This window comes from Lynx rufus, unplaced genomic scaffold (assembly GCF_022079265.1).
Source record: "Lynx rufus isolate CCGP_SWC_20201006 ecotype Redwood Valley unplaced genomic scaffold, mLynRuf1.p SCAF_8, whole genome shotgun sequence".
NCBI lineage: Eukaryota > Metazoa > Chordata > Mammalia > Carnivora > Felidae > Lynx > Lynx rufus.
In genome coordinates, this window is record NW_025814896.1 from 21773183 (window position 1) to 22061540 (window position 288358).

General features: G+C 47.1%; 1 protein-coding gene across 2 annotated transcripts; it reads right to left on the minus strand.

Moving 5' to 3' along the window:
• Positions 1 to 21862: 21862 nt before the first annotated feature.
• Positions 21863 to 185254, minus strand: CTNNBL1 (catenin beta like 1). Of its 2 annotated transcripts, none has more exons than XM_047067834.1 (16): positions 185123 to 185254; positions 153969 to 154157; positions 149816 to 149922; positions 139819 to 139958; positions 130230 to 130327; positions 122437 to 122530; positions 119233 to 119324; positions 109755 to 109827; positions 109458 to 109516; positions 107837 to 107985; positions 84423 to 84604; positions 50325 to 50422; positions 48225 to 48305; positions 32454 to 32591; positions 32134 to 32206; positions 21863 to 22060 (listed from the first exon to the last, which is right to left on the minus strand). In XM_047067834.1, the coding sequence occupies exons 1-16, from the start codon at positions 185150 to 185152 to the stop codon at positions 21972 to 21974; spliced, it is 1692 nt and encodes a 563-aa protein (XP_046923790.1). In that variant the 5' UTR covers positions 185153 to 185254; the 3' UTR covers positions 21863 to 21971. The 2 variants fall into 2 exon arrangements, with proteins under 2 accessions (XP_046923790.1, XP_046923791.1); XM_047067835.1 differs by lacking the exon at positions 185123 to 185254 and adding an exon at positions 154838 to 155380.
• Between the last annotated feature and the right edge of the window lie 103104 nt (positions 185255 to 288358).

Sequence of the window (288358 nt, forward strand, 5' to 3'; positions counted from 1 at the left end):
GCAGTTGTAGAGACATGATATATTTGGTTCTAGAGCCCACGCTCTTAGGCACAGTAACGAAGCACATCTAGTTAAACCACCCTCTTTGCAACTCAGGAAACTAAGACCCCGAGAGGGTAAGTGACTCCTTCAGGGTCACACAGCCAACCATGACAGAACCAGAGCCAGGTCCTCTGTCTCCCAGCTCAGGGCTCTCCCACGATACTGTCCTATTTGTACTTCCTGCAGCACCTAAACTGCTCTTTACAAATCACATTCCCATCCGTGATGTCGTACAATTTATGCAATAAACCCTGAGGCCAGCATGATCACCTTCCTTCTTCTGGAGATGAGCAAACGGAAGCTCAGAGACGTGAAGTGACAGGCACAAGGTTGCACAGGGAGGCGGGGCCGAAGCTGGATGTGAAGGGGAGAATCCCCAGCCCGTATTCCTCCCCTGTGTAATATTGTCTTTCCTGCTTCACTGATCCAGTGTCAGCTGTGGGCACGGGCACTGTGGACGCTAAAAGCCTGGTGGAGGCAGGAGGTGACTGAAGATTATGCCAGAAAATAGTCTCTAGGAATTCACTAGGGTGGGAGCACTCGGGGAATGCTCTAGGAGGGAGTAAACGTCCCATCCCTGGAGGCAATTAAACAAGCATCCAGCGGTCACGTGGATGCCAGGAGGCAAATATCACCGCTATTCCCATCACCCAAGTGAGACTCGGAAGGTGAGCATCACGTCAGGTCTTCCAGGTGGGCAAGACGATCTTCTTAAGGTCCCCCCCCCCCCCCGAAGCGAGACATCTCGCACGGCCTCCTGCCTCTGACCCGAGCTCCCTGGAGAGTCCCTCCCCTCCCCTTGACTCAGGGAGGCCACCCTCCCTCCCCTTTGAGAGGTGTCACTTGTGCACCATGGCTCTGTCAGTGGTAACAGCCGTAAGATTTGTCCTTTTAATCCAGAATCAATAACAAATTTCATTTAAAAATAAATTAAACCAGGCATTGGAAATCATTCACCGTGTGGGCCAGGGCCCCATATAGCGCCGTCTAAATGGCTTCCTTTCTCTCATCTATCAATGCCAAGAGGGGGGAAATACCTAAGCTGCCTGATTCATGGAGAAACTACTTAAATGTATCAGCCCCTAACAATGAGCAATGGTGAGCCCGGAGTCGCGCCTTTTAACACACCAATAACATGTGGAGCACGGCTTCATGAGAGCTTATCAGAGACCCCACGGTCACTGGCTTTGAGGGCGCCCATTTATAAGGGGGAACAATGGTTTCAGTATGTAGTCGCCTAATTTCCAGAATGCATTACTGAGCTCAGAGGAGCAATGGAATTCTATTAAACTCTTATCTGCCACGGGAGGGTATGAAACCGGCGGGGAAATCCAGACTGGGCATAGACATGCCCAGAAAGTCCCAGGGCTGACCCTAGGAGGTGGGTGAGCAAACCTAGAGGAAGAGGGGGGTGCAGGTGGGGCCCCGGATGTGTGAAAATATGTGCGTTAATGGAGCTCCGGTTTCCAGCGATTACGTTTACATCGGCGAATAAAACTTGGCAATAAAACATCGGAGCTGCGTCTCAGACAGCATTTCCTTTTACAGCCCGGTGTATTTCACTCATTATAACAGGAGGCAAGGAGCTTCAGGTGTCCCCATTTCTCCCCCTTTAATTAAATTTCCTAAATTACTGCCCAAGATTTGGATAAAGCGAAAGACTTACGGCTCCGCTAATCGCCATCACAAGCTCCCGCCCCTCACTGTGGTGGCCCTGACTGTACCGGGTTCCAATATTATCAAAGCGAAATTCTGTGAGCACTGCCTGCCTGGGCTCTGGTTTATAAAAGGGGATGGAGCCTCAGGAGAGAAATGGGCCCTGGCCCAGGCTCAGGAAAGAGGCCTGTTCCAGGATTGGCTTTTCCATCACCTTGCTGTGTGACCTTGGGCAAGTTACTTCCCCTCTCTGAGCCTCACAAGTTTCCCCCCCCCGCCCCGCCCCGCACCCTTTCCCTAAACATCCATCTTGAGGCTCTTAGAACTGATTTGGGGCTTGGGTACCCCTTGAATACACAGCAGGGATGACTTGGGGAGCACTGAAAAATATGCTGAGGCCTCACCCCAGAGATTCTGACACAATCGGTCTGGGGGTGAGGCCTAGGTATTAGGCTTTTGAAAAATTCCCCAGGTGATCCCAGTGCCCAGCTAGACACAAAGTTATGAGACGTTAGCGGACTAACATCTCTGAGGAGTATGGTTGTGCCTGCAGAGGCCCAGGCCCCACCCCACCTGTTCCCAGAACAGGTGTCTGGGAATCTGCTCCCCCACAAAGCACCCCGGTATGTCTCATGCAGGCACCCAGTGGGCCACAGTGAGGACTCCGGCAGGGTCAAAGGACAGGGGCTCTTCCTCTCCTGTCCCTTGAATTGGGCCCCGCCAGCCTCGTGGGCCGAGGAAGCCGCCTGTCCCAGATCTCAGCCGGTGGGCCGCACAGGGAGCCAAATGGCGACTCCCACCCAGGTCTGGGGTGCTCCTCTCTTCAGACGATGCTTTAATCCACTCCCCCCCAAGCAAAGCAGGAGCCAGGAGTGGCCTCTACAGTCAGGCCACATCCCTGTCGTGTGAGCCTCCAGGTTCTGATGCCTCTGTCCACGTGCCCCACCCCTGATGCAGACCCAGGTTCCCAGCTGCACAGATCCAGAACCTTCAGGGGCAGGTCAGCCAGCCAGCCAGCCCCGGGCGCTGCCAGGCTGAGCAGCCTCAGGAAGACCCACGGGGCCCCTCGGAGGTTTTTCTTCTGGATTCCAGCCTGGGTGAGCCGCGTAGCATGAAGACATCCTCTAAAACCCAGATTTAAAATAACACCGTTTTCTAATGGAGAAGGGTCCTAAGGATCAACCAGCATTGCTCCCATTATATGGACAGGGGGACTGAGGCCCGGAGAGGGGTGGTGACAAGCCTAAGATCTCACAGGGAGGAAATGGCCGAGGCGGGCCAAGGACCCAGGTTCCCTGACTCCAGGAGGGGTCTTTTCCTTCACGTCATTGCCTAAGGGCACCTCTCTGAGTTCCAAAGAACCCTTGCATTTTAACCTCAAATTTTAACCCAAGCCTGTAAACTGTGCTCTACCAAGGCCCGTAAGATGTACATGTGGTGTGCATCTGTGTTGTCCCAGCAAGGAGCCTAGTGATAATCTCCATCAAAGGCAATTAATTGCATCAGAGAGGCGGGGTTCCTCGGGCCCTTCACCCTGCAAACCGGGTGCTTATTAAACACAACAGGACAGCAGAGTCAATTCAAGACTCTGCCAATTCAAGACTCTGCTTGTAGCAGTGTTTCTGAAAATCCTGAAATGACTTTAATGGCATGGTTAACTCCAGTCTAAATATTCCGTGGCTGTGACTAATTAGCTAGACCAACCCTCTCCAATAGAAATCAAGTGCAAGCTGCATGTGTATTTTTAAATTTTCTAGTAGCCACACACACACACACACACACACACACACACACACACACAGGTAAAGAGAAACAGGTGAAATCAGTTCAATAACATGTACATACTAAAAATACCGTCACTTCAACACGTAATCAACATAAAACATGGTTCGTGTGATATTTTCCATTCCTGTTTCGTACCAAGGCATCAGAATCTGGTGTGTATTTTGCACACGGCACCTTCTCAATTTGGGTGACAAGGTTTCCAACACAGATCTTCAGAGACCCCGGCTAATGTTCTCACGGAAGCAGATTCTTTCTAAAACCAGAACTGTAGCATTACACCAAAGGAATGGCACTCGAATGGTGAAATTTCACGCAAGGACGGAGGTGGGCACAAGACATGACCAACTTGACCCAGACTGCTGGGCCTGGGTCAGAGCAGAGGGGTCTTCCCAGGGGTCCCTGCTGGAGTAGAAGCCCCAGCGGGCACCCTGGGTCTCTTGTATTCATGATCTATGGGCAGAATCTGGATGGAGATGCTGGCTAGTTGTGTTTCAACACTCGCCGAGGCCAGTACATCCTGCCACGGCAGCTCAAGGAGGGGATAAATTCCTCTCTAATCCGACAACATCTCCAGCTGTGATCCTGAAGGCAGCACAGCATCTGGGGGCTTTCGGAGCCTCCCCAGCCCCCAGGGGAAAGCAGCCTTCCAGGAGCAAAGCCCATGACCCGGGGGCTGAAGCTCTCCCACCCCTCACGAGAAACCAGACTAAGAATGGCAGACCCCTTCGGAGGGAAGAGAGTTTCCAGGGCTGCGTGCATGTTTCCATTTTTTGGACTGTCCAGCCTTCCATCCACCCATCCATCCATCTGTCCATCCAACAGTGGTCATCCATCCAGGATTTGCTCTTTTCTAGAGCAGTGGTGAGAGCTTGCCCATCGGGCCCAAACCCTAATCCACGGGATCCCAAGCAAGTCTCCTCGCCTCTCTGAGCCTCAGTTTACTCGTCTGAGAGATGTGTACTCCCTCTCCCCTAACCCCAGGGCTGTCCGCAAGAGCACAGGACATAGAATTCTGGCACCCATTTAACAAGCAGGCACTGTGCTGGCTTTCAGCAGATCGTCTCACTGAAACAGCCCCGGATGGGGGACCAATGATTCTCCCTGTCTTACGACGGGCAAGCGGAGACTGGAGAGGTCAGGGAACTTGGCCAGAGATGCACATTTGTTCGTTCTTGCTCACTTCCACCTGGACTCACTGCGCTTTTCTCCCCGCGCTTCTGTCCATGCCTTTCCCCAAATACGGCCTGCCCCAAACTCCGGCAGGTCTGGCCCTGGCTGGGCACCCGTGTTCACGCACGTGCGCATGACCGTGCGGGGGCCTCGCTTGAAGCCGGACGGAGGCGGGCTTGAACCTGGTCCCACCCCATCCCTGCTGTGTGGTCCTCGGAAACCTACTCAACGATGCTGAGCTTCAGTTTCCTCACCTCTAACGTGGAGATTACGATCCCTGTCTTACTGGGTTTCACAAAACTAAGTCAGAGATGCGTGAGAGATCCTTGTTCAGCCCCTGGCACCCAGGAGAGGCTCAGTAAATGTTAGCCATCAATTGTCTTCACTCCCTCTAGGATAATCTATGGATCCCATCTTACTGCACTAGCTCATGGTACAGGTAGGAAAACTGGGGCCCAGGGAAGGACAGACTCCGGAGGCCACACATCCCAGGGACAGGCATCCATAGGCCTGGGTCCCGGGGCCGCACCCCTTCCATCATAGCCCTTCACCCTGTGTCCCACTGGGCACTCTCAGCCAGAGGAACCAGAAGCCCCAGCGTTGACGGGGGTGGAGCTGGAAGGCTTATGCCCCCAAGGAGGCCACCTCTGGCCAAAGGTCAGGTGTGTGACCTTTGGGCCCCAGCTCAGCCTTGGCCTCAGCATCTCCCTGCTCCTGCCTCCCTGGTCCCTGGAGTCTGAAAGCCAGGAGCTAGCCAGGTAGTTTCTAGAGTCGTCATTGCTTCCTCCGGTGCTCCTGTTCCCCCTCAACTGGGTAGGGTGTGCGAGGCCCCACTGCCTCTGAGCAGGGGCTCTCTCCCAACCCTGCTCCACCTCACGAGGTGGGAAGGCCCAGCTGATCGTCGAAGAGGCAGGCAGCTGGCTGACTGCCCTGAGTGCATGCTGCGGTCTGGGTTTGGATCCCGACTCTACCTCCTCTGGGTCGTGTGACCCGGAGCCCTTCCCACTCTGAGCCTCTGTGTCCTCATCTTTAAAATGGGAATAAAAACCGAGTCTATCCCAAAGCGTTGTTGTACGAGTTAAACACCCACCACACACTGACGCATGGCAGGCACAGGCTCAGGAATGGCAGAAGGGAATCATTTGCCACCCTCTGGCTCCGGCCCAACTTCCTGGGTGACTGGTCTGATTCAGTGGATGTTCCCCAGGTGGACTCCGATTCAGGTCTGGAGAAGTCGGAGGCGTGAGGGAAGCTGAGAGTCAGGGTGGGCCTTGAGGCTTCGGCTCCACTGACAACAGTAGGGCCGAGGCCATTGGCCAGGCCGTGTGCCCACTGGTAGCATTAACAGGGGCATATAGTCTAGAACAAGGGAGGAGATGGTTTGCCCTGTTCTGCTCTCTCCAGCTCCAGTCTGCCGTGTCCCTGCCCCAGACTCCTCTGCCTCTTTCAGGAGGGACGCTGACCCGCTGACCAGGGAAGGGCGCATCAGGATGGGACGGGCCCGCAGACTGCACACGGTCAGCATCGGGAGGACTGACACATCTGGTTGTGGCCCTCACCAGCCCTGACCCAGGCGTCGCCCTGTCCACGCCACACCTCCTCTTGAGCGGCCCCTCACACCCAACCTGCCTCCCCCCCAAGTTCGGCTCGTCCCCTCAAGTCTTGCCCTGCTCTAGGCTTCCCTGTCTCAGGCGTGCCCCACCCCCAGCCCCCACCCATCCTGCGCCCAGAGATCGAATCCGTCCCTAAGCCCTGCCCACCGAACATCTCCCACCATCCAAGCTCTCCATGCTCGCGGGTGGGCGCCCATCTCTCACCAGCCTCCTGTGTCCCCTGTGCCCACCCACACCCCACCAGAAAGGAGCGCTTTTCCAAATGCAAATCCCATCATCCTCCCCCACTTAGAGCCCTAGATGGTTTCAACTGCTTAGAATAAAATCCAAACAGCTTCCTCATGTGACCTCGCCTCCCACTAGCTCCCCCTCACTCTCGCTTCCAGCCATTTGGCCTTCTGGCGGTTTCTGGAATGCACCACGCCCCCTCTCACCACACTTCCCTCCGCCTGGAACCTGCTGGCACCTCTTCCAGAGCTCTGCTCCGTGCCAGTTCCTGGAGGGGCCGACTCTCCCCCTCAGGGCTCTCCCAGCCCCTCGCCCTCTCCTTTGCAGCCACAGTGATTGGGCTGTGAGCACCTCCCGGGGAACGTCGGATCTTCCTCGTTTCCACATCCTCTAAGACCGGCACATAGTAGGGCCACAGAAATCTCGCTGAATGAAGAAGGGAGGGAAATAGTGGATGGATGGATGAAGATCTGTAGTGGCCTGGGGAGTAGAGGATGCGGGTACCGGCGGGGCTTGATGGCTGTATTTCAGACATGGGGGAGTGTGGACCCTGCCGTGACACCAGGTCCCTGTGTCACTGGTGTTTCGGTCCCCCTCTGGGCCTCAGTTTCCCCAGGAGAACGAGGGCATGGCGCGAGGCCTCGAAGGCTCCCCTCCCCTGCTCCGGGGGTCTCTGTGTGGGGATGTGAAGGAGGGAGGCAGGGGGCAGAGCCCTGGAAGTAGTTAGACTAGGTCCACGCAAGGACAAACGTTCCCCCAGCCAGAGCTGTCCTGCCGCCAGCAGGCTGCCTTGGGAGAAAGTGAGCTCCCCACCGCTGGAGGCGTGTAAGCAGGGGTGCCATCGGGAGGAGCCGCCTGGGCAGCTGGACCCATGACTGGGCACCCAGCCTGGAATTCAGAAAGGCACAGGCTCCAGAGGTCAGTCTCAGCTCTGTTCTTATTAGCTGTGTGACCTCGGGCAAGTTGCTTCAGCTCTCTGAATCTCTCAGGGTGCTTAATCTAGAAAACGGAGCAACAGCAAGGTTTTGAGAGGATGCGCAGGGCCTGGAGCCACGTCCGTGTCTGACAAGCACCAGCACCTTGCCCAGCCCGGCCTGCGAGCCAGGGTAGAAGTTCTGGCCAAACACAGGGCAGGTTGGCTGCTTCGTCCCCAGAGTGCAACAAGCGCTTGGTCGCCAGTGGCAGGGTGCTGTGGGGTACCCACCCGGACCCTCGTGCCCGGGGCGTCCTGGCCTTGACCCCGGAGCCTAAGAGAAAGGGCAGCCTTGAGCAAGCCCCTCACCTTGCTGGGTGCCCCACCCCGCCCAACATCCACGGGCCGGTGACTGTTTCCTCCTGCACCCCTCCTCCCTCACCTCCGTGCAGGGAGCCCCCTCCTTTCCACGCCTCCCAATCACGGCAAACTGCCTCATCAATCATGTTCCCTCTAATTAACTTCTAATTTACCTCTTTAGTCAAATCTGTTTACAATCAGAGACAAGAAAACACGCAGCAGCTCGAGGTGCGGACGTGGGCACTGGCTCCGGGGACCGTGGAAGATCAATCAGCCCTTGACCCGGGGCTGGGAGCCGGGCTCCCCTCCCCTCCCCTTCCAGTGAGGGCTGAGGACTTTAAAGGGCAGGGGTGGGGGGTGCCACTTGGCCCAGTGCCCTGCCATCCAGCACCCCTTTCTGCCAGGACACCCAGCCTCCTGCATGTTTCCTTGTCTCTGGTCTTCCCACCCCACCAGGTGGGCAGGCACACTGCCACTTGCTGTGTGGCCCCCGAGAATGACTAGACAACTCTGTGCTTCTGTTTCCGTTTGCAAAGTCAGGGGTAAAATAACATCACCCTCCCTGCAGGCGGCAGTGAATACAAAAAGCGTCCCCATCAGTTACACTGAGCCAGTGGAAGGATCACAGGCTTTGTTTGGTTTTCGTTTCAATAGCTGGGACGTTTTACATCTTTAAAAACTTGAACTCATCTTCAACTTACGGGAAAGTTGCGAGTATGTGATAAGCCAGCACCTGCGAAGGTTTCAGTGGTGCATTTTCTAAAACAAAGACGTGTTCTTACATAACCACAACACAGCCACCGGAAGCAGCAAATTCGGGTTGAAACCCCACTCCTGTCTAATCTCAGCCGGGCCCTGAGTTTAAATCCCGCTGCACCACTTACTGGCCGCGTGGCCTTGGCCAAGCCACATGGCCCCTCCTAGGCCCAGTTTCTGTGCCTGTGAAGCGGGTGGTCGAGGTCATTGCACTAACTCCGCTGTGCACGGCTGCCTGTGTGAAGTCAGCGGCCAGTGCGTGGGAAGCAACACGGTGGAGGGATACGAGGTACTGTCCCTGTCCCCGCCGGGCGGTGGAAAAGGAGGCCCGGGGGGGGCAGTGCTTATTCCAGGTCGCAAGGCATGGAGGCCGGAATCAGATTCCAAGGCCTCGAAGAGGCAGAGCCCCGAGTCATGGGTCGGTGTCACGTTCTCCATTCAGAGATGGACAACCTGGAACTCGGAAAGCCCAGGGACTTGTTTTTGGCTCCTTGGCCAATGCTGAGGGCGGAAACCAGTGGTGGAAAGACTAAAGCCGGGAGGAAGGTGAGGGGTAATGATTATTAATGGCACACCAATAATACTAACAATAAATAATGAGCAAAGTCACCTTAGAAGAGGTCCCTCGTGGGGGTGGTGTGGGCGGAGCTGGGGGCGGGGAGGGGTCGGCAGGGAGGCGGGAAGGACGCCCCACACTGAGTGCATGGTGTGGTATGGAGGGACTCAGAGGAGCCTATGAGCCCTCAGGTCACAGCCCCCTGCAGCGGAGAGCAAGGGGACACCTGCCAGCTCCAGGCTGGTCTCCACACAGCCCACCCCCTTCTGCTCCCACTCGCTCGCCCACATACTCAGCCATTGGTTCGGCCGGCTTGCACTCACCTGGAATGTTCCTCCAGCTCTGCCCTTGGCTGCCCCCTGCTCACTGTTCAAGTCTCAGCGCAAACATCCCCGAAAGAGGCCTTCCAGGGAGAACCATCTTAGGTCAAGAAGCCCCCCACTCCACTCTCTAACTTGCTCTTTCTTCCATCCCCTGGTTTGTTTTCGTCACCTCACTTATTTCCATCTGAAGCGATGCCATTTGGTTCTCTTCCTCTAATTGGTCTGCCTTGCTCCGTGTCTGGGGCCCCCCACGCACGAGTTCCTCGAGAGCAGCGATCTCTGCTCTGTGCATGCCTGTCTCCGCGAGCCCAGAGTTAACACCGGGTGGGGGGATGCTCAATGAACACGGCGGAACGAATGCTGAATTCAGCCGGTCACTCGTGTCTCCCCTGGTGCCTGTCGACGTGGGGGACCTGGAGATTGAATCAGAGAGGTACCCTGTGCTCACCTGCTCACCATCCTGCTGAATCTAAAATCGCAGGGTCTCACGGTAGGGGGATGGCCAGGCCCAGGCCCTGCGCCTAGCACTGCCCCTGGACAGGACCTGCTGGGACAGCCCTCCAGCGGGGAAGCGGAGCCCAGTGTGGCTCCAGCCCAGCCCTGCCCCATCTCACTGCCCCAACTGCCAACTGGCCAGGCTGGAGACCTGGAATGACACCTGTTCTCCACGGGCTCCAGCCCGCACGCCCTTTTGTCATGGAGCCCTGGCTGGCCGCCACACGTGGGGGCGGGGGGCTCTGCCTGGCTCACTACAGCTGGGGAGCCCCATCCTGGGAGCACGGACCTTCCTCAAGAATCAGGAGATGCGTCCTGTCCTCCTGTCTGGAGGCCTCGGGGAGATGACAGCGTCTGGCGAAGGGGAGGGCACGCTGCTGCCTGCCGCACTGTTTGTTCATATTCCTATTTCCCTGCCCGTGTTTCTCGTTCCAGACTGTGTAATTAGGTGTCCAGGGGTGTCTCTGATTCTGTTCCGATAGAATTTGCCTTGTTTAATCGGTAACAGGATGGCTGCCTCTGACAGCTGTTTTTCCTAGGGAAAAAAAAAAAGGCTGTTAGGGATGGGGTGAGTTGGGAGGCGGGCTGGTATTGGGCTCCTTGGCTTGAATTTGCCTTTGCCACAGACTTGGGGGGGTGACCGAGCGCCCGTCATGTCCCCTTCCTGGGCCTCAGTTTTCCCATTTGTACAACAAGGGGAGTGGGACTTTGCGAACCCTCTGAATCCCGAGGGTCGGCCGGCCGGTCACCTGCAGTGGGGAGTGGGCGGAGCTCGTGGAAGATCATTCATGGATGCATTTCAATCCAAGGTGGCATTTTTATCACTGTGTTCTTAATTGTAATTGCCATTTAATTAGATTAATGATAATTAATAACGCTAATAACGTGCCGTCCTTTATTTGGGATGAGGACATTGCCAACTCACCGTCCGGAGGTGGGGCTGGGCTGTGCTGAGTCCCCATCCTCCCTCTGGTCCCCCCACCCCCTCCGCTGCGCTTTGTCTCCCTGATTACACGTGTGCCGCATGCTGGGTTGGGACGGCCTCTTGTCACAGTGGACATTAGACCGCTAAGTGCTCCAGAGGGTCAGGGACCAGGGCGGACGTTCCCATCCCCTAGACCCAAACACAGAGAGGGACCGGCCCAAGGAGGACACTGATGCGGGCTGGATGGGAGGAGGGATGAGTGGTGGGTGGGTGGACAGGTGCTCACAGAGGTGGGCCAACGGATGAAGGAATGCCTTTGGTCTCTGGCCAGGCGAGGTGACCAAGCTAACTGACCCCCCGGGGAGCCAATCCCCTCCCCAACCGAGTCCAACCCACTCTGACTCCATAATAGCATTCAAATATGCCCTCTCCTCCCCGCCCTCGAGGCCAGAGCCCTGCTTGAAGCCACCACCAAGGCTTGCCTGGACCACAGCACCAGCCCCCTCTCCTGACCTTGCAGCCTCCTGACCTACCCGCTTCCATCCTTCACTCACGAAACAGGAGGGGCTTTCAGACTCGTCCGTGCGACCTGCCTCTTAAAGGTTCAGAGTCCTTCCGGGACCCCTCTGGGCCTTCCAAACAGAGTACAAACGCTTGGCCTTGGCATTTGAGCATTCCCACTCTGACTCCTGCCCATCTCCCGGCCCCCTTTTTCTACTGCCTTCTCTCCTTCCTCCCCTGCCTACTCACCCAGCACTTGCTCAGTGTGCTTCCTCCCTCCGGGCCTTTGCCAGCCTCCTCCCTCTGCAACCTCCTCCCCTGACCAACTCTCCGCCCCTCAAAAGCTCACCACCCTTCATGGTTGAGTTAAATGCCACCTCCTCCATGATGTCCTCCGTGATACCCCAGGGAGAAGGAACTGCTCAGCAATGCCCTGTGTGTGTGTGTGTGTGTGTGTGTCTGTGTGTGTATCTTTGACAGTATCCTCTCTCCTGTCTGCCATGTGGACTCCCAGCACCCACAAGAATGTTGGGATACGTTTTGCTGACCACTCTTGGGCTTCGAGGTCAAGACTCTGCTCTTACCCAGGATAGTTGTGTGGCCATCCAGCCTCTTCCGGTTTCCAAGCCTTGGTTTTCTCATCTATAAAATGGGAATGGCAGCCTGGCCTTCGCAGGGTTGTAGTGACGATGGGATTTGGGTCTGTACGGCCCCCAGCTCAGAGCCGGGCTCTTTCCTGCCTCTGCCCCTCTGGTCGCCTCTCCTGGGAGTCCCTCCCATCTTCTTACCTGGTGAAGTTCCGCTTGTCTGTTCATCCCTGGGCCGCGGCCGCCTCCTCCCGGAAGCCGCAGGGACTCCCAAGACATAACTCAGTTCAGATGCTCCCAGAACCACCGCTCCCACCCTGACTCACTTTTGTGTCTGTTGCTCTGACCACCATGGGCCCGGGCTAGGTGTCGGCCCCTCCAGTGGGCCAGAAGGGACTTGAGAATAAGGACAGCACATCCTGCTGCATCCGCGGTGGCGTCTCCACCCATCCCCTCCCTCCCTCCTTGACTCAGTCATTATATTCCATGCACACTCCCTGTGATCGGTTCCCTCCTCTGCTTAAAACCCTCCAATGGCTTCCCACTGTGTGTGGAAGAAAGTCCAAATTCCTCACTGTGGCTAACAAGGCCTAGAATAGCCTGCCCCCTGCCCACCTCAGCCAACTCATCTCCTCCTTCTCCCCACTCACAAGGCACCCGGCTGTTCCTTAAATATGTAAATCACACTCCTGCCCCAGGGCCTTTGCACTCGCTATTCCTTCTGCCTAGAATCCTATTCCCATTCCATTGGCAGCTGCTCTGCTTGTCCATCCCGTCTCAACTCCAGCATTACCTCCTCAGAAAGGTCTTCCCTGGCCATCCAGACCAGAGTAGCTACCCTTCCTTCCAGTCCCTCTCTTTTATTTTCTGCATGGCTCCCAGTGCCGTCTGGAGCCGCCTTGCTGGTTTGCAGGACAAGGAGCCTTGCTTGCTCTCTATCCCCACAGCCGCACGTGGGGCCCGGGCACGTGGCAGGTGCTCAGAAAAGATTTGCTGAGGAAATGCTGCAGGGGCTCCCCGCTGGGTGTCGGCCCCCGTGCTGGGCACTCAGTGCAGAAATGGGGGAAAAGCAGCCCCCTACCGTCAGGCCGCTCACAGGGCAGGTCTGGAGAAGAAGCCTCACGGGGGGCCTAGAGAGTGCAGAGAGGGGCTGCACGAGGAAGGGGGGGGGCTCACGGCTGAGGGCAGGGTGCGTGGGGTTCTCAGGACCTCTCTTGTCATGCTCTGGTCGACGAGGGGTGTATCTGCCTCTGTCTCTCCCAGGAGGCTGGGAGCCCCTGAGAACAGGACCTGTGCTCCTGCCCCCGGGGAGGGAGGCGTCTGGGCCCGGGCTAGAATCAGAGCGGAGAGTGAGGCAGGTCACAGGGCAGGAACACACGGACAGAGGCCTGGGGCGAGGGAGCATCAGTGAGGCCGTAAGCAGTGGCTGCACAGTTGATCAGGTCCACCCCGGGGCACTTTGGTTCCACACCCCAGTCCCTTAGCGAGCACCTGTTGTATGCGGGCACACTGCTCACTCTCTGCTCTTAAAGGACCTTGGTGCGGGCGTGTGCTGACGGAAGGACTGACGCCGTCCTGGGTTTGCTCATTCATTCTGGAAGGTATAAATAAAGACGAATCGGCCTACAGTCTAGTAAGAAAAGAAAAGGATGAGAAGATACGGAAACATAAGGATGTCAGCGATGATGGTTTGACCACTGGTCGGCACTTAATGGTTGGTCAAGTACTTTCTACGAATCAGCTTGTCGCAGGTCTAGACGGCGAGTAGTATCGTAGAGCACCATCTCCCCATTTTACAGATGAGGAAAACGAGGCTCAGAGAGGTGTAGTGACTCACCCGGTTCACACAGCTGGGGAGGAGCAGGGCTGGATTTGAACCCGGGAAGCCTGTCTCCAGCACCCATTCCCGGTGCTCACTGGTCCACGGGCCAGCCTGGTGAAGCTTTGCTTGCGCATCTTGCAATCTTGCTCAGTGACAGAGAGACGTCTGCTTGCAGCTGGTAAAAGCAGGAAGCTGTCCTCGGGCCTTGCTCCCAAGAGGGCTGGAGTGAGGTGAGGAGGGAAGGCAGCTGGCCCAGGCCGTGTCCTGTCACGGCCACTTAATGAGCTTAACTGATAACCGCGGGCTCAGGCAGGGTGCCAGCTGTGCCCGTCCATTTGGCCAGGCTTCCTGGCCTCGAACCATCTGCTGGGGGCGGGTGGCAGTGGGGCCAAGGGAGGGCCCTGAGGATCCCCAGTTGTTTGAGAGAATAGCAGGCAATCATGACACAGCTGTGTGACCTTGGACAACTTCTTTGACCTCTCTGTGCGTCCTTTTCTTGTTTGTAAACTAGAGGTGAGCATGGCAACGTTGGAAGATGCTACAGGGACGCAGCAAGATGCTGGGGACAGCGGCTTTCAGTTCAGAGACTCCCTGGGGCGTAGGAGGCACTCAGGCAAATTTCCACCCCCTCCCTCTTTGGAAAGTCTCAAGAAAAACAATCCCAGACCCAGGACCCTTGAATAAAGCAGAAAAAGGCTGCCGTGGTAGGGTGGAGACAGACTCTCATCTGGCTGGCACTAACTGAGGGGGTGACCTTGATCCCACGGCTCTCTGGGCCTCAGGCTTCTCATCTGCAAAATGGTACGGTGCTGGTCTCCACATCACAGGAATGTAGCGGGGAGTCCGTGAAATGGTGCCCACCAAGCGATCGGTACAGAGCCAGGCATTCAGTTGGTGCTAAATAATGTTGCCGACACTACGGTGGTTCGGGAGGGCTGGATCTGCTGATCCCGCGTGACCTCAGGACAGTCACCTACATTCTCAGGGCCTCTGTTTTCTCATTTGTAAAACTATCTGACCCAAGGTCCGCTCCCTGCCTCCTCGCCCCCCGCCCCCGGCTCTGCTGTTCCTGGATGTCAGCAACTGTTGATTCCCGCCTCCTCTGAAGCCCATCTGATCTGTATCAGTGGGCGGGGGGCGAAGCCCCCGGTAGCCGGGGGGAGGGGCTGAAGGCAGGGGCGGGAATTGTGTGTCTGATTCCCAAGGGGAGCGAGGCCCCCGGTTTCCGGTGGCCACGTGGTCCGGCCCACGGCTGCTGCTTGGCTGTTCTCGCTGTGGGGCTGGGGCAGGAAGGGACCAGACTTCTCCGGGGCCCCAGCAAGGCCTGGGTCTGGGTTCTCCAGGGAGGGGGGCTGAGCGGGCCCCGAGTGGAGGCAGGGCCTGGGGGTGGGCGGGCAGGTTTATTACAGCCATTCCTCTCCCCCTGCAGCGCCTGCTTTCTAATGAAATTTTACGGCAGGTGGAAATGATACGACTCCGCCAGCCCTAAAAGCACTTCTATTTATTCATTAAAGATATTTATATACTGAGCAGCTCTCTCTGCCGGCCCCACCCGACTCTGGTTGGGCCGTGAAGTCGGTCCCAGCCCTCGGTTCTGGGCAAAGGCCCCTGGGGCAGGGGCCCCTCTCTGCACGGTGACCCGTTGCTCTGCCTCAGTGTGTCCCAGATCTCGTCTCTAACAGACCACTTCCTCCTGGTCCACGGCACCGGCACCGCCTCCCTGGGTGCCCGCACCAGCCTCCTCCTGGGGTCCCTGCTGACACGCTGTTGTTGGCCGCGAGCCCTCCACCAAGCAAAGGGATCTTTCCAAAATCAGATCACATTCCTTCTTTGCCAAAACTGCTCCGCGGTCCTCAGGGCCCTGCAAGTTCTGGCCCCTGCCCACCTCTCTGGCCCTCTCCCCCGGCAGCCCCTGCCTCACCCCTGGGTCCAGCCACCATGGCCTCTTCTGGCTATTCTCTGGAGAACGATGGTGCTCCCTCTGCCTCAAAACCTTTGCATCCGTGCCTCTGCTTAGACCCTCTTTCCAGCTCGCTCGGGCCACCGGGCTCCTTGATGGCGTTCGGAGCTTAGCTCAAAAGCACTTCATCAAAGAGGACTTCTCAGACCACCCAGTGGTCCCCATTGCTAGTCTGTGCGTGGTGTTTGCTCTTTCATAACACCCGGTACTCAGCCTGTGCATTTGTTTACGTGTTTAGTGTCTTCCGGTCTGTCCCACGAGGATGGGAGCTCCTTGAGGCCAGGGACTATGTCTGTCTTGTTCCCCACATAGTTTATGGTGGGTGTTTAGTCAATGATGGGGTGGGGGGGGGGAGTGGCGAATGATCACCTGGGTACCCTGAGCTGGCCGCCGCTGTGGATTTCCACAGGCTGACGTCTCAGAGACCCTCTCACTCAGTCCTGGAATGAAGGAGAGCCGAGACTCCAAGAGGGGGAGGGGCCAGGCTCTTGTCTCATGGAGGCTGCACCAGGGGGCTCAACGTCCTGCCCTTCTGTTCCCGAGCATTTCCAGGAGCCGGAGCCAGGCTAGAGCCTTCCTCGGCTGTGGCCAGACCTTGGCCCTGGCTTCCGCAGACCCACCTCTGGTGGCTTTTCCCATCTGTTCCCTGGAGCTTCAGAGCAAAGCCGCTTGTCGGCAAAGCGTCTCCGGAGGCCTCCCACGGCCTTCCCGCTGCCTTAGACCCGGTGGCCTGGCTCATTGAACAGCTACTACCACCGTATCTGGGGTCTGGGTACCCCCTGGAACAAACTTGCGAGGCCGGATCTTGCTGCAGGGGTCAGGGTCGGTTTCCCCAGCATCTGAGGACTGGGAGAGCCTGGAGGAAGTCGAGGAACAAGCTCTGTGACCGGACAGGAGCCCAAGCTCCCAGAAAGCACAGGGAAGCAACACGCACGTGGCTCTGCTGGGTTCTGTCACAGCCAGGAGCTCACTGAACCTGTGCCCTGGTGACCCCAGGGTCGTCGGGGCATCCCCAAAGTTCCCGTGTTTTATCCGGCCCCCGTCCCTTTGCCTGTGCACTTCCCTCTGCCTCGAATGACTTTCTACCTCTTGTGTTTTGAGACTCACGGCCATCCTAAGACCCCCGTGGATGCCACTCAAGGTACAGATAATGGTGCGGTGTCCGGTCTTTCCTGATCCCTCCTGCCATGTTTGGGGTCCCGCTCTGTCCCTCACGTCTTTTGAAGCTCACCACTGCTTCCTTTGTGACGCCCTGTTGGGCGACCGTGGGGAGTTAACACTGCCTTTCAGCCTGGGGTGTGTGCCCCCCACGCCCCGCACGGGGCCCGGCACCGAGCAGGTGCGCAGCAGACACGCCCTGGGAGATAACTGGAAGGAGGCAGTGACACCTAACACGGGTTGGGGGGGTGGAGAGGGAGGGGTTCAAGCTCAGTGGACAGGTGGAGGCGGGTAGACGGGGAAGGTGAGCAAGGACCCTCGCTATACAAGCTGCTTAAAGGCGGCTCCTCCTCCCCATTACTGCAGAGAGAAAGCCTAACCTTCCAGAAGTTTCTTGGACTTCCCTCTTCCCACGGTAGAGCAGCCAGGGCCACGTTCACACGGCTGCCCATCCCCAGCCAGCAGACCCGCGCCGGGGCCCCCACGCAGGCGAGCACTGCAGCACCTGTTCCGATGTGGGCGTGAGGGGCTCAGGGAGCAGGGCCCCTGCTCACCCTCTCTATGGAGAGGAAGAGAGAGAGAGAGAGGGAGAGCGAGAGGGAGAGCGAGATGGGGCTTCAGTCAGGAGACTGTCGATGGGCGGCTTCTCTGGGGCTTCCTGCACAGCCGCGCTGAAGGCCTCTGCTTCTAGTGCATTCTGCGCGGACAGGGCGGCTTCCCAGCCACCCGCAGCCACCTCCCCAGCCCCGCTTGAGCCCCTTCCCTGCCAGTCGGTTGGGACACCGTGCGGCTCCGGGGTCAGGAGCGTGGGCCTCCGAACCAGCTTGCTTACGTTCCCGGCCCAGCTCTGTCACTTTGTGAGCCACTGACCCTGTCATTCCGGGTCTGTGAAATGAGGCTGATGATAAAAGTACCCCGCCCCTGAGGAACTGAGGGTTGGATGAGCTAATTCGAGCGAAGTACTGAGCTCATAGAAAGAGCCGGATGAGTATTAGCCGATACACGGCACACACGCGATAAATCCATTCTTCTGAAACACTAAATGACTTCGCTCGGAAGAGAAAGGCAGATGAAGACAACAAACACCGTTGCCGTCGGAGGGGCAGAGACACGAGGGCTGACGCTGCGTGGGGGAGGGTGCGGGGCGGCGCGCGCACACGCGGGCCGTGGAGGGCGGGCGGCGTGGCGATACGCATCACGGTGGAAAATGCACATTCTGACTTAGCGATTCTGCTTGGGAATTTAAAGGCACACACGTGCGGAACGACGTTCTCGGCAAGGACGTCCACTGCAGCACTGTCTTAGCCAAAGATCGGAGACACCTAGACGTCCATGCGCGTGGTTAAATTCGGCAGGGCCACGAGGGTGGCGGGGGGCGGGGGGGTGCTGTGTGCTTTTGGTGGCTGCAGAGCGAAAAGCAAGGTGCAGGGCAGAGAACAGGCTATGCTACCCTCTGTATTAAGTACGTTCACTCACTCGAAAACACGTCCCCGAAAGGATATTCTAGCTATTTAGCAGGGGGTGGCCTCCGGGGAGGGGCGCTGGGGGACAGGGGGTGCAGCTGCGTGATCCACACCCCGGATACCCTTACGGACCTTCTGAAGTTTATACCGAGGGCACGTGTCACCTTATCAAGGAAAAGGTGGCTGGAGATCACTTGCCTTTTCCTCAGCACAGAAAGACGGGAGGGCCCACCGCTGAGGCACCAACCACTTTGCGTGAGTACCAAGGAGGAAGGCAGATTGAAAAATGTGGCTCTGCTCTTACCTCTACTGTTGGGTAAGGAAATCTAATCAAGAAGTTTTTGCCTTGAGGAAAGGGAGTCTCGTCTCCCTGTTGACACTACATCGATGCTCTTGGTAATGACAGAAGATGCCACCTGGGCACCGGCGCTGCTGTGGGGGTGACTGAAGGGTGGCTCCCAGCTTCCCTGACAAAGCACTTCCCCCCGCAGATAAAGGAGGAATGCGGCCTGCATGCAAATCTCTTTAAATTACACATGGCCCATCTTGCTGCCACTGAATTCAGGCGTGCTAACCACTAAAAGAGAGCAGCAAGCTGTGAAGGAAGAGGTATGTGAAATCCTCACTTCCGTCGTGAAGAAATTCTGGCTAATTTTGCTTAAGGGCTACCTTATTGCCATGTTTGGATAGGAAAGGGCGTTCTGTCCTGCTGGGACGCGAGGGGCTGGTACCACTCAGCTATGGGCGCAAGGATGGCCACGGGGAGCCTGGTCTGAAGGCAAGAGCTTGGAAGCCCCCACAGCCGGCAGACACAGAATCAAGTTCAGAACCGCAGGGCCAGGGTGGCCTTTACTGGAAGCCCGAGAAGTCCTTCCGGAGGGGTAGGGCTGCTTGGTGAGGCAGACAGGGTCTCAGCCTCAGCAGATGGAAGAGGTAGGACCACACCCCAGGAGCCAATGGGTTGGCAAGGTCAGTGATGAGGATCTTCACCTTGTTTTCATTCAAAGCTTTTCTTACTTAGCCTTGGGTGGTGGGTTGTTAAAATCAGAAAGTAGAGGGTCAAGAGGGCTCCTCATCCCGTCTCCTTGACCCCTGCACCTCTGAACTATAACCGCTTCTGAATCCTAAGGGGTTATATACCTCTTGTTCCCCACAAGCCCTCCTGTCACCAGACTGATGGAGGGGGACCATGTCCCCATTTGTAAGGTGAAAGCAGGAGTTCAAACTTGCTGTTAGCAGAGGGACTTGTCTAACAAGACCTCAGGAGGCACCCCTCCATACAGGAAGCAAGGGGGAGAGGAGCGACCGTAGGTGAAGCAGTGTGAGTGGCCCAGAGCCCTACCCACCCTCCCTTCTTCTTAAAAAATTTTTTTTTAATGTTTGCTTATTTTTGAGAGAGAGAGAGAGAGAGAGAGAGGGAGAGAGAGAGAATGCGAGAGGAGGAGGGGCAGGGAGAGGGAGAAAGAATCCGAGGCACACTCCAGGCTCTGAGCTGTCGGCACAGAGACCGATGCGGGGCTGGAACCCACGAACCACGAGATCACGATCCGAGCCGAAGTCGGACGCTTAACTGATCGAGCCCCCCAGGTTCCACCCCCTTCTATGCTGGCGGCTGACGTGCTTGTGGGAAACCTGGAGCTTTGGGAGAAGGCGGCTGGAAACTGCTGGACAGAACTGCTCTGGATGGACGACCAGGTAACCGCGGCTGCCCCCTGGGAAAGGGAGGCCCAGGGGTCGTGAGATGGGAGAGGAGACTCTTCCCTGCAAAGCTTTTTGTTAGATTTGGAACTTCTGTACCACGTACGAGCAATACCTGGCTGAGAACAAACACAATTTGAGAAACAAAGGAAAGCTGAAGGACTAATGCTCCCTGAAGTACCATCCTTAGCTCAGAAAGCCCATGATTCTGTAGTTTATACCCGGACGTGCTCTATTCTCCGAATCCATCCCACCGCATGCCGCCAGCGGGATGAAGAGTGCCGTCTGTCAGTGATCGTGGTGGTCTCCCAGACAGAGCCTGGTGGAGGGGAGGGCACGGACTGCGGGCTAAGGCAGACCCTGCTCTGAACGTAGGTGCTGCTGCTCACTGGCCACAGGGTCCTGCACACGCTCCTCACCCTCTCTGGGACCTCGTCTCGGCTTCGGTAAACTGGGGATAATGACGTGGCCCACGGTAAGAGACCGGATGCGCAGCAAGCGGCACACAGCAGGTGTCCGATTCACGGTAGCCGCCGCCGTTAGAGGGAAAGGAAATGAAAAGAACCCAGACGCCTAAACCCGACACGAGCCTGTAAGGCGAGTCCGGTTCTGCGCTAGGACCTGCGGTCGCCGTCCGCCACCTCTCAGGTGGGACGCCCGCCTCACGGTAAGGACGGACGCGCCGCGTGTCACCCCGCCAGGCTGGCGGGGGTCGTCTCGCTCGACGCTCTACCGCCTGCCCGGCGCCGTCTTATTCGGAGCCCTCTCAGGCGGCCGCCTGCAAGGGCGGCCGCGTTTCCCCTGGCATACGCCCGCTCTGGCCAGATGGTGGCGGCGGCCTGGAGCCCTGCTCTTGGGGTTCGGTGAGAAGCCAGAGCCGGGCCGCCTGGCCGTCGGTGCTGGCCACAGGCCCCGGCAGGGTGTGCCGCCCTGGGCCGGACCCTTCGGTTTAGCGAAATACTGCTTTTCTGAGCTGGTTGTTCCCCCTCCTCCTCCTCCTCCCTCGTGAGGACTCTACTCTGTGTGACAGACTAAAACACGCTGATGGACCGCTGACTTCCGCAGAGGAGGCCGGTTTTCTCACAACCCCCGAGAAACGGGTGAAATGGCGATTCTGAAGCCCCAGCCGTGTGAGGAAGAACAAAAGGAGCCAGCATCGCTTAGATGGCTTCGTTCACCCTCCCGGGCGCCAGATGGGCAGAGCCGCCCCTACTGCGCGGACGGAGGCAGGCAGAGTCGGGCATCTGAGCTGCCACAGCCGCCAGGTGGACCCGAGGCCTGTTTGCTCTCCGGAAGCGGTGCTCAGTCCTACGCGCCGAACGGCCCGGGAGCTTAAAACCACACCGGCACTTGGGCCACACCCGAGATTCCGATTCCCTCGTTCTGGGGGGGGGGGTGGGGGACGAGGACATTTGTTCAGGCTCCCCTCCCAACCGGTGGTGCTGGCGTGCGGCCGGGCTTCCAAATGCTGCTGCAGGGGCTGTGCTCCCCGAGGCTGGCCCCACTGTGCCCCCGGAAGCCTCCCCACGGGCGCTTCTGCACAAGCCACGTGCCTGGCATTACCCGTCACTCTTCGTGTCAGGGTTGGCAGCCCCACAGCGGTCCCCGGTCCACGCGCCCCCCCCCCCCCCCCCAGCTTCCCAGCTTCAGGCTGGCGGCCTCACGGCGGCCACGCAGTCGCTTTATGCTGACCCGCTTTATCCCTGATCTGCTCTCCGAGCCTCAGTCCCCTCACTGGCAGAGTGAGGCCAACCACTGACCTTCCTCAGCTGTGTCCCATGACGGCTGCTGGAAAGTGCCGGGTGAACGGCACCGGCATACCGCTCTGCTACAAAAAATGCCAGCCAGGGCTACCAAAACTAGCTTTAATTCGTCCAAAAGTCACATTGAGCTGTGTAAAAACTTTCTGGGAGGGAGGCCCAGAGAGAGTCCATGCTGCCCCCATGGGGCCGAGGGGTCTCTAGAAGTTCTCCAGCAAGCCCAGGATGCGCTTTTGCTCGTTCTCCCGGAACTCCGGGCTCCGGCCGTCCCCGATGTTCTCCGCGTACTCTGGGGAGACAAAGGCGGCGTTAGGCATGGATGCGAGGGGTGCGCTCCGTCGTGGCTGGGCCCCTCCGCACCCCTCCCTAGATCCCGGCTCCTGCCGAGGCACGTGCTGTTCTAATGCCTCTAACGGCCGCCACAGGGGCACCTTGGCCAAACTCACCGGTCTTGCGTTCGAGGTGATGAGTGAACCCAAGTCACCTTTGCCGACTCCCAGTCCTCCCCGGCCACACCCTTTACTCACTCACGTGGTCACTCAGTGCACAGGCAGCGGACGCCTGCGTGACCAGCGTTTGTCAGAGCGTGGGCCCTGACCAGCGGCAGCACCATGGAGGAACTTGTCAGAAACGCAGACCTGGGGGCCAACCGAGACCTACTTGGTAGCCCCAGCAGAGTCCGTCTGAACAAGCTGTCCAGGTAACGATAACGCACACAAGTCTGAGAACCACGATTTGAGGCAATGGGGATAAAGTAATGATCAAAATACACGAAAATCTCTGCTCTCTAGTGGGGGAAACAGCCCACAAGTAAGCGACACAGGGTGGCTGTCAGAAGGCCTCACGGAGATTTGATCGGAGACCCGAAACAAATTCACGTGGGCACGTCTGGGAGCGAGCGGCAAAGAGGCTCCGAGCGGGGAGCTCACCTGGCCCGGGGGGGGAGTGAGTGTGGAGGTCCCTGTGGCCGGAGCTCAGCACTGGGGACAGGAAGGGGCAGGCACAGGCCACAGGGCCTTGGGGGCTGCTGCAAGGACTCCGGCCTTCCCCCCGTGACCAGGGCTGTGGGAGGGCTGTAAGCAAAGGAGTGACGGCTCACTCCAGCTGCTGTGTGGGAGATGCCCCGAAGGGCACAAGGGCAGAAGGGGAGATGTGATTTGATGGTGGCTGGGACCAAGAAGGTCACAGAGGGGGTGAGAAGTCTTCCGATTTTACATGCATTCTGAAGGTGATCCAGCAGGACTCACAGACAGGCTGGAGGCGGGGTGCTAGAGAGACATGTAGATACCCACATCACCAAGAGGTATGACAGAGTAGTGAAGGATGAGGGGAGCAGGCGCTGCACCGAGGGGGGGGGTCAAGGTACAGTCCCCGGACATGAGCTCAAACAGCTGGGGGTTTCAGGTAAATGGGCTGGTGGGACAAAGAAGGATCTCGAGGTGCGCCTCCCACGCCTCCGGTGGGAGAAAACAGCCAGTGCCAGAGAGGGCCCACCCCTGGGAGAGGTGGGTTTCAGTCAGAGCGGGAAGGCAAGGAAAATACTCCAAGAAGGAGGATACAAGGATGACAGTGAGGACAGATGTCCAGAGAACACAATCAGAGTGTCAGGGCAGGTCACCACGTGACCGACTTACCCGTTACCCCAGCTCTCTATTTCATGTTCAAAAGCATCCCCTCAAATTACACAGTCACCCTGGTTTTAGGAGGAGGGGGGCTACGAGGCAGAAACGATGTAGAACTTAGGGACTGGGGTGCGGGGCATGGATGGGCTTCCTGTAGTGACCCGTGTCCAGAAGCAGGGACGCAGAATGTAGAGGAAGGGAGGACAGCACTCTTCTTGCCCGCAGACCCACGGCGGGGAGGGGGTGTGACGCGGTGGGCTGGGTTTGGACCCGTCTCTGGCGCACCATCCTAAGTGACCTTGGGGGTGTCCTCTGAAAATGTAGGGAAGGTACTTGGCAAATAACCGAAATTCAAGGCACACTCGTTCCTTCCCTGAGCCTCCTTGGCTCTAGCCAGCAATGTCACACGTGGAACCTCACGCACCCCTGCAGGCCCATCTTAAGAGCCATCTTCTCTGCGAAGGCTGCCCGGTCATCTCTTCCTCCGGCTCCTGTCCTCAGGCCAGGGTCCCCATCACAGGCCTGACTTCTGGACCACCCTGCACTTGCTCTCCTCTCCCTCTAGGTGGGGAGTTCCAGGAAGGCAGAGGCGTGTGTGTGCCTTACTTTTAGCTAAACGCCCAGCAGAGTCTGCCGTCCGTGTGGTGTGGTAAAGCGGCTCTCAGGGCAGGTGGATCAGGGTGACGGCCTGCATCCCTGCCCCGCTCCCTGCTCCCCAGACTGGGCAGTTTCAGGTAGAATAGACAACTCTGGGCAAGAAGCTTTTACATAATAAAACATCTGCTGATCCAAATCAGACAAAGACTGGGGAGAGACAAGAGAGTGTGCAACCCCTCCCCTGCTCCCCCCCCACTCCCCCCCGTGCTGGGGAATAATTCTGCTCCTGCCACTTCTTCATTTTTCCTCCTTCCTCTTTATTACTTTGGACATGTGCCGGAAAACGGGATTTGGGATTCAGACATGTGCCAGCTGTGTGTCTCCCCCTGGAAATCATCCTCTTCCGTTAGATGCATCCATCACCTCCACTAGCAAATGGTTGTGATGCCTTCTATTAAGGCCTCTTAAAGAGAGGGCTGGGGTGATGGGAGAGCAGGATCTGGGCTGCGGAGACAGCTACGGGGCTTTACATAAATGCTATCTCTTACTCACGTGTGAATGATCTAGTCGCTGCCCCAGGAGAGACAGAAGTGACCATTACAGCATTTAATACCCCCAGAGGCATGGTCTGGAAGCAGGAGTCTTAATGGATTGAACTAACACTTTGCTCTCCTAATGTATTCTCAGACCCAGGAGGGAGGGAAGTGGAGAAACAGTCTGACCCTTTGGGGCAGTGATTTTCCAAGTCAAGCCAGCTTCCCTGTAGGGACCTAATCTCTTTCTAGAGACCCACACGGTAAAGGAAACCCAAGTCTGTATCAGCGCCCTTGCTGATACAGGCCTTGGAAAGCACAAGCCACCGCAGCGCACAGAGCACCCCTCAGACGGCCGGCCTCCCGTCACTCTCTGTGGGGAAGGACGAAACCACCGGAGTAGCTGTTCCCTAGAAACGGGCTGTGAACAGTGCAGGTGCAGCGTGTCTCCCACACAGCATGTGCCGGGCAAGGACGTCCGGCGGCTCGCCTGATCTTTGCGGCCATCCCGCAGGGAAAGAAGCCATCTCTGTTTGCAGACAAGGAAACTGAGGCGTGTTAGAGAACTGGGGCAACCGCCCCAAGTCCGGGACAGCAGGGAAGCTGAAATTCAACCCAAAACGTGTGTGAAAAAGGCACCTAAAAGAGCTGGGGGGAGCCAGTTCCCAAAGGGGCATCCTCTTACCTAAGCAACATCCCACCCTGCTGCTCCCCATCCTCTGGGGGAAACACTGCTCTGTGAGTACTCCAAAGCAGTCCAGCCCCACAGGGCTTCTGGCTACAAAGTCCTCCTAAGGGTACGTCTCTAGACGCCACGTCCTGTGGGAAAGGGCCTCACTGGCCCCAGATGTGGAGCGGGTCAGAATGTCAGAACTGCAGAGCTCTCAGAAATGTAGGACAACTCTGAAGGGCAGGTGACCAGCCAGTGTCCCACAGCAAGCCAGCCACAGAGCCAGGCCCGGAGCCAGGTCTGCCGAGGCCCTCATATTCCTCCACTGCCACTGGCAGCCGGCACCAGCTGTGCCCTGCGCCCTCTGCCCCTTACCCCTACTCCTTCTTTGTTTCCAGAGGAGAATCCTATTTGGAGCAAATCTGGGTGGTGCCAGCTACCTCTGGTTATTATAGCTGCCGCAGCAGTTTATAAATATTGAACAGATTCCTCCCAGAGGTCTTGGGGAAGAGTTCTCTTTGCGTGTGTGTGTGTGTGTGTGTGTGTGTGTCTAAGAGGGGAAGAGTGAGTACGGGAAAAAGATGCTAGATGGAGGGGGAACTATGAGTGGCGGGAGAATGGGAGAGAAGAGGGTGAGTCGGCTGGGGAGAGTGAGAAAGAGGGTGCACACATCAACTCCATTCTCCACTTCCCCAGCATTTTCAAATGTTCTTATAATAAAGGCTTTGATGGAGCTCAAAAACAGGCAGCAGTGCTGAACGCATAAATATTAAAGCAAACTTCAGACAGCAGGTTTACTCTTCAGACATGGAATACAAGCTGTTCTGTTTATGTTAAGAGGGAGAGGGAGGGGCCTGGGCTGGCGGATGGGGATAACTGTCTTCAGGACAGGGACCTGGGCCATACTCACAAGCCTGGTTCAGACCCCTGAACCCTAAGCTTTAACTGCTCATCTTTTAAAAAATGCAGGAGGAAGAGGGAAGGGGAGGGAAGAAGGATACCCAGAATATTTTCACACTGAAAACTCTGGAGGACACAGACATCACCACAGATGAGGACCTGGGAAAGGAAACTCCATGTCTAACACATCCCTTAATGACAACGATGAACTTGGAAGTCTGATGCCACACTTCCCTAGGAGAAGAACACTTATCTGCAGCAATGGGACATCAGGGGTTTCCTTAAAATGAAACCCATTTAAAGGAGAAAGAAACATGTCCTTTGCTTATCATGTGAACAGGGTCATCCGGTTGGAAAAGTGCCCCCCGCCACCAGGCCCTGAGGAGTCTGGTCTGGGTGCTGGTCCACCGGCTTTCCTGCCTGCCCCGAGTCCAGGCTGCTGCGAGCTCCAGGTCAGAGGATCAGGCCAAGGAAGTTGGAAGGAAGGAGCCTCCATTTGCTGAGCACGTACTCTGTCCCAGGCACCTGACTGTAGTTCAACTTCAGCCTTCCCGAGGGACAACAGTCACTTCAGGTTTGTTTTTCACAGAGAGGAAACAGGCTCAAACGCATTATCTACTAACTTACCCAAAGTGACACAGACAGAATCATGCCGGTCTGTGTGTCTCAGATCTATTTATCGCTGGAAGGGCTCACACACCGATGGCAACAGTAAAGGTAGCTAACGTTTATCAAGCACGTACTATGTGCCAGCCCCACGTCCGCACTGTGCGAACGGTACCTCTCCTGATCCACACAGAACCTTTTGAGGCAGGTTATCTCCATCTCACAGACGAAGGACTGCGGCTTGGAGAAAGTAAGTAGCTGCCGAAGGTTAAATGCAGGCCTCTCTCCAGGATTCTCTCCTGACTCCAAACGCCCTAGTGGTCATAGTAGCCATGACCTGGTACAAGTCACACCCACACCCACATGTCATCAAAAGAGAAATCCTGCCAGCTTCTGCAGTTTCAAAATCGCAGACAACGCTCAGGCTACTGAGAGCCCCAAATCAATATGGAAATACATGTTTAGGAGCTTCTAGAGGAGATTTCAAGCCATAAAGAACAAAAGCAAATCAAAGGGCCAGGAGCCAATTTCTGAAAGCATTTTGAAGTCTTGGGCTCCGTCTTTCTGCCACCAGTGAAAGAGTTTTTGAGTCAGGAATCCTCTGAGCTCTCCCCGGCACAGCAGCCCAGCAGCCACGTGGTCCTCCGGCAACTTTCATCAGTGACTATGACACTGAAGAGACTCGGCCCGCAGCTTCCACGGTAACCCTTGGCACAAGTATTTATACTAAAAGGTACTTCCGGGTTACGGTTCCTAGGCCGCATCCAAGGAGATGCCTGTGCGATGATGGACACCCGCATCTGCCCACAGAGGGCCTTCACGTGCTTCCACAAGCCACCTTCTTGGCCAGCCAGCTTCATAGGGACATAAAGTACAAGGGTGGCTGCCAGGGACTGGGGGGAGGAGAGTATGGGGAGTGAGGGTGTACAGAGTTTCAGTTTTGCAAGATGGAAATTAATTCTGTGGACAGACGGTGGTGATGGTCGCACTGGTAAATCTGACCAATACTTTACCACTACCACCAAAAAAAAAAAAAAAAAAAGTGCCTCCTCTGTGCAGCCTCTCTGGATCTTTAGGCTCCTTTTAAGGTGCAGCAGCATTAACTGTGCCTTCGTGATTCACACTCTGTCTTAGCACGGACTTCATTCTGCTTCGTGTAGTGATTAGTTTCTTCACCTGTGATAGGACTGTGTGCCCCTGGGGAAAGGCCCTACTAAGGGTCTCATTCATCTCAGGAGCCCACCCAGTGCCCTGTGACGCCAAGCAGGTGCTCTATAAAGACAGCCGCCCTAAATTTTCTTTTTAAAAGATGGTAAGACCGTATCAGGCAATCCACAACGTTAGAGGTTTTCTTTCTGCCAAATGGAAGACCGACTGTGTATAGTTCTGAGTTTCGATCCAGTCTCCAACATCACTAGCGACTCGGGTAATGTCCCTTAACCTCCGTAAGCCTTGGTTTTCTTATCTGTAAAATGGAGATTGTAATCCTGCTTCCTAGGACAGTTGTGAGAACCAGAGAAGATACACGAAAAGCCTGGCACACAGGAGTACAGAGGACGTGCTTGGGGGCAACCACTCTACCTACTGTGGTCCTGGATTTCTGGAACAGCACAAAGAAGCCAGAAGCACTACCTCAGCGCGTGCCCCCAGTAAGCATTAACTGAGCCCCTGCTCTGCACTGGTCACGGGCCAGGCACAAGACGAAAGGCAGGAAGGCTGTCACCGCCCAGGCAGAGTACATGGTGTGGCCTGCCCTTCTTCAGCAAGGAGACCACCATCTCCTGTGTGGGCACCACAGTCCTCGGGCCCGGAACCGCTGCCAGCTCCAGGCAAGGCTGGACTTTGGGAGCGCCGAGTAAGCAGTCTGCAGAAAGAGGGACTTTAATGAGCCATCAATTATTCCCAGCTCTCTTGGCACCCCCAATAGAAAAGGAGGGAGGAAAATCATGAGAAAGGGACTGAGATACAAGGGGAAAAGTCCCCTGCTGGGCTTGCCTCATCAGCGTTTTCCTGAGACCTCAAGGGATACATCAGCTGTCATCCTGCCAGCAAAACTTAGGAAATATGTAGGCCATAAAATCAAAGAAAAAGCTTGCATCTAATTAGTATGTTAAAAAAAAGGAAGCAACCCAAACTGAAAAACAAAATTAAAATCAAAGAGGACAGACTGATGAGCTGGTTTTCTCTATGAGGCTTTGTTTTTTTCATGCTTTTTGATGGAGTGAAGGGTGGAGGAAGAAGGGGGAGGGAGTGAAGGCCTTTGAGGGAGGGCCTGAGCAGAGCCTAGCCGCCACTCCCCGTGGTAGCCTGACCCCTTTCCGACCTCAACACTACCCTGGGTGCTCTACGGGGAGGCAGGCCACAGGGCTCAGGTCTAACACCCAACACCACAGGCCGGAGGGCTCCCCGAAGGGGGAGCGAGCCAGGGCGGGGGCACGCAGGTGGAACTGGGCTCAAGAATCCTTTACTCTTAACCTTCCATCTGGAGAGAACAGGGATTTGGTTTTCTCAAGTGGTCAGTGTCCTGTGAGAGCCTCTTTGACCTAGGCAGGGGTGCCCTAAGTATCCCCTCTATATTCCTTACACAAGCCACCGATGTCCTGTCTTACCCCTGGGCCTCTGCTTTCTCTGCCTGGGATGTGCCTTTCCCTCTAGGACACAGTCCCAGTCCTGGGGAGGAGCCTGTCCCTCCTGTGGGATTCCACAGTAAGGCCTGGGACTCCAGTACTGCTCCTTACCACCCCGTTAGCACACCGTTGGCAACTTCAACTAGCACTTATCACGTTATAATTAGTTTCCGTAGCTCTCCCCACCAGACTGTGAACGCCTCAAAGATGCAGCCCTTGCTTATTCTTTGCACCTCTAGTCCTGAACACAGAGCCCGGCACCCAGCAGTGCCAGCCGAGTAGCTGTTGGAGCGTGTGTTTCATTCGGCTTGAATTATGGCTGGTCACCTATGCGTCTACGTTCCCTCGAAGACTATAAACTCCATGAGGGCAGGTGCTCTGTGACACGGCAGCAGAGTATCTAGCACCGTGCTTAGCCTTGAGGAAAGTGTCGGCAAACATTAGCCAAATGAAAGGTGCCTCGGGGTAGGGCTGAATTCGATTGTATGTAAAATATTCACTGGGTTCCCATCACGCGCCCCACATTGCTCTGGGTGCTGAGGAGACACGGTGAACGGGCCAGACAATGTCCCCACGTCACAGAGCTTCCATTTTAACGTATGAGACACACGAAGCGAGTAAACAAAGACATAAATAAAAACAATTACAGACTGTGATAAGGGCTAGGGAGGAAATAAACTGGGTGCTCTGATGGGAAGGAACAGATGGAGAGGACGGTGCGGATTCAAGATGGCGTGGGGAGGCAGCCCAATTTACCCCCCCCCCCCCCCCAGCGGGGCTGGGCCACGGAGGGAGGACCGAGGGCTGGCCTGGGGCTGTGGCGGAAGAAAGCAACAGAGGAGAGGACCAAGGGTGGCGGAAGTGAAAGTGGCATCTGTGCAGGCCGCTCAATCAGCGAAACTCCACTCGGCACCCTGTGCGTACACGAGGCATCGGGGGGCTGGACTTGGATCCCAGGGAGGCAGAGGCTGGCTCGCGAGGCTGGCCACTCCGGATAACCTCAGGTATACGTGTTAGGGTTTCACAGAGAAAAACACCCACCTACTACATGTCAGTACCCGTTAAAAACACCTTTTCTTCCTCAGAAGATCCCTGTTTTGATTACAGGGATGGAGGTGCAGGGAGGAGCCTAAGCGTAAGAGAGGAGAGCGGAGAGCAATAAAAAGTTCTAATTGAACAAGTGGGTGTTAAAAGTAAATGCCATTTAAAAGCTGGAGCTGCAAATCACCACAGCTACACCTTAGGGAGGAGGCGGCGGGACATGCTGAGCAGTAATTCATGCGAACGAGACACTGAGCAGGAGCACCCGGGATGCCACTGTGGAAGGCAGGATGCTGGGCTCGGTTCACGAACGGCTTTTCCTCTTTCTCTGGGAGAGAAAACAATAGATTCCAATACCTCAAATTCTCCACCTGCAAAGTAGACACGATGGCCCCATGGGGCGGCTGGGCTAAACATGGGGTTTCCAGCTCCCATATCTGAGTCGTCCTCGTCCCAGCCTCCAAGACCCAGCTCGTGCCACTTTCACAAGACTTCCGTAGGACTTGAGCCAGGCCTCACTTATAATAATGACGATGACAATTATCATCACCGTATTTCATAATACTCATAATAGCTGACATTTACAGAGGACTTACTGAGGGTCAGACATTTTCAGTCTATCATCTTTTCTAATCTTCTCACCCATCCTATGAGGTCACAGAGCAACTGGGTATCTCACCTGAGGTAACACAGTAAGGAAGAGAGCCAGGATTCAGTTCCGGGAGCCGGATCCCAGAGACCATGGCTCCTAACTTCTCTTCACTTTATCACATGTACCATTTATCCTCACCTTTCATCTCCCACCTGTAATGGGAGTTACAGGCCACCACAGGCAACCCCGTGAGTAAGTCTAGCCTAATCCCTCACCTTGGAAATGGGCAGAACGCGGGCCGGAGAGGGAAAGTAAAAATCTGCCCGCAGTTACCAGCCCATCCGGGCTCTCCCTGAACTCTGTCGTTACCAGTTCCACGAAGCCCGATACGGGCCTCTACTGCCATGTGTGTAAGTCGGGGCTAAGTGGCCCGCGGGCGTGGCTGCACCCGAGTCCAGTTCGGGTACCCTTGTGATTGGGGACCTGCCCACCAAAGGAGGCCTGGGGAGCCTCTCCAGCTGAGCGAGGTCCCAAAGATGGAAGAGCATCGGAGGCACGGACTCCCTGGGGTAGGTGAGGGAAGGAGGGACGCTCACCTGACAAGAGCACTATCTGAGAGCCAAGGGCTAGACCGGACGCGGTCACGTCGTATCTCCTGAGCCTTTGCAAAATTTCTTCTAAGTCACATTCGCACAGCTGGGGAAGGCAGAGCCAAGGCTGGAAGGCAACTATGCTCTTTCTGCTCCCCCACAGTACCTAAGCCTCACATCCTTCTGTCTTGCCTAATTCCGGGTATTTCCTGTTACTTCCTTGTTTTCTTTCTCCCAAGAAAGCAATTTCCTTCCACGGCACGCAGTTTGGAAGTGGGAGTTTTTGTTTCGCGTTTTGTCTTATTTCTTTTTAATTTTTAACAAATGTTTCTAAGCACTGCTGTCTCTGATTTGTGAAGCGTCTTTTAAATCCTGGAAGTGAAGGGTCAGAGGCACAGAACGCGCAGGCTAGTCTTCGGTATCCTGACAAAGACGACCTGGACACACGGGGAACACGACGGCACACCTAAGCCTGCAGTGCTGAGAATGCTGTGCACCAAAATCCAGGGATAACGACAGAGACTCAAGAAGTAAGCATCACCTAGTTCTCCCAGAGCCCCAGACACAAGCAGCACCCAACTCACCCTTGATGATGTGCCTGACGATCTTGATGGAGCTCCCTCGCATGTTCAGGATCTGGTGAACCCTCTGGCGAATCTATGAGGAAGGGGAAGAGAGGGGAGAGAAAGGAAAAGCACCGTTTGTCCCTGCAGATGCAGGCATACATCGTGTAGCAAGTACGCACCTCACGCCCACCCCTGAAGAAGAGGGCCCCCCCGCCCTGCCCCCGGGAGTACAGGGAGCCAAGGAGAGTGAATCGACTTCTTTCTTGGAGTCTCTGCCCCGGGAGGGGGCCAGGAGGGAGGCAGGCTCAGCCAGGCCCGGGCAGGGCAGGCCCTCCTACCTGGGGCACACTGGCGTTGCAGATCTCCGCCATGATGTAGCAGATGTGCTGAAGGACAAAGAGCCCCGCGTCCAAGCGCCGGAGGTAGAACTCGTCCTCCGTGTCATTGTCTATGATCTCCCCACGCCGGACCATGTCCTGGAAATGAATGAGCGTTTGGGAATAAAAGCCGGACGGTGAACAGGGAGAGACGGCAGGCTTGCAACATACAAAAGAGCAACGGCAACAACAGAAGACCATTCTGCCTCGGATGTGTCTCCTCCTGCTCCCTCACTATATCCTAAAGTACCCTTCTTATGTCTTCATTTTTAATGGACTGGAGGCCCAGGGGGTCAGGTTAAAGCCCAGTATTTTCTGTGCAATGAGTCAAGGCCAAAATGATCTCATCCACATATTCAGCCTTAAAAACAAACAAACAAACAAGCTGACGGAGACACAAATCTCAGCTGTGTATCTGCTTCCACTCATTCTTTCCTTTGTGGTTCCGGCCTCCGCAAATCACCCCCAGAAGATGTACAGAACTCTCTTTCCCTTCCCAGTCAGGTGAAACTCGGGAGGAGAGGCCCTTTCTCCACAACTCCATCTTGCTACCCTGGTGACACTGATGTCACAGGCACCCCCCTCACGTGCACGTCCCTCACGCCGCGCCAGTAGCCAAACGCTGCCGCCCCTTCCGCTCCGCTCACGAGTGGGCACTCCCCCAGGCCAAGTCCCAACGAGTGACAGGAGTCTCTTTCCTCACCCGCGGCAACCCCAGACCTAGCAGACTCGCTGTCCCCAAATCTATTCCTCTCCAGTGGATATTTTTTTTCTCTTTTTTGAACAGCTTTATTGAGATACAACGCACAACCCATACAATCTGCCCATTTAAAGTGTACAATCTGCTGGCTTTCAGTATATTCAGAGCTGTGCAACCATCGCAATTGCTGCGGGACATTTTCATCACCACCGCCCCCAAGCTCCCCAACTGGTGGATTATTAACACCTCTGCCCACAGAGTTCCTCTCCCCACCTCAGGGCCTTTGCCGTCTTCCTTCCAGCACTGTCTTACGCGCCCTCTACCACAAAGCCTTTCCTGATTATTCGAGGCTAGCCACTGCTCCTCTCCGAGTTCCCGAGAGCACCTCAACACGCCTCTCCCTGACACGACCTCTTCTCACACATCATGCTCACACTCATTTGCACCATCACCTCCCTCTGTTGATAACTCCCACCTGCAGCTCCCTCCGTCTCATGAGGGTGGACCATGAACTCTGGGAAAGCAGGGACTGAATTCTGTCTTCATGTCCCCGCTCAGTAAACATCCACGCGGTGAATGAAAGGGAAAAGACATCTCTGTTTTGGGCTGTCAGCTCTCAGGAGTAAGAACTGGGTGAGGGACTCATTCTGCGCGACTGGCAGACTGGCTTGAGAAGACAGGTGCTTGATACATGCTTTTGATGACAACAATCCATTTCTTAATTCCGTCAGTAGTTTTATGGCCATAGTTCCCTCTGACAACTCAGGCTCCTGTCACTGACAGAAGCCCTTGGGACCCCGCTTTCCACTCTCCCAAACTTGAAGGACTTACCACTTGGTTATCAATCTCCAACAAGATCCTTCAGAGACTATTTAGACACAGATAATGCACTCCTTTATTTGCCCAAGGGGCCGGCCTGTAGCAACACAAGGCTACTTTTCATCTCGCTCCTAAAGGCCTCTGTCTGAGGCAAAGGAGGGCTATGCTATCTGGCAAATCACCACCACTAATTCCTAGCTTCATTTAGTAGCAAATTCCTCGGTAATCTGGTAATAGTGTTAATGTTCACGAGGTAGTCATGGAGCACTGGACTGATGTCCAAGGAGTTTAAAAATAGAAGGGTCTCTTTAGTTTCTCATTTACTCATAATCATAACTTCCTGCTCCAGAACGCCTAAGTGTTCAGCAGCTGGGGGCACAGGAAGCAAAATTACTCCTGACTTCCACTCATGCAAAAAGCATTTGCTGCTAATACTTTACATTTCTGTAATGCTGTAGAGTTTAAAGTGTTATTATATATATGGTCCTTACTACCAAATTTAAAGAGAGCAGGGAAGGGATTATTAATCCCATTGTACAAATTAGAATCCAAGGCACACAGAGGTTAAGTAGGTTGCTCATAATTACATAATTACCGGTTACTAGAATATGGACTCCCTGGGGACAGGAATCCTGTCTGATTCACCTCTGAGGTAGAAATGATTAACATAATGCCAAGCGTTCAGATCCCAGCCCAGCTAAGCGCCCAGTGGCAAGGATGCCATTCTAAGCATTAGGCAGAAGAAGAGTAAAAACGGAGGTAAAGGGGAGGCCCTGGTCTTCTCGGTCACGGACAAGTAGGCTGTCTGGGGAGGTCACAGAGGCACAGGAAATGACCAGAAAGTAAAGGCATATGTTGCACGCTCAAGTTACAAACAATTACAAGTGGCAGGTGCCTATCAGGGTTGGTTAAGATGGGAGGGAGTCTGGGGAGAAGTGACTTCTGGGTAAGGTTTCAAGGTTCATGGGAGGGACAGCAGAATGAAGGCCTGAAGGATGACAGCCTTCCGGGGATCTGGGGCCTTACGCTGTTCATGCTCTCTGCTCGCCAGCCCCCCCACTCTCCTCTGCACGCATAGCACAGACTGGCCTGCCCTCCACTTTCTGGCTTCTTCATCTCTGCTTGTAATGTTGGTACTTTCCCCACCGCTCAAACACTATCATAATATATTCAAAGTCTAAAACGTGATATTCCTTTCAAAAGTTTTCTTGGCATCTTTGAAAACTTTTTCCAGCTTGAAAAGTTTTCCAACTGGATACTAGCATTTTTCAGTCCGTCAAACCCCTAAGACTTGGATTTATACCTCTTTTATGGCACTTCCCGTGACCTGCCTTGAACAGTTTTTCAGATGGGTGCCTCTTTCCTGTGTAGGCGCCTTGAAAGCAAGAGGTGCGTTTTACTCTTCTTTGTATCCTAGAAAGCACCTTGCATGGCACTTTGGGCACAGAAGGCTCTTAGAAAGCATCTGTCAGACAGGATCGAAAGAAATGCAGGTAAAAGTTCAGTGCTGTTTAATGAGCTGTGTGTGCTAAGATTCTCGTGGATAGGGAAATAGGGAAACATCAGGAAGTGGTGAGGGCCGGGACCTTGGAGGGCCAGCTGGTGGGAGGCCTGAATGCTGGCCAGAGAGGTGGGGCACAATGGGCTGCAGGCCACACTGTGCAGGAAAATGTAACGAGACTGTGCAACACCTGTATGATGGACACGCTGGCTTAGAGCCCCGAGAGGCAAGCAGAACACACGGCTGGGAAGCCAGAGTATCAGCGGCCTATGTGAGGAGGAGATCAGATGGAGGGGAGGAGAGGAGAGAAGAGGTGACGAAGCTTCTAGAGGTTTGCAAACATGGAAACTGGGAGTGGAACACATTTCATTCATCTACCTGATCAGGATTTCCTGAACACCAACTCATGGGCCAGGTATCGTATGGTGTGCCGGGGGTGGGTGGCAAAGATAAATAAAACGGTCTACATAATCAAGGAGATTACGGCTTCATGATGTTGACAAATATGAACAAATTATTAATTTTTAACAATGCAGTAACGACTATTATCATGGGCCTCTCAAATTGTACCAAGTGCTTTGGGAACCCAGGAGAAGGACACGCCACGTCTGGGGGGTCAAAAGTCTTCGAAGGAGATGTCCACTTGAGGTGGATTCTGAAGGTGCCTGACACGCTGGAAAGGATATTCTAAGCAGGTTGAGTAATAGCATGGATCGAGGCCTAGAAAAGTCAACCTGGCGAGCATGAGGCAGAGCAACAGTGGAGTATCCGTATCACTAAAAGAAAGGTTAGAAAGGAGTAAGGGAGTGTGTTTTTTTGCTTATTAGATCCTAGCTATCGGCAGATGGTTTTTGATTGGTATTGATGGTATTGTTTTTGATTGATTGCTATACATGAGGCATCGTGTGAGGCAGTCTGAATAAAAACCACTGCAGCCACCATCTATCCACCTAGGACGAGCAGCGAGTGCTTACCGAGGGCTTGTTATGTGTCAGACAGAGGTCTAAGTGCTTTTAAATTCCTTTGCTTCTCACAAATGTCGGAAGGCAGGGCTCACTACCCTCATTTTAGATCAGTAAATGGACTTGGCAGAGCAGCCTCCCCAAGGCTAGTGGGGGGCAGAACCGGGATTCAGACCCAAGTAGGTGTTCTTTTCATACGACCATGTTTGTGTGGGTACAGATTTCTGAGTTGTCAGAGAGAACAAAGGAAGATGCTAGGTAAGAGTGGTAGAAAGGCTCAAGAATGGAACTCAGCAAAATGAGGTTTCTTCATTTAGGTCTGAAGAGCCCTGGTGCTTTCTCCTTTTTCATACTCTTCCCCACAATCTGATCTTCTTTTAACCGGTTAAGGCAGGTACATACTGTACCTTCCTGTGTCTCTAAATACTGTCATCCAGAAAGGACGGACCCAAGAGAGCAATGCCAAACCCCATTTTTTCCTCTTTCCTTAGAACTTCAAGACTCTGACAACGTTCAATTCAACATTCTACTTTTAGATATACGGCCAGATGATTTGAAAGTGAAAATTTCAAATGTAGATCTGAGATACGACTTTAGCTCATCTCCAAGAAAGGCATCGCCATCGCTGCGTTGAACATGCACAAAGATGAAACAGAGATTGGCTTCTAAGACGAAGTCTCTGCCCTGACAGTTTTAGAAGCATCATAGAAACCAGCCAGCAGAGAAGGTGACTGCTGTCAGGATAGCACCTTATCTAGCCTGTTACAACTCTGTGGCAGGAATATTTACTGCTGAATGGATTCAGGGAAGTTGAACACAAATGTGTACTCTGTTTAAAGGGAAATAAAGGGAGGAGGATGATTATGTATCATTCTGATGGAAACTAAGAAAGTGTGGCTACAGTTCTTTTAGGAACATCTTCTTAAGTTTTGGTCTGTCTTCAGAAGTAGGATCATAGATCACCTTAATTATCAACGGATGACTGAATTTCTGGCTCCTTTTCTGGGATTCCAAAACACAAGATAAAAAAACTGATGTGGAGATAAGGACGTAGAACTAACCTCTGAACGACTCTCAGGGTGTCTGAGACTCTAAAACGGCTGCCCGTGTGACACAGCTCGTGACCGTTTGGCTAGGATTCAGTCTCCGAAGTAATGTGAAAGTAATATAAACATTCGAGGAATGAAAAAAGCCATCATCACGAGCTTCTCTCCACCCTATTATTTCCCTCACAGAAGGTTCTGGAAGAACTGAAGGAGTCTGATTTAGAACACTCTGATGGGTATGTACTCGTGGCCACACAAGTAGCACACCTGCTTCACTGCCTGGCGGTAGGGAGGGAATGACTTATGCCCAAATGACCAGTAAGACATGCTTCAAAGCCAAGCAGATAAAGAAGAGGGTGAAGCTAGCTGGCCCCTGCAGAGATTAAACCTGCAGCTCCGAGTCCTTAGCACATGGGTGCTAAACTTAGTACATGGGTACAACAGGCCACAAATACCTCATTCTAAAAAAAGATACCCAGCCTCTCTTGCCTTCTTTCCCTTTTAAGAGACACTCTGACATTATAAGAAGCATTTAATTAGACACTGGGACTTCTCTGAATTGTGATGTATAAATTCTACAAACACGTTCCTCGGCCAAAGCAGGACAGAGCACTATACCAAAAAGATCGGATCCCACTAACACTAACTTACCAGCGTCCTTACACAAGTCATCTAACTTTTCGTGTCTCAGTATCTTTGCCTGGAAACAAGAAGCCTGCACTGGATCAGGGAGGGAAACAGGTTTTCTTCAGAGCGTCCCCTCTAGCTCACCGCAATGGCTCTCAAGTACTACATGGAAAAGGGCTGTGAGGCCAACTGGAGCTTGTGGGGCAAGAGCACTGAGATCAGTTATCTATGTCTGTGCTGACTGCTGGACGGGCAGAGGCAGCGGGCCTTCTTCTGGCTGCCCTCATCTGGTGCTCTAGAAGGTTCCTTTTAGCTTAGATAATGTGTGGCAAATCTAGCAGTGAGCCACCTCCACAACCAGAGGTGATGGATTTCTGCTTGTATCTGGGTATATATACGGACAGACTGAAGCTACTGACTAACGTGCTCCCAGACAGAAGAGCCACGGTCAGAAACGCCTCAAGCAGGAGACATGAACTGTCACCTTGACGGACACAATGGTCGGCACTGACGATCAGCTGATCCTCTCACAATAAATTAAACTTCCCTGCAACAAAGAGACAAGCCCCGGATCTGCTGTTCCATTAGATAGGCCATCCTAAAACAATCTGGACACATAAATCGAGTGCTTTTCAAATGGCAATATGACTAATAGGGATTAAAGAGAAATCCCCAAAACCCACTAACTTCCTTCAGTAAACATATCTTACTTTAAAAATTTTCAGGGGCACCTGGGTGGCTCAATCAGTGAAGCACCCGACTCTTGATTTTGGCCCAGGTCATTCATGGTTTGATCTATGAGTTCGAGTCCCACGTTGGGTTCCCCACCTACATTGTGGAGCCTGTTTACAATTCTCATTCTCTCTCTCTCTCTCTCTCTCTCTCTCTCTCTCCCCCCCCCCTTCTCTGTCCCTCCCCTGCGCGCACCGTCTCTGTCTCAAAAAAAATTTGTCAGAGTGCAAATCTATCGGTACTTTAAACTGTATCCGAAATGAGGCAGGAGAGTTAAGTTAAAATTTAAAGGAAGTCTTTCACAAATTCATTCATTCAACTCTCACCTCTGAGGAGAGAGAAGGTGACTGTCTTCTTTGTGAAGCAATGACAACTCAACATCCACATAAGCGCTTTTTACCTTTGAAAGCAGGGTATCTTCATTAACCTCACTTGCTGTTTGTGCCCTGTGTTGGGCACGCACATTTCAAATATCATTTTCAGATTTCACAGACGGAAAAATGGAGACAGATGTCAAATGACTGTCACTGAGTTTCGGTTAAAGACTCTGGTGGAAGGTGATTTCCTCATCCAAGACCTTTTTCTATTTGTCTCATCCCTGTGGTGATGGAGACGGGAGGCAACAAACGGGTAACGACAATAGCAATATTTCCAGAGGCCTCACTGTGTGCGAGGCACCGGGCTAAGCACTCAATGGATTTCTTATCTTTTCCTCACAAGCAAGCACCCCAGGAGGCAGGAACTTTGACTATGTTCACCTTTCAGACGGGAAACAGAGGCTTAAGGAAGTGATATATCTCCTAAGGCCACAAAGCTCATGGCCGAGTAGGAGTTGGAGACAGGATAAAACCCACGGAAGTTTGGCTCCAAGCCTGTGATTACTTTCATAGCTCAAAGAAGGAAAAAGTCTTTGTTTTATAGACCTCTTCCAGTATCAGCATACGAACAAATAGATAGGATTTTTTTTTTCTTGATGCCTTATCTAGGGACTAATGCAAACCAGCAGCATTAAATATAAGGTCATCTGGTTTCTGGGCCTGTCTTTTCCTTGTAAATTGAAGAAATTTTTTTAAAAAAGAGGACAGGGGCAGGGGGGCAGGAAGAATTTATAGTTGGCCAGCAAATTCCACATGCAGTCTGGGGGAGTTGGGGGGAAAAAAAAGACACTCTGAAAGGTTTTGTGTGGTTCATTCCATGAGAGAGGGCTAGAATAAAAACTTAGATGGTAATTCAGTGAATGGCGCATTAAGTAGAACAGATTGCAATTCGCAGCAGCATAAGCCTGTTTGGGGGCTGCTAAAATAAACAGATTCGTCTCCAAAGATACACAAGGAGGTGGTACGTGTGGTGTCAAGGTGTCGTTTCTGCAGGCCTGCGCGTTGTCCCTCCCCTCCCCCAGCCACATCCTCACTTTAAATGGTAATCTGTCGTCAGGAGCACTACCAAATCACCACCTTTCCGCGCGCCTCTCTCTCTCTCAGCGGGCAAGTCGCAAGCCTCCAAATGAGCATGTGGATGCCATTTCTAATCTGCCCCTGACAGGCAGCGAGCTGCCCCTCACTGATGGAAGGAGACAGTCATAAAAGAAGCTGCTACGAAGCCAATAAGAATCCCTCTTGCCTTAATAAGAGGGGACGTGACTCAGAGCCCCGACGGGTCACAGTTACTGTCTGTAGTCGTGGGCAAGAACTGCCCCACCATTTAGAAAAGTCCCATTTCTTTTTTTCTTAAAAAGCAAGGGGGAGAGTTTAAGCCATGGGAGAGACAGGTAAGTGGAGACGTGTGGTGGGGGGAGGGGGGTTGTGCACAAACAGCGGCAAATAAAACCCCCTTCTAAGAGCTTCTAAAAAAGGGCAGGCTGTTACAGGAGGAACCTAGACATTGCCAGTCATTTTTAGCCAGGGAAACCAAGGCTGGAGAATTAATAGAAGGGATTTTTTTTTTTTTTTTTTTTTTTTGAGAACACATAACTAACTGACACCAGCTCTGACAAGAATCCAAGGATCTCAGGCCAGAGCTTTGCCCACACAGGAGAAACAGACTATGTGTTAGGCCAGCCCAGCATATAAGCATAGGACTGGTTTCTACAAACAATCTCGTTAATCTTCAAAGTGACCCTCTGGTAAAAGCGCCATGAAACTTAAAACATGCATAGGGCAAGTCATTTCCCAAAAAACAGAGTTCACTTGTGGCTAAGCTGAGATTTAACCTTGGGCCATATGACCTCAGGATTCATGTTCCTTCCACATTACCATGAGGCCTCCATGACTGGTGTGCCTTCAATTTCTAAATGTACTGAAAAAGCAAAACAAAACAAAAAATACTCATGATCGCTCATTTGAATTTTGACAACATTTAAGCCAGCCTTGAGAGAACCGAGAGCTTCCCTGATAGAAGATACAAGAACACAAGGCCAGAGAGGAACAATCCTGTTGGGGGTGCTGAGAAAGTAAGATGGGTCCCTGCTTGTGAAGACTTAACTTTAGAGCGAGGCAGTGACGAGTACACAGGCCAAAAAACACTTACAATAACAGCTACCACTTACGGCGTACTTCCTCGTGCCAGAAACTATTCTAAGTGATTTATACGTATTAGTTTATTTCATCTTCCCTGCAACCCTTCAAGATACGTATGATTATTCCCCTCCTTTTCCTGATGAGGAAACTGAAGCAGAGGCCAGATGTGGGTCTGTGTGGTGCAGGCTGGAGCGCACAGGGGGCCCTGGGGGCCCCGGTGGGGCCAGGAGGGCAGGGGAGGCTTTCTGCAGGAACCGGCTCAGCAACTCTGAGCAGCATGCTTGGCACACAGGACACATTCAACCTGCATTTACGGACTGGCTTTTCTGCCAAAGCTCTTAAGGATACGGAGGAATAAGCCCGTTGCAGGGAAGGGGTGTGAGGAAGATGGCATGGAGAGGAATTCTGGGCAAACAGCAGAAGGCTGGAGGAAGCACAGGTTACGCAGGCGCAAGCGGTACAGAACGGCGTTTGCACATCCCAAGGGGAAGGGCGGTGAGGGAGGGTTGCAGCCGGGCGGCAGGCAGGGCCCGGGAGGAGTTTAGAGCACAGCCTGCAGGTAATGCAGAGCCAGCGTGTCCTGGGTCTGGGTGGAGGAGTGCCGTAATGTGGTGTAATTTTCGGAAAATCTCTGGTTTCTGTGCAGGGAATGAATCGGAGAGGACGGACCTCTGCAGGGAGACTGGTTGGTGAGGAGGGTGCGGCACTAACACGGGAGGAAAAGATGCTGGCTGTCCGAGTGTGAGTAGCGGTGGTGAGGACAGGGGAGCACGAAGAGCCTGGACAGAAGGTGGAGGTAAAACTATACCAGATGGATGCACGGTGGGAGGAGGAGGAGAGAAAGGAGGAAGAGGATGATGCCCAGGTTTCGACCTGGTTAAACTGGTGAGTGGCCCCGGCACGGTGGGGGCGGGGGGAGGATGATACACAGTTAGGGCCACAGACTGGGCTCTGGACTCACTGAGCCACAAAGCCTACAGGTGATGTCCTGTGCGAGTGGCTGTGAGAGTCTGCAGACACTTGGGGAGTCACCAGCGCATGACTCTGATCTTACCAGGCCCGCATCAAGCCTGTGAGGATGGCAGGGGGGGAGCCCACAAACCCACTGAAACCGGGGGTCAGGGAAGATGAGAAAAGCCAGAGTGCGCAAGCCCACACCGCGAGGTAAGTGGCAGGGGCACAGGACCAGAACTGAGCCCCTCTGATTTGCCTTCCGGGGGTAGGGAGAAAGGCGGACTGATTGGGAAGGGGCAGGCAGGGGGCCACAGAGGATGAGCAGACATATGACTAAGTCTGTGGGTGTCTAAGGGACAGGAAAAAGCACCAGGACACAGCCTCCCCCACCATCACGGGCTTCTACCGTCGGCTGTGTTCTGGCAAATTCATGGACCGAACATTCATGGAGAAAGTTTTGGGAACTGGTTTAAACAACAGCCGAGAGGAACTCTTAGCAAGATTCTCCTTTTTTAAGGATGTCCTGGAAGCTTGCAGCACAGTTAGCGTAAGAATCAACGGCGGTCTCCGACTTATCCTGTCTATATCCTTACCCAGTGCTCTAGGACCACGTACCCCACGCATGCATTCCTGTGCTCTACCCACTTCCGTACAAAACCTTAAATGAGTTTCAAATGCTAAAGAAATAGCCCAAGTCTGTTTCAGACATCAAGTCCTGTGGATACTGTTTCATTACAAGGAGTCCATCTTTCTCTTTCCAGGATAAAGCCTAGAATGATTTAACTGTGGCAAAATTAGCATGCAATTTGTAAGTCATTACAGTGCAAAGTATGTGGTGAGAACACTTTATTGAATAAACCTGCTGAGTATACTTTTCCCAGGAACTAAAAAAGGGAAACCTCTCTCCAAGGCTCTCCTCCCTCTTTTAAAATCCCTGCCAGTACCTATATAATTATGTCTCACTTCTGACAGTCAGCAGCCAGGCGTCTCTGTACATTTAACCAACAGAAGCCAGAAGGAACCAACGAGAAGTCAAGACAACTTTCCAACACCAGGGATCTCAGTATTTTCTGGGCTTTGTGTTGTTGGGTGAAATCTGCTGAGACAAGCATCCTGAATATTTACAGATCATGGAGAACTGCTGCTCACCAGAAGAGTCTAAGAATTGCGTGCCCTTTAAAAGTTCAGGTCAAATCTTGTAACCAGGAGCCCCGAGGGCAAGTCCAGATACACTGTGGCCCTGGAATCAAACAGTCGCAGAACAAAACATGGAAGCAGCGTGTCACTGTGCCCGACATGGAAGTCTTTGACAGTCACAAATCACTGCAGGAATGCGATTCGAACTGAATTTGTGTGGAATTACCAGGTTGTCCTGTAGACTCTTAAGTAGGAGGATTTTACCTTGTTGAACTCTGCCACAGTAGGCCACAGAATCTACACGGATGTCCTCAGATAAGTTTGATGATGGGACCAATTATAACCGTTTATGTATTTTTGAGAGAGAGACAGAGAGAGAGAGAGAGGGAGGGAGAGAGAAAGCAAGCGAGCATCCAAATAGGGGAGGGGCAGCGAGAGAGGGGGACAGATCATCTCAAGTGGCTCTGGGCTGGCACCAGAAAGCCTGACATGAGGCTCGAACTCACGAACCGTGAGATCATAACTTGAGCCAAAGTCGGACACTCAACTGACTGAACCACCCAGGATGATGGGGCTAATTATAGAGCAAAGAAAAATTAGGGTTAAAAAAGAGAGTCAAGAAAAAGAAAATGAGAGTTACAGAATAATGTAGAAAAAACCTAGGACCCTCAATTTTCCTTCATACCCAAGGACAAATGTTAATTGCATCTCAGGAGCAACGGTCCTTCGTTTACTGCATGTTGGTCACTATGTAAGTCCTGAGAATATGCTGAACGAGAGAGACTACAACACCAGAGACACAGTAAACAAATAACTTATGACAGGCTGTGAAGAGGCACCGGGGATGGGGGTGCTGCTTACATACGGTGATCACTGAAAACCTGTCTGAGGAGGTAACATTCAGGCTGAGACCTGAAGGTGGAGGGAAGCACCACACGAGAAGAGCCAGGACAGAGGGGAGAAGCAAATGCAAAGGCTGTGGGGCAGGAAGGAGTGCACAGTGGCAGGAGAGGACCTTAACAAAATGGGGAGCACCCCGATCACGCAAAATCTCGCCGCGCTAGGAGAGTCGGAAAATGTGAGTGCACGTAGGGGCGATGGGGATGCAAACAGGCCTAAAGAGACAACGGAAGATTGTCTGGCCACCGGCTAGGTGCCAAACCCTGTGAATCAGCTTTCAGCTTTCGCCAGATCCCTCCTTTTGTAATTCCCCTAAGTACACAGGTTGGGACACACACCTTGAAAAGAAAACAGCACCAAGGAAAAAAATAAGGCAGGGAACTTAAGCTGTTTGTCCAGTCAGAAAGAAAGAAGTCGGGCTCTAAAGCCCATGCTCCCCCTTCTCATCCTGGGCTCCTGTGGTTTAACTTACCACTCACCCCCCACTGGCTTCCCGCTGCCCCTCCGCTGCTCCTGTTCCTCTTTAGTTGGATATGCCTGACACGTCTCCCATCTTTTCGAGTGCGGCTCAAGTCTTGCCTCCTGCACGGAACAGCGGAGGGTGCCCCTAGGCGCAGCCGACTGCTCCCCGCTCCCCGGGGGCCTCCGGCCCTCGCCAGCAGCGCCGCCCCTGGGGCCCCTTCTTCCACCGGCATCTCTGACTCTCACCCCTGCCGGCGGCTAGCCCAGTGCTTCGCACAGAGCAGGCGTCTGAGAAGTATTTGCCCAACAACTGGATTCTCTCCAGTGAATCTGGGTCAATTGCAAACCACGGCCATTTGCACTGTGCCCAAGGAAGTCTGAAGTTTGCAGTGAAGAAGGGGGCTCTGAGACACTAAAAATGTCAATACCTGACCCCCAGTATCTGGGTCAATACCTGACCCTGTTATCTAAGGTCTTTTTTGTTGCAGACTTGGCGAAGTGTGTGAGATATTTATTCATTACTGATCTAACGGTCAATGTCATCAAATGCCTGAGAAATAAGCATTCAATTCGAGTCAACAAATATTTGCTGAGTTCCCAACGGGTGTAGGACATCCAAGTTTAATGGAGACGGGGTGGGGTGAGGCAGCAAATTGCTCATGACTTAAGAGAGAAGACTGCATGCGGGAGAGGTGAAAAGGAGGTCGTTTTGTTCCGAGCCGCCGTCCACCTGCGAGGCGGCTGCATCTGCCAGGATGGAGCCGGAGTGCTGGCAGAGAGCGCTGCTCACGCATGCATCCTTCGCCCCCCACCCTGCCCTGTCTCTCTGCGCAGCGCCGAGGCTGCTGGGCACTAATGGCCTTGGAATGTTTGCCAGTGCCCAGCAAAACGGCCCTGGCATCAAGGAGACAGAGGTCTGTCAGGGAATGGCAGGGGCCCCGGTGCCCGTGGCACACAGAAGCTCGGTGAATGCCGGGGCAGAGTGGCTGCAGCAATTACTCTCCGTCGGTGCTAATCAATTTCACACCCTCTTCGATGCTGATAACAGATAATCTGGTGGGAAGCAGGCCAAGTTTCCCACCGGCCGCGAGCAGGCTGCCCCTCCTCGTGCCCAGCAGCTTACTCGGTCTCCATCAGCAAAACATCTACTCCAGCTTCCCCTCAAATGACGTAGATGACGGTGCCAACTTTGGTCTGGCAGGGGGACTCCTTCTGGGACAGATGGCAAGGGGGATGCCCTCAGGCAAAGGATTGCCCAACTAGCTTAAAAGTTGACAAGAACTGCAAAGGAAGCTAGGAGCACCAAGCAGGGGCCACGGTTCCTCCAAATTCAGCAAGGTGCTTTACATACTTTATGCTTAGTGTTATAACAACCCCAAGAGGGAAGTGTTATTTCCATTTTACAGATGAGAAAACCAGAGTTTAGAGAGGTCAGCTCATCTGTCCGAGGTCTCAGAGCCAGGACGTGGCAGAGCTGGGATTCAAACTCGGGGTCCTGCGACTCCCCACTCACCAACCTTTTCTCCGAGGCCGCTGCTCCTCTGTATTCGGGACAGTTCGGTCACTGATCAGCCTTTCACTCTGCTTGTCCTCCACCCCGCTGCTAAAAACTGGCAGGGTCCCTAGAGGATGTTCACTTGAACCTGAGGCACTACTTTACGCAGAGGAGGACCTGAGAGGTCACCTCTGCTGCTACATTTCAGTTAGGGAACGGGCTACATGAAGCATGGTTTGACGAGCCACAGCCAGGCAGGGACTGAGAGGCGGTGCTTGCCTAAAATTCCAGGTCTCTAGACTTCCAGGTGCTCTCTCTCTCCCTGAAAACTTCCTCTAGCAGATAACACGGGTCTTCAGCCAGAGCTGGAGTTCTGTCTCATGGTTGTGTCCCTCCAAAAGTCCAGGGAAATTTCAGTTTGTTTCTAATTATCATTCAGATGAAGAAAAAGAAGCCATCACTCTGGCACTTAAATAGTCACTAAGCGGCCATCCTCACAAGTTACCGGAAAGGGAAGAAAAGACAGAAAAGGAAACCTCAATCAAAGGACAAAATAAAGGCAGTGGGAGGGTGGAACGAAGCAACTGCGTGTGTAACATGCTGGCATCTGAAGTCCAGCCTCAGAATTAGGTCCCGGCCTTTTATCTTGCAGTAGCATCAGCGTATAAACGAAGAATGTCCCAGGCAGTCAATTCAATCAATCAACAAACATCTGAGGACTTACTAGGTTTAGGCAAATCAAAGAATGATAACCACAGCTATCTGTCCACTGGCATTCATAAATGGAGGTGCATATTTTGTAAAAAGGGAGGGGCAGATACGAGGGGTGAAGAGAAACAGGACAGACAACGGGGTCACCGTCTCCCCTCCAAGCTCTCGCTCTGGCCTGAGGCCTAGCTTGAGGGCAAATGCTAGTGTAAGTCCCTGTGCACACGGCCCGCCCCGCAGCCGGACTGTCCCAACACGATGGGACCAGGCGCTGAAACTGACTCTCCCACCAGTGAGGGTCAAAAGCCTCAAGTGCGCTTTAAGGCAAGAAGAATGAAAAGAGAATGGAGTGATACGGCAAATCAAGATCACAAGGAAAATGAAGTCTATTACAGACTTTGAAAAAAGCAAGGAAAGGATCCTTTTGCAATGTGACCAAAGACTGAGGAATGTCTCGCAGGGGTGAGAATACAGATCGACATTAAACAACACACGAGTCTCTGCCCCAGTGAAGGAGACAGATGAGAAAGGCAGAGGCCAGAGATGGCAGAGAACAAAACGGAATCAGGTGGAAAGTACGGAAGGCAGGACACCAGCACAGCAAACACAGTCCCTCAAGACAAAAACCTAACAAATTTCATTTTCAGCAGCTGCCAGCGGAAGAAATTAGGGTCGGTCCTCTGGAACCTGCTATGCAGGCTCTGCTGCGGTGCCTCTGAGTCTCCCTTCTCCGGGTCTCCAGTTTTTCATCTGGATTCAGTGACCTCAGACTTCCTTTCCAGTTCTTATCCCCTGAGATCACCCTTCCCTCGGGTGCTCCCCTTACGACTACAGCAGCCAGCAGGAGTGTGAACTAAGACAGACTCTGCCAGCTCGGCCAACGTGGTACCAAGTCCCAGCCCTGCACTTTGCTCGTGTCAGGGGTACTCGTGCTATCACCCAGACCCCCAGGTCAGACGGGGATCCTTCCTCCGAAAGCACTTCCACTCCTATTAGAAGAGCGGTTATAACCACTGGCAGACGGTCATCCGCTCCACGCTAACACCAGGCTAGGTGGCACGGGGGGTAGGTGGCACCTGTGCCCTTGCCTGTCCTGCGGGGAGAGAGAAGGTACAAAGAGACCTGAACGGCATGCATGTCAACAGCCGGCAAAAGACAAGCAGGGATACGTACATGTTTCTCCCCTTCAATCTTCTTGTCGGCCACCTGCATTGCGTCCAGGTATTTAAAATGCAGCTCCATCAGCCTGTCAACCTGAAAGAGAGATGTTTCAGACATGAGTGAGAAGGAAAAAGCACACCAAGGCAAGAGAACAGTGGAGCCCCTCCCAACAGGAGGCCCCTCTACTGCTTGCTTCCGACGTCGGCTACAAGCTCTGCGTAGGAAACCAGCAGGAATGGACGGAAGAGCAAGGGCAGAGCGAGCAGACCCCTGGGGCGGATGCAGTCTGAATGCAGGCCTAGTCCCACAAGGAGGCTGCGTTTCCAGCTTGGCCAGGGCTCCCGCGAATTCAAGTTGTTAAATATAAATAAATAAATAAGAATTCAAGTCCCTTCTTGCAAAGAGAAGGAGCTTCAAGTTACATACTTGATATTCACTTAGAACTTTACAGAAATTTTTTTCCAACTGAAACCTTTCATGTTCGGATTCTACCCCAGAGCTGATCTTTTTTTAAAAAGGTCTGCGTAAAATCTCTTTAGTTGCTTTCGAGTCAGAAGAGAGTACAAGAAAAAAAACTCTTTCAGCAACTTTAAAAAAAGGCCCTGACTTTTGCTCAGCGATAACTTAAAAATCAGTTTTCAACTTAGCAAAAGTCACGCTTCAAACATGGCCTGAGGAACACTCAGTGGGTTTGAAAAAGTTTCATTTTTGCCTAAGACTTCCAAAAGACTGAACAAACACTGTGAAACCAGCCTAGACTTCTAACCTCTCTCTTTACTAGGCTGGCACAGCCACGGCTCTTGGCAACCCTGGTATTTACTCAAGAGCTTACAGTGGTTAACAGCAGATGGTGCTTCAACACGGCATCAGAGTCCAGGAGGACTGTGCCCAAACCCTCTCTGGATAATACTGACGCCCCCAAGATCTTGTATATTTCAGTTTACCGAATCTTTTCGTGTCCATTATTTCCTTACACCTTACAAAAACCTGAGAATGTGGGCAGGACAGACAGTGACCCTAATTTTAAAGATGAAGAAACTGAGGCATAGAATGTTAAATGTCACCAGGGTGACATGACTGCTAAGGTGTTCTACGCCTGACTTCACGATGGCCTCTTCCCCATGCTATGCTGCCAGTGAGGCTGGAAAAACTGGTCAGAGAGACAGTCATAAACCTCTCTCCGAAGTACAATAAACTTTCAGCCTTACCTGGCGGTGGGAAGGAACGAGATTATTGCATGTAATCAAAGGGACTTTTGTCCTTAATGTTAGGCATCTAGAATGATCTAACTTGTGACTAGTGAGTGGTGGGATCATCGTAGAGAGTGATCGTGGGCAAATGACATGACTCTAAGCATCGGCTGCTTCTTCTGCAAATGTGAACAATACCTACACAAAGGGTAAACCACACGGTGTTGTGAGAATATAAGGGACAATATATTGTCCCACAAGAATGTAAGGGACCTGCTGAGTGACCCAATCCACAGGAATCATTAAATAGACGGTGGGCCCTATCACTGTTAAAAATCTTTTTTTTGGTATGGCACACTAGATAACAACATAATATCTACCTAATCTCATTTACGTGATCATTCCCATGTTCCGCAGTCCCTCTAAGGACAGGCTCAACCCTTTCCTTATGTCCACAATGGAGCCTTCATTTCCATCACCACCACCTAGTAAGGACTCATTTAATCTTCCTCTCATTGACTCTTCCTCAAGATGGGAATTAATGTGTCCATCCTACAGATAGGGAAAATGAGGCTCAGAGTGGCACACATCTTGAAAAGAGCAAAACCAGGTTCAAATCCAGATGTCGGAATCCAGAGGCTATGTTCTTAATCGCTTTGCCATGCTGTGCAACCCTTAACCCAAATCCTATTACAACCCACTCTGCCTGGGTCTAAAAATCTTCCTAAGGTGCTGGTTGCTGCCACCCTAAGGTGTTACTGTGCCCAGACGGATGTATCTGGAGATGACAGGCAGAGTCACCAGAACAACCTCTAAGACCCAAAGCAATGCTGGAGAAGGTATTTTAGGGCAGGAGCTCAGCTCAGCACTCCTTTTGCCCTGGCGGCCCTGGGCCCCTCCTTACCGCATAGCAGGCACCCACCTTCTCACTGTCATTTTCAGTGAATTTATTCAGAAGCCGGGTTCGCTGCTGTCCTCTCAGGTTCCGCAGGAGGGAAGCCAGGATCGAACAGACATGCTCTGGGTTGGGAAGGAGAAAAGAGAACATGCTGTGATCAGAGCAGTAATTATTACCTCTCTCCAAGCCTGCCCTGGTTCTATTGGAGGAGGAGTAAGTAGGCCTCCCTGACTGCCACTATTGATTAATAAGACAAGAACCTAAACTGTGTCATTGCAAACCTGAACTGATCTTCACATACTGCACAAGAAACATATTCAAAAGCGATGATATCCTCAAGGACAACTTGAGCAAGTGAATCAAAACTAAGTTAGAATTTCTAGTCTGCCTGGAATTAATTGATTTTTATTGTCCACAACAGAACCTTAAACTAATCTCCCATTTGCAGAAATAACCTGTGAACAGAGTATGAATATCAGCTTTGAGATGAGTATATAAAGAACAAGTAAAATGTATTCTATCATATTCTCAAATTACCTTATACTTTTCCCAAGTAAACATTCCAGAATTAAGCAAGAAATATGATAGGGTTCCAGAGTTGCCACTTCTGGTGCAACTAAAACTCCCTACTTCAAGTTCGAAAGCAGCTGGACAGTAAGTACTTCAAAATGGTGATAATGCTTTTTGAGTTCACATAACCCACAGGCTTCTATTATGAGCTACTATTTTTCTACCTTGGGAAAAAGAGGGTAATTGAAGGGTATATTATAGGCTTTAGCTGTGAAGAGATTCTTTTCTTTAAAAAGAATTTTTTAAAATCAAGAATAATGACTTTGAAAAGGAGGCAGCAGAAGTCTAGTCGTGGAGAAATGGCAGAGTGAAGTTTATTCTGAAATAATGCCCACCGTGTGGGCAACAAATATTCTATTTGGAGAGGGACTAAGAACATCTTCACGGGTCAGACTTCTCTTGAATTCTCAGAAAGTCACTTGACTATTCATTAAAGCCACAGGTCGGCAATTACCATAGCACAGATTGAGTCTGTTTTTTCCTCACGTATGACAGAAGTGTTCCTGCCTCTTCATGTCCTTGATTTCTCTCTTCTTAAAACATTTATTTAAAAAGAGAGAGAGAGGGGCGCCTGGGTGGCGCAGTCGGTTAAGCGTCCGACTTCAGCCAGGTCACGATCTCGCGGTCCGTGAGTTCGAGCCCCGCGTTGGGCTCTGGGCTGATGGCTCAGAGCCTGGAGCCTGTTTCCGATTCTGTGTCTCCCTCTCTCTCTGCCCCTCCCCCGTTCATGCTCTGTCTCTCTCTGTCCCAAAAATAAATAAACGTTGAAAAAAAAATTAAAAAAAAAAATAAAATAAAAAAAAATAAAAAGAGAGAGAGAGAGAGAGAGAGAGAGAGAGAGAGCAAGCACGCACACGCCCAAGCGCAGGCAGGGGAGGGGCAGAGAGAGAGGCAGAGAAACAATCCCAAGCAGGCTCCGTGCTGTCAGCACAGAGCAATGTGGGCTCGCTCTCATGAACCTTGAGAAATCAAGAGTTGGACGCTTAACTGAGCTACCCAGGCGCCCCTATGTCCCCAATCTCTTAATGCTGGAGTAGGCTGGCATTCTATCTTCCACCTACCTTCACTTCCCTAGGAAGCCCCATGCTAGTCCCACGGCTTTTAAAACCACTTCCAACGCGGGTCTACGGGCCAGTCTTGTTCTCTGAACACAGACTCACGTGTCTGCCTTTCTACCTGCTTTCTGCACGTGGTTGTCAACAGCTCCTTTAAACCGAATATGTCCCAAATCAAACTCCCGATCTGCCTCCTCAGATCTGTTCCCGCGGTCTTTTCCACCTAGTTAATGGCAACCAGGTTCTCCAGTTCCTCAAGCCAAAAACAGTGGAGAACTTATTCTCTCTCTCTTTTCTCACAGGTCCCATAGGAAAGAAACCTTGTCAGCTTTCTCTTCACATCATACCTAGAATCCCACCTCTTCTTTCTGCTGCCTCCACTGTGGCTACTTTGGTCCAAATCACCCTCATCCCTGGCTGGAATACTCAACAGCCTACTTGTGGGGGTCTCTCTGCTTCCACTCTTGCCCCCCCCCCCCCCCGCCCTGGCCTAATCTCCATAGAGCAGTCAGAATGATCCTTTAGGTTAAAATCCAAAGTCAGATCCCCTCATTCCTCTGTATAAAGCCCTCCGATGGCCCCCAACTCACTCAGACTAAACACTGCTTCTAATGTCAGGCACACTCCTACTCTGGAGCCTCTGTGCCTGCTGTCTCCTCTACCCGAAATGCTCTTCACCAGATTATCTGCATGGCTCAGTCTTCACACCCAGTTTAATTCAGCTGTGATCTTCTCAGTGAGGCTTCTCCTTGACTCCCCTACTCAAAAAACACTTGTTGGCACAGCTAGTTAACTGGTGAAACAGGCAGAACTCAAACTTCAGCTTACTCATTCAGTCATTCACTGACCACTTGCTGGTCTTTGGGCCTGGTAAACACTTGGTGCTCAGGGCCCCCAAACAATCAACACATTATCCCTAACCTTGAGGAGCTCCTTGTCTAGTGGGGAAAACAAAACAATAATTACAGTACAGTGTGACAAGTTCCATCGCTGAGGTAGGCACAGGGGACGTGGGGAGAACAGATAAGGGATATCTGACCTAAAAGGATTACCAGTGGAGGTAACTAACAACTGAAAATCTTTAAAAAGCCCAAAACAACAGCCATGGCTGACAACCAGGTAGAGAAGAGGAGAGAGCACTGCAGGCAGAAGGAACAATATATGCAAAGGCCATGTCATATCCACATGGAAGAGGGGAGGCCAGTTAGGTGGCAGAGGTTGGATCATGAAGAAAAGTGGCAAGAATCTACTCACGAATTTTAAGCTGGGGAGGACAAGACTAAATTGGGAGTTTTGACCAACCCTTAGCAGCTAGGCCTTTTAGAGATGAAGATTAGGAAAATGTTTCTCTTTCCTGATGAATTTTTTGTGCTTATCAGGGTTCCCTCTTTGCCTTGGCTACTGGGAAGTTCAAAGATGAATTTATGCTCAACTATAGGAAACAATTTCTTTTACCGCCTTATTAGTGATTCCCTCCATGCTCCACCAATGGATTTTAAAACAAAAGTAATGGACGCACATGGTAAAAACCAGACTATACACAAAGGTATAAAATGTATTCAACAAATATTTATTGAACACCTAATATTTGTCTTTTCACAAACTCCTCTCACTACCCTTTTCCTCTTCCCAAGGGGAAGAAAACCTACAGGTAGGTATCTTGTGTACATTTTCAGAGGAGAGGAAAAAAAAATATTATACCTTTCTATATCAGCACATATTTAGTTTTTTTCTAATGGCCATCTAGAATTCCACTGACATTTATCATAATTTAGTGCCTCACCCAATCATGAATACTTTAGGTGGTTTCCAGTTTTCGGTTGTTTGTTTGTTTTTGCTATTAGAAACAATGAAGCAGTAAACATCCATGTGCACATATTCTGGCAAGTATACTTTTATTTCTGGTAAGGAATACACTTTTGCACGTGTGCAAATTCCTAAGAGTGGAATTGGGGGAGTCAAAAGCTATTTGCATGTGTCAAAAGACACTGACAAATTATTTGCCAAAAAGATTGTACCAATTCTATGCCCACTCTCAGTGTATACACACACACACACACGGAGAATGGAAGCAGAATTACATATATATTATAAAAGAGTATCTGTTTTCCCATATCCTCGCTCAGATTGGATACTATCCAACTTAAAAATTATGACAACATGGAAGGTGAAAAATGGGATCTTTTTTGATTAGCATGTTTTTGTTCTTGTTACGCACAAGGTTGAGCACCTTTTCTGATATTTACTGGCCACCTGTATTGCTTTATGGGTGAACTGCCTGGCCTTATCCTTTGCCAATTTGATTCCTACAAGCTGTCTGTAAATGAAGAGCATTATCCTTTTGTCATGTATGTTGCAAATATTTCCCCCAGTCTGAATTTGTGTTTTGACAAATTCTTATTCAAACCTAAGGTTTAGTACCACCAGACCGTCCGCTGTAAGTGGCTTCAAATACCTAGTGGCAAGAAGTAGGGTACAATAATAATTGCCACCTATTGTGTATCTATGACAGTAGGCTGATTTGAGTCTGTACACAATTTTCTCATTGAATCATCACTACTAAGCTGTGAGAAAGGTACTATTCTCATCTTGTAAATGTAGAATCCAAGGCTCAGAGAGGTTAGTTAACTGACTTAAGGTACATGTCCTTCAGTCAGTGGTGGGAACTTAGGTTTGAACCTAAGATGCCTGACTGTAAACAGTAAGCTTCCCTCCTATGTTGTTATATGCTTCCCACATATAAAAGGTAAACATCAAAGCTTTTATAGATGAAAGATAAAACAGACCAGAAACTAAACCATGCAAAGCCTGACAATGTACTTCATGTGGCGCTCATCGTGTCCAAAAGATTGGCACTATGTAAATGTGGATTTAAAAAAAACTCTACAGTTTTAATGAGAGGAAAACGAAGCAAAAGGCCATATGGAGTAAGACATGAATAACAACCCCTCTTTCCTCTCTTTTACTGAATTACTCTTTCCAGAAGCGGTTTCTACCAGATTCCAAATAAAGAAGAGACTTTGGGTTTTCGGCAGCTCTGCAGATACTGAACCAGAACTTCTCAATTTTCCCTTTGACTCTTGCTGATTGAATGGACGGGAAAGAGCTACAAGAGACCATTCTCTGTATACCTGAGTGAGGCGGGGGGTGGGGTGCTGGCGGAACGGTGAGGTATCAGGAGCTGTAATTTTCAAAGAGGAAAATGTAATACACAGAATAATCTTTTTGGCACTAGGTCATATTAGCATGCATTCCTATAGCTCATCCCAGCCTGGAGCAGGAGAGATCTTGATCAACTGCAGGGGTATATACTAAGAACAAATGGCATTTACCTATTTGTTTGGGATTCTAAGTAAAGAACAGGTTGTCAATTTCAGGAGACCTGAAGCTGCTTACGTACCTTCCATCTCTCCGGGCGCTGTGGCTGGCTGGCTGGTGCCTGCCAGACAGGAAAACACTTCAGCCACCCAAGTTTTACACTTTCTTTCTCTCCCTCCCTCCTCCCTCTCTCTCTCTCTCTCTCTCTCTCTCTCTCTCTCTCTCTCACACACACACACACACACACACACACACACACAGTTTCATTAGCCCCTAATAAATGTAGCTTCCCCAGGAACAGATTTCAGCCCAAGGTGGTGTCAATTTTTCATGCACCAAGAAGATGGGGAGAGCTGCTGGCACAGAGAGCAGGGGAGATAACAGGTTTATCTGCTGGCCAGCACCGCTCAGCTGCTCTGTCATTTCGACAGGATAAAATGGAGGCGAAGGATGGCTATGGAGCTGTCAACGCAGATGGGGTGGATGTGGGGACTCCCACTGTAGAAAACAACCTCTAAGGCAGGGCCCAGGGAGAAAAGAACACACACACACACATATTAAAGGGATCCACAAGGCTCCCGAGGGGAGAGGCCAAGCATATCTACATTTTCAAGTCACTAAGTAGGGAGGTTGGGGTCTTAGTGGAGTATTAGAGAGCTAGTACTGAAATTGTGCCAGTGTGAGCCCCTGCCTGCCAGTGCCCTGCTCAACAGTCAGACAACTGCCAGCCTCAGACCCTAATTAGTGAAACTGCCTAGAGGGGTGGTCCTGGGCCCTCTTCCTTAGTTCAAATCTCTTTAAGGGACTTTCAAGGGTGATTAGACACAATGGGTTAGACCCCTCAGTATCTGCAAGGGGACTAAAAGTTTGATTCTCTAGGGTCAGTTAGGATTCTGTAATTTTCAGAGCCGGAAGAAGAATCAGAAATCTTTGTTTCAACTCCACTGGAATTTCAAGTATAGAAGCAATAACCCTGATATGGGATGTGATTTGCTTCGGATCAAAAGTACCTTTGTGGGCCACTCGAATCTAGATGTGCAGTTTATCTTCTTTAAAATCATGACAGAAACTTTTAAGAATCTGATGAACCCTATGTATGCCATCCTTTGCAAAATATCTACACAAATGTAACATCTCCATGGAATTTCAGCGTGTTCCCATCTCTCAAGGATGGCTCCTTGGCTAAGAACCCATGACCTAGTATATCCAGATCAGAGGTCTTTCCAGAATGGCACAAACCACACCGTGGCAGTCACTCCAACTAGCCTCCCACAGTGTTCACTGTTTTTGTAAAGAATGGGATGGGTAACATTTCCCATCCTCATTCTTAAAAAAGGGTGGTCCAAATCCCAAGCGGTTAAAACAACACCTCTCTCTGTGAGGAGAGCTATTTACCCACAGACAGGCCCATTAACAACCAGGCCGACCAGTGGTCCACCGCTGAGAAAGACACATGGATACACCAAGAAGTCCAACTCCTGGACCCTGTTCCAGAAAGGCCAACAAGTAAATTAACTAATTAACCTTATGCGGGGCTTTTAGGATCAGACAGACTTGGATTTGAATCCTGATGCTGGCACTCACTAGCTGGTTAAACTAAACCATGGGCACACTGTTTAATCACTAAGTCTCAGCTTTCCTGTTTGTAAAGTGGGGTTATCCCCTCCATCTATTAAATCCATTATGCTAAGCGAGCTAGGTACATAATAGGCACCCAACAGACATCCACTTGAGAGTTGCTGTCTTGAAGAAGAATCTCAGAGGAGATTCTCACCCATGCACTTGTCATAGATCACCACCTAGCCCCTTCCACACCACATCCTGATCACATGCCTACCACCGAACATGTTTCAGTCTGCCTGCACCATCCTCATCGGCCTGTGCTGAGAAAAACAGAGCCTTAGGTGACCTGACGTTCTTAGCTGGTAGGGTTATCTCCTAGAACTCAAGATTTGTTCTGACCCTAAAATGGAGTAAGGCCAACCTCACTCAGACTCTTTAATCCTACGATAGATGAAAATAAAGTTCTTATGTGCGACTACCCATAAAGCCAAATAATAGAAGTTCTGGGAGACTTGCAGACAGCCCTAAGGTGGGCAGGGGCTATTTACTAGCAAGCTGAAGGACACGGCATCCATAAGCAGAGAGGGTCCTACTTTTTAATAAAAATAAATGTAGTCGGCCTGGGTAATCATTCACCTTTTGCTCTTGCTGCAGAACTGAAAACACAGCACGTGGTCTGTAGAGGGAATGAAAAACACCCTCTCTTTTAGGAGTTTTGTAACCACAGGACAATTAATAACAGGGCACGAAGTGGTGCCCACACCAGTGGTTCCTTTTCTCAGACTTCTGAGTACCTACTACTATGTGCCAGGCAACGTACGAAGTGCTGGCACTATGGAGGTCAAAAGACACTCCATTCCAGAGGAGCTCACTGCCCTGCGAGCAAGGCTAAGAAACAGACAGCTACAATCGAGTACACAGTTAACTGGCACGTGTGGAACATGCGTAGCACTATGTGAAGCGCCCTACTTTGGTTGGGGATGGGGTAGGAAAGAGGAGGAAATGTAAGGAAGGGTTGGCTGTATAGATCGAGACAAGAGGAAAACATTGTTCTCAGGGACCCCCGGGAGTGACACAGGGCTGTAGTGTTATGCTGGCAAGTGAATGGTCGTGAGCTCATAGCTCCAAGTTTTCTGTGATAAAGTTGGTAGAGAGACAGTGGCTAGGATTTGGGATTCTATGGGCATATTTAGTTCTTACAATGCAGATCTAGACTGTGTTCCTGAAGTCAAGGATAAATGGACTGTGCTCCATTAACAGGTCTCTCAAGGTGGGGAACGGGGGAAGAAGGTGACAAGGAACACAGCAATAATCCCGAAACGACTTCCTTATCTTTCTGTGCCAAGAGATTTCAGAGGTGTCCTACTTGCATCTCTTGAAGTTTGGGTTCCGTGTGTCACGGGAAGATTACATTCACCGAAAAGGAAGAAGAGGCACTGGTAAGCAGAGCTGGGCCACAGGAGGCAGCCTCCAGGGGTCTTAGACACCGGAACTGACACGGATTCATTCATTTATTCATAAAATAGAATCCTACAATGTATAAGATACAGTGTTTGAAGACAAAGACAATCAGACACTGATCCTTCCCTCCAGGTGCTTGTGGTCTCTTATGTCTAAAATTACTTGATAGAAAGTGATAGTGAATGAAAAAGAGGCAGAAACTACTGAGGAGGCAAATCCTCCCCTAGCCAGGGTATCTGGGAAGACTGGTGGGCAAGATACTACTGCGCTGAGCCTAGGAGAAGAGAAGAAAGCAAGAAAAGAGCCTTGAAGGGAGAAGGGGGCAATGGGAATAAGGGTATGTCAAGCAGATGGAGAAGCATGAATCGAAGACATCAGGCTGGAATGCACATGGTATGGACAGAGAACTGGGAAGGGATCCAATGGCAGAGGGAAGGGAGGATGAAAGGTGAGGAGGTTGGAAAGGTGGGGGGGGGGAGGGGGCGGGTAGTGCAGACCATGGATAAATACAAATGCTGATCAATATCCTCACAGCCTGGCATTTAAATACTGGCCCAGCCTGGCTGGTTGGACAATGAATTCAGGGTCCCTCTGCCCACCCAGCTTCAGAGTCTGCACCTGCCTTCCAGTGGTCCAAATGGTTAAGAAAGATATGGGTCAGCCAGAGCTCTATACTTAGGATGGAAACAGTCCCTGTACCTCAACCATCAGGCCCATGTCTTGGCAAGATCTTGCAGGGCCACTTTAGAATTCAAGGCCATGCGGCTGAGCTGCCTTTGTTTCCATGGAACATCTAAGGCCATTAGCTCTTTTGTTTTAAGGAGATCATACGAAGTGTTCTTCTCTCATTTCTAAAATTAAAACCATCTCTGTTTTATTGCCCATCCTTGCTCCCCACCTCCCCCTGAACTTCCCCAGACAGACAGACATCCTGCTTTCTGGTAAGATTCTCGATGCAAACAGGATGTTTAAAATACCCTAATTAAACCGTCTTGACTTCAGCAGTGGTGTGTTGGAGTACAGATTAATCTGTTTCATGCCTGGCACTAAGCAGCTGAAGTAGCAGGAGGCCCTGTCAAATCAAGCCACAACATTACATTCCTCTGCCTTTATTATTATTTTTTCCTTTTTTGCATTTCATTGTAATGGACATCTGCCTAGCAGGGGACGTGGGAACCCAAGAAGAGTCACGCGTGTGTGCTCAGCCACTCCGGTGGAATATTGATGCAAGTCAAATCACTCTTCTCAAGACAGATGGATCTGTGTTAGCATCTATATATAGCGCCTTTAAACACACATACAAAATACATATATTCCTATTTTTCACACACATTCACTGAATCCTGAATACGTGGCAGGCGCTGGGCTGGAGGAGACTGGGGACTTAAAGCAGCAGTATTTGTTACAGACCTACTGTGTGCCTCTGTGTGCTTCGCATGCATTCCTTCACTTCATTCTCACAGCAATCCTATGAAACACGTGCGTTACTCTTCCCATTTTATAGATAAGAAACTAGAGACTCAGCCAGGAAAAGAAGTTTGCCTCCCAGGGTTTCACAGCTAGGAAGTGACCTAATTAGTTCCACTATAATAAAACTTGATTATTTTCCTCCTGAGTTAAAAATACCCAGCAAGCATATTTAAACAGCATTCAACCTCACTAGTACTGCCGATAAAGCCATGAGGTAGTTTCATTTGATGAGCTTTTCAAAATACTTGATGTCTGGAAGGCTGTGGGGAGGTGGGCTCTGCTAGACTGCTGGCCACATGGGTACTGGGGATGCAGTATTGAAACCACTTTGCTGTATGGATCTCCCCGATAATGGTAAGCTCCTCAAAAGTGGGGCCCACGTCTTATTCATCTCTCTACCTTCAGCATCTAGTCTTGTGCCAGGAAAATTCAACTAATACTGAATATGACATCCTGTGAAAACACCATGGTTTAAGAGTTAGCTGTCAGAGATACACATGCATAAAAAAGGAGTAACTGACTCCCTGAGAGGGTCTGGATGAATGAAGGAATCTTCAGAGTCTCCTCTTTAGAATGAGGAGAAATTTACCAGAGAGACAGAGGGGGAATGTCATTGTAAACAATACACAAGAGATTAAAGATACAGAGATACGGGGCGCCTGGGTGGCTCAGCCGGTTGAGTGTCTGTCTTTTGATTTCAGTTCAGGTCATGATCCCAGGGTCATGGGATCGAGCCCTGCTGAGCTTGGAGCCTGTTTAAGATGCTCGTTCTCTCTCTCTCTCTCTCTCTGTCCTCCTTTGCTCCGCGCCCCCCACTCATGTGCACATGCATGCTCTCTCTCTCTCCAAAAATAAAGAGAGAAAAGAAAGAAAGGCATAGGGATACGAAGGAACACAACCAGGAGAGGCTGCAGGGAGTGGGTGATGAGATGTAAGACGAGGCGAGAGAAGCAAGAACGTTGCACACTTTCAACTAAAGAGTCAGGACTCTATCCCATTGGACTTATAGAACACATGATGGAGAGGAAGCAACCTGGTCAAATTTGTGTTCCAGAAGATCATTCTGGAAGATTTCTTGAAATGTACAGTGGAGGAGAAACAGGACCATATTCAGATTATTACAGAAACATCTGAAAGAAACACAGCATTTGGGTCTAACAGTTATGTCTCCTTTAGCAAAAACTGAAACAGTTAATGATTTTTCAGAAAGAAACCCAGTTTCCTTGCCTTCTTCTCAGGGGAAGTAAAGTGTGACATAAAGAATACCAGAATAGAGGTAAGAGACAGGGATTTCAGTCCAAACTTTGTTTTTTGTTGTTGTTGCTTTTAATGTTTGTTTTTGAGAGAGAAACAGAGACAGAGACAGAGACAGAACACGAGCAGGGGAGGGGCAGAGAGAGAGAGGGAGACAGAGAATCCCAAGCAGGCTCCGCACCATCAGCACAGAGCCCGATGTGATGCATGGCTCGAACTCATGAGCGGTAAGATCATGACCTGAGCTGAAGTTGAATGCTTAACCGACTGAGCTACCCAGGCATCCCTTCTAATCCAAACTTTGAAAAAAATCTTCTATATGGCTCTGAATAGGTCTCTTCTCCACCTACTCTCTGGGCCTCGATATCCTTGTTTGTAAAAGGAGAAAAGTGGCTTTATACGGTCCTCCCTTAATTGAATTACAAGATTCTATCAAAAAGGGATGTGAACAACTAGCAAGTGACCCAGCAATTCCACTCCTAGATATTCCCTCAAGAGACAATGAAAATACATGACTGCAAAAAGTCTTGTACACGAGACATTCTACGAAAACAATGTTCACAGCATTGTTTTAATGGCTATAATGGCCACAAACTTGAAATTGTTTGTCAACAGGAAAAATGGAAAAATACACCCACATCATGGAATATTACACAGCTCCAAAAAAGGACAAGGCATCGATGCACTCGACAACATGGGCGAATCTCAAAAACAGTATGCTTAGTGAACGTTTTATCCCCAAAGCGTTTCTGGGTAGTGATAATGTTCTGCACCTTACAAGAGTATGTATTTGTCCAAATCTGCCAAATGGTGCTCTTGAGATGTGTGCATTTCACTGTGCGATTTTACATTATTTTTAAAAATTGAAGTCAAGGCTAATGATATTCCTCCCAAAGTGTTCATGGTGAGGTGTACTGATGTCTGCAACTTAGTTCCCACATCAAAAAAATAAAATGGACAGATGAGATGGACGGAAGTGACAAAGCAAATACAGTGAAATGTTAACTAGAGAGTCTAGTGGTGGGTATGTGAGCACTGTACAGTTCTTCCAACTTTCCTGTAGGTTTGCAAATTTCCTTAAGAAAATATTAGGAGGAAGAGGCAAGAAAAAAAAGGGAGAAATGAACACTTGGAATATAAATGATGAGATTCCTAAAGGTTATTTTTCCAAAAAGTAGTTTTTAATATGTCTGTTGTTTGAAATTTTGAATGCATTTTCCATTGAAATAGGCCCACTGAAACCCATTTAACCTGAAATATAGCCAAAATTAATTCAGTATTCTCATTTTTCAGTTGCGATGAGATTCCACAAACATTGCCTAATCACCTACTGAGTGCAAAGCAATATGATAGGTGTTGCTTTTGGTTGATTTATTTTCTCTTTCCCATGGGATTTCCCCCCTCCTTTCAGAGTCTGAGCACCACTATGGATTTAAAAAAGTGTTTAAGTGCTAGCTTAACTAATTTACAGCCTTGAGTTTGTGGGAAAATATGCCTTGCAGCAAGAAAGGGATATATATGTTCAAAAAATACTTCTTTCTGCTACACAACTATTCTCCAAGGGCTCAGAGTGAAAAGAACAGAATGAACTGGTAGCTAATATTCCCTCCCAGGGTTTGAGCTGAAGGCATGAAGCTCCCGAGGTCAAGTGTTCGTGTATCAGGGAAGGCCCATACCTCAGATGGGTTGAAGGAGAGGTCCACGAAGCTTTAAGTGTCCGCTGAGTGCACGCACAACCATCTCCAGCGGCAAATGACTCCGATCCTTAGTTTTCTATGGTTCCTACACAATGTGCTTGGTCAGTGAAACCAACCCCATCACTCTGGTGGCAGCAGTGTGGGTTGGGCAACGATGCGGGGGGCCACCATGGAGAATGAGCCGGCCACCACTGACTTCAGGAACTCTGAGGAGGCCTAGACAAACTTTGCCCGAGAGAGATGTTCTCTCTACACCAAGTGGCAGCATCCTGACTACTTAAGACTGCCAGTTACCTGCCCATTTCCTCCTCTTATTTCTTCCTAATGATTGGACCCCTATATATTTGGTAAATATACCTGGCTTAAAAAAACAAAAACAAAAACACCCAAACTACAGCTTCCCTTATAGCTAGGTATGACCACGTGGCTCATTGGGGTCAAGACTTAAGATAAACTGCTATCTGGAACTTCCAGGAGGGGATATGTCCTCTTCAGCCCTGCCCCCCTCCTGTTTTTGCTTTCCTGCTGTTTGGAATCCAGACCATAGTAACTGGAACTCCGGTAACCACGGAGACCATGAGGCAATCTTGAAAATAGAAGCCAGGCACACTGATATGTGCTTGGGGGCACATTCACAAGCAAACAAATACCCCTGGTTCTGTGATGACGATGGCAGAACAGAACGACAGAAGGGACCTGGGTTTCTGATGACATCTTGAAGCTGCCAATCCAGACTTCTGGTCTTGTTTTATGTGAGTTCTGTGCGTTCTATTTTATTTAAACCATATTATTTCCAGTCTCTGTTACTAGCAATCAGCTGCATTTCCTAACCGATAACACTAATCCAGTAAGTTCTTCTCTAGGAAGTCCAAAGATACATTGTGTCCCAGAGTTCAGGTATTCACTCCAAGAAAATGGGCTGTTCAGCCTCACCTGCTTTTGGAACCAGCCACACATCCCAGTGGGGAAAGTCCTAGAACCAGGAGGAACTGCTAGTAAAAAGTATAGTCGTTTCGTTTCACCTCACTATCTCGAAGGTCTAAACGCTTTTCCGTTATATTCTGCAGAACCTGGCTGGAAGGATTAATTTAGCTGGGTTTTTTTGTTCTATTTTTTGTTTCTTAATTATCAGCCCTCATCCTTGTAACGACAGAAATAAGGGGCGCCTGGGTGGCGCAGTCGGTTAAGCGTCCGACTTCAGCCAGGTCACGATCTCGCGGTCTGTGAGTTCGAGCCCCGCGTCAGGCTCTGGGCGGATGGCTCAGAGCCTGGAGCCTGTTTCCGATTCTGTGTCTCCCTCTCTCTCTGCCCCTCCCCCGTTCATGCTCTGTCTCTCTCTGTCCCAAAAATAAATAAACGTCGAAAAAAAAAAAAAAAAAGAAATAAATGCCTGGTGTTTCAGAACCTCTGTTTTCTCTCTGTATTGCCACCAATACTTAGGTTAGTAACACCCACTCGTGGCAGTACTCTGAAGAACTGCTATGAGATGGCCCAGATGCAGGGTTTCTGACTCACCAGACTGATACCTCTAGTGACCCCCTGTGATGAAGGCAGCTGAATGTCAGGCGTGGCTGGTTACGGCTTACTTTTCTGCAGCGTATCACTTTTAGGGGTATTGCATCTAAATTAATTTAAACTGATTTTGTGGCCTACAAGCTCTCTTGGGGTTTGAAAAGGACATGACACAGTTACCATGGTCTCCCTACCCACATCCAACAAAACACATTAAAAAAAAAACCAACTTGAGATCTTTAGATCCTAAAATAAAGATAATCCCGCTGAATATCTGTACTGATTTAATTTTTTTAAAGAGTCCTTCTCAATGGTTAGCTCACTATATTTTCAGATGGTGCTGAAAATCTAGGGGGGCGCAGCCTGACCCACCACCACCCGGGCTCGGATACACCTGGGGCTGAGCATGGGTGCCAGAATCCCCCCCACATTCTCCCCTCTCCATGACCTCTCCACTATTCCAATTCCCACTTTCCAAGAATCCACCTGCCGAGACGCAGCAGAGCTGATCATCACGGCCCCAAAGCAAGGGCGGTGTTTTTACACTCCTCTGAATGCCATCCTTGGATGACTGCTTTAGATTAGAAATTCAGTTTAGAAAAGAAAAGAAAAAGAAGAGCCTGTTTCCAGGACCTTCGGGGAATGATCTAAACCTACCTCTTCACTCCTTTCATGTTGCTCACCAGGCCTGCCTTTGCACTCTTCCAGCAGCCCCGGGCTCCTCCTCCCATTCTGCCCACCGTTAGCAGCCGGGTCCTCCTTCACGCTCCTGCAGCCCCCGCCAACCGCTGAGCTCCACACACTCTTCCTCCCGACTCCAGGGCTTCAGCTGATTTCCACAGAAACCAGGAAACCCTGCTTGCAGACCCAAGACGGCCTTATGTTCATCTTCTTGAAGTCTGACTTCTTAACCCCTCTCCCATCAGCCAAGAACACAGCACAGCGAAAGGACAGAACTCAGTGCTGCTTAACACAGTTCTCCCGTTTCCAGTTTGAGGCTAAGGAACTTAACTGTTCTACAATCTTGCACACACAAAACCACTGCAAAAACATGCAGTGACCTCTGTGAAAACGCTTGCCGATCATATTCTAACAGGGATTAGACTTATCATAGGGAGGAGATAAAGGAAGCTGGTTAGTCCTAAAACACACTGCATTTGTGAACAACGACTCCATGCTCTGTTTTACTAACAGGAAATAATCAACAACTGGCAAATATATGAAGTACTCTGCCATCATCACTTTCTCACATGCTAACCTTCCTGTACACCCGGTGCAGCCATTTCATAGTTGTACAAATAAAGAATGAGGGGCCTGAGATCTATGTGCCTTTCCCAGTGGGCCTTTCTCAAGAGGAAAGAAGTACTTATTAGTGTTATGTACCCGGTTACTGTGCTCGCTGCTTTACATACTCTTTCTCACTTAACACTCATGACCACCCTTAGAGTGAATTATTCTCCCCATTTTACAGATGAGAAAAAAATTAGGCCCGGAGGGGTTATGTGCCTTACCCAAGTTCTCAGAGCTAGCGAGAGCCAGAGACCGATCTGACCCCCAAGGCCAGCTTTCTTTCCACTGCCCCAAATCTGCCTTTGTACTGGTGAACTAAATTTACCAGCACCCAAATTTCCAGAGTACTTCTTAGCAAACGCAGTTGTGAGAAATAAGCAGAGAGCCCATTTTGAACAAAGCTACAAACGGAAACACCAATGTCCCTTTGCTTTACATAAGACAGATGGCTCCTGGCAAAAACTGACTTCGAAGTGATTTCTGTGAAACAAATCCTACTTGTTTACCACTGTGGATCCCAAGACACATTCCCAAGGAAAGAATTCCCTAGCCTGCTTCATCATGCATGCGTGGTGAAGGCAAATGATGAGCAGCCTCGGTGGACACTGGTCATGGCCACAAATCAGCAGCAGTGTGTCCCCGCTGGTCGTGGTATTCCAGAACTCCCCCGGCCTTACCACGTGATCTTCCCTACTCAGTGAGACACCCCCCGCAGGACCACAGGAGTTCTCCCTGCTCCTGGGGAGCCTCTGGCATCACCCTGGTAGCCCTGAGTAACTACGTGTGGTAGAGTGGGACACCCACTGGCACAGAGACAGGAAAATATTTTATTCTCCAGCGCGATACTCATAAGCACAGTAATAATCAGAGTGGCAAACTTCCTGTCTGGGACTCAGCTTCCCCAACTGTCTTTTGAATAGTCCCTTCAACGCTCACATCTACAAAATTCTTCTCTTTCTCTAGGCCAAAGGTTCTCCGTGGAGGGGTGGGGTGAGAGAAAGATTGCACTGTCTGAGGCATTTTGCAAATTTTATGTGCGTGTGCTTGTGACAACTGAAGGGTCCTACTGGCACCTACTGGGTAGAGGCCAAGAATGGTGCCGAACATCCTACGATGCACAGGACAGCCTCCCACCACAAAGAGTTATATAGTCCAGAGTGTCAATAGTGCCAAGGCTGAGAATCCCCTCAATCTAAGCTACTTCTGACATCTATTAGGATGAGGTTAACCTATCAACAGATCCCAATGCTATCATATATATTCTAGCGAGAAAAATGCCTAAATCCAAGGCTCTCATTCATATGAGTTACTAATTTTGTAAATTACAAATTCCCATATAAGGTGAAATTATATAATACCTAGTGTTACCTTCAAACATTCCTGGAAAGGGGTGCCTGGGGGCTCAGTCGGTTAAGTGTACGACTCTTGATTTTGACCCAGATCATGATCTCACAGTCGTGAGAGGGAGCCTTGCATTGGGCTTTGCACTGAGCAGCATGGAGCCTGCTTAGGATTCTCTCCCTCCCTCCCTCTGCCCTTCCCCTCACATGTACATACATGCTTGCTCTCTCAGGGGAAAAAAAAAAAATTCCAGGGGAAAAAAGAGGGGCATGAAACAAAGTTGGCAAATGTTAATTGCAGAAGTTGGGTGATAGGTATATAAAGTTCAATGTATAATTTTCTCTACCTTGTATTTTAGAAATCTTTCGGGGCGCCTGGGTGGCGCAGTCGGTTAAGCGTCCGACTTCAGCCAGGTCACGATCTCGCGGTCTGTGAGTTCGAGCCCCGCGTCAGGCTCTGGGCTGATGGCTCAGAGCCTGGAGCCTGTTTCCGATTCTGTGTCTCCCTCTCTCTCTGCCCCTCCCCCGTTCATGCTCTGTCTCTCTCTGTCCCAAAAATAAATAAATGTTGAAAAAAAAAAAAAAATAAAATAAAAAAAAAAAAGAAATCTTTCATAATATAATCTTTCTTTCTCTTTCTTTCTTTCTCTCTTTCTTCCTTCCTTTCCCTTTCTTTCTTCCTTCCTTTCCCTTCCCCCCTTTCTTTCTTTTTCTTTTTCCTTCCTTCCTTCCTTCCTTCCTTCCTTCCTTCCTTCCTTCCTTCCAAGTAAGCTCCACAAAGTAAGCTCCACAGTCAACATGGGGCTTGAACTCATGACTCTGAGATCAAGAGTCCCATGCTGACTGCTCAGTAGACTGAGTCTACTGACTGAGCCAGCCAGGCATCCCTGAAATCTTTTATAATAAAAAATATTTTGTTCTTCCGAATGAGTTTTTATTCAAAGGGATATAAAAGATAAAAGGGATTCCTCCCTGCCCCCTCAGCCCCTCAGCATAAGACACAGTCCGTGCCCTGGCAGAGCTCACAAATGAGTGGAAGCAAGTCAGCCAACGACCGTCACACACAAGGAATGATACTGGGAGCATAAGAAAGGGATCAGTCTAAACACAAATGTGGAAAATCGGGGCAAGCTTCAAAGAAGAAGCAGGATTGGGAGAAATTCCAAAGAATAAGCTACCTGTCTCACAGAGAAGGGAGTACAGGAGTAGCTCAGTCAAAGAAAAAGCATCAAGTATCAACACATGGAGGACAAGACATGGAGCAGCTACCACAGTTCAGGCTGGAGATAAGTCGTCATCAAATAAACTCCAAAGACACAGGGAGGTCTGCCTTGAGGATACCAAAAGTGGGATTAAGAGAGAAGAATCTACAAAAGGTCTAGAAAAGTGAAATAAATTTAGTACATTTACAGATGACAGCCAAAGAAGATAGCGGTACGTGGACTATGGCTCCTTTCTTTCTCAGTTTTTGAAGGTTTTAGGCACATATAAATAAGAGCTATGATACTGTGACTAGGAGTGTCTGCTTGAGCCGCTTTAGAGGCTGTCCTGGTGCAGGTCCTCTGCCCTCTTGTCACCCCAACTAGTCTTGACAAATACAGCCAGCAGTCCGGCTCATTGTGCTTAGACTCTAACCCTAAGACCACAACACTGAATGCCTGCTTTTTCCAGAGCCCCACACCGCATTCTCTGGTGCCTCTGTATGTGCTGTTCCCCCCGCCTAAAAGCTCTTCCCTTTCTTGTCCACTTGGGACATTCCTACTCACTTTCAATCTTCCTAACCTCTTCAAGGAAGATTTCCAAGTAGACTGGAAGCCTAGTCCTTCCTTCATTGCTTCCAACTTGCAACTTATACCTACCCACCCCCCCGCCCCCGCCTTTATAACCTCTAGTGTATCACAATCATTACGTGCATGTGTTCTCCCCACCACAGATGAGTACCTCCAGGGCAGGGAGCCTGCAGTGGTTCATGTGTGTCTAAGCATGTCTGGCACCATTAGGTATTCACCAACATTGCTGAAGAACTGAAGAGTGAATGAACTCCCAGGAGATGGCAGCTGAGGTTCCCTTTGGGCCACCTTCCAGGCAAAGGTTTTCAGAGTTCCTAAAGGACAACTAGTTCCAGGTGAACACCTTTGGGTGAGCCTCCAAAGCCATCAGGCTATGCTCGGATGTGGACATCTCTCATCTTAAAGCTTAATCCTGAACTTATTACTTGTGAAATGCTTTCTGCAGCCTGGGACTTTAGACAGAGATAAGACATGCTGGGAATACATATTTCCAGATGCACTTCTTAAATAAAGCAGCCCCCACCCCAGGTAAGTCAGAAGGAGAAGGGAAGAGTGTAGAGGGTGCTTTCAGGCAACAGGCTTGAGCAATGGAAACCCGAGCAAGGCAAAAAGGGCCCACAGCGAGCCCTGAGCTGACGCAGGCTCACTGAACCACAGGCCCCAACCAATGAATGGGCTACTTACAACTGGGCACAAACACCAAAAAAGGGGAAATTCCGCACATCCCCATCCTCACTTACCCTGTCCTATAACTATAGCCCCTCACTGCTGCCTCCTGGCAGACAGTCTCTCCTTTACTGTCCTGCCCACTGTTCCCTCGCAGTATATTCAGTAAACTTTCTCTTTTACAGCCTGTCCCGCCGGCCCCCACCCAATTAAGCCCCACAAAGATGGCTAACATTTGTTAAGCACCTACTTACTACATGCCACAATCAGAGAGGCAGATAATACCCCATTTTATGGATCCCTGCTACTCAAAAGTGTAGTCAGAGGACCACCAGTAGCAGCATCCCCTGGGAGCTGGTAAGAAATACGCAATTTCAGCCCTCACCCCAGACCAACTGAAAGCAGAATCCGCATTTTAAAAGATCCCCAGTATAAATCCTGAGGAGCACTGTTAAAGATGAGGAATGTGGTATCAATGAAGGTAATTAATATGCTAAGGTAATGTGTGATATTGTGATTTATAATAAGATACATATATTTGGTCTTTGCCCCCCTTTCTGTCACAGAACTCCTAAACTCTTGGAATTTTCCAAGTGAAGCGACAGCCATAAAGGTATCTTTTGTTAATTAGGTAACTTCCAGTGTGCCAAAGGATGAAGGCTGGTTGCCAGGAAAACCAACACGTGATTAGCCGGTTGTAATTTTCAGTCCCACCCCCAGATCTCCTGGGAGGGAAGAGGGGCCACTGGTTGAATCAGTCTCTAAGGGCCAATGACTGAATCCAGCACGCCTGTACCATGAAGCCTCCCTAAACGCCCGAAAGGACAGGGTTTGGAGAACTTCTGGGCTGGTGAACTCACGGAGGCGCTGGGAGAGTGGCGGCTGGAGAGGGCACCGCGACCCTTCCCCTACCCCTTCCCTGCCTCCTGAAGATTTTCCATCTGGCAGTTCCTGACTCATCCTTTGATAATTAACTGGTAACCTAGTAAGTACAATGTTCCTCTGAGTTTTGTGAACTGTTTTAACAAATTCACCGAACCTCATGAGGGGGTCTTGGGAACCTGTGATTTTATAGCCACTCGGTCACAAGTACAGGTAATAACGTAGGCTTGCAATTGGCATCTGAAGAGGGGGGTAGTCTTGTAGGACTGAGCCCCCAACCTGTGGAATCTGAAGCTATCTGTGGGCAGAGAGTGTTGAAATTGAGCTGAATTCTTGGGGGTCTCCAAGAATTGCTTGTCGCCCTGGGGAACCCCCCCTCCACCACACTGGAAACTGCATCTCAAACACCAAATTTAGTTACACAACAAGTGTAAGCTGGGACTTGAACTCAAGTCTGCATGTTCTTTCTATAAGGCTGTGCTTTTCCTACTATTCTATTAAGAACCATGCCAAGTTTACAGTTTAAAAAAACACATCGAGGGGCGCCTTGGGGGGGCTCAGTCAGTTAAGCCTCGGACTCCTGATTTCAGCTTCAGGTCATGATTTCACAGTCATGAGCTACAGCCCTGTATTGGGCTCTGTGCTGACAGCACTGAGCCTGCTTCGGATTCTCTCCCTCTGCCCCTCCCCCACTTGCACTCAGTATGCACTCTCTTAAAATAAATGAACTTAAAATATGTAACTTAATATAGAGAAAAAACTGTATTATAACGAGGTTCATTATTTCAAAAATTTAGGTTAAAGTCATATAAAAAACCTCACATCCCACATTACCAAATACACCTGCCCCTAAAACAAAACAAAATAAAACAAAAAAAAAAAAAAAAAAGAGAAGAAATTCACATCCCATGTACCAAATACAAAAAAACTTGGTAACAGACCTTTCTGCCCTGCCCTGCCCGTATTACAACTTTTCCTATTTTATTTTTAGAAATAACTAAAGTTACTGGATTGTTGCTTTGGTGATTAGAAGTCATTTAGCTTTCTGGTTTTCAGATGTCTCTTTGGGCAGCTAAGGTGCAGAATCAAGAATGTGGGCTCTGGGTTCCAGCAGACTCTGATTTTAAACCATGGGCCTGATTTGAAAAAGTACTTAACTTCTTTGGGGCCGTTTCCTCAGTAATAGAACAGGCTAATGGTACCCAACACGGGGCTGATGGGAGGAGTACTGACATCACACATACACGGGAACACAGCAGATACTCCGTTAAGTATGACCCTGCTGCGGCCATCTTCGGCAGCGGTAACCTCACACTAGCTGACACGTCTCAGGAGAATCAGCCTGTTACAAAGGCTAGCAGACATTGTTATTCCACAAGTTTGCCAGCCAGAAGGCGTACTTAACAGAGACATGATTTATTAGTAATCAATACATTTAAGAAAGTTGTAGGCATATTTTTTAGCGATTATCAAAACGATACGCTTAATTTATTTTATGGTAACCCTGCAGCAAATAGGGAACAAATTAACAATCCTTTTCTTCTATTTTGGAACCAGGGACAAGGGAGAAAAGTGTTAAAAGGAAAAAATGTAAGGCATGTAGGAGACCAGGGAAAGACCATGTAATACCCACCATCACACACTATTCACAGCTTAATTTTATGGTATACAAAGCACTTCCCCCATACGTTATCTTATCCAGTTCTCACACACTGAAATGTTATTGCTTCCTTCTTAAAGCTGGGGAAACTGAGGTGCAGAGGGGGGCAAATGACTTAACCCAAGTCACAGGGCCTGAGCCTGCGTTACAGAAGAAACACAAATCCAAATCTCCCGAACCCAGCCCAGGGCCCCTTTCTAATAGGCTACTTAAGGGATTTAAAGTTACTATGCTCACAGAGGCACTCGGCTGTAGAAAATCGCCCCCATGATGCTTCACGGCAAGACTCACCAGCCCCATCCCCAGCAGTGATCTTCCCCGCCAACACTCCTATCTTTTAATAGACCCACACCTAAAAGAGAAAAGAGCTGCTACTCCAGGACTTCATACCTGAGAATAATTTCTGTTTGGGGATCCTTTGTTTGGCTACCAGAAAAGAATGTTCGACATCTTTCCAACCTCCTTCTTATGCTAATTACAGCTCATCAGCATCTGGACACCCACAAGCAAAATTAATCTGACTATAAAAGCCAAAGCCATTTTCTTACCATAAAAAAACAAAACAAAACAAACAACAACAACAACAAAAGCCAAGTAAGAATGCAACATGATTAAATACACAGAGCATTTCCCCAGCAACCTGCAAGCTGCTGCATATCAAAATCACAACCAATAACACAGGAGTCCGGAAGGTGGACACTAACAAACATCTCACACATGTAATTGTATTCTTCAGGAGCAGTGAAATGTATACAAGTTTATTTTCAGTTTATCCCCTTCCACATTATACCTACTGCTGGGTGCCAACATGTCTAACACATTCAAATAGTCACACATTAAAAACAAAATACCATTTGAAAGGCCTCTTGACCGCCCCTTACACTGTAGCCAAGTGAACTCAGATGCCGTTAGCCATCAGTCTGCACCTCATTTCCTCACCAACCCGAAGTCCCAGCAGTTCACGATCCTTGGAAGAGCCACACTCACCACAAAGCACAGCTTACCTTTCCAAACGATCACCTCTACAACCTGATCACGTAACCTGAAATCTAGCCTGCCTTCTACAAATACAGTCTAGCTTCCTAACTATATTAAAAGACTCACCCTGACAAATATGCCCAAATATGCCAAGACCGAGTAAAAACAGGTTACAAAATAGCATATACACCATGATTCCATTTATGCAAACTTATATACACATACACACCGCCCTTCCCCTAACACGGATGTTTGAATGGATGGTGTCCACGATGTTTCCAGTAATTAACTCTGGGTGGTGAGACTTGGGGTGATTTTTACTTTCCCTCCACCCTTTCCACAATGCATGAATTTTCTACGTCAGGTTATTTTACTCATACTCCAAAACAACAACAAAGCCATTTTTAACAAGCCTCCCCCTGAGACCTACCATGTCAAGAATCTTCTCTTGGCACAGAGAGAAGCGAAGAGGATGCTTCTCTACGCTTGTACTCCGAACATCCCGGCCAGGGGTTCTCAGCACTAGCTGAGCAACAGGCTCTGGGGCTTTTTAAAAAATACAGATGCTCCAAGTCCCAGTCCTCAAAAATTTTGCAAGTGGGGCCCAGGCATGCGTATTTTGTTAAAGCTCTTTGAGTGATACTGATCAGAGGGGGTCAAAAACTACAGATTTATGTCTCATTCTCAAAAGGGGCCCAACAGGAGGAGCAAATAGACTGGAGCTGAGTCAAGTGTCTAAAGGCAGGCAACTTCAAGGTAAGCAGTCGGGAATGTTGAGGAACAGAAACTGAAGGCTTAAGCTGTGCTGAGCTTCAGGTCTGAGAGGCCATGAGGAGAGAGGAGGCTATCGTTATGGAGATAACACTCAAAGTTAGAAGCCAGGAAGAGGGGAGTAAAGTGTGGCAGGGCAAAACGTTGGGGACCAAGAGACGGAGGTTATTTATGCAGTACTGGGGGCAGGACTACTGAGGACTTATAGAAGCGGAACAGGAAAAGACAGCAAGCAGTTTAAGTGAGGCCTGCTACTACAGGTGAGCAGCCCTGATTCATGTTTGAAAGAAGGAGCAGAGCACTGCTTACTCATGATTCAATTTTCAGAAGCCACAGAAAAATCCTAGTAAAGGCCATGTGCTAGCTTTGAGATTCTTCAAGACAACTTCTGTAAGCCTCAGTGTTCCCACCTGTAAAATGTGGCTAATAACACACGTTTCATAGGGTTATTGTGGGCACAAGGTAAAATGAGATAATGAATGTAAAAACCTTCCAGAGTACTCAAAACAAGACTTGCCCCCAAACGATAACATTAAGAAGCACATCCAATAAAGATGATATGTTGAAATTTTAATAAACCAGGGCCCACAGTTGCTGCCTGGACCCTAAGTTACTTCCTCATTTTGGGACCACCTAAAAATGCCGGAGAAATAGCCTAAAAAGGTTTGGCTCTGTCCCCACTGTTGCTTCTACATTCCTGGTATTCGTCTTACTTCTATAAAGGAGATGCATTGCATACTCAACTATTTCTATAAAATTTAATCAAGATTATAAATGAAAACTAACAGTTATATTGACAAAATAATAAATGTACTGGTGGAAAATTCTATATCCAAAGTAAGAATTCAGCTAATACTGCCAACTAAAAAACCAAGTTTCTACCTGGCAAAATGCAAACCACAAAAGAAAACCAGGAGTGATTAAATGCTTCTCCTTCATCCTCTCCACTCAGGCCCTCAATAGCAAAACTGAATTTGTGCCAAATTAGCTGAGATAGTCAAAATAACTCAAATTACTACCGTATCTATGAGCTGTAAAACTTTGGGAGAGTCTGTTTCTTAGTATAACAGACTAAAATGAGAACAACAATACCTACCAACATCAATGAATGCTCATTACCGTGTGCCAGCTACTGTCCTGAGCCTTGTACAGAGATTAGCTAAGTCAGGACTCACAACAGCTCTGAAGGATGCTTCACGGTCTGGCTTCTGCTTAACCACCTAATCTCCGGTTCTAGGTGCTTCTCACCGAGGGCTGGTGCCAGACTGCTCTTGGGGGGTACTCCTGGGAAGGCTGATAAAAATACAGCTCTGCCGACATTATGCAGACCGGTGGAACCCGAAAGTCTGAGAAGGTGCCCCCAGGAGATTACATCTTAAACAAGTTTCCAGATGATTCTTCTCGGCAGCTAGGTTTAAGGCTCTCTGCAATCTGTCCCTTCCAACTTTTATTTTATACACGCTACTTTTCTCACTTGACATTCCTTCACCTGGCTAGCTCCTACCCAAGTTTGGCTCAAGAGCCACGTATCTGAGGCGGAGCGGTTTCTAATCTCCACTCGCTCCCTCACCACCCAGGACAGATGGGAAGCCCCTGCTCCCTGCTCCCACGGTGCCTCACGCTTGCCTCACCTTTTACCCTGTCATATAAATACAGGTTTCTAGGTCTCCCCCCTGGCTGAGCTGGGAGCTTGTTCACTTTCCCTCCACAGCACCAAGTCTGGCACAAAGCAAGGGCTAGTGGTTTGTTAACAAAAGAATGACCGAAGCCTCACTGACCTACCTTTAGGGCTCTTATCCATAGAAACAGACCCTCTACATGTGAGCCAAACTGAAATAGAAGGGTCCGGTACCTCATTCGAGAGGTGGTGTATTTTACCAGGGCTAGCATAATCAGGATTCTAACTGAGGGTCCAGGTTAATAGGCCATTGTGATAAACAGTGGCTGTCCTACCTCTTTGGTAGCTCTTTTTATGACCCAGCCTGTCCACACATGTAGTCCCTATCCACAACTGGGCTTCACCCACAAAAGCTAACTAACTGGCATCCTACATGTAAACATGAAAACTGCAAGAGGCAGAGATGACTGTTTTTGAAAGGAGACTATGCAGTAGCTATATTATCATTTATGAAACTGTCACATGCCAGGCTAGGTAGGATGCTCATGGTCATCATTCTTCACACCATTCTCTGAGAAAGGTTTTATCAGGCTTGTTGATTGAAGAGGAACTCAAAATCCAAAGACGATAACTTGCTCAGGGCTACCTGCTAGTTTGGGGGTGGAGCTGGGATTTGAAGCCAGGTCTTTTTGCCTCCAAAGACAATCCTCCCTCCCCTGCTCTGTGCTGCCTCTGGATGTCAACCAGAAGACCACTGGAGCCACCTTGGTGTGGGCTGGGAAGGAGCTTTGGAAGAAGACTTGGGCTCAAATTCTGCTTTTGTCATTTACTTACTAAAGGCATTTGGTAATTAAACTCTAAGACTCATCTCTAAAAAGAAGATTAAAATGCCTAATTCATAAAGTATGTACCTGTGTAAAGCCCTGAGTCTATCAGTAGATGCCCAATAAATGTGAGCTGGCCATGAGCCTATATTCCCTCTTCCTCCCCACAAAAGAGCAGTTTCTGGATGGCAAATAAATCTTGTTTCACGGTCTTCCTCGCCGGCAAACAAGTATGTTGTGCTCTAGTTGGGAAAGGCCTGTGGGTAAATCCTTAATATGACTGGAACCAGTTAGCAAACCAGATGTGCAACACACAAAATCATCCCCTCGAGCCTGATGAGAAGAACCCAAACACATTGCTTATTTCAGCATCCCCACATTTTGTCATCTGAGGTCAGGAATGAGACAAGCAGCTGGAGGGAGAGAAAAGGAATTGATCCAGAAACTGTTCAATTATGAGGTTTTCAAATAGCAACAAAAACAACAGCAAGACATTTCCATCCTTGTTTAACATAAAGTGCCTGTTAGTACATGACTTAATGCTATTCTTAAAATTAAATACCGTTTGCTCTTCACTTGCTCATTGTTCTGACCACTATAAGCAACCCTTTGTAATTTTCAAGCTTGGGGAACACGAAAAGGCGGGGGGGATCTTTGACTTCTCTGTTTACAGATGATATGGAGACGTGGGGACATGGGGCTCCTGGTATGTCCTCTCTGGGGCAGGTTTTTGTCTTACATTCCACATAGGATTGACCTGCTTACAGTCTACCTCTACGAATGGCAGATTCGGGGAGGGACAACATTTCTTTAGGAAGATACTTTAAGAAAAGGGACACAAGCAGGAAACCCATCTTCACCCCAGCCACTAATATTAAGGAAGCAGACACTGCTGAGCACTTGGTCTGTATTATTTCATTTAATCCTCTCACAGCACCCTTATGAGATAGATTCCAGTATCATCCCAATTTCACAATTGAGGAAATACAGGCTCAGAGAGGTTAAGCAGCTTTCCTGAAGTCACACAGCTAGTAAATGACAAGACTGAGATACCAACATAAGTCCGGTCTTAATCCAAAGCCCATATTCTTAATCACTCACATCACAATAACAAGCTATATATGCCTCAGTGCCCACTGTCCCCTCCGCCACTCCCCTTACTGGTGTAAGAAAGAAATACTATGTATCTTTCAAGGAACAGTCAAATGCCATCGCTTCTCTCTCTTTTTTTAAAATTTAAATTTTAGCTAACATACAGTGCAATATTGGTTTTGGGAGTAGAATTCAGTGATTACCATCTCTTCTCTTAAGCATTCCCAGAATCCCTAGAATGCGTCTTCCTCTAGGTTTCTACAACCTCGAGTGTAACAAGTATTAGTACAGTATGATGTCCGGGGCCCTTATTAAAATAATAATCTAGAATAAGCTAACATTTCTCAAGCACCCGCACTATGGCAGACCTGCATAAGCCAGCCCATCTCACAGTAGTAGTTCTCACACTAACCCAAGGAGGTTGGCATTAACCCTATTCTCACAGATGAATTAGCAAATATGTTTTTATTTTTTTAAGTTGATTTATTTATTTTGAGAGAGAGAGAGAGAGAGAGAATGAGAATGGGGGGAGGGGGCAGAGAGAGAGGGGAAGAGAGGATCCCAAGCAGGCTCCATGCTGTCAACACAGAGTCCAACACGAGGCTCGAACTCATGAACCATGAGATCATGACCTGAGTCGAAATCAAGAGTCGTATGCTTAACCTACTGAGACACCAAGGTGCCCTGAAAATATGTTTTAAACACTACTATGGGACAGAGACTGAGTGGCCTTGGGGGAGAACCATAAATTGGTTAACATGGGAAGAATCCTTTGAGTTCTGCAATGCTCTGAACTATTGGTATATGCCTCAATCCTGTTGATGGCTAATGCTACACTGGTGTTAAATAAATTCATTTATTCATTCAACCAATATATACTAAGCACCTCCCATGAGCAAGCCCCGTGACAGGCACTAAAAGTGACTAGACATGATCTCATGGCGTCATTTTGCCATTTGCTCCTAACTGCTTGTACCATTCGAAAGGATAAGTAAGAGTCCCCACCATCACAATGACCTGTCCTGGGGCAAAGCACCAAGATTGGAACCAAGGGCTTCTGATCTAGTTTCTCATTTCACCAGCAAAGCAACCCAGAGAAGAGCAAGCTAGCCTAGATCCAGAAGAGCAAATACCGATGGCATGACTTCGTGAAATGAGTGTGAGATTTGTGATCAGAAGCTGAGGTCTGTCTTAGTTTAGACACTTACCCATTATAAGACTTGAAGTCATGATTTCCTTGAGTCTTATAGCTTCCTCATTTTCAGAATGAGAAATAACACCAACCTTCGTGGGGCAGCTGTTAAGACTCAAACGTGTTCAGATGTGTAGACACTCCTACAGATGCTGGATATAGGTAATAATAAACTGGAAGGCTGAAATCCCAGTGCCTCTGTTTTAGACTATGCCCTCATCTCCCTTCCACCAGAAGTGCCTTCCTCGCTAAGCATTCCTGTTCTCCTGTTCCCTTTAATAATGAAGTAATTCTTGTTTGGTATGTTTTTGTACTTGCTGAGATGATTTTTTGGTAAATACATGTGCAATTGCTTTGCTCCCCAGGATTATTTCCCCCTTCTGTAAACTGTAAATTTACAGTTGAGGACTGAGGGTGTCTTTCTCACTTGGGTGGTGGCACGCAAGATAGACTCTGAGAGGACAGGAGGGCTGAAAGTCTAAGGCAGAGAGACTTATTGAGGCTGCAGTGATAGCTAGCAGAGGTGATGAGGGCAGAATCAGCGGAACCAGAACTGAATAAGGCAGAGTTTATAGGACTTATGATCAATTACATGTGGGGACTATGAGAGTTAAGTATGGCGCATGGATCTCTGCCTTGGGTGGCAGGGTGGAAGGTGGTGCCGTGACCATTACTGGGACAAGAAAAGGAGAAGAGCCTTGGGCAATGGAAGGACTGAGTATGGGTTTGAATGAGCTGAGATGGCCTGTCTGATGGAGTTGTCTGCTGGTTAATTAGCTGGGCTGACTAGAGCTTGGGAGAGACTTTGAAGATTTGGGGATCAACGGCAAAAAGATGTAGGTTAAAGCCGTAGAAAGTAGTTGAAATCAAGGAGAGTATGTACAGCAAAACACAGACACACACACACACAGACACACACACACACACACACACTGGGGGAAGACACCACCGATCCACGCAAAAATGAACACCTGAGGGACAGGGACAAGCCACGGAAAAGGATGAGATGAACACCAGGGAAGAGCAGCCTCCCTCAGGATTTTGCTCCTGTCTTTGTTAAATTTTGAACATAGCAGGAGCCCCGATACAAAGCGGCCTCGAACGATGCCATGTCATTGCCGTGGCCTACCATGGAGGCATTAAAAATGTGTCTTTTTCGGCTCAGGTCATGATCTCGAGGTCTGTGAGTTCGAGCCCTGCGTCGGGCTCTGGGCTAACAGCTTAGAGCCTGGAGACTGTTTCAGATTCTGTGTCTCCCTCTCTCTCTGACCCTCCCCCATTCATGCTCTGTCTCTCCCTGTCTCAAAAATAAAAACATTAAAAAAATTTAAAAAAAAAACAAAAAAAATGTGTCTTTTTCACTGACGCTGGCCAAACTCCATGGTCCTCTGACCAGAGGAAAAGTTTCGCCATTCCCCTCTTCCAGCGCCAGCAGGTGGCAGGAGCCCTGGTCCGCTTTTCCTCGCTAGTTGGGAGTCAGAGAAGCACCAGGCCACCACACACTTCCTGATGTGTGGGGTCCACCAGCGTCACTTACAATTCTTTGCAGATGACAGAAAAGTATTCTTTAAAGCACTGACCTGTTAGCAAGCGCTGTCACTTTTGACGAGGTAGAACGTGTGCCTCTGCCCAGCACGCACACCACACACCTACACACTGCTTCGCAGCTCACCCCCTTAGAGCTCCTAACAGCCTCCAGGGGAAGCATGTTAAAACAGCGCAATTAACTAGAACTGCTACAAACTCAATAGCTCACCTACCTAATGAAGCAATACAAGGGAAATTGGACCTATTTTAATAAGAATTTTAAAAGAGACAAGAAGTAAAGGTCAAATGCCATTTCTGGATCCCAGCTCTTTTCTTCTTCCCTCCCACTCCGAAGCAGTTAATATCAAGGAGACTACGCATGCCGTACTAATCCTTATAAAACCAAGGGGGCAGCCAATCATGCTATTATACCCAAGGGCAAATTTTTTCTTTCCAACCCAACCCCCCAAGCTAAGTGCCTCCCCTGATCTATTTCTGAAGGTTTTATTATGCAAACCTGAAAGGATTTCAATTACAATAATTCTTGTCCTTCTCCAGCCCAACTCACAGAAGCGGAACTAAATTACCAGCAATTCTAGGGCTTAAGGGTGGTTTTGCTTCTTCCCTCCTCTCTAGAGTCACCTTAATCTAGAGATTCTCCTCTCTCAGCCCCTTCCGTCGGCTTGGGGAACACAGCTGGTTTTATGCCACCCACTAAGGAGCACATCCTGATGCCGGACAGGCTCATCACGAGTCCCCTTGCCCAGTAAAATCCACTCCTCCTCACTCTCCGTACCTGCCCCAGCCAGGTGTCAGCAGCCTGGCTTCCCACTGACCTCTTAGGAGGATGGGTGTGTGGACCAAGGCAGAACCGGAGACAGGTTTGGTAGCGGTGAGAACTTAAACTCCTTAATAACAAGCCTACGCTATCCTGGGGTCTACGCTAAGTCTATGTGTGTCACCTCACCTGACCCTCACAACCACCCCATGTGGTAGGTCTAGTATTTCACAGACAGGGCAACGAAGGCTCAGAGAGTTTAGAAAGGTCACGTGGGTGATAGGCAGTGGCTCCATCTGTACCACGCCAAGCTCTGCTGCTGCCCTAAGAGTCTGGGGAGGTGCTGAGAGGTGCCAAGTGAGGAGACTGGACCAGGATGAGTTACAGCAGTTAACGCTCGTATGTGACAAGTCCCTGGGGTTTGACCATAAAGGGAAGAGTGCAGGGCAGCCCTCCAGCGGATTCCCAGCCTGTAGTGCTTAATTAGAGGAGTTGCCGGATTACCAAAAGAAGCTTGTCATAGGGTGGCCTCACTTATATAAGGACGTTCTATCCATAACACGTGTTAATGTTAAAAATAAAACTGTCAGTTTTTTACCAGAAAAAATGGGTTTACCCGGGAATAGAGAATTGCAATTCAAGTCATTCAAGCTACGGCAAAACTATAGGCGAGTCCAGAGAACAAAGGAGAGGAACGCTCTTTTATGGGGGTAGAGGGGGTTCTGAGGGGCTGTTATAAACCAAAAGTCCACCAGAATAAAATGGGACTTTGAAGTGTAGTGGCTTTTCACTGACTGGGCTGTTGCTGGGCAAGGAGAAAATCTTTCTTCCTCCCGCTGGGGTAGTCACAACGTCCAGGCTTCTTCCTGTGGGGAGTGCAAGATAGGTCTCTTCCTGTTGGGGTCTCAGCTGAGGAGGACTGATGGGGGTGTGAGAGCTCCCCCTTCTGGCCTCCTCACTCCATTTTAAAGGAGGTTTCCTTTATTTGATTTCAGACGTGGCTCTTAAGGGCATGCATGGCACTAAAGGGGGGCTTCTGCCATAATTTCAAAACCAATGAAACAAAGCAAAACCGTGGCTAGCAACCCGTTTGTTTTTACTTCCAAACAAGGTGGGTGAAAGACCACTCACCAGGTGTATGGCTGACCATCAACCTGCTGAAGTTAACTGTGCTGACTTCCACCTTGCCGGGTTCTAAGCAGAGCCCCAAACTCCATGTTTGTTGTTAGGGATCAATCCTTTAGAGAAGTGGTTGTTCATTCATGCGGGCAGTAAACATCTACTGTGCATCCACCACACGCTGAGCACCGGGCTGAGCCCTGGCACCCAGAGCTGACAAGGCCAATGGTTCCATAATCTTAGGGCTATGAAGGCAAAGTCCTAGGACCAAGACTCCATGCAGTAGGAGGCTCGGTTCCAGTCTCGGGGCTCATCAAATGCTTCCCCGAGAAAAGTTGACATCAAAACTAAGGACCTGAAGGGTGACTAAAAGGTATCCAGGCAGGCAGGCCAGAGAAAACAGTTGGGGAGGGAAGAGGACAGTAGAAGCCTGGGGGCAAGAATGAGCTGGGCCTGTCGCAAATACTCCTGGCGGTCTGAGGCTGCTGTGCTCTAGCTGACCACACAGACCCGGTCCACTTGCATCGGGAGGGCTGGCACAGGGACAAGAGCCCGGAGGACAGGACAGGACAGGACAAAGAAACCTTGCACGATGTGCCCCTGTCCTGCTCCGCCTCCGTTCTCACACTCGCATCAAGGCTCGAGGGCCAGTGTGTCAAGCGCAGCGGCAGCTGGCAGGGGCGGGAGGGGGCGGGAGGGGGCCCAGGCCTGCATTTTCTCCCCGGGACTCACTTCTTCCCTCTGGGTGCTGGTGTATTCAGAAAGCAGAGTTCATCCTCACCAGCCATTACAGTCCAAACATGCCTTCCAGGAGCTGTCTTACCAAGCCATTGCCCTCGCTAATATAATGTTATCAAATTTCTAATGCGGGTACTCTAAAGCAAATGTACTGTCACCGGCACGCCACTGGGCACATTTTTCTGAAGGAAAACAGCTGCTCACTGAATCTGTCGCTTTTCCTCTCCTCAGTACCATGCACACAGAGCAAGAGCCTGCTAAGGGCTCTTCTCCCACCCCTTCTTCAAGCATGCTCAAGATGCAGCATCAGGTGTCTCCACAGAAGCCAGCAGGTCAGCCACAGCACAGTTCCTGAGGAGCTTCCTGGATCACAGGACAAAGCCCTGACAACTAGAGCCTGTGCCTCAGAATCTTACGCCACAGACAGAGGAGCTTCCGGCTCACTAGTCTGCTTTCCTCATTTTATAGACCAGAAGGGAAAATGCAGTCCAGAGAAGTTAAGTAAAAGGTCTGAAGTCACACAGCCAGTGAGCTGTAGAAGCACGGGCCGGTTCCTGTCTAAAAATCCAGATCTACTACGTGGGTTGTGAGGCCTAAACAAGACAGCCCTCACACAGCAGTGCCAGAAACGTGGGAGGTGTTCGACGAATGGTGACTGACTGCAAAACTTTGTCTCTTAGATCTCCGGAACAACCCACTCCCCCTCTCCCGGGGCCTCATTCTGCTGACTTCCCATGGAGGAAAGAAAACAGACTGGCAGCGGGGTTAACGTGTTCACAGCTGGTGTTTGGCCAACAACTGACAGGAGGTGAGCCAAACTCCCTCCTGGTTCTCAGATCTCTAGTCCCGTTCCCTGCCCTGCCAGATCCACTCCCGCCAGACTTTCTGTTGTCTCTGGAGAGCTGATGTGATCAGAGAAGACACCGCTGCGGCTGGAAGTGACCACTGAAGGGACTCATGTCACCTTCCCTTTAGCCACTCCGAGTTGGAAGGGACTACGCAAAGTCCACTTGAGAAGGGACAGACGGGGACTCGCAAGCTTTCTAGCCGGGAGGGTGAGGAGTACAAAAGATCCCGTAGACAGTCACCACAAATCTACCAATCGCTGACAAAAAAATCCCCCAGACCACAGGACAAGTGTTAACTTCCGACAAGACAACTAAATTGGCCAATCAGCTCCGGTTTTGCTCCTCTCTCACCCACACCAGCTCCTCTGCCCCCTCCCAGCCCCCTCCCCACACTTTAAAACAACCATCCAACCATGTAAATTCCCCAGTGTAAGTGTCTGTTAGTCTCCAGCAGAACTGTCAATGCTCATAAATTCCTGGCCTTCCAGATTGCACTGCGGCTATTTACTGGGGGGAGGGATGCAGCAGCCACTAGACAATAGCAGGAAGAGATTGGCCGAGCAGTAACTACTCTGGTTACAGCATCGCAATTCATGGCAGCATTTTGCTGGGAGTGTGCATCATCAGGGAGGAGAAACATAAAAAGGGGAACCTGGGCTGTAAATAGTTTATTTCGGCAATTCCTGATGTTGGCTGAATCATACTTTAATACAGAAATACATGAAAGCACCACTCTGGCGGTGACATGTGTTGCCACCTCATTACTCTTTTCAAAAGGGTCTTCCATCAGAGAGACACCTCGCTACAAATTATAGTGAAGAAAACAAAACCCTCACGCCCAGACTTATTAATAGGCCAGAAGGAAATGGAACCACTAGGATTTAAGGAAGCAGAGAACCCATGCAACAGAGGCCATGGGTGATCTGGGGTCTCTGGGTTGTGTTTCCATGCAGAGAAAATAGGACGAAAAGAAAAAGCTAGCGCTCTTCTGCCTAAGAGTCCGCTCCTCAACTGCACGTCTCAGTGTTTCACAGTAGCTCTCATTTCCCCCATTCCTTAGGTGCATCCTAACGCACCTGAAGTAGGCTGACTTCTCCAGGGCACCCTACCTTCGTGCTCCTTCTCGGTGGTTCCCACTTTCTTGATCTTCCTGGGAGATTTCATAAAGAGGGGAAAGATGGTCCGTAAGCCAAGAATATCAACAAACTTATGACAATTGTCTGTGCCCTCGGGTCCGATCATGGCATGGTCCAGCACTTTCAGGGCACTGCTCCGGGAGATCTTCTTTTCTCTGGGAACAAAAGAGGTTTCACATAAGGCATGGGGATGTTCTAGTCTCAGAAAAAAAGGGGGTGGGGGGCGGATATACTGCAGTACCCATTATAAAGGGGGAAAAAAGAAAGAAAGAAAAAAACAACTTGAATGTCCACCAATGAGAAAATTATTGCATAATGGTAGATCTACACAGAATATTACACACTTGTTAATAATGAGGAAAGTCTATAATAGAATGAACGGGTTCTTATGGTAAGAATGATAAGCACAAAAGGTAATATTCAAAATTCTATATGAGGCATTACCTCAATTATGTGAGAAATATGCATTAAAAAAGACTAGAGAGACATAGATCAAAATGCTAACAGAGGTTATTTCAGGGTGGTGGGATTATGAATCACATTATTCCTTTTTCTTTCTTTTTAACAGCTTTATCAAAATGTACTTCACCTACCATACAATTCACCTATTTAAAATGCACAATTCATTGAATTTTAGTATATTCACAGATACGTGCAACTATCACTACAGTCAATTAAAGAACATTTTTATTATCCCGACAAGAAATCCCCTACTCTTTAGCTGTCACCCCCCTACTCTCCCCATCCCACCCTAGCAACCACTGACCTACATTCTGTCTCTATGGTTTTGCCTATTCTGGACATTTCAAGTAAATGGTATCGTACAATAGGTGGCCTTTTGTAACTGGCTTCTTTCCCTCAGCACAACGTTTTCAAGATTCATCCGTGCTCTAGCGTGTGTCAGTATTTCATTCTTTTCTGTAGCTGAAGAGTCCATTGCATGGATATGCCACAATTTGTCTATCTGTTCATCCACTGATGAACATTTGATGTGTTTATACCTTTTGGCTATTATGAATAGCGCTGCTAAAATAGTCATGTACAAGTTTTTGAGTGGACATATGTTTCATTACACTTGAGTGCATGTAAACCAAGCAGCAGAGTTGCTGGGGCATATGGTTAACTCTACGTTTAACCTTCTGAGGAACCATCAGACTTATTTCCACACTGGCTACACCATTTGACATTCCCACCAGCAGTGTGTAAATGTTCTGACTTCTCCACATCCTCACCAACACTCGTCAGCTGACTTGTTGGTGCCAGCCATCCTCATTGGGTGAGAGATGGTACCTCATTGTGGTTTTTTTTTTTTTTTTTAATTTTTTTTTTCAACGTTTATTTATTTTTGGGACAGAGAGAGACAGAGCATGAACGGGGGAGGGGCAGAGAGAGAGGGAGACACAGAATCGGAAACAGGCTCCAGGCTCTGAGCCATCAGCCCAGAGCCTGACGCGGGCTCGAACTCACGGACCGCGAGATCGTGACCTGGCTGAAGTCAGACGCTTAACCAACTGCGCCACCCAGGCGCCCTTCATTGTGGTTTTAATTTGCGTTTCCCTGATAACTAATGCTGTCAGCATCTTTTCATGTGCTTACTCGGAATTTGTGTACCTTCTTCAGAGAAATGTCTATTCAGATCCTTTGGCCATTTTAAAATTAGCTTAATTATCTTTATTATTTAGTTGCAAGAGCTCTTTGTTCTGGAGATACAAGTCCCTTAACAGATATATGATTTGTAAATATTTTCTTCTATTCTAGGGGCTGCCTTTTCAACTTTCTTGATGGTATCCTCTGAAGGACACAGGTTTTCAATTTTGAGGATGTCCAACTTACCTGTTTTGTTGTTGTTGCCTGCACTATTGGTGTCAGAGCTGATTCGATAGCATGAGGATTTATACCTATGTTTGCTTTTAAGGGTTTAATAGTTTAAGTTCTGATATTTAGTTCTTTGACTCGTTTTCTGTTAATTTTTGTATGTAGTGTGAAGCAATGATACAACTTCATCTGCATGTGGACATCCAATGGTGCCAACACCATTTGTTGAAGACTATTCTTTCCCCGTTCCAGGTTTCTGGCATTCTTATTGCAAATCAGCTGACCCCAGACACAGTTTTATTTTTGGATTCCGAATTATACTCTGTTAATTTACGTCAGTAACACACTGTCTTGATTACCACTGCTTTGTAGTAAGTTTTAAAATTGGGAATCCTACATTGTTCTTGTCTCAAGACTGTTTGGCTATTCTCAGTCCCTTGCAATCAACTCCATATGAATTTAAGGATCAGCTTATCAATTTCTACAATGACGTCAGCTGGCATTTTGATAGGGATTGTGCTGAATCCATATAACTTTTGGGGGAGTACTGCAATCTTTCATTTCTTAGCTCTTCCTTAATTCCTTTCAACAATGTTTTGTAGTTTTCAGGGTATAAATTTTGCACGCACTTCTCTTGTTAAATTTATTCCTAGGTATCATACTCTTGATGCTATTGTAAATGGAAGTATCTTCACAGTTTCACTTTCGGATTGCTCATTGCGAGTGTACAACTGATTTTTGTAAATTAATCTTTATATTATCCTGCAACCTTGCTGAACTCACTTATTAGTCCTGATAATTTTTTGGTGGATTCTTTAGGATTGTCTACAGACAAGAGAACATCCTTTGTAAACAGAGAGAGTTTTACTTCCTCCTTTCCAATCTGGATGCCTTTTATTTCACTTCCTTGCCTAATTGCCCTGGCTAGAACCTCCAGTACAATGCTGAATGTAAATGGTGAAGTGGTGTCTTGTTGCTGATCTTAGGGGGAAAGCAGCCAGTCTTTTAGCATTCACTGTGATGTTAGCTGTGGATTTTTTGTAGCTGCTCTATATCAAAGGTTGGAGAAATTCCCTTCTATTCCTAGTTTAGGTATTTTTATCATGAAAGATGTTGGGTTTTGTCAAATGCTCTTTGCATCTTATTATTCCCTTTCCTGTTTTTCGTGTTTCTTTAATTAAAAAAAAATATATATATATATATATTTTTAATGTTTATTCATTTTTGAGAGACAGAGAGAGACAGAGCATGAGCAGGGAAGGGGCAGAGAGAGATGGAAACACAGAATCCAAAGCAGGCTCCAGGCTCTGAGCTGTCAGAACAGAGCCTGATGCGGGGCTAGAACTCACGGACCACGAGATCACGACCTGAGCCAAAGTCGGACGCTCAACCAACTGAGCCACCCAGGCGCCCCATGTTTTTCGTGTTTCTTAATTAACATGCATTACTTTGAGAATTACAAAAGTTAAATTATTTTCAAGAAAAAAATACAAGTGATTTTCCCCCTCAAGTCCAAAGGTCATAAAATAATTATGCCACTGTCTACTGCTCTTGCAAATAGTTCTCTAAGGAGTATAATTTTCTATAACCTTTCAGTGTTTTCTTTAACACTCTATGAGATAGAGAGGAACAAGTCAGTCATTTCATAGCTTGGTAATCAACCAAGTAAATCAACCAACCAATCCAATATTCAATATTTACTGAGCACTTAGTACTGTGGAAGACACAAGAGAAAAACAAAAATTAAGACATGGCTTCTGCTTTCAAGAACATGTAAATCTCTTTAGGGAGACTAAATTAATATGAAATAATCAGGCAAAAGTATAAGTTGGCAAATAACTTTTTCCCCATTCGATCTACAAACATTTATTGGATACCTCTCATGTGACTACAATAGACCAAGTCTCAGTCCTCATGGAGCTTACACTCTTACTGCAGGAGACATACGGAAAATCGAGGCACTTGATAGTGTTAGGTGTGGCGGAAATAATGCAATGTAAAAGAATGAATGAATGGAGAGGATATTTTGAGTTAGGTTACTGCAGAAAGCCTCTTTAGGGGTAACATTTATATTGAGATCTGAGTGTTGACATGAATTGGTCTGGAACATTTTAGGGGCAAAACATTAAAGGCAGAAGGAACAACAGGTGCAAAATCCCTAAGGTGGAAATGGGCCGGCATGGTCAGAGAACAGACAGAAGACTGGCATTTTTGAAGCATAAAGGAACAGTATTCCTAGCTTAGATCTGAGGGGAAAACATGGGCCATATCAAAGGCCATGCCACCTTGTCTTGTATGGCACAATAAGGCCTCCAAGTAAAGAACTGGTTCTAGGAGTGAAGCAGATCAAATTCAATCATGTTTGTTCTGAGACTCTTATGTGTTGGTTACTTTAGAGGGAAAGAGAGATTAGGTACGTTTGGGGGAGTATAGGAAAAAACAGATATATATGTAAATAATTGAAAGCAGGTGAAAAAGTAAGACGGGTGACTGTGGGTTACTCCTAGTAAAGCCTGGAGAAGAAAGTCCATCAGCTTGAGGGGAAAACAAGGGTAAACATTTTTCAAAATTATATTTTGAAGAATATGGACAATTCAGTCATATTTTTAGGGTGTCAAGAAGCCAATGGTGATGAGGATACTAAAGATATAAAAGGGGAGAATGGACAGATGGAGCAAGGTGACTGCCAGGCAAGAGGAGGCAAGGCCTGACCAAAAAGGGCCCAAAGCCCTTCACCCAGTTTCTCACCTGAAAGTCAAAGAAAAGGAATTGGAAATAACCTCCCTTAAAGGAATCGGAAATAACTTCTCGTTGATAGTCTTTTGCAGAGGAAACACTATTAAGACATCGCATTATTTAAGTGCTAAAGATGACGAGGCACGCTTATCCTAGGTCAGACTAGCCAGCCCAAATTGGGTCCTGATGAGTTAAGAAAAGGAGAGGAGGTAAAAAGCTTGTTGACAGAGCCCCTTGGTGCTGGCCCATCCTGGCTTACCTGAGGCTGTTCCATTTCTAGCATTGAATGTACCACAGCCTGGGAAACCTCTCAGTCCCAGGCAAACCAAGACAGCTGGACATCTTACTTGGTGCCTACCTCAAAAGACCAAGGATGTACTGTGAATATTCCTACCTTTATTCCCCTGGCCACAGAATTAATCAAAACAACCCACAGATACTCACAAGTGACATTCAACACAACTACTGAGTTTAAAAGAAAAAAAAATGGCTACTACTGAGCACATGCCTTCACGCAGCAGGCACGACACTAGCTGCCAGGAATTATACACTCCTTGTCTTTAAGCAATGCAAGGACAGTTACATAAAAGTAATTTCAAAAGCCCAAAGCAATAGAAACTAAGTCCAAGGAGGTGAAAGGTGGAGATAATTAACTTTATCTGGGAGAAGTCAGTGAAGGTGTCAAATGGACAGTAACATCTGAACGGAGTCTGAAGAACGAGCATTTGCCAGGCAGAGAAGGGCGTGCGGCGCCACCGGGGGCAGTGTGCGTAAAGAGCACGCGCGAAGGTACGGTAGACAGTAAGAGCGCGCCACGTAGGGGACCAGAGGTAGCTGTGAATGACCTGGGTTGGAAGAGGACGAAGGGGAGGCAGGCGGAGGTCGTGACAGGCCCTAGATGTGCTGCCGGGCCCCTGGGCTCCATGCCATAGATGTTGAGAAGCCATGAGATGTCGAAAACGAGGAGGACACTGGATGGATACACTCTAGCAAGCTTACTCTGGCAGCAGTGTGATGAAGAGACTGGAGCGACAGAGCTTGGAGGCAGGGAGGTCAGTCAGGAGCCCACGACAAGCTAAGTGAAAAATGACAAAGAGCTCTGAGTACCATAAAAAAGGCACGTTTGTGAGACATGAAATCTTAAGTATCAGGAGCAGAGTAAGCAAGGTTCCAAATTCAGCAGGAAAGGGTTTTCTGCATCAAGCTAAGTCTATCAGGAAACGAGACAAATAATATATTTGTTTTCACTGTAGCTGGACTTAAGCACCCTACTTTACAAACTGAATCTGCAAAGGTCATGACTAGGGCAGATAATGATGTGAGCAGAAATTAGGAAACTGAGATATAACATCCTCATCGTTCAGTCACTCAGGAAAAGGCCTCTCGAAATGAATGATGGTCATGTTCCGGGGCACCTTCAGTTACCACGCAGCATACATTTAAACCATTTCACAAATAACACAGAATTGGTGGAAATACTAAAGGTAAAAAACTCTGATTCAGCCAAGCCTCGCTCTTTTTTCCTGCCTAAGCAAATTCAACAAACAAAAGATTTAAAAAGTAAAAGCCTTCTTCACATAGGCAGTGTGAGACACGTTTAAAGGGGGCAGTAATTGCATATTGATCACCATTTAGGCAAGCTGCATGGAGGTGAACTTTGGAATATTCATTGGGCTTAAGTTCAGGCTTTTAGCAATCAATAGCTGTTTGGCCTGACTTTCTTGGGTTGACTTTATTTGAAATATTTATTCTACTGGAGGACAAGTAGTTTATCTTAGTCTTGTCTGGGTTCATCAGGTTGTCGATCACGCCAGGACCCAAGTGAAGGTTAGCCTCTGTAAAAGTGGGTGGTTGTGGGAAATGACAGAGTCATCTACGCTCCTCATTCTGCCAAAGTGAAGCTTCTGATGAGGAGGAAAGGATGGGGAGAGGGAAGTTTCCACTGTTGTTTTAATTAGCTTGTTCTTCTTCATTATACAAGAACGCTTTTGCAATAAACATTCATTCTGAGTATACTTTTTTCTGTTCATTTGTTCTTTCATCAGATATTTCTGGGGTGCCTAACAGGCGCCAGATAGAAGTTGAGGACACAGAGGCAGGCCCAGCTCATGTTTGTGAGGCGCTCAGTTCACAGGTGACACAGATAGGCAGACAACGGGTATACTGAGAAAAAGCCAAGCACCACAGTGGAGGTTTTATTCTACAAAATAGAACACGAATGCGGGAAGGAGGGCTGACTGTGTCTGAGTGGGGGAGGCCTCACAAAGGAGATGATGCCTGACCCGAGCTTCACTGGATGTCCTTCCCAGACACACAAAAAGGGAGAGGGGATTTCAAGCAGCAGGAAACAACAGCACGCGCAAAGACACGAGTAAGCACGGACCATTCGGAGAAGCGGGGCATGGTGTGGCTGCAATACAAACAGCAAGAGGGGCGGCAGCAAAATGTGTGTTAGACTACACTTGCCACACTGGATCGGGAGGGATTCGGTGTGGTATTCGGTGTGGCGGGGCGGGCGCAGAAGAAAGGGGGGAAACACACCAGAGGCAGAGATGGGTAAAAAGGGCAAAGTACTAACAGACTAGGAGGGAAAAGGACTGAATTCAGATTGAACCTGAGGTACCTGTGAAACATGGCAGTGATGTCCAGCTCAAACTTACAGGTCTGAAGTCCAGGAATGATATTAAAAATAGGGGGAAATGTGGAACAATTATTAAATCTATGGGCAGTGTCTAAAGCCATGGCATGAATAAGACTACCCGGAAAGGGTGCAGATAAAAGGGATCCAACCTTGGAGGAAAGTTACTTGCAGGACAAGTAAAAGAGTTGTGAACTCCACTCCCTCCCTAACCAAGAGACTGATGAATGGGGGGGAAGAAAGAGAGGTGACAGGCAGTCTTTAAAAGATACTGTGAACCACAAACTAATCCCGCAAGAAACTTGGATAATGCCATATGAAATCACTATTATTCGCTTTACAATACACATGCTAAAGTTCACTTCCTTTTAGCTCCCAAAATAGAAGATCGCTTCCCAGGATCCAGGATTTCTATGAATTAGACCATGAGATCAAGGTAACTAAATTCATAGTTGCTCTCAAACTATAGTGCCAAAGAACTGGTGCTCTGGGAGATGCTGAGATATTCTACCACTAAAATAGAATAAGGGTGGTCTTCTATGTTCTGGACACAGTCTTTACAATTTTCCATTTCGGTTCCCATCCATTTTTCATAAACTGCTGGTACCAACCACTGCTTGACTGCCTGTGCCAGAAAACAAAACAAATATGTGGGAAACAGAGGTTAAGATTTTGGTTTGTAGCACTATGGTGGGCCAGTTATGCAGAGAAACCACTTACAGCAGAGCTGATGGTAAAGTAAGATGAACAATCAATGACCAAAACCTAGGGCTCTAAAGAGCACAGGCTGGCAAACTTTCGGGAAAGGGCCAGACAGAAAATACTATAGGTTTCACGGGCCATTATGGTTTCTGTAGCATCTTTTTCTGGGTGTTTGTGTGTCTAAAAATATATACGACACTTTAAAGATATGAAAACCATTCTTAGCTTGCTGGTCACAGAAAAACAGACCTCAGCCAGATTTGTTCCACAGGCCTTAGTTGCCAACCCCCAATAAAGAGGGTCAACAAAGCTCAAATCTGGTTCTTCAAAAAGATGAGTAAAATTGACAAAACTGTGGCAAGAGTGATCAAAAAAAAAAAAAAAAAAGAGAGAGAGAGAGAGAAAAGGCACACACACAAAAAACAATAACAGGAATGAACTAAAGGGGAAAAAACTACAGGTACAGCAGCTATTAAGACAACAGAAGGAAAAACTGCATGCCAAAAACTTGGAAAACAGGTGAAATGGACAAACTCCTAGAAAAATATGAATTCCCCCAAATGACTCAACAAAGTAAGAAAACCTGAATGGGTCTATAAGCATTCAGAAAACTGAATCAGTCGTTTAAATCTTCTCTCAAAGAAAACTTAAAGTCCAGAAGCAATCACTATCAAGTTCTACCAAACATTCAAGAGGGGAATAATTCCAGTATTACTTAAACTCCTACAGAACACAGAAAAATAAGGAACATTATTCAGCTCATTTAATAAAGCTCAAACAAACAAAAAACAACCTCTGACACCAAAACCTTCCTGAGAGTAAACTTACAGGCCAATCTCACTCAGGTATAGATATAAAATTCCTAAATAAAATACAGAATCCTAGAGAACATTAAAAAAAGATGGGCCTCTTCCAGGAATGCAAGGTTAGTTCAACATCAGAAAACCCATTCATTTTCCCTCTGTTAGCATTAAAAAAACCATCTCGATAAATGCAGAAAAAGCATTTGATAAAACTGATTGATCAATTATATAAGATCTGTGACATCAGAAAGAGAATAAATTTCCTTAATCTGATAAATGCTATCCCCCCCAAAACTCAAAACAAACATTATACTCAATAAAATATATTCCTTTTAACAGCAGGAGTAAGACAAGTTTACCCTTGATCACTGCTCCTTCCTATTCAACACTGCATTAGAAGTCATAGCTAGTAATTTTTTTAAAAAGTGTTTATTTACTTTTGAGAGAGAGAGAGGAAAACAGAGAGAGACGCAGGGCTCAAACTCACAAACTGTGAGATCATGGCCTGAGCCGAAATCAAAAGTTGGACGCTTAACCCACTGAGCCACTCAGGCACCCCATAGCTATTAAAATTTAAACACACACACACACACACACACACACATACACTAAAATGAAATGTGATAGAAAATAATCTTGTTCCCACCTATTAACTTTCTACTTCCTAAAAGAGGCAAACAGCCAGAGGTTTGCTACTAAAGGTTTAACAACTAGCTCCCCAGGAAAAAAGTGCTGATTTGTTGTATTTTCCTACTTACATGGTATAAATACTCCCACCATAGCTGATTTCAAGTTACCAATGCGATACCACTAAACATGGTATTGGAAAGAGAGATGTATAGTCAGCTTTCATGACCTTATATGAGCTAACTCAAACATATCACTGCTTATACATCCCTCCGCCCACTATAGACATCAAGGTTGGCCATGTGACTTTATGGCCAATAAAATGTAAGTGTAAGTAACATATGTGCCTTTAGAGGAGAAGTTTTAAGATTTATTGCATTAGTCAGTCTTTTCTCTCTGCCACAAGAAAGTCACGTCCCACTGAACACTGTTCCTTTAGCATGAATCCCAAAATAAAGACGTGAAGCAGAGCTTCAGATGGCCAGGGATGGATGTATCGGGAGTGAAAAGTAAACATCTGTCACTGAAAGTCCTTGAGGCTTCAGAGTTGTTACTGCAACAAAATTGGACTGATACGTGACATAGCAAAGTTGCTTAATGTAAGATCAATATGTAAAAGTTAATTGTATTACTGTCCACTAGCACTAAATAGTATGAAAATGTACGTTAGAGAGTATTTTTTAAAATATATAATATGCTCTTGCCTTCCACTTTGGGCCAAGATGGAGTAACAGGGACTAAATTTATATCTCCTCTCACGCCCAAAACAAAGGACGAAACATAAAACAACGGTTTTTGGACACTTGACATCAGGTAGCACCAAGACAGTGATTCCTGAGACAGGGAAACACATGCCATGAGCCCAACTAGCTGCTTGGAGAGTTTCCAGGCCTCCAAGCAGGGAGGAGACATAGTGCAGAGGAGGGCAGACCGATGAAGGGGAGTTCATAGGGCAGAGTACCAGACCAAGAGCTGCACAGGGGTCTGCAGAGGGCCCTGTCTGAGTCCTCAGTTGAGTACTTACTAGAAATGCATGTGAGGAAACTAACCAAGGCTGCAGGAAGGAACCACCTAGAAGAAGAAGGGGCAAACAATGCCCAGAACTCACCGAGGGCCAGGAATAGTTTGTGTTCCCAACAGCTGGAGTGAAAAAACTTTCTGAATTCACGGTGCATCAGGTAGAGCACTAAGGAGGGCACGGTTTCAGTCCTTCAGTCCTGAGGCAAAATCAGCCACAGACTAAAGGCTAGTCCGGTCCCACCTAACAGAGCTTAAGAGTAGGCCTCCGAAGGAGCAAACTATTCCCAGTAACTTACCTGTATCCTAGAACAAAGCTCAAAAATATTTATAAGGAGACACACCCACACACCCAGCATCCAATGAGGTAAAAGTCACAATATCTTAATTTCAGAAAACAATTAACAGGCATTTAAAGAGGCAGGAAAATATTAACCATAAAGAGGAGAAAAATAATAAAAATAACAGTGATGACAGAATCAGAAGACAAGGACATTAAAAGTTATTATAACTATACTTGATTTAGTCAAGGTAGAAAAAAGCTTCAGCATGCTAACTAGAAACAGGGAAGATATCTAGAGAAGAAAAATACAATGTCTGGTGAAAAATACATGGGATGAGAATAAGTGCAGAAGAAAAGAGTGAGCTGGAATACATAACAATAGAAACTACCTAAAATAAAACACGGAAAGAAAAAACAGACTGGAAAAAATTAATAGATTACCAGGGAATTGTGGTTGGATAACTTTAAACAGCCTGATATACATGTAACTGGAGTTTCTGAAAGGAGGATGGGGCAGAAAAAAAAATATCTGAAAATACGATTGAAAGATTTCCACATTTGATGAAAACAATACACCCACAGATCCAAGAAGAACCCAAACACAAGAGATAGGAAGAAAACTACATCAAGGTACATCATAACCAAACTATTCAAAATCAGGGAGAAAAGATCCTAGAAACATCCAGAAAAAAGGGACACGTTACATACAGAAGAACTAATACATAAGGATGACAGCAGACGTCTCACTGCAAACCAAGCAATCCAGCAGACAGTGAAGCAACACTCTTAAGAGAATTGAAAGAACTCCCACCTCCCCACCCAGTAACAAAGAATGCTATACCTGGTGAAGATATCATTTAAAGGAGAAGGCAAATATTTTTTCAGACATACCCAAGTTGACAAAAGTCATCACCAACAGACCAGCAGTACAAGATGTGTTGAAGGAAATCGTTTGGGAAGAAAGAAACTGATACCAGATGGAAATCTGGATCTACAGAAGAATGAAGAACACTGGCAATGGCTAATATGTTCATAAAAGTAAAATACTTTTTTCTTACTTTAAAAACATCTCTTTGAAACATGATTGATTATTTATGGGGCACCTGGGTGGCTCACAAGGTTAAGCGTCCAACTCTTTTTTTTTTTTAATTTTTTTTTTTTTAACATTTATTTATTTTTGAGGCAGAGAGACAGAGCATGAACGGGGGTGGGTCACAGAGAGGGAGACACAGAATCTGAAACAAGCTCCAGGCTCTGAGCTATCAGCACAGAGCCCGACGCAGGGCTCGAACTCACGGACAAGCGTCCAACTCTTGATTTCAGCTCGGGTCATGATCTCTTGGTTTGTGAGATCGGGCCCCACATTGGCCTCTGGGGTGTCAGTGCTTGGGATTCTCTCTCTCCCTCTCTCTGCCCCTCCCCTGCTTTTGTGTGTGTGTGCATGTGCATGTGCGCGCTCTCTGTCAAAAAAATAAACATTAAAAAAACATAATTGATTAAACAAAAGATAAACAATATGTATTAGAATTTATAACATATGTAGAAGTAAAATATATGACAACAAAAACATAAAAACCAGGAGGGAGAAATGAAAGTTTACTGCTGCAAAGTCCTTACACTACAGATGAAATAGTATACACTACTTGAAGATGGACTGTGATAAGATGTATACCATCAATTTGAAAACAACCACTAAAAAAACAAAGAGAAAGAGCTAAGAAGCCACCTAAGAAAATAACATGGGATAAAAAATGTTAACCTAAAAGAAGGCAGATGAAGCAAAAATGGGACCAAAAAAGAAATGAGAAAAATAGAACAACCTGCAAGAGGGTAGATCTAAACTCAATCAGAAACCACCATATCAAGGGTCACATTAAATGTAAATGGCATAAACATTTTGATTAAATAGCAGCAATTATTATGGGGTTAATAAAGAAGACTCCAATGTATAATGCTCACAAAAACCCCCACATCTTAAATATAAAGACACAGGGGTGTCTGTCTGGATAGCTCAGGCGGTTAAATGACCGACTCTTGATTCAGGCTTAGGTCATGATCTCATGGTTTGTCAGTTTGAGCCCTGCATCGGGATCTGTGCCTGTCAGGGATTCTCTGTCTCCCTCTCACTCTGCCCTTCCCCTGCTTTCTCTCTCTCTCTCTCTCTCAAAATAAATATATTTTAAAAATATAAGTAAAAAAATAAATATAAAGACACACAGGCTTGCAGATGGCTATCTTCTCACCATATCCTCATAGGGCCATTTTCTCTGTGTGCACACCCTCCTGATGTTGTCCCTTCCTCTCTCATAAGATCACCAGTTCTACTGGATTAGGGGCCTACTCTTATGACCCTATTTAACCTTAATTACCATCTTAAGGCCACCTTGGGAATTTGGGCATCAACATATGAACAGGGGAGGGGACAAAATTTATTTCATGATAGATGGTAAAAGATATACTATGCTTATACTAATTAAAAGAAAGTTGTGGTGGCTATATTAATATCAAACAAAGTAGATTTCAGATCAAATAACATTATCAGGGATAAAGAGAGTCATTTCATTATGATAAAAGAGTCAATTAAGCAAAACAGCATATACTCCTAAATGTTTAACCACCTAAAAGAATTTCAAAATACATAAAGCAAAAACTGATGAAACTCAAAGGAGAAACAGACATACTCACAACTATAGTCAGAGGTTTCAACACCCCTTTTAATAACTGATAAAATAAGTAGACAGAAAATATTTAAGGATATAGAAGACTTGAACATGACCATTAACTTAACCTGACATTTACAGAACATTCTTTTCAAGTGCACAGGAATATTTAACAATACAGGCTGTATTCTGGGCCAAAAACCAGTCTTAATAAATTTAAAAGGGTTCAAATCATATAAAGTATGTTCTCTGGCCACAATGGTATTAAAGTAGAAATAAAGAACAGAAAGATATGTGGGAAATCCCCAAATATTTGGAAACTAAATAACACACTTCTAAGTAATTCATGGGTTAAGGATGAAATCAAAAGAGAAATCGAAGTATTTTGAACTGAAAACACAATATATCAAAATGTGGGGGCACCTGGGTGGCTCAGTCAGTTAAGCATCTGACTCTCAACTTTGGCTCAGGTCACGATCTCACAGTCGTGAGATCAAACCCTGCCTCAGGCTCCGCGCTAAGCATGGAGCCTGCTTAAGATTCTCTCTCCCTCTCCCTCTCCCTCTGCCTCCTTCCCCATTCATGCTCAAGTGTGCAAACTCTCTCTCTCAAAAAAAAAAAAAAAAAAAAAAAAAAAAAAATATATATATATATATATATATAAAAAGTGTATACAACAAGGCATAAAGCAGCAATTAGAGGAAATTTTATAGCATCATATGTTAAAAAATAAGATCTCAAATAAATGATCTCAAATTCCCACCCTGAGAAATCAGAAAAAGAATAGCAAATTAAGCCACAAGTAATCAGAAGCAAAAAAAAAAAAAAATTGATCAGATCAGAAATCACTGACATAGAATTGAAAAAAAAAAAAAAAGCACAAAAAACCAGAGATAAATCAGTCAGAAAAACTTGATTCTCTGACAAGATCAACAAAATTGACAGCCAGACTGATTAGGGAAAAAAGGAGGCATCAATGGCTAACACTGGGAATAAGGGAGGGCACATCATTACAGATTCTATAGATTTAAAAGGATAATAAGGGAATATTCATGAACAACTTAATGCCCGTAAGTTTGCCCACCAAGATAAAATGAATCCTTGAAAGACACCGACTACCTAAGTTTACTCAAATAGAAAAAAATAAAAATCACTGGAACAAATTTAAAAGTTATATTTCATCAAAATGTAAAACTTTTCAAAAGACTACTTTATGAAAATGAAAAGACAAGTTATGGGCTAGAATAAAATATTTGTAAAACATATATCTGACAGGGGCACCTGGGTGGCTCAGTCAGTTAAGCGTCTGACTCTTGATCTTGGCTCAAGTCATGATCTCACAATTTGTGGGATCAAGCCCCACATCAAGCTCTGCACTGACACTGTGGAGCCTGCTTGGGATTCTCTCTCTCCTTCTCTCTCTACCCCTCCCCTGCTCGCACGGTCTCTCTCTCTCAAAATAAATAAGCATTGAAAAAAATTATTTTTTTTTAAATTTTTTTTTTCAACGTTTATTTATTTTTGGGACAGAGAGAGACAGAGCATGAACGGGGGAGGGGCAGAGAGAGAGGGAGACACAGAATCGGAAACAGGCTCCAGGCTCTGAGCCATCAGCCCAGAGCCCGACGCGGGGCTCGAACTCACGGACCGCGAGATCGTGACCTGGCTGAAGTCGGACGCTTAACCGACTGCGCCACCCAGGCGCCCCGAAAAAAATTATTTTTAAAACATGTATCTGACAAAAGATTGTATCTATGATATATAAAGGATTGTTATAATTCAATAATAAGACAAATAATCCCTCTCCCCCCAACCAAAATGAGCACGAGATTGAACAGACACCACCAAAGAAGACATGTGGATGGCAAATAAATACATGAAAAGTCACCCAATATCATCAGCCACAAGGGAAATGCCAATTTTTTTTACAAGTTTATTTTTTGAGAGAAAGAGAGAGAGAACACGGGCACAAGCAGGGGAGGGGCAGAGAGCGAGGGAGACAGAGTGGATCCAAACCAGGCTCTGTGCCGACAGCAGAGAGCCCCATGTGGGGCTCTAACTCATGGACTGTGAGATCATGACCAGAGCTGAAGTCAGACGCTTAACCAATTGATCCACCCGGGCGCCCTGGGAAATGCAAATTAAAAGTACAAGACATCTATACACACCCACTAGAATGACTGACACAAAAAACAGTGACCATACCAAGTATTAGCGAGGGTGTGGAGCAAATGCCAGTCTCATACACTGTTGGTGGGAATATAAAAACGGTACAGTATGACAATTTTGCAAACAGACTGACAGTGTCTTAAAAAGTTAACCATATACCTATTACATGCCCCAGACTCATAGGCATTTATCCAAGAGAAATTAAAAATACATGCACCCAAAGGTACGTACTTGAATATTCATACTTTCGTTTACAAGAGCAAAAAACTGGAAGCCCATATGTCCATCAACAAGTGAATAAACGATCTGGGATATATTTCTAAAATGGAATGCTACCCAGCAAAGAAAAAGAATTAATGATACACATGGAATGAATCTCAAAATAATTATAGTTGGTTAAATACGCCAGACCAAAAAGAAGAGCGCATACTGTATGACTCCATTGGCATAAAGTTCTAGAAAATGCAAACTAACCTATAATGGTCAGAAAGCAAATCAATGGTTGCCTGGAGACATGAGGTGGAGGGAGAGGAGTTATAGATTACCAAGGGGTACAAGGAAACATTTGGGTATGATAAATATGCTTATTGCCATGCTTGTGGTGATGGTATGATAGGTCTACACATACTGCAAAACTCATCAAATTGTATACTTTAAATCTGTGCAATTTACACTGGAATGATGAATAGCTATGAAGTCTGAAGGAAGGGCTCAGACAGGTCCTCACCATTTCGTGCCAAGTAAACTTGCTTCAGTTTAATCTGCCTTCTCAGCCACAGCACTTTCCATTTATGAAGAGGTAATGCCAGCCTGGAGGGCTGTTGGAAGGATTACTTTGTGCTCTGAAGCATTTTTCTGGTTCCCAGAGAAGAGGTGCAAACACTATTCTTCGTCGAAGAAAGAATGGTAATATTCAGTGTGCGGAGAAAGGGAATGCTTGCTTGTTGGACAAACAACAAGCAAGGTGTGTGTGTGCAGCTTGGAGCACAAACCCTATACAGCCCCATTAGGAAGCACAGCTGATTTCTAAAACATTTGCATTAGTGTTTTGCTTTTACAGTTGAATCCAAGAGACTGAAAGTCCGAAGAAAAGGCTCTCGTTCTCCAAAAACAACAACAAAAACCTGGAAAGGACCACGAGGATAAAAATGCAATCAAGTTTGGCCCTTCACAGGTTCATGAACAACAAAACCAATACGGAACAAGCCAAAAAGCAAGGGAATAAAATTTCAAGGTTTAAGAGTTCCCCAGTCTGGCCTACCTACCTTTATGCTCTGGTACGAGCCCACGGTCCAGAACCGGGCCTGCAAATGCTCACTCTGCAGATGATATACCATTGTCACTTTATTTATGTTCTTTGTCAGAGACAATTTTCTTTAGATTAAGGAAAATCTTACTGAAAAGCCTCAGAGGAAAAAAAATTGGTGGTTCCTAAAGAGATGTGTCTATGTACCCTTCTCTTTCTTTCTTCTTTCTCTCTCTCTCTTTTTTTTTTTTTTTTTGTCTATACAGTTAATAACCAAGATGGGTTCACTGTGTTTCTGCTACACAACTCCAAGCTGCATTTGTACACATCCCTTGGGATCTCAGTGGTCTCTTCTCTTTCTAACTGGAACAGGGTTTTACAACAGAAGTAATAAGCCTCATGTCAACATTTTCAAGGAAACTGACAATGTAATTCTTCTGTCTCCCACTGGCTTTGTTGTTTCTTAAAGAACACTGAACCACTGAAACAAGGACATACTGTTAAAAAGTGCTCTGCAGTGGCAAGAAGCAAATGATCTGGAGTACAGTCTATAATTAAACCTGATATATTGAAATCCTCTATTTGCAGCAACCATCCTACCAAAGAGAGACAGCTGTAACCAAGAATGTGGAAATGGCAAACCAGGGGGCAATGAGGGCATTTGTATAGCTCAATCCTCATGTCTGGATAAATTCTAAAAGGGCCAGCCCCCCATAAGTCAGTCATTTTTTTTAAGTTTATTTATTTATTTTGAGAGAGAGGCATCTAAGGAGGGGCGGGGGGGGGGAGGGGGTAGAGAATCCCAAGCAGGCTCCGTGCAATCTCATGAACTGTGATCATGACCTGAGCTGAAATCGAGAGTCGGACGCTTAAACGACAGAGCCACCCAGGTGCCCCAAAGTTAGTCTTATTTCTGTGAATTGGTCTCTCTGAATCTGATCATTCTGTTAAACTGCACAATAAATTGTGGCTTTCCTAAATTTTCTTTTTCTCTCAACTATACCTGACTACAAAAATACCACTTGGCTTCATTATTCATATCTTAACTCTTCTGCTGCCAGCCAAAGACCATGCAAACATCCTCACTGTACTGTAATTCTTGCAATCAAAGCAAAAGAATGAGACCAAGTTGCTTGACCCACAAGGAGCAGTATTTTCTCCATCGGGGGAGTACAGACCATATACACACAGTATATACCGCCCACGAGGTTCTGTGCCTTCCACCCTCACCCCACCTTTTCTCTTTCCTTATCAAAACATTATGACTAAATGAGAAATTCCTTTTGGGGGGGGGTTCCTATACTCTAGGATGGCTAGCTGCTGCTTTTTCCACGGCATGAGTTCATTTTTAAATACCACCTCAACAATCTTTTCTTTCCCAAAATGTCTTCATCTGTCCTTTGACAGAGAAAAAACAAAAAACAAAAAGCTTTTTTTTCCCCTCATTGATTCTGTCAAGCACTGTAAAGTCCAAACAGTCTTAACACAGGAGTGGAAAAAAAAGTTACCTGGCAACTAAACTAACACCTGGGTGGGAAGGTAAGGCGGAGGACAAAGGCCTGTCTGGTAAGGGCAAAGAGGTAGGAGACCTCCTTACAGTCCTACAAACAAATGCTGAGAGACTGCAAATCTGCATGAAGGAATTCTCTGGACCTTGAGCAGAAAGGTTGTAAGAAATGAATGCTTAAACCATAACCCTGAAATAACTAGGACGCTGGTGGGAGAAGAGTGTTGAGAGGTTCAAGTGTCCCAAAGGGGGATAAAGTGAAGTGCGGACACTTGTGTGGGTTTCTGCTCTGCAGCACAGCATGAGCACAGGCCAAACAGGGCAGCGAGCCCGGGACTACAGCTGATGCCTGGCTTCTCCGGAGCCTTGAAGATGAGGTTCAGAACCACCCTGTGGCCTATGTTGTGTTCTCTGGGCATTAAAAAATCTGATGGAGAAAAACAGGGCCAAATATACGCAGGCAGAAGACTGAGCTCTCAGCTATATGGCTTTTATGAAGTCACTCCTCATTCTTTGGTCTATGCATGGGGTTTGCTAGAAATTCTATAAACCAATGATTTTAAAAAGCAAAAATGTTTCTCAGATCTTTCTCATTCATTTAGGAAATATTTACTGGGCACCTAATGTGTATCTGTGGCTAGGCACTGGGGATACCAAGAAGGGGACGACCTAGTTTCTGTTCTCGAGAGTCCTACAGTACAGAGACCAGCAGATGCCTACCACACAGGATGGTAAGTGCTCCCACAGAGGAAAGCACAGGATGCTAGAACCTAATCCTCAACATGTGAGAGTGGGTGGGTGGGTGGGTGGGTGTAAGGGCTGGGCTGGGGAAGTGACACGGGGGAGGGGATTCTTAAAGAAATTTAGGGGGCGCCTGGGTGGCGCAGTCGGTTAAGCGTCCGACTTCAGCCAGGTCACGATCTCGCGGTCTGTGAGTTCGAGCCCCGCGTCGGGCTCTGGGCTTATGGCTCAGAGCCTGGAGCCTGTTTCCGATGCTGTGTCTCCCTCTCTCTCTGCCCCTCCCCCGTTCATGCTCTGTTTCTCTCTGTCCCAAAAAAAATAAATAAAAAACGTTGAAAAAAAAAAAAAAAAAAAAAAAAAAAAAAAGAAATTTAGTTTAATCATCAAGTGTTGAGGAGGATAGGGAGCCTTGCTGCGGAGGGGATATAAAATGATACAATCACTTTGGAAAACAGCTTGGGAGTTTCTAATATTGAACTTACATTTCCAATATGACCTAGTCATTCCACTCCTTAGGTATTTACCCCAGAGAAATGAAAATATGTATTTCTCTAAAGACTTTTAAGCAGCTTTATTAACAAGAGCAAGACACTGGCAACAACCCAAATGTTCACCAACAGGTGAATAACAAAAACAACGGACACACTGGAATGCAGAAGTATAATGGAATATTACAAATACGAACAAGAACCAAACTACTGGCAGACGCAAAATGAACGAATCTCAAAAACAATCTGTTGAGTGACGTAGGCTAAACAAAACACATACTAAATAAATTCAAATTTAAAAACTGATACTTGATTCAGTCATTAGGAAGCATTTAAGTCTGTTTGGAGAAACTCAGGTATGGGAATCTACTTTTTCAACTGTAAATTGTACGAAATCTAAACACACAGCAAGTACTTTATGAAAATTTAACACTGAACTGAGATGTAAATATGCACTAGGCTGCAAAGACCTAGGATGAAAAAAAGTAGAATGGTTCAATAATGTTTTTTTATCGATTACCTGTCGAAATGATTTTTAATATATTGGATTAAATAAAGTGTTATTAAAATTAATTTTCTTTCTTTCAACCTTTTTACCATGCTACTACAAAACATAAGCTTATATATCTTGCTTGCGTTCCATTTCTGTTGGACAGGGCCATTGTGTATCTTCATTGTGTTGAAAACAAAGATGCATTCAGCTGTCAAAACTAAAACTGTACACTTAAAATGGGAGTGTTTTATTATAAGTCAATTATGCTTCAATAAAGTTAATAAAGTTGGGTAGTTTATACCTTTGCATGTGTGTGTAATCTGTGTGTGTGCATAAATGACTATCTTGCCGATGACCTTTCCTTATCAATAATCAGAAACGTAAAGAAAAAAATTCATAGACATGCAAACTATTAAGAGGAACGGTTAATTTAACGCATTCAATGATATTATAGTTATTTAATGTCAGCCTCCCTTACTAGCGGTGGAGTTTCTTGAAGGCTAGAATCCTGTCTTGTTCCTCTCTGTGTAAGCCTAGCACTTAACGTAGTAAGTGAACACAGTACTTTGCCAGTGTTTTAACAGCTGCAGAATTGTCCCAGACACTTTACATATAGTTTAATTTCCAAAAAATCCCTGCAAATTTGGCATTGTTACTCCCATTTTTCAGATGAAAAACTGAGGGTCGGAGGTCAGAAAGGTTAGAAAAACTCACCGAATAACCAAAACTAGTAAGTGAAAGAGCGATGTTCCAAACCCACATGTACCTCAACTCCAAAGCCCACTCTTCATGCTGTCCCACACTCCCACCTTTCCAGGTGGACATTTCATGACTGCTGAATGCCTGAATCACAGTGAAGAGCAGTACTCAGGGGCAACGGAACCACAGAAATTTTCCTGAACTTCTAGTGTTACAACCTCCAAGTTTGAATGGGCTTCTCTCTCTAGACGCAGAGCACCTTGGCAGCTCCTGCTAGAAGATCAGGATGAATCTAGTAGGGAAAAAAAATTCCCTCCCAATTAAACTTTCCATTTGGGAGTCTGAAGAAGAAAAATAACACAGAACAAAGAGCATGGGAAAGAGAAAAAAGGGGAATGCTGAATCTGCTAAAAAAAGCTAGTTAATGCAAAAGAATTAATCTAACAGTAACTTCAGCATTCAAAAATGAAAAGTTAGAAGATCCTACAGAGGTGCAGTTTCTAAGGCTTTGGGAGCACCTTCTTAATTAGGCTCCCAGAATCTCAGCATTCCGGTTTGAATAATCCATATTTCTGGTTATTTATTCAGCTCCCCACTGCTGCACATTACCAAGCCATATGCTACAGGAATACATCACTTCATATTTGCACTCAACCATCCAAAGACACTGGCAGTTCAGACCTTTAAGAAGCTTAGGGAAAAGTCCCTGTAGAGTACAGTTTTAAGGTTAGAAGGCCCAGGAAGCCAAATGCATCTTCTTTATATGCTATTTACTCGAGAGAAGGTGGGTCATTTCAACAAAAGGACAGGCAATTAGAAGGGTAAAGGAGATAAACAAACAAAAGACTCAAGAGAGTAAAGCTAGCAAAAATCAGCTGAACGCTGAAGGCCTCTGAACAATTCCAATGGCCCTCTCTGCACTTTAAAATAGATTTTTTAAAGCAATTCCACAAAGGAAGATTTCCAATCAATCCAAGGTCTGGTATGCACTGGACAAACGAAAAGGTCTACTGTGCCCCCACCCAGCCCTACACAGGCCTTTAAAGAGAAGATATTTTAGAAACATATCCCTTGATAATCTTAAATACAAAAATAGTTTTTTTTTTTTTTTAATTTTTTTTTTTTTCTTTCAACGTTTATTTATTTTTGGGACAGAGAGAGACAGAGCATGAACGGGGGAGGGGCAGAGAGAGAGGGAGACACAGATTCGGAAACAGGCTCCAGCCTCTGAGCCATCAGCCCAGAGCCCGACGCGGGGCTCGAACTCACGGACCGCGAGATCGTGACCTGGCTGAAGTCGGACGTTTAACCGACTGCGCCACCCAGGCGCCCCAAAAATAGTTTTAAGCAAAAGATGGTCATTTTAGAATCTGTTACAATATCAAAACAATGGAAATAGTCTCAATATCACCAAAAGAATACTAAGAAAGCTCTATCTCCTTAGAGTCCATGATGCAGTTGTTGCAAATTCTCACAAACATTATGTCACAGCACGGGAAATGCCATGTTAAGTTTAAAAAGAAACTTAGTACAGAAAATTACACATGTGACAGGACTAAAAAGCTGGCAAAAACAAGAAAATAATTACAAAGTGAAAAAAAAAAGAGTGGAAGAAGTGAAACATCCAAAGTTGGGTTGTGTTTGGGTGACAGAGCTGTTTTAGCTTCTTGGAGGCAGGAATCCTGTCTTATTCATTTCTAAGTGCAGCACTTAACACGGTACCTTATCAGTGTTTTTTAACAGCGGTTCTGCAGGTCTATATTCTAAACTGTATTTAATAGATACGTATATCAAATTTATTAAAAAAAACGTTTTAAAGAAATGGTTTAACAGAGTTTTCAATTTACAGGAATACAAGTGTAAAGACCGCAGGCTCTAGGTCAATTTCATACAGTCATAATGAGTAGTCTTCTGGCCACACAACATGCTCTAGTGGCTCTCAGTTTGAAAAACAGTCCCTTGACCACACACAACTCCCATTTCTGGTTACCCCCTACTCCTATTTCTCTACTCCTTTTCCTAGCCAGATTTCTCAAAAGTTATTGATACAAGCTACCTTCCATTTACTTCCAACATTAGGATTCTGTGAAATATACTAGACATGATATTCACTTTAAATATTTTAAGGAATTAGAACATAAATAATAAGAAGATATGTAAGGAAAGTACTGTAAAGTTCTAGAACTGTCCTGCACGTTTTCATCTCCCATGCTAGCCACATAGCACATGTGCACCTCATAGAAAATGATATTAATGAAAACTTTGTATAAATAAAAAATCTGATATTCTTCTGTCAACCACAAAAATACAAACATACAGCATAGACAGGTCTATGTGGGATATAAAGAAAACTAGGCTAAGTTTAGAAATTAACATAGGGTATGTTTAGAAGGTCATAACTAGGCTTCCCAAAACCAACACAGTAAGAGAAGGAGTTACTTCCCTTCAATGGAGTGGTCATATTACCAACTCACATAACAATGGGCACAAACAGAACAAAACGTACTTTCTATTTTCTACCCACTCTAACTTGAGAGAAGACCACACACATGCACGCAGGCGCGCGCACGTGCGCGCGCGCGCACACACACACACACACACACACACACACACACACACACACACACACCCCTGAAGGCCTTACTGTTTTACATTATCTAGGAAACTCAATGGACTAAAAGACCATAGGTACGGGATCTGGAATTCAGACAACAGTGAGGAGCTGGACAAAAAAGACAGAGTGCTAGGAGATAAGAAACGTACCTGAGCATGAGATTCATCAGCTGAAGACCCTCGCCCTTCAGGAAGCGCTCACGATTGGAACTGAGCATTAGGCAGGAACAGAGTGAATCAAACAGATTCTCCATCATCTCCTGCTCCTCGGCTGTGCTAGGATTGTGCCTTTTAAACACCTGTCAAGCAAAGACATCAGAAAGCACAGAGCCGTAAGAGAATGTCCTTTCATCAGCCAGCACTTGACAACTTCCAAAGCCTGCCTGTCACGATAACCCCAACAACTGAGGAAACACAAACTCGCCATACAAAATTCGCATCAGTTTCCATTTTAGAGAAACTGAACTTTCTGATTCACAGGTATTAAATAGCTACCAGTTCACACAAAAAAACAAAACACTCAACTGACCACTGGGTCCATGAGTGATTGACAGTTCCAAGGAGCCAGATTAAACACACACACACACACACACACACAAAACAAAACACAACAACAAAACCCTTTTACTGTGAAATAGAACACAGGTGTAAAAAAATTCCATAAAAGACACGTATAGCTGAAACCACCATCCAGGTCAAGAAACCACTTTGCCAGCTACCTCCAAAGCCCTCCCACAACCCACCCACAGCCCATTGCACACCTAAAAGAAACTACAATCCAGAATGACCACAGCCTTAGGAAGAGTTTCCTCACCATCGGGGCTATTGAACGACCTTCACACAGCAGTTGTGGCTCTAAGTCATGGGAACAGCTTAAAGCAGAAGTCCTATCTCTGCCAGAGATATATGGCATGTTAGGAGGAAAGCCTTTTTAACAGTATATGCATACCCATAGAGCCTACTACAAAATGAACAACAATCTTGCAGGAACAGGACGAAGCACCTTCCCAGAAAACTGGAAACAGATTCGCATTTCAAAGCTCTACTTTTTTGGGGCGGAGGCCAAGCCACTCCGGCTGCTGGCACCACGACGGCAGCTGTATGCAAACTGACAGCTCAGACACTCCCAACACTCAAGATTTTATCCAAATGATCTATTTTCAGTCCTGGTTTTGGAATAGCATGGATGAGATTTGTTAGAAGACATCTTCACAGTATTTCCAGAATGCCGGCAGAACAACAACATTTCAACCAGATTTACATTTCTTACAAGGAGAAAATGGCATTTTCTAATGTCTTATTCCAGCTTCTGGTACCACGTCCCTCCCTGTCCTCCTCTGTGACCTCTGTCCCACTGCACTGGAACTTGTACTCCTTGAGCTTATCTGGATTCTAAATGGATAGAATGCATTTTACTGGCAGATGGAAAGGAAAGGAAGTAAATAATCTTGGGCGTGGGTCAACTCAAAATAATTCGGTATTCTTGGCCCAAGAACACACACTTAAGCAGGAAGCACACTTCTTTTGGATTGACAAACACCAGAAGACGGGGGAAATCCACAGCAGATACACAGCGATATCTGGTCATAAAGAGCAAATGACCAAGAAAAGGAGGCAGACCACGTAGCTCCGATGTAACCTCAAACCCGCCAACATACTCCATATGGCTTGCATCACATGGCTTCTTTCTTCCCACAATTTCCAGCTCCACCTCCCATTTAAAGCAGGCCATGTATCTTCATGGCAGACAGGAAGCATAAGAATTACTCACGGATAACTGCTGAAGAAGCACATCGATTCCATCCAGCTCCCCAAGCAATTCCCTGTTTTCTAAAAGGGGGAAAAAAATAGAAGGAGAAAAAAAATGAAGCTAACTGTCAGATTTTACAGCCGTCTAACACTGATACATCAGCAAACAAAATCAATACAGCTTGACAGAGTACAAAAGCTGCACAGAGCGCGAGAGGGAGAGCAAGGGGATGCCAAAGGCAAGAGAGCTTGCTGTCATGATCTGAAACAAGCCTGGCTCCTATCCTAACAGAATATCAATACCGAGAGGGAGCCTCACCGTCATTGTCCTGGAGCAGTATGGCCAGCACTTCACTACAGTACAGTTTGTTGGCATCGAAAGGCATCTTTGCCTGTGGGGACATAGGAGAAATGAGAAAAAAACGTTAAGGGGCCTTGTTCCCCTCCCCTAGTTCACAAGAACTAGGATCTAAGTTCAGGAGAAGTAGAACTTAGAAAGCCAAAAGGCAGGTTAAAGGTAAAAAAAAAAAGAAAAAAAAAAAAGAAAGAAAAGCCTGCCTCTGTTCTCAAGGGATCAGACTCAAATACTACATAGTACAACCATAAATGGCAGATGTACACAATGGCTCTCTCACTGCTAATGCCCAGGTATGAAAGTCACCTCCTCAGTGAAGCCTTCCCAGATTCCCCACTGTGAGTCCAGAGACGACTGTCTAGCACATAGTATATACTCAACTGTGAACTAGATGAATGATTGAAAGTTTGTAATCCTTAAGACTAAAATCCATTATGAAGCTTCGTTCACATATTACAATCATAAAATCAGGCTATCAATTAGCCGATGGATGATCACAGAAGGTGAAAAGAAAGCAAGTTCTTGTTTAGATTAGTTGAATGCATTTATAACAAAGTAGTTCCTTTTGGATTTTTTTTAATGCTTAAAATTTAATTTGAAATCATAAACCTATCTGCTTGTGTGCCATAATCTGCCTACTATTTAAAAAGGAAACCACATTAAAAATGCAGAAATGTGTTAATATTTTAACACCCAAATTACTACCCACAATTCCTTCCCTGCTGCACGGTCTGGTACTTGGTGTTTCAGAGGGGACATATCTACTATCTTTTACAGCTGTCCACCGCGTTGCTTCGGTAGCGAGACTCAAATATCTCACCATTAACAAGGCACCGTTGCATAAAGGTGCACAGAGAAGAGCAAACCTCATCGATGTGTTTTTATTTACCGTACCCTTGATCCTTAAAATGCAGGCACGCAGACAACAATTGTTAATCAGCAGCAGCCTTGCTACCTATCCAGGTTTTTGAAATGACAAATAATTTCTGTACCTGGAAAGGACAGGGAAGTGTTCGTCTTGGAGCTAACACTTCCATCACCTTAGTGCTATTCGCAGTGCTGTTTGGACATTGATTTTGTACTTAGGAAGGAAGAGTGGCCCCTAATGAAGCAACACCCAGCAACTTTTCAGTTTTCTAAGCACGTCTTCCTTGTCAGGCCTTAGTGCACCCCACAGGGTTTCAGGAAGCTGACCATCCTAGGTTAAAAGATCTGTAAATGCAAAGTCTTACGTGTACTGACTGCAAGGTATGCTCCCTGGGCAAGCTTGAGGCCTTCTTTCAAGAGATTCAGTATAACAACCAGAGTTTAAATGCAATCTGAGGTGTGTTTCACTTTAAGGAAAGCAGTTTTATAAAGACCAAAACACAAAAGTGAAAGGCCGAGGGTGAGCATCTCTATCAGAATCAAGGACTTGCTAATCAAATTACTTACTCGAATTATTTAAATTACAAGTATTGGTATTTTAAATGATTTAAAGCCACACTAACTTTGTTATATGCAGCTTTTCAAGGGCCAGCGTTCTTGTTTGAAACTAGACACACTTAACTAAAAAAAGCCAAAAGACACGAGGCCACTAGAATCATACTTAGCCTTTCTGCGGTTTCAAGGCCTCTTGTCCTTTATGTGATTTTATAAATCCTGTCTCCAAGATAAGGGGGAGGTTTTCTCTTTTTTTTTCAATGAATATTTATTGGGCATCTGCTAAACACAAGACAAAGAACTGAACATGAAAGCACACAGGTGAATTAGATGTGAACCTTGTCCACTGTTACGGCATTTAAGGATACTACGCTGAATTAAAATTAATTATATTAAGTAATACAGTCACGTTAAAAAAAAAAAAAAAGAAGAACAACATGAATCTAGGATCGGTGCACCTCAGTTTGACTCATGAGCACGTACTACCTATGCGACAAAGTCTGCAGTTCCCAAACTGTGTGCCGAGGTACCTGGGGTGTCAAACTGAATTCACAGGGGCACCGCAGGATTCTTTAAAATTTCCAAAGAAAGCACGGTGACAGGTGACATCTGTTGAACACTGAATTAACTACTAGCTCCAGGTACACTCTTTTGATGACCTCCTATCTTTGTGAAGCTGGGTTTTGGTGGTTGCTGTAATAAAAGAACTGTGTGAAAATCAATGTGCAACAGGAATGAGGGTGGTGGTGTTCAACTGAATTCCAAGGTTTTAGAAGTTGTGCGGTTACTCAGAAGGTACACACGCTTATTAGTAAGTGTGGCATTTAAGTCTAAAATAAAAATATTTTTCTTTTTTTTAAGCGTTTATTTATTTATTTAGAGAGAGTGAGAAACAGAACACACACTAGAGTGTCAAGCAGGGGAGGGGTGGGGAGAGAGAGAGAGAGAGGGAAGGCCAAGCAGCCTCCACGCTGCCAGTGCAGAGCCCGACAGGGGACTCGAACCCATGAACTATGAGATCAGGACCTTAGCCAAAGCCAACAGTCAGCCACCCAGGCGCCCCAAAATATTTTTTCTTTTAATTCCTGTGTATGGCTACTAATTTGTTATGACATAAATACATATTTGGACCTAACTACTTAATCAACAGGATTGTTAGGTCCTTTTTGGCATAGGGGCACTGTAACAACGAAATTCCTAAGACATTAAGGGCATGATGAGCTGAGAGGGGCACCTATGATCCAAGAAAAATCTCTCGGTCTCAAGTTTCCTTACCTGTAAAAAATAAATAATAAATAAGGTAACATCCTCTCAGGAGAATTACTATGAGAATTAAATGGGGTAATATGGAAGTACCTAACATACAGTAGGTACTAGAAGCTTTTCTTTGATGGGAATCAGAAATATCCAGGTTAGAATCTCAGCTCTAATGGTTACCAGCTATGGAATCTTGGCCAAATTACTCTGCCTTTCTTACCTGATTTCTCTTAAGTGAAAATAAGTAATAATCTCCTCATGGGGTGGTTGGATTATATTAACCAGTATATACATCACAGGCACCAAACAGCTGTGTTCCCCTCTACTGAGAATTCCTAATCCCCCTCAGGAAATCTCTAGCTTTTGCTGTGACACTTCAAGGAGTTTCCAATTTGCCCAAAGTACAGTTTTAAAAATCAAAATCATAATTTCATCACTTTTTTCTGTTAAAATATAGGTCCTTTCAAAAACTGGCATGAAGAAGGAATCTAATCAGAAAGTCAAAATGATCAGGTCCCATGACTCCCCAACACTGAGCCCTAAAATGCTTCAGAGTCTGAAAGGGGTACCAGCTGGGAAGTAACCTGGCAAGAGGGGGAGGCTTTGGAGATATCCAGGCCCAATATCACAGGTTCTGCCACGTACTTCCCACAGTGTCTGGGCAATCACCTCCCCTCTGTGCAATGCCTTTTGCATCTGTAACTGGGGACAGCAGCACCACTTGGAAAGCTGTTTGTGAGGATGAGAAATGACATCTATGAGGGGCGCCTGGGTGCCTCAGTCGGTTAAGCCTCCGACTTTGGCTCAGGTCATGATCTCACGGTTCATGAGTTCGAGCCCCACATCGGGCTCTGTGCTGACAGCTCGGAGCCTGGAGCCTGCTTCGGGTTCTGCGTCTCCCTCTCTCTCTGCCCCTCCCCTGCTTGTGTTCTGTCTCTCTCAAAAATGAACAAACATTAAATTTTTTTTTAAAAAATAAAATAAAATAAAATAAAATAAAATAAAATAAAATAAAATAAAATAAAATAAAATAAAATAAAATAAAATAAAATATGTATGTGAAGCATCTAGAACAATGCTTTCCACCTAGTGAACAGCCCACAAACGGCATTCCCATTGGAAAACTTCATGGTAATGAGGATGACAACCAAGTATTTTAATCTTGTGGAAAAGAAATAAAGGAAAGTGTGGGAAACCGTGGGCCAGGTGGGAAGGAGGGAATTTAACTCATCTTCCATGTCTGGCCAAAGTCAAAAATCACCAAGGAAGTTTTATTTCTATTTAAATCTCAGCCAGAGATGATGGCCTCCAAGTTTATAAAATATCAAACTGCCAAATTACAAGGACATTCAGTCAAAATCAGGAGAAAGGAGAGGTTCATTTAGTGGGTATAGTCTTTTGGAGTTTGCAAAGTTAGCCAAAGGGACTTGAAGCTTCTGGACTCTGCTATCCAGGAGGCTGGTGATCCTAAATCTTTTAGCTGTCAGAGTAATTACAGAGTCAAGCATAGGTTTGGACTCAGCATGTACTAGCTTTGAATAAAATTAAACTTCACCTTTTTGCGAGCTGCTGCTTTTCTGGAAAGTACAAACCAATTACGCTACCACCCGCAGCCAGAAGTTGCAGGTTACTTCCACGGCTCACCTCTGGTACCTGGTACCTGGCACACGGGGCAGGTTCAGACACATCTACAGCCCCGTGCAACTGTTGAAGCAGACTGTGCCCTGTAAAATCCCAACTCCTGGTCACAGGAGGCTAAGAACTTCCCATCAACCAGTTGTGCATGTAGTATAATGCAGCCGATTCTCAATTCATTAGCTCATACACTGCAATGTTGCAACTATTTCTGAAACACTGATTTAACCGGGAAACCAAAGAGAATCTTAATTTTGCTTCTTTAGAAAAGAAAAAAAATAAAACTTTGGGTTTTGGTGTTATTTTCAAGAGTACACAATATCCTAATGAATCTGTATTCCCCACAAAAATGAACTGTAAAGCAATCTCTCTCACTCCTGTTATCTGCTCACCTGCTAAACCATTTAATGCAGTCATCTGCAATGGGTTTCATCCTCATTAGCACAAATTAGTGACATTTCATTCAGTGAAGAAATCTATGAGTATCTCTATATACTGCTAGGCTACCAGTACAAAAAGCAGACCCACCAAGGTGCCACTCACTGAAGAATTACTCAAAGACTACTGAATCAATATGGGATGATCAGTTAAACAGCAGGGTTTAACAAGCAGTGTAAATATAAGTATTCCAGGAGGGTGGTTCTCAGATGTTGGCATGCATTCAGATCACCTGGAGGGCTTGTTAAAACAGATGGCCAATCCACCCCAAGATGGGCGGATTCAGGGAGTCAAGGGGTAGGTTCAAGAATCTGCATTTCTAACAAGTTGCCAGGTGATTCTGACATTCCTGGTCCTGGCTGCGAACGACACCTTGAGAACAACTGGGTGGAGTCGCAAATATGATGGAGACACAACACAGTCCTTGCTTTTAGAGTTGAAGGCTATTTAAAGAAAGACAGTGAGCACATACAATATGAAAGTCTGCCAGGTGCTGAAAAAAAGATGCTTCATGAGGAGAAATGTCATAGTTATAGGCACATGTTAGAACACAGATCTGCTAACTCTCGTAAGAGAACCAGCATAGAAAAAGTAAAACGGTTGATATTCAGAAAAGAAAGAGCATGGGATGGGCTGGGGGCAAAGTAGTGCCATGTAAAGGGTGCGTGGAGAAAGTCAGGACTCACGGGTTTAATTCCAGCTCTATCTCTAACTAGCTGTATGAAGTTGGGCAAGGCACTTAATCTCTATATAAGTCTCGACTTTTTTTTTTTTTTTAATCTGCAATAGAAGTTATAAATTTCCTTTCAGTCCTAAAAATGATGGCAGCTACATGGAAGAGTAGGGATTTAAAGTGGTTAATGAAGGCTGTGTATAACTGAGAAGTATATAAGGGAAGACAGAAGTCATTCCTGGTGGAGGGAGGAGCATGATCAAAGACAGATACAGAGGTCAAAATAATTCTGACCTTTGCAGAGCAGGGTCATGGTAAAAAAGATGTCTGTTTGAAAGGTAATAAGGCCAACAATTTAAAAACTGAGAAATGAGGGGCGCCGGGGTGGCTCAGTTGGTTAAGCGTCCGACTTCGGCTCAGGTCATGATCTCACGGTCCGTGAGTTCAAGCCCCGCGTCGCGCTCTGTGCTGACAGCTCAGAGCCTGGAGCCTGTTTCAGATTCTGTGTCTCCCTCTCTCTCTGCCCCTCCCCTGTTCATGCTCTGTCTCTCTCTGTCTCAAAAATAAATAAACGTTAAAAAAAAAATGAGAAATGAAAAAGTCAGACTAGGCCAGGCATAAGGGGCATTTTCTTTTCTTTTAATTTTTTTTAATGTTTATTTATTTTTGAGAGAGAGCAAGAGAGTGAGCAGGGGAGGGGCAGAGAGAGAGGGAGATAGAGAATCCCAAGTACTGACAGTGGAGAGCCTGATGCAGGGCTCAAACTCACGAACTGCGAGATCATGACCCGAGCTGAAATCAAAAGTTGGACGCTTAACAGACTGAGCCAACCAGGGGCTGTAAGGAGCCTTTGTAAGTAGGTAGAGAAGGTGGGATCTGATGTAAAGGGCATCAGGACTGTGTAGAGGGAGATTCTTGATAGGGAATAGCCATTGAAAATGGAGTTTTAAATCAGTCCAGGAGTAGTGCAGAATAAAAACAGGTAATGAAAATGTTCACATCTCCAGAGAGCAGAGGGTATTAGTGAGGGTTGTCCATTAGAATCACAGGTGGAACTTCCCTCAAACAGAGACAGAGAAGACAGAGACTGAGACAATGAGTCTAGAAATGTCTAATTTTTTAGAGTTCCACTGGTGAAAATTAGGCTCTAGGTCCGGCATTCAGATTCAATATGTTTACGATGGTGAAAATTTTAACAAGCACTCTCCCAGATTATGAGGAAAAAGAGCAAGGCATTGTTTTTATAAAAATATGCCTTCTTGCTGGCCTCACCCTTAAGCAAGATTCTCTCTTATTAATGTTCTGGGAAACACAGAATTTTTCTAAGGGCACTTGCTTACTAATAAAATAACCAAATAGCATTTTAATGTTTAGATACCCTGAAACCTTGAAAAACTGTTTTAGAGACAGCAACATGGCTATTTATGCCCCGAGGATTACAAAAACACTATGCCTAAAAGTTAACAGTCAATAGCTTACTAGACTATCAAATGGGACTCTCTATTACTCTCATAAGGAAAATGGAATCCAAGCCAAACCCTCAAAGGTCTCAATTCTCCTTCCTGTTACCAATTCAAAAAAAGACTGGCAAGTTTCAACGCTTTTCGAAGGGCAGAGGAGGCCTGACATTCTGGTTTAAGGAAGGATCCCTGAAGCAGTACCAAGTCTCAAGGAACTGAAAAAAAACTAGTCTTGATCTCGGAGACAAAAGCTATTGGATTATTCTGTAATCCAAAAGTTTGGAGCTCTCACCTACGGCCACCCTACCAACAACTCCAGTCCTTGCCATCTATCCCATCTCCTCGACTCTGTTCCTCCCCTCCACTCCTCACTCCCAAGATGTATTAAGGCTTTGGAGAATAAAAATGTGTTGAATGTTGAGGAAAGATGGGGAAATAAGTCTAGTCCTAAACTCGGAAGGCATTCAGGCTCATGAGAAAAGGTCAAAAGGAAGTTAAAAGATGACAATGTATGAATTAATTAGACCTGATTTTTTTTTTCCTGAAAGGAAGGTAAGGGTGTGTAGGTGTGCACGGGTGCGTGTACACGTGCGTGCGTGTGTGTGGAGGGAGTTGCAATCTACTGAACCGCATACTGCGTTTATACTCTGCCAGGCAAACGTGCCCAGACCCACTGACGGTAGTATCTGGGCTAGCTGAATACCCTCAGGTCATGTTACAGAAGTCCATGTTATAGATTTCCATGGGAACAGATGGTTAAATAAGTAGGACTGGGGAAGACTTAGATGGTCAGAAAGAGGGCTAATCATGGGCATACGCTATCGTAAGTGGAACATTCTTCCTGAGCCCCGCCAAGACAGCGGGGAGTAAATCTGACCTGATGTACCTCAGACTTTCTGGATCTCTGTGACACTCTAAAGCATAGCAAAGCACACTCTGAATATTAGAGAATCATTCTATCTATGAACGAATACCTCCTTCTCAGAGAAACTGGGAATCCTTGCCTGCCTGAGGACCATATAAGCAGTCCCAAACTGCCTCTCATCACACCTTTGGTTAAAACTACTCTTTTCAGAGAAGCCCTTGCCCCTCTTGTTGCTCATTTACTCCATGGGACACCACTAATTGTTAAAAAGATAGTCAAAAGGATTATGCTCATAAGGAAAGAGTAAGAAATTCAACAGAAATATAAACATGAACAAAGGATATAAATAGTAAGCTGAAAGATGGGGCCCCTGGGTGACTCAGTCAGTTGAGCGTCTGACTTCAGCTCGGGTCATGATCTCACGGTTCGTGAGTTCGAGCCCCGAGTCGGGCTCTGTGTGGACAGCTCAGAGCCTGGAGCCTGCTTCGGTTTCTGTATCTCCCTCTCTGTGCCCCTCCCCAGCTTGCACTCTGCCTCTCTCTCTCTCTCAAAACTAAAACATTAAAAAAAAAAAATTTAAATAGTAAGCTGAAAGAAATGAATATAAATGGCTAATAAACAAGTGGAAGCCAATATTCTTGCCATGATTTTAAAACTCCAAAATAAAATACCAGTTTTCATGTAGCAGATTAGTAACATTTTAAGTTTGATAGTACCCAATGTTGCTAGGGGAAACAGACACTCTCAAGTCAGTGAGGCAGCCTTTATGCAGGACAACTTTGCAATGCCCACCAGATGTGTTAATGAACATATCCTTCGATCTATCAATTCAACTTCTAGGAATTTATCCTACAGATAAACTAACATAAGTGTGCAAGAAAAAAATGTGTATGTGTATATGAGAATATTCACTGCAGCACTGCTTGTGACAGTGAAAAATTGCTATACAACAGTGAAAAACTGTCATAAAAAGGGGAATGGTTAAACTAATTTTGGTATATGCATAAAACAGAATACTAGGCAGCTATTAGTTCAGTGAAAAAAAACCAACCTGCAAAATAAAATATTGTAAAATTCTGTTTGTGAAATACACCCACACACTCCTATACACACAAAATGTGTGTACAGGAAAGGAGAGAGAGAATATTGTTAACCACTGGCTGCCTCTGGGAAGTGGAACTAGAAGGAATCTGCTGAAGGGAGATTTTACCTCCAGTTTTATGCCTTCTGTACCAGTGAATTTATTTGTATTTATAAAATGTTTATTGGGGTGCCTGGGTGGCTCAGTCCGTTGAGTGTCTGACTTCGGCTCGGGTCACGATCTCACGGTTCGTGAGTTCAAGCCCCGCGTCGGGCTCTGTGCTGACAGCTCGGAGCCCGGAGCCTGCTTCGGATTCTGTGTCTCCCTCTCTCTCTGCCCCTCCCCCGTTCATACTCTGTCTCTCTCTGTCTCAAAAGTAAATAAACATTAAAAAAAATGTTTATAATATTTTCAGAGGTATTAAAAGGCTACTTTAAAGGCTTTTCTCTTGAAACAAAAAGAGGAGAAGCAAAGAAAGGGGCGAGAGATCCCAAAAGATTCCCAAAGGAGATCACACAGCAAAGGGATAAAAATCTGTGCCAGTGACCTGGCCTGAGCCACGCCCAGAGCGAAGACAGGTTGGAGCTGCAGTCCCACAAGGCCAAACTTACCTTCAGCCTCTTCAAAAGCCACTGCAGAAGACCCTGCTGGGCGGCCTCCGTACACATCTCAGGCCGGAACTCTGCCATGTTTTCCACAATAGCTGCAGGGAGACGGACAGCAGTCATCAGGGAGGGCAATTACGTTTCCGTCTGCAACAAGCTTGCCGCCCTTCCCACGACAGGCACCATATTCCTCTTCCCACTTCCTGTATGCCTCCCAGCCAGATGCCGTGTTGTCACTTCTAGATTAACAAGGGAGATGCTATGGGTTTGCTTTTTTTTTTTTTAGGTTATGTTGCAAGTAAAACGTGTAACTAAAAATGATGAAATTCACAGAAAGAAATAAGTGATAGATGTTCTGTGCTAATAGGGAACAACACCAGAGCAGGACACAGAGAAAGGTGTGTATCTGCCTAGGAAGGCCTTCTCAGTGCTCACTGTGCTGGTGTCCCGGAGGCCTGTAACTGAAGGGACAGGGGACTAGGTAAGAAGCCTTAGAAAAAAATCCAGGGATGGTGAATTCAGAATCTCTGCCTTTCCAGAGTCATTCATTTTCAGTCCTCTTTCTCTGGACATTACAAGGGAAGCAAGCATGATCTTAATTGAACACAATAATATGCATAGAGGGAAAAGGCCATGCTGGCAGAGTTAACTGTCAGGTACGCGGAAGCAAATATAATTGGTCCTGCTATCTTTTACAATAGCCAAATTGCTGCCTAATAGAAAAATTAAAACTTAGGAGGCCAAAGGAAAATAAAGTTATTACATGACTACGATACTAAAAAAGGACACTTAAAAAAAAAAAATCCCCTATAGTACCATTCTAACACATCCAATGCGTTCACTTCCTTCAGGGCCCCTTCTGCTCCATAACCCAGGTTATGTTACTATTATAAAGGAGACAGAGTTAGTTCCAGGTTCTCTAACCCAATGCCCAGAACACATCAGGTCTGAGTTCTGAAGGAGAAAGGGCTGAAGAAATCACTATGTCTCTTACATTCTTCCTCACTCCTCTGCCCCTGTCAGCCTCGTCTGTGGCCAGTTAAAGACTCAGTGGGCCACCCCCTCAGGGAATGGAATTCAAAGTCACCGAAGCAGAGTAGCAACAAGATCCCTGAGAGACGAGGATCACCGCAATACCCTAGGTTACTTTCTAGGAAAGCCAACTCCTTCATTTTAATCTTCTATGCCCTTACCTTATTCCTCTGCTTGCGCTTTAGATGGCTTCCTGCTGCCCACCAGAGTAAAATCCAATCGTCTTGCCTTGGTTTACAAGGTCTTCCACGATCTGGGCAAACCCCTGCCTCCGTGTCCTCTCCCACTACTGCCACAGTCCATTTCTACTCTTTCTCCAAAGCCCAAGCCCTTTCATGGCTTTGCAAGTGACTCTCCCCCACTCAAAGGCCCTTCTCTCATTTCTCTGTCAAAATGCACCCGTCTTCATATTTAGCTCCCATCAGCTACCTTTGCAAACCCTCCCCTACTTCCATACTGCTCTGCACTGACTCCTATTATACCATTTCTCACCCTGTATTGCCTTTCCTTTCTGTTCAAGGCTTTCCCATCAGTCTGCTTCTTCAGGAGTAGGACCATGCCAAATTCCTCACTGGCTACCCCAGTGCCTAGCACAGTGCCTCACAGACAGCAGGTGCTCAATAAATGAGAGAGGGGTAAATCTCCTGGGCTGCTGGTGGGTGACGAAGCTGAAACTACACAGATCTCTACAGACTGCCAGCCTGGTGCTTTTTCCATTATACCAGGCCCCTTTTTTGTTAACAGTCAGTTAAAACTTCTGATAAACTATCTATTCAGCAAAATCCAGTATTAGGCTAACAGATGGCAATGCCAAATTCTAGCTCTAGACTAAAGCCAACCCCCAAGTTACAGATTATTGTGTTCTCTCTTCTCTTACTCCCTAGGTGCTATGCCTCCCCTCTTCTTTATGATAGTGGTCACAGAAGAGAATATAAAACTACGAGAGAAATCTGTGGAAGACAAAAAGAGCTGAGAGAAAAATCTGATCTCTCATCAAAATTTCTGCTTCAGCTGCACCTCATTTATTTCTCAAGCTCTGCTTAAAGATATGTCACCGTTGTTTTGTTTTTTTTTAATAAGACATGACTACTGATAAGGAGGACTACCCAAAAGCACAATTTTAAATTTTTTTTTTTTTTCAACGTTTATTTTTTTTATTTTTGGGACAGAGAGAGACAGAGCATGAACGGGGGAGGGGCAGAGAGAGAGGGAGACACAGAATCGGAAACAGGCTCCGGGCTCTGAGCCACCAGCCCAGAGCCCGACGCAGGGCTCGAACTCACGGACCGCGAGATCGTGACCTGGCTGAAGTCGGACGCTTAACCGACTGCGCCACCCAGGCGCCCCAAAGCACAATTTTATTTAACATCAAAAAAAATTTTTTTAATGTTTATTTATATTTGAGAGAGAGAAAGAACCAGCAGGACAGGGGCAGAGAGAGAGGGAGACAGAATCTGAAGCAGGCTCCAGGCTCTGAGCTGTCAGCACAGAGCCCGGTGTGGGGCTCGAACTCACAAGCCATGATAATCATGACCTGAGCCAAAGTTGTACGCTTAACCCACTGAGCCACCCAGGCATCCTGCAAAAGCACAATTTTAAATAGGCTAATGGTCCAACAACTTTACAGGGAGAAAGAGCTGGGAGATTCGAGGAGGAGGAAGGGAAATACTGCAGAAGAGTCCACTTAAACTAACACTGATGAAGGTGCATGCAAGTTAACAGCAGTATTTCAATCAGTTTATGTGGTAAACTACACATAAAAAGACAAACACTTAACTCTTTTCCAAATAAACTGTCTTATAAAGACAGTTCCAAAGTTTCTAGTCTCACTGAAGGAAAGCAGGAAGAAAAACCAACATACAGGGCTTAAAAATGGTAAAATACACGTTCTAAAGCTAAAAAAATCAAAATAAAAAAGCAAAGCGCTGCTAAAAGGAGCCAGTTTTTGTCCAGGAAGGTTATCTACTTAGTGGATTTCTGCTTTTATTACCTGCAAGCCAAACCAGAGCTGCAGTTATATGAAATTTACACAAGGGTCTTCATTTCTGCAAAGGCAGTCTGGGAGCAGAAGGAAAGAAAACACCTGCTGTTGACTCGATTATGAAAGAAGAAGGGAAATGAGCACCAAGCCCCAAAACAAACACAGCGTCTCAGGATCAGCAGTCACCTGCCCCTCACCTAGAGTGTTGTGGACACCGTCTGCCTCTTCTTTCACAGACTCATCCAGGCGCTCCAGATTCTGCACAAGCAGCGCTACCACCTGCCCATCCACCTTGAGCAACAAGGAAGCAAGAGGAGAGAGGGATACATGTCACAAAACAGTCCGCCAAATGTTCCCATTCCCATCCTCACTTCTCACCCGCATGAACGAAAGAACTAATCGGCCACCTATGGTTTACAGTGTGCTCTCCTGTCCCATTACCTCTCTGAGTCTTGAAATGACCCCCAGGCAAAGAAAGGGCAGGCACCATTATCCTGAACTTAGGATGAGTAAATCAAAGCTTAAGGAGACAAAGTAGAATTCAAGGTTACAAAGTTGGTGAGTGGCAGCGCCAGCACCTGAACCTAGGCCTTCCGAAATCAAGTCCGGTCCTCTTTCTACCTCTCTGTGGTATTTAAACAAACACCTGGCAAAAGTCCCTTCTTAAGTCAGGTCCGTAGTTTGTTCAAGTCAAAAGTCTGTTTCTAGACCACAGCACCAAGGGGTGTTTAACTGGGAAGTTTACTTGCCATAATTTACACTGACCTCAATTTACGGTTAAATTCAAAACATTCCTAATGTTCTATGCTAAGCTCTAATGAAACTATTCCTTCTGATGAATTTCTAATTCCTTCTTGAGAAGAGTATTAACATAATAAAATGTCTCACATTTTATTACATTTAGGGCATAAGACAGCAGTTAAATTTCTCATTTGTTTCACGCAACCTTATAGGAAACTTTCAGTAGCCACATCACAGAGCTGCTATTCAGAGAGATTATCAACTTAGCCAAGACCAAACAGCCACTGAGCAATGGCAAAAGAAAAGCAAAGACCAAGCTTCCTTCTTTGGTGAAATAATGCTGACACTACTTCATGCTCCTCCCTGCACAATCTGTACTCTTAGGGAGACGGTCCTTGGGCAACCCTGACACACACCAAGGAAAGTAACTAAGGAAACTCCTCGTAATCAAGAAGTGAGAATTCATCCGGTAGTAAATTTCTAATTAGTAGTCAGTAAGTAAGCCTGTACATGTACAGGAAGATAAAACCTTCTGTATACCCGTGGCATATCCTCTCTCTCACTGCCTCAGTTTCCTCACTTAGGAAATGGGAATAAGTTATAAAGATTAAATAAAACTATGTGGCATGTCTTACCCTGGGTCTGGATCAAAAATTAAGTAGAGAGTTGTTGTTATTGTTGTTTTTTAACGTTTATCTATTTTTGAGAGAGAGAGAGAGAGAGAGAGAGAGAGCAAGCAGGGGAGGGGCAGAGAGAGAGAGGCAGACACAGAATCCGAAGCAGGCTCCAGGCTCTGAGCTGTCAGCACAGACCCCGACGGGAGGGGGGGGGACTCAAGCTCACGAACCTCGAGATCATGACCTGAGCTGAAGTCGGACGCTTAACTGACTGAGCCACCCAGGCGCCCCTAAAGTAGAGAGTTTGAATCTAGCTCTTTACCCCTTCTGATATCTGATCATTCACTATTCGATATGAATATCGAGGAAAACCAAGAAAAACTCCGGTTCTTTGAAGGCAGCCACCCAACCCTGGCTCATCTCGGTCTACTCTTCCAAGTGGAGAGCAATGCTGTAACAGGCAGACGCTCCGTCATTTTGCTAAATTCACATAAACTGACAAAACACTCCCTCTGTGTACTGCAATCAGGTTTTTCTATAACTTGCTCCATTTACTCTCAGGTAATCCTCATAGCTTTCACAGGTGAGCAAACAAACATCCAGAGAGGTTAACCAGCCAGCCTAACCAAAGTCACAAAGCTTGTGGCAGAAGTGACTGACTCTATGCCTCTCTTTTTTTCCCCACCACACCCTGTCGCTTTGGGGAGGGGAAAAGAAAGGAGAGAGACTGACACTTCCCTGAGCACTTGTGAATAGGGCACCCTGCGACCCAAGGATGCAACAATGGCAAGAAGGACAGATCTTGAAATAAGGCCTCTTTACTCTTTCTCGGTGATGCTTAAAGGAAGCATCTGGCAAGGGGGGAAAAAGCTGAAATTATTGAGTAATCTGTGAACCTGAATCGCAAACGAAGTAGAGTTTCTCCCCTTTCGGCCCTTGATGGTGTGAAGAACAACGAAAGACACTAGCTGCAGATCTGAGAGGACACTGCTGCCAGAATTGAGCGAGGGTGCCCGTAAATACCAGAATGAGCCGTTTTCCCCTCTTATCCCAAGCAGATATGCAATCTTGCTCTCAAATCTCACAGCCAGCAAAAGCTTCACCAAAGAAATCCACTGCAAGGTTTTCCTTAATTAATTGGACAATTGGAGTATATATGAGAGGAAACAGAAAACCATCTGGGGGGGAAATATGAACCATGTCACAGTTTGTTTTTCCCTAAATCACCCTGATTGACTTATAATCTCCCTCAATCCTAAAGCAGCAGACACTGCAAATCCACTGGGTATCACATTCTTGTCGGTTCTGCAAACAGCTTCACCCGTTTCAATTGCTTATTGCTGCTTTATCTGCTTTATTTCTCCTCCTTTCCTTGATTCTTCGCCATGTTTCCCATCTCTGCTGTCTGGAAAATGGTGGGGGGACAGTGGCAGTAAGCAACGCATTCAAGTCCCAGAACGGAATGGTTCCGGACAGTGGGTATTTGGCTGGAGGAAAATCTTTTTCTTTTTCTTTTTTTTTTTGCTACAGAAATCTAACTTCTAACAGGCAGGCTTTTCAAGCTTGCAAAGTATGAAACTTTATGTGGGGCTGGGTTAAATGCAATTTTACCTGATTGTAGAAGGGTCAAAGCAGTCAAAACACATTTAGCTCAGCAAACCCTTGGAAAAATATTTATATTATGCATAGCTCTGGATATCACCTTAAGAGGCACAAATCAGCATTCCGTCTTACTCCTTCCAGCCCCTTGGGTCTACTACCATCACACCAATTTTACCTGTGACTAAACCCTGAAACGAAAAACAAATCCTGGTCAGGGATGAAAGTGTCAGCCAGAGCAACCCTGGCCTTGGAAATCGTGACTGTCTTCAGCCTGACGTCTTCTGGGAAGTCACTGGTTACTTCTGCTCGTTAGGAGGTCTCCTGAACAATATTCCACAGGTCCTACTCTGACAAAGTCCAAGGACATGATCAGATCCTTTTCCTCTTGACCAGGGAAGATGGATACAAGAGAAAAGGACAAAAGAAAAAAATAAAGGGCAGATGAGAAGGTCTGAAGGATTCTCTTTCTATCTTGGATAGTCTGCCAATAAGCTTTCCTAAGAGTTTAGAGTAAAATTTTGTATCTACTATGAGTTCTGGAAACGTCATATTTAAAAAACTAAGAAAAAACCTCCCACATCCACTGAATCTTGATCAAGAAGTAAGTCTGGAGGTTGCATATGGTAATATGGTCAGAACACAAAATTTATGCCTGTTACCACCTATCTAGTAATATTTTAGCTTCCGCTCTTGCTCCCTCCAGGTTCACTGTCCCAGGAGTGGTCTTCCTAAAATGTTAGGTCAGACTATGTTACTACTCCCTTGCTTAAGATCCTCCAGTCACTCCCCTTCACACTGCCAATTCCACCCCAACTTCCTACCAAGGCCTACAAAACCCGGAGGAAATCTGGCCCTAACTGCGCTCTCTCCTCTCGCCCCAGCTGTGATCGACCAGTTTTCTGCTCCTCGAATCTGTCAAGCTCATTCCTGCCTTAGGTCCTTTGCACTTGTCCCACCTTGCCCTTGGTCATTCTGAATGGCTGGTTTCCTCTTGTCATCCCACACTGAGGCCTTCCCTGACTATCTAACCTAACGTGACTTCCCAGTCATCGTACATCACATCATTCTATTTTAATCCTTTATGTAACAGAGAATCACTACCGGCTTGCCAGTTTGTTTACTGCTTCTCCCTACACTGGATTTCAGCTCCACAAAAGCAGACTCTGTCAATCTTGCTCACTGCTATATACCCCATTCCCAGAGTCCAGAATATACCAAGCACTCAATAAACATTGAGCGAAAAGATGAACACATGAATTTTGCTTGGGAACAAATACAAACGCAGGTGAAGACATTCATTAATAGAAATGGGGAGGGATAAAAGTGATAGGATCCAGAAACTTACATAATAAATACCTTTAGAGCAACTGAAAACCCACCAACCTCAGCCTCACCTGAGCAGCACAAATGCACTGCCAACCGGCCCAAGACAAACCACTACAGAACTTCAACGTGCAATGTTTAAGTAGGGTTAGTTGAGTGCAAGAATGGGTATGGAAGGTAATTCCTGACTCCACGCCAAAGCCACTTTTGTGAAACTCCTTCTACCAAACGGTGGCTCCTAGCCATTACGGCCAATATCATGGCCCAGCCACATTTCCACCTCCTCTGGTTGGGACACCTGCACACATCCTCCTGTGAAAGCCTCCCTTTGAGGCCACAGACAGTGCCCTGCAACTCTGCAGACCTTCCGGATTCTTCCCCCTCACGAGTGCTCCCTTCTTCTCACTTCCACAGTAGCTGACACCTCTCACAACCGTTAATATTTTGCTTTGCGTGATCATTATTTATTTCATCTTTTTTTTTTTTTTTTAAACTAAACATCTATCCTTCCATGTCTTATTTAGGTCCATTCCCTTCAAAAGTTTTTTTGAGTATTTGTTCAAAATGTTTTTTGAACATCTGTCAAAACAGGAAAAAAATGTTGAACTCAACAAATACTTACAAACATCTCGCTGCATGGCAGATGACACAGATCATTTTAGCTTGACATTTACTAGGAACTTAGTATGCACCAGGCATAATATCTTTATGAAGATAATGGCCAGCATTTATTGGGTGTTTACTCAGTGTCGGACACTGTTCTAAAGATTTATTAAATAGCATTTATTCCTCAAGTCGGTGCTATGCAACAGGCACTACTGTTACCCCCATTTTACAGAAGAAGAAACAAAATGCAGAGAGATTAGGTAACTTCCCCAAGGACACACAGTTGGTAAATGACAGACCTACCACTTTGGCCACTCCCTTGATGGGAATCACATCTCAGGAAAGACCAACCTACACACAGATGTCCGGAAGCCAATGTGACAAATGCTAGGATATACAAAGTGCTAAAAGAACACAAATTCTGCCGGGGGGGGGGGGATGAGCCTTAAAAAAATTCAAAAGAGATAAGCTTTAAGCGGCTTTAAAGGATGACTGGGAGCATTCCAGGTAGCCCAGGAGAAGCAAGGCCTGCCAAGCTGAAGGCACATGTGAGCAAAGTCCTAAGACTTCTTTAGAGAGGGATGCCAGAGAATTGCCATCAAAGCAATATACCCTCACATTTAGAACTCCTCGGAAAAGATTCTATCTTCCAGGCTACCAAATCAATGCATTATAAAGCACAGATATTCACCTTTTGCATAAATAATAGCAGTGGATGTGAACCAAATGTTAAACCCCAAAGATCCCCAAGAATGCCAAGGCAGCACTCTCTCCCCACAAATGTGCTTGTCTATTGCTTAGGACTTCCAATTGGGAAAAAGACCAAGGCAATAACTGCAAACTGCACACCACAATAAATTCTGCTACATGCCCTCTAGCCTCTGTTCATGCAATTCCAGGCCTCTGATATTGGCCCCAAATTAAAACTACAAAGACAACTCAACCCTTGTAAAATGAGAATACTTATCAAACTTCTTCCTGGATGCAGCACAAGGGCAAAAAGAATAAATGAAAGACCACCCACCAGTTCTGCTCTGTTATTTACCGACGGCTTCCAACTGGCTGCAGACAAGCAAATAACATATAAGAGCCTAGGAATGTTCAACTGTGGTTCACACCAGCCCCACCAGTATAAAGCTATAAGAGTCAAAATCTTAAAATGATTATAATAAAAAGAAAAAAAAAAAAACTAAACAAACAGAAAACCCTTCATAGCAGCTACCTAACGGCTCCCCAGACTGAGGATGAACTGTTTCTTTCCAAACAAACAATAAAATCTGCACGATCCAGCTTTTGTTGGTGGGCTTAGCAACACAGAAAACACAAAGGGGGCTTTTGTGTGAATTGCTGTTTCTGGGTACGTTTTACAGGCAGCAGCCAGGCTCGCTGCTCCTCTCTCGTCTCCCCTATTCACACAGGCAAAGGATGGTAATTAAAATCAGCCCAGGGACCAGGCAGGAAGCCTCAGTCAGGGCCACTGTAATTAACCTCTGGAAGGTAAGACCGCACAAATGACACTGTGGGGACACAGAGCAGGAGCAAGTGCCACAGCCTTCCTTCAGACGCTCCTCAAAACAAAAGGACAACCCAACATCATCCTTTTCTTTCTGCACAGTGGTTCAAAGGGAAAATAAAGGTCCTGAATTGTACAAAAGTGGCAGCTCGCTCTAGGAAGGAGCTTGAAAGAAAAATGGCACTAGAAATTTTCATCATACTCAGCCACAAATAGCCCTGCTGGACTCCAGCCTCACTCTCTGTAAGAGACAGTCCTTCATATCCAGTGGGTTCACAACCTCTTCGTTCACACCAAATGCCAGCAACAAGCATGGCACATGGGAAACTTCTAGTGTCAAGGACCCTGAGAGAGAAAAAGTGAGGAGAGGGTGGGCAGAGCAGCAACGGGGTCTCAGAATCATTTGGGGCCCCAGTCCCAGCCATTCTGATTCAGTGGGTTTTGGATGGGGCCAGACTACAGGCTTAACAAACACGCCGGTGCTTCTAACACAAGTGACAGCAGATATTATGCCTGATAAACTGTAAACTGCATCAAGACCAGTACTTAACTAGCATCCTTAGCAGAAAGAAAAAACAAGACAACCGAAGACAACAGAGAGGAAGGAAAACTAACAGAGCCTTGAGGAAGCAGAGAGCTTGGCGGATGGACGAAGCCCCGCTGATGTCAGGGTCAGCAGCTGGGCTAGCTCCCTCCTGGACTGGCCAGCTGTGGCGCCTTCCTAGTCTTGGAGGCCTCTGTGATCACTGATGAGGGAGAAGCTGGTGTGGCGAGACAGGACACGCAGGCTCCCATCTCGGCTGTTCAGAGCCTGGCCAAGTGACTCAGGAGAGGGCTGCGCTTCTGCATCTGGGTCACCTCACGTGTAAAGTGAGGTGCTGAGAACAGATCGGTTTAACTCACAAATAAACTCCTTTCGACTGTCTGCTGCCTGGAAGATTCCGAGGCCTTGCCCAGGCGTCACAAAAAAGGTGCACAGAAATCCACCGGCCCTGCCTCTACAGGCGTCCAACTCTGGCTGGATGAGTTGGAAGGTCTGTTCTTGCTTTTAACATTCTCCGGTTCCCTGTCTGTAAAATCATAATGGTATCTGTCCTTGCTGGCGCTTGGAGAGAAGAAATATCTGTGAAAACTCTTTGTGAAAAGGTCAGTAGCACCACAGTTAGGGGTAGAAGAACAGAAACATGGAGTCAAAGAGAACACAGGTTCCAATCCCAGCTGTGTGGCCACGGGCAAGTCGTTTCGCCTCTCTAAGCCTCGGTGTCACAGCTGGAAACGGGAATAGTGGCTGTTAATACCCATCTGAGAGGGTACGGTGAGGATCACGTAAAGCGAAAATAATGAGAAAAGGCCTGCCTACAGCAGATACTTAACAAACGCTAGGCCTCTACAACCCCTAGCAACCCCCTCCACGCAGTTCCAAAGAACAAAGTACCCCACAAGCTGCACTGCCAATGTCGGACTCTCCTCCGGCAGTACAGCCTTCCCACAGAGCTCCCACCCACCTGGCTGCCACCACGGAGACAATGGTGATGACGGCCAACACCTTACACACGCCTGCAGAACCCCAGCCGGATGTGCAACTTACCAGAGCATCGATGAGTACTTCCGCTCCCTCTTCACTCTCGTGGAGGGTGTCTATATCTGTTAATTCCTGAAGCAAATCAACCACAGCTATGGACACATGTGAATAGCGTTAAGGGAATCACGTACATACTGAAACCCTACTGACATTTTATTAAAATCTGTGCTTCCCTTCTGTTTCCTTGTCAATCATTTTATCACCATTCACCCTTAATACACTGTGGTTTTATTAACATCTCTTCAACAAGGTTCTACTCACAGTGGGTGTTCAGTAAATGTTGTTAACTGGCTCAGTCTTCTTCCTTCTGCTGCCTTCCTGGTCACGTATTCCAGAAGTTCGTTTTCCCAAATTTCAAACTTTCAAATAGATTGCTCAGGAGGTTGCTTTTCCAGGGAGAAATAGGCCAACACCCTTCGCCCTATCACAGAATTTACATTCTTGGAACTCAGTATAATCTGAACTACCCCGTACAGTTCACCTTCGAAGGCGGTAATGATTTCTGAGATGAGATGGCTGGTGTTTACCGAGAGGTCCGCAGAGAGCAGGGCATGGCAAAATCAGTTTCAAGATGTAGACGGAAGGCTTTACGCTGGACTGCACTACACATCCCCACTTGGGGCTCCCTCCCCTCAAACACCGAGCTGCTATGGACACAAAAGGAAGAACGATGAGAATTAAACAAAGCGAAGGCGAAAATACAAGGAGGAAAATATGCATGAGAGAAAGAAACATGAAAGAGGGAAAAAAAGGAGTTATGTTTGGAAACTGGAAGGCAGAACTAAATAAACTAAGTTTCCCTTCCCTCACCCTGGAAACTCTCTCACACATACACACAGACGACCTACGTTTCTGCGGTGAAGAAAGCACTGTGATGGTGACAAAGGCAAATCTGTTTTTCATTCTTGGCCTCAGTTCCCCCCTCTACAAAAAGAGGAAGTTCAATAATCAGAGACATTTAGAAAATTATACACCACAGGCAACTGCCAACGTGTAACAAATAAAATACAGACGTCCTGAAAAGGGGGCCATCAACTCGGAAATCAGGAATGATCTGCTAGAAGAAGACTGGTCAGAAAACGGTAACTAAAAACGATGAGGGCAGAGGGGCCAGAAAGCAGAGCCACAGAAGTAAAAGCCAAGAGACTGGAATATACAAAGGCACATGAAGAGGACAAGAAAGAGCATCAGGGAAGGGAGGGGAGGACAGAAGAGAGGGGAGAGGAAAGAGAAAGTCAGAGCTAGAATTATATGCAAATAATATTTTGAAAGAATGACCTAATAGCCGCGTGCAGGGTGCAGTGCACTAAAGCACTGAGTGCCGGGAGCGGGGATGGGCAAATGGAAAGCAGGATGAGCAGAGAGCTGGAGGGTGAGGGTTGGGTGGAGAGCCAGGTCTGGAGGAGAAGATTCCACACACAACAGTCCAGGGCGAGACAAGGTCAGCATCAGGGCAGTTTCACTAGAACTGGTAAGAAAGAAATAAAAGGAAAGATACAGGACATGGTAACAAGAAGGATAACACTTGCTGACTGCCCACTGAAGTTCCAGGCATTTTATGAACATCTTTTGCGGAAAGAAAAGCTATTGGAAGGTTTGTCTTACTCATGTATAACGGACCAGGCGACCATCACACGTAAGTAATTAAGCTGTGTCGTCTTCTTCCTCCACTCTTTAAAGTGATATTTACCCCAAACACCAGAGTGCTATGAAACTTAATATGCGTCAGAGCTTAAAGGTCTTTGGACAAAACTCCTTGATGTGTCTCGTCTTCATCAACAAAGTAACCAGAATGCGGTTGACACAGAAGACCGCGTTATCAAACTTGACATACAGTAAACCAAAATGCGGAAGTTGTCTGCGGTAATTTTAAAAAGCAAAACCTGGCTACCAAATTAACCCTAGAAACCCCGGGGCCACCCCTGACTAGGAGGAGTTAGTGGTAAAGACTGCGGTAGCCGCCACCGTCACAGCCACCGTGTCTGAGAGTCATCATTATGCTAAGCGCTGGGCTACCGAATCCTCACAACAGCATTATAAGCGTGACATCCCCGTTTTACAGACAAGAAAGCTAAAGCTCAAAGTGGTTAAGGACCTTAGCTAAAGGTCACTGCAACAGTAAGGGAGAAGGTTAGGTTCATCTGATTCCAAAAATGATGCTTTTGCCACCACACTTCATAACACGGCACAGGGGAACACATGCCAGGTTTAAACGGGGCTAAGTTCTGGTAAATTCTAGCTATTGATCCTACTGTAATGACACTGTCACGTATCTCCAACAAAAATTAAAAGTCTCAGGAAAAAAATAAGATGCTGAAAACTCCCCGCTCATCCTCCTCATCTAAGAAACTCCCAAATATATTCTCTTGAAAAGTTCTTACATATGCGATGTAAAAATTGTATTATCTATTCACATGCTTATTTAATATGCATGACATTTGATCTATCTATCTACTCATCCATCCATCCATCCATCCACCCAATGTAGAGTCAGACACCTATAGGACAGGAATATGAATCGGGCAAAACAACAACAACAATAACAACAAAATAAAGAATATAAATCAGGCATGTAGCAAGTACTATCATTATATCCCTTGAATAACACCATGCATAACTAAGTAATTATTAACTAGTATGCGATGACTGTTAATTAAACAAGAGCCTCAAGAGACAGGTGGGGGACACGTGAAAAGAACAATGATGAAGATTCAGAGCAAACACGAGGACGGGGTCATGTCATATTCATCTTTGGTTCACATCTTCAGTGAACTGAATTATCCCCAAATTATCACTAGCCATGTAATCTTGTTCAAACCCCTTTACTTCCTTACAGCTTAGTTTCCTCGCCTGTCAAATGGTGGCAAATGGTCTCTGCCCAGCCCATCTCTCTGAGTAGCTAGAAGGAACAAATTAAGGCATGTACATCGAAGGCCAAGGAAATCAAAGTACTAAGAAAATATGAAAGCATTTTATAAGAAAGACTGTTAGTCAAGTATTCCCACAGAATGGCCAAAGCCCTCACTGTTGCCTTCACTCTTCCCCAAAGCCTCGAAAATCTAAAACGTAAGCTAACAACAGCATGGTCTCCCTTTGTGGGTCACAATGGGTTGGAAGATCTAATTTTATATTTCGGCTGTGCCACAGACATTCAGATTGATCAAGTCCTTTTTCAGCCTCTAAGGTCTTATGGGCCAGGTATCATATTTTTCTTTGATTAGTCTTAATACCATGCTCACAAATGTGTCACGTTAAGCCTAAGAACTTTTCTTAAAAAGGAAAAAAAAAATTGACAATGGTGGTGGTTTTATATAGGACAGGATAAATGTCTAACTTTTATCAAGAAAAGTCGTTTCTAAAAATGTTCCAGTAGTTATTTCCCTGCCTACTCTCCTGCCTCAGCTGAGAAGTCAAACACAAAACCAGTTACCAGCTACCAGGTCTGGTAAATATCTCATCAATTCCACCACTAACTGATTTTACGTAAATTCCTAACTTTCACCAAAGAACATTTCAGCAAGGCAGTAATGAGTCCGTAATTGTAATCATCACCTCCCGGGGAATGTAGTATGACCCGGAAGACAAGAGGTCATCTGAAGACTGAAAGTGGAATGAAAACCCGAACTAAAGACAGGCAGGCAGACTCTCAATTTGGATGAGAAAATGCAGCGTGGTCTGCGGCCCATCCAGCATTTCTTCACAGGCCGACTCTGGGCATGGGTGATAGGTTTTTCCACTGTAGTTACAATTTCATTTCACAAGGTAAAAGGCTCTCCCGTCCAAGTATAATAGGAAAACAGAGAGCCTGTCTCTCTGTGAATTACTAAAACACAGTTTTTGATAGCCTATTTTGTCATGTCGAGTAGAAAGGCCACCCCACACACTCCCTCTGTACCTGTCCACTACTGGGGCAGTAAGCTAGAGTAATAAGAGGTGACATAGAAAAGGCCAGCTGGGCACAAAATGGTCCACAATACAGCAGCTCTTGGAAAAAGAGGGGTATTTATGTCTGGTTGGGTTTTTTTTGTTTTTTGGCACGATCCATGTAGTTTTGGTACAGAAACTGAGCATTAATCTCATTAATCTCCAATGAGACAGGTCCATAAGGAGAAAATTTATTAAAAAAAAAAAAAGATTAGAACAAGATGGTAGTAAGCAGATGGTTTTTTTTTAAAAAGTCATTTCATAAAGGATTCCTTAAGAAAAATGAACCAGTACAGTATAGATTCAGAGTATATAACTGATTTAATGCAACAAATGTAGGTTTTTATAAAAAAATTTTTTTCTTTTGTTCCTAGACTAGGACAGTGAGATATGGCTCAATTAATGCAGATGAGTTTCAAAACACAGACAAAATGGTCTTTTTCTCCTTTTAAAACAGTTGGCACAGAACGACCTAGAATAAACCTGTACTCTTAATTCTCTCCCAGTCCTAGATCAAACTAGTATGAGGGAGAAAATGCACTCATTCAAGATGCACTAAGGACCTACTAAATGCTAATGGGCACTATTATGCCACAGGGGAGATGCCCAAAGCAGGCTACCACCACCCACATCTTCCGGGGGCAAGATAGTCACCTAAACTCATAAACAAGATCAAAGGTTACATTAAGAGGTCCTTTTCCTAAATTGCCACTTTGGCACTTTTAACGTAACCTGACTTTCTTCAGAGCATATTTAAATGGCTTTAAATATGGGAGGCTTATCAGTGCAGATTATCAGACATGTCAGCCTACTGATGAGAAAAAGAAGTACCTTCCTTTCAGGGTAGTTTTGATTCTGGAAATATCAAGATGAGAATAGCTTCCAGCAAAACAACAGCTCAAGAGACGCATGTCTTGTTAGCGCTTGCAGGAAAGCTCTGGAGCAACAGCCGACTCCCTCCCAGTCCAATTAGAAGAAAGCCCCGAGGAGGCTCAGACCCTTCCCAGCCCCAGTCCTGCTCATGAACATGGGGACTCTGACGCAGAGCCCCCCTGACTACTGCACACACCCTCCAGGATAATATGGGATGCTGCACTCAGTTTGCTCCACTCTAGCTTTCTCAGACCCAAACTGCTCAAATTCAATTGATCCCTGCTGGTCTAAAAAAAACTCTGCTCTTTATTTTCCAGTTCCCACAGTAATTCCTCACAAAACCCAACGAGACAACTTTCCAGGTCTTCCTGGCTTTATAGAGTCTAAGAAAACTAAGCAGTAATTTAGGGAAGAATAGTGCTAACGACCACTCCCCTAAAATTATCCCAGACCAAAAAAAAAAAAAAAACAAGCTGTCCCATCAGCACCAAAAATCTCCTCTATAACTAACAAATCTCTCCCTTCCTGCATATTAGCATGCAGCTCACTGTAATAATGCCTGAAATTAACATTACAATGAGGCCACATTTTTCTGAATCACCAAAGTCTGAAAGCAGACTTTGGATAAATGTGGTTTATTCAATACATACATACATATATATATATATATATATATATATATATATATATATGTTTATATATATAAATTATATATGTTATATAAATATACAATTATATAATAAATATACAATTATATATTTATGTAACTTATATATAATTTATATATAATATAAATACAATTTAAATATAAAATATTTATATATTTGTATATAATATACAAAACATATATTACATATAAATATTATAAAAATAAATATATAACATGTTTATATAATTTATATATAACTTACACATCATATATATATACATACATATATACATATATGTGTGTGTGTGTATGTATATATATATATATATATACATATATATACATACATATATATACATACATATATATATATATATATATATATATATATATACACATATATATACAAAAGAATAGAGCACTTACCAGGGAAGCAGTAGTGGTGATTTTTTTTGTGGGGGGGAGGTGGGAGGGGAAGGGGAATCATGAGCCTGATGTCCTGGTAAGTTTCTAGTGACTACAGGAGCATGTCAGCTCCCAGCATGTGAGGCATGGCAATTTCCACTGCCAAGATACAGACCATGAAAATAAACTTGAAACACACTCTAATCTCCACATCTGTCAAAAGCTTACCCATCTCCAATACCCAATTCCCTAATCACCCCCAAGCCAGAAGTGACTCATACCTCAGAACTCCAATGGCATTTCCTGAGCACAATACTCCAAGGGCACTTACCGTGCATAGTAAGTAACTTGTAAGTGAGTAAGTGTTTTGCTATCGACTGGAGTTACTATTTCTTGCTTCCCCAACAGCACCCAATAGGGCTTATCACAAAGAGGAGAAAACCAGTAAATGCCGTGATCTACCATAAGGACTTTAGAAAGGATTGCCCTGAGTTGTCACTCAAACTGAGAATGCAGCTAAAGACATACAAAAATAGGATACTTATGGATGTTGGGCTGTGGTGATTTATTTTTTTGTTGGTGGTGGTAAAAGGGGTGATGAACCACCATCTGGGGTTTTTATCTTCCCCTTGTTTCATTCTTCCTTGTTCCTTTAGGCAAAATGAGTAAATATGGCTTACACTGGGCCACAAAAACTGTTTGTTTAGCAGTACCTTAAGAAAATATCTTTAAATGTAACTTTGATTTTATGATTCTGTAGAAACTCCAAAAGGTTCACAAAAAAGGGGCTCTAAACATATTTAAATGACTTACTTCAAAGGAAAAAGCAGTAATTCTAAAAGGCGGTGGCTGTTGGCTCCCACCTTGCCTTCCCTTCTAACACAGTCAGAGTGACTCTCCAAAGCTGTGTGAGAGGTATGCCCCTCCCTCTCAGCCCCTCGTCCCCAGAGGTGCTCTTCACAGACCAGAATTCCACTCGAGGCCAACGGCCTGCTGGGCTCCAGCCTCTGGGGGGGGGGGGTGGAGACAGGGCCCAGAAGCGCTGACAAGCCCTCACCAGCAGCAGCGATGCAGAGCGCCAGAATAAACTCTGAAACTGCCTCTCACGGTTGAAAGCACGAGGCACAAGCTGTCGTCTCGCATCCTCTGCTCTTAAGGTTACAACAAACCAGCCTCTGATCCAATTAAAATCCCTATAGTTTATGTTTTCTCAGAGAAGGACAAAGGCAAAGATGACCTGAGCTTGTGGGGGGCATGACCAGCCACGTATGGTCTTGGTTGATAAATGAAGAGTTAAAAAAGATGAAAAATCTAAGTCATGACTGCCATGAAATTGTTCATTCACGGTACGGTGTTTCGGGCAGTTACAGCTGTACAACAGTAAATTGTTAACAAGCGTCTCCTGAAGAAAAATCTCCATTCTAGACCACAGGTAAGACAAGACGCAGGGTGCAAGGCTATGGGGAGACCACCGTCCCGAAACGGGAGAGGATGCATCAGTTGCAAGTCAAGAGGGCCTACCCTTTCCTGAAACCACTTTCAAGAAAAACTGTACTTTGAGGAGGATGACATTTCCCCAATTGCTTTAGCTAATTAAAATTAGGTAATTAAAAAAATTTCAAATGCACTTTAAATTTGATGTAGGGCATAATTAAAAATCAGATTTAAAAAAATATCATTAGGGCAGTAGGGTGAAGGCTGGCATACTAGAGGGGGGAAAAATGCAGCCTGGCTCTCAAGAAAACAGGAGGGAAGTGGCAGTCTGTCAAAGTTATTATAGGGGGACTTGTTTTTTTCCTTTTTAAAGACCAGAACTTAACAACTTGGAACATCTGTGCCCTTGCCTTTCCCAAGTATGCCGATGTCGAACAGCGCTCTCGCGTCAGTCTTCTCCCCAGCAGGAACCAGCCTGGTGAATCAGCAAAGTGTCAGCATCTTCGGAAGGCTGCTACTATTAGACTTAGCAGGGATAGAAAAAAGAATGAGGGCCGTGTCTGCAGAGACAAACTTGGTGCTGCGTGTGTGAACACACAAGGGAGCAGACGACTGGGCGAGGCCGTCGGGGACGTGGCAAGTCGTATGAGGAGAGGACTCACAGGGCGCTGGAGAGAGCACTGGGCTGGACATCAATCGGGGCCTAGAGTGCCAGCCTCAGCCTCAACAGTTGGCTGTCCGACATCTGGACCTCAGATGCGTCACTAAAGAAATAAAGAAGGCACTGGGTTAAGTCATCTCTAAGGTCTGTTTAGATTCAGAAAATCTACCATTCTGTAGGTGAGTTAAGATGTGAAGTCACAACTAGAAATCTCCCTTACCGACACTGTGAGGACTAGTTAGTACCTTGAATGGGACCGATCAGATGGTCGATACCCAAGTATGTGTTTCTTGCCTGATGCTGCTTGATAATCCAGTATAGTCCACTGTTCCTCAGAGCCTAGTACAGTGCCTGGTACGTAATAAAACACTCAAAGCATGTCTACCGAGTGACTTCATGAGACCCTATACTCAGCTTACCCAGAAACGTGCTAATTGACCAGGGTTCTCGTACAACCCACAATTCAGCAGAAAACCCTGGGGAGCCCACTCCTCAATCTGAGGACTTAGGGAGTGATTCTTAATACTCTCAAACCTAACATGAAGTATCAGAAATGGTTTAAGATCACCCTTCAAGAAGCCTGCATTAAAATTATTCCCTGATTTATTTCTATGAGAAATATCAGGCAGGAAAGAACCTAGTCAGACATGCTCTCAGGAGAGAGATTACCAGAAAGATGAAAATAACATGAAGCAGCAGCAGATTCCCCTTGAATATCACTCAGGCAGACTAACTACATTTGTCTCGTACCTTCGGAAATCTGGATTCAAACAGAACAACTATTGGAAGAGAATTTACTTTAATGAACATATCCCCGACCACAGGCACATCAAAAACCGACTGCAGAAAGCTGCTGCACATCTGAGAGCAAAGACAAAGTATAAGATGGTTTTGGAAGTCACGGTTCAGAGTCAGTTAAAAGTAACATCTAGTAAGTGCCTACTGTGTATCAGAAACTGCTTAGCCCTTAACATCGTCTCCTTTAGTACTCTCAGTAACACTGCAAGGCAAAAGTTATTAACTCCACTTCTGCAGGTGCCAATAGTGAGGGCTGCAGGGGCATCAAATTTCACACAAGAAATGAAGCTGGGAGCCAAACCTGGATCATCTGTTTGGATCTAATGCTCATTCAGCAAACAGTAAATGTTTCTGTGCACTGAGCCTGTTTTAAGGAATAGGGGTTGCAGCAGTGGACAAAAGAGATTAAAATCCCTGTCTTCCTAGACATTCCAATGTGCTTTCTACCACGGTTCACTGCCTCCTCTGGTCTCAAATCCGCTGGGCTGCCTGTTAGCAGAATGATGTCTAGATCAACAGATTCAGGTCCTATCCGGCCTTGCCGCTATCATGGGCCTGGAAATCAAGATCCTGAGAAATGAATGCTATTAAGGTATGAATAGATACATCATGATGAATTCCAGCACTAACAAGAGAAAACAGGACAATTAAGGACTGCCCAAGATGTATTCGTAGATAAAAAACAGGTTTTCAAATGAGTAAAGAGCAGCGTGTTTCAAGACCAGAGGTAATTAGAATGAAAACAGAACACCAGACGTGACAGGAGACATCAGCAGAGACAGACAGAAGAGAGTAAACAGCATTCCCCCACCATGTCAGCCTTCCTATTGAGGACAGATCTGAAAGGATATCTGTATTATCGTGTCCAAGTAACCCAAGAAGAGACTGCACAGCATTCAGCTCCACCAGCAGGTGGTACAGGTCCGGCATGGTGGCCACCACGTGCATCTCCTGAATGATGTCATTTAGGTCCAGCTCGGATTCCATAAACCTAGGAGAGGAAAACAAGACAGCATCAGTGAAAGGAAAGCAGGGAGGAGCAAAGAACAACATAATCCAGACAGAGAGACAATCTGTCAAAGTGTCTGCAACAGACCAACCAGGAAGTACACTCATCCAAACATCATACTGTCACACAATTTCCTGGAGAAATCGATTTCCTCATTACAAAAATCAATCTTGGATTCAGATCTCATTACAGGGTTCCCCTTATTCTTGTAGTCACAAGTTGCCTTTTAGAGGCTCCTGAAGCATTCTGTAGCATTAAGTGATCTGCCCACCAGCAGACGAGCTGTGGATGAGCTACCGTCACCACTCGGTGTGGCAATCCACTATGCTGCCCTGACACAGTTATCCTACTAATCTGGAAAAAGTTTCTCTTACCCACCACTTCAGATCAAGGGCCAATTATTCCCCTTCCCCACAGGAAGATGCTGAGATTCTGCTGCCATCCAAAAATACCCTCCCTTTCTCCAAACCCCCTCCCTTCAGTCCTTCAGTGAGCCGACTAGGGGGCAGACCCAAAAGTAAAGCAGATCTAGTCTCTGGCATCCTGTGATCACCACCACACCTTATGCAGCATGATACGTCATTCACATTTTCACACCTGAACCTTTCAACAAACCTATGCCCAGGCGCTAAGTACAAAACTTCTCTGCATTTGCCTCTCCCTGCCTTCCCTTAGTGTTTGACATATAAGAAATGCCCACTAAGCCTTTGATGAACAAGATAGGAAGCTTTGTTCCGAGGAGGAAGGGAGCCAATCCATGTAAAGCAGCTGAACAACACCTGACTGAGAGTAACTGAGGGGCAGCAGCTCCAGACTCTGGAGCCAGATTGCCTGGGTCTGAACCCGAGTTAGCCGCTTACTTCACTTCTCTGTGCCTCCGTTTCTCATCTGTAAATAAGATGATAGTTACCTGTTGTTCCTGTAGGAACGAAAGGGTTCCTGTAACGAGTCAATGAATAAGCACATATAAAACACTTAAGAGGCGCCTGGATGGCTCAGTCAGTTAAGCGTCTGACTTCGGCTCAGGTCATGATCTCACAGTTCGTGGGTTTGAGCCCCGTGTCGGGCTCTGTGCTGACAGCTCGGAGCCTGGAGCCTGCTTCTCATTCTGTGTCTCCCTCTCTCCCTGCCCCTCCCTGGCTCGTGCTCTCTTTCGCTCTCTCTCAAAAATAAATACGCGTTAAAAAATTTTTTCTAAACACTTAAGAAAAAGTGCCTGACACATAAAAAGCACTCTACGTTTCCTCTCATTTGTTCTTTTCCTGATACTACTATTATTAATATGTCTATCTGCCCTTCTAGAATTACATCTTTTGTCTCTACATATCCACCGATGCCTGCTTAATTAAAATGAGGCCATAAAGAAAAGGAACATAAGCCGGGACTTTTGAAGTCATATAGGCCTCACTCAGATGCCTGCGTGGCTGGGCTCACACTACCTCTCCAGAAATCTGGACTCTGTGAGGAACAGAATCTGGAGACTATAGTTCTTTAAAACATGCCTGTATTTCAGACAATATCCCTTACCATTGTTTTTTCCCATTACTTTTTTTATTCATAACATTTATAGATATATTTTCTAATTATAAAATACTTTTTATAAAAAACTGGGAAAAGAAAGATAAGCTTTCAAAAGGTAAACAGACATCGCCCATTATTTTACTGACCAGAAATAACCACTGCTAATACTCTGGTAGGTTTAAGCAATTTTTCTTAACTCCCAGCCTTTTCCTCCCCGAAAGCAGCCCACATAGTATATGGTTCTATACTCAATTTTTGTGGTTGTTGTTAACATAGGCTGAACAATTTCCCTTATGAAACATTCTTCTACACCAGGAAAAGCCAGTATCTGATGCTGCTGTCAGTCCTTCTCCCGTGGCAAAATCCATCTCTGAGCCCAGCACTCTTCCCTGCTGAGCCCAGACATGACTTCAGAATCCTTCTCAACACAGCGCTCCAAAAAGAGACCAGCAATCAATCCCAGTGTGGGGGTAGGAGATGAAGCCATCTGAAATTCCTAATCTAAATAATACCTTTTAGAAAAAGCTACATGGTATTCCCTTGCATGGATCTATCATCATTTATTTTACCAATCCCCCTTTGTCAGACATTCAGATCGTTTCCAATCTTTTCCCTTACAACAAATGACACTAGGATGCATGTATTCATAATTACTGCGTTAGAGTAAATTCCCAGGAAGGTGCCCAGTCAGAAAGTGTGCATAACTTAACAGATTTTGCTACAGCCCACTGGAAAGGTACCAACAGTGTGTGAAGTGCCTGTTCCCCCCGCCCTCCTCAAAACCGGTATTACTTAAAATCTCCTCCAATTGGAGATGAGAAATATAACTTATTTTTTACTTTGCATTTCTGATACTAAGACAGTTCAATTTTTGTTAATGTTTACTGGTTGTGTTTCTTCTTTGATCATTTTTATATCAAGGTGCTCATTTAATTTGTCAATTTGTAAGCACTCTATATTAAGGAAATTAACCTCTGCTATATGTTGCAAAAAAAAAAAACAAACCAGAGAAAGATATTTGCCCTTTGATTTGTATATTGTGCTTTTTAAAATAAAAGTTTTTAGGGGTGCCTGGGTGGTTCAGTCGGTTAAGCATCCAACTTCAGCTCAGGTCATGCTCTCACGGTTCAGGAGTTCGAGCCCCCGCATCAGGCTCTGGGCTGACGGCTCACAGCCTGGCGCCCGCAGCCGGCTTCAGATTCTGTATCTCCCTCTTTCTGCCCCTCCCCAGCTGGTGCTCTCTCTCTCTCTCTCTCTCTCTCAAAAATAAACAAACATTAAAAAACAAACTTTTTTTTAAGTTTTTAAAAGTTTAAGTCATCAAATCTTTGCCTTTATGAACTCTATTTCACATGTAGCCTGAGCAAGGTTTTTCCCCTATGCTAAGATCGAATATATTTTATGATATACTACTTTTATGTTTGTACATATTTAAATGTTTAGGAGTAAATAATTCCGAGATATACTTTAGCATATGATATGGAGCAAAGATCTAACTTTATCTACTGCTAATGTTTGGCCGGTCGTCCCAATGCCATAATCTATCCTTTTTCCACAGATCTGAAGAAATGCCACCTTTACCATGCACTAAATTTTAATGTGTCCTCTAATCTTTTTATGGGCTTTTCACTCCATCTCAGAGACTGGTTTACAAATTCCTGAGCCAGGAAGGACCACACTTCCACATTATTACAGTCTATTTTTCTCTGTTCCAGCAAAATATTCTGTTTTTCTTCTTTTCCAACACTTCCTTGTCTATTCTCAACCTGCTTACTATTCCAATTTCAAAATTATTTTTCTCAAGAGTCTCCTCCATACCACTTTTTTTAAGGCTCCCTCCACTGTGCTTACAAGCACAGATCACCCTTCCAGGTCACTAGGTTCCCTATCACCTAGCGTGTGGAAGCCAAGTGAGAATCATGATGTGGGAGAGCTGGTGCAGAATCCAGACAGTGGGCAGTAGATCTGTATCATCTCTGAACCTAACAGGCTCAGCAAACCTCTCAGGCTTACAGGCCTTACATGCGTGCTTTTAAAAAATCTAATTTGTAGGGAGTAATGTGACAAAAGATTTTTACTGGGAAGAACTGGCAAGAGCACTAAACAGTACTAAACAACGTCATGTGGAGTACAAGGAAATGATTTGGGGACCTGGGGGATAATCAGTGAATGAATGTCAGCCTGGAGACAAGCCTCCGGGGATATCCTTCAGGGCTCCACTCCCTCCTTAGGCTTGTTTTTGAGGAACAACTTGGTGGTGAAGATACATAAACAACAAACTTAACAAATGTCATGTAACGCAAAGCTTATGGAGACAAGGAACACGGCAGACAACAGAATCAATTCAAAAAGTTCCTAACAGGGGCGCCTGGGTGGTGCAGTCGGTTAAGCGTCCGACTTCAGCCAGGTCACGATCTCGCGGTCCGTGAGTTCGAGCCCCGCGTCGGGCTCTGGGCTGATGGCTCAGAGCCTGGAGCCTGTTTCCGATTCTGTGTCTCCCTCTCTCTGCCCCTCCCCCGTTCATGCTCTGTCTCTCTCTGTCCCAAAAATAAAATAAAACGTTGAAGAAAAAAAAAAAAAAAAAAAAAAAGTTCCTAACAGGCAATAATGATGGGCCAAATCCTACAGGAGGAAAATTACCCAGGATCCACACAGAGCGCCGCACTGAACCACAGAGCCACACAAATGCACACAGTGAGAAAGATACAGCTTAGTAAGAGCACATGTGTAGAAAGGACAAGATGGTTTCAGTTCACTGTAACCACGATACAAGTCAGACCATGAGAGAGTCCTGCCAGGACAGAGACTCCTCCTTCATCTCTGGACACCCAGCGCTGGGCACACTCCCTGGTCCACTACAGAAATTTAGCAGATGCCTGGCAAAGGAGGGAGCAGATGAAAGTGGCCGCCACAATGCAGCTGTGGTTTTTGCCTGCTTAAAAGAAGATACTGCAGGAGTTACCACGCAGGGGCACCTGGGTGGTTCAGTCGGTTAGGCGGCTGACTTCAGGTCATGATCTCGCAGTTCATGGGTTCGAGCCTCGCATCGGGCTCTGTGCTGACAGCTCAGAGCCTGCTTCAGATTCTGTGTCTCCCTCGCTCTCTGCCCCTCCCTTGCTTGCGCTCTCTGTCTCTCAAAAAATGAATAAAAATGTTTAAAAAAAAAAAAAAAAGAAGAAGAGTTACCATGCAGATCAGATGACCGTTAAAGTCCATGACATCTCTTATGGGAACCATGCTTTATTTAGGAGGGCTATGGAAACTAATTCAGGTAAGATTATAAGGAGTCGAGACATCCTCTCATAAGAGAATGTACTGAAATTCTTTTTCATTCTGAGTTGAAATCTTAGAAATCACAGTTGCCAAATGATGTCTTTGTAAAGTCAGGCATCTCTATAAAGTCAGATCCTTGTCACTGGGGGTAATTAATAAAGAATGATATGGAAAAAAAAATCAAGAAGAGAGAATGGGCTGTAACTTTCAGTCCCTTCCAACTTGGAAATTCTTCCAATTATGCAGTTTTTGGTTTTTTTTTAAACTATACTCCTAGAGAAGGGGGGAGGAGGTGATGAGAGGAGAGGAGAGGGGAGGGGAGGGGAGGGGAGGGGAGGAAGGGGAATCCCAAGCAGGCTCTGCCTTGTCAGCGCAGAGCCCGACACAGGGCTTGAACTCACAAGCGGTGAGATCATAACCTGAGCCAAAGTCAGACGCTTAACTGACTGAGCCACCCAGGCACTTCTCCAAATATGCACTTTTAACCCAAAATTTTTCAGTTAGGAAGTCATAAATTTATCAAAACAAAACACACAAAACAAGCAAAAAGTCAACTGTGAGTAGGGAAACATCACAGAAATGTCACTGGGGTCCAGTATTCCTTAAGTAATGACCTGGAGTGGGAAATGCCTGCACTTGGGAGTGAGACTGACCTGGGTCAGCCCCACTATTTGTAGGACGTGTAACCAAGAGCAGTGTGTCAACAAGCATTTGTGGGGCATATACTAGGTACCAGTCACTGTGCTAGGTCCTGAGGATGTAACAAGTAACAAAACAATCCCAGCTGCTGTCTCCATGGAGCTTCTAGCCAGCCACAAATATAAACAATCTATACAATGCAATTCCTTGTAAGGATGTCCAGTGCTGACCAAGAGAACTGTCACTGGAACACAGAGCACAGGGCCCCAATCTGGTCAAGGGAGGCAGAGAATATTAGCTAGCCTATCTCTAAACTTCAACTCCCTTAAACTTCCTAGCTAAATTATAGTGAGGATTAAAAGAGATAATAAATATAATATGACTAACGACAGTTGGCACATAGCAGATGCTCAATAAATCTAGGCACCCTCAAGTCTGCTCTGCTGTAACAAAGAAAATGCTCTTCTCTTTTTGCTGACCAAGAATCGGCCTACTCATTTAAAGCGCACACTATAATATTTGTAGAGGACTGACTGTCTAGGGATTAGGTATACCTTTGGCAACAGCTGACTCACAGCTGGAAGAAAGGATCAAGTTAGAGGTCAATGGGAAAGCAATAGAGTAACATATTAAAACAGTAACCCAGGCTGAGGCGGGTCGTGGATTCCATCTGGTATGAAGAATATTCTGCTAGTCTGCCTATGTACATTTGCTTCAGACCAGCAGGACATTCTCCTTCAACCACAAGAACGAATATTAGCAGATGACCAGCAAAGTTAAAAAAAAAATACCAGAAAAGCAAGAGAAACCAAGGAGTCCTCCTACAATCATAAGACCAGCTATCGATGCACAGGAAACATAATGTTTCTTCCACCCAAATGAATCGGCAATTCTCAAAGTGTGGCCCTGGGGTCCAGGGTGAGGTAGGAGGTGGCTGGAGATCCCTTTAGGAGTCTCTATGCTCAAAACTATTTTTACAGTAAACCCAAAACATTATTTGCCTTTTTCTCTCTCATTCTCTCAGGAGTGTAGGGTGGAATTTTCCAAAGTGCTACACAACACCTGATGCTATCATTGCCCTGATGGCTAATGAAATGTGTGCCTGTATTATTCTAAAATTTCCTAAGATCAGCACTTTGAGGCACTCAATAATCTAAGAGTGCAAAGGGGTCCTGAGACTAAAGAGCTTGATAACCACTAAACTAAGTAATTCTGCCCCTACAAAAATGAAGAGAAGGACTACTAAGGACTTACTGGGGAAGCAGCACACTCTGCTCAACGTGATGTTTGGGAGAACGATCACACGGTGTAGAGACTGCATAAGGAGAATTGTCAATTGAATCTGAAATGCAGCCAAATGAAGAGAGGCATTTTTGGGTATGCAATCAAAATGACAATTGCATATATGGGAAAATAAATGTGAATGTTTCTGATCTCAACCGGAAAGTTTCGTTCAAGTACGCTCCAGCAATTTTCATCTTAATTGCACCTTGCTGGTCTAGAGAATTATAAAAGACACTGCACCAGTAAGAATTCAAGAACTCAAGGTTAAAACACAATGTAGTTTCCTAACTGCTTTTGGACATGAAAAAAAAAAAAATGTTCTTTAGGCATAATGTCAATTTTTGAATGTTGCAACTTAACTAAAAATAGCGTATAAATTTGTGTGAACGGAAAACACTGTGGTTGTTGCTGTTGTTTTTTAGGAAAATAACATTTTCTTAAAACCACTGTATAGACTGTAACCCTGGAGCATTTGTGGTACCTAAGACGAAGGTGGTGAAACGACCCGCAGAAACTCACTGCTCTGAACTGACAGAGGCATACGTCCGGGCGGACACAGGCAACACTGGCATTCCAAAAAGCACCGTGGTTCTTAAATGTCTGGTGTTCTCAGCCTACAGCACAGCTTCCTCAGAATGTCTCCTTGGGTTCCAAGGATGGGAAATTAACAAGGATGACCTCAACTACAGAAGACCCCTCCTGTTCACTGAGCACCTACACAGTCTGGCAGGTGCTGTGCTAGGTACTACAGAGACAAACAAGACACAGTCTACCCCCTAAAAGGAACACAGAGTCTAATGCAGGAAGACCACTAAGTAAAGAAATAGCTATAAAACAAATTTCAAAGATGTTAGAGACTGAGCACGCTCACTGTGGGCAAGAATTTAGGGAAAGAGGCCTGCCAATGGGAGAGTAAGAGGCCACGGTGGGGAATCTGGCTATCAAATTTGGCTATCCGTAGCTATCAAAGTTTAAAATACATCCCCTCAACCAGAGACTTCCACACTCAGGTATGCACCCCAAACAAACAATGTGCACTAAGACACGGGGACTCCGCAAGCTCACTGCAGCATTGTTCATAAAAGTCAGTACGTGAAATAGCCAAGTGTCCATCCAAAGAAAAATAATAAATAAACTGCAGTATCTCCACACCATGAAATACTACGCGCCAGTCAGAAAACAGAAGGTAAACATGCATGTACCAACATGGAAAGATCTCCTGTAAACATCAAGGTTCAGGATATGTACAATATGACTTAGGCAGGGAAAACATTACATATGTAAATCTACGAAGAGAAAACAATCTAAAAAGATACTCACAGAGACCATCTCTGGGTAGCAGAATGGAAAGAGGGTCAGTGCAGTGAAGGAGAACTTTCATGTTTTACTTTTCTTACGTACTGTTGCCGTTTTTTTATAACGACAATCTGTTTGCGTATTCCTTGTATGATCAAACACACACGCACAGCGGGCAGTATGACAAGTGCCACTGTGCGGTGGAGGTTAGCACAGAACCTGACAGGACTCGGGTGCCGGGAAGGCTGAGCTCAGATGCAGCTACTCCTCCTGTCAAAGAGGGCTGTGGCCTGGGTGCGGTAACCAGGCTCTCCTCTCTGTACCTCACCTGCAGTACAGAGAGAACGTAATGAATCGTGTTAGCCTCACTAGGCCGCCATGAGGACGATGTGTCCTCTGCTACCCCTGTGCCCTTCTTTGTTCATGCTAATCATCCTGGCTGGCAGGCCTGTCCAAGTTCTTTCCTGACTCTGAAAGCAAAAATCACTCTTCAAGGCCCAGCTCAAATACCACCTCTTCTGTGAAGCCCTCAACAGCCCCCAACTTGGTATTCACTTTCTTTCTTCCGGATGTTCCCACAGCACTCTGCTTGTATCTCTTTTAAAGTATATTTCCTTCTACCCTGCACTTATAGCCAGTCTCCCTGTTAACCTATAAACTTGAGTACAAAGACTGTACTAGTCAACTCTTAATTGCCTAGGGGCCTTGGGCCTATTAAGATTCATTAAAAGTGTATGTCCTGGGAGGCAGAGAGACAGGGAGGGAAGAGAGATTTAGAATTAAAATCTGTATAAATATGAAAATCCCTTTAGTTAGAATTCACTTTTTTTCCCTACCTAAATCATACTGTACACATTCCACACCCTGATTTTCTTGGTCACATCACAGGAGATCTTTCCATGCTAGTACCTGTCAAGATGGACTGAAAGACATCGGATTCCTCCTTATAGCACCTCACAGAACACAGTGAACAATCACATGAACGATCACATCATGAGCACTTACTGTGTGCCAGGCACTGAGCTAAACACTTGCCATTATTGTCACTGTGTCTTCACAACAGCTCTGTGAAGGAGGTACTACCTCCTTGTACAGATCAGACGCCTGAGGCTAAGAAAGGAGAAGTGACTTATTCAAGGTCATGTGGGAGTCACGCCCATATCTGTCTAACCCCAAAGCCTTTGCCGTGTTCTCAACAGTAGAGCTATCACTAATGACGGGCATAAGCAGTCTTCTTCGCACCCTGAGAAGAATAATGCAGAAAAGAATTAAACAGAACAGGACTGACTTTTGGAAGAGTCTAGTCCTGGGCTGGTATCTAGGAGCTTGGCTTTTGAAAGGTTCCCTAAGTGATAAGGGTATTTTGTCCACCTGGAGCACTGAACATGTGCTTTCCTTCTGGGAGCGTAGAATTTTGACAGCCATTGCTGACAAAGGCCTACATAACCTGTCCGCAACAAATATCCTAGACTCTAAGTCTCAGATGGGCTTCCCTGGACAGAAGCAGAGCACACAGGTTGATGCATTTCACTGCTGGGAGAAAGGAACATGTCTGCATGTAACCGGGAGAGAAAATATAGGGAGGCTCCACATGAATTCTCCAGACTCGGCCTGGTATGCCTTTCCTTCTTGCTGATCCTGCTACGTACCCTTGAGCACCACTGACTCTGCGCCCTAGGAGTCTTTCCAGTGATTTCCCAAACGTGTGTCTTGGGACTCCTGGCACAAATCACAAAAACCAAAGCAGGCAAAACAAATGAAAAGCAAAACAAAAACAACAAACAACACGTAGGAGGAAAAAGGGTATCACCGAAACAGAGCCTTACTTCTCTGGGTTATCTGGAAACTTGATCCGCAACTCTTGGTTTTTGTATGATCTTTTTTCAAATGTAAGGATCATTTTCTTCACTGAGCTTTCGTCTAGTGGTTCCTCCTGGTATAAAGGAAACGAACGGCAACAATTTCAGTCCAAAGGGATTTCTTATTTACTAATCACTACTTCTTTTCCATGCTCTTCCATGCCATTCTGCCACTCACCTTTCTGGGTTAAACCCTTAGTACATACTTCGTCTCCCTCCCTGGAAAGAAGGTTAAGGGTCTGGACCACACGCCGCTTTCTTTGTATCACTCTGTGTGTCTCACATCCAGCTCAGGAAGCTCAGTTTTAAGGTTTTAGACACTAACCCATTCAACAAATGATTTCCTGAGCATACTATATGGCATGGAATAAGCAACAACATTAGAGAGTTTTATTTAATATTTACCTATCCTTCTCCTCTGCTGTACAGATAAGATAACGCTCGGAGGCTTAAAAGAACTTGTTCAAGGTCAGAGCCTGAGTCAGTGACAGTGGACCTCAATCTTCCCCACAGCAGGGATCGGCAAACTCCGGTGCACAGGCCAAGTCCAGCTCACCGCCTAGTTCTGTACAGCCCAGACTGTAAGAATGGTTGTTGACCAGCAGCAGTCACTGCTCTACATCTCTTACACATCACTGTTTCTGGTCCTTCCTTACTGGCTGCTGAGAAGGAAATCAGAGAGGCACTCGCAGGCCTGATACAGCATCAAGAATTTAATAACCTCACTCAGGGGAAGCATAAAAAACTAGTAGACCATACAGTTTTCTTATTTCAAACACTCAAATAATAACTACAAAGGTAAATAAAACGAATTTTTGAAAACGGAATCATTTTCCCCAAAAACGTCTGCAACAATTTCAGGAATGTTTTCTCAGTTTCTTGTCGAGGTTAAAGTCACATGCTGCAGTGCACTCTGTCTCTCTGACACCCTCCTGACTGCTGGCTCCACAGCTCTGTGGTCACTGACCACAACTCACCCCTAAAAGCAATAAAGGAACTGCTATTAAGAGAGCCGGTGGGGCACCGGGGTGGCTCAGCTGGTTAAGCGTCTAACTCTTGATTGCAGCTCAGGTCATCTCTCGGTTCGTGAGTTTGAGCCCCCGCGTAGGGTGCTGCACTAATAAGGTGGAGCCTCCTTGGGATTCTTTCTTCCTGTCTCTCTGCCCCTCCCCCACATGTCCTCTCTCTCTCTCTCTCTCTCTCTCTCTCTCCCCCTCTCTTCTTTCTCTCTCTCAAAAGTAAATATACATTAACAAAAAATTTTTTTAAAGCGCTGGAAACGTACCCTTTTGGAAAGCACTGAGTCACCCCAAAATTGTGTAAATACTCTAAGATGTTAGATATTATTTTATTAAATTTCTATTTTCATATATTGGGTTTTAACTGAGAGATACCTATAAATTTGTTTTGGCCATGACACATTTCTTTGATGTTATCAATGACTCCTGGGCCTTGAGAGCCTCCACCGGACTCCCACCCCATCCTGGTATCTACAGCTTAAAGAGATAGTATAAACTGAAGTCCATGCCCCGGCTCAGTCAGGACTCAGAGTCTAGCTTTGCTACTTACTAGCCACATGGCGATGTCACTTTGCTGAATATAATCCTCAAACCCTCACCAAGTCCAACTGACTCTACTTAAGTCTTTCTTGAATTCATCCATTTGGTGTTCGGAATAAAATCCTAAATCCTTCACATGACCCATATAAGGAAGGTCTGGCAGGATCTGGCCCAGACAATCTCTCCAACCCTAAACCAGGGCAAATACCCCTTTCGATGGCCCATGTCTACTTGTTCACCTCTGATTCTCCAGTGCCTGGCACAGAGCAAGCAGGCAACAAAGATGTAAAGGAAGGAAGGAAGGAAGGAAGGAAGGAAGGAAGGAAGGAAGGAAGGAAGGAAGAGAGGACAGAAACATTACCTGTATCTTTCAAGGTCATAGAGATGACCTAAAGAGATGAGGTGGGTAAAACTCTTTTACAACTACATGAACATAAACTCTTAATGTTACTATAAGCAACAGGCACAACGTACCCAATGTATTACTAGGATTTAACTAACTGATCTAAATTTCTAGGAATGGTTAAATCACAGTCAAGCAACCTCAACCTCCATTTTCTTTCTTTCCAAGGGCTAACGACGTCTTGCCCGCTCTGTAGGAAAAAAACCGTATTAGTGTTAATACAGCTTTCAGAGGATTCCCAGAACCTTAGCCTCTCCAGGGTCTGGCCTTCCCTCCTTTAATTTCTCTTCAACACTGGGGGAAAACTGAATTATCAGTCTTAGTCATCGACCACAGCAGTATCTCCAATAGCTCAACGTCAGAAAGCAGAGGGAGATTTCAGAAAGATGAATGCTGGTGATGTAGCACAAAAAGGACAATAATATTTTACAAGCTCACGTGACTTCACAGGGGCAAACATCACTTGCTTTTCATCAAATGGGACTTTGGTGGCAGTGAGAAAATAACTCCTGGACTTGCAGTCCTCCATGTGTCATTTTTACAAAGCGATCTCTTTTTCCCCGTCCCTTAACAGAAGGCCTGGTCCCACATTACATTTCTGTCTCCCAGGCTAAAAACCACTTACCCATGACAGCTACTATCCTAATCCTCCAGTACCAGCCTTGCCCTACATGGGAATTATACCTGCCAATTAACTGCTGCTGCAGGGCTAACAGATTGAGCAGAACCTAGTGAGGGAGGGAGGAAGGAGGGAGGAAGGGAGGGAGAGAGGGAGGGAGGGAGGGGAGGGGAGGATGTGCTACACACACTGTTTGTCTAAGCCTAGCAGGGCCGCTGCCCTCAGAGAGGAAATTTGGGCCTGTCTCCCACCACAGATTTCCAAAGTGTCACCATCTTTTAGGGGCAGACCCCCAAATTAGCACTGATACAAATCCCAATGAGGAGAGAGTTATTGTCACAACATAGTAAAGACCTTTCCGGAATATGAATCAATTTTTTTTTTTTTTCCCTTCTCAGATTCACACTCCAGCTTCATTTTTTAAATCCAAACTTAGCATCAGGTCTTTCAGGGAACCAAAAAACAGCTGGCTCTTAAGAATCTATTTCCATAATTCATATTGAACAAAATGCCAGAGTGAAGTAACACACAAGTTAACACTTAAGGATATAAAAAGACACTTAGGTAAGGTCATTTTATTTTTAATCACTGATATTTTACCTCTACTCTTTTTAGCCTCATTCATTTATTCATCAATAAATACTTATTAAGGGCCTACCAAGAGCTAGGCATGGCACCAAGTGCTAGAGATACAGCTGTGAGCAAAACCAAGGCAGTCCCTGTTTCACAGGAGGTGGGACGAGGACAACAAATGAATACAATAAACAAGCCAGGATTTCAGATCAGAAGTGCTGTGAAGGCAGTGTACTGAACAAAGAAGTAAGACAATGAGAGAATGACTCACAGGGCTACCTCAGAGATAGGACAGGTTTCTCTGAGGAGGAAACATCTGAGCTGAGACCTGAATGAGAAGAAACCAGCCATGCAAACAAAGCATTAAGGGCAGAACATTCTACAAAGGGCACAGAAGTAAAAAGGTCCTGAGGCAGGCATGAGTGGGCCTTTAAGGCATCCTTTGGAACAGCAAATAGAAAGGCCTTTAGGCACCTCTTTTCTTAAACTGTATTTTTCAGTCACACCTAAATACCTCATCTCTTAGCTCCCCCTGGAACTTCACCTTTGTTGCTTTGTTAATGCCATTTCAACTGAAAAGCCTTTCTTCCACTTGTCTGATAAAATTCTATGCCTCTTTCAAAGACTATGGACTATAGTAAAAAATCTAAGTGCCTTCAACGTGTCCGGTCTAGGAAGCCTCCCTGACCCTCCTCACTCAAGACCAAGAGCCCCACAGTTCAGTGTTCGGGTCTCGATTGCAACACATAATCCAGAATAATTTTAAAACTCTACAATGATCTTCACACTTTGAAAAATGCTTTCCCAACTCCACTATCCCACTTAACCTTCATGTCAACACTGTGCAAGAAGTAATCTTAACTCCATTTTACAGGTTAAGCAGAAAAGCTCAGAGAAATTAAGTATTCAGCCTAAAATTACACTCCGTGGATACTGTGTCAGGGCCAGCCACACCTGCCACCTTACCTCTTCCTCTTCCTCCTCACCCTCTCTATCAATAATCTGAAGCAGTCTTTTTTTGTCATCATCGGCTTCTTCTGCCACACTCATTTCCTCTTCCCGACCGCGGCTGCGGTCTCGAGTGCCAGCTTGTCTCCGACGCATTTTCAGTTCTTCCTCTTCATCATCCCGGGGACGTTTGGTGCCTCTGTTGGGCTGAAAAAGAGAAAAAAGAAATACAGGATTCCAGAGCTGGAAAAGACACAGAAGGGCCTACATAGCAAATATTCTGAAAGCTTTCAAGAATTCACCGATTGAGGGGCGCCTGGGTGGCTCAGTCGGTTAAGCGTCCGACTTCGGCTCAGGTCACGATCTCGTGGCTTGTGAGTTTGAGCCCCGCATCGGGCTCTGTGCTGACAGCTCGGAACCTAGAGCCTGCTTCAGATTCTGTCTCCCTCTCTCTCTACCCTTCCCCGCTTGCGCTCTGCCTCTCTCTCTCTCAAATATAAATAACCATTAAAAAAAAATTAAAAAAAAATTCACCATTTGAAAAGCACCATACAATACGATTTCTCCCACAACATGAAGTAAAGCTCTAAGCGGTCATTTTTCAGACCTTTAATGTTCCATAAATACATGACTGAAATCACCTACAAGGTAGCTGGCTTTTTTCTTTTCTTTACAGAATTTTTTCTAACAGGCAAAGTTTTACCACTTTGCAAAAGTTCCTGTGTATACAGAAATCCCAGGGAACACAGCCACTTTGAGATAGGTTAGGCTCAGCTCACTAGTTATGATACAATCCCCAACACCAATCCCTTCGCACATGGTTTTAATCCATGTCTAAGAAAGACTACAGTCACTCACGAGCAGCTGAAACAGAGAATATTACATACGGAACATCCAAGGGTCTATCTACCGCACTCCGAAGTCCCCGCCTTAGCGAGTAAGGCCCAGACGCAGTATTACCCAAGGTCACAACACCAGCGGCAGCACTGAAAACAGAACTGGCACTTCCTGACTTCTGGTCCAGGGCTCTGTCCGCCGTACGGTTAGGTCCTCATTTTGCCTTTGATACTGCAGTCCCCGTTGGAGTTCTTAACAGGGACTTTATTACATTGGAATAAAATGGGGGCACTCCTGAAATGGGCTTCAGAGCCGAGGAGAAACAGCACTGCACCAGATATCAAATAGCCCACCGTCTCCCACCAGCTCAGCTTACCACTGATGCAACTCTGGGCATGTCATTTAACCACTCTAAACCTCAGTTTTCTCTGCAAATGACAAACGGAAATGATAACCCTTTTCCCTGTGAACTTTAAAGGATGCTTTTGTGTGTGTGTTTTTACCATTTTTCCCAGCTTCACTGAGATGTAATTGACATGTAACGTTGTGTCACAATGTGATTATCTGATTCGTGTGTGTGTGTGTGTGTGTGTGTGTATTGCAAAACAATTACCACATAACACCTCCATCACCTCATATAATTACTTTTCAAAATGATTTTCTTTCTTTCTTTCTTTCTTTCTTTCTTTCTTTCTTTCATTCTTTCTTTCTTTCTTTTCAAAAATGATTTTCTTTCTTTCTTTCTTTTTCTTTCTTTCTTTCTTTCTTTCTTTCTTTCTTTCTTTCTTTCTTTCTTTCTTTCTTTCAGTGGTGAGGACATTTAAGATCTACTCTCTTAGCAACTTTCAAGTATACAATACGGTATGGTTAACTGTAGTCACTCTGCTCTACACTGGATTCCCAGAACTTATTCATAACCGGAAGGCTGTACCAAAAGGTGGCAAACTTTAGTGAAAGCATGCTAAACTCTAACAGTACTGAACAAATATAAGACATTATTACTATAAGGTAATCCACATGATTCTGTCGTCTGCAACACAAGACATCTGTGTTAGGCTCAATGAGCTTTTCTTTATTGTTAGGATAACTAGCACACCAAAAGGGCGCTAGGTGCAACATGGGTTATTACTACCAACAGAAGAAAATGCCACATTTGCTGCCAAGCCGCTAAGCTGTCTGGTGATAAGAGACAAATTTCTACTAAACACATTACACATCTCACCTTGTGACTTATAATCCACACCGCTGCTGAACTCCACTATCCCAGCAGTGCAAAGTCATTCCCCTCTGTATTCACACACCCTGCTGGTTCCACATACCAGGTGTGCCAGTAAGTCTGAACATATGACACTGCTTAGCAAACTCACGTTAGACATTTCAGTTTGTGGGTTACCACCCGCTATTTTTCACTCTGTTCCTAGCCTCCGTGAGAGAGATTATAATTTCACATGATAACATTCTATTTCCATAAATACAAAAATTACAAAAATCTATTTTCATCATTACTGGTCTACACTAAGAAAATCAGCAGAGAAAGAAGAAAGAAATCAATATGCCAGTTACCAGGGAGCACAAGAAAAAGGAGGCGGTGGTTTTCAAGTGAGAAAGGAAGGAAAGGTAGCTTGATCCTAAAGGAGGGCAGGCTTCAAACCAGAAATGTGTGGCTCCCCAGCAGGTAAGGAACTTCAGCCCCCTGGGAACACTAATTCTTTCAGGCTCATAACGCGAGCCCTGCTGCGATTCTGATTAGCGCGAGCCTGCCGCAGCAGTCAAATCAAAGCATGAGCTCCATAGTTCTCCACGGAAAGGAGATTTCTGGATGGTGTATCTCTGAGGGCAGAGAGAAAAGGCAGTGGACCACAATTCAAAGGAGAAAGCTAAATACCTCCCCCACCCCGCCCCCCCGACCTCCCCGGTTAAGAAACGTAAAACTGAGAGAACACCAGCAATGTCTCTCTGGAACAACCTTCCGATCTACTTTTTTAAAACAAACATTTCAGACGTAGGGGAGGAGTTCCACTTTTACCTCTAATCATTTCCACTGAAATAGCATTCTCCTTCTGCAGAACTTAAAGCACCTATTTTAATCTCCACCACATCTCTGGGGAAGAGAAGTAGGTTAACAGTTCTATTTTATAAGCGGGGGAGACGGGATGCCTGAGATCCTTCAATAAACTCTTGCAAAGACAACCTGGCCCCTTCTCAAAGTTGAACCTGATCTCTGCGAAGTTTGCTAATCTACCATGATTCCAAGACCCTAACTGAGACAGGTCTGAGGGACGTTCAGTCGAGAACATACACCCATAGATAAAGTCATGGCCACGTTAGAATAGTATTTGTTAAACCATTCATTCAACAAATAATGTATTAAGGAACTGCAAGGCTTGAAGGGCCCTCAAGTAATAAGCTGGCCCAGTGGTAGTCCCAGGCTTCCATCTGGGTCATGTCTAAATGGGGACACAGGGACAGACAGGGCCAGTATGGATTCTTGAGACAAGAACAGCTTTGTTCATCTTTAGGAATAGTTTAAGCAGAACACCCCTAAGGGGGCAAACTTCAGGTTCAATAACCGTTTCTACAATTCCCTTCCCCGTCACACAGGGCATTCGGCTTGAGTTTCTCTTGTGACAGCTCTCCAGCAGAGCAGGGCAGAACCCATTAGGATGCTCTGACATGGCTCTTTCACCAACATTATCAGCTCCCACCTCCAAAAGATAGGTAAGCCATTCGGGGGCACCTGGGTGGCTCAGTCGGTTGGGCGTCCAACTCTAGGTTTCAGCTCAGGTCACGATCTTGCAGTTTGTGAGCTCAAGCCCCACACTGGGCTCTGCACTGGCAATACAGAGCCTACTTGGGATGCTTTCTCCCCCTCTCTGCCCCTCCCCTGCTCACTCTCTCTGTCTCTCTCAAAATAAACTTAAAAAAAAAAATTTGTTTTTCTCAACTCTCAACTGTCTCTTTTTCAGACATGAACACTCCAAAGGGTGAAGTTTCTACTCATCTCTGAAATTTGACTACTCAGAATAAAGGTTTAGATTCATTTCTTTAACAAATACTTATTAAATGCCTACTATGTATAAGGCCTGTGCTGGCAACTGGGGACTTGAGTGTGAATAAGATAAACCCTGCTTTGTTGTCTAGGGGGCGTAACAGTCCAGGACGTAGCTGCCCAATCAAAATGTAATGCAAGCTATAAATGTAATTTTAAATTTTTTAGGGGATGCATTTTAAAAAGTAAAAAGAAGCAGGTGGCTTTAAATTTAATGTTTTTCAACAGAATATATTAAACATATTATCATTTCAACATATAATCAATATTAAAAAATTACTAATGCGATATTTTACATTTTTTTCATACTCAGTAAGTCTCTGGAGTTTGGTAGACTACTTTACATTTATAGCGTGTCTCAGCACAGATCCAGCTCCATTTCATGTACCGATGAGCCAGATACAGCTAGCGGCTACCAGACTGGCTACCACAGATCTAGAGGATTTTCATCCGAGGGATTCCTATTCCCTGACAAAGCCAAAATGGAACTGTCCTTCCAGCAACACTGCATAAAATATGGACTCACAAAAAGCTGAAGTCTTGTTTGTGAAAGGTTGCCCCCCCCAAAATTATGAAGCTAACAACACGCTGACCTAGAAATAAAGATCTACATTTACCAATATTCACTACCGAGAGGGTGATCAGTTACGCAAGACAAAACAGGAATAAGTAAGTGGAGAAGAATCTCAGGGCTGTCAAACTGATTCCACTACAGAAGAGCCAAAGGCCTCTGGATTCAGGAAGGGAATGTAACACTCCCAGCCTGTCAGAGGGGTCAACAGCTCAGGCTGGAGCTCTCCTTGCAGCTTACAAAACCAATCCCAAAAGGATTAAGCCATTCTTACCAGTCACCTTCGGAGATTAATTTGTTGTGGAATCTGAAAGGTGTTTGGGATCCCTCAAGATGAAGGAATGACAAAAGAAACTATTCTTCATCAAGTCATTGCTTTGTTTTCTGTTGCCCACAAGACTAGAGAAAAAAACGATTATATATATATATATATATATATATATACATATATATATATATATACACACACACACATATACATATATATAAAAGATGCTTTTACTTTCTGAAAAACCTTGAAGCCTATTATGTGTGTGCATGTGTGATGGATGACTTATATATCTATCCCCCTGGAAGCAGAAATCAAGATATCTCCATGAAAGCTTTGAAAGAGTTAAAAAATTAAATAAGTAATCTGCCTAGGAATACTCCCTGCGTACCCAGACAATATCCAACCTAAGCTTTTGGTTTCATTTTTCCCTCTCTCCCTCTCTCTCTCTTTTTTTTTTTTTTTAATTAAAAAGCAGTGAGAAGCTGTAGCTATAATGAGGAGCTGTGGGAAAATGCAGTTATATTGGGCTCAAAGTAATGTACCATAGGAAGAGGCTACATCACCAGAACGAAGCCTAAATTAAAACTCCACTATGAAACCAACTCCATTTCCTCTGAGCATGCAATCTATATTATCGCATTTATGGTCTTGTCTCGACCTCAATTAGACTTGGGGGTGGGGGGGAAGAAAGGGGACTTCTATAATAAGCAATAATGGCATCATTATGATAAATTATGAAAACACACAGTGCAATTATTAATGTGAAGAGCACATCTATACTAGGACATAACGGTGGAGATGTGTACTGTGGGGGGCGGAGGGGACGTCTAAGTGCGTTCAATATTGTAAGTTACCTCGCTTAGAAAGGGGGTGATTTTCATAAAAATGTACTTTTGTGTTAATGGGAGAAAAAAATACGTTCAATTCTATTAAAATGGAAAACGTCAAAGGAAATCTTCTATAACCTTATAATAAAGCAGGAATTTATAAACCAGGACTTTTTCACCTAGCACCAAGAAACTCAGGTAACTTTGAAAAAGGGCCTTCTAAGTAGGGACATCGAGTACTATTTCCTAAGTATCAAACAATGGTATAAAGACTCAGAAATTTGAGCTCAAAGGGATAATCTAGTTTATCCCTCTCTTTATAGAAATAGGGAAATCTGAGCCTAGTGACTTTAAGCAATTTGTCTGCGATGGGCAATAATACAAGGCTTCTAATTCCCAATTTAGTGCTTTTCCTATTTTGCAACACTAACTAGTCATTGTTAACCTGTTTGCAATGGTGATATCCTATACAGAGAATGAGTTTTGGAGTCAAATTTTCCTAAACTCAAAGCCTAGTCCCTCTGCTTAGTTAGCAGCCCTGGAAAGTAACGTGTACTCTCTCTAAGCCTGAGTCTTCTCGCTCTATAAGCTAGGAACAATGACCACTTTCACACATTTAGGTATAAATGTATATATATGTATGTAAGTACATGAAGGCCAATGTTCTAGAGTGCCCAGCAGAGTCTGGCTCATAGAAGACACTACATGTAGCTTCCCACCGCTCTTTTACACAACTGATTTCAAAAATCAAAGAACCTCAAGGTTGGAAAGGGAGGTTACCACTAACAGCTTCTAACAGGAGGATCCTTTTTTTAATGCCAATATATGACAGGCCCCACCCCCTGCCATACCTTTTAATACCCAATGATTGAGAAAGGACACAATGACAACAAATACGTTACTATCTATTTGGTAATACTTTTCACTGAATTTGTGTTTTTTAACTCCTACATTTATGAGACAGAGAGAGAGCGAGAGATGGATTAATTTTGAGAGATTTGAGATTCACTCTACAGAAAATGCCTGTTTATACCTGTCTGGATTCACAGCCTCCTGCAGTAATTCTGAGGAGCTAGAGACACCCAGGCTTTAGGAAGCCCTGATCTAACCCAATCATCTATCTGAGATTTGAACCCCCTTTAAAACATGTCTGCTGGGCATCGGCTGGGGCTTTCCTAACACTTCCGGTGACCAGAAACTTACCTCCTCCCCAAGTCGTGCCCCTTCCATCTTTGGATCACTCAGAGAGTTTGTTAAATTGAGGAGAAACCTTTCAATTTACAATTTTCTTCCTTGGTCCCGAATCTTCCCCTCTCTTTTTTCTCCTAATCTTTCTAAAGCAATATAAACATGATTAGTCTCACTCTCACATTAAAAAAACAATCTTCAGATTATTTCAAGACAGTAATCCTGTCTCTTTCTTTCTCTATCATTGCCTTTTCTTTTTCAGAACAAACACTTTTAATATGGGGCGGGGGGGGGGGGGAGTGTGCAACACAGGGGAGAAAGGTAGGTATATACACACAATTAAATTCCTTCTTGCCGTTATTCTGAGGTTTCATAATTTTAAAGCTTTCTGATACCTCTTAAGGTAATTGGACATATGGAATGTCACAAACCCAAGCTTGTGGACGGATTGGTATAACCAATTTGAAATGCTCAGAAATCATCTGTTGTTGACCTCGCCTGATTACATTTTGTCAGAATAAAAGGGAGTTTTCAAACATTCTTTTTTACCAGATGGTAGTGAGTGGCCTGACCCAGAAGTTACAGATGAGCTGCAGTAATGAGTTTTCCCTTCCTTTTGCTGGCTGCACATTCACTGGTGACATTTTACAACTAGGACTTCTGGCTCAATCAATATTTGCAGGCATGAAACCTGCCAAAGTTAACATCAGGGCTCCCTTGCAAATTTGCTTAAGGCACCAGAACTGTAAAAGCTCACAATCTCTAATTCTGCAACTACCATCAGCCAAAATTCATAATCAGGGATCAAAGCCATCAGGGACAGAAAATTCTACCTACCTCAAAGGGTCGCTGTGATGACTAAAACAGCTTATGAAAAGGTTGTATGTAAACTACAAAGTCGTATACCAACAAGGGGTTATCATATTTTTAAGAAATGTTTGAGAAATATTCCAATTATTCATATATAATTACATATTATGGCTTTAAAAGACTTGAAGCTTTAAAAAAATGTAATGAGTCATGGCAATTTACTACCTTTTTTTCTGGGAGAAAAAACAAGTACCAAACACTAAAAATCTCAAAGCAAAGTTATTGCAAATATAAAATAGAACTCTCATTTACTTAATTCACACACACACACACACACAAATTACAGGTACTGAGAACACAATAATTATGGAGAACATGGGTTTTAACAATGCCCACAAGGAGTGGGGAAAAAACCAATGTATCAAAAATTAAAATCACCAACACTCTCACTTAAAATCTGTAATCTGATTGGCCGACAAGTAATATGGTTGTGATTTATGATTTAAATCACTAGTCATTTAAGACTCTACTTAAGGGGCGCCTGGGTGGCGCAGTCGGTTAAGCGTCTGACTTCAGCCAGGTCACGATCTCGCAGTCCAGGAGTTCGAGCCCCGCGTCAGGCTCTGGGCTGATGGCTCAGAGCCTGGAGCCTGTTTCCGATTCTGTGTCTCCCTCTCTCTCTGCCCCTCCCCGTTCATGCTCTGTCTCCCTCTGTCCCAAAAATAAATAAACGTTGAAAAAAAAAAATTAAAAAAAAAAAAAAAAGACTCTACTTAATCAATTCTTCCTACCAAAAAAAGTCTTACTTCTTGTTAAAGCCTGAATGTCTATATATATATATATATCCATCTCACCTCCAAAGGGTGTGTAGATTTCTTTTTTAAAAGTACAAACCATACTTTAGCATCCATGATTTACTTTGACATCTTCTCTGATTAATTCTGCAGCTGCATCAGAAAGCTGAATGTTGATTCAGTTTCTTTATTTATCAAGGCTAACAAAGGCAGATACTTGTAAAACCATTGGAAGGTAAACCACCTCCATTTTAGCAGACTTATTATGAATGTTTTTTCAGTTACACCAGAACCATCATCATTCATTCATTCACTCAGGAAGTGTTTACTAAGCCAACAGAACCTGAACATCACTCTATTAGGTGCTAGAGGGAATATTAGACATTACTCCAACAACAATAACAACATAACTGCACTGATCTAAAAGAAGTAGCATAGTACAATGCAAAGAGCAGCAAACCAATAAGCAGAAAAATCTAGGTTCTTGTGAATCACTCAAGAGTCATATGACCTTAGATAAAAATGCTCTGCCCTTACTCTGCTACCTCACAGGATTGTCTTTAGTAAGGGAGAGTAAGATTAAATAAGACAAAGATACAGCACTTTGAAAAGAAAACAGAACCTAAGATTCAATTTCTCTTAATGATTGCTAATGCAAAGTCCTACATCTACAACAGACTTTTATAATTACTTAACATCAGCTTCTGACAAAGAATAGCGTTGCAATTATGATCACAAAAGAAAAAATACTGAGGAGACCACAGGCATATAAAAAGGGACCCAATGTCACTAGAAATCAGAAAAATCGTAAAATAGCATCAGATTGGCCACAAATGAAAAAATTAAAATATAGCAATGTGTTGGTGAAGAGGTGAAGAACCAGGATCTGTTAAAACTTACTGACAGGAGTGTAAAAATGAGTATAGAACTACCTGGTGATACTTAATAACACTGAAAATACGTATGTTCTGACTACCCCAGCAATTCTACTCCTAGGTATGTATACATTACAGGAATTTTCAGACATATGCACAAGGAGATAAAGAATGTTCACTGGAACATATTTGTAATAAGAAAAAGGAGAAGAAAATTTCAGCAATTACTGGTTGTACACATAAGTAGTAATAATTTTAAAAATGTGTGGGAATAGTAATCACCAAATTGAGGATAGTGACTGCTTCTAAAAAGGGTAATAAAGAAATTGGATTAGGGAGAGGCCACAATGAAATGGAATTACATAGAGAAGGGTAAACATACAGGAGACTTCAATTGTATTTATAAAATTTTATTTCTTAAAAAAAAAGATCTTGGGGCGCCTGGGTGGCGCAGTCGGTTAAGCGTCCGACTTCAGCCAGGTCACGATCTCGCGGTCCGTGAGTTCTAGCCCTGCGTCGGGGCTCTGGGCTGATGGCTCAGAGCCTGGAGCCTGTTTCCGATTCTGTGTCTCCCTCTCTCTCTGCCCCTCCCCCGTTCATGCTCTGTCTCTCTCTGTCCCCCAAAAAATAAATAAACGTTGAAAAAAAATTAAAAAAAAAAAAAAGAAAAAAAAAGATCTTAAGTAAATTTGGCAAAATGGTATGGTTATGCACATGCTTAGAGGAAAAAAACGGGGACCCCTAGAAGCTAGCCAGGAATCATTCAGAACAAGTCACACCCAACTGGTTACAGTTCTCAGAGTTTACTAAGTTAAGGGTTTACAACACATACTGGGTATTTTTATCAACAAGATCCTTCGCAAAGTTACTCAAGCGGGCAGATAGAGAAATGTGGGCAATTGGCAGTACAGACAGGTAGAACCATAACTGTTTGAACCAAAAGAGTATAAGCACCATGGAGTCCTTTGCTTAAATTCAAAATGGCAAATATGTAAAGTCCCTGCCAGGGGAAATGTGACTTAAAAGCAATTCATTCAGAAAAGAGCTGATGACTTCAGTAAATCTCAGGATTCAGTGAATCCACAAGATGACCAACTTTAAATTTTTTTAAGTTAATGCATATTAAGGTCACCTAATTAGAAGCATAACATCCCATGTGGCTACAGTCCCACAGCACTGAATTAGCCACCGCACTTTAAAAAGAGGCATTAAATCTAGACAATGCCTGAGCAGGATAGTACATGCTCTGGAAACCCTGCTATAGGAAAAACTAATATGGGAATCAGAGAAGATTCAGGGAGGGACCCCGGAGTCACCTCAGGCTATTCAAACCATGCCCTAGAAAGGGGTAAATACATACAGCTACGTCATGAATGGCAGATCCCGTTCCTTTCCTCCTTCATTCTAACTAGAGAAATCCTACTCAGCCTTAAGCTCCAGCTCAAAGGTCACCTTCTCTAAGAGTCTTCCAAAAACTCCAGTAAGACCTCTGGGCTTCCTCAGCAGTGTATCAAATCATACCTCTATCAGCACACAACCGTGCATTAATAAATCTCCATCTCCTCTACAATGCATATGCTAGGTCCTCAAGAGCAGGAATGCTGGGATCTGACCCTTGCCTCTCAGTGCAAACACCTCTCAGCACCCAACGGTGCCCAACACCAGAGTAGGCACTTAACCCACGTTACTAAATCAGCAGGAGATGAGGGGGAAAGGACAGCTAAACCAATAAACTACCCACGAATCATAACTTACTATTAGCAAATGTATATAACGTATACATATTCTCAGAGTTCCTTGGATCGTTACGGTGACTGCAGCCAGCCAGAATTCATACACACCTATATATTTGATCATTTTATGCCATTCTGGGTTATATTTTATGTATCCTTTAGTAAATTCTCTAACAGTGGCACCAGGTGATATAAAGGGTAATAGTAAAATTCAGATTCAAAGAATATCAGTACAACCTCCTAATTTACAGATGAATAAACTAAGACTCAAGGACGTGACAGGACTTGAGCCTGCAGCCGAGGACAGAGGAGGATCTGAAATCTCTCACTTTTGCAGGAGCTGTACACACAACCCGAAGACCCCTTTCCTTAGTCACAACCTCAGAAACTATCATCTTAAATGTATAATTTGTATCGTCTGTCCCTGCCGTCATCTTTCAACTGACATTAAAATCCCTTCTGCGACTTTTCTGCCCATGCCTTTCACCAGGAAAGCTCTCTTCTGTAGCTGCTCCTTGCCCATTTGTAAAAGCTTAGTGCCATCTGCCTATATGGAGATTTCAGGAAGAACTTCCTCCCCCAGACCATTTGGATAACCCGCCCAGTCCTAAATAACAAATTAATATGGCAATGCTGTTTTAAATTATTTATAGTTTTAAACCAAAGCTCAGATACAATAAATTCACTTTATTATTTGGGGTGGCACAAAGGTTAGCTACTTTGTAAGTGCTTGTCGCAGAGGTTGGGGAGAGGTGGAGTATTCATTCAGCAGCCAGCAGACCCACAGAGTGGTTTTGCAAGTAATATGGCACACCTGTTATGTGTAATTATGCTGACAGAGACGATTCCAGCCAGTGGAATATTGCCTCTAGCAATGGACAATTTCATTAAGACTAAAGTGGGGCAAGGAAATCTTTAATTACTTTTTCTCTAAGCTGCCTCTGAGGTCATTGCCAAGACTCCAAACTTCATTCCTCTTCCAAACAGAAAGAGTGGTTCGGGAGAAAGGATGTATACCACAGGAAGACAGATAGGAAGGAAAAGAGGAAAGTGAAGATGTTTTGAGAAAATGGGACGGGGAATGGAGATGAATAACCCGGGACTGAATTAGTGAGAACCAGATCGTAAGTGAGAAATGAATAATTTTACTCATTTACGTAACCTAGGTCTTTCACAGTTGCTCATTAATTCCTTAACGGTTCTGACATGGTTTTGATCTTAGAAGCCTAGGACATTAACTATCATCACTTTTCTTTAAAGGTTAAAACTTATCCACATAAGTCTGTTACAGAACAGCTGACACATTTACTTCAAGGAAGACACAACTCACATGAAACTCTACCCTGAGTATCCTGTTAAAGAGAATATCTTTCAACATTATGGGTAATACTTTAAAGTCTGAAAACATAGCATCATTATAGAATATACTTTCTTTCTAGGGCCGATTTACCCCTTTCAGCTTGAATGAAGTATCTGGTGTTATGGCCTCAATACATGCCTGTTGATGAGCCCATCAAAAACAATGAAAAGAGATGGTTTCATGTCTACTCTTGTCTAAGATGCACTTTATTTTCCTCAACTCAAAGGTTTTACTATTTCTACAGGCTTTAGAAACCACTAAAGTTTGCAAAACACCTCTGTTGCCCATAAAGACAAGTACGATGAATGAGTTATTCTCAGAGTCAGAAATAGTTTCTCCACCCAGAAAACAGAACACTGACCACGTGGCCACATGGAATATGATCGAAAGGAATTCTGTGGGAGCCTGGGTAAATGCCTCTTGCCCCCTACAAATTCCTCCTATAGGCTCTATCCCCAGCTCCACGACTCTCTCTCAGGGAGGCTATAAAATGGCTTTAAAGTGATCTTAAGCTAAAAACTGTTCACTTCAAGAACATTTTAGGACACTCAATTTCCTAGCAGTAGCATCTAGTAGACAGAGCAGATAAGGCGAAACGCCTATTTTGCTGGGCAGGAAGGGACTCTACCAAAGATTAAGATAATTAATTAACTGTCTTATACAGAAACATAAATAAAAGAATAAAATAATGTGAACCATCACTCCCCTTTTTAAAGTTTTCTTTGAAGCTTGGCAGGCTTATGGTATCAAAAATAAAAAACCCTAAGAATTGGCTGCCTTAGAAAAAGGTACCTTAAAACAGTGCAAAGGCCACTGTTTTTTGCATAGTGCAAAGACATTATTACACGTTACAGGAGCTTTACTCTCTGAGAAAGGAAAGGAAAGTGAATTTTCATAAGCAAGGTTCCTCTGTGGGTGAATCTCTAGTCAGTTCCGACCAGCTCAGAGAGAGCCATCAAGGCTAGCCATTAGCTGTCAATTTAGAACGACTCCAGAAAGCCAGTCCCCGAGCTCCACGGATACCTTCTCGACAACCTCTTAATCTTGTTTATAACACCTGTGTTAAAGCAGCCTGACATCAATCCAACTCGTCTCAGGCTGCAATTACTTAGAAACTTGAGAATCCTGGCAAACATACCAAAAAACACAGAGAAACACTGGCCGAAAAACCCTGCACGTGAGGGAATTCGGCCACCTCCTTTAAACAAAGCCGTGTCAGTAAGCCGGGACGGGCCTGAATAGGCAAAGTCAGATATAAATCTCACAAATCGCTTCTTAGGAGGCACTGAGGTCAGAGAATCTTAAGGGTTTAAAGAAACCATAAAGAATTCCTCTACAGCCTCCTCACCAAGTGATTATCCATGCTGTGCAATAGTCACTATGAACTGAGTGTTTATTATGTACCGGGACCTTCAACATTTCATCATCTTTTTACTCCTCACGCAGCCCTGCTAGGTAGGGAATACCCAGTCCCTGGTTTTTCAAGTGAGGAAGCCAAGGCTCAGGCGGCTTGTTTAGTGAACTGCCTAAGGTCAAACCGCTAGAAAATAGCAGTGGCGGGATTTAAACAGTCTAAACCTGAAGCTCTTTCCAGTACGTCATACTTCCACCCTGTGATTGGGGAATCGTCCTGCCTTCACTGGTTTCTGTGCTTGCTACAGATGTGTTTCCCGAGGCTACTTAAACTTAAGTGAACTGTTAGCAGCTCTACTACTTTTTGTTTTAGAAACCTATGTGTGTCCCAGGCCTGTACAAAACAAAAAGCACGGAAGAAACTGATGCGAAACCAGAATCGTTAAAAGGGGAGCATAAAGAGCACCGGGGTGGCTCCGTCAGTTAAGCGTCCGACTTTGGTTCAGGTCATGATCTCGCAGTCCCTGAGTTCAAGCCCCGTGTCCAGCTCTGTGCTGACAGCTCAGAGCCCGGAGCCTGCTTTGGATTCTGTGTCTCCCTCTCTCTCTGCCCCTCCCTGGCTCACACTGTCTCTCTCTCCCTCAAAAATAAATAATAAAGCATTAAATAATTTTTTTTAAAAAAAGGGGGGAGAATAGTAAGGTTAGAAGAAAATGGACTTTACTAGTAGACATCAAAGTCTGTTATTACACTGTGACCCTGAGCATATCACAGTCTCATCCCTAGAAAAAGCCCTCATACTGAGGATGTGCCTAACCCAGAAAAAGTAGTTAATAAATAAGAAAAAAAAAAAAGAAAGAAAATGGGTATACCAGGTACAATCAACATGAAATAAAAACTCATCTTGTTGTATTATCTCTTTTTGCCTAGAAGGTTGGGTAAAGAGAAAACAGCAATTATGGCCCACAGTAGACCAGCAGCAAATCTTTGGCAAATAAAGAGATCAATCCATTTCTTGCTTTGGAGTCAGAGGCAACTCCAGTCTTAAAAAAAAAAAAAAAAAAAAAAAAAAGCCAGTCAACTCTCAGGCTACACTGTAAGAATCGGGCTTTTTTTTTAAGTTCATTTATTTATTTGTTTTGAGAGGGTAGGGAAGTGGCAGAGAGAGAGGAGAGGGACAAAATCCCAAGCAAGCTGTGTTGTCAGTGCAGAGCTTGATGTGGGGCTCATACCCACAAACTGTGAAGTCATGACCTAAGCCGATATCAATAGCCAGACACTTAACTGACTGAGCCACCCAGGCGCCCCAAGAATCGGGCTTTTATGAAGATCATCTATTGTTTTTAAGGCAATGATAGGGCCACTGTCATCCACAGACAAAGCTTAATCCACTCTCCACCGAGAAAGAAGAGACAAGAAAGAGAAGGCAACTGTGGAGGTGCTAAGTCTCAACATAAAAAGACACCTAGAAGAGAACCAAATTCAGCCACCAATCATTGATTCACTACTTCATTCATTCATTCATTCATCTCTCATTCTTTCCTTTATTCAAAGTCGAGAGACATTTATTGAGCATTTACTACACAGCATGCCCTGATCTGGTCACTGTCCTTGAGGAGCTCAAAGTCCAATGGGAAGAAAGACATATAACCAAGTAATGTCAATACAGAATTGCTGGGAAAGGCAGTCTCCTGCACGCAGTATTTCCAGCCCCACTCAGCTGTGTAAGAATGGCCTCAGGCCTGGAACACTTCCTTACCTAGAGATAAGGAGCCCATACAGCTCGTGCCAGGCTCATCACCTTGTGTGGCAATATCATTCTCTGTTTCATGCTCGACGAGAGTTCCTACGCTCTGCTTAAGCATGTACGTCAGTGCCCCTCAGGCACACCACTAGCTTTCGGGTCGGGGTCCTTCTGTTGCAGGAGAGGGCTGCATGTAGGCCAAGTGCCCTGCACCAGCTTCAGAGGAAGGGGGAGGGCCCCACTAGCCACAAGGGACAGACATACATTCCAGGGGCTGATCTTGCTTTGTCTCTTCTCTGTGTGAGTAAAGCATCAGTCCATCCGGTAGTTAACTGTGTGCTGCTTTCACTGGCAACTCCAAAACCAAGATGCAATGGGCAGAAGTGTCTGGAGTCTTCCCCTGGATTGGTAACCCATACAGTGTTCCACTCTCCTGGGTTTGATAACCAGTGTATGGTGTTCTGTTGGGTGTAGACTCAAGGCAGATACGAGATTGGGGGATGGATGGTAGCATTCTGCTACATTCTATTTTCTCGGGATTTCTTGGTTTTCGGCTACCTTCATCCCCCAGAGCCCTCTGTTAGGAAAAAGATTCTGCCATCTACTTCCTCGTGTCTTTGGGCAAGTTACTAAACTTCTGTGAACTTCCTTTCTTCATCAATAAAATGGGAATAAGAATACTGATTTCCCAGGGTTGCTTTTAGGATGAAATGGAATGACACATATAAATCAAATAGCACAATGCCGAGCTCTTAGTGGGCCGGCAGTTCCTTGCCCTTTGGTCTTTTTCTTTTGGTGTGGTGGCATAGGGAGGAGAAAACAAATATTCTTATATTTCACTAGAAGTATGACAATTTCTAAAAGCTCCTTTATGAGTCGCTTTTCATTTACTTCAAATCAGGACCATACCATGCCTGTAAGTAACCCTTTTCCCCCATAAACACAATCTTTCAAGTGACGGCAAATCTGCCATTAACGCAGAGGCAACACTTCAAGCCCAGCTGCGCCCTCCTCCCGATAGTATCCTGTTAGGCTCGGTGTCACGCTCCTGAGAAAAGCTCTACTCACCGGACTCAGCAATCGAAAAGTTCACATGGTCAGAAGTGCCTCTGCCTCATACAAGGTGAACCATGGTCAACACTGCTTTTCTTTTTTTTTTTTTAATTTTTTTTTTCAACGTTTTTTATTTATTTTTGGGACACGGAGAGACAGAGCATGAACAGGGGAGGGGCAGAGAGAGAGGGAGACACAGAATCGGAAACAGGCTCCAGGCTCCGAGCCATCAGCCCAGAGCCTGACGCGGGGCTCGAACTCACGGACCGCGAGATCATGACCTGGCTGAAGTCGGACGCTTAACCGACTGCGCCACCCAGGCACCCCTCAACACTGCTTTTCTAATTGAAGTAAGACTTCCTCAACCTCTTGCTGACGATCACAAACTAGCACGTGGGGCCCGGTATCAGACAACCAGACTCCATCTTGCTCTAATGATGATTTTAAGCACACACAGGAGGTAGGGGAAAATTACTAATTTAAACAAAATGTTTAATCTTCTAATTATGGGATAGGCTCCAAGAAGACGGAAAGTGATTTGCAATCTTCATTATGGAACCCGCACGCAACCACTGGCACAAGGCATGTCAGCCAGAAGGCAGATACCATTTCTTCTCCCACTGAGCCTTCTGTGTCCTTGTAGGTTCTGTGCGGATAAAAGAAGAAATCTTTGGCCAAAAGGGAGGAGGAGAGGGAGAGAGAGAGAGAGAGAGATCACAATTTGTCTCCCCAAGTTCATTATGCTAAATGAGGTATCAGGGTCCCCAGTAAGAAGCCAAGGAGATAATATTCAGTGACTTCACATTGGCAGATTGAGCAGCCTGAGGGCCTTTGAAACTCAAAAGTCTTATAAAAACTGCCCAGCTCAGGTGGTGCTTAAGCAATTCTTTTTATTTGCTGAAAAGTCCTGTCATCGGTGGTAAGAGATGCAGTGCGAATTAGGGTGGTGCCCACCAACGGCACCTTTGGTCAGAAGGAAATCTGTTCCTCTGCAGATATGCTTGTACCATTGCTAATTTGTGTTATCTCTGCCCATTCAGATCTCTGTGCTAACTCAGGAGAAAAAGTCCCTGCCAACCAAGTCTGACAAGTCTGATGGCAGAACTCCCACTGGAGAATCAGCAGAGAAAGCAAAGGCAATTATTCCCTTTCATTAGAAAGAGTTCTTTTTAAGTTTGGTTGGTTTTGGGGGGCTTGTTTTTGTTTTTGTTTTTTAATTCTGAAAACAAAAAGCAGCCATTCATAGCCACTGCTCACTGCAGTCACTTACACAACTGGCAGAAACTGAAATTTCCCCTTAAGCCAACCAGAAAGAGCTGTGCCCCTTTAATTACCCGCTGTAATGTAAAACCAGACATGGAGAGGACAGCCACAGTAGATCTGGGCAAAACAGCACTGATATTGCACCATCAGTCCAGACCATCTGCAACTGTTTTGCAGAAGCACATAAAGTTTATGGATTCCAAAGCTTCCTACAAGTTTCCAGGTGCTGAAGGTCAGCTGCATTGTCCTCAGGTCCACGGGGGCTCCTTTCTTCATTCTCTCCAGGCCAGGGTGCTCAACAAAAGACACCATGCCCACATTTTCTGTGCCAAGCCTGGCACGAGGAAAGCGTTGCTTCTTGATTAAGCCACAACACAGATTAAATGTTTAGAACTGGGAGATTCTGAAAAACACCTAGGTGGGAAAGCCATTATCCTAGGAAGAGCACAGCTTCAGCTATGGCCCTCTGCAGCACAAAGGTGAGTTCTGCCCACTTTGCACATCTAAGCTGGCCAGACTGCTCCCCTCCAATGTAGTTTACATTCGGGGGACACAGTGATCTTTTCAAACGTAAACCAAATTGTGCCACACCACAGCTTAAAACCCCTAATGGCTTCCCATTGTACTGACAATAAAATCTACACATTTTAGAGTTCCCCCACTTCCCCACAGCTGACCTCTGTCTACCCTTATCTCCGTGTCTCCTTCTCGTTCACCATGCTCTAGCCACCTTCCTCAAGCATGACAAGCTTGTTCCCACCTTAGGGCTTTCGTACTGGTTTTCCCTGGGCCTATGTCGCTATTCTAACAGCTCCATGTAGCCAAATCGTTCCCATCAATCAGTTCTCAATTCAAATGTTATCTCCTCAGAGAGGCCTTCTAGAACCTCCTGATGCTCCCCCATCACTCTATCAGCCCATTTCCCCTCTTCATATCCATATCTGAAATTATCTTGGTTTTGTGTGTGTAGTATTTGTTTGCTTGTGTGAGTGTTCTTATTCATTTGCATTTGTTTTTCTCGTTTATTGTCGGCCTTGCCTCCCTGGATATAAGTTCCATAAAGCCAAGGGACTGCAAATGTCTTGTGCATCTCTATTCCCAGTATCTAGCATAGCAACTTCCATTTAGTAGGCAGTTAATAAGTATCTGTTGAGTAATTAAAGGTTCAAAGAAAAAAAAAAGAAAAGAAAGGTTCAATATGGATCACTAATCTAAATGAAATTTACTAAGCCTCAAAAATCTACACTGGCTCACAGCCTGACTGTCAGCATGTGTCACAATGCCCTAGAAACACTGGTTTGTTCTTCATCAACTCCAGCTGAGTGATCAGGAGACAATGGCAAAGACAAGACTAAGATGAACTTGCAGACTCTCAAAGTTGCAGAACTTGAAAATCTGCAAGCCTCTCAGGTAGAGTCTTCCCCAAGTTGTCCTTTCCGAGGAGGATCAGATGGGCTAGCAACGGTGATTACCAATGGGCTGAGGCCAAAGGCTGGGTCTTAAAGGTCCAGTAAAGGCAGGGTATAGCATATGAGGCAGCCCGAGTCCCAACCAGCCAGAGTCCTTCTGGATGAAGCAGCAGTTGGGAGCCAGAGAGCAGATGTACACACCCAGGAGGGGTGGGGAAGGGGAACAGAAGAAATGAGAGATAAAGCCAGAGAGATAAAGAGAGATAGCCTTCAAGATGGTAGGCAAAGAGATCTAGAAGAAGTGCTGGATGAAAAATGAAGACAAGTGACACTGATATGATTAGTATTAGTTACAGACTTCAGTAACTAAGAGTCCTAAAATTTTACAGTTCATCCAAAGATGACCAAGAATACTAACGCTTCATTCATCAAACCACCTCAACTTTTCAGAACACCATGAAAAGAAAGCAAAAAGGGCCTCAGAGGTTAGATTTTATCCTATTTTATCCTATCAAACAACACCATTAAGGAGTGAGAGCTGACACCAAAGAGAAGCAAGAAAAACTGTAAACAATAGGCACAAGAACTCAAAATCTCTCTGTAACACTCTGAAGTGTTTTAACACAGGAGTAAAAACTTCCCACACCTCAAAAGACCGTAAGAGAAATCTGGGCACAATTAACATGTGTTCATAATCATGACCCTAAGAAAACAGTCTGACCGATTGAGAATGGCAAGAATGTTTATGTTTTAGAAAGAACTCCACACAAAATGAAAATTCAAGTTTTAAATACAGAAAAAGCACCGTTCTGAACTCCATTTTATCAATCAAGTACGTGGGATCCTGAGGCAAGTCGCTTTCCCTCCCTATGCCATGCCTGCCCCACCTGGAAAAAGAGAAAGTTCTTATTCTAGCACTCCCGCTCCACTTAGAAGTTTCTGCTATCTGGAAAATCTATTTATGAGGAACACCACATTTTCCAAAGACACCAGACAAAAGAGGAGTTAGTGCAACTCAATATAACTCATACCACCTTTTAAATTTTTTTAAATGTTTATTTACTGAGAGAGAGAGAGAGAGAGAGAGAGAGAGAGAGAGAAGCTCAAGCAGGCTCCATGCTGTCAGTGCAGAGCCCCATGAGGGGCTTCATCTCACAACCTGTGAGATCATGACCTGAGCCGAAATCAAGAGCCAGATGCTTAACCGACTGAGCCACCCAGGCTGAGGTTCCTTTTTTAAAACGGTGATATGAAGGGCACCTGGTGGCTCAGTCGGATGAGTGTCCAATTCTTTTCTTTGGCCAAGGTCATGATCTCATGGGCCGTGAGATCAACCCTCGCTGGGCATGGAGCTCGTTTAAGATTCTCTCTCTTCCTCTCCCTCGCCCTTCTGCACTCATTCTCGCTCTCTCTCTCTCTCAAAAATAAGAAAATAAATAAAATAAAAAGAAACCTCAACGTGGGTTTCTTCCCATGGCAACCCCCAATTCATCAATGGTGATGTTGTTTCTTATCCTCCTTTCTTGCTGAGTGTTAGCATTCTGTTGATTTTCTGGCATTTCCACCTTCCTCTGCCCAACAGCTACTCCTGGCCAGAGTTCCCATTCCATGTTTCAGCTTCTCTGTCAATAATTACATAGCCTTGAAATGCTCAGATTTCCCTTATCATTAATATGAGATGCTATTAGCTGTTCCCATGGAAGTATTAATGTTTGAAGAGGCCAGTAAAAGATAACAGGACAAACTCTAGCTACAATTCTTTTATTTTTATCCAAAGCTGCAAAGAAAATAGCATTCCAACATGATAGATACACTAGAAGACTGATGTACTGTTAATGTTTACGTTTATTAAAAATCCCAAAAATAATTTTAACTCCGATGCTTTTAACTGGAGAGAGGTGGGTCAAATAAAAAATGTAATCAATCCTCAAGTTTATGTGTTAACAAAACAAGCACATAAATAATGCCAAACAAACTGTTCAATAACCAAGCATATGTGCCTCTGGAATACAGTCAGACACATTCAGAGAGAAGCATCATAACACTCTCTGCTTGATTTCAAATCCTTCTCAGTTCAGTCAATGGCTTTGGACATTGCTGGGGAGCTGACAGGAAGGCTAAGGAGCCCAAGTAGATAATCTGCTCACAGGCAACTGATAATCTAAAACGAGTTAAGAGATGAAAATGCACTGTGGTAGTCTCACTAGATCTTTCACTGAACTCAGGATGAAGATAATCTAGTTTCTATTTACCAACCCACCATGGAGATGGGGTTTTAAAGTTTAGGCCAACATACTTTCAGATCAGTCACTCCTAGAACACTGCAGAAAAGAAAATGGCTTTGAATCATTCAGCTGAAATACTAAAACCAAATGGCTGACTCCGGAGAAAGTAAGAGAATCTCAGCTATACTTTCTCCTAACTCCAATTTCTCTATGCTATATAAGACTCAGACCAAAACAACCACTTCCTTCAGGAACCTTGCGGGGGTGGAGAGAGAAAGAAAGAAAGAAAAAGAAAGGAGTAATTTGTAAATGAGATTTCTGGCACTAGAAAAGGGGAACAGTGAGATATCTCAGCAATATTAAAGAGACCTGGGGAAAAGAATTACTGTGTTGATGACATAATTCTTGATATCAATGACTGCTAACTGTGGCAGAGTAGGGTTGTGCTTTAATCTATTGAGAACAGTTCTATACTGTGGCATGTGTGGGTGACAAACTGTTCTCATTTCCTTTTATAGCACTCTAAACCTTAATCTCCAAGGGACCAATGACCTTGGGAATACTGAGGCAGCTTTGCAGAATTCAAAAATACATTTTTTCTTTTGCTACAGCATGTGTGTTGTTTGTAATTATACCAATAATTAAAAATCAAAAGCTAACATTTACTGGGCACTTATGTGTCAGGCACTACACTACTTAGCACTACCCACTCTTATTTAATCCTGTATTTTAAAAAGGATGTAAAATGGAGTTTTGTTCTGTTTTGTTTTTCTACTGGCGGGCAGAGATACACTATTATAAAATCTCCATTTTAAAGATGGAGACCTGAGGCTTGAAGAGGTTAATAACTGACCCAAGGTCACACAGCTGGCAAACAGCAGAGGTGGGATTCAAACATGGGCAGTCTGACCCCCAAGTGAGTGTTCATTCATTCACCACACTAACACTTAGTGAGCACACGCTTTGAATTATTTTCTCCAATAGAGCTGACAAGCTTCTCTGAGCCATCTACATTCTCCAATGTAGTCATTTTTACATTTGTAAACTTCTCCATTGGGGTAAGCTTTATAAATTGAATTTATCAATCCCCCAATTTATGTACTTATTTAAGTAAGCTCTCACCCAACACGGGGCTCAAACTCACAACCCTGAGATCAACAGTCGCATGCCCCGCTCACTGAGCTTGCCAGTGTCCTGCAATCCCCCAATTTAAATGACACCTAGTGAGAGACTGCAGAAAGTTATGGCTGTCTTCTTCAAGTCCACTGCCAAAATCAGGCATCTCAATAACACCCACCTCCAAGGAAGCTGAAATAGGTAGGACTGAAGTCTATGACCAGAGAAAACAGTTCTGTTGGCCTATAAAGAAAATAAACCCACATTCACCATGCCGCTACAAGATCCACAAAAACAAAAAAGTAAGACCAACTGGAAACTACTTATTTGACAAAGTCCCAATGGTCTAAACAACAATGGTGGCAGCTGAAATAGAAAGGAAGGAATAGAGAGAAGACTGAAGAAGCAACACTTTCTCTGCAAAGCTTTCCCGACAGCCGAGATGCTCCTGCCCGTGCCATCCGATTTTGTTCATTCTTCTATAACGCCAACGACGCTGTGGACTGGATCATCTGTTTTCAAATCCGTGGGATGCCCCCCGCCCCTTAGACTGCAAGCTATGTGAGCAAGAGCTATGTGTGGCTTAAACATTTTCAGAGCTCAATACCCTCCTGACTCCTGAGAAAGGAGCTAGACCTCTTTGTTCACAAGATCTTATGATCCATGGGGAAAAGAACCTCGTCTTTCATCTTTGAGAAGTATCTCCAAAGCTTCTTTAAAATCTGCTGAACAGAGACACCCCTGACTAAAATGCAAAATCAGGCGTAGGTGGTGGGGCAAGAGTAGAGATACAGAAAATCATGTGATACCAGAACATCTGGTCAGAATGTTCAAAAGACACATGAAACTAGACTAGGGCTAGTGAGCTAACAGTTGTCTACACCTAGGTGATGAAAGATTGAAGAATGGATGAGTTCATCTAGGATGAGGAAAAGGATTATAGAATCAAATTCCAATGAAAAATCAAGAGTAATGAGGCTCAAGAAAATCTTTGGCAGAGGGTATTGTCAACCTTCAAGAATGTAGGTTTTGGACATTCTAGAAAACAACTGACCAGTACTCTTCAAAAATGTCAAGATCATACAAGACAACAAAAATGACAATTAAATGCAATGCGGGATCCTGGATAGGATCCTGGAACAGGAAAAGGGCATTAGTGGAAAAAACTAATGACATCTGAATTAAGTCTGTAATTCAGTTACTGGCATATGAATGTCAATTTCCTGATTTTGATCATTGTACTATGCTTACAGAAGATGTTAACTTTAGGAGACGCTGGGTGAGGAGTAAATGGAAACTCAAACTCTCTATACTATTTTTGTAATTTCCTGTAAATTCAACATTACTTCAAAATAAAACTTTTAGGGGCACCTGGGTGGCTCAGTTGGTAGAGCATCTGACTCTTGGTTTCGGCTCAGGTCATAATCTCACAGTTTTGTGAGTTTGAGCCCCACACTGGGCTCTGCACGGGCAGGGTGGAGCCCGCTTGAGATTCTCTCTCTTTCCCTTTCCCTCTGCCCCTCTCCTGCTTGCACGCTGTGTCTGTCTCCCTCAAAATAAGTGAATAAACTTTGAAAATTAAAAATAAATAAAAATAAAACTTTTAAAAATGTAGGTTTTGCGGCAAGAGTAGCAAGAGATGATATGCAAGAGGACAATTCAGAAGCTGAAGTAACATATTTGAGTCAAATATTCTTGAAGTCTAACACGAAAGCAAAGACATACGAGTCAGCAAGCAAACGAGATAAGAGGGAAACAACCAGAGCATATCTGAAGGTACGTCCTGGTTCACTCACCCAATCATTAAACAACCATTCTTTAAGCATCAGTTATAGGTGAGACAGCCTGCTAGGTGCTGGTCTAAGTTAACGGCCTAATGTGCAAGGAGGCACATAAGTAGGTGTTTTGTGAGTATGAAGAGAATGCACCAGGAAGAAAGAGGATGAGGAAGCTGCAAAGAGAGGAAACGAACTTAAGAAAAATACCACTCAGGAGATGAAACAGAAAACACTCTGAAATGGGAATATCAATGAAAATAGCTCTTTATCTGTTGTTTATAGTCCCGCTACGAACAAAAAACAACTGTGAAAGCCCTAAACTGTCATGCAAGAAAAGCCTATTTCACGATACTGTAAAACAACATCACGATTAGGATAATATTCTCAGGACTGTAGGTAAAATGGGGCGCCACAGAATGAGCACAGGTGTTCAGGCTTCCAAAATGCTTCTTACATCCACACCATCAACAAAAACGACAACAGGAAAACTCAATTACAAACTACAACACTACCTTGTGGAGAAAGAGGCAGATGATAAGAAACACAAATGATAAACACAGGGAAAAAAATGCCTATTACAGCAAACCTGAACTAACACTTTCTATACTTACTAGATTAATGAGAAAAAATCAAATTGTGACAACTAGTAGTATCGAGATTGTGGTAGGACCGGAACATGCACGCTGTTAGCACCGTAAACTGACAAAGGATTAATTCCATAGGAGCACTATGGGTTTCTTAATGTATTTGCAGTCGAGGGACACCATCATCTGCCACTCCCCTCCACTGACTCAATGCTCGGAACATCTCACTCCCATGCTTCTGCTCTCACTAATCCTAGTCAAGAATGACTCTCCTCAGCCCCCTTCATTGCCCACGGAACTCCTATTCATTCATCGCGGCTGAGATTCCAACATCTCCCTTTTCTTCAGTGACCACGTCAAATTCATCCCATGAATACACCCCTTCTCCGGGCATTATCCAATCATTCCTTCCATGATGCTCCCATAATCCTTTATTCACACCGTTTGTTGTTGAAATATCTGTCTCATTCCTTAGGTTATGAATTCTTTAAAGTCCAGGACCATGTCTTAATAAGTTTTGTACATGCAATACTTAGCACAGGAGATGGCATATGGTAATTTCTAACGGTAGGTGGGAGGGGGAGAATGCCACACAAATAAAGAAGTTCACTGCAAGAGTATCTCCAAGAACGAAAACCTGGAAACCAAATAATTATAAAATAATTACAGATAATTCTTCTAATTACAGAGGAACAATTTAAGGGAAAATAGTCTATCGCTTTAGCAAAAGGTACGAAAACATTAAAAATAACACGAAGACTATGCAGAAACACAGAAAATATTTCTGGCAGTGTTAAAAAGATAGAATACATGGGGCGCTTGGGTGGCTCAGTAGGTTAAGCGTCCGACTTCGGCTCAGGTCAGGATCTGGCTCAGGTCATGATCTTGCAGTTCATGAGTTCCAGCCCCGCATCGGGCTCCGTGCTGACAGCTCGGAGCCTGGAGCCTGCTTCAGATTCTGTGTCTCCCTCTCTCTCTGGCCCTTCCCCTCTCGAGCTCTGTCTTCTCTCTTTCCCTCTCTCTCAAAAATAAATAAACATTAAAAAAAAAAAGATAGAATACAAAACAGTATGTACACAATGATTATAGCTATCCAGCATATAAGAACTGTGGGAATATAAAAATATTCGTTAGATTAGGGTACTTTTCCTTCTCTCAAACACTTTCTTTTTAATACTATTCCTGTCAGTTTACTGTCATTAAAATGTTTTCACTTTAAAGGGGAAAGGAGCAAGATTATAAATTCCTGTAAGCTCCTGCAATCCAAGGAGATGCTACGATATCACTGATAGCTAACAAGAGGAGTGGGCATCTGCAGTATTGCTAAAACCAAGGGTCCCTGACCCCAATCTGCCTCACAGAGCACACTTCTCATGTCACAAAGCAAGTCATTCCCACTGAGCCCAGCTGCACTAAATGTGAATTCTTTATTGCAAAACTTGGAAGGTAAGAACTTTTCCCAGACATCTGTGGAATTAGTATTAATGAGAATGCCCTGAAGTTCATATACACGCCTATGCAGCAGACACTTCTCAGCCAAGGAACTGCTGGGCACACTTCTTGATGAGATGTCTAAGCCTGAAGGCATCAAAAAAGTACATTTCCATATTGGGAACATAACTGGCTTCCTCTTTAAGACTTTTTCCACCACCTCCTGTCCACACTGTAATTCTCCTGTCTTCTTAAATGGTTAACATATGTCAAGGATATAAGGCATATACTGAGGCACTCACTGCCTAACTCTATTACTAGCAGAACCAATCACAGCATTAAATTGGAATCTTCCCACCAAGCTGCCCCAAAAATGAAATTCAGGAAGCACCCCAAAAATATGAAAATACTTTTAATAAACATTTTTCTTGACATTACGTATTTTCCTTGCTTACCTTAATCTCTTAATTCCAGGAAAAGAAACAACCAGAATTCTTATGGCTCAAGTCCTTCATTTTACAGGTGATTAAAAAAAAAATGATATACAGAGAGGGGAAGTGACTTGTCCTGAGTCACCCAGATAAGTAATGATAAAGGGAGGATTAAAACTCAAATCTCTCAGATTTTCAGCCCCGATTCATTCTCCTACATCAAGCTTTTTTTATCCCTTGAAATCTCTAGAGCTCTTGGCCTAAATAATTAGTATCACAGAATTTAAAGTTAGAAGGGAGCTCAGAGAGACTTACTTAATCCCTTCATTAGGCATATGAGGAAACTGAGGCCCAGAAAGATTAAGTGATTTGCTCTCCATATCTTGGATGGCAGGGAATAAGTATAACTTAAGCTCAAAAAACTGCAAACTAATGGCTATGAGAAGGGAGGAGAATCTCAGCTGAGAAAAATTTTAAAAGGAATGTAGATCATTCTAGACCAGGGACCGGTTTCAAAATGTAATCCCTGGACCCTCTGCTTCAGCATCACCTGGGATCTTGTTAGAAATGCAAATTCTGGGGTGCCTGGGTGGTTCAGTCAGTTGGGTGTCTGACTTAGGCTCAGGTCACGATCTCATGATTTATGGGTTCAAGCCCCACGTCAGGCTCTGCGTTGACAGCTCAGAGTCTACAGCCTACTTCGGATTCTGCATCTTCCTCTTTCTCTCCGCTCATGTTCTCTCTCTCAAAAATAGATAAACATTAAAAAAAATTAAAAAAAAAAAAGAAATGCAAATTCTAAGGTCCCACAGGAGGCACTGAATCAAACTCTAGGGGTGAGGATGTTCAAATCAAACAACATGTCCTGAGAAACAAACTTCAGTGGTCACATTGAGTCCACTTTGTAAATCGTAACTATCATCAACGGCATTTAAATTTTTCTATACTACATTCTTCTATGTGTATACCATACTTCAATTTTTAAAGTTTTTAAAACTCTGAAGACAAAATGGAAAACTAGATTTGGGTATTCATTTGGTTCTAGTTCTGGCTTTGCTTCTTACCGACTGTCTTTGAGCAGGTAACTGACCTCCCTCGCTTGAGTTTTCTTTTCTATAAAATAGGCATACCACCCCCCTCAAAAGGCATGTTGAGAATTAAATGTAAGAACTCATCGGGAAGCACTTTAGTTCAGCATCAGGCACAGAGTCGGCAGCAGTCCAGCACAGTCATTAAGAGCTTCAGCTATGAGGTAGGTGCTTTTTTGCGCCTCAGTTCCCTCGTCTGTACAACCAAGGTTAAAAACAATACCTTCTTCGTAGGGTTGTTATAAAGACTTTGAGAGATCACACAGGTAAGTAATGCATCTTGCATATCTATAAAATGTTACTGTTTTTGAAGAGCTTTTGCATCCATTAATTCAAATGATCCTCACGCATTGCCACAAGAGGATGGGTGCATTTGATTGATTATGGACTAGATTCCAGACTGTACCATCTTTTAGGAACAGGAGGAATGCACATGAATCTTACAGAAAGTAAACGGCACGCATGAATAGTGCATGTGGGGAACGAACAGGGTTGAAAATAAGATCAGGATTCTGGTTTCAACTCTGCCACCCCCTTAGCCCACAACCTCAGGGAAGTGCTTTACCAGAATGGGGTTCGCTTTCTATATGTAAACAAGTGGGGTGCATTAGGTTATTTATAACATGTCTCCAAATAAAATTCCAACTCCTTGTCATGGCCTATAGGAAGGCCTACATAGTCTGTCGTCTGCCTACATCTCTTATCCATCACCTGCCATTCTCCTGTTCACCCATGTTCCAGCTACATCGGTCCTCTTCCTGGTCTTCTAACAGGCAACACCAGCTTCTACCTTATAGTCCCCATACCTGCCCTTCCTTCTGCCTTGATCATTCTGTCCTTTTCCATGATTGGCTCCCTCTCAACCTTCAGTCCTTTTAACATCCATTCCTCAAGGTCCTTCCCAGACCATATTACCAAAGGTAACCGGTCCTGTCTCCTACTGCCAGGGGCTATTTTCTTTAGCAGCACTGTCTAATAAAAATATACTGAAAGCCACAAATGAGCCACATATATAACTTTAAATTTTCTAGTAGTCACATTTAAAAAGTTTTCAAAAGGGGGGCGCCTGGGTGGCGCAGTCGGTTAAGCGTCCGACTTCAGCCAGGTCACGATCTCGCGGTCCGTGAGTTCGAGCCCCGCGTCGGGCTCTGGGCTGATGGCTCAGAGCCTGGAGCCTGTTTCCGGTCCTGTGTCTCCCTCTCTCTCTGCCCCTCCCCCATTCATGCTCTGTCTCTCTCTGTCCCAAAAATAAATAAACGTTGAAAAAAAAAAAAATTTTTAAAAAGTTTTCAAAAGGTAACATTAATTTTAATAATATATTTTCTTTAAGCCTATATATCTAAAGTATTATATCTCAATATGGAATCAATATAAAAAGTATTAATATATATTAATTTTTTCATACTAAATATTGGAAATCCAGTGTGTACTTTACATATACAGCAGATCTCAATTCCAACTTTACACATACAGATCTCAATTCCAACACATTTCAAGTGTTCAGTAGTCACAGGTGCCCCATGACAGATGACCACACCAAACAGCACAGTTCTACCACATACCCTGCTTACCCTTCAAAGCACCTATCACAATCTGAATGTTTATTGACCCATTATCTTGCTACTTCCCTACCAGACTACAGGCTCCACAAAAGCAAGAACCTTGTCTGTTTCCTTTAATGCCTTATAGTCAGAGGATTTGGTGCATTATACAGTAGGCATTCAATACATGTTTCTTGAGCAAATGAATGAACCTCTTCTAGCTTTAATATTCTGAGTCAATGGACTAGCCATTCTACAACTCTCAAACAGACAACCCTCCCATTTCCTTTCTTCTTTCTGGTTCAATAACTGTCTTAAAGAGATAAATCTCTTGGCTATTTATCTCCCATTGCTTATGAGCTCTTTTCTACGATGTCTACAGTATTCAAGGCCCATTCTTTGTATATTGGCTGAGGGAGTGGCGTGAATATGATGGCTAACATTTACTGAACCTTCACACTTTGACAAGCATTGGCCTAAGCACTTTGCAACAGGCTTATGTGGTAGGTACCATCTTTGCCCCCATTTACAAATAAGGAAAACAAGGCATAGAGAGATTAAGTATTTTGTTCAAGGTTACAGCAGCCAGTTAGTAGCAAAACAGGCTCCAAGAGACATGCGGCTCCAGACTCATGGCTCTTAATCACCTGTTCTCTACTACAGAGCTGTCCGATGGGAATAAAGACCAGTTATATATGTAAATTTTAATTTTAAAAGGCTAGTAGCTACATTAAAAAAATCAACAGAGGGGCGCCTGGGTGGCGCAGTCGGTTAAGCGTCCGACTTCAGCCAGGTCACGATCTCGCGGTCCGGGAGTTCGAGCCCCGCGTCAGGCTCTGGGCTGATGGCTCAGAGCCTGGAGCCTGTTTCCGATTCTGTGTCTCCCTCTCTCTCTGCCCCTCCCCCGTTCATGCTCTGTCTCTCTCTGTCCCAAAAATAAATAAACGTTGAAAAAAAAATTTTTAAAAATTCAGTGTGACTTTACACCTAGAGTACTTTTCAATTCATACTAGCTCCGTTTCAAGTGTTTAATAGCCATATGAACAACTACACGGGACCTCTTTAGAAAGTCAAAGAGGGGGAAACCTTTGAACCGGGAGCCTGGAGACCTTAGCTCTAATACCAGCTCTTACGTGTTGAGTGACTCTGGGTAAGTCCTTTCTGCCCTCTGGGCCACCGTCTCCCACTAAGTCGCCTGAGCAGGGAAAACAAGATCCCTAGAGTCCCATCCCATGCTAGAATTCCAAACATCTCCCAACAACAGCAGTTAACACAGGTACAGCTTTTACACTTTAAAACCAGCTTTCACACCCAATAGTTAATATAGTCCTCAAACAACCCTACTAGGAAGTTATTACTGTCTCCGTTTTATATATACAAAAACTAACGCTCCAAGAGGGCAAAGCGACTTGTCCAAAACCCACAGGGCCAGTCAGTGGAGAAGCCGGGGCTCAAACGCAGGAAAGACCAGGGCCCTCCCACCACCAACAACAACTCAAAGACGGGGGACAAGAGAGAGTTGAAGGAAGATGGTTGTGAAGATGGTCCGGGGCCTTCAGAAGAGTTGAAGGGAGCCAGGCCCCGGAGCAGGGGAGGGTGAGAAGAGGCCCAAACTGGAGTTGAGAGGGAGGGGCCTGGGCTCTAAGAAGGAATGAACTGAAAGCGCCCAGGAAAGTCTCGGGGGAGTAAAGTGAAAAGAGTAGCCGGTGGCATGAGAAGTGAGGGGACTCGGGCCGGGGACAGAGGTGAGAGGAGGTGAGATAAAGGGGCTCTGGTTCCCCGACCACGCGACCGCTTCCCGGGTGAGGGGACGGCCCGCCGGCCCTCCTCGTCCCACATACCTGGTAGCTCAGAAGTTCGCCCACGTCCATGGTTTCAGGCCCCGCCAACACCTGCTACTCGGGTTCCCTCCACTCACGCCCAAAACGCGGCCCCCTCCGCAGGGGCTCCAGCCACACTGCCGTAAAGCGCCGAGAGCGGGTCGCAGAGCCAATGAGCTGAAAGTTCTTGTGGCACGCAACCTGGCCACACTGCGGGAAAAGGCAACGCCACCGTAAAGCGCGCTGCGTTTGCGACGGTACCGCTTCCGCCCGGAGCCTGGAGGGGGCGGGGAAAGGAGGCGGAGACTTGAAGGGGCGGGGCGGTGAGGGAAAAGACGGAAAGGAGCCAAGATTTATTGGGCGCCGCCTATGTGCAGGGCGGAGTGCTGAGTGTTTCACAGGTGCTCTCCTTCCAGTGACCTAGCCAATTTTATCCCCGTTTCACAGATAAGGAAACTGAGGCATAGAACTGCACTATCCAGTTCTATACCCGCTAACCACATGTGGCTACCGAGGGCTTGAAATACACTAGTCTGAATTGAAATGTGCCATAAATGTAAATAAAATACACACTGGATTTCTAAGACATATTGGTTACATGTTGAAATTATATTTTGAATATATTGGGTCAAATAAAATATAAAATTAATTTACCCGTTTCTTTTCACTTCTTAACCGTGGTTAGTAGAAAATGTAAATTACCTACGTGGCTCTTTTTTTGGCTCCCTTTGTATTTTTTAGGACAGTGCTGGCTCAAAGTGTATTGCCCAATGCCTCCAACTATTACTGACAAAGAAACTGTTGGTGATCACATCTCCCTCTCCGGGCTTCTTCTTCATCTATGCAAGGTTTTCTGGGAACTGGATGACCTTGTTTCTACCTGAGAGATGTAGAAAGGTTTTCTGTGGGAGGAACATGGCCATGATTGGAAGAGAATCTTCAAAGAGTGCATCTGAGCTCCTGGGATTTAAATAAGGCTCTATCTTCAAAGGGTGTTAAACTTCCCTCTTAGACTTCTTAGCCATTTAGCCCCTGATCTTCACATCCGTGGTATTTGTCTTAGTCCATTCAGGCTGCTGTGAGAAAAATAGCATACACTGGGTGGCTTACAAACAACAGAAATTTATTTCTTCACAGTTCTGGGGCTGGGAAATCCAAGATCAATAAACCAACAGATTCGTTGTCTGGTGAGGCTACAATGTGGTTCATAGACGGTGCTTTCTCATTATGTCCTCACATGGAGGAAAGGGGTGAGGAAGCTTTCTCCCGCCTCTTTTATAAAAGCACTAATCTCGTGCATGAAGGCTCCACCCTTGTGATCTAATCACCTCCTGAAATCCTCACTTCCTAATACCGTCACCTCACCTCAAAGGTTAGGATTTCAATTTATGGATTTGGGTGGGATACAAACATTCAGACCACAGCAATATTCTTAACCATCCTCCCCATCCCATCTCTGCTTGTCTCCAATTATACAAAAGTTATTTTAATGTAACTTTTCAGAGCTCCAAATCGTCTCCTCTTCTGCCTGGCCACCAGCCCCATACCTCATCCAAATCTTCCTCATCCTTCAGGTCTCAAAGAGCACTTTCTTAGAGTAGCCTTCCTCAACTCACGTCCAGTCCAAGGAGGCAGTCCCTTCTCATTCCTCATTATTCTGTTTTCTAGCACCTCCTGTATGGCACATATATCTCCATCTGTAATTTTCTACTTAATGGTTGATTGCTTATTTATTGGCAGCCTTATTTGCTGGACACAGGCTCCATGAGAGCAGGAATTGTGTCTGTCGTGTTCACCATTATACCCTTGTACAAAAAGCCTCATACAGTGCCTGACACAGGAGGAGGTTTCGTGGGCCATGGTAAGGAGACTGAGTTTTACGCTAAGAGCATTAGAATCAATTGAAAAGCTTTAAGCAGGAAAGTTTTGTGATTAGGTTTTTGTGTGTGTGCTTTTGTTTTTTAAGAATCACCTATGCAACCTGCTTTGAACTGAATTATTTAGGTGTCTCTCCCCGCCTCCCTCCACTTAGCTGTATGGACTTGGCCTTATTCAAGGAGGGAAGGTGAGTAATGGTGGAATGTACCCTTTGGAACTGTGTACCCTTTGGAATTATGTCCCAGCATTTGGTGTGCTGGAGTCAGCTCATATAAACAGGACAACAAGAGCCTATAGTTAAATTGTCAGGAAATTTTTGAGTTGATTGATATCAGGTTGGTTGCTTGAGATTGGTCACAGTGGGAGTATTTACACCATGGAAATCAACAAATGCTACAAACAAATGCTACAGGGTTACTGATGTTTCAGAGAGCTGGTTGTTACACATTCACCGACACACCACTGATTGTGGTTCTCCTCAAAGTTCCACCACATCTACCTGTGTGCTCTGCCTGTGAGTTACTTTCTCTCTCTAAATTGTGCTCTCTTCCTCTGTAAGGTGACTCATTTGTTCATTCATCAAGTATTTGCTGAGTGCCTACTCAATGCCCAACACAATTCCAGGCTCTGAGGATATAGAAGTTTGTACGAAAAAGAGTTCCTGCCCTCTTGGAACCCACATGCTAATTGGAGAAAACCTAATGAGGAATATAACATTATGATCCTCATTTCACAGCTGTGGAAACATCGTCAGCCAGCTGACTTCACCTCTATGTGCCTGATCCCCTTGCCTGCAAAGTGGAGATTCAGTCGAATTTACCTTGTAAGATTATGGGGAATTTACATAAGATGCTGCATGCAAAGAGCACTTAGCAGGTGCCTGGCACAGAAAAGTACTCCATCAATGTTTGGTGTTAATATTATGTGGAGTTAAATGGGAATTGGAGGGGCAGAGAGGCAGGAAAAATGAGATCATTCCTATACCCTTTCTTTTGCAGACATCCCATCTTGTCTGTGTGTTTTTGGAGACCCGGTCTTAAAACATAGAGTCATGGGGCGCCTGGGTGGCGCAGTCGGTTAAGCGTCCGACTTCAGCCAGGTCACGATCTCGCTGTCCGTGAGTTCGAGCCCCGCATCTGGCTCTGGGCTGATGGCTCAGAGCCTGGAGCCTGTTTCCGATTCTGTGTCTCCCTCTCTCTCTGCCCCTCCCCCGTTCATGCTCTGTCTCTCTCTGTCCCAAAAATAAAATAAAACGTTGAAAAAAAAATTAAAAAAAAAACAAACAAACAAACAAAAAAAAAACATAGAGTCATAAGGCAAAACCCTATGAGAACCAGATTTGGTGAACACACTGCAATGGGTTTCCCAGAGAAGGTGCCATTTAGATTGGGGTTTAAAGGATGAGAGGAGTTAACCAAGAAGATATGATGGGAGACTGGTGACCCAGGCAGAGGAGGCAGCATGAGCAAAGACATAGAAGTTGAAACATTTCTTATAGACAAAGCATAGGATGTACGGAGGGAAAAAATGGGAAGTAAGTCAGGAGAGGGTGTCTGGGGAAGATCTTGGATAAGGTTGCCAAATTTAGTGCATACAAATATAAGACACTCAGTTAAATTTGCATTTCAGCTAAACAATGAAATTTTTTAGTATGAATATGTTCCATGCAATATTTAGCAACATACTAAAAAGTTTTTGTTGCTTCTCTGAAATTAAAATTTAACTGGGCATCCTTTATCTTGATGTGAAGGTCCATTAATAGTTTCTTGGGAATCTCCAGGGGATGGGGCTTGGGAGACTCACCCTTCAGGTCTCAGCTTAATGTCACTGCATCAGAGGAGTCTCCTCTGACTTACGAGATCTAAGACAGTCACTCAGATTCTCTATCAGCCTTCCTCGCCATTATCTTCAGGACACTTCTGATTGGTGTTTCTATACTTATTTGCTTTTCCTTCATTTGGAGTCTGTTTTCTCTTCCATATTCTAAGTTCCAGAAGGCCAGAGATTACTATATTATTCACCACAATAACGTCAGAACCTTACACAATTCCTAGCGTTTAATTGGCACTCGCTAACTAGTGGTTGGTTTAATAAATGAGCCAATCAACCCACAGATTGACTCATTCCCAGAAACAATACTAACAAATACCTTCAAATCTCTACCCCCCCAATCCTAATGCTACGGTCTCCCAATTTTCAAGATGTAAAATGGAAGTTCAGAAGAACTATGTGAAATCAGTCAAACAGAAAAAGATAAATATGATGTCACTTATATGTGGAATCTAAAAAACAAAACAAAAGACAACAACAAAATAGGCTCATGGATATAGAGAACAGATTGGTAGTTGCCTGAAGTGGGGGAGTGGGGGGGGGTCAGAGAAATGGATAAAGAGTGACCTCTTCCAGGTTTATAATTTCTGGTTATAAAACGAATGTCGTGGGGATGTAACATATAGCATGGTGACTGTTGTTAATACTGTACTGCATATTTGCAAATAACCAGGAGAGTGGATCTTGAAAGTTTTCATCACAAGAAAAAAAAAATGTTATAACTATGTATGATGACGGCTGTCAACTATACTTAATCTTAATGTGGTGATCATTTTGCAATATATACAAATATAAAATCATTACGTAGTATCCTTGAAACTAATGTAATGTTATGTCAAGTATACCTTAGAAAAAAACAAAAGGGGCTATGGGCTATGCACCAAGCAGTCCAAAAGCATGTGGTGGTGGTGATGATGATGGTGATTTCAGAGTGGCATCCACAGAGACGGGTGGGGGAAGGGCACCACCCAAGAGACCAGCTGCTGAGCTGTAATCTTTTTAAAAAATTTAACTTGGAAGAATGATCCCTTCCAGAAAGTTTTTAAATAGCTGTGGGCTGCCTAGCTTCCTTAAACTTCAAGCTTTAGGTATTCCAAGAAGTAATCAGAATCGCTTCCTCCATTTCATTGCCTCAGTAAATTATTTATTGGAACAGCCTTTAAGAAAATATCCTCAAAAAACACTCATAAAGTATATTTATCACCAATATGGAGCTCCTACCATGCAATTGTGGGCTGATTGGAAACATATAACAGTGCCTGACTCCTCTATTTAGGCACTGAATGAGTGGGAAAGAGTTACAGGGTAGGCGGTGGAAAGGGGGTTGTGCTTTCTGGGGAGCTGAATACACTTGCTGGGGTTCAGGAGAAATCCCTGTTCTCTCTGCCTCTCATTCCCCAAATCCAGGTCCCTGGATCCTTTCCACTCTACTATTGTTAAATAGTTTTAGAAACGGAAACGTAGAGAGTTTAGTTGCTTGCCCACAGTGATAGAGTTATTAACTGGCAATACTCCAAACCAAGCTTGTCTGACTATGCATTTCACAGGAGGGATTTGGGCTCAGTTAACCTTTCAAATGGTACTGACACTTATGATCCAGACACATGATTACTGAATGCTAAAGAGTAATTATCTCTCCCAGCAGATCTTGGTCTCGATTAGACACAAGAATTTATATCCTTCCATATACTGTAAGCCAAGTAAGAACTCAATAGTCATGGATATGCAATGAAAAGGAATTATTTCAGGGTTTTTTGAGGTGTGATGATAAAATTGGATTATGTTGTTGAAAGAGTCCTAGTCTTTTAAAGATCCAGGCTAAAATCTATATATGAAATAATATGATTAACTAGAATTTGCTTCAAAATAATCCAAGGTGGGGGCCAGCATGGGTGTGGATGGAGCAGAGATGAGAGGGTTACTGGTAAGCTGATAATTATAGAAGCTGGGTGGGTGATGGATACATTGGAGCTCATTTTATTATTCTCCTGCCAACAGGATGGCAGCAGCAGTCTTAGGCACAATAACATCATGAAAAATAAGAGAGATCATCTTTTTCTAAGGCTTTCTCTTAGGAATAAGCGAGAAGGAAGAAAGGATGCGGGTACAGACCAACTATGTCCATTGCACAAAGAAAGGATTCTGCAGCCAAATATGTACAATTGGAAAAGCTACGAAAGCCAGCACTCACAATGGCTCATAAGAATGTGATGAGTTTCATAAACCCCTAATTCTGAGCCCCCCCCCCATCAGTGCCCCACACCAATGATCCTCATGAGTCAGACCATCCAGAGATGCTTTCATAATAAGAGATGGAGAGAATTATTGATGCAATAACTCTTTGGGGTCAGTGAAAGGGCACTGGTTAAGACCACGTCTGGCTTGGGAAATAAGCGATCCCCTTAACCAGTGGAGCTGAAGCAGCTGTTTATTACCCAGACCTAGCACTAAGGATGTGTATTAGTTATCAGTTGCAGCGTAACAAGTTATCCCAAAACATAGTGGCTTAAAATGACAACGAACATTTATTATTTCACACAGTTTCTGTGGATCAGGTATTTGGAAGCAGCTTAGCAGGGTATTTCTGGATAAAGATCTCTCCTGAGATTGTAGTCAAGATGCCAGTCACTTCCAAGATAGCTTGCACAAAGGTTGGTGCTGGTTCTTGGCCAGAGACCTCACTCCCTGCCACATGGACCTCTCTATCTGGCCGCTCTCGTAACATGGTGGCTGGCTTCCCCAAGAGCAAGTGATCCAAGAAAGACCAAGACCGGGGGGAAGCCAGAGCGTCTTTTGTGACCTCAGAAGCCACAGTCCATCATTTCTGCAATATTCTATAGGGTGCACAGGCCAAACTTTTCGTTGTGGGAAGGGACTACACGGGGCATGAACACCAGGAAGAAAGATTCATTGGGTCTAACTTACAAGTGAAGTCTCCAATTCGGGTTAAGCTTTCAGATGACTGCATCCCCAGAGGACATCTTCACTGCCACCTCATGAGACATGGGAGACAGAAGCCCCTATCTAGAATGTTCCTAACCTCCTAATCCACAGAAACAGTGAGATAATAAAGGCTTTGGTATTTTAAACTCCTCAGCTTTTAGGTACTTTGGCAGGGAGCAATAGATACACGAGATCAAAGCAGCTTAGGTACCGAAGAGTGACATCCCCATCGTTGGCAGCCACTGTGACCTATTGATAAACTGAGCGTTTGATTAGTCTCCATTAGACTCCATGAACCTTTGCCAGCAGACATCAATAAGGCAGAGAATGGCCCTGCACCCCAGATCGGCTAGAGGGGCAGCTGCTAAATTTACACCTTCCCAGAGAGGATCGCAAGGCACCACAATACAGTGAAAGCTCCCAGCAGTCTCGCAGGGGGAAACCTGTTTAACCTTGTTCCACCCAATGGTTTCCAAGCCCATGTGAACACAGAAGGCATTTTTCACATAACACCTGTTAGTATCCTGCGGAAATAATGCCATGAGAAACACATGTTAAGAAAACCTGATCTGCGTCGGTCTCAGAAGTTTCAGAAAATCCTCTACTCAGATTGAAATCTCAAATTTCTGCTTAGAAAAAAATCTGTACAGGGCATTGCTTTCCGGCGCTCCAGGAGCTGCGGGCCCCTGGAGGTGTCATGGTCTCCTGATTGTGTCCTCACAGCAGGAGAGTCAGTGTCTTCCACGGGTATGGGTTCTAGGCGTTTCTCTTCAGCGCCGGGTGGCACTTGTCTGGGCCCCAAGGCAGTTCAGCTCATACCCCACATCTCACCTCTGTCTGCAGCGCCTCTCCCAAGGAGGGTCAGACTTCATCCCTGAGTCAGACTAGGCAATAGGCACTACCTTGGCATCCCAACTACATGTCCACTCCCGGAGATACCCACGCACAAGATTCCTTCCGTTTCTGTTGCTCCCCCCTTCTTTCCCTCCTCTTCTTTTCTCTCCTCCTCCTCCTTCTCTTCCTCTCCCCCATCACCTGGCTGCGGAGGTAGGGGGAGCATTAGTCCATCAGACTGTAAGCCCTATTAGATCTGCTGGGACCCCCCTCTCTCTGAATCTTTCACAAAGAAAACGCAAAGGTGGTGATGCTCTCCGAGGCGTGGGCTCTCAGTGGCTTTAATTTTCTTCCTTCCCTTTATTTGTGTTTTCTCAATTTATATCCTGAAGAACTATTACAGAAGTAGATAATAAATGTATAAAATACATATATATCTATATGTAATAAAATAAAACTAATTTTTTAATCTTCATGCGATTAATTAAAGTTATTTACAATGCCATACCTTAGGCTTCATATAATTACATAAATCTGCCCCCTTTGGATGCACAACGCCCCCCCCCCCCAGCATACCTCTAATCATCTTCTTTCCATGATAAACAACCACGGTTGGTATTTTAGAAATAGGTTTTTATAGAGCTTGTTACATTTTATACTTAGGTTACATGTTTTTATTTATACCACCACCTTCTTCCAGAAAAGATTTAAGGTGGCTTACAAAGATACATAAAACACAGCAAGGTAGCATAAATTAAAAGAAGGTGTAAGAAAAAGAAAAACATGGAGAAGAGCATAAAACAGATAGAAAGGAAGCTAATACAAAAATGCTTTTAGAGTCCCGTTGGTTTCCTCTGGGGAGGCCGCCAGTTGGTTTTAAGCCGGTAACTAGCAAACATGAAAACAGAAAATGTATCCATCAATAAATTGGTCCCTCCTACTCTAACCAACTCATCTAGTGGCTTTCAAATCATACTCCTGCAGGACACTTCTATGAACTGGACCCACCTGTTCTAAAATTCAGCTGCGGAGGTGTGGCCGTTGTAGGCCAATTCATGGAGGGAAGGGTTAAGGCGAAGAATTGCCTTTATTTGTAATTATTCCCCAGTGCATTTCCCCCAACTTTAGTACCTGCTTCTACTTTTCATGTCAGAACCTAGCACAAAATGGTACGTGGTTTTAGCACAAAATTATATAAAATTTACGCCTTTTAAAATTAATCTGTCACTGCTTTATGGTATTCTGCAAGAAGGATAGTGATTTCAAGGTATTTCTCCACCGTCTGAAAAAGTTGGGGGAACAATCAGGTTATGCCATCTGTGAGAATTCAGTTGAGCAGGCAAGTTTGAGCACCCGCAAAGTACCAAGCACTGTGCCAATGAGTACAATAACGAGTACAATAAAGCACATGCCTTCCAGAAACTTACATTACAGGGGAGGAGATCCACACATCTCAATTTTTCTTTCTTTCTTTCTTTCTTTCTTTCTTTCTTTCTTTCTTTCTTTCTTTCTTTCTTTCTCGTTCTTTCGTTCTTTCGTTCTTCCTTTCTTGGTCATTCTGCAATTTATCTTTGAGCTACTTTCCCCCTAGGTTCTTAACATTTAAGCTAGGGAATGAAGACTCTTTTTTTTTTTTTTTCATTTACAAAAGGTAGGCTATGTTTATTTAGAGTCACAAGCAGTTAACTGACTCAATGCGACTCAAACCACAAGGAAACCATTCTACAACACTCCATTCTGAGCCCTGGGGTAGCCCGGATTGGCAGGAGTGCTGCTTGGGGCCCATAGGGAATTAAGACTCTTAATTGCATCCATTCAACAAATATTTATTGAAAGCCTACTAAGAGGAAAGCAGCCATCAGTTACATTTTAAACATGTTCTGGACTCGGAATCCCAGCCCTGCAGCGTCTGGCTGTACAACCCTGGGCAAGTCATTTGATCTTTCCGAGCCTCTTTTCCATCATCTTCAAAATGTGGGTAAAAATAGTGGAATAATCGAAGCAGTCTAATTTCTGCAATAAACAACAAAATGGATGTTTATTTCTTGTGGATAAAATAGTCCAAAGTGGGTATTTGCCACATGGCCTTTCACATCACCTAGATAATTCCTACATATCCTTCAGATCTCCGGGCATCCCAGTACCATCTCCCAGGCTGGCCATGTTCCCTCTGTTCTCCACTGAGATAACTGGTTTCCTTCTCCTCTGAGTCTATAGTTGTGTGATTATGCAATTAATGCCTGTCCTTCCTACCAGACTCTGGATTCCAGAACCCGGAAGACTGCCTGGTGAGTAGCAAGAACTTGATAAAGATTTTGTTGACCAAATGAATGGCTGCATGAGGATTTCATGGAGCCCTTTCTTGTGCCAGTCGGAATACCAGGAACAGAGATGAATTGACTCAGGCATCTAGTTGCTTTCCACTTTGTGGCTTTGCCAGCCCCTAGGGACTGGAAGAACTTAGCCTCCAGTCAGTGGGGGAAAAAGAGAAGGTGGAGATTCATGAGAGATGTACGTAGGAGTCTACCTGGAAATGGTGTGTTTCACTTCTGCCCTAGTCCACTGTCCAGAAAGTAATCACATGGACACTACCAAGTACAAGAAAATTAGGAAATGTGGTCTCTCCGTGAGCTCAAGAAGAAGGAGTAAGATTCAGTGAACCCTTAGACGTCTTCCTCAAACACTTAGCCTCGCAGTGTTGCTACAGACTTGAGAAGAATGGGGGCGCCTGGGTGGCTCAGTCAGTTAAGCGTCCAACTTTGGCTGAGGTCATGATCTCACAATTTGTAAGTTCCAGTCCCGTGTTGGGCTCTGTGCTGACAGCTCAGAGCCTGGAGCCTGCTTTGGATTCTGTGTCTCCCTCTCTGCTCCTCCCTTGTTCTCACTCTGTCTCTAAGTAAACATTTAAAAAAAAAAAAAAGGACTTGAGAAGAATGAATATGCCCAGCACAGAGTAGGTGCTCAGTTAATGTTGGTATATGAAGTCATGTGCTATGTTTGGGCCACAATAGCATTATTTATCAAACATCCAAACTGTGTATCAGGCACTGGGCTTCTGTTTGGTCCCTGAGCCTCCCAACAACCACACAAGGCCAGATGACCCTTTCTTTACCGATGAGAAAAACCAATACTCAGAGAGGCTAAGCGATCTGTCCAAGGCCACACAGCTAGAAAGAACCGAGCCAGGATCTAAGCCCAAGTTTAGTGTGTCTCAAAAGTGATCTTTTTACCAAATCATGATGTTGATAGAACACACAGAATACACAGGTGTGGACCACAGAGGAAGTGAACTGTCTTGGGCCAGTCTTTATAAAACGTGACATATACAAGAGAACCCATACATACAAAAAAAAAAACCAAAAAACAAGCAGACCTTGAAAAGTTCCTGGTGAAACAGCACAGGGCCATTATTGAATAGCAAGAATGGAAATGTCCTAACAATCCTCCTCACCCATGTCTAGCCCCACTGACTAGAGTGCACACCACCTGCCCAATCTTTCTTCTCTTATCCTTCCCTCTGGAATCTTAGTCTGCTTCTCTCTTGCCTCCTCTCCCTAGCTATGGCCTTCCTATATGAATCAGCTTAGACTCTTAATTTCTTTTGAATTCTTCTCTGTTCCTGGTATTCTGACTGGCACAGGAAAGGGCTCCATGAAATCCTCATGCAGCCATTCATTCGGTCAACAAAATCTTTATCAAGTTCTTGCTACACACCAGGTAGTCTTCCGGGCTCTGGAATCCAGAGTCTGGTAGGAAGGACAGGCATTAATTGCATAATCGCACAACTATAGACTCAGAGGAGAAGGAAACCAGTTATCTCAGTGGAGAACAGAGGGAACATGGCCAGCCTGGGAGATGGTATTGGGATGCCCGGAGATCTGAAGGATATGTAGGAATTATCTAGGTGATGCAAAAGGACCAGACAGTGGAATCAGCACGTACAAAGGTCCTGGGGTGGAGAAAGCACATATGAGGAACAGAGAACAGGCCAGGAAGGCTGGAGCCCAGAGAGAGAGGGAGAGCTGTGTTGAAGCAGCAGAGATGGGCAGGGGCCAGCCCACTGAAACCTTGTAGAACGTAGGAAAGCATTTGGGCCTTTACCCCCAGGAGCAAAGGGAAGCCATCAGGGGGCTTTAAGTTAAGGGACGTGCCTGTATGGAAGACATGTTGTCAGCATCTCCTACCCATAGGCCCTTGCCTTTCCTTACATTTCATTGGTCACTGGGCAGACTTCCAGTTCCAAACGCCAGCACTTGTGTTTTTGGTTGTTTATTTTTTTTAACCTGAGGACTTTCTCTGACCACTGGAATCTGCTTTCCTGCCTGTGGCACAGGTCCGTGATGCCAGAGAATTAACATCCCTCCCCATCCTCCGGAACAGTGCTCAGCCTGATAAACTTCGTAGATAAATACCCAGCTCCCTCACTCCTGAAGTGGGACAACTCTGAATGTTGCTCACTGGCTCCCAGAAACGTGCAGTGGGGATGCAGCCTGGGTATCCGGGTAACCCTTGCTTTGCGCAGTGGGATCGAGCCCAGGTAACCCTTGCCTGGCTGCCTTCCTTTCCCTGTCCTCCTTTCCCACTTGCCTGCCAGGGCTTCCTGGGATCACTCTCCAAATAAACTCTGTACGTCTGCATCCCTATATTTCAGGAGATCCCAAATAAGATCATCTGTCATAGGGACACTGGTTTGAGGGCAACAGGGGAGGATGGGGTAGACCAGTTGTCGAGGCAGGAGACGCTCGGGGTTTGGACTGAGTGGCATTGGGCACAGGGCAAAGAGGAGGTAAACTCAGAAGGATTCTGATGTATGCTGGATGAGAAGCGAAATGTAGAGGAGGGCAAAGCTGCCTCCTGGGCTTTGTCCTCCCTAGAAGGGAGGGCAAGTGAAAAGGTCAAGAATACATATGTTAATATTTTTGTGCGTGTCACTGAACAGCTTGTAACCACCAGATTTTCTGGAACTCTCTGCTGTCTTCTCGCCCTGCCTTGACTCATCAGACTCTAGAACAACCTAGCTGCCATCGTTCGGGGAAGCCTGCGTTTTCTCCTGCAGGGCAGGATCCAATAACAGTGTTCTCATCCAATAAAGGAGTCTGGCGCACAGGGACAAAATATTGAATTAAAAACAATACCAGAGCCGCTGAGCTCGCACCACCCCTGAACTGCCTGTGCGCGGCTTTGCTCTGCAAATTGGTAATGGGAGCCCCAGGGAAATACTGTCCTGGAGAGCAGGGAGGAGAGAAGGTGGGGGGAGGGGGAGAAGCAATGTCAACTCTCAGCCACACTGGGCTGAGCCAGCACCCAGGAGCGAAGATGCAGCTGCCAGAACCCCAGCCCCGAGCCGTAGGCCCTAGTCTTGGTCTTGTCTCCGTGAAACTACGTTCAGGGAGGGATTCGGAGATCCTCTGAGATCACGCATTCTTGGGTTTGCAGCCTGCCTCCCCCATCCTGGTTGACTCTGTGGCCTTGGGTGAGTCCTTAGATACTCTGAACTTCAATTTTTTTGTTGTCGATGTTGTGCCAAGGCCCGGCACATGCCAGCACTTACTTAACCCTAACACCTACTCTAGTCTATGGACGATGGAACCAAGTCTCAGAGGAGTTAGGTAACTAGCCCAGGGTCACACAGCCAGGTACAGCCAGATTTCAGACAAGGCAGTGTAAACCTTGCTCATGCTCTGCTAACTATTACCTGCTACTTTCCTTCTGATAAGAGATCCCCCCATTTTCAAAGTGTTGAGCGATCCCCATGCTACTGGAGCGGGGGGTGGCTCTCTCTCTTGACCTTTCCTTAACATAACATCAAGTCTCACACCTCGCTATGTTGACTCCACCCCCCTCCACCCCACTAGTTCTTCACCCCTGCCCCTGAGCTCTTCACTTCTTTCCCCCCAAATTGCAAATCCCTCCTCCATACCCGAGGTGAGCAGCTTCCCACCTCACCACCTTCCAGCCACTTGATACCTTAGTGCTTGCTCACTTCCAGCCCCTAAGGGCTTTACCTGCTCCCCAGGAGGCTTATCAAGGTATCCCCTCCACCCAAATAGTTGTTTTCAGGAAGAACCCTGATACCCACTGTGAAGGTGACCAACATGTCTCCGCCATGTTTGAAAAACCCGGAGCTCAGATGGGGTCCAGAATGGAGCTAGGGGTTTGGAAGTTTTAAGTTATAAGGAGGTTGTGGAGGCTGAGCCACAGAAGCGAATGAGGTCATCCAGGGAGAGCGAGTGGGGTAAGAAGGGCAGAAGGCATGCCAGGGCCTCAGGAGCCGGTTTGGACTCCTGGCCAAGGTTGGAAATGGAAAAGGGCTGAGACTCTGAAATGGGAAGGCCAAGCCAGGCTCTGGGGCAGTGCAGGGACTTGGGAGGGTGTCAGTCAGAGTGCTTGTCGCTGGGACAGAAGTTCCACTTGAACTAGTCAAGGAAAAAGGACAATGTATTGGTACGTAAGAAAGATCGACTACTCCTGGCTGAGGTCGGGCACTGGTCCCTTTTGGGACTCGGGAAACCAGATACCATGGGCTCAGAGGGCGCCGGGACCATATTCCCACCATTTGTTTCTGTTCTCCTCATCCTCTCGCGTTGCATTCTGACCCCTTCCATATAGTGGGAGGCATGACTTCCTGTAGCCCCCAGATTTAAATCCCACGGCTTCTACCTTAGGGATTGGCTCTGCTCTTAGGTTTGAAAATCCAATGGAAGTTTTCTGATCGGCTTAGCTCTGGTCAGGTGCCCACCTCTGGCCCAATTAACTATGACCAGAGGGGCGGAGCCAAAGAAAACCATGCCTGCTTCTTTGGGAGCCAAATGGATAGAGGCGGGTATGGCAGGATGAAAGTAGGCCCAGTACAACAATGGACATCCTCCACACTTGGAAAGACCGCCTTCAGAATTAAGTCCAAGGGTGTGCCTCTCAGAAATGAAAACCACCACCACCGACGGTGGGGAACGAAACAGAGAGTCAGACAGAGTAAGTGGGGAGAGCGAAGGCTTGATCCAAGTCAAAGAGGCTCAGAGAGTGTGAGGTAGGCCTAGGGCTTAGCTTTATTGTCTGCTGGGCACAACGGGGTCTGTTGTTAAGGCCCCGGTTGGGGTGGACATGCTGCTCTATCTGCCTGGTAAACACTTCTTTACTGACACCTGCTTCTCACTACTATCAAGGACTTTGAGACGCAGACTAACTTAGCTGCTTGGGACGTGAAAGGTCCAAGCAGCATTGGCCAAGGGGAAAGGCCCTTATGTAGGTCCATCTGGGGCCGACCTGTGGCCACAGAACCTTAACCCTACCCATGATAACCCTAGCCGTGACCTGACTCCAGCTCCTCCCTTCTCCTCCTCCAGCTTACAATATAGTTCTAAGACCTCAAAACCTACACAATCACAGTATTAAGGGGAATTGAATTTGGGCTAGTGCGGATGAGCCAACTCTAGTGTTAGGGTGAGTATGAGTTAGGCAAGTGTATGAGGCGAGTATAAAGGCTTCCACGGGGGCCCAAAAAGTCAATAATGACAGTAAGGACAGCTGCCATCAGGATGATATAATGAGCACTTATTATGCACCCTGTCCTGTACTAAGCAGCCCTTTTTGTGCATTTCCTTATTTTATCATCAGAGCCCTATGATGTATTATTCTCATCCCCAGGAATTGAATCTCAAGGACATTAAGTGACATGCCTAAGGTCACACAAGTAGGAAGTGGCCAAGCTGGGACTTGAAGCCAACTCTAACTGCAAAGCCTATACCTTTAACCCTCACAGCTTTATCTCTTCTCCAAGCCTGAGCTGTGGAAGCAACAAGGTGTCTTGGCATCCTCTTTAGCTCTTGAATCAGTCAGAAACTTCAGCCTGCAAAAATTTGAAGCCACCAACTCAGCTGATCAACAGTGAGAAACGTGTATCCACTAAAGATTAAGTTCCAAGGTTTGATAGCTACAGGAACCATTAATTCAGCAGCCCAGTAATGTCCTTTCCATCTTCCCACTGAGCCAGCATCAGGGTGTCAGTTTCTCCGCCCGGTCACAAGATGGCTGCCACACCTCCAGGCGCCAAGTACAGACAGGAGTACATCCTGCAAAAGAAGAAGGCCTTTCCCTTTCTGAGAGCAAGAAAACCCTTCCCCAGACTTCCCAGGAGTCCTTGAGAGAACATTCCCTACATCTCATTGGCCAGAATTGTTCCCATTCCTGTTTCCAAACCAATCACTCACAAGGCAAATGGAAACTTCACAAAATGGCTTAATAATGCCTCTGGCCATTGTAGCAGGATGGTTCTGGAAGCAGGGGGAAAGAGGGCAGTGACTGCTTTGGGGCAAGTAAACGAAAGTGGATGCTACTCCTCTCTTTTCCCTTCCCAATCCCCAATATCCTCTTTCTGTACCCGTTAACATTTTATTCATCCTTTAAGAATCAAGCCAAATATCTTCTCTTCCAGGAAGACTTCCCCGACTTTTTTTCCCATCAGATTAATTGCTCTCTTCACTGTGCTTCCAAAGACTTTAGCACATGCTACATACATGGTCTTTATCACATCGTTATGCAGGGAGATCAGGGTTTGGAGGAATTCGACCCAGGTTCAAATTCTGCCACCTCCTCATATCCAATTTAGGATATTATACTTTCTCTCCTCAAGCCTCAGCTTCCTCGTCTATAAAAGTACACATTCCTTTTTAGGCAGTTTTAAATTTTTTTTTTTTTTCAACGTTTATTTATTTTTGGGACAGAGAGAGACAGAGCATGAACGGGGGAGGGGCAGAGAGAGAGGGAGACACAGAATCGGAAACAGGCTCCAGGCTCTGAGCCATCAGCCCAGAGCCCGACGCGGGGCTCGAACTCACGGACCGCGAGATCGTGACCTGGCTGAAGTCGGACGCTTAACCGACTGCGCCACCCAGGCGCCCCTTTAGGCAGTTTTAAAGATTAAGGCAGGTGATGTGTCTGAGATTATTATCAATAGTCTCCTTGGAAGGAAGGGAGGGAGAAAGGAAGAAAAGACACTATTAGGCTGGACTAGGCAAAAGTCAATTCTCAGGGAGGAAAGCAAAAGTTGCTCCAAGGTGCCAACCACATGGCCCCCTTCCCTGAAGTTCCCCTCCCCCGATTCTCCCAAGAAAGTCATTTTTCATCCCCAAAGTCATTTGGCTTAGAGAGAAAGGGGAGGTGCAGTGGCAGGGTCTGTATTGTGCCTGCCCCTGCACCATCCATCACCCAGCCGACAGGAACTCACCTCCCACAAATAAAGTTATGACAAGCGTCCCCAACCCATTCTTTCAGCCATCGCCTCCCTGTTTCCATCATCTCTGACATTATAAGCCATCAGCCAAGCTGTTTGTCACGCCTCTGACAGGGCCTTGGCATCACGGGCAGGACAGCTGTGCTGAAGTATGGCTGAACTCGAGGCTGAGTGTCCTGCCCCCACCCACCACTGGTGATCTTGAGCTATTTCACCGGTGTTCCCAGCGAAGGGTTACTCCCCCAAGGGGCAGAGGTCCATATGGAGCAGAACTGGAGGGGAACCGAACATTCACTCATTTATTCACGCAGCAAACATTAGTGAATAGCCCCGCTGTGCCTGAACCTGTGTCAGGTTCACAGCCACAAAGAGGAATCGGGTGCAGTCCTTGCCTGTGAGCAGTGCCCAGTCCGGCGGGAGAGTGAAAAACAAGCCGTGTCAACAGACAGTGCCGGCACAACTGTGGCAGAGGCAGGTCAGGGGACTGTGGAATCACAGAGAAGGGTAGGAACATGGGGAAGTCTTCCTGGAGGAGGTGGTGTCTGAGCTGAAACCTCTAGGTCAAGGAGGAAAGACGGGAGGAGGCAGCGTGAGTGATTCCTCAAAAGGTCCCCTTTCTTCTGTGCAGGTTTATTTACTTCTAAACCTCAAAGGGCAGAGTGGAGTGCAGGTTTGGGGAAGGGAAGAGGGTTATATTACAGGCCAATGACATGGCATGTGCAAAGGTCCTGTCCAATTTCCTGGGGCTGTCATAATAAGTTACTGCAAACTCCGTAATCCAAAACAACAGAAATTTATTCTCTCACAGTTTAGGCCAGAAGTCTAAAATCAAGGGGACGGTGGGGCTGGTAGTTTCTGGAGCTCAGAAAGAAAATCTGTTTCATGTGTTTCCTAGCTTCTGGTGGTGGGAGGCAAGCCCTGGTATTCTTTGACTTATAGATGCGTCACTCTAATCTCCGCCACTGCATTCTGTCTTCACACGCCCTCCCCTCTCTCTGACTCACATCCCCTTCTCCTAAGAGCACCTGTCATTACAATTTAGAGCCCACCCCGAATGGGTGAGATGAGATCCGGGATGATCTCATCTCAAGATCCTCAACTTAATTACATTTTCAAAGATCCTATTTCCAAATAAGCTCACATTTGCAGGTACTTGGAGTTAGAACTTGGCTTTTTTTAGGCAAGGGGACACTCTTGAACCCAGGAAAGATCTGGAGGCAAGAGAGTAGGGCATATCCAGGAGACAGAGAGTGGCTAAATGTGGCTGGAGTATTGACACTGGACCGAGGTCAACTCCCATCTCTGTCACTAACGAGCCAGATGTCCTAGGCCAAATCCCTTAACCTCTCAGAGCCTCAGTTTGCTCACCTGCAATGTTATTGCCCTGTGGACCCCTTAGGACTCTGATGAGCGTGAAATGTAGTCATCCCATTAAAGGACCAGCTCCTCCTTGTGCGCCTGGGTGGCTCAGTCAGTTAAGCATCTGACTTCGACTCAGGTCACGATCTCACGGTTTCTGGGTTCGAATCCCACAATGGGTGGGTTCAAGCCCCGCTTCTCTCTCCCTATCTCTCTCTGCCCTTCACTCGTACCCTCTCTCTCTCTAAAAAAAATTATAAATAAATAGATGGCCGACCCCTCGATGACAGCACATCCGTCAGGGACGCTGTGATCGCACTAGACCGAAACCAACCCATACGGGCCTAGGCACTAAAAAACAAAAACAAAAAAACATTGATGAGCTTTACGTAGGTAAAAAAAGCCCAAGAATAGAGCTGCTTCAGGCTTTGCGGGATTCAGAAGCCCCGATGACATATCCAGTGTCTTTCCACTTCGCCTCTTGGGCTTGTGCTGGGCTACTACTGCTGTCCCAGAGGAACCATCCCTTGTTGAATTCCCCGGACAACTGTTGCCACCTTTGCAAATAGCCCCTTTATTAGAGTCTCCCGAAATAAAGGTTTGAGTGCGTCTGTCTCTTTCAAGGACCCTGCCTGATACACCCTGCGGCTCAGGGCTCTCCTTGACCTTCCTTCCCGGGCAGGAGGCAAGCCCCACGTGGTAGACTGCTACATTGGTGGCCTATGACCAACCATGCTTCCCCGTATTCATGCCCTTGAGGGTCCCCTCCTACATTTAATGCAGGGCTTGACCACGTGATGCGCTTTGGCTGAGGTCACAGGAGCGAACGTGATGCAAGGAGAGGCCTTAGAAGCACTTGGGCGGCTGTGCTTGACTTCTTGGAGCGCTCCCTCTGGGAGTCCCGTTGCCACACTGTGAGGCAGAGGCTGTCGTGCTGAAGAGAGAGACCGTGTTCAGGAGTCGTGAAGATGGCACGCCACATGGGAATAAAGGCTTCACAGAGGAGATCTGAGGCGTCCCAGCTAGCAATCATCACAAAGATTCCAGACTCTGAGAGAGCCCTTTGTACTAAGGCGGGGGGGGGGGGGGGGGGGGGAGGGTGGAGGTCTGCCTTCGTGGGAGTATTCAGCACTGACATTGTTTGGGATCTCCAGCATGCTGATGATAAAAAGCAGATTGACTTTCAGGGTTATCATTTTCTTAATTTCCTTCCTTCTGCTAACTTTGGGCATAATTTGTTCCCTTTTCTTTCGTTTTAATGTTTTTTAGGGTTTTTTTTCTTTTTTTAATTTTCTTTTTTCTTTTTTCAAATCTACATCCAAGTTAGTTAGCCTATAGCGCAACAATGATTTCGGGAGTAGCTTCCTTAGTGCCCCTTCCCCATTTAGCCCATCCCCCCTCCCACAACCCCTCCCGTAACCCTGTTTGTTCTCCATATTTATGACTCTCTTCTGTTTTGTCCCCCTCCCTGTTTTTCTATTATTTTTGTTTCCGTTTTCTTATGTTCATCTGTCTTGTCTCTTAAAGTCCTCATATGAGTGAAGTCATATGATATTTGTCTTTCTCTAATTTCGCTTAGCATAATACCCTTTAGTTCCACCCACATAGTTGTAAATGGCAAGATTTCATTCTTTTTGATTGCTGAGTAATACTCCATTGTGTATATATATACACCACATCTTCTTTATCCATTTATCCATCAGTGGACATTTGGGCTGTTTCCATACTTTGGCTATTGTTGATAGTGCTGCTATAAACATGGGGGTGCATGTGTCCCTTCGAAACAGCACACCTGTATCCCGTGGATAAATGCCTAGTAGTGCAATTGCTGGGTCGTAGGGTAGTTCTATTTTGAGTTTTTTGAGGAACCTCCAAACTGTTTTCCAGAGTGGCTGCACCAGCTTGCATTCCCAGTGTTATTATCATTTTTAAGCTCAGCAAAAAAAATGCTCCTTTTTACTAGCAGCACCTGGGGCTAATCACTCCTACCTCCCTATCCATTACCCCCCACCCCAACCCCCACTCCATTGCTTCTTGGCCCTTCCAGTCCAGCCACAGCTGAATGCGGCCACACGAGTGACCCCAGCCAACACGTCTGGATGGGACAAAAGCACCACTGTCACCCTCCAGAATCATAAGAAATAAGTTGTTGTTGCTGTAAACCACTAACTTTTGGGGTGGCTTGTGATACAGGGATTAAAAACCGAAACAGACCAACAGCAACCATTCTACACTGTGGGAGGTTCAAGTACACCTAGAAGGGGCAAGACTTTTCTGGCAGTTACTGCAGAAGTCCTGGAATTCACTCTGATTGGGTCCCCTCCTGTCATGTGACAGGTGTGAACCAACTGCCCAGCTAAGGGAATGCTCTGCTCTGATTGGCGTAGCCTGGTCACATGCCTTGTCCTGGAGCAGGAGCTGGAGACCCACGTGGACCCTGCAGATAGGGGGTAGGGAGGAAGAGGGCGCTAAAGGTAGACGAGGGGAGAGGGAAAAGACAAGGGAAGAGGGATGCTAAGATTGCTTCGTGGGGGTGCAGCTGGGGGGGGCGGAATTATCCTTCGCGCTCCCCATCCCGCCAACCGTTTGCACCTGCAAGCAACGTATGAAAATGAATCCCCCGCGCAAAGCACAGCTATCCTAGGGCGAGGAGACCATAAAACCCTGGCCGTGGACAGACCTGGCTTCCGACTCTCCCTTCCTTTCTGGAAGCTGGTTTGGGCAAGTTGCTGAACCTCTGTGAATCCTCTGTAAAATAAGTTTGTTAATTCCTGCACAGATGGGTTGTGGCGCGGGTTCGGTCGGATCACGGATGTTCGGTGGACAAAAAGAGGGACTCTGCCCAGACACCCCTTCCGGGAAGGGCCTGCTGCCCGGCGCGGGGACTGCGGCTGGCGACAGGCCGCCGCCTTCGGCTCTTTCGGGTCTGCCTCAGCTGCAGAGAGCCTGTGGCCTGAGGTCACACCCTTCCCAGGGCAGCCTGCATCTGGTGACCGAGGCTTGGGGTTTAAAGGGTTGGCCATTTCGGCTGATGCAGAACGGTCCTGCCAGGCGGCAGGGCTGGCTGAGGCTTTGCAGAGCCGGGATCAGTTGACTTCACTTGTCTCATCCTGTTTCCTCCCTTCCCTTTCATAGGTGTTAATCCCCAATAAATATCTTGCCCTTCATGCTCTGCTTACAGAGGTCCCAATCCGTGAGAGGTGTTTCAAACGCTTAACCTAGCACTTGGCACTTAATAGGCAGTTGGTAAAGGTTTGCCGAGCGAAAACTGGCTCCTTGCTCGGGAGGAGAAAAGGAAACAGTAAGGATGGGCGAGGGAGGCCGGTGCGGGGATTGCAGGCGGGAGGTAAGCGGCTGTTGTCGGGGAAGGGGCCTGCGGGCTGACAGAGGCGGCTCCTTCCTTGGAGGGAACGTGAGGGTCTCTCCAGGGCACCCTCTCTGCGCCCGCGCGTCCGCAGGCCCCTGCTCGCCAAACACCTGGACCAGTTATGAATGAGGCCTCAACGTGTCACAGCAGGCCTGAAGACAGGGGCACTTCAGGCTGTCCTCCAGGCTGGTCCATGCCCCCAGTGGCCTATCTGGGGTCCCGGTGGCCCTTGGTAAGATGGCCGAGACCACTCAAGTCCTACAGCCGAAACCCGCTCCCGCTTAAAAGTTCTAGAACCTTGGAAGGGGAGAGTCAGCATTCTGGGGCCATCGTCACAAAACTGCAAACAGATTCTAGAGTCTTAGAATAAGGGAATGTCTGGTTTAAAGGGTCCCAGCGTCTTTAATCTGGAAGGGGACAGGCAGTCTCTTCATTTGAGCTTTCCTCCCTCCAGGGAAGGGAGGAAGGAAAAAAAGAAGGGCCATGGAGGTTGGGCACCCAGGCAGGAGAGCGTCAGGGGCAGCAGAGGGGGGAAGATGCTTTGGGTGCCCCGTGCCATGCCCCATGTTCGCTTTTCAGCTGCAGCCGTGGCACACAGTGTCCAGGTGACCTGGCAGCGTCCTCCCTCAGGTACCCAGCCAGTCTCTTAATTTTTCCACCCCAAAGCTTTTCTGGAGGCCCTGGTCCTTGCTCAGCCCACCCGTAGGCCCAGCCCAGAGGTGTGAGGGAATTAATGCCCGCTGGGGCAAAGCTCAACCCCGAGAGGCATGGGGGTTGGTGGGTAAGTGCCCCAGGCTCCCGCCCTTTGAGTGAACGATTCTGCACAGTAAAGCAGAGGGTCCCCCAGGATTGGGCCTCAGTTATCCTTAGCGGCAACCAGCTCCTTCTCGATCTCCCTCACTCCTGCTTCCTGTGATTACCTCCCAAATAAATCACTTGTACCCACATCCTGGTCTCAGGCTCTGCTTTAGGGGAACCCAATCGAAGACAGGCTGGGTCACTCCCTAAAGTCTCTGAAATCCCCTCTCGTTCATCCTCCAAACTGAATCCCAAATTTCACCTGCCCTGCTATTCCCAGGTGACTTCGAGAGAAATGCCCCCCACCCCACCCCACCCCACCCCCACAGTCTCCTCCCTTTGTCAGGCAGACAGACTGGTAGGCCTTGACCACCTTCCAACCTGGCCCTAGTTCTGAGAAATTTTAATGAAGGGATTTGGCTGGGCACCTAGGGGTCCAGGTGCTTTGGAGGCAGCAAGGAAGGGAAGGGACTTCCCTTAATGAGCCTATAATGATTAAATCATCCACTGTCCCCTGTGCACCTCCCCGCCTTTTGTTCTTTGGCTGAGACGTTGCCTCCAATCCATCATGTTCCTTTTCTTCTCTCAGCTTCTCCAGCCTGCAAGCCACCTCGGCAGGAGTGCTGAGCTGGGCTGAAATGGTAGGAAAGCCCAATGCGGGTACAGAACTTTACAGTTCTTTGCATTTCTGCAAAGAAATGTACAGTCTCGGAACTATGTACAAAGCCGTTTCTTTTTACAGAGTAGTTCGTTAGTGTCATTGTTATTGTTTTAGGCCAAACATTTATTAATCTCCGGGAGTGATTCTTTCTCCTTATGCCCTCCCTTATGAAGCAAGAGGAGAGCCTGGCTAGAAAAGTCAGTTTTCATTCATTCACTCATTCATTCACCTCTCGGGAGCTTCTCTGGGTCCAGGCCATGGGGGTACAAGATGGAGCCCTTTCCACCAGGAGCTGGTAGCCGAATAGGGAAGTGTACTGGTCAGTGTCTAACCAGGAAATATGTGAATATTCATAAATTAAGAACTTTAAGAAGTGGAAGGTGGTGGAAGAGGTGAGAAGCAAGCCAACTCAGCGAAGCAGCTCAAAGTGTAGTAATGGCAGGAGGCTGCCACCATCCCCAGACCTAAGACAGAGGCAGGGGTGGCGTTGAGCAGGGAGGAGCAGGGGCACTTGGTGGAATGTGAAACCACAATGGAGCTACAGGGGAGCTAGAGGCATGGAGGAGATAAGCCACTGCTGGATTTGCTGACATACCCCGGCTTCTCCCTTCCTCCCTCCCACCCTCCAGTCTCCCAGCAATGCCTCCCAAGGGGCCAAACCCAGCCGGAAGCCAGTCATCCCAGAAGCCTGGAAAACGCAGCCTACGGCGATCAGCCCCCAGCAACACGGAGCAGAGTTAACCCTTCAGGGCTCCACCACAATCAGAAATAACAGCAACATTAACTGAAGCGTTGCATGACTGAGCACTTATCACGTGTCGGGTACTGGGGTCAACATTTTCATTTACAACGAAAGCCTCTGAGTCTCCTTACAGTGAAGTCCCCGAATCCTCACAGCAATGCTGCAAGGGGGACATTCTTATCCTCACTCTGCAAAGCAAGGAAACAGAGACCCAAGACTCAGTCAGTCAACAAGTCGGCAAGTATCTGTGAGGCACCTCCTCTGTGCTGGGCCCTGCTAGATGCTCACACCACAGGGACGGCCAGGACAGCCGGGGGACCTGCGCCCCCCAGAGCTGGCAGTCTACTGGGAGAAACAGACCCTGAAAAACTAATTAGAAACCACTGGGTGAATACCCACATCCCGGTTGTAAGAGAAGGTAACCTAGTCGAGGGGGCTAGAGAAAGCTTCCTGGGGGTAACAGTTAAGCTGAGGGTAAAAGATGAGCAGGCCTTATTTAGATCTCGTGTCACAAACTCTTAACCTCTGTGGGGTCCCGTGATCGAGTGTTTGGCCATGTTGCGTGTTCAGCTAGGGCCACCCCCCAGGAAGGCCCCACCTCTGGCCAGCTACCGTGGACACGCTCTTGGTTGGGACGGTGTCCTGGCCCACCGCTGAGCCTGGCAAGACCTCCTAGGCCACCACCGATGGGAGATTCCTGCCGAGGCCGGAGCACCTGGAATGCATTCAATCCCAGCACGAGCCAGTGCCTCCAGGAACAGCCTGACAGGCACTGAGGCTTGTCCTCTAAGCCCTGCTGGCCGCCTGGAGCCTTGGCAGACAGTCAGGAGGAGGCGGCTGGGAGGGAAAGACAAAGAAAATTTGATTTCCATTTTGCTCCTGGTTCCCTGCTTCCAGTCCAGATGCCTCCAGATCTAATTCCGAATAAATAATTGTACTGAGTAACCCGGGTCCCTTGGTGATTAAGTAAACACGCCGAGGCGGTGGAAATTGAATTAGTGCGGTGTGCTCAGCCATTATTACCCGCCCCTTCTCATGAATATTAATAAGGGGTTATTAAGAAATGTAAATGCTGCCTCAGGGGGTGGGAAGATGGGGAGGGGGGGTCAGGGTGAGAGGATGCAGTGTTCAGAAGGCGGTGTGATTGAAGGCATTTAAAAAATTATGTCAGATCTTTCTCCTCCGTGCCGTGGCAATGTTTCTGGATGCTTCATTTTTATGAAAACGAGGGTAAGGGAACAAATTTTAATTCGAGGGTAAAATTAGCATTTTCCAAACAGCCTTGGCGGCCGCAAGGACATATTTTGCCAGAAAACGGACATTCGGGGCGGGGCGGTGCAGGGTTGGGGGAGCCGTGGCTGATGGGCGATTAGTTCTCTCAGTTCATCTCCAGGCAAGGGAGTAAACAAATTAATCTCGGCACGGGGAGCAGCCTGGAAGATGACGGAGACCTGGAGGCGTCCTCAAGGCCTAGGATCATCTTTACTGCCGGTTCAGAGAGGTTAGGCACTGTCTGAGGTCTCACAGCAAGGTAGGGCACTGCGCCTGGGTTCTGTGGGCCAGATAAGAGTAGGGAATAGAGGGGCGCCTGGGTGGCGCAGTCGGTTAAGCGTCCGACTTTAGCTCAGGTCACAATCTCGCGGTCCGTGAGTTCGAGCCCCGCGTCCGGCTCTGGGCTGATGGCTCGGAGCCTGGAGCCTGCTTCCGATTCTGTGTCTCCTTCTCTCTCTGCCCCTCCCCCCTTCATGCTCTGTCTCTCTCTCTGTCTCAAAAATAAATAAACGTTAAAAAAAATTAAAAAAAAAAAAAAAGAGTAGGGAATAGAGCCGAGATGTAGCCCCTCCTTCCCTACCCTCTGGTTGTCTCAGGTCTGTGGCTCCAGCTTCTTTCCCGATCTGTGCTGCCAGCTTCCTTTCCACTTTCACTACGTCCTGTTTCTGCTTTGCAACTCTCAGTGGCTCCCTATTGCCCTTAGACTGACGATCAAGCTCCTTCTCCTGCCATTCAAGTCCCTCTAGTATCTGACCCCGATCCAATTTTCCAACTTAAGCTCCCGCTGCCCCTTCGCAGCTACAATCAGATGCATCTAGAAAGGTAAGAAGTGGAGATGAAAGGAAGATGGGAAGACAGGAAAGAAGAGAGGAAGGAAGGAAGGAAGGAAGGGAGATGGAGCTAATGTTAAGTATCAAAATATTCCAGATTTGCTACAAACTTCACATGATAATAATGATGACGGCAGTGATTCTAGTAATTTCTGCCATCTACTGAGCATTCACTCTACACCAGCCACCGGTTCAAAACCACCTCATCCTCCTAGTGTTCCTGTGAGTATTGTTATCTCTCCACTTTACGGAAGAGGAGACGGGCATCACACACATCGTAAATGACAGAACCAGGCTGCAGGACATCAAAACCTGCACTTTCCACTACTGCACCTCCTATCTCATGCGCAAGTCACTATTATCCCCGTTTTATAGATGAAGAAAAGGAGGCTCACCGAGGCTAAGTGATTTCTCCTACAGGTACAGAGAGAAACAAGAGGAATTCAAGTTCCCCAGGCCAGCTTTGGTCTACCTTCATAAACGCTGCTCCTGGAGAATACAGGTAAATGTACTGCACAGGCTGGTCCCTACTTCCTGCAGACAGCCCAAGAGGAAACTCACAGGCCCTCAGGGACCCAGCCGAGCCATGCCGCTGACAATGTTCACCAGGCAAAGCTGCAGATTGGTCTGGCGGGTTCCCACAGACGTCCTCGCTTAGGACCACGAGCCCCAGGCCTGCGGAATGCAGCCCAGATGCGGGGCCCAGAGACTCCGTCCCCTGCACTCAGGACCCGAAAGAGTGAATATGATCAAACTCATGCATTTTAACAACGTCTCCAGCACGCCTCGCTCTACGCACTCGCAGGAATAAAGGCTGACAGGTGCAGCTGAGTTAATCAGAGTAGATAATAGAGGAAAAGACGGGAACCACTGGCCAAATTGCAGCAGAGAACAATGGGGCAAAATCATGAAATGCAAGTCAAAAGTGTCCAGTTAAATGCGATGGTGTTTAAAGGGCGAGAACCACATTCTCAACCCCTTGGAAGTTCTAATGCGACACCTGCCATGGGGGTGCATGGGTCAGGGGTACCTAAGATAATTTCTGGCTATATGCAAATGGACTTTTCTCATTTGAATAGGTATGTTCAGTATATATTAGGAAAAAATATAACTAGCCCGTGAAACCTATGATTTTACGTGTATCATTGCCTAGAATGAATCCAAATTTTGCCTAGAGAAGCTATTTGATTGCTAGTCAATTAAGAGAAAACAATTTCTCATAGTATAGAGGGAAGAAGAATATGGAAAAAAAATATGAAGTTGGTACTCACGTGACCGAAGTTTGGGAAACAATATTCTGGTTCCTGAATTACTCAAAGTGGAGTCCGTGGATCAGCAACCTCAGAGTCACCAAAGAGCTGGTAAGAAGACCCTCCCTAGGGGCGCCTGGGTGGCGCAGTCGGTTAAGCGTCCGACTTCAGCCAGGTCACGATCTCGCGGTCCGTGAGTTCGAGCCCCGCGTCAGGCTCTGGGCTGATGGCTCGGAGCCTGGAGCCTGTTTCCGATTCTGTGTCTCCCTCTCTCTCTGCCCCTCCCCCATTCATGCTCTGTCTCTCTCTGTCCCAAAAATAAATAAACGTTGGAAAAAAAAAATTAAAAAAAAAAAAAAGAAGACCCTCCCTAGACCCACAGAATCAGCATCTGCATTTTAATGAGACTCCTTGGTGATTCATGTACATGTTTATATATGCTTTGTTTTTTTTTTTTTTTAATTTTTTTTTCAACGTTTTATTTATTTTTGGGACAGAGAGAGACAGAGCATGAACGGGGGAGGGGCAGAGAGAGAGGGAGACACAGAATCGGAAACAGGCTCCAGGCTCTGAGCCATCAGCCCAGAGCCCGACGCGGGGCTCAAACTCACGGACCGCGAGATCGTGACCTGGCTGAAGTCGGACGCTTAACCGACTGCGCCACCCAGGCGCCCCTATATATGCTTTGTTTTTAAACACTGACCTATTTTATTTATCAGTGGGGACAATGAAGACCTTTTCAGACTTGGTCCCAGGGGAAGAGCACAGGCCTGGAAGTACATTCCAGCCATGGACTCTATGACTCTGAAGAGTTTACAACCTTGTAATTACAGAACAGGAGACTGAGGTCCGCAGAGGGCAAGTTCAAGATTACAGTGTGTGATTGTGTCAACACTGGAGCCAATCCGGATCTGCCAACATCTAGACTCGTGCAGGAGGGAATTTCTGACAACACAATTGCTGTCAACACTGTGATGTGGCTTTCTAAGAGGTGATTGTTAAAGATAGCACAAAGAAAGAAAACTATAGACCAGTATCGTTTAGGAACACACATATAAAAGTCCTCAACAAAATAGTAGCAAAGCAAATTGAACGACATATAAAAAGGACTACATGCTATGATCAAGTGGGGTTATCCTAGGAATACAAGGTTGGTTTAATACAGGAAAACAATATAATCCACCATACCAATAGAATGAAAGACAAAAACCACATGATCATCTCAGTAGATACAGAAAAACATGGAATAAAATACAACACCCTTTCATGATAAAAACATTCAATAAACTTGGAATAGAAAAGAATTTCCTCAAAAAAAAAAGAAAAGAAAAAAAAGAAAAGAATTTCCTCCATCTGCTAAAGGCCATCTACAAAAAATCCACACCTGACATACTTAATGTGACCAGATGTATCTCCCCGCTGAGATCAGGAACAACACATGGATGTCTGCTCTCACCACTTCTCTTTAAGATTATACTGGAGATCCTAGCCATGGAAATTAGGCAAGAAAAAGAAATAAAAGGCATTCAGACTGGAAAGGAAGAAGTAAAACTCTCTATATTTGCAAATGATATGATCTTGTATATAGTAAATTCCAAGGAATCTATGTTAAAAAGAAATATTCTAACTCATAAATAAATTTAGCAAAGTCACAGGATCCAAGATCAAGTTTAAAAAATTCATTGTATTTCTATACACAAGCAATGAACAATCCAAAAATGAAATTAAGAAAAGAATCCCATTTACAATAGCAGCAAAAAGATTAAATCCTTAGGAATAACCTTAACAAAAGCATGAAAAACTGGTAGTCTAAACAGTATGAAACGTTGTTGAAAGAAATTTAAAGACCTAAATAAATAGAAAAACAACCCATGTTTATTCCATGGTGTTTTTCTTTTTTTAATGTTTATTTTTGAGAGAGAGACAGAGTGTGAACAGATGAGGGGCAGAGAGAGAGGAAGACACAGAACTCAAAGGGGGCTCCAGGCTCTGAAATGTCAGCACAGAGCCCAACACGGGGCTCAAACTCACAAACCACAAGATCATGATCTGAGTCGAAGTCAGACACTTAACTGACTGAGCCACCTACCTGCCCCTATTCCATGTTCTTAAGAAGGCTTAATGTTATTAAGATGGAAATTTTCCCAAACTGAAATACAGATTTAATGCAATTCCTATCAGAATTCCAGCTAGGAATTTTTCCCCAGAAAATGACAAGATATTCCTAAAATTCAAAAAAAAATTTTTTTTTCAAGATGCCTCAAATAGTCAAAACAATCTTGAAAAAGAAGAACCAAATCAGAGGAGTCACAATTCTTGATTTCAAAACTTACTAGAAAGCGACATTAATCAAGACAGTGTGGTACTGAATAGACATACAGATCAGAAGAACAGAACTGAGAGTCTGGGAATAAACCCTGACATTTCTGGTAAATTGGTGTTCAACAAATGTGTCAGTGGGAAAAGATTGTCTTTTCAACAAATGGTGCTGGAACAACTGGATATGCACCCCCAAAATACTGAAGTTGGACCCCTGCCTCACACCATATACAAAAATTAACTCAAAATGCCACATTGTCCTAAGTGTATGAACTAAAACTATAAAACCCTTAGAAGAAATTATAGGAGCGAATCTTCATCACTTTGGGTAAGAGCCTAGTCTCTTAGATACAATACCAAAAGCAAAAATAACAACAACAACAACAACAACAACAACAACAAACAGATAAATTTAACTTTATCAAAACTAAAAACATTTTACTGTAAATGATACCATCAAGAAAGTGAAAAGACGATGCATAGAATGGGAGGAAATATTTGCAAATCACACATCTGATAAAGGACTTGGGTCCAGAATGTATAAGAACTTTTACAGTTCAATAATAAAATAACTAACTCAATTTTTAAAATGGGAAAAGTATCGGCATAAGCATCTCTCCAAAGATATATAAATGGCTTAAAAGCACACGAAAAGATAATCTGTATCATTAGCCATTAGGGAAATGCAAATAAACCCCAGGAGATACTACTTTATGCTTACTAAGACAGCTTTAATTAAGGTCGCCTGAGTGGCTCAGTTGGTTACGTGTCTGACTTTTGGTTTTGGCTCAGGTCACGATCTCACAGTTCATGGGGTTGAGCCCCACATCAGGCTCTGCACTGGCCTTGTGGAGCCTGTTTGGGATTCTCTCTCTGCCCGTCCCTGCCCCTCCCCCAAAATAAACAAGTAAACTTAAAAAAACTTTTTTATTAAACGTTGAAAAAAAATTAAAAAAAAAACTTTTTTAAAGATAGATAATAACAAGTGTCGGTGAAGATATGGCAAAATTGGAATCCTCAGACATTGCTGGTGGGAATGTAAAATGGTGCAGCTGCTTTGGAAAACAATCTGATAATTCCTCAACATGCTAAACACAGAGTCACCCTAGGACCCAGTAATTCTAATCCAACATGTATATCTAAGAGAAATGAAAACACATGCTTGCAGAAAAACTTGCTCACAAATGTTTATAGGAAGATTATTCATAGTAGTCAAAAAGTGGAAACAACCCATATGTCCATCAACCGAATGGAGCAGTAAAACATGGTATATGTATGTAATGGAATATTATTAGGCAGTAAAAAGGAAGAAAATGTTGATACATGCTATAGTATTATGAGTGAAAGACGCCAGTCACGAAGGACCGCATATTGAATGATTCCATTTATATGAAGTGTTCAGAACAGGCAAATCTATAGAGGCAGAAAGTAGTTGCCCAGGTCAGGGTCGGGGAAGGGCTTGTGTGGCATTGGGAAGAAATGGGAGTGACTGCTAATAGGTACAGTTTTTCTTTCTGGAGTGCTGAAAATGTTCTAAAACTGCTTTTGGTGTTGGTTTCAACAACTATGTGAATAAACTCAAAACCATTGAGTGGTACGCTTTAAATAATGAATTGTACGGTGCGATGGGCAGAGTAACGGCTCCTCAAAGGTGTCTGTTCCTAATTCCAGACCCTGTGACTATGTTAGGTTACATGGCAGAGATGAGTTAAGATTGCAGGTAAAATTAAGACTGTTGATCAGCTGACTTTATAACAGGGGAGGTCGGGGGCACCTGGGTGGCTCAGTCGGTTACGTGTCCGACTGCAGCTCAGGTCATGATCTCATGGTTCGTGAGTTTGAGCCCCGCGTCGGGCTCTGTGCTGACAGCTCAGAGCCTGGAGCCTGCTTCGGATTCTGTGTCTGCCTCTCTCTCTGCCCCTCCCCTGCTCATACTCTGTCTCTCTCTCTCAAAAATAAATAAGCATTTAAAAAAAAATAAAGGAGGTCCGTTGGGCACAATGTAATCACTAGAAACCTTAAAAATTAGAAGAGCGATCTGAGGAGAGAACAAAAAAGCTGACGTTGTAAGAAGGACTTGTCCCAGGGTTGCTCACTTTGAAGATGGAAGAAAGGAGCCCATGAGCCAAGGAACGCAGGCAGGCTCCAGAAGCTGGAAAAGGTAAAGAAGTAGATTCTCCCCTGGAACTTCCAGAAAGGAACACAGCCCTGCTAACATCTTCATTTTAGCCCAGTGAGATCCGTGTCAGACTTCTGATCTACAGAAGTGTAGGATGATGATACATCTGTGTTATTTTAAGCCACTAAATGTGTGGTAATTTGTTGCAGTAGTGGTAGAAAACTAATACATATGGCATGAGAGTTAAAGCTCAATAAAGCTATTTTTAAAATAATTTTTGTCTTAGGCTGCATAAATAGAAGTATGGTGTCTAGAAGGAGGGAGGTGATAGTCTCCTTGCAACCTAAGTCTGGAGCTTGGGTCTCAATTTCACACTATAACAGAAGTGTAGAAAAACCAGGGTGGGTCCAAAGAAAGCTCGATGTGATGGTGAAAAGGCCTGAGATGATTTGGGGTGAGGAATCGTCAAAAGACTTGGGGGAGGTCAGCTGGAAGAAGAAAAGCCTGAAGATCCACAGCTGCCTGTCCCTAGAGGCTGTTGTGGGACACTGAGGCGGGATTCCATTCCGTGGGGCATGAGAAGGCCGAGGTAGGGACAATGGAATGTGTTACCTACAGACAGCGTTCAGCTGGGAGTGAATTTCTTCTTCTTTCTTTTTTTTTTTTTAAATTTTTTTTTTTCAACGTTTATTTATTTTTGGGACAGAGAGAGACAGAGCATGAACGGGGGAGGGGCAGAGAGAGAGGGAGACACAGAATCGGAAACAGGCTCCAGGCTCTGAGCCATCAGCCCAGGGCCCGACGCGGGGCTCGAACTCACGGACCGCGAGATCGTGACCTGGCTGAAGTCGGCCGCTTAACCGACTGCGCCACCCAGGCGCCCCGTCTTCTTCTTTCTTTTAAAAAACGTTTTATTTCACTCACAATTCGTGCTTGCTTCGAAAAATTAGAAAATGCAGACAAGAAGAAGGAAGACCAAATAATCACTTAACCTGCTGTTGCCGAGTCGTTAATGCTCCCAGCTCCTCAGTTCTGGGAAGGTAAAAACCATGTCTGTCTTTTCCATTGTTGGAGTCCCAGAGTCTCGCTCCAGGCAGACGATCGTGGAATTCTTGTTGCACGAATCCATAACGCACACACACATTTTTAATTTACAAAACTGGAATCCTACTGTACAGATTGCTTTCTAGCCTTCTTTTCCCCCATTTCCGATATATTATGAGCTTCTCTCCGGTTCAATACATATACATTTGCACTAAGGGGTGTAATAGATACGACCAAACTACGAATAGAATTCACGGGGGTCCACGGATTTGAATGGGAAAAAAAAAAAATCCATTCTTATTTTCCCTAACCTCTAACTGAAATTTCAAATTTTCTCCGACTTGACTGTCAGCAACGAGACACGGTGGTGTCAGCAGTGCCTGTGACTTCACCATCGGTAGCGATGACCGATGTTTTCGTATCAAATGGTAATTATTGCAGATACCTCGAAATCTGTTCACGCTCGTCGCTACTTTGAAGTTACAATGGTTATCCCACTGACTCAAGATCCTGTTCCTGAATGTGTTAATAAAGGGGTATGTGTATTATTCTATCGGAAACTTTAAGATATTTCGGTAACCTGTATTTGAAGATGGCTTTCTCGGAAGGCTTAAACATTTTATTTTGTGGGTTTAAATCCATCGTTCAGAGAAAGTGTCCGTGGGTCTTACCTAAAAAGTCTGTGGCACAGCAAAGGTTAAGAAGCTCAGATCGACACTATCATCTTTTCTGCTAATTTTTATTCTGAAATATGTTTAAATGTATAGAAACGCTGCAGAAAGATAGTACGTTTTGTTCCTCAGCCAGCTTCCCCTGATGTCAACATGTTATGTAATCATAGAATAATTATTGAAGGCCAGAAATGATCACTGGTGCCTTGAACAACATGAGGGAGGGAATGTTTAGGGATGCCAAACCCCTTGCACAGTCAAAAATCCTTATATAATTTTGACTCGCCCAAAACTTAAGTACTAATAGCCTTCTGTTGACTGGAAACCTTACTAATAATATAAACAGTCGATTAATACATATTTTGTATGTTATATGTATTATATACAGTATTCTTGCAATAAAGAAAGCTAAAGCAAAGAAAACGTTTTTAAGAAAATCATTTACAGGGGCGCCTGGGTGGCTTAGTTGGTTGAGCGTCTGACTTCGGCTCAGGTCATGATCTCAAGGTCCGTGAGTTCGAGCCCCGCATTGGGCTCTGTGCTGACAGCTCAGAGGCAGGAGCCTGCCTCGGATTCTGTGTCTCCCTCTCTCTCTGCCCCTCCCCTGCTCGCGCCCTGTCAATCTCCCTCCCTCATTACAAACATTACAAATATTTTAAAAAGAAAAGAAAATCATTTACAGTACTGTGCTGTATTTATTGAAAAAAACCTGCCCGTATAAGCGGACCCACGCAGTTCACACCGATGTTATTCAAGAGTTGACCGTAATCTTCAGATCGAATTCAAATTTTGCCTGTTTTCCACTATGTGATGTCCTTTTGCTGTTCCAGGATCCTCCATTGAATCGATTTGTGATGTCTCCTTGGTCTCCTTCATTCTGTGATAACTTCCCAGTCTTACCTCGTCTTTCACGTCCTTGACACTTGAAAATCACCGGTCGGCTGATTTGTAGACTGTCCATCAATTTGGGTTTGTCCGATACCTCCTCATGACTAGACTGAGGGTATGAGTTTTTGGCAAGAGTAACCTTTCTCGGGGCGTCTCCTCAGGGTTCCACGATGCCAGTGCGCCTTATTCCCGAACGCAATGGCTGCAGAGTATCCATTATATATTCAATTAGCTGTGACATAATTTACTTAGTCCTTCCAATGGACTTTTTTTTTTAAGTTTATTGACTTATTTTGAGAGAGCGTGAGCGAGTGGGGGAGGGGCAGAGAGAGAGGGGGAGAGAGAGAGAGAGAGAGAGAGAGAGAGAGAATCCCAAGCAGGCTCTGCACTGACCGTGTGGAACTGTGAGTTGGAACTCATGAACCGTGAGATCATGACCTGAGCTGAAGCCGGAAATTTAACTGACTGAGCCACCCAGGCGCCCCTTGGACTTCTAACTTATTTTCAATTTAGGGCTGTTACAAATAGCACTACGCTGAACGAAGAAGCACCATGTAGCGGGGGAGAGGCAAGCAGCAGCCACGAGTGGTGACGAGCCTTCTGCAGCAGCGGAATGGCATCAGATGTTGCTCTCATTTCCCCACCGAAGAGGGTCTGGTGACCCAGGACACTAACAAAATGCACAGGGGCAGCCATAATAATGAATGTTCCCTCACCTGGACCCCCACACAGTTACCCCATATATGCCAGGCAGGGCCTCAGCCTAGGTGGATGGCAGAATACGCCCCCCAGAATACACCAGGGCTGGTTAGTATTCTGAGCTCCCTGCTCCACTGACGGCTAATTGCCCCTAAGAGCTGAGATCATTGGAGGGGAAAATGCAAGGCGGCCTAACCTTTGCCGGGCTCAGTGAGCCGGCCGGCCTCCCAACAGAAAGGTCTGCACAGCCGCTCAATTTGACCCCCCCCTCCCTGCAGTGACTGCTAATGGAGCAGGGTGGCTCAGGGTCCCAGTGCCCGGCAGAGGAGTAGCTCTGAGACTAACCGGAGATTATCCGATTTCAGGAAGGCCGGAAGCTGCTAGGTTCCTAAAATGTGCAAGGCACAACCATTCCGGAAAACTATCTGTCGGCATCTAGGAGAGCCGACCACATGCCTACACGGCGACCGAGCCATTCTGTGGGGCAAAATGAAGGCTTACATCTCCCAGAGGCGTGTTCCTAGAAGCTTGATTCACAATCGCCAAAACCTAGAAACGACACAAGTGCTTATCAACAGAATGGGTCAACAAATCGTGATATACTCATACGATGGAATACTATATGGCAATGAAAAAAACAGGCTCCTGCTGTGGCCAGCAACGTGGACGGATCTCCTCCACTGTGTGGAGAGAAGCCAGACACGAGGGCACATTCTGACGAGTCCATTTATGTGACGCTCAAAAGCAGCCCAACCGTGGTCACAGAAATGAGAAGGTAGCCATGAGGAGGGATCCATCATGGGGGTTTTAAGATGCTGGAACGTCCTACATCTCAGTCAGGGGGCGGGTCGGGTCAGTGTATACCTAACGAAAAACTCATCCTACTGTGCACTTTGGTTTTAAGGTGCTTAATTTATGCTTCAGAGCAACAACAACTAGAAGAAGATGGTTGAGATGCAGAGGCAGGCTTAGCTGACCCGGGGAGGTGGGAAAGGGCACAAAAAAGGTGGTGACGGGTCTCAGCTCTGTCGGGACTTGCCATGTGACGCGGGCAACCAGATCCATCCTCCAAGTTCTTCAGCTGGAGGGCTCGCCGCTGAGCCTACGGTCCTTGCCAAGTTAGCCCGAGGGGTGCCCGAGGACATGTGTGAGAGCCCGACTTCTAAACCGGAAACCGAGGTTCGGGTACTGACTCAGCAAGCGTGTATTAACTCCCTGTATGCGCCAAGCACTGGACTGGGCCCCTGGGACGTGCCCGCAGGTCAGGCCCCGTCTCTTCCCCGACAGGAAGTCTCAGACTAAGCAGGGATCAAGGACCAGCCCCCAAACAAACCATTACAAAGCACGCAGGAGGGTTATAGAGAGCCCCCACCTCCACCCCGGGCACAGAGATGGTAAATAATCGAGGGGTGGGCGTTTGGGGAGGGCCTCTCACAAGAGGTGACATAAAAGCAGAGGCTCAAAGGACAGGATGGAGCCAGGCCTGCAGAAGGACGTCCCAGGCAGAGGAGTCCTCAAGGGCAGAGACCGCACGGCCGGAAAGAGCCACATCTGCTCACAGAACTGGAAGGAGGCTTGTGTGGGTGGAGGGGGCAAGCAGGGAGTGGGGTTCACGGTGGGGACCCACACTGCACAGCCTGTTGGGCAGAGTAAGGCTTTGGGGTTTGATCGAAAGCTCATTGGAAAGACAATGGAGAGCTCTTTTTAAAAAACTTTGTAATGTTTGTTTATTTTTGAGAGAGAGAGAGGGAGAGCGTGAGCAGGGGAGGGGCAGAAAGAGAGAGGGAGACACAGAATCCGAAGCAGGCTCCGGGCTCCGAGCGGTCAGCACAGAGCCCGTCGTGGGGCTTGAACCCATGAACTGCAAGATCATGACCTGAGCCGAAGTCTGGCACTTAACCAACCGACTGAGCCACCCAGGCGCCCCTTGGCTAACACTTTTAACCGGTCCATTGAGGTATAATTTCCACGCAATAAAATCTCTCCTTTTAAAGTGTGCAGTCGGATGACTTTTGACAGACATGTACAACCATCGCCACAATCAAGATATAGAACATTTTCATCACCCCGGAAAGTTGCCTTGTGCCCCTTCACAACAGATCCCCTCCTCCAATCCTAGGCTCCTGGTTTGATTTCTGTGCCTACAGCTTGGCCGTTTCCAGACTGTCATGAAAAGGAATCATTTGGTATTTAACCTTTTGAGATTAAGAAGATTCTGCGTCTTTCACATAGCAGAATGCTTTTGAGACTCGTCTATGCTGTTGTGACTATCAATAGTTTGTTTCTTTTCTTTTCTTTTTTTTTTTTTTTTTTACGCCAAGTAGTATTCCAATGTATGGATGAAGCACTATTTATGTGTCCATTCACCAGTCGATGAACCTTTAGGTTGTGTCCAGTTCAGGGCAATGACGAGTAGAGCCATTATAAACATTTGCATACAGGTCTTTGGCGGACATAAGCTTTCATTTCTCTTTTTTTTTTTTTTAATTTTTTTTTTAATGTTTATTTATTTTTGAGACAGAGAGAGACTGAGCATGAACGGGGGAGGGTCAGAGAGAGAGGGAGACACAGACTCTGAAACAGGCTCCAGGCTCTGAGCTAGCAGCACAGAGCCCGACGCGGGGCTCGAACTCACGGACCGCGAGATCGTGACCTGAGCCGAAGTCTGACGCTCAACTGACTGAGCCACCCAGGCACCCTGCTTTCATTTCTCTTTAAAAAAAATTTTTTTAATGTTTATTTTTGAGAGAGACAGAGAGACAGAGTGTGAGCAGGGGAGGGGCAGAGAGAGAGGGAGACAGAATCCGAAGCAGGCTCCGGGCTTCAAGCTGTCAGCACAGAGCCTGAGGCGGGGCTCGAACCCACAAACTGCGAGGTCCTGACCGGAGCCAAAGTCCGACGCTTAACCGACTGGGCCACCCAGGCGCCCCAGCTTTCATTTCTCTTGAATACATATGTTAGCACGGGGTTGTTGCAATACAAAAGGGTGCATTTGACATTATGAGAAACCGCCACAGCTTTTTTCAGAGTGGTTGCCAGGTACTAAATATATTATCTCATTTTATTTTCAGAGTAGGTGAGGAAAATGAGGCTTAGAGAGGCTAAGCCATTTGCCCAAGGCCCCACAGTAAGTAGGTGACAGTGCGGGGGCCCCAGAACCCCACGGGCACAGCCCCACTCTTAAGCGCCCCCCCCCCCCGAGTGGCTGCTCCCATGAGCAAGGCCAGTAGGTGAGTACTGCTTTGCTCAAAGCCAGGCAGAGAAGAGTCCCGGACTAAAAATTAGGACCGTGACAGAGAAGACAGCGTCACCCTCCAAAAAATAATGAGAGGAAGAAGAAGAGCCAGGTGACGTGAAATCGGAGAAAATTGCCAGCCACAAGCCAAGTATTAATTCATTTGAAGTCAGTCGTTTCCTTCGGCTCCCGATGTCCCTCGGTCCCCTGGAAAGTTTTCAAATTAAAGTGCTGAGGCTCCACCTCTCTCCCCTGACCCCCTCGGGCAAGGGCTGACAGGGCTGGGGGCTGTGGCCAGGGTATTGTTGGGGACCGGCACACCAGAGTCCCCACCCCCACCCCGGACAGACCTGCCCGCCCCCCCTCCCGCCCCCCACTTGCTGGGAGGTGGCTTCCCCCAGCCTGAGGTGGGCCTGACCCCCGCAGGGCCACTAGGGGATGGAGGTTAATGAGATTTTGATGAACCTGCAGAGTTTCCATTTTGTGAGGGAAAAGGCTCAGAGCCTCGCTAATTAAAGGGAACTGACCTGTAAAATGAGTCTGGGGATGGATGACAGGGCAGGGAGGCCAGCTGAGGGAGGAAGGGAAGAGAGGTGGGACCCCAGCAGCTTTGTCAACACATTCTAGTTGGAAAGGCAGAGCAGGCCCAGACACAGGAAGGTATTTGCCTGAGGACACACAGCAAATCAGACTAGACCTGGGTCCTAACAGAAGTAGGGAGAATGGAGGGGGAAACACGAAACACAGGGAGATGGTTAAGAGACAGACTGGAAGAGAGTAAAGAGAATCCCACTGATTGCATCTTGGACAGGGATGTCCAGCATTCACGGAAGTTTATGCTGAGGAAGCCATGTCGTCACCTCACTGAATCCCCACAGCGCCAGGAGGTAGGTATCATTGCCCCTCATGTGGGGAAACTGAGGCTCAGAGAAGTTAAATGACTTGCCCAAGGGCACTCAGCCAGCCAGGTCTACCTGCCCATGCTCTCAATCCCAAACCTGCCCTTTCTCTATGGTGGAGGTGACCTTGGGTCCCGGTTTATACACGTCGCCCTGGTACAAATGTGAATCGTGCCCCTTTCACTGTCCAAAGTGACTCCGCTTAGGCAAGGTATTAAATGGCTACCCTACCTAGGCTGCAGCTTATGAATTCCTTCCTGTGTGACATGGCTAAGTCCGAGATCTGACACACAGCTGTCACACCTAGACACAAACCCTATTCTGTCCCATCTCAGAGACGGGGCAGGAGAGCAGAGCGACAAGAAACTTTAACTCTGGAGTTAGCCAAACCTAGGCTCAAGCCCAGCTGTGTGACTTTGGATTAGTCACTTGGCCTCTCTGGGTCTCAGTGTGCTCCTGTTAAGTAAGGTAACCGTGGCTACTTCCCCAGGCTGTGGGAACGACGTCCAGAGAAGGGTTTCAAGTGCCAACACATGTTTCTTATGATTTTCTGGAAGATGCGGGAACTTACCCTATGCCCTTCTGCTGCTATGTGCGGGCTCCACAGAGTGTACGTGGTTTGTGTTTGTTCGAGGGTTGAGCTTGTTTCAAGACCTTTCTCCCATCCCTCCCTTTGTAGTTCCCTGTCTCGGGGACTTTGTACGTACGGAGGCTTTTTGTTTGCTTACTAGCTAAAAATCGCATGCCAGGCATCGTTCTGAGCATATCATATATGCCAACTTACTTAATTCTCACAACAACCCTAGGTTTATAAGTGAAAAACCTGAGGCACAGATAGGTTAGTCAACTCGTGCAAGATCACACAGCTAGTTAATAGCAGAGCCGGGATTTAAACCCAAACGGCCTGGCTTAAAGGTCTGCCCTACACAGCACTTCCTTCTCTTCTGAAGGTGCTACTCCACTCCCAGCACTGACCGCCCTTTGCCTTTGCCTGAAAAACTCCTGCCCGCCCTCCGTGTCTCTGCTGAGGCAGGACTCCCTCCAGGAGACCCTCCCTGATTGCCCAGCCTAACTCACAATCCCCACCCGTGTCCGAGGCATAACCACTCATCCCTCTCTTTATGTTCCTTCAAAGCTGAATTCAGCCTGTTCCTCCCTATTTACCCGATCATTTGTCTTCTCCACTAGACAGGGTATTCCAGGAGGGCAAGGACCATTTTTATATCCCAAGCATCTGGAACAGTGCCAGACACATGCTAGGTCTTCAATAAATATTTGTTGAAGGAAGGAATAAGTGAAAGGAGGGAGAGGAGGAACTCGAAGCCCCTTAAGGACACCAGCTGCCCCTGACAGTGATTTATCGTCCCCAGAGCCCAGCCCAAGTCTCCTGTGCCTAGTGGGGCTCTTAGCATTTGTTGGCTGACTGTATCAGCAGCCTGGCAGACCCAGTCCCTGGAGCCCTAGGGCTGTGGGAGGCCAGCTGGGGCAGGGCTGGGGTGAAGCCAGCTGCAGACTCAGGACACGTAGGGACTCAGCCCTTCACAACCACCAGCCTTTCTTCCCGCCGCACCCCCCACCCCCTTCTCTCTTCTTCTTTTCCTTTCTGAGATGAAGCAGTGAAATGATTTTTCTACTTGAGCAGTTTTCAATTTAGATTAAGAAAAATGTGGTCTGCCGTCACTCAGCAAAAGGCCCCAGCAGCCCCGTCCCTTCGGGGACTGGGGGTTTCTCAGCCGTTGACAGAGCAGAGCTGGTTCTGGAGTTGGGGTGGGGGGGGGCAGTTAGGATCTCGCATACTCTCTGTCTCCCCTCCATGCCCGTCCCCATGACTCAGCCTCCTCCTGGCCTCCTGAGCGAGGGACCGGGATCTGGAATCAGACAGAATTTGGTGGGTTCGACTCTAACCCACGCAATCTGTGTGACCTTAGGCAGCTTCTGTACCTCTCTGAGCCTTCTCATTTCACCCATGAAAAGGGTCAATGATAAACCCTCTAATTTGGTCCCTGGCTCCCACCCAGATGTGAAGGTCCCCTCCCAGCCTTCCAGACTGTGGAGGAACAGATACCAAGGACAACATGAGGATCTTTAGCGGGGGTATGACAAGGGCAGAAAGCAGTAGAGAGGCTGAGAACAAGGGAGGCTCGACTGGCCCAGGAATAGACGGAAGGTTCCTAGGAGGCCCTCCAGGGACCGGAGGTCAACTAGGGTCAGGGACAACGGCATCTGTGTGTGTGAGAAGGCAGAGGAGGAAGAAGGCAGAACTCTGGGACCATTTAACTCCTTCCTGATCCTGCAATCTTTCTTTTAAGGATAGATTTTGTGCTATTTGTGAGTGCTGCCTTTCAGAATGGAAGATGCATTTGTTTATGTGGGTAAATGAAGGGCAGGTATTAATCCCAGTGGACAGCACCACTTCCGAAGTCAGGCACACCAGGGTCCCTGTCCTGCTCCTCCCCTCAGTAGCTGTGTGACCTTGGGCAAGTTACTCAACTTCTCTGAACCTCTCCAAAACAAATGCACGATCTTCATACTGCTCTGCTTTTAGAGTTTCGTTTAATTTGTAAACCAACTTCATTGAGGTGTAACTTACCAACGACAGGGGCGCCTGGGGGGCTCAGTCCGTCAAGTGTCCGACTTTGACGGTTCGTGAGCTCGAGCCCTGCGTCGGGCTCTGTGCCGACGGCTCGGAGCCTCGCGCCTGCTTCGGATTCTGTGTCTCCCTCTCTCTCTGCCCCTCCCCCTGCTCTCTCTCACTCTCTCTCAAAAATAAAGAAACATAAAAAAAAAAAAAAACAAAAAATGATGCAAGATACCCATTTCAAATGTACATTTCGATGAGTTTTGGCAAGTGTAACTATCACCGTGCAAGAAAGTGAACATTTGTACTCTCTTGAAAAGTTCTCTTGCGGCCCCTCCCAGCCCTTCTGTTGTTTTTAATGTAGAAAATAAGAGGTTCTCCAGCCCCCCTGACAACAAACCTTGGCATCCAAGAAGCAGTAGAGGAAAGTACAGTATTTACGCCGTCACCTGCCTCTCTGCTCCCACCCCCACACTCACACACATACTGTCACATAGACCCAAGGACACAGGGGCTCCTTGTTAGAACACCCCAAATCACAAGACATGAGGTGGTTCCCCCAACGCTGACTGCCCACACTGAGCCACTGGACAGCCAGTCTCTCAGACAGCAACTCCAGCTGGCAGCTGGGCTCCCTGGGCCCCTTGCCGCCATGTGTCCTTTTCTATCTGACACCTCTGTGAGTCTGTGAGCTGCTCCAAGGAGAGCCTGTGGCTGCCGCCTGTCATCCTGTGCTGTGTCCTCTGTGCCCTGCAAGGGCTTGGCACACAGTAGGTGCTCCCAGGTACCCACGATGAATGGATGAGAAGGGAGGGTTGCCAGCCAGAGGACCCCTGAGGAAGCGTGAGGAACCCCACACACCTTAACCAAAGGTTTCTCGAACATCTACCCTGCAAGTCCTGCGTTTACAAATGTCATGCAGGTACTATTATTCAATATTCTTTACATTAGCTCAATTAGTCTTTATTTTCTCTGTGCGTGTCTTGCCTAAGCAGTCTTGGCATCATGGTTTGATCTGACACATTTATATATATGATCTGATATAGATCATCTACACATATATGTATGTGTACTGATATATACGAATATGTATCAGATATGATACGTATATGCCCTATATACGGAACTATTAATTTTTTACACATGATCTTAGCCAAAAGGTCGAGAAGCGATGGAACTATTAATTTTTTAAACAGTTGCTTTTATTTTTTTAATGTTTATTTATTTATTTATTTTGAGAGAGAGAGAGCAAGTGAGCGAGCATGGGAGGGGCAGAGAGAGGGAGAGAGAACCCCAAGCAGGCTCCATGCGGTCAGCGCAGAGCCCAATGCCGGGCTCTAACTCATGAACCATTAGATCATAACCTGAGCCGAAATCAAGAGTCAGATACTTAACTGACAGAGCCACCCAGGCGCCCCTGGAACTATTAATTTTAATATGCTTTCAAACTTTACAGGAACATCAGACTCCCCTTTACCCAGATTCATCAGTTATTTACATTCTGCCCCATTTCCTTCATCATCCTGTCTTGCTCTATGTACACTTATGTATGCATAGCTATGTATTTTTTGATCATACCTTAAAATAAATACCGTAGTAGCTTGTATTGCTATTTAAAAATATTCATTGCCCTCCTGGCCAGGCGCCTCCGTGCAGAGGATTACGCTTCAGGCAGGCCATGTGGCTTGCTTTGGCCAATAAAACGTGGGCAGAACTACTTCCATCCTCTGGATGGAAGTTGTCAGAGTCGCCACGTGGGGCACTTGGTCTGCAGAGTAGAATCAAAGCAAACCCATGGCTGATATGCAGGTACGCAGCGTGAGCAAACGAAACCTTATTGTTGACAGCCGTTGAGATTTGGGGGAGGCTCATTTGTTACCACAGCTTATACTTACTTATACTTACTTACTTATACTATACTTACTTATACTTAAGCTGACTGAGGGGGCACCGGGATGGTTCAGTAGGTTAAGGGTCAGACCCTTGATTTCGGCTCAGGTCATGATCTCACGGTTGGTGAGATCGAGCCCTGCTTAGGATTCTCTCTCCCTCTCTCTCTGCCCTCCCCCATGCTCTCGCGCGCTCTCTCTCTCAAAACAAATAAATAAACTTATGAACATTCAAAAACATTTTTAAAGCCAAAATACATAAGTAAACTTATAAGCTGACTGGTACAACGGCACCACTATTAAAATGAGACACGTTTATGTACCATCTACAAATACACAGCACACTCGAAAAACAGGGTGTTAGTCATGGCGACCCCAAAGGAGGGTTGAGTAGCCCATTTAGTAGAGGAGGAAACTGAGGCTTACAGTGGGAAGTCCAAGGCTTTCTGCTATGGAAGATGGCAGAGATGATTCAGGTACATGGAGGGGGGTGGGGGCTCAGCCTAAGGGAGAGGTGACGGAATTGTCCATTGGCAACTGTCAGCCCTGTCGAGGACGTCTCTCCTGGACCACCTTCTATCCTCTCAGAACCCCTTTTTGCTCCCCCCCCCCCCGCCTCAAGACCATGAAGAGTCCCTCTTGGCCCCATTCCTGAAGGCTCTTCTCTCAGCTGAATGCTGGGTGGTTCCTGTTAAGGAGTTAGCTGCTAACTAAAGGTGTTGCTGCTAATGAAAGTGCCAGCACTAACTAACGTATTAGCCAATAAGGATTAACACTTCTCAGGGTGATGGCATATGAATAAGGGGCCTCAGGAAGACCCAAACGATTTCAAGAGACAGGGGGACAAAGCTCCAAAGGTGGCAGAATAATTTGGTCCTGCAATTCTTTGTCTCTGTTGTGGGCTGTGTCCTAGGCTAAGACGTGCAGCTAACATATGCATGTATGTAAGGTTTTACAGTATGCACCGCACTCTGCAGTTTATAAAACACTTACCAGCTTACAGAGCACTTCTCCATCCATCATCTCCCTTGCCCTTCCCATCAGCCCAGTGCAGTAAGCTTGTTATCTCCAATTTACCAATGAGGGAGCTGAGGTTCAGAGAGGGGGTGTGAGTTACTCAAGGTCATCTGCTTGCGGGTGGGGGGGGACTGGGCTTGCTTCCAGGGTCGTCTGACTCCCGGCCCAGAGTGCCTCCCACGGACCCCAAACTCCTAGCGAAAGTGGTAAGCACTAGTAAGCCCTAGGAGCCAGAGCATCTCAGTTTACTTCTGCCTCCTTATTGGGCCGAAGGTGGACTCATCCCAAGGAGTCAAGGCCAAAGCCAGGCTAGTTTTTGGAGCCCCCATGCTTATAGGGGTTCCCTTTCCTGGTAATTTCTATATACTTTTTCAGATTCCACTCCTCATTCTACTCTATTCAACTTCAGATTCAGCATCACCTCCTCCTGGAAGCCTTCCCAGGTGGTCCCACATAGGCAGCCTCTCTTTGGGCTCTCAATATATAGGACCCATTGATCCTACACATTATTGAAAGGATCTCTTTACAAGCTGGAGAAATCTCTGCGCTCCCAGTGCCAGGCATGCGGCACAGAATGGAAGAAGCTGCTCTCAATGCTGGTCGAATGAATGAATGAACGACTCGCACAGTTTGTAAAGTTACCAGAGTGAACTCCATTGCCTGCCCTCCCAGGACAAGATTTATGAAAAAATGTGGTCATTTTAGAGTGAAACAAGAGATGCACTATTTTCATTCCCTAAAAGCCCTAATTACTATTTCATCATCTAGCAGAAGTAGCTGATATTTGTATCTTTGAGGGCCTCCGTGCTTGAATGTGTATACAGATTTTATCCCCCAAGTTAGCATTTCCAAAGCCTCTTTTATGGGTGTCACAGTAAGTGTCACAGCATGTGAATGGGATGCTGGGGGAGGGGGGGAGGAAGGACCCAAAGGTCAGAGGGACAGAGAAAGGAAGTGGTGTTATGAGAGCCCAGGAGCTGGGGCTGCCTGGAAGGAGCTGGAAACCCAGAGGGAGGGGCTGTCTTTGCAGGACCAGGAACCGTGGAGGAGATGTGGCTCCTGAAGATGCTTAGAAAAGTCGAGAGCAGAGAAAATAGCTTCTCCCCCACTCCTGCCCTCCCATCTCCATGTGCTATGATCTGGGGGGACAAATCGAAGAAGGTGGGGTGTATTCTTAAAGTTTGCAGGGTAAAAAACATCATTTCACAGAGTATGTTCCTCAAGATACGTCTTGAAAAAAAGACTGAGTCAAATTAAGTTTGGAAAGGCTGTTAAACTCCTAGAGTACAGTGGGGTTCTGGAAGCCTTCTTCTTATCTTATAGTGAGCCTCTCTGGCCTAGAGGTATGCAAGCAGGGATTGCAACAGTATTTCACACAGTATTGGAAGGGAACCTCTTAGCACCATTCAGTTGGACTAAATGGGGTTTAGCGCCCCCCAAAGTTCTCCTCCCCCCAGCCCTATTAATGGCTCTCCCCTCCCCGCTAGACCCTTGAAACATGAAGCCACCTGTGATGTCATCAAGACAGGGTTCTTCAAGAGCCACCTTCCTTATGAAGTCACCTCTTGACCCTTCAAGACCCACCTTCTTTATGAAGTCACCTCTGAAGCCCCAGCAGAAAGGAGAGTTATCTTTCTGTCACTCTGTGTGGCTTTTATCCCTACTGAATACGGCCAATCTTGTATTGGCTGGCTTGTGTCTGTATCTTTTCTGGCCTGCTGGACTGGAAGCTCAGAGCACGTGGAAACTGAAGCCAATTCATACCCCTTTATAACCCAACCCAGTGCCTTGTATGTAACAGATGTTCAAATAGTGTTGGGTGAATGGATAGATGGATGAGTGGATAGAGGGTGGATGGATGGATGGATGGGTGGATGGGTGGATGAAAGGAAGGAGCGAGATGAAGGGATGTCTGGATGAATGGATAGAGGGATAGATGGATGGATGGATGGATGGATGGGTGGAAGAAAGGAAGGAGGGAGATGAATGGATGTCTGGATGAATGGATGGAGGGATAGATGGATGGATGGATGGATGGGTGGAAGAAAGGAAGGAGGGAGATGAAGGGGTGTCTGGATGAATGGATGGAGGGATAGATGGATGGATGGATGGATGGGTGGATGGGTGGAAGAAAGGAAGGAGGGAGATGAAGGGATGTCTGGATGAATGGATGGAGGGATAGATGGATGGATGGATGGGTGGATGGAAAGATATATAGAGACTGTGAAGTGCTGTACAGGGGATGCCCAAGAATTTCTATGTGAGTACAATAAATTGGTTGGAAGGGGGACTTGACATTATACTTGCAGAACACCTGACAATTTCATCGGGACACTAGCAATTGTCCCTGTGAAAGAACAGAAGAGAAGATGGAAATTACGGAGTTCAACCCCCGCTAAGCCCTCCCTCAGCACGCCCCCTGCAGGTGTGACTGTAATAGTCTAAGATAAGGAGATTCTGAAAAATTCATGTCCCTAAGAAGATTCGAAGGTCTTAAGGTTCTGTGTCTCTATGACTTACAATTTAAGACTCTGTGTCTTTAAGAACTCTTTCTCTACCCACACAAGCAAGGTGCTCTGCGCCAGGCAACGTTCTAAGCACTTCACAAAGAGTAGCTCCTTTCATCACTACCACCACCCGGGGTTATCCCCATAATGGATATGGATAACGGATAACCTCGTTATCTTCATAATGAAGCACAGAGATGATAAGCAACTTGACTTAGATCACACAGCTAATAAGTGGCAGGACTGGGATGTGAACCCAAGAGGGCTAGGCAGGGTCCAAGAGTCCGTGTGTTTAACCGCCGCACAATCCTGCCTAAAGGACGGGAGGATTCGGTACATCTGAGCTTCAAAGACTCGATGCTCAAGGCCTGAAGTGTCTGCAGCTCTGTGGCTCTGAGCGACTTCATACCCAGGAGGCCAGGCCTTGCCTCTGGGGAAGGCTGGAAGGAGCCTTCAGAGGCTGAGGAAGTGGGGGGGGGGGGCGGTGCTGGCTGGCTCCTTCGAGCACCAGCCCTGCTGATGTCAGGTGCCTGGCCGTCACTCTTCCTGTTAACCTTGGGGGAAAAACACATTCGTGGCAGATAACAGGCAAGAGGGTGTGCCGGCCCTCCGCCCGCTCCTGGGCCTGATGGATGGGCTACACGGGCCCCCCCTGACCTGTGTGTGTACCGTTATCTGCTCGGCCAAGGGAGGCTGTTCATCATGTCGACAGCTTGGCAAGGCACACCTGCTGGGCCTGCGTCAGCCAGAGCCGCCAGCATCCCAGGAGGAGAGAGGGGAGGTGATGGGAGGGGTAGGGCAGGAGAGACACAGAGAGGACCAAGGGTCCCATGACAGTGGCATCCCAGGCCCAGAGGGCGACACTGGATTCTGGGCATGAGGTCTGGCTTCTGTTTCTGATAGTACCATGGATGTGCTCTGTGACTGTGGGCTGGTCACTTAACTTCTCTGGGCTGTAAAATAAGATTTAACTTCACCAGAAGCCTGAGGTCCTCTTTCTTCTCCTTTTCCTCACATTCCACATCCAATCACCGGGTTCTGTCGGTTCTGTCCCCCAGTCCCATCCATTTCTCAGCGTCACCTGCTTACGACCATCCTGGTTCAGGCCACCATCACCTCTCACCAGGGCTCCTTGCTTCCTTTCCTGCCCCGGCTCTCCATTCTCCACCCAGCAGACAGAGGGAGCTTTATCACAAAATCAGGGCAACACGACTCCCCTGCTTAACCCCACCAGTGGCCCCCTATCACACTTGAACCCTTGCAGGGCCCTACAAAATCTGGCCTCCCCTTCCCTATACAACATCAGGTCGCACCAGCTTGCCCACTTGTTCACCAAGCTCCAGTCACACTGCCAAGACCTTCCCTGCCTCTTGGCCTTTGCACATGCTGTTCCCTCTAATGGAAAAACTCTTTCCCTAGTTCTTTGCAAGAAGGACTGGCCAGCTCCTTCTCATCCACAGACGTCAGCTCACTGGCCACCTTCGCTAGGAAGGTCTTCCCAGCCTGAAATAATACCCCAGCCTCTAAGCTCACTCTATCACAGCACCCAATATATGACCTTCCCAACCCCAGATTGTGCTGTTTATGCATTTGTGTATTTAGTTATTGTCTGTCTTGAGCTAGAACATAAGCTAGAACATAAGCTCCCACTAGAACATAAGCTCCTAAAGGACGTGGATTTTTGTTTCATTCACCACTGTGTCCGTGAATGCTTCCTCAGTTCTGAGCCAGATATGCTCTTCTACCCCAGGGCCTTTGCACCAACTGTCCCTCTGCTTTCTCGACTTAACTGCTCCTCATGCTTTAGATCAGTGGCAGATGGTATTTTCCAAAGATAGTCACAACAATATCTTTTATCCAACATGTTCTTCAGGAAGTGTGACCTTACACTCCTCCCCTCCATTCACAGTGCACTCATGACCAATAGGATGCAGTAGAAGTGACACCGGGACACTTCCGAGTTGAGGTCAAGGACACTGGCTCTGCAGCCAGATGATGTCATGTTATAAGGAAGCCCAAGCTAGCCTCTGCAGAGAGACCCATGGAGAAGCCCTGAGATTACGTGTAGAGAGACCGAGATGCCCGGTGGCCCACAGCTGCCCCAACCCAGCCACCATCCGAATGAAACCTCATGAGGGACTCGGTGGAGCCCTTGCTGAGCTCCTGGTCTACAGACACCATGAGCAACAACAAAATCATTGCCATTGTTTTAGCCACTAGGGTTCGCTTGTCACGCGGCAATGGGTAATCAGCTCACAATGAGGACGTAGTCACGTCCTCAGGGAAGCCCTCCCAAACCGGGAGCATTAGGGCAGGTCCTTGTAGTTCTGTTTTATGTTTCTTCATGACACACATCACGGTTGGTAATCATACAGTTATTTATGCGGTGGTTAATTTTTGTCTCTTTTCCACTAAAACGGGAGCTTTGTAAGGGGGGAAGGGATCATTGTGTCGCTCACCAGCCCGGGACTGTTATACCCCCAGCACGGTGCATAGTGCCTGACATATAACGGGTGCTCAGTAAATACCACCAAACTGATGAGCTTACTAAAATATCACACCAACCCTGCGATGTGGGCTTCATTACCTCCGTTTGGCAGGCAAAGAAACTGAGGCTCAGAGATGTTCAGTCCTTGCCCACGGACACACAGCAGAGCAGGAGCCTAGTCACGGACCGCGAGATCGTGACCTGGCTGAAGTCGGACGCTTAACCGACTGCGCCACCCAGGCGCCCCTCACAAATGTATTCTTATTTCACAGTTGGAGGAAGGGCGGCCCCGAGAGGAGAAGGAACTCCCTCAAGGTCACATAGCTCATCAGTGTTCCAGCTGGGACAAGACCCAGAGCTCATATTCCTGACCTTGAGTCCTTCTAGCTACATTCTCGAAGGCTGCCCTGAAGATCTGCTGTGCACAAAGGCCAAGACAAGACTCTTGGAGGGTCAGAGACGGGAAAATACACTGTCCCTTTGGGGAGAGGAGAACCCCCATGTCGACGCACAAACCAAAGGGCAACAGAAGAACAATTACTTATGGAAATCTACTGTATGTCAGAGAAGCCTCAGAGATATTTCCCCCCACAGGTGTATACTGTTATCACCACCTTCCACAAGAGAAACTGAGGCTCAGAGAGTTGAGAGGACTTACCCAGGGTCACGAGGCTTATAAGTGGCAGTCAGGTTTTGAAACCAAATCTGTCCGTCACCAGGCTTCTTCCAGTATGCCCGGCCGCCTCACCAAGAGCTAAGGGAGCCTTGAGGTCACCGATGCATGGGGAATCAAAGAAGGCTGCATGGAGAAGGGCTCACCTAAGTTGACCCTTCTAAAGACTGAGCTGGGAGAGGGTTCCAGGTGGAGGCGGGGAGAATGTGCAAAGTCTGGAGATGGGAGTGGACAGGCAGGCCTGGTGATCCGGAGGGAGCTGTGTGGGCCGGGGCTTGGAGGGGTGGACTGTGGTGGGCCGCAGCGACTGGACCCTGCCCCTCAGCGCCTCAGCAGCCCCCAGTCACCTTCCCCAGCACCCAGCCCCACCACCCCACCTCAGCCAGAGCAAGGCCTGGAAAATAGATGAGTCTGTTTATGAAGCCCATAATGTTGCCAGCAAAACAAGGCACTCAGCAGAGCAGCTCGGCGCCTCTAATGGGATATTATTTATGTCATTTTCCTCCTGGCGCTGGAGCCATTACCGTCCTGGATGGCGTTCCGTCACCCTCCACTCCCCCAGCGATGTTCCAATGTCATGCTGAAGGATGTGCGCTGCAGGCGGCCGTGGCTGGCCCTGGGGGGAGGGGAAGCTGGGTGGGGCGGTAGGGCAGCCCCTCGGCCAGTCAGAGGTCGCTGGGCCCACCCCCGCCAGCAGGATCTGGCTTGTTCTGAGCTGCCTTTGGTGCAGGCCATCTTGCCGGGCATTAAGGGCCCTGCAGAAAAAGTCTCCCCTCTCCAGTCAGTCAACGGGGCCTCTCTGGGCTTTGGTCTACGCCCACCTACCCAACCTCAGCTCTGCCCCTCGGGAGGAAGTTCTGGAATCAGACAGACATGGTGCACCAGACCCAATTCGTGCACCTTCCCAGGCTGACTCCGTCCCACCTGCCCGCTCCTGCTCGGTGCCCGGCCCGGCCTCTGCCTTTGCCTCACCTTCTAGCCCAGCGGCCTCGGTCTCCCCTTGCCCCCGGGTGAAGACCAGCCTTCAGCATGGCCTCCGTCCAGCTGAGCTGCGACGGCTGACCCTTGGGTCCATCCTCATCTGAGGGAGGCTCTGGCTCCTTCTGCCACTTTCGAGTTCAGGTAAAGCACCACGTGCGGGGCTTGGGGTCTGGCTTCCCCACGGGCTTCTCGGAGGTGCCAGCTCACGCCATCCATGGGGCACACTGGGAATCCTGGAGTCAGGAGAGAGGGGGAGCCTCGAACTCACGGACTGTTCCAAAGAACGGAGGCTCCGTGTGGCTTGTGCACGTGCTACCCACACGGCCCAGCACCCCGCTGCGCTGGAGGGGGAGGCCCAGTCCTCAGTGAGAGCTGCTGAGGAGGGCAGGGCTGTTAGATGTCCCCAAGCCACATTGGGCAGGCTCCCAGCTTTATACTCACACGGGCCAACAGCCTGCAAAAGGAGTGGTCAGCTTAGGGCTGGTCTATAGGGATCAACTAGAGGTAGAAATAATCCGGGACAGGGTTTCAGGGATGCTCACTGTCGGCCAGCAGCAGTCAAGTCTGGGCTCTGGCTGTACAGGGCTGGGGCCCCGGAAGGGAAGCTCAGATGAGGCTCAAGCCCAGAGGCAAAGGAAAGGACACAGCAGTGTGTGGCTTGTTCCCGGGAACAGAGTGTGCGAGCCCTCGCTTGGCAGAGACGACCCTCGGGATCCTGAGATAGTAGGAGGTGACGTCTTACAATGCAAAGAGAATTGGTACATATGATAATATTGTTAGAACCACCCCCCCTCACGCATACACACACACACACACACACACACACACACACGCACACACGCGCGCGCAAAACTGGGGAAGTCCAAATAAGATAGGTGGATTTTATGCCAACCTCCTAGTGGTGCTGTTGCGCGTAATTGTGCAAGATGTTATCACTGGGGAAAACTGGGTAAAGGGTGCGTGTTTCTCTCTGCATTATTTCTTACAACTGCATTTGAATGTACAATTATCTCAAAATAAAAGGTTTAATTAAAAGCAGACAGAGGGAATGAGAGAATTAGAGAGGATGGGCCCTGGAGTCCTGGGCTCAGATCCCAGCTCTGCCTCTTTCTCATTTTGGGGCCTTGGGCAGGTGCCTTCACCCCTTCGATTCTCAGTTTCTTTATCTGTAAAATGGAGATAACATATGAGCCATTTAGAACTGAAAGGCAATAAGAGTATGTCACGTTCAAATTGGTGGCGTACCGACAAGATAATATATAGAGGAAAATGGTCAGCCTTTCATGCACTTGTTAGGAAGCAAGATTGAAAAAAGTAATCAATTAAAATGTCAACTTAAGGGGCACCCAGGTGGCTCAGTCGGTTAAGCGTCCGACTTCGGCTCAGGTCATGATCTCACGGTTCGTGGGTTTGAGCCCCATGTCGGGCTCTGTGCTGACAGCTCAGAGCCTGGAGCCTGCTTCGGATTCTGTGTCTCCTCTCCCTGCCCCTCCCCTGCTCATTTTTGAGAGAGAGAGAGAGAGAGAGAGAGAGAGCGCGAGCACAGGTGAGGGAGGGGCAGAGAGAGAGGGAGACAGAATCTGAAACAGTTCCAGGCTCTGAACTGTCAGCACAGAGCCCAATGCGGGGCTCAAACCCACGAACCGTGAGATCATGACCTGAGCTGAAGTCAGACGCTTAACTGACTGAGCCACCCAGGTGCCCCTAAAGAAATTTTTTTTCAACTTAAGATGCTAGAGATATAACAAAATATATCCAAAGAAAGCGGAAGGAAGGAATTTAGAAAGGTAAAAGGAGCAATGGATGCGTCAGAAAATTAGATGGAGATGATGATCCCTACGATGCAGAACGATGGCAAGAAATGAACAAGGGGACGCGTTCCTTCACTCATGGAAAGGAGCTCTGCACACCACTCGTATAGCACATCCTCTATTCCAGGCACCGTGCTATGTACCAGGGCGATGAAGGAGGGCAAACCCACAGCGCTGCCCTCAGGGAGTTTTCTGTCCGGCCGGAGAGGCAAACGCAGTACAAGGTTGAGTGCAATCAGGGAGGAGGCAAAGAAGACAGGGAGCCCAGAGGAGGGGCCGGGATGGGGGAGCCGGTAGTGCGCCCCCAGGAGACGATATCTGAGGTCAACAGGAAGGATGAATGGGTGTTGTCCCAAGAGAGCTCCTGGCAACAAAAATAGCAGGTGCCCATGTCTGACACCAAGAAAAGCGATGCCCCAGCCAGGGAAACGCACGCCCTCTGGATATTTAACACGACGCTGTGATATAGGGACTTTTATTATCACCGGTTGTAGTTGAGGGAGTTGAGGCTCAGAGAGGCTCCTTAACTTGCCCCAGATCCTTCAGCAAGAAGAGATGACTTCGTGGTTAAATCCAAAGGTGGAGGCAAAGCTTACACACTTCATGGGGGTGCAATTCTAGGACAGCAAGAACGAAGGGGAAAGGGAAGTGAGGTAGGGAGGACGGTGACACAAGATGACACGTGTCTGAGCTGGTCAGATTTGAGCCACGCAGCGGGGTGCTGGGCCGTGTGGGTAGCACGTGCACAAGCCACACGGAGCCTCCGTTCTTTGGAACAGTCCGTGAGTTCGAGGCTCCCCCTGTCTCCTGACTTCAGGATTCCCAGTGTGCCCCATGGATGGCGTGAGCTGGCACCTCCGAGAAGCCCGTGGGGAAGCCAGACCCCAAGCCCCGCACGTGGTGCTTTACCTGAACTCGAAAGTGGCAGAAGGAGCCAGAGCCTCCCTCAGATGAGGATGGACCCAAGGGTCAGCCGTCGCAGCTCAGCTGGACGGAGGCCGTGCTGAAGGCTGGTCTTCACCCGGGGGCAAGGGGAGACCGAGGCCGCTGGGCTAGAAGGTGAGGCAAAGGCAGAGGCCGGGCCGGGCACTGAGCAGGAGCGGGCAGGTGGGACGGAGTCAGCCTGGGAAGGTGCACGAATTGGGTCTGGTGCACCATGTCTGTCTGATTCCAGAACTTCCTCCCGAGGGGCAGAGCTGAGGTTGGGTAGGTGGGCGTAGACCAAAGCCCAGAGAGGCCTTGTTGACTGACTGGAGAGGAGGGGACAGAAACTCCAGGTTTTCTTTCGCCTTCCCTTCCCTATCCTCTTGCGGAATAGGGGTGGGGGTGGGTGGACATCCCGGGTGGTCCATGCCCATCAGCGGGGAATCTGGGTCCGAGTGCCGCTGCCCCCCTGGCATTCAGAAAAGCTTCAGCTTCTCCCACCTAAAACATCGGCTGCCTTTTAGCAGCCCTCACCCACCCCCTGTCCCCCACCCCCAAGCTCAGACAGATGTTAAAAATCCCAGTCAGCCATGCCACCCCCCTGCTCAAACCCCTCCAGTGGCTCCCACACCCCTGGGACCGGGTCCAAACTCCTTCACTCAGAATCAAGGATCCTTCGACCTCACCCCCGACCCCGCCTGCCCCGCTCCCACCTCCTCCCTCCTCACCCCTCCCCCCCCCACACATACACACCCCAGGAGCCCACCCCTCTCTGTGCCTCTGCCCCTGCTGTTTCCTCCACCAGGAACACGCTGCTTCTGGATGCCCTGTTCATGTGCTGCTTCCTCAGAGCCTATGCCCTTGAACTTCCCCTTCAGGATCACTTGCTCCTTCCCGGCGGTCCCTCAGCACATGGTCTTCTCTGCCATTAGAGCACATGCCGCAGTCATCGTAGGTCACCGTCCACTGTTTGCTGAGCTCTCCTGGTAACTGCTGCCATGCTAAAGCACATTCAAGTGCATCCCTAATTGATGCTTTACGACACCTTTGACCATCCCCACTTTACAGATGAAGAGACCGAGGCTCAGAGCTATAGGACATTCTCCCAAGGTAGGCCAAGTAAGGCCAGGCATTCTGACTCCAGAGTGAGTAATTGTAACTCCTCTGCTGTGCCACTTTGCTGGGAGACCCGAGCCCCCCCCCCCGCCTCCCCCCTCTCCCTCTCCACCCCCCCCTGCACTGCCACTTCATGGTGGGCGGGGGGAGGGAAGAAAAGGACTATGGTTCATTGAGATTCCACCAGCCCTTGACCCCATTCTCAGGCCTGGTAGTTGCATTTATTAGCATCAATGTGCTTTGAATGGAGTATGAGATAGAGTGAGTAAATACATCCTGCACTTTACTGAGCACCTACTATGTGCTGGGCACTGTTCTAGGTGCTAGGAACAGAGCCATAAGCAAAACACAAAACTCTCTGCCCTCGGGGAGTCTGGTGACGGGGGGGGGGGGGGTGGGGGGGACAGTCGGCTGGAGGGAAACAGGCCACAGCAGAGTGAGCGAATAAGGGATGGAGGCAGTCAGACGATGAGAGGGGTAAGGACAGAAACAGACTCGGAGGTGACCGCAACATGAACGTGGGTGTGTCCACAGCCGAGGAGGAAGGCCCCTCTTCTGGAGTTCGTGAGAGGAGACAGATCTCATCTGGAGGGTGATGGGCAGTGTGGAGAGCTGCTGGGACAGGGGGTGGGTGGGCCCGCTCCCCCTCCCCCTCGCCTTTGCCCTCCTTCCCTTCACCTCCCTGCCTGGAATCTAACAGGCTCAGAACAAACGGCCCCCCCGGGAGGAGCCATCCAACCTCCGCCCTGCAGCCTGGGCTGGGACGCTGGTGGCACTAAAAGTAACAGCGTGACGGGAAGTGGCCGCCGAATTACTGCTTCCTCGTTGGCCTTATTTATGGCCCTCACTGCCTTCACTCCAGCCCTTCAGCCCAGGCCTGGAGGGAGGGAGAGCGGGGCTGCTCTCAGCCTGCCTGGCGCCTGGTGACCTTGGGGACGCTGTGCTGAGGAGGGGTGGGTGTGGGGACCTGGGTCACTGCTCTCCATCTGCCAGCCCCAGTGCTAAGGTCACTTCCATAAGGAAGCCTCAGACATCTCAGATTGACACAAATCGGGGCCGGGGGGGGGTGCGCAGGGGGCCACAGAGGGGCCTGACCTTTATTGAGACCTCTGTGCCAAGCATCTCAGGCACATGATTTCCTTCAACCCTCACAATCTTCCTACTGCTTCAGTTTAGAAATGAGGAAACTGGGGCTCAGAGAGGTTAGTTAACGGGCCCCAAGTCACACAGCAAGTAAAAGGTAGATCAGGATTTGAACTCAGGTCGGTCCAGTTCAAAGACCTTCACTTTCCTTTCTAGAACTCTGGGTTCCGTGGTCACTTTTTCTCTCTCCTGCAGCTCCCGGCAAAGGTCAATGCAAATCAAATCACCAGAGGGCTGCAGACAGGGTGTCATAGCCGCTTGGGCCACAAGACCAAACAAGCCTCGAGTTCTGGTCTGACTGCGCCACATCAGAGCCCTGACACCCCAGGCAAGCCTCTTTCCCCTCTGAGTCTCCCCCTATCTGCAAAGTGGGCATCCTTCCTCTTGACCTGTTGCTAAGGGTGGACGAGATGCCGGGCAAGAAAGTCTTTGGAGAAGGCGCTCTCTGGAAACAGCGTAGTTAGGGCATGATCGAAATCCAGGAGAGGGTTAAAAAAAAAAAAAAAAAAAAAAAAGGAGCTTTTATTACTCCAGCAGCAGTGACAGCATCTTTGCAGCAAACTTCACCTGTTTACAGTCCATTAGAAGCCATTATTGCTGTGTCTAGGGCAGATGCACACCCCTGACCTTGACGCGTGTCTGACAGCCGCAGGCAGCAATCTGGGGAGCAGGAGTCATTGTGGCAGCATTTAAAGGGCCACGGGGGCCAGAGGCCTTTTCCAGTGTCCTTCTCCCTCCCGACTCCTGGGCCACAATCTCTGCCAGCCAGAGGGCGGAGGGAGGAGCCAGCCCAGCCTCCAGGTACCTCGAGCCCTCCTAAGGGGTCAGGTCACCAGCATGAGTTTGTGACCTTAGCAGGGCAATAGGGAGCGAGGAAGAAACAAGCGGACAGTAAGGAGTGCATGGACCTCAGAAGAGTTGAGTCCAGCCCCCCTCCTGTGTGCGAGAAAGGAAGGGACATGCCCAAGGTCAGAAGAAGAGAGCCAGAAGGAGAACCCAGCTCCCAGGAGTCCTAGCCTAGGCTTTCACATGCTAATGGGGGGGGTGGGAATCTCTTGCCATCGGGTAGTGGGACCCTGCAGAGAGGATTCTATATCATGGTGCATAGGCTTCCGGAAAGGCAGACCCTGGCCACCGGCAGCTCCAAGCTAAGCTTCTCAGCTCCAAGCTAAGCTTCTCGCCACCAGCTTCCAAAGCCTGTGAAAGAGAGGAGGAAGCGAAGTCCTGAGAGAAGGTGGGCAGCTGCAGCAAGATACAAAATCAGCACATTTTTCTCAAAGCCCTTCCTTTTCTGCCCAGCTCCCTTTTTCTTCCTCTTTAAAATAACTTTTCTCTATTCAGTCTCCCCCGCCCCACCCAAGAGTTTCTCTTCATTCCCCTTCAACGCTCTTAGAAAAGAATTTAAATCTCATTCATACTCAAGTGTAAATGACTGCCAACCGCTCTAAGGCAGTGGTTCTCCCTCATGTTGTAGCAGAACGATAATGTAAGAAGTAGGAAGGGAGCCACACATATCCCTACTCCACCCAATTACAAAGGTGTCTTTCGCCGGTAACATCTTATCCTTCAGACCTATATTCAAAAGTCTCCTCTCCAGAAAGCCTTCCTTAAACCCGCAGGCATACCTGGTCCCTCTGTTATACACCCTCACAAAACTGAGTTCCTTCTCTTCAGAGACCTCTGTCTTTTGGTGTGATTATTTGATGAATATTGTCACCTGCACTAGGCTATGAGGTCCCTAAGGGCACCTTTTTGCTTTCTACTCTATCTGCCCGGCTTAGCAAAGCCCCGGAACTTAGGAGCTGCTCAATCAATATCTTTCGAATGAATACATGAATTACCAAGTGAATGAAACTTGAGGCAGCTATAATGTCTGCATTCTGACTTCAGTGCATGAGGGACAACCTCTCAGACCCCTGAAAGCAGGAACCCTCCTATGACACTGTGGTAGGTCTTTTTGGAGCCCCATCCAGGTCCCTTCTCCCAGGTAGGCAATCCCATCCCCCTGCTCCCGTAGGGTTGATGTCCCCTCAACAGCTGCTCCCTTCTCTGCAAAATTGCCCTCACTGATCAGGGCTGCTTCTTCTGGGGGGGTCAAGCCCTCCGACCCCTACCCTGGGACAGCCCATGTCAGTGATGGCTGACAATGGGGTACGAAAGGCTGGCCCCCTTATTTCAAGTCAGGGACGACCCTGAGGTGCAATTTATGCCCCAGAGCCCACTGTAGGCCAGACCAAGGGTAGACTTTACCTGAGATAACATCTCTGCCTGTCCCCTTCCCCTTCTCTCTTCTGCTCCCCCGCCCCAACCCCTTCCTTTGCTGATTTTTCTGAAAAGCACCTCCTCAATAAATCACCTGCACCAAATCCTTCTCAGGCTCTCCTTCTATGACACCAACCTCATATAGGCACTTCCTAAGTCTTTCATGGGCTCTAGGTTAACATCTTCCTGCTAGGGAATTGATATTTATAAAGCACCTACTGTGTGTTTGAATCCATGCTTAATTTTTTTTTTAATTTTAGTGTTTATTTATTTTTGAGAGAGAGAGAAAGCGTGAATGGGGGAGGGGCAGAGAAGAGAGGGAGACACAGAATCCGAGGCAGGCTTCAGGCTCTGAGCTGCCAGCACCAAGCCCGACGCGGGGCTCGAACTCACGGACCGCGAGATCATGACCTGAGCCGAAGTCGGACGCTCAACCGACTGAGCCACCCAGGCGCCCCATGCTGGATACTTTAGACCTACCATTTAATCCTCAAACCACCTAATGCCATGGGTCCTATTGTCATCCCCATATTATGGAGGAAAAAACTGAGGATCAGAACCAGTACGTGACCTGCTCAAGTTCATACAGTTGACAAATGGTAGAATAAGGATTTGGACCCCATTCCTGGTTGGTGAGGTGATGGCAACTACTTATCATTGTAATCCAGGGAGACTATAGTTGTAATAGTGCACGCACGTGCACATGCACACACACACACGAGAAACCGACATCGTCAGGAGTCGGGGAGGATGCTGAGGAAAGCTTCTCAGAGGAGAGCACTCCTGATCTGGAAGAATGAACAGGCGCTCTTCAGGTGAGTGAAGAAGGAGGGAGGCCACACAAGACACAGGGAACACGTGTGCAAAGGCAAGGAGGCAGAAAGAAACAGGTCTCTCGTGTGGTTCCGGCAAGGAGTTTGCGGTAGGTTGAGGGATGAGCTGCGGGTATAGGATCATCAGATCTTGAAAGGCTTCGCGTGCTAAGGTAAGGAATCTGAACTTGGTCCTACAGGAACTTGGATGCCGCTGTTGGGTTTTAAGCAGCGAGGAACAAGGTGTCTCTCTGTTTAAGAAAATTACTCACGTCTGGGAGGGAAGACGGACTGGAGGGTTGTATTTTAGGGCCATGGGGATAAAGGGAAGTAGGTAAATTCAAGAGAGAGAGATTTGGGAGATAAAGATAGCAGGTAGGGTGTGGGGGGGGGGTGCTGGACATGGGAGGTGGGGGAGAAGGAGGGTCTGGATAATAATGCCCAGGTGTCTGTCTCGGGTGGGGCCCCCTGCTGAAGCAGAAGACAAAGGGGGTTCAGGGAGGAGAATGAGGAGCTCAGTTTGGGACCTGGGTTCCCACAGGGGGCTGTTCAGGAGGCAGTTGATAAGTGGCCCATCTCCTCTGTCGCTCGGGGCCGAGATGGGAGTTGAAGTTCCGTATCAAAAACTCCGACTCGCTCTTTGTGACAGGGTTAAATGGCAGGGACAGGCAGTCGAGGAGAACCTTGGTCACAAAAATATGGAGGGCAACGGGTCCTCACCCAGTCTCTGGCGTTGAACTTTTCCTGTCCTGGGCGAGCAGGCCAGAGTTGAAATCTTTCAAATTAAGCTCTCTGGACTTCTTCAGCTTCTTCAGCGTCAGAGCCTCCTGTTGCCAGGCGTCACCTCTCAGCCTCGCCACCCCTGCCCCCTCCTTATCCACCCCTCTCCCACATCGCCTTTCCAAAAAAAGAAAGGGAAAAAAAAAACAAATGGTGGAATGGATGATTTGGGAGCCGAAAACCTCCAAATGGGGAGGTTATATCCTCAAGACAGCAGCATCAATCACCACATTTTCATTATTAAGTAACATCGCGGTATGCTGGGCTGATTCTGCACCTTATCTGAACCTAGCAGCTGTGCCCTAAATTCCAGCCGTGGCGCCTGCCTGCAGGAATTCAGTTGCCTGTGTTTAAAATGAGTGTTAGCATCTATCATTTCCCCACACCAAATGGTTTTGTGTCGGTGGTTGGCAGTGCTAATCCGTCACTGGGGTACTCCATTGCCCAGCTCGATACCCTTTTCGTCGTCGTTGGTGGGGGAGAGGACCGGGAGGCCCCCAGGATGGGGGAAATGTCACCGCGAGGACAATTGGAACGTTTGGGACTCTTTCACAGAGTAAGTTGGGGCGGTGGAGTGCAGCCATCTGTGTCTCTCGTAGGCTCTGCCTTCTTATCCCACTGATTCTGATCCTGGGCACTCGAGGGTCTCGATCCTCCCTCCTCTGTATAGGAGCGGTGGGATTTTGCCCCAGAAGGCTTCAGGTCTTGGTGCTCTGTGGGGTCCTTCCGCTCCCAAGGGTGCAGAATCCCAGAGCGTGTGTGCTGAAGAGGACCATAGACCGTCTGGTCTGGTGTGCCTCAACCTTTTCTGGGAGTCAAAACCTTTTTAGGACCCTCTAACCCAGAAAAATAGGCACACCGCAAAGCTTGCTAAGACGTACCAAAACTAACCTATGCTTTCATGGGGTTCATGGCCCCTTGCCTGAAGATCTCAGATGCGGTTTAACCTCCTCGTTTTACAACTGGAGAGGCCGAACTTCACGGAGAGGAGGCTATTTGTCAACGTCTTCAGAGTGAATAGGTAGAATCTGGGGCAGGGTGCATGAATCGAAGGCAGTGGGGTACAGGTGAAAACACAAGGCCTTCACAGCTAAAAGGACCTGAGTTCGATTCAGCTCCACAACTGGTTGTTCCTGGTTGTGTGGCGGGGGGCAAGGGATACACCCTCCCAAATTCCGTTTTCCCCTCGCTGAAATTGCACAATGATGTCTAGCGTGCAGGACGGGGTAAGGATGAGCGTTTGATAGAGGCAGCGTGCCGTGGCCGGTGCTCTGAGGTGGGCCCACATCCCCCTTCAGAGCTGAAGGGTTTATCCCGCCAATGAGGGTGTCGTGGGCAGCAACCTACCAGCTGTCAGTCCCCGCCAGGGACGCCCTCAGCTGAAGAGACGGGCAGCCTGCGTCCAATAGCTGATTCATAGGGTGGTATGAGGGCTCACCCCAACTCTGGACAACTCTGAAATCTCATTCCCGCTCGAGAACCATCCAGAGGGCTGGCTGGGGCCTCTGTGGAGGCAGTATCGCAGCTCGGCCTCCCCTCAGCCCAGTCCCAGTTCCTCCAGTGCTCATCCGCAAGTACCGACCCTGACAGTGCTCCCCAGCAAGCGCCCTGTCTGCTGATCTCCATCTCGGAGGCTGCCTCCCCGGGAACCCATCTGTGGGTTCTGTGATCGATCTGTGATCGATCTGTGATATCCGTGACATATCTGTGCGTATCTGTGAGGTGCGACCAGATCAGACCCCTTGGGTAGAAAGCTCTTGGTGTCTTCCTGAGGTTCTTCCTGTGGTGTGAATTTAGAAGCCAGGACTCCTGACTCCCAGTTAAGTGCTCCCCCGGACCAAAAAGCTATCAGTTCCAGTCCTTGCATCACCCCTGCCCTCTTCTCTCAGGCCACTGGCTTGGTGGCTGTTGGAAGATGAGACATGGGCTCCTGTCATTCTTTCCGTTCAACCCTCTGCCTCCAGGCGCCAGGATGCCTCCAGCTGATCCAGCAGAAATGCCTGGGCTACTTGGCAAAGGGTCACCCAGGTGGCCTCCTCACTCTGTGCTCCTCCCTGGAGATGCCTCTCTTCCCCTTTTATACTCACTGTGCCCTCAAGAGATACCTGAACAGTAGCAGCAAAATCTGCACCCAGGAAATTCGCATATTCCACATTCAGCCAATGGTTGATGAGCACGTGCTGTGCGTAAGGTTCTGGGCTCCGCGGAAAATGGTGTCCAATCTTTCTCAGGGGCTCCAGGAATAGACACACTCATTCATTAATTAAGTTAGCTGTTCAACCAATATTTAAGGAGCCACGCCCTCTGTTGGGCCCAGGGGAGATACAGTGAGTAAGAAAGATGTGATCCCTGCCCTAAAGGGACCATAGCCTAGTGCCCCCCATCCTGGTAGAGTTTTCCCAGGGGCTTTTTCCCCCTGTACATGTCAAGAACTCTTCCTTCTGCTAATCACAAACCCTCTGACTTTAACTTAAACTTGTCCTATGGTTACTTTCCCATTCAACGTGGCTCTTATCTCACCTTGGAAGAGCCAACTCCCCACCAGGTCTCACAACTCTCTCAGCTTCTCCTTTTTTAAAAACCTTCTTAGGATAACTCCAGGCTGAATCGGACGGAAAAAGTCCAAGGTCGGGGGAGCGGGGGCGGGGGGGGGGGGTGGAGGGAAGAGGCCAAGGTCAGAAGTCCATTCACCACGTCAGTTTATTGGCATGACTTGGTGAACAGATGGTGTCTACTCTTAATCTTTGCCCCCCCCCCCCGGGTCTGGGCCCAGAGGGTGGGTGAGACGGCCCATCGCTGATGGGAAGCATCATTTTCCACCGTGAAGGGCTGTCTCACTATGCTGGCCGCGTCCCTCCGCAAGGACTAATTGTACTTCTATTATAAAGATGGGAAAACTGAAGCACAAAGCTGAAAAGTGACTTGACCAAAGTCATACTGCTCTCCTGAGGTTCAGATTCTTCCAGTGAAGTGTGAGAAATGGACCCATGCTAACACACAGACCAGAAGAGCAAGTGCCAGATCAGAAGACAGGCAAAGATGGGCGGGGGGCGGGGGGTAGCGAGAAATGTAGATGGGGGACAGAATGAGAGGCAGAGGCAGAGGAAATGAGAGGAAGAGAGAGAATTCAGCCCCAGTGATGACTTCTTTGCTTTCCAGAGGCATTTATCTTTCATTTGACCTTATAAGAGTCTATTTGTGTTGAGATTTTAAATTGAGAATTTTTTCTTTTTAAAAAACATCCCTGTGCAGTTAGCACGGTTCTATATTAATTTCTATTCATGCCAGTGGCTTCAGTATTTATTCTCCTCCAAAATCATTGAGTTGGAAGGGACAGAGTGAAAGTCATTTGGCTTGTGTTTGTTTGGATTCAAAGCCTGAGGCCCCAGGGGTGGGGAGGAGGAGGGGTGGGAGTCGGGGGTCGGTGCCCCAGGCCAAACGCTGGAGGATGGGAAGACAGTGTCACGAAGCACCTGAATTCTGTCCGAACCAGACTGCATCCTGCACTGTCAGCCCTGAAGTCCCCGGGCAAGGGGAGCTAGCGGACCGGCCGGAGCCACGAATCCCCTGGGATCTAGCCATTCAGCATCCTGGAGGTGGTTTCTGGACTGGATCTTGGAGCTTTGGGCAGACTGAAAGTCACTGTAACCAAGAGGTCGAGTTTGGGCCCGGGCATCTGACTGCCTGGGCATGTGTCCCAGCTTCACCACTTCCTGGCTACGGGGTCTTCACTTCCCCTCTTTGGGCCTCAGTTGTCCTCATTTGCAAAAGGGGGTCGGTAAGAATGATGACCTTCCAGCGCTAGTATGAGGATTAAGGAAGTGACTGCTCGTGAACATTCTGGCACAGGGCCTGGCACCCAGCAGCCATTCGATAAACGTTTGTGGGTCGAATGAATATAGTTCATGCACTTGCATAGGAATTCTGCAAGCAGAGGAGGCATGGGGAGGTGAGCAAGACCATAGGCTCTGGAAACAGACCTGGCTCCAAATCTGTTGTCTATTTCCCCTATGGGCTGGGATTTCACCGCTTACTGGCTGCGTAACCTCAGACCGGCCGATTTGCTTTTCCGAGCCTCTGTTATTCATGATTAAAATGGAGATGATAATACCTGCTCCATAGCGTTGCTGGGAGGACTAAATTGGAGCTAACATCTAAAGAGCTCAGCACTCACAAAGCAGAGAAAGGCAGTGGCAGACTTTGAAAGCAGATGGACCCACAAGTGCAAAGGCCCAGAGGCATGAACAGGCACAGTGTGATCTGGAGACTGGACTAGACTAGAGCAAAGAGTGAGTGGCAGGAGGTGAGCTGTTGATGTAGGCCGAGGTGGCCACGGAGGGCCTTGAGTGCCATTCAAGGGAGGTTTGACTTCTTCATAAAGGCCACTGAGGGTTAAGCAGGGACAGGACATGGTTCTATGTGGATAAGCTGGGCTCTTAGTGCCTGTGGCTACTGCCTATGAGGGCTTTAGCAATCCGGGTGAGATGTCTCATTGTATGGATGGGAAAACCAAGGCCCCATGTGGGGAAGAGTTTGCGCAGTTCCTAGAGGGAGGCCTCAGCAGATCCAAGGCCAGAATCCTGGGCTTCCGCTCACTCGTTTCTCTTCCCACGCTTCTGGGCTTGGGTGAAGGCCAGAGGGGCCCAGCATCCAGGGACACCATTAGAGCAAGGAACTGGGTGTTGCATACCAAAGAGCCGGAAAAGTCTCAGTGGTAAACAACAAGAAGCATTGAATTAGCTTGCACATCTGTGGGTCAGCCGGCAGCGTGGCTCTGCCCTGCTCCCTCCTCCTCTTGGGACCAGCAGGCCAGGCTGGGCACACGCCTGTGGCCGTGGCAGAGGCACAGCAGGCAAGCCCAACCACGGAAGCACTCTTCAAGCTTCTCTTGCCGCACCGCTGCTGGCTAGCATCCCACTGGCCAAAGCGAGTCAGACAGCCGAGCAATGTCAAATCAGAGGCACAGTGGGACAGCACTGCAAAGTGGCCACGGGTGTGGGCATCTAACAGGGCATGTATTCGGCAGGAGGGAGTAGAGGGTTGGAACCGTAATCCAGTCTACCACAGGTGCTTTTGGAGGCTGTCCAGGCCCCCTTCCTGCCCTCAGATGTCCGTTTTGTCACCCCAGTCATGGCCTCTCGTGCCACGACGCTCCCTTCCCAGCCCGCTACTCTCTAGCTTCGCTGCTGCTCCAAGCTCTCTACGTGCCTTCCCACCTTAGGACCTTTGCGCATGCCTCCCCCTCTGCTCCCTGCCCTCCCTCCTCTCTCTCTCTCCCTGCCTAACTCCTTCGGGTTTCCTCTGAGATACCTTCCCTGACCCCCCTGTCTGAGTGTCTGGTTATTATCTGTCCCTGAAGCTTGTTTATTTTCTTCACAGCTCTATTCGTTGTTTGCAATGGTGTATTAATTTATTGGTTTTGTGCCATCTCTGACTCTCTCAAGACTGTAAGTTCCACAAGGGACCCTCCCTCTCTCCGGGACCTTCCACAGAGTAGAGAGTCAATGAATATTTGCTGAAAGAAAGGAAGAAAGGAGGGAGGGAGAGAGGAAAGAGACTACGAGGTAAGAGTTCTTTGTGCCCATTCTACAGATCTAAAGAGTGATCCATTAAGCGAAGGCCTTTGCCTGTAGCCCACAGCCACACCACTAGGAGGCTGGGACAGAAACCCTGGCCTAACACGCTCCCTATCTTCCCTCTAGACTGGTGACTAAAACCGATCTTGAGAGTACAAATTACATGGTCAATTACGTAGCGAATGCCATGTGTCCAGCACATAGCTTAAACGATAGAACATTCTGGAGAACTTTGAAGGCCCCTGGGTTTTCCTCCTGGATCTGCCTTGCCTTCTTTGCCTCCCCAGAAGTAACCACCATCCAAAATTGGCTGTTGAGCATTTGTGTGCATGTTTTTATACCTTTACTCCGGTGTGCATGCTCAAACAGTATTGTTGGTCTTTTGTTTTTGTTTTCTTGAAGGCCACTGACCTTATTGATTTAAAAAACTTTGCAAAGACAGGGGTGCCTGAGTGGCTCAGTCTGTTAAGCGTCCAACTTCGGCTCAGGTCATGATCTCACTGCTCATGAGTTCAAGCCCCGCATCGAGCTCTGTGCTGACAGCTCAGAGCCTGGAGCCTGCTTCGGATTCTGCGTCTCCTTCTCTCTCTGCCCCTCCCCTGCTCACGCTCTGGCTCACTGTCTCTCTATCAAAAATGAATAAACATTAAAACACACACACACAAAACAAAGACAGTGACTGCTTTGCCAAAAAAAAAAAAAAAAAAAAGGAGGTGGCACAAAATAGACCAGAGGTGAGGCTGGGGGTGAGGGAAGGGGCCAGGAATCCACTCAGAAAAGTTGATAACTGTCGATAGGAAACTGGAGGGGAAGCAGAAGGGAGATGTGGGCAGGAGTGGGAATCCTGCACAGGATTGGTCAGGGCGAGAAGGCCCCAGAGACGCTGGGGACCAACGGAGGCCTGTACACCAGCAAACCTCCTCCTCCCAGGGGAGGAGCCGGGCACCCGAAGCAGTTGTCACGGGTCCCTCTGCCATTCCCAAAAGAAGTCTCCAACTTTCTTTTTTTTTTTTTTTTTTTAATTTTTATTTATTTTTGAGACAGAGAGAGACAGAGCATGAACGGGGGAGGGGCAGAGAGAGAGGGAGACGCAGAATCGGAAGCAGTCTCCAGGCTCTGAGCCATCAGCCCAGAGCCCGACGCGGGGCTCGAACTCACGGACCTCGAGATCGCGAGATGGTGACCTGAGCTGAAGTCGGCCGCTTAACCGACTGAGCCACCCGGGTGCCCCAAGAAGTCTCCAACTTTTGAGAGCGCCAGGCACGGGCCGAGGACCACACCAGCCTTGTCCGAGGCCCCATCCTCCAGCTTTTCCAGGGACTTCACCTCTTCCGGCCAGGCTCCCCGTAGCTTTTACCCCCGTGGACTGTGCCACAGAGTCTTGATGCCTTTGGGAGGCTGTCGTCCTGACCCGGCCAAGTCGGCAGCTCTGGTCCCCTCCTCCCCCCCCCCGACCCTGACACCCTGCTTCCCCGCCCCCAGACAGCAACTCCCGCTGCCTCCCTTCTCCCTCCGATCAAACAGTGTTGGTTTATGTTTTTCGACTTTATATACACAGTATCCTCCTCTGTGTATCTTTCTGCAACCTATTTTTTTCACTCGGTATAATGCTGTGAGCTTCCTCCTACACCCCTATTCCCTTTTCACTGCTCTGTATCGTTCCCCTGTCTGAACCATCCATGGTTTATTTATCTGTTCTCCACACTGATGGGCATTTAGGCTGTCCTCAGCTCTATGCGACATGTAAACCTTGCTTCAGAAGAAGTATTTTGTGGGAGCTAAACATAAAAAGCAGATAACGAGCAGAACTGCTTCATTGGCATGGAGGAAGGGGCTGTCCCCACGGCCCACAGTGGAGTTCTGCTCCCAGGAGGTCTGCAAATATTCCAGGGACCTACCTTTCCAGCAGCGGTGAGCAGTAGCAAGGAGAGGAGGCAAGAGAGGCAGGATGATAAGAAAGAGGCTGACCCTGCCTCAGATTTGAGTCTGCAGATTCCGAGGGCCGGACATTTGTTGCTGAGTCTTTCCTGGGTCAATACAACCTTGTCTGTAGATCCACGCATGTGCGCACACGACTGATTTCCTCCATAGACCTTGTCATCATCTTATGCGTCTTATGTGTCTCTCTTGTTTATTAATAATGTCTGCTCCAGAAGGGCAGGGGCTCTGTCTGCCTTACTCACTGCTGTCTACACGGAGCCTAGCACGGTGCCTGGTCCACAGGAAGCGATCCCTAAATGTTTGTCGAATAGATGGCTTGCAAGTTCTTCATCTGTCTAATGCAAATACCTCCCCAAATCATGGAGCTGTCATGGGGATCACATGACTTAACGAAAGTAAAGCGGTTCCTTATCAATGCCCCCTCCTCCTCACCTGAGTTCCCTGCCAACTCAGAGATTCTAGAAGAGGTCTATAAAGAGTTGTGTCTACGGTGAGTTGCTACCCCTGGAGTTGCTGCTGCCCTAGCGGCAGCTGCGGGAATCACGGGCACAGCTCCCTGGAAGCAGGAACCTGTTGTTGGGAACAAGCCTAGTAAATCCTGTTAAATCCCCTTGAAGCTAGCAAGCACGCTCAGCATTCCTGAACAAGGTCCCCAGGAACAGAGCAGCCACCAAGTGTCTCAGAGACCCCTCCCACATCCCCAGGCCCGCATCTACCTGCCACAGGCTCCCATTTCCCCAGCACCTGCCTCTCCTTTCTGGGTCCAGTTTTTAATTCCGTCTCGCTGTCTGCCTTTGCCTTCATTATCCTCTGCCTGCCATGGAGGGGTTAGTTAAAGTGTCGAAACGATGTCATTTACAGCCTCCTGTTGCTAAGCAACGGACCCAGGTGAGCCCTTGAACTTCTTTCTTAGCTGCTGAAATGTATCTGGTGGAGTGATGGGGGCCCTGGCTGAACTATTTCATCACCTGGGACAAGCTGCCAGCCCGGTGGCCCTGTCCCTCTTGGGGCCCAGACAAGACTGGCCCAGGTCTCTGGGCCCCACTGTCCTCAGCCTCCCCTAATTAACCAGCACTGCTCAGGGCCTCCGAGGTGTCTAGCCGCAGGCCGTACATTCCCAGCAGAGATGAATCAGACAGGGCCCTGCCTTCCAGGGCCTCTCTGTCTCAGTGCAGAGTGTTTCCCAAATAGGTCACTGCAATCCAGAGGGCAGCATCCGATGAAGGAGTCAGACTCACTCTGCCTGCCTGGGACACTCCAGAGAAAGTGACTCTTTCTCTGAGTCTTGAAGTATAGACAGGAGTCAGCCTGGGACAACACGCCGTCTACACCAATGGCTAGAAGCAGGAAAAGCCCTGGATACTTTGGGCACAGACTCACGCCCCAGAGCAGTGCGGAAGGGTGTTACAAAAATACACAACTAGTACCTCCAATAGGGATGTGACATAATAACTTCAAAATAATTTTAATTTTTTTTTTACAAGCACATTACTTTATATACGAATAAGCTAATAGCATAGGTGGTACCTAAAGGGTGATCCAGGAATGCCCGAGATTCCAGGCACACCAAAGCAGTCTTGGGAGGCTCCTTCCGCTCTGCCAGCCACACGAGGGCTCATCCTGCCCAGTGCTCTCTGTTACTCCTAAACCACAGCCCCTGGGGCCTAGCAGCCGAGAGGCTCGCCTTCATTCCACAGGTGCATCCCAGAGGCCCAGAGGGGTTACTCAGCAAGTGTGTGGCTCGGAGAAATGGGCTCTGAGCTTGCGCTCATTCTCCACGCCACCCTGACATCACTCACTGGTCCCTCCCAGCTCCCACGCCCAACACAGGTGTACCCGGTGAATTTTCACTGACAGTATCTGGGAGCACATCCGCGAAGTCAGCCATGCTGGAGGCAGCCCGCCATGACACTTTGGGCCAGTTGTTTCCCCTCTCGACCTTGGTTTTGCCATCTGTACAATGGGAGAGTGCCCAGTGAGACTGGGTGGAGGTCAGAGTCTTTTCTCAATGTATATATTTTTAGTGTGTACTTTTGAGAGAGAGAGAGAGAGAGCACGAACAGGGGAGGGGCAGAGAGAGAGGGAGACACAGAATCGGAAACAGGCTCCAGGCTCTGAGCCATCAGCCCAGAGCCCGACGCGGGGCTCGAACTCACGGACCGCGAGATCGTGACCTGGCTGATGTCGGACGCTTAACCGACTGCGCCACCCAGGCGCCCCGAGACTTTAAGTTTTAAAACCAGGATGGTCCCGGGACAAGTCATCTCCCTGCCTCATGCCAGGCCCTGTGCCGTGACCCTTACTCTCATCTCCTCCTAGAGCTATCGTTTTCCAGGTGAAAAGAGCAGGGGCTCAGAGGGGAAGTGACTTGTCAGCGTCCGAGCTGCCGGTGACGGAGCTGATTCTCAAGTCCAGGTCCGGGGTCGCAGGGGTAGGAGCACTGATATAAATCCTTTCAGCAGCCCGAGAGCCTGAGCATTAGGCAAGCCAGGGTGAAGCCAGAGAGGAGGTCAGTGACTCTGAGTCCATATCAAGGCCCTGCTTTCTGGGTCTTTCTGGGTCTAAAATGACACCGTCCTCTTTTCCATGAAGGTCAGAGACTTGGGCTGTGGTGCCAGCCCCATCCCTCACTTGTCGGGTAAGCTCAAATAAATCACCTATCTCTCTGGGCCTCAGGTGTTCCTAACTAGAAAATGGAAAAGTCATCTTGGACCCTCTTGAAGACTATAAAGCTATCAAAGAGGTTTAGAGATAACGAGGTTGAACTGCCTCTCCATTTTACAGATGAGAGGAATTGAGTCCCCAAAAGAGAAGTGACTAAGTCTTGTAATTGCACTTGCCTGGTCAAAACTCAAAAAGAGGCAGAGTTGATGTGGAGAGAGAGTAACAGTGAGGGTGAGAGGGGGGAGGGAGACACACGAAGAGGAAGGGGGGATGAGAGAGAGACGGAGACAAAGACACAGACAGAGGACAAGCAGCTGACCGTATTTGGTTTCTGGATCCAGCCACGCCTGAAGTCCATTTGGGCATCCTAATGAGTAAGCTAGTAAATGCCTTCTTATATTTAAGCCAGCTTGAGATGTGTTTCTCTCACTGACAACACAGAGTCCTAAGCAATTTATACCAGTTCCTATATCCTTCCATTCAGGGATCTGGGGATGTGTGTATTAAGCAACTAATTTATTCACCCTTTCAACAAATGATTATTGGCACCCGCTGTGTCATAGGTGCTGTGCAAGGGGCACAGTGTGGGTATGGCCACAAATGAGATATGGTGGGAGGGGGTGCTCCAAGGACTCACAGTCCATTTGAGGGGGGCGTATAGGAAAAAAAAATTCGTGTGATGGGGCGTAATGGAAATCTGCAGAGAGAGAGACCATGAGCAGCGAAGGAGAGGCTGAGGCACCACGAGGCAGACGTGGGGGTGGCCCAAGCAGGCAGGCGAGGAGACGGAAACAATGGCGTGCCGTTTGGAAATGATGTAAAATGGTTGGGGGAGGGTGGAAAGGGTGAGAGGAGCGGAAGGAAGAGGCTTCTGTGCACGGAGGCAGTTTAAACACAGATTAGCCCTTGCTCGGTTACCTAGACCTGGCTGGACCTGCGGGTTTCTGAGATGAACAAAACGCGATCCCTCCCAGGGTGGTAGGGGAGCCAGAAGCCCACAGAAAGGACACTGGGATAGTATAGACGCCAGGAGAGAGGTCTGCCTGTTCAAGTACGGAGGGTGGTGGCCAATGCTATCGCTGGGGGAAAGGGAGTCAGGCAGATGTTCTTATAAAAGTGATCTAAGCAGGTCTTTTAGAGGAAGGTGAGGTAAGCAGGGTGGAGTGTATTCCAGGTCGGACTCTAGGGGTCAGGGGCGTGGGGCCATGGACTGGGCAGACACGGGAGCAGCCCCAGGCAGACGGACAGCGCAAATCCCACCCCGCTGCTGCCTCGTGTGGGTCTTTCTCAGAGCGGATCCGGAGACAAGGGTCTGGGTGCACGCGGTGTATCCAGGGGGTGATCCCAGCACAACGAGGGACTGGGGACGTGAGACCCGGAGGAGAAGGAAGCCAATACAGGGGCGTTCACGAGTGGGCAACTGCTTCGGGCGACTGGAGCTCAGGCCTGCTGAGACCTCGACAGAGTGTGCGGACGGGGTCAGAGTCATCCCCACGAGGGGCGAGGAGCCTGGAATCTTCCCTTCTCGGACTCGGGGCTGCCTCTGAGGCTTTAACTCCCCGCGTGTCCTGCCCGCCCCCCACGTCTCAGCATTCTCCAGCAGGCCAGACAATACCCTGGGCAGAGCATGTCCAGGATCTCTCTCCAGGTGACTTCCTGGAGGTCAAAGGTGGGGCAGGGCACTAAGAGCATCTGCCTCCGCCACGCACCGGCTGTGCCTTGGTTTCCTGGCCTGTACACGGGGGCCGATGCCGATGCTTTCTGCACGGGCATCACGAGGATGTGAATGCTTGGCACAGGGACGCAGAAGTGGCTCAGAAAACGGTAACTATTGTCATTTTTAGGGAACTGTGAATTGTTCTGCCTGTCTAGAATGGAGCGTGGGGGGCAGACAAGAAATGGGTGAAAAGGGGAAAGCGGAGGAAAATAGGAAGGGCCCTGACTGTCAGCGCAGGTGACGGCGTCTGAACCACAGCAATGGTGGAGGGACACTCGGGAGGACGATGAGCAGCCCTTGGGGGGCAGACAGAGGGGAGAGAGTTCGGGATGGCTCCCTGAACATCACCTGGGCCGAGTGTTCGTTCGCAAAGAACTTCGGTTTGTCTGTACCAAGCACGCGGCTGGGAGGTGGCTTCCAGCCTGCAGAGAGCTCTGTGTGCAGGCGGGGAAGTCACACTTGAGCAGAAGTAATGAGAAGCCGGGTGAAAACACTCGCGCATGGGGGGCTGAGGGAGCTGAGGGGCAGGGAGGCGTCACTTCCGGCTGAAGAGGTCAGGGGGTGCTTCTTTCGTGGCTGGGGGAGGAATACAGGCTCTGGGCCTTATGGGGAGAGCAGACAGAGGCAGGTGACGTAGGAGGAAGGCCCAACCCAAGTGAGGGTGGAGAGGTGGGAGTTTGCAGGGGGTGATGACAGAGGGACAAGTGAGCCCCGAGTGCGAGCAGAGCTCCGAAATGCAGACCTCGCTGTGGAACCCTCTTTGGGATCAGTTATCTTGGCACGTCTAGTTTAAGACTCGTGATAGGAGCAAGGCAGCACCGGGAGCCTAAGGACAGGTCTCAGAAGAAGGTGACTATTGGAATCAAAGCACACGGAAGCTGGGGGACACACACCAACCCAGGAAGTTCATGGTGGGGCTCCAACAGTGTCCCCTACCAAGGGGTATTTTGGAAACGTTTATCCACATAAATAACGTCGGTACGCTTTAACCGTCAATTTCACTTCTAGAAATTTCTCCCATAGACACGCTGAAGAAACAACCCAAATACTCATCAGTTCATTATGGTCCGTTCACACACTGGATTATTATACAGCTGTTAAGAGAACCGATACGGAAAGATCTCCCAGGGACAACATTAAGTGAAAAAAGCAGGTGCAAAATGTTGACTGTGTTGGAAAGGAAGGGATTATTTGTATATATCTTCACTTGCAAAGGGATGGAAACTTCCAGGTAAGGTAAATGATGAGTTGAGAGTGGGGGCCTGAGAGGCTGGTGGGGGGAGGAGGAGGGAGGGCAGGGAGACTTTTCATTCCGTCTTTGGTAATAATTGAATATTTAGTTGTGTGCATATGTTATTTTTGTAATAATTTTTAAACTGCTTTTCAAACGAAAGAAACTGAATCTGGTAACTCAAGTCCCTAGAAACCACACATATGTTTGTGACTCTTCCAATCGCCTGGCTTTGATGCTCTGAGGACCCAGCAGAAGTGGTTTCTCATCCAGCCCAGACTCATCACCGGGAAAATTTTGGTTTGGTTCAATGAGATCGTTTCATCTGTCTCATTTGTTTCTGCTTCGTGTTTTATAATTTACTCTGAAGATTAGATTGTATTTTATATTTCACTCTAAAATTTTTATAATAGCCATTGGCCAAAAGCGTTAACGATCTGATTTTGACAGCTGTGTAAATTACCAGCCTGTACCAGCCTGTCCCTGTCCTGCCCCATCTGGGTCATCTTCCCCACCGCCACCCCGGAGCTTTAGGAGCAAGTCCAACCCCATACCCCGCCCCCCACCCCCGATGCTGCTGCTGAAACTTCCCGGGACCTCCCCACAGCCCTCGGCATAAGCAAGAATAAGAGTGCGTACTGGCTGAGCATTGACTAGGGCCCAAGCCCTGAGTTTTGTGCTTTTCATGGGTTGTCTCTTTGAGTTTTCGTGAAAGCCCTGAGAGGCAGAGATCATCTAAGCCTTTTAAAAATGAGGAAATGGTGGGGCGCCTGGGTGGCTCAGCCGGTTGAGCATCCAATTTCGGCTCAGATCACCATCTCACAGTTCGTGGGTTCCAGCCCCACGTTGGGCTTTGCGCTGACAGTGCAGAGCCTGCTTCGGATTTTCTGTCTCCCTCTCTCTCTCTGCCACCCGCCTCAAAAATAAAAAACAAGGGGCGCCTGGGTGGCGCAGTCGGTTAAGCGTCCGACTTCAGCCAGGTCACGATCTCGCGGTCCGTGAGTTCGAGCCCCGCGTCAGGCTCTGGGCTGATGGCTCAGAGCCTGGAGCCTGTTTCCGATTCTGTGTCTCCCTCTCTCTCTGCCCCTCCCCCGTTCATGCTCTGTCTCTCTCTGTCCCAAAAATAAATAAACGTTGAAAAAAAAATTAAAAAAAAAAAAAAAGAGTCTCTTATGTTTTGTCTCCCTCCCTGTTCTTATATTATTTTGCTTCCCTTCCCTTCTGTTCATCCGTTTTGTTCTTAAATTCCTCATGTGAATGAAATCATATGATATATGTCTTTCTCTGACTGACTAATTTTGCTTAGCATAATACCCTCTAGTTCCATCCACATACGTAGTTGCAAATGGCAAGATTGCATTCTTTTTGATTGCCGAGTAATTGTATATATATATATCACATCTTCTTTATCCATTCATCCATCGATGGACATTTGGGCTCTTTCCACACTTTGGCTATTGTTGACAGCGCTGCTATAAACATGGGGGTGCATGTGTCCCTTCGAAACAGCACACCTGTATCCCGTGGATAAATGCCTAGTAGTGCAATTGCTGGGTCGTAGGGAAGTTCTATTTTTAGATTTTTGGGGAACCTCCATACTGTTTTCCAGGGTGGCCACACCAGTTTGCATTCTCATGCCCACTCAGGATTCCTGAGAACCCAGAAACTTGTCCAGCCTAGTTCCATCCTCTAGGTTGACTCTAACTGACACAGAGGAGATCTAGACGTCACCTTCCTGGATCCAGGCACTGTACTCCTAGTAATGCAGCCAAAGATGGTACCTGTGTGCAGATGAGCATGAGGTTTTTTTCATACCTTTCTAACTAACCGAGGTATAGAGCACACCAGTTAAGCATCCAGTCAGAGAAACAGAAACGACGTATTTCAAGCAGAGAAAAACCGAGCGCGTGAAATTTACAGCAAAGATGCTGGGGTCGGGGAGCAGAGAAGGGAGGTGATACTCAATTATCCAAAAGCTGCTACCACTTGGGGCGGGGCCCGCAGGCGGGCACTCGCTGCCGAGTGGTCACAGCTGTGGCCGCTGCCGTTGGTAGGGGCCACCTGCTGGTCACCATCGGAGTGACCGACACTGCCGGAGCTCGCATTTGTCAGCGGACAACTGAAGTTATCTGTCGCTGCCACTGCTACGTTTAATCTCCCGCTAGGACCTCCCACTGACAGGACCCCACCGGCCCCGGTGACAAGATTATCTGGGAAGTGTAGTTCGCAGGCTTCGAGCCCCAGCAGTAAAAAGAGAGCAGAGAAGGGTGAGGGGGGACTAAGAGTCCTCAGCAAATAATTGGCCCACGAGACCTCCTCACCCATCCAAACACAAAACAGAAGAACCCCTTTGACAGCATCTAACAGAAGTGGATGGATTTCAGTCACTTACAGTAGCACCAGAGTGGGAGGCAGACAAAACTTCCAATGGAGGAGTCCTTAGGACCAGGATTTTTTTAAGGAGCAGTGAAACTCTTTTCCCTGATGTGGCAGCTGCGTGTGTCCCAGACAGCAGCTCTGATTGAGCTGGGGAGGACACCTGAGGCACACACAGCAAGCCCCTCTCCGCAGCTGGCCCCTAAGGGGACTTCTTGTATAACCACCTGACTCCGAGGAACTGACTCGTGCCCAGGTCTTAATCTATAAAGGCGACTGAGTGACAACACAGACAAGTGAATGCCTTTGAAAGAAGAATTGATTACTTGCAGCTCCTGATGGAAGGGGACAAGCCACGCCCCATGGGGGCCACATGAGGAAGCACCAGGTTTGGTCAAGAGGCAGAAACAGGAGTGAGGGGAAGGCATAGGCCATAGCCTCTATTTATTTATTTATTTATTTATTTCATTTTCTTTCGATATTTATTTTAGAGAGAGAGAGAACATGAGCAGGGGAGGGGCAGAGAGAGAATGGGAGACAGAGAATCCAAAGCAGGCTCCGTACCGTCAGCAGATTGCCCGATGCAGGGCTTGAACCCATGAACTGTGAGATCATGACCCGCGCCGAAATCAAGAGTCGGGTGCTTAACCAACTGAGCCACCCAGGTGCCCCAGGCCATAGCCTTTATTTGGGGTTTCTATAGGAAAGGAAAGGCAGGCCAGAGTAGACAGCTTAGGACTGGCTAGTTTGAATAATTCCAGGGGGCTCTGAGGCACAGGGGCTGTCCCTACTTGTCTGGTAGCTGGCCCTGGGCTGATTTAGGGCAGGGGAAATACTGGCTTGGTGCGTGAGAGCTGGACGCAGGAGATAGTTCAGAGCATGAGCTCTGGATCACACAAGAGACACAAACTTTGTCCATTAGTCTGGCTCCGTGACTGGTGCATGCCAAGGAGACAAATGAAGAATCTAAGAAAACAGAGTTAGAACAAGAACCCAGTGGAAAACCCCTGATCTTGTCTTGTCCTCACATACGTGCCCATTTTACAGATGGGACAGGGGAAAGGACCGCCCCCAAAGTTCTGCACTGAGTTTGGGTGGAGACGAGGACTCAGGCTGCCTCCTGTCTCTCCACCCAAGCCCCCTTTTCCTGACTCCCCTGGGCTGGTAAGTGTCCGCGGGGGCGGGGCGGGGATTGGGGGAGGGTGTATCTGCAGGGCTGGGTCAATCTTTCCTGTACATTCTCTGCCCTATCCTCCCCATGCCCGTTGTCTGTCTGCACTGAGCCTCTAGTTCTGTCAGCTTTCTTGCTCCTCCCGGAACTAGCCAAGTCCCCCTCACCTGTCCAGTGGTGGGTTCTCTATGAACATGGCTCCCTCTCAGGAACATGGGAGTCCAATCGTGCAGAAAGCTGCAGAAGGACAGGCACAGTAGGGATCACTGTTCAGCAGGCCATTTCTGTCTACCTCTTTTGGAGAGGAGGTCTTCCCTGGCCTCCTTCTCTCTCTCTCCCTCTCTCTCTCTCTCTCACAGACACACACCATCACTCCCAGTGTGCTCTCCTCTCTCAGGCCTCAGTTCTAATGTCCCTTGCACAGACAGCACCCAAATAAATGATCCCCCGCAGATAGCGTCTCTCCCGGCACCTCTGTATTAGTGCGTTGGTCTATCACCCCACTGGCTGTTAGTTTCCTGAGGATGTCAGTTTCCAGTGCCTGAAACACACGAGGCACTGAGTGAATGAATGCTGCGTGCGGGAGCGGGTGAATGCCATGGGGCTCAAAGGGGGGACATTACTTGGCCAGGCCCACAAAGGCTGGAAGGGGCAGGATGGATTCTGAGCTATTCCTCCTGCCCCCCCACCTCCCCGGGAGCTCAGGCACCAGGGAGGGGATTCCACCTGAGCTACGGGGGACTCTCCGCCCCTTACTGCCCCCTCTACCTGGGGTCTTCCACCCCTGAAAATTAGGAAGGCCCAAGGGTCCTCCCTGTGACACTTGCCCCTGGAGGGTGCCCCTCCACCCACGGAAAGGGGAGGGAGGGAGAGCGCACAGCGCGCCCCCCACCTGCGCCCACCGCCTCCGTGAGGCCGCCGCCGCCGCAATCGGCAGCCCGACCTCAATTAGCCTGGTGCCTACGCGAGCCAATTACCCCGTCAATCACTGCTCCGCGGCAGCAGAGGGGAGAGAGGGAGAGGGAGGGAAGAGGGGAGGCAGGGCCAGGCTGGAGCAGCCCTGCCGGCCCTGGACTGGCTGCAACCGGTCTGGTCTCCTGGGGAAGAAGCTGCGGGGTCCCTTCCCCTCAGAGCTCTGGCGACCTCTCCCATCACTATTTTGGACTCTCCGAGAGAGGGGCCTGGCGGGCTTCCTCCACCGGACCGCACAGCCTCCCTCCACCGGACCGCACAGCCTCCCCATGGCCCACTCCTTTCAACCCCCCGTGTGAGCCTCAGTTTCCCCATCCGCTGCATGGGAGCTCAGTGAGAGAGAGCTAGCGTCTCTCCTGTCTTGCAAACCCTAGACACTCAGTAGTGAATAATGACCAAAAAGGGGGCAGATCTGTTGTACAAGAATCAACACAATACCACAGAAGACAGTTAAAAGAACCACAGGCCCAAAATGGAGTGACTTGGGCTTGGCCCACATCGCCAACCCTAACCCTAACCCTAACCCTTAATACCTAATCGGATTGCAGTGTCCACCTTCCCCAGGAGGGTTATCTTACCCAGTCAATCTGGAATTTCCTGGTCAGCACCAGTGAGGCAACCCACTTAATAAAACCCTTTCATCCCCCAAAGGGAGGTGAGCTGCCTGAAATAATCCTTTTGTTTGTTTATGACTTCCTTGTCCTGCTTTTTGAAACCCTTTCCCTTTCTGTAGCCCTTTGGAGCTCCTTTCTATTGCTAGATGGGATGCTGTCCAATTCGTGAATCTTTGAATAAAGCCGATTAGATCTTCAAATTTACTCGGTTGAATCTTTGTTATTTAACAGGATAAAGAAAGATGTCTGGAGAATTATAGAAAATTGGCCTCCCGTGAGTGCCCAAGAAATGCTGTATCATTTCCATCCATTTAGTCCAATAACATCTAATGGCACCTTCTCTGTGCCAGGCTCTGGGCTGGATGCCGGGGACGCAGCCAGGAGGCTGGCCTGGTTTACGCAGGAGTTCACGCTCTGCTAATTTTGACTAGAGTGTTAGGGTTTGTATTCTCTACAGGATGCCTCCGTTTTCAAGCCCCCAATCTTTTCTGACCTTGAAAAATAGGAGGTGGAGGCACAAAGAGGGGACAGAGGAATGAGAGAGTTGGGTAAGACAGCACCAAGGGGATGAAGCAGTCCAGTTCCTATCCTTGAAGAGCAGACAGAAAACACACAGGGTTCCCTAGAGTAGTCTCCCCAGAACGCTTCTTCAGTCTTCCTTCTTTAGCTTCCTTTGGGGGACCCCTTCCCTCCCCAACTCTCTGCTTGTGGAGAGGCTGTGGTCAAGATGCTGCTCCAGCTGTGAGTCCCCCATCAGCCTAGCCCCAGTGATTGGTCCAAGGATGGCAGGTGGCCTGAGCAAAGCCAATCAGAATTTGCCTTGGGATTGCTATAGGGACCCTGGAGAAAGGCTCTCGGCTGAGGTTGCCGAAATGGAGGCTTAAGTCTGGGGTCGTAGTGACCGTTTTATCTGCCAGAGCGAGAATGTTCTTGTATAAACAAAGCCACACCTGGCAAAGATGGGGACAAAGACCGAGAGAGACGTTGTTTGAGGTCCTGCTTCTATCAGTAACATGAGCCAACAAACCGAATCGTGCTCAAGCCCGCTGAAGTGGGGTTTCTGTCAACCACAACCAAGGGTCTTTTGTTTTCAAATTTCCACAATGGGCATGTCTCGTTATTATAATTTAAAAAATAGAGACGCTCTAAGAAGTACTTGGGTACAAAGGGGATGGCCATTGCTTTCTTGTCTCTTCATTTGTGCTTTGTAGCACTTCTACAAGGGCAAGTTCTACTCCTGGGCTAAGGGCGGGGGGGGGGGGGGGAAGGCAATTATTTAAGAACAGATAATTCACCTCTGATATTGAAACATCATAATAAGTGAAAGAAGCCGGGCCCAGAAGCTCATACTGTATGATTCCCTTCATATGAAATTCAAGAAGAGGCGAACTGTGGTCTACAGTACCAGAGGTCAGAAGAGAAGTTACCCCTGGCAGGATGTGGACTGGGAGGGGCACAAGGAAACTTTCTGGAGTGATGCAAACATTCTCTAGGTCGATCTGGGTCCTGGTTACATGAGTGTATACATGTGCAAAAATTACTGAGCCATACACTTAAATATTGCATATTTCACTGGGTCTATATTAGACCTCAGGACATATGTTTTTTAAAGATTTATTTTACTTATTTTTCGATGCACTCTCTACCCCCAAGGTGGGTCTCAAACTCACGACCCTGAGATCCAGAGTCACACGCTGACTGAGCCAGCCCAGCGCCCCAAATAAAAACGTTTCCGTAGGCAAATGGCGTGCGATTATACCTCTGGGTGCCTATAGCTCTACAAGCCGCCCTTTGCTTAGCACACAATCCCACTGTAATTTTATTTGGAAAATAAAAAGTCTTTTCTTTATTGGGATTCTGAAATACAAGGACAACTTAAGTTAAAACACTAAACATTAAAATAATTAAAGACGCGATCCTGGAGTCCCAACCTTCTCTCACCACCCCTGGAAAGCCTTTCTCCCCCTACTGAGCTCTCCGGGTATTCTTGTCACCCCCGAGGTACGAGCTCAGAGTAAGACGTGAATCAGAGTCTAGCAGACTCAACAGCATTGCATCCTCTTAGAACAAAGAACAGCCTGGCATTTGGAACAGAAGAGCCTTGCTTCCCCAGCAACTTGGCAAAAGCGATTTCTGGTATTAATGGGTGGAACCTTCTCCTGGATTGATCCCCCTTTTCACAGGACTAATTATAGATTTATTAATATTTATGGGCCTCTCGTCACAGCCGATAGCTCTATGTTTGAGGACATTAAGCCTTATCTCACTACCTCCAGGAAGGGGCATTTGAAGCCAGCTCTAATTGGGTGACCCGCAATCAAGATAGAAGGGGAAAAATGACAATAGCTCGCCTGTTGCCATATATTAAAATACGATCCGCCCAGCTTAATGATTATCTTTGGAATTAATAATCTTGCTAGCCCAGGTTTGGGCCCTAATAGCGAGAAATCGTATTAAATACTTTGCTAAGAGCAATCAGCTTTTTGATAAGGCTAATGGCCCTGCCCCTGGCTGTTTCTCATCTCGAGCTCTCTGTTTTCCTTCCCCAGGGGAAGGCCACTTTGTCTATATCACTTGTCATCTAAATCAGCATCACCTGGTGCTGTCTCCTGATGGGGCTCCCACTGCCTCGCTCACCCCTACCCAATCCGTCTTAGGTGCTACCATGAGATTTATCTTTGGGAGATGCAGCTCTGGCCCTCCCATGCCCTTACTCCACAATCTTTAGTGACTCCCCATTGCCTGCTGTATGAACAGCGTGAAAGGGCATCCAACCCTCCGCAGTCCAGCCCCAAATGCTCTATGCTTTGTTTCCTTCAAGGATCCAAATCTTTAGCCACATTGGCCAATCGCTTCTCTGCTCCCAGGACAGACGCCCTCGGTGTCAGAGAAAGGACATGGGTTTGGGCATCGGAGTCCCTCAAGCTGGACCCCGATGCAACCGCTTTCCGGATGTCTGACCTCGTGCAAAACGCTCAACTGCTTTGAGCCTCAGTCGCCTTCTCTGCAAAATGGAGATAAAGCATTGTCTGTCTCGCATGGCTTGTTAAAAAGATTGCGGACGATCAAGTAGGCTCTGGCATACCTCCAGAACTGGTGCGCAGCTCATGTTTGTACCCGCCCTCTTCCTAATTCCGCCGCTTTATACCCCTCCACCTGGTGTGCAAAAGACTGTGGGGCTTCAGACCTGCAGTAACTGAGAATTCAAATTCAGCCTCCAGTGATCTTGGCAGGTGTCTTAATCTCTCTGAGTCCCCGTTTCTTCATCCGTGAAATGGGTATAATCGTCCCTACGATTGTGCTATTGTGTGCTACGTCCCTGCTATTGTGAGCTTTAAATGACAATGCAGACAACATACTTATAGTGCCCAGCACGCAGCGAGTTCTCCAAAAACACTGACCCTGTTGCATTCCCAGTCATCAACGTGTCATTCAAAGGAAGCCCTCGCACACCTCACCTTTTTCTGACCATCTTGTGGTGTTTGGTGCTTTCCACGGGTCATTTGGATGCTTCCATCTCCCCCCTCAGCCAGCCCCAAACCGGGCTCTGAGTGCTTAGGGGCCAAACCATGCCGGTCTCTGCCCTCCCGAAGGCCCTCGGTGCCTGGGATGGAGTTTGGCACAGAGCAGACACTCAAATGTGGATTCGATAATGACAACGATTACAGCTAAGTACTGAGCTCTCCCTATGTACCAGGCACTGTGGTGGGTGCTTTACAGCAATTAACTCCCAGCAATTGATTTTTAACATTCATAGCAATTAACAAGTAACTCACTCCTACAACAATTAATCGCAGTTCATTCTTACAAACAATCCCGTGAGGTGGGTTCTATTGGTATCTCCGGTCTATAGGGCAGAAAGTGAGGTGCGGAGAGGTGAAATGACTTGCGCAGGGTCACGCCGGAAGTAAAAGAGTCAGGGGTCAAGTGCAGGCTGGGGGGTCGGGGGGGCGGTGGTGCCAGGAGCCCTTGCCGGTATGAGTTCGGAGGGCAGAAGCCAAAGTCCTGGAGGCAAGGGAGCAGCCTAACACCAGCACTGTCCTCCAGAGAGAGCTGGAGGGGAGACGTTGGGTAGCAGAAGCCAGAGTCAAAGCCAGTGGGGTCATTCCGCTAGAGGTCGAGGGGGAGGGGGTCCGTGATTCCAGATGTACAAGGACCGGAGCTCCCCTTTCCGTGCGGAGGTGTCAAGGAGTACTGCGGCAAGAGCACTAGACCCCGAGAAGAGCTGCGCCGTGTCACCTTCTCGCTCCCTCCTAGCAGCCATCACCAGGACAGTGACTAGATGCTGCCGACAGGTGCCAGGCCAGTTCCTGCCATCGCCGGCGAGGCCCCTGACAGCTGCTCCGGCTGTATCCCATCAGAGAGAACACACATCTGAGACCAGGCTGATGAGGTTGTCTCCAGACAGGCGACCGTGGAGCCTAAGCAAGGCCCCCTTGACCTTCTTCGCACACACACGTGCACAAACATGCCCTTCCAACAGTTCTGAGAGTCCATCTCTGCACCACGGGACAAAGATATCCGTGTGCATGGACACTGGTGTGCATGAGCGTGCAACAGATTCATCTGCGTTGGAGTGTAAGCACTCACAAACGTGTACACGCACCTTCAAGTTCGTGACCACGAACGTGCACACACCCACGTTGTACACACCACCTCTAAATCTGTGCTCTCTCAAAAGGAGACGCTAAGACAGGGATTTAGATGCAAGTAGTTGCTTTGGGATCGCAGAAGGCACAGGGTAGAGGAAAGGAGAGAAGGAGGGTATGTTAATGAGTGCGTTGTCACCGGGGGATCCTAGGGCACAGTCCTGCTGGACAACGCACTGAGAGCCTATGTGGAATGCACTTTGGCGTTGCGCTGCTGAAGGGCAAGGAAGTTGGGATGTTTCTCTAGAACTGATGACCCTCGTTGGCTGAGTGTTGCTTCTGGACATTAACTAGCACACCCAGGGAACGCCCTTAGATAAGACAAAGAAAATCATAGCATATGTGGGAGCTCTCTGCAGGGGACCTACAAGGTAGGCCAGGAATAGGAGTGGGGCACTGATAGTGTTCACCACCCACAGTGCTTACCCCAGTTGCTCTCAAAACTATGTACAAAAGGGGGTAAGAAAAAACAAACAAAACCTCATCTCACACCTGTTAGAATAGCCGTCAACAAACAGACAAGAGGAAACAAATGCTGGTGGATGTGGAGAAAAGGGGACACTTCTGCCCTGCTGGCAGGAATGTAAATTTGTGCAGCCACCATGGAAAATAGTACGGAGGGTCCTCAAAGAACTAAAAATAGAAAATACCATATGGTCCAGCAACTCCACTCCCGGGAATATGCACAAAGGAAACAAAAACACTAACCCCGAAAAGATATCTGCACCCCCATATTCACAGCAGTATTATTTGCAACAACCAAGACCTGGAAACAACCTGAGCGTTTCTCGATGGAATAATGGGTAAGGAAGTTGTGGTATCTATAGATAGTTAGATAGATAGATAGAAAAATAGATTAGATAGATAGATAGATGTGTGTGTGTGTGTGTGTGTGTGTGTGTGTGTGTGTGCGCATACACAATGGAATACTGTTCAGCCATAAAAAAAGAGGATGGTTACCAGAGGGATTGGGGGTGAGAGGTAGGGGGAGGGGGAAATTGGATAAAAATGGTCAGAAGGTACACACTTCCAGTTACAAGATAAAAAAGTTCTAACGGTGCGACGTACAGTTTGATGACCATAGTCAACACTGCTGCATGACTTATAGGAAAGATGTTAAGCTAGTTAAGTGCTAAGAGTTATCATCATAAGAAAAAATTTTTTTCCTTTTTTGTTTTTGCTTTCTCTTTTTATTGTATCCATAGGAAATGATGGATGCTAACTAAAACTTATTGTGGCTCTCATTTCACCCTCTATGTAAGTCAAGCCGTTATGCTATACGCTCTAAACTTATACAGTGATGGTGTATGTCAATTATATCTCAGTAAAACTGAACAAGAGTGAAAAGACCAAAAGATAATTAAAGTTCTAAAAGGCGAAAAATGGGGCACACGGATGGCTGAGTTGATTGAGCGTCCAACTCTTGATTTCAGCTCAGGTCATTATCCCAGGGTCGTAGGATCGAGCCTCACCTTGGGTTCTGCTGAGCGTGGAGCCTGCTTAAGATTCTCTCTCTCTCTCTCTCTCTCTCTCTTTCTCTCTCTCTCTCTCTGCCCCTCTCTTCCACTCAATCTCTCTCCCTCTCTCTAAAATAAAATAAAATGTATTTTAAAAACTTGAAAAAGATACACCATATACATTGATTCCAAGAAGCACATTTTAAACATGTTAACGTCCTTGAAATTGAAATATGCCTTACAATTAAAAGGACCGGGATTTTCAGATTGCTTCTTGGTACATAAAATGACGGTCCATGTTATCATTGATAGAGTCTTATACTTAGTGGAATATGACATATGCATACGTGCTGCCATGTGCCTAGAATATCTCTCAAAGGATACACAAGCAACTAGGGAAACAGCATAAGAGGGACCCTAATGTATTTTATAACAGCTTTGTTGAGATGTAGTTCACTTGTCCTAAAATTCATTCTTTAAAAGTATACATTCTGTGTTTTTAGTGTATTCACAAAGTTGTGCAACCATCACTATTACCTAATTCCAGAACATTTTCATCATCCCAGAAAAGAAACCCCCTACAAATTATTAGTCACTCCCCAGTGACTCCCTCTTCTCTCAGCCCCAGGAAACCATTACTATGCTTTCTATCTCCATGGGGTTGCCTCTTCTGGAGATTCCATACAATACGTAGCCTTTTGTGTCTGGCTTCTTTCACTTAGTAAGATGTTTTTGAGGTTCATCCATGCTGTAAAATGTGTCAGTACTCCATTCCTTTTCATGGCTTAATAAAACTTATTGTTTTATTTTTTTGCTATTATGAATAATACTGCTATTGACATACGTGAACAAGTTTTTGTATGGACATATGTTTTCATTTGTCTTGGATATCTACCTAGGAGTGCAATCATATGGTAACTTTATGGGTAACCTTTTGAGAAACTGCCAAGTTGTTTTCAAAGAGACTGGTCCATTTTACATTCCCACTAACTGTGTATGAATGTTTCAATTTCTCAAGATCCTTACCAACACCTTTTATTGCCCTATTTAAAATTATTATTACCATACTCATCCTAATGAGTATAAAGTGATATTTATTTCCTCTTTGTTTTATTATTTACTTCCTTCTGCTTGCTTTGGGTTTACTTTATTCTTCTTATGGTGTAAGGTTAGGCTATTGATTTGTGAGCTGTTTCTTTTTCTTTTATTTTTTTTTATTTTTTCTTTCTTTTTTTTTTTCAACGTTTATTTTATTTTTGGGACAGAGAGAGACAGAGCATGAACGGGGGAGGGGCAGAGAGAGAGGGAGAAACAGAATCGGAAACAGGCTCCAGGCTCCGAGCCGTCAGCCCAGAGCCCGACGCGGGGCTCGAACTCACGGACCGCGAGATCGTGACCTGGCTGAAGTCGGACGCTTAACTGACTGTGCCACCCAGGCGCCCCTGTTTCTTTTTCAATATAGATATCTACAGCTATCAATTTCCCTCTAGGCACTGCTTTAGCAGCATCCCATATGTTTTGTTATGCTGTGTTTTCATTTTTATTTATTTCGAAATATTTCCTAACTCTTCTTGTGATTTATTCTTTGACCCATTGGTTATTCAGTAGTGTGTTGTTCAATTTCTGCATGTTTGTGATTTCCCTAAGTTCTTCCATTATTAATTTCTAATTTCCTTCCACGTGGTCAGAAAACATACACTGTATGATGTAAATTCTTGGAAACTTATTGAGACTTGTTTTGTGACCTAACATATTGTCTCTCCTGGAGAATATTCCATGTGCATCTGTGAAAAATGCTGTTGTTGAGGACAGTAAATGTCTGTTAGATTAAGTTAATTTACAGAATTGTCCATGTCTTTTATTTCTTTGTTGATCTTCTGCACAACTGTTCTATCCATTATTGAAAGTGGAGTATGGAAGTTTCCAACCACTATTGTTGAATTGTGTATTTTATCTTTAATTCTGTCCATTTTTGCTTCATATATTTGGGGACTACATTGTTAGATGCACGTGTGTTTATAATTGTTACGTATTCCCAATGGATTGATCCTTTTCCCATTATAAAATGTCCTTTTGTCTCTTGTAACAAGTTTTCTCTCCAGGTTTTTTTGTCTAGTCTTAGGAAAGCCTCTCCAGCTCTCTTTTGGCTCCTGTTTGCATGTTATATATTTTTTCATCTTTTTACTTGCAAACTAGGATATACGTCTGCTATTTTTTTCTTTGTTTTCTGTATGTCTCATGTCTTATTGTTCCTCTATTCCTCCTATACTTCCTTCTTTTGTGTTAAATAATTTCTAGCATACCACTTTAATTCTCGTTTCTGTTATTGCATTAAAAAATTTTAGTGGTTTCCCTGGTGATTACAATTAATCTCCTAAAAACAATTTAGTTTGGATTAATACCAGTTTCATTTTCATGGTAGACAAAACTTGGCTCCAGTGTATATCCACACAACAGAATATTATTAAGCCATGAAAAGGAATGGAGTACTGATACACGTTACAGCGTGGATGAACCTTAAAAACAGCTCCATTCCCTAGCTCCTTCTTTGTACTATTGTCACACAAATTACATCTGTATACATTAGAAGCCCATCAACATAGCTTTATAATTATTGCTTTATACAGTGGTCTTTAAACCAGGTAGGAGAAGAAAAAGTTACAGGTAAAATTACATTTATATAGTTATATACAGTTGACCTTCGAACAACACTGGGGTTAGGGAGGCCAACCCCCCACACAGCTGAAAAGTTGCGTGTAATTTTTGACTGCCCTAAAATCTAACTATTAATAGCCTAGTATTATCTGGAAGCCTTACCAATAGAATAGTCAGTTGACACATACTTTGCATGTTCCATGTATTATATACTATATGATGTGTAATATATAATAGTATAATATAGTATAATAGTACATAGTATAACAGTATAATATATAATAAAGTAAGCTAGGAGAAAGAGAATGTATTAAGAAAATCATAAGGAAGAGAAAATACATTTACAGTACGTACTATGAAAAATCCACGTATAAAGTATGCCCATGCAGTTCAAACCTATTTCATGCAAGGGTCAACTGTGTTTTCCTATATACTTATCACTCTTGATTTCTTTATACGGACTTTTTTTTTTAATGTTTTTTTTTAACGTTTATTTATTTTTGAGACAGAGACAGAGACAGAGCATGAACGGGGGGGGGGAGCAGAGAGAGAGGGAGACACAGAATCAGAAGCAGGCTCCAGGCTCTGAGCCATCAGCCCAGAGCCCGAGGCGGGGCTCGAACTCAAGGACCGCGAGATCGCGAGATCGTGACCTGAGCTGAAGTCGGACGCTTAAGCGACTGAGCCACCCAGGCGCCCCACTTTATACAGACTTTTGTGACTGCTTAATGTCCTTTCATTTCAGCCTAAAGGACTCTCGTTAGTATTTTTTGTAAAGCATATCTGCTACTGATAAATTATCTAGTTTTTTTTTTAATCTGGAAATGTCTTAATTCCTTCTTCTTTTTTGGAGAATAGATTTGCTAGATAGGGAACTCAGGAAATCATTTCTCTCCAGGGTTTATTGTTGCTGCTACTGCTGTTTGCTTAGCAACCTTCCTGGACTAATTCTATAAAATATTCTTTGTCACGTGTGGCTAATGAAGTTTCTGCTCCGTTCACTCAGTGGTCTGCTAATGATTGGACAAAGGTTTTCTGAAGTGCCCTGAATCAATAAGTCTCACAGCCATTGCCAAGAGGCTCTGTGCATGTGTTGGGGGAATTTAATATTCTGCCTCGGCCTTCACTTCCTGCTTATGCAGAGCCCTCAGGTCAGCCAGAGGTGAAAAATTGTGGCTTTCTCATGTCTTTCCTAGGCATGCACATGCACATGGCCTAGAAATTCATAGATTCCTAGGGAATATGCTAGAGCTTTTCAAAACCCCTTACTCATTCCCTCAATTTTAAGATTTTTGGCTAGTCTGTTCTTAGCTCCAACTCATCAGGCTGCCTCTGGCAGCTGTGATGTTAAACTCTTGCCTCTGATGGTTGCCAACAAATGTTCTTGGAGATAGACCTTTTGCACAGAGAGAGCTCTAATTCAGACAAAATAAAGACAAGTCTGAAAATGAAGCTTTTTTAAAAGTTATTTTTTGCTTTTAGAGAGAGAGAGAACTGGAGAGGGGCAGAGGGGTGGGAGAGAGAGACTCTTAAGCAGGCTCCACACTCAGGGAAGCTGAATCCCACGGCTGAATCCCACGATCCTGGGACCATGACCTGCGCCAAAGTCAAGAGCTGGACGCTCAATCGACGAAGCCACTCAGGTGCCCTGAAAATGAAGCTTTTAGTAAGCTTCCCAGGCAAGTCAAATAATGATGGTTTTCTGAGGATAGGGCTACTGGGGAGCTCCAAACCTGTTCTGTCCCCTCCAGTGGCTGCTAGGCCGCTGGTTTCCAGTTACTGTGGTTGCAAGGCTGTTGGTTTTCAAGACTATCATGGAGCTGGGGAGAGGAGATGGGGTGAAGGCAAGTTAACCCATCATAAAACTCACCGCTCTTACCAAGATTCAGCCGTTTTTCTTGAACAAACACTCCTTGGATTGTTTTAGGTGTTTAGTTAATTTCAAACATTCCCCCCAAGAAAGTGTATTTGAGAATTTTCTCCAGGGTTCTTGTCGCTTTGGTGCAGGAGTAGGTTTTCGGAAGCCCTTCCCACCATTCCAGAAGTTAGCCACTAGGACACTGGCTTTTCCTATGCATCTTTTTGCATTGCAGTCAAAAAGTAAAATATATATATAAAAGCAAAAAAAAAAAAAAAAGCGTATGCACGCACATTGATGCAGGAAGCCATAGGCACAAACACATTAATCTGCGATACATATTTGTTCATTCGCGTAGGGGAGTGACAGGCTCAGCTCTGTGCTTCAGAAAGAGCTCCCTCACCCCTGGCTGCAATGTGGAGCACAGAGGATGAGAGGGGAGGTGGAGAAGCCAGGAAGAAGCTGGGAGTCATAAAGCAACAGTCATGCTGCGGCCTGGAGTAGGTCCAGGGAAAGCTGTACAGGTCCGTAGCTAATGATCTCTGGGGACACCGTGTGTACACAGGCCCAGGGATATGCATATGTAGGCACATGGTCCATGCGTTCAGGCATGCATGCATCCCAGAGCATGCTGTTGTTAAAGAGAGATGTGGTACCGATGTCCCAGAGGGGCTGGAAGACTGGATCGTGAACCAGTTACCAGTGGAGCGAGCTCCTAGGTGTAGATACACCAGATCATCTCAAACCCTTCCTGGCACCAAAGATCACAGGTCTCCTAAATCCAAGACACTACAACTCAGGATTTCTTTTTAAGTACCATTTCTTTTTATTCTGAGTTATTTCAAACCACTAAAGAATAACATAAGACCACGTACTCACTGCCCAGATTCGCTTAAATCAAACCGATGCCTGATTCGCTTCAGTTCTGACCTTTCCTTTTTTCAAATTTCTTTCAGCGCCAAATGAATATATTCATCCACTCTCGGGTCGGCGAGCACTTGGGTCGTTTCCAGGTTTTTGCGGTTGCGGGCGGAAAAGTTACAAGCTCGTCAGGTGTCCTGCTGTGTGTGTGTGTGCAAGCTTCTCTTGGCTATACACCTGAGAGCCGGATTGCTGAATGGCCAGCTTCCTGAGGTACTGTCGAACGGTTTTCCAAACTAGTTGTAGCAATTCGCCAGCAATGCCTGAGAGGTCTTGGGGATGGCCACCCTCTGGCGTCTTCACACAACAGAATGCCATCCAGCCGCCAAAATGAATGAACCAACCGTAACAACAAGCAACAATGAATACGAGCCTCAGCAATGTCATAGTGAGCGAAAGAAGGATCCACAGGGCATGCCACTCTGCAAAAAGCTTTATAAATGACTGCCATCCACAAACACGTATGTTTGTTTCTTTATTTAAATGTTTTATTTATTTTTGAGAGAGAGCGAGAGACAGAGAATGAGCAGGGGAGGGGCAGAGACAGAGGGAGACACAGAATCCATAACAGGCTCCAGGCTCTGAGCTGTCAGCACAGAGCCTGACGTGGGGCTTGAACTCGTTGACCTGCGAGATCACGACCTGAGCCGACATTGGACGCCTAACGGACAGAGCCACTCAGGCGCCCCTATATTTATTTTTACCCACACATTTTATTAGTTATTACCTTTTAAAAGAAAATCTTAACAGCTATAATTGAAGACCCCTGCATATACCAGTCTCCAAGTCAATTCCTTTCTCTTTCTCCCTAGTGCAAAGGAAACACTCTCAGAGAATAAGGGATGTGAACTTCCCATCCCTGTTTTTAGAATTTTTTTTTTTAAGATTTTATTTTTAAGTAATCTCTTCACCCAACGTGGGGCTTGAACTCACAACCCTGAGGTCAAGAGTCGCATGCTCCACCGAACGAGCCTGTCAGGTGCCCCCGTTTTTAGATTTTAATGGCTTATGAATATATCTACTCTGTTCGCAAGTTTTTGATATTTACATAAATGGTATCGAGTCATACAGTCTTCTGCAATTTGCTTTTCTTCCCCCACTCACCATTATAGCTTTGAGATCCATTTTTTAATTTTTTTTTAATGTCAAATGATCCTTTTAAAATATGAATCCATGTTCTTATCCCCTTGCCCTTGGTTCCACCCCCATTGTCCAGTGTGTGTCCTTTGGTCTTGAGTTTGCAAAGCCACAGCCCGGAGGAGAGGAAGAAGGGCTGGCTTGAAGACAGCAGAGGTAGGTGTGAGGCCTTAGGGTGTAAGGAATGACCAGGCCTCAGTCGGCCCTGAGACTCCAGCACAGTCTCCTCATCTGGACTTTGGAAGAAGAATCAGAGGGAAACCAAGAGCCCTAAAATCTGCAGGCCTCAGAGAAAGGACTCCCTGCCTGGCTGGAGGGCTGAGGGTGATGACAGAACCCACGGCCAGGTCCGGAGAACCTGAGAGAAGTGGCAGCCCATGCCCCATTCCAGGCTGAGCCCCGGAGAAGAAAAGTCTGGGGACCCAGGCCTGAGATGGCCTCACAGAGGCCCTTGTGCCCGGTGTGGCACAGAAGCATCAGGAACACTTGCCAGGCCCAGAGAGGCCTCGCACACAGCAGCACACCATGGTGACCAGCAACAGAGGGGACCGCATGTCCGATGGGTAGAAAACGACTGAGCGTCAACTGTTCTCCCCTGTGACCTGTGTCAGTCCCCAAAATGTCCTCCAACCCCATGAAAGAGGGGACCCAATCTGCCTGGGTTTCTCCCACCCTGGCAGAACAGGGCCTCCAAATGGAAATGACGTTGTGTTATAGAAAAGCACAGGAGGGCGCCTGGGTGGCTTAGTTGATGGAGCGCCCGACTCTTGGTTTCAGCTCAGGTCATGGTCTCGCAGTTGGGCTCGAGCCCCGCATCATGCTCTGCACTGACAGTGCGGAGCCTGCTTGAGATTTTCTCTCTCTCTCTCTCTCTCTCTCTCTGCCCCTCCCCTGCTTGTGCTCTCTCTCTCTCAAAGTAAATAAACCTTTAAAAAAAAAAAAAGAAAGAAAAGTACAGAAAGCTACATTCCTTGTGCACCCGGGCAGGGATGGAGAATTACCCCCACTGCACTCAGAGTGGAGAAGTCTGGGTTTCTAAGATAAGAAGCTTTCCAGGTTTTAAGATTCCAAGTTCTCCAAATACGAAGGCTCAAGGATACTTTGGAAGTGGGAAAAATCTAGCTTTGGAGCTCCTGAGGCCTCTGCCAGGGTTGTGTCCGTGTCCTGATTCTCCAGGCCCCTCCGGGAGGGCTAAAGAACAAGGAGGTGGGGTACCTGGGTGGTTTAGTCAGTTGAGTGTCGGACTCTTGGCTTCGGCTCAGGTCGTAATCTCATGGTTCGTGGGATCAAGCCCCACGTCCGGCTCTGCGCTGGCAGCACGGAGTCTGCTTGGGATTCTCTCTCTCTCTCTCTCTCTCTCCCTCCCCACCCCCCCCATCTTGTGCTCTCTCTCAGAATAAATAAACATTATAAATTAAAAAAAAAAAAGAATAAAGAGGTTTGGGGGAAAGTCCCTGTTCTTCCTTTGCCCCAAGATTCTGCCAGGCCTCAACAAGGCACAGAGACCTTGTCAGTCAAAGCTATAGTGCCCTTCCCTTGCAGAGTCTCTGGTCCACTCACTGTGCCAGAGGGGGAACTGAAGTCCAGAGAAGGCCTGATCTGGCCTGGACACGAGCCAGTACGGACCCTCACACACACATCCCTCCCCTCCCATCATGACTCCTTCCCCGGCCCAAGCCGTCTCCTACCCTCTGCCGAGGAGAGTAGCCCGGGGTGGGCATGGGAGGTCGGCAGGGAGTGCCTCCCCACTGCCCAGGCAGCCATGGCCGCCTCCCCTGGCCCCAGGCCTCTCACTGCCGAAGGTTGCCATCCATTTTCTGTCCACCTCATTTGTCTGCAAACCGTGAAGAAAAATCACTCCCGTCTCTCTGCCTCAGCTGCCGCTGTGACATATGGCCTCCATCAGAGCCCCCTTCCCCAGCTGGCACCCTCCTTCTCCCCCAAACTCCCCAAGGCTGAGGGTGGGGGGGGGGTGGATGGAGCGAGACTGGGCCAGCTAGCAGGGCGCACTTTCAGAGATGGTTCAGGAGATGATGTCCCTGCCGTGTCTTTGTGGAGGGAAGGCGGTGTAGACGTTACTGATCATTGTCGTGTGGCCTCAGGCGGTTCATGTCACCTCTCTGTATAATAACTCTCCGCACCCCCTGCACCCTCCCCCAGAAGCCACACAGGACAGTTTACAGCTCTTAGTTCATTTGCTCTTTCCATCACCTCTGCAGGGCACCAGAGGAGAATAACCCTAGTTTCTATTTATCCTTTGTGCCAAGCCCCACACTGGGCACTGGGGACCCACAGCCCTTGATGAGCCTTGGCATCTCGTGACACAGTCAGACATGCAAAAAAAAAAAAAAAAAAAAAAGCACCACCTCCGCGTAGAACTGTGATCATCAAAACCTTCCTGGATAGGTAGGTGCCTGAGATGAGGCAGGATGTCTCTGCTGGGGCGGGAGGGGGCTGGTGAAGGGGATGGACAGTGGTTTGTGTAGTTGAGGGGGAGCTCTCAGGAGGTGCCCTCTGTGTGGCTTCTGAGGCTCTGAGGTTAGGAGAGCCTGGGCTCTCAGGTTGGACCGTCTGTCCTGGCACCCTGCTGTGTGACCAGGACCATTCTCTTGGCCTCTCTGAGCACACGCTGACTTCTCAGAATCCGTGGAAGGCTCTCTATCGGAATCAGAGTGGCAAGGTCACGCTGAGCGTTAGAAAGACTCCAATGATGGTGCTGGGGAAGAGAGGTTGGAGAGGCCAAGCTGGGACGCCCCTGCACATTTCCCTAAGATTTCAAATCCTTTACGTCAACCAGAGCCTGATTTTCCTGAAGGCCCCGGGGCGCTGGCAAAGTTCCCATCTCAGAGACGAGTGTTGGGGTGGGGGTGGCGGAGGAGTCAGGCTTCCGGGCAGTGGACGGGGTGGGGGGCTGGGCAGTCACCAGCCCCCCCCCCCCCTGCCCCTCCACCTCCACCGCGGAGCCGGTCAAGCGTGGCTCCCTCCGAGCTGCCGTGGCTGGTGGCTGTCAGGCGTGTCCGAACTGCGCTCCTGGCCGCCTCAATTTCGCATCCCTAGGTAGCGCAGACACCGTGAATGGACCGGAAATTGAATGCAAAATCAAAATGCAGCAAATAAATGGATGCAAAAGTCATTTGGAGCCAATAATAAGAACCACGTCCGGACTCTAAAGCTGAGAACTTCCACGGAGGCTAAGCTGGCCTGGCTGAGAGGGGACGGGAGACTGGGCACCCCCCACCCCGCACTTTCCCTGGCCCCAGCTCTCCTCCCGCCAACCCACCTTCCTGGAGGCTCTCAAGGTCACCTGTTCAGCTCTTCGGCCTACAGACAAGGACACTGAGGCTTGGAAAGAGGACAGGTCTCTTTCAAAGTCCCGAAAAAGTTAAGGCCCTAGAGGCACACAGCTCTGGGTTTTGACCCGGCTCCTCCACTTTCCCGTGCGCATGACTGTGGGCGGATCCTCTGATACTCAGTTTCCTCATCAGACAAATGGGGAGAAGAAGGCTTCCTCAGTTTGGGCGGCCAAATTGAAGGAATACTGAGTGTGGAAGCGCGCCGGGCACTGAACTGAGAAGGAACACAGAATGTGAGCCCCCTGAGGCTGGTGGTCATGCTGGTCTTTTCTACCGTGTGCCCAGCACCCAGCAGGTGCTCAGGGCCTGTCTGTCGAATGCCCGGATGGTGGAATGGCTGCGGGGAAACCTTTGTTTGGCCCTTTCGCCCTAGAGTCTTGAACAGCACCTGACACGTAGCAGCTGCGTAATAATGCGCACACGGATGAATTTAGCTTTAAACTTTAATTTCCTCCCCCCACTTCCCCCGCACTGAAGAGCCCCAGCACCCGGAGGCCCGAGTCTGGGCTCCCTGGGCGCTACAAACTGACTTTCACCACCACCCCCTACCCCCGCCCCAGCGCTCAGATATGAAAGGCAGATGCTGTACTAACGTCTAACGGCCACAGACGCCAATAAGGCACCTCGTGGTTTACACAGCATGTGCCCATGAGATGTGTCATACCCCGGTCAACTCCATAGATGGAGAAAGAGAAACTCAGAGGACAGACGTGACCTGCCCAGGGTAACAGGGCATCGAGCAGGGATGGCAGGGATTCGAATGCCAAATCTCTTTGTCTATCACTCATCCCTTCAACAAGAGTAGAACAAGCACCTGCTGGCTGGCTCAGGCTCAGGACTTGGGGGTGTCATATAGGCCCTGGTCTCCATCCCGGGAGCTGTGAGGGTCCCAGGTCAGTAGGCTGAGAACCAAGGCCCACCCTGGGCCACCAGGAGCCATGGGGATGGGGAGGAGTGAGGGACAGGATGAGAGACAAGAGGAGGGGCCTCTTGCTGGAGTAACTGCCCAGTCAGGACACAGCAGGAAGAGGAGAAGGGGCAGAGAGAAAGGCATCGACACCAGAAATGCCTACTGGAACCTGGGCACAGAGGACAGAGCAGTGAGCAAGACAAAACAGACATGGAACTTACACTCTGGTGGGGAGACTGACCTTAGATAATCACCCTGATTTGTAATCATACATTACAAACAGAGGGCATGGCTCTAAAGGGACATGGCATGGACATAAGGTGGGCCTGGGGGGTCAAGGAGGGCTTCCTGGAGGAGGTAGCGGTTGGGCTGAGAGCTGGAGGATGAGAAAGGAGGGAGGGACAGAAGAAGGCAGAGACAAAAGGAGGGAGAGAGAGGGGAGAGACAGAGAGGCAGAAAGTGGGCAAGACAGAGTCAGAGGAAAAGAGTTTGAGAGAAGGGGCCAGAAATGAGAGAGGTAGGTGGATTTCAAGGTAGGGAGAAGTGAGCCAGACCCAGCCAGCTGGACAGATGGACAGGGAGACAGAGGGCTGGGGAAAGAGGGGCTCACAGAGAGACAAAAAGCCAGCGAGAAAGCAGGGTGGGGGCTGTAGAGGGAAAAACAGACCACAAATGACTGCAAGCTACCCCCCCTCCCCCTGGCGCCTGGACTTTCATCTCTGACACGAGGGGAGCCTGAGACCCTCAGGGAAGACTGGGGTGTTCAGGCGGGGGCTGAATAATGCATTTCACGTTCCAGCACTGTTTCATCTTTGCCTTTGTAAGCGGGGACTCCAGAGCGGAGCTTGGCTGCAGCCAGTGGGGGTGGGGGGTGGGGGGTGGGGTGCTGCGGCAGGGGCAGCAGGGGCGGGCCCGGCTGGCCAGGCCTCCAGGACAGAGCCAGGGCCCAAGTCTCCTCCCTTCTCTCCACACCCTCAGAGAGCACCTCGTCCCGATTCTCCACTGGCACTGAGTTCCTGCCCAAGAATTGGCTGTCAACTAAGGTGCTTGTTGCTAAGTAGTGCTAACAGTTAATAAAGGCGTTGACTGTTCAGTAGGATGTGTTTACCATTTGGAGTGTTCGTTGTCAACCAAGGTGTTTGTTACATGGCACATTTGAAGTTGACTAGGATGTTAGCTGTTAATAAAATGTTTGCTAACTAGGGGGTTCAATATCAACTCAGGCAGTTGTTAATGGGGTGTTTGCTCTGGCCCCAGCTTTGGTGCCTACTCCTCTCTCCTCTTCACCACTGTAGTGGCTGGAGTGCCTCCCTTCTCCCAGGCTGGGGACTCGTCAGTACCAGGACAAGGACCAGCCGGCCCTCAGAGCCTCAGAGCGGTCCCCTGCCCACACCTTGAACCGGTTCCACAGATAGTCCCAGCGAACTCCTTGATCCTAATCTTACTTGACAACCAAGATGGAAAGTGGAACACTTTCTGGAAAGACCTACATGTTTTTAAAGTTTATTTATTTTGGGGGAGAGAGAGAGGGAGGGAGAGAACCAGTGGGGGGGGGGGGCAGAGAGAGAGAGAGAGACAGAGAGAGAGAGACAGAGAGATAGAGGATTGGAAGCAGGCTCTGTGCTAACAGTAGATGCGGGGACCCCCAGTGCAGGGGTTGAACAAGCAAATGTTTGGAGGGCCCAGCCAACTTCATCTTCTGGTGCTGCTCTTCGAGGCCCATTTCACAGATACAGAAATAGAGGCCCTGGGAGGTGGCTGTGTCCTCGGGGTATACTCAGCCTCCTCTAGATCCAGCCAGATGGACTCACCGTCCTTTGCCCCCAAGCCAGGCGCCTCCCCAGACCCTGAGAGCCTCCCCCCCTCCCAGAACAATGGTCACGATGGGATGGACCCTGCAGTCACCAACACGCTTTCTTGATCGGGAAATCAGCTACCATGAGTGGGGGCTGGAAGGGATGCTAAGACTGCCCCATTAGACAGCTGCCCAGGTCCTCCAGCCTCTCTGCCACCCTGGCCTGCCAGGTTTGGGCCAGACACACTCACATATTTGCAAACACACTCTGGGGTTCTTGGGGCAAAGACCAAACCCTGCCAACTTCCCACTCCCACTCATCAGCCACACCAGCCCCCTCATAGAGCCTCTTGAAGTCCACACTTCTCCAGCCCCAGGCCCTTGGCACGTGCCGCTCCCTTGCTTGAACATACACCCCTCCCCACCCTCCTCTTTGCCTCAGGACTGACTTCTACTCAGCTGAAATGCCAGTTCTCTGATGAGCCCTCCCTGAGCCCTGGTCCGGCTCAGATCTCTGTTTTATGCTGTCCTTGGAAGCACTGGGAAGGGCTGAAATGACTGTTTACGTGAGTGTGCGATGTTTTCCTCTCTCGTCTCCATTAGTCTGGGAGCTCCTTGAGGCCACGTCAGTCTTGGTCTCCTTCACATCCCCAGGTGCCGGGCGTGGGGATACTTCATGTGCACTTATGCGATGAAGGAATGAATGAGTGAATGAACAATGAATGATGGTCAACTATTCCCCCTACACACCCAGAGAGGGGAGAGAAATGTGCAAACACACAGGCAGGACTTGGAATTAGGAGACCTGAAATCAAATCCTGCTTGCTCCTCTCTGACTAGGTGACACAGAAGTGACTTCACCGCTCTGAGCCTCAGTTTCCCCATTTGTAAGATCGGGATAAATAAATAACCCCTGCGGTGAAGTGGGGAATGAAATGCACTGGTGAACAGGAAATGCCCCCAGGGTTGGTCTCATCACGGGGGCACTGCTTCTCAGCCCTGGCACGGCTCTCGTTCCCGGGCCAGAGGCAGACCTCACATCTGGCACCCCAGCTGGTGCCTCTTGGCCAGGCAGAGAGAACAGCTGTGACTGTCAGTCCTCACAGTGGGCCACCGTGAACCAAACACTTGATGGGCACTTTCTTACTTAACTCTCTCGACAGCATATGAGGGAACAGGTACCTCTACTCACCCCATTTTACAGAGAAAAAGACTGAGACTCACAGCACTAGGATATCTGGGGGAGGGGAGGCGAGAGGGTCCAGCGAGAGCCTCTTCTCTGCAATCACACTCGCATACATCCTTTGTAGTTCTTTCTCTCCCTCTCCCTCCTCTCTCTCTCCTTCTCTCTCTCTCTCCTCTGTGTGCCTTCCTCCCTGTCCAAACAGACCTCTTAGCCTTCACTCTCTTGCCTCCTCCTACAGCCACTGCCCCTGCTGCTGCCAGCTCTGCCCCGCCCCCCCCACCTCTGGCCACTCTTTCCATCCCCCACCGGGCATCATCTTCCCCTCCTCCCAGAAGAGACGCCAGCCGAGTCCAGGCCTCAGCCTGGCCTGGGCCCTGCTCAGCTCTGCCATTCACTAGCTGTGTGATCCTGGGCAAATTGTGCCTCATTTTCCCCTTACGCAAAGCTGGGGGTGATGATACCACCAAGGTCGTTGTAGGGAATAACAGCCAATACCAGCGGAGGGGACACTATTGATGCCCATCCCCGACCCCTTTCACTTGTTCTGTGTGTCCATACTCTCCCTACGGGTTTGTTGCTAATAAGCAAAACTTTTCAGAGGCTTGACCTCAGACTACGGTGCACCTGAAGTGCCTGGAAGTTTCTGTAGCCCTGGAGCAGCCCAAGGCCAATGACTGACAGGTGCAGGAATGGGAAAGCCAGATCAGTGGCTTCCACGTAGGACCGACTCTGGGGCACTTTTTACACTCCAGGACTCCCCGTCGGATCGGGATCCTCCCTTACCAGTCCCCTTACCGGGGGTCTGGTAAGGGAGGGTATTTAGAAGGTCTCTGCACCTTCTCAATAAATTTCTGGCACGGGAATCTTTACCTCAGGTCTGCTTCTGGGGACCCTGGCCTGAGCAACGAGGCAAGCTGTTTGACATGGGCCTGGCTCCGAGTAAAGGCTCCATCCTTTTAGCTACTATCATTTCAGTTGCTGGCAACTGGAAACGAACATCTTTGCCTCTCTAGGTCTTAATTTCCTCATCTGTAAAATGGGCACGATGATAAATTGACATAAATCTCTGCGCTAATCTTCAGTGAATAACTGAGTGAAGAAATGGACACGTCTCACCTTAGCTGAGGGGTGGTCGTGGGTGAAAGGACAGTCTCTGCCCTTCCTCACCACCCCTACCTCCCAGCTGCCTTCCCATGCCAGCAGCACCCGCCGCCATGCGTCCCTGGCCTTGAGGAGGAAAAGCAGCTCTCTGATTCCCTCCCCTACAAGCAGGGAAGCTTCATCAGACTCCCAATATGTGTTGACATCAGCACAGCTCTCTTCCGACTTGAACAATTGCCCTCACAGCCAGCCAACCCTCCACCGCAACCCTTCCAGATCTAATTACGGAGGCCCGGGCGGCCACCCCATCCCAGGATGTGTTGGACCCACTTTGTGCTAGGTCATAAGAGGTGACTGTTAAATTTTTAGGAATTTGGAGAACTGCTTGTTTAAACTGTAGACAACTTGAAATTGGCCATTGTGGGAATATTTACACCATGGAAATTGGTGAATGCCGCCCATCAGACTTTTGTTGGCCGGTTTATTACCAGGCACCTGACTCCATCCCTTCATCAGACCCCTACCAAAGCCCCAATTCTATCTGGACATAGAAAATATTTTGCATTTTTCTAAGTTAAAAAAACTAAATTACTTTGCTTTCTGCACATCGTCTCTTCTGACCATGTGAGACAGAATTCTTTTCTGTGGGTGGATGGCTCATTTTAAAAACAAATAAAAAGACTTCATATCCACCTCTTAGCATCTCAACCCCCAACATACATTCCCCAAGGGAAGGCCCATCTTGACCTTCCTCTTAAAGATTTCTTGTCTCACAGAGTCTGAGATATATTACCTCCCAGAAACTTCAAGTAATGGAATCCTAGATCTTAGTCTTGGAATACCCCAGTTAGGGGAGTCACAGCTTATTCAGGGATTTCATTCTAGAGGTAGCAGGTTAGCAAATATTCCAACCCAATGCCGTCAAAATTCCCCCCACCCACTCCTAGTAAATCTTTCAGAGAGACCCTACATTGGAGACAATCCATTGCTCAGTGAATTCAGGAATGGAATGAATCTCTGCCTGTTCAGTTGAACAGATCAACTCTTTGGTGTAAGTTTAGGGGCTGTGTATTATAAAATATGTATCTTTAAACCCTGGAATTTCACTCAAGGTGGCAAGACGCCCATGCCCACACCCCCATGAGAAGTACCTAGAAGGCAAAACCACATACCTGCCACTTTACATTCTCGTGGTATACATAGAACCCCAGACTATTGGCTCTGTCTCCTTCACTCCCTCACCCTCCACCCCAGTTAGAGTTGAGAGCTCGAGATAGCCTTCGATCATGGAAAATGAAAATCACGGGAATTTGGGGTTAGAAGGCACCTCCCAGCCAGACCCTGTCAAAGGCTGAAATGTCCTTTACCGCATCCCCCCCTAAAGAGACCATTTGGCCTCGATTTGAATTTCTTCAGTGTCAGGGAGCTCTCGCCGCCTTGCAAGACCACCCATGTCACTTCCTTGTTTTCATATCATTTTTTTAAAGCTCGTTTTATTTATTTAGAAAGAGAGAGAACATGGGAGGAGCAGACAGAGAGGGAGACAGAGAGAATCCCAAGCAGCCCCGATGTGGGGCTCGAGCTCACAAACGCTGAGATCAGGATCTGAGCTGAAACCAAGAGTCGGACACTTAACTGACTGAGCTACCCAGCTGTCCCAACCCACGTATGCCACTTTGATCACCTTTAATTATATTGTTGGACCAAGTTGGACTTTCCTGTGTCTCTGATCCTTAACAAACATCTCAGGGCACCTGGTGGTTCAGTCGATTAAGTGTCTGACTCTTGATTTCAGCTCAGGTCATGATTTCACAGTTCTTGGGTTCGAGCCCCACATTGGACTCTGTGCTGACAGCTTGGAGCCTGCTTGGGATTCTCCCTCACCCCCTTTCTCTCTTCCCTGCCCCACTCATGCATGTGCACTCTCTCTCTCAAAATAAGTAAATGGACATTAAAAAAAAAAAAAATCTCCAAACTCCTCCCCTACAGGAGCCAGGACAGAGAGGAAATCAGGCCCTGCCTGGTTGGGGAGTCTTAAAGTGCCAGTGCTGAGCTAGAAATAATGCTGTTGACACCCAGAGAAAGACCAGTCACTCGAATGAGCCCGATGACCCCTTCGACCCAACCTATTTTGCGTGTAATTTCTAAGCATTCATGGACCCCTACGGTCCCATGATCCAGTCCAAATCTTTTATGGTATAGATGAGAAAACGGCAGCCCAGAGACAGAAGAGACTTCCCAAGGTCAAGGTCACACAGCACCTAAGAGGTGGAGAGTCAGGATTTAAACCTATATCTTCTGCCTCAGGTCCAGCAGATCCCACCCGCGCCCCCCCCCCCCCCACTCCCACATCAGGCCCCTAATCCCAGCCCAGCTGAGACCAGCCCAGAGTCTGGGATCAGAGGCAGAGTCCCCACCCCTCCCAGCGCCCCCATCACTGGGGCTGAGGAGGCGTCAGATCTGCACGGCTACCCCAACCATTCTGAGCCACGGGAGACCTTGGTGCATACCCAGGCCACAGAAGGGGGCGGACAGCTGGGCAGGGTGATGGGTGGTTTTAATATTTAAACACAGTTTGCTGCTGCACAGCCAAAGGCAAAAGCAGCTGGCTCCGTTTTCTTCTCCTTCCTCTCCTTCCTTCCTTCCCTTTTTTTAAATCTTTAATGTCTCCCGCCAGCCGCCAGTGGGGGAGGTGTTGTTCGTGTATCATATTTCAAAGGGTTGCCACAGCTGGAGGGATATTCAGAGCATTTCGAGCCAATCCATTGTGTATAAATATATAGATATATATATATATAGGTTTCATTATCCCCTTCAGGGCTGCCAGAGAATATATTCTTTTAATATGTATAATATATTTGAGCTTCTACATGACTCGCGGAGGGGGAGGGAGGGAGGGAGGGTGGGCCACAATTGACATTTCAGAGGCATTTCCAGGGACAGAGAAACAGCTGACTTTGGGAAAGGGGAGGGTTCTGTTCAGCTGAGGTTGGCCTCTGGGGTCCTGTCTCCGGGAGGGCATGGGGTCTAGCGCTTAATCCCTACCTCGTGCCTGGACCCAGCACTGATATTTATTTGGTCCTTTGAGATGGTTCATTTGATACTTTTGGGTATTCAGAGCTTTCCTTTGTTAAGTGGTGCTCAGCTCTAACAAAGGATTTGGGGGCAACGTTTCCTGGATCTGCTGCAGCCACAGAAGTTCGAGGCTGTATGCTAGCCGTATGACCTTGGGCAAGCTGCTTAAACTCTCTGAACCTCAGCGCCTTCATCTGTTACAAATGCCGCCAGGCCTGCCTTGTAGGGTGAAAGCAGATCGTGTATGTGAATATGGAGCAAATGCCAAGTGGGTGCTCGCAATGCGGGAGGCGACCCAGTTATGGGGGCTGAGGGAGGGCTTCCCTTCTGCTGAGACCTAAGGAATGACCCCAGATGAAGAGGGTCAGGGAGAGAGAATGTTCCGTGTACCTCCCAAGCCTGCAAGGCAAGGAACAATTCGGCCATTTGAGACCCACTAGTGGGATGGGTCCAGAATGAACTGGGCCGCCCTCAGCTGGCAGGCAGACTTAGCTTTGAGTGAGCCCAGGGCCCGAGGGGCCCTTTGCAAGTGCATGGTGCAAAAACTCCAGCCTCTGCCTCCCGTTTGGCTTGCCCATTCCTCTTGGTTCCGCTTCCCAGGAAGCAAAATAATACCTTCCTTGGTAGCTGGGACTGTTTAGAAACAAGATCAAAATAAAAAGGTGGTTTGTTTTTCCCTGGAATTCCTTGGCATCTCTTTCAGCAGCCTCTGGTTGTTTGCCTCTCAGGGGCTCCCTCCTGACTCTCCTGCCACTGTCTCCCCACTCCCCTGGGTCTGGCCACCTGGGCGAGGAGAACAGCGGTCACCAAGGTCCTAATGGGAACAGGAACTCTGAGCTCTGGGACAGGGGCTCCCACAAATGGGCCCCGACCAGCTGAATCGACACCACCTGAGAGGTTTCGAGTAGATATGGGGCGAACAGTGTCCAGGAATAAGGGGGGGGGGTCTCTTCTGGAAGGGGCTGTGTCTGAACCATGCAAGGAAGGAGTCCCCAGGACGCTGGCCCACAGGGATCCGATTTCCCAATGCTCCAGGGTGATGCTTTGCTG

Bases quoted from the DNA above. Each gene is read 5' to 3' on its own strand.
- CTNNBL1 (XM_047067834.1), bottom strand. From the start codon at position 185,152: ATGGACGTGGGCGAACTTCTGAGCTACCAG. The intron at 122,531-130,229 runs GTAAGTTGCACA...TTGTTGCTCAAG, and splicing joins AAGTACTCATCGATGCTCTG to GTGGATGGGCAGGTGGTAGC. The intron at 109,517-109,754 runs GTGAGGCTCCCT...TCCCCCTTTTAG, and splicing joins ACTGCTCCAGGACAATGACG to AAAACAGGGAATTGCTTGGG.